The sequence below is a fragment of the Styela clava genome, chromosome 6 (genome assembly GCF_964204865.1).
Source record: "Styela clava chromosome 6, kaStyClav1.hap1.2, whole genome shotgun sequence".
Lineage (NCBI taxonomy): Eukaryota > Metazoa > Chordata > Ascidiacea > Stolidobranchia > Styelidae > Styela > Styela clava.
In genome coordinates, this window is record NC_135255.1 from 22,631,550 (window position 1) to 22,859,342 (window position 227,793).

General features: G+C 36.7%; 12 protein-coding genes across 12 annotated transcripts in view; 6 read left to right on the forward strand and 6 right to left on the reverse strand.

Annotated features, from left to right (window-relative positions):
• Positions 1–7,725, forward strand: part of LOC120330758 (phosphatidylinositol 3,4,5-trisphosphate-dependent Rac exchanger 2 protein-like) — a 12,967-nt gene extending 5,242 nt beyond the window's left edge. The window contains exons 6-9 of the mRNA XM_039397668.2: positions 913–1,131; positions 2,822–2,884; positions 5,034–5,119; positions 5,992–7,725. Of these exons, the coding sequence (XP_039253602.2) occupies positions 913–1,131; positions 2,822–2,884; positions 5,034–5,119; positions 5,992–6,226 (603 nt within the window). The 3' untranslated portion in view covers positions 6,227–7,725. The remainder of the gene's footprint in view (positions 1–912; positions 1,132–2,821; positions 2,885–5,033; positions 5,120–5,991) is intronic.
• Positions 7,726–24,727: 17,002 nt separating this feature from the next.
• On the forward strand, positions 24,728–40,090 carry LOC120330760 (uncharacterized). Its single transcript, XM_039397671.2, has 6 exons — positions 24,728–24,906; positions 26,210–26,359; positions 30,172–30,268; positions 31,294–31,359; positions 34,138–34,302; positions 36,328–40,090. Exons 1-6 carry the CDS (start codon positions 24,841–24,843, stop codon positions 36,768–36,770), a joined length of 987 nt encoding a protein of 328 aa, XP_039253605.2. The 5' UTR covers positions 24,728–24,840; the 3' UTR covers positions 36,771–40,090.
• A 6,447-nt stretch (positions 40,091–46,537) lies between these two features.
• LOC120330753 (kelch-like protein 9) lies at positions 46,538–59,990 on the forward strand. The gene is made up of 13 exons (XM_039397660.2): positions 46,538–46,679; positions 47,232–47,338; positions 50,100–50,320; positions 50,509–50,681; positions 51,184–51,323; positions 51,843–51,989; positions 52,803–52,926; positions 53,562–53,697; positions 54,709–54,865; positions 55,648–55,840; positions 56,250–56,431; positions 57,923–58,061; positions 58,605–59,990. Exons 2-13 carry the CDS (start codon positions 47,256–47,258, stop codon positions 58,779–58,781), a joined length of 1,872 nt encoding a protein of 623 aa, XP_039253594.1. The 5' UTR covers positions 46,538–46,679; positions 47,232–47,255; the 3' UTR covers positions 58,782–59,990.
• Positions 59,991–61,311: 1,321 nt separating this feature from the next.
• Positions 61,312–72,350, reverse strand: LOC120330903 (EF-hand domain-containing protein 1-like). Its single transcript, XM_039397888.2, has 12 exons — positions 72,231–72,350; positions 71,810–71,891; positions 70,817–70,956; positions 70,311–70,460; positions 69,485–69,622; positions 68,751–68,900; positions 66,541–66,733; positions 65,350–65,491; positions 64,654–64,732; positions 63,850–63,990; positions 62,717–62,930; positions 61,312–62,131 (listed from the first exon to the last, which is right to left on the reverse strand). The coding sequence occupies exons 1-12, from the start codon at positions 72,291–72,293 to the stop codon at positions 61,974–61,976; spliced, it is 1,650 nt and encodes a 549-aa protein (XP_039253822.2). The 5' UTR covers positions 72,294–72,350; the 3' UTR covers positions 61,312–61,973.
• A 537-nt stretch (positions 72,351–72,887) lies between these two features.
• LOC120330979 (dynein axonemal assembly factor 11-like) lies at positions 72,888–74,709 on the reverse strand. Its single transcript, XM_039397976.2, has one exon. The coding sequence runs from the start codon at positions 74,523–74,525 to the stop codon at positions 73,206–73,208; it is 1,320 nt and encodes a 439-aa protein (XP_039253910.2). The 5' UTR covers positions 74,526–74,709; the 3' UTR covers positions 72,888–73,205.
• Positions 74,710–76,150: 1,441 nt separating this feature from the next.
• LOC120330973 (BLOC-1-related complex subunit 5-like) lies at positions 76,151–77,691 on the forward strand. The gene is made up of 2 exons (XM_039397971.2): positions 76,151–76,541; positions 77,464–77,691. The coding sequence occupies exons 1-2, from the start codon at positions 76,206–76,208 to the stop codon at positions 77,689–77,691; spliced, it is 564 nt and encodes a 187-aa protein (XP_039253905.2). The 5' UTR covers positions 76,151–76,205.
• Positions 77,692–77,779: 88 nt separating this feature from the next.
• Positions 77,780–80,247, forward strand: LOC120330972 (proton-coupled zinc antiporter SLC30A9, mitochondrial-like). Its single transcript, XM_078113655.1, has one exon. The coding sequence runs from the start codon at positions 77,780–77,782 to the stop codon at positions 79,436–79,438; it is 1,659 nt and encodes a 552-aa protein (XP_077969781.1). The 3' UTR covers positions 79,439–80,247.
• A 4,127-nt stretch (positions 80,248–84,374) lies between these two features.
• LOC120332012 (small integral membrane protein 8-like) lies at positions 84,375–85,925 on the reverse strand. The gene is made up of 2 exons (XM_039399215.2): positions 85,907–85,925; positions 84,375–85,000 (listed from the first exon to the last, which is right to left on the reverse strand). Exon 2 carries the CDS (start codon positions 84,976–84,978, stop codon positions 84,670–84,672), a length of 309 nt encoding a protein of 102 aa, XP_039255149.2. The 5' UTR covers positions 84,979–85,000; positions 85,907–85,925; the 3' UTR covers positions 84,375–84,669.
• Positions 85,926–91,469: 5,544 nt separating this feature from the next.
• On the reverse strand, positions 91,470–114,595 carry LOC120331824 (uncharacterized). The gene is made up of 10 exons (XM_078113600.1): positions 114,482–114,595; positions 113,046–113,196; positions 111,527–111,626; positions 108,936–109,047; positions 107,261–107,483; positions 106,364–106,483; positions 103,429–103,545; positions 102,179–102,314; positions 101,328–101,537; positions 91,470–92,481 (listed from the first exon to the last, which is right to left on the reverse strand). The coding sequence occupies exons 1-10, from the start codon at positions 114,560–114,562 to the stop codon at positions 92,265–92,267; spliced, it is 1,467 nt and encodes a 488-aa protein (XP_077969726.1). The 5' UTR covers positions 114,563–114,595; the 3' UTR covers positions 91,470–92,264.
• Positions 114,596–123,900: 9,305 nt separating this feature from the next.
• LOC120331329 (uncharacterized) lies at positions 123,901–130,475 on the reverse strand. The gene is made up of 7 exons (XM_039398404.2): positions 130,211–130,475; positions 129,188–129,314; positions 128,755–128,813; positions 127,812–127,827; positions 127,431–127,481; positions 126,818–127,038; positions 123,901–125,696 (listed from the first exon to the last, which is right to left on the reverse strand). The coding sequence occupies exons 2-7, from the start codon at positions 129,255–129,257 to the stop codon at positions 125,502–125,504; spliced, it is 612 nt and encodes a 203-aa protein (XP_039254338.2). The 5' UTR covers positions 129,258–129,314; positions 130,211–130,475; the 3' UTR covers positions 123,901–125,501.
• Positions 130,476–138,184: 7,709 nt separating this feature from the next.
• Positions 138,185–156,325, forward strand: LOC120331678 (P-selectin-like). The gene is made up of 17 exons (XM_039398801.2): positions 138,185–138,308; positions 138,623–138,711; positions 139,554–139,655; positions 140,514–140,625; positions 141,558–141,662; positions 142,843–142,929; positions 143,579–143,713; positions 145,641–145,776; positions 146,668–146,780; positions 147,214–147,391; positions 148,545–148,708; positions 150,001–150,192; positions 150,803–151,039; positions 152,081–152,195; positions 153,741–153,910; positions 154,825–154,985; positions 155,854–156,325. The coding sequence occupies exons 1-17, from the start codon at positions 138,251–138,253 to the stop codon at positions 156,079–156,081; spliced, it is 2,382 nt and encodes a 793-aa protein (XP_039254735.2). The 5' UTR covers positions 138,185–138,250; the 3' UTR covers positions 156,082–156,325.
• A 4,377-nt stretch (positions 156,326–160,702) lies between these two features.
• Positions 160,703–167,315, reverse strand: LOC120331435 (matrix metalloproteinase-28-like). The gene is made up of 7 exons (XM_078113393.1): positions 167,231–167,315; positions 166,514–166,700; positions 165,086–165,292; positions 163,264–163,427; positions 162,733–162,858; positions 161,867–162,034; positions 160,703–161,103 (listed from the first exon to the last, which is right to left on the reverse strand). Exons 1-7 carry the CDS (start codon positions 167,313–167,315, stop codon positions 160,703–160,705), a joined length of 1,338 nt encoding a protein of 445 aa, XP_077969519.1.
• Between the last annotated feature and the right edge of the window lie 60,478 nt (positions 167,316–227,793).

The window sequence follows — 227,793 nt, forward strand, 5'->3', positions numbered from 1 at the left end:
TTATTTAAGTTTTTCATACAAGTTTGCTTAGAGCAGGGCTTCCCGTTTAATAAAAATTGAGGGGTCCAGTGCGAAAAAAAGGTTGGGGAGCCCGCCAAGAACCTAAAATCTCTTCCAAGCAGTGTTCCCTCTAGCTTTCAGAGGCTGCGCACATGCATAGATTTACTGTGCACAGACGTATTTCGACGTAATGTAACAATGTGCTCGGTTGGCAGGTTGAGAAAGTTTGTTGTTGGCCCACTTATTACCCGGTTAGAACGCCAAAATTTCTTCATTGCTTTTTGCACAAATATTAGTTATTTCCAAAAAGTGCGCACACACCAAAATTTCTGCGCACACATACTACAAAAAATTAGAGGGAACATTGCTCCCAAGGATGGGAAAAAACTGATAGGAGGTCGCAAGCAATCACCTAGAACTAGGAAATAAGTTTGCGTACTTATTCGAGGAGGCTGGTTCCGAGCTCTCAAGTGCAAAGATGACCGATAAAAGAGTTATTAACTACAGAAATCTAAATATAGGTTCATTATATGCAAGTTTGCTTATAGCAAAGTCTCAGCCCCTCTGCTGAATATTGGAGTACCGAATTTTGAATGCCGCTGCTCGATAACCAGTATTGGTTACCAATTCTGATGGCTGAATTAACTATCGTTACAAAAAGTGAAAGCAACACTTTTAGTTGTGGACAAACTTAATTATGCCACGGCGACAAAATGGCTGTAGCCGATGGGTAAAATAACGCGGTTTAGCGTGTACAATTTCACTACAATACAATAGTTCGAAGTGCTTTTTTCATCATATTTGAGTGGCATGTTTTCTAAAGTTCAGCCAGCACTAAATGCTATTTTGCAAAGTACTTTGTATTTCTTAAAATATTGAGAAAAAAAGAACAAATTATATTTTGTTTTTTAGGAACTCGGCACTTTCACTAGTTTAAACCATCCCGACCTCGGTGACGTCATCACAGCCCATCAAATCATGCATGCAATCATGACGTCAATGGATAGTGTCACCAGAATGGATTTGATGACGACAGCATTTGAAGATTGTGACGTAAATTGCAATAATTGGGAGAAAATCGGCCTAACTAATAAAGAAAGTTTTATGACGAAAAGAGGAGGGAATGTCAAGGTATGGAAGGGTGAAATTATCATATTTGTTGGGGCGCTCTCGTAGTATACGTACCAAGATGGCGCACAACCTGATAACCCCAATCTGGTACACATACTATGTTCAGATTGTGCGTCATCTTGGTACGTTTACCAATATATAAATACTCACATTACCCAGTTAGGAATGCAGATTGTGCTGAAATTCAAATTTTCAAATCATTCCTAAGATCAACTGGATCATGGCTAATTTGTTATTTTGACGGGACGAGGGAATATTAGAAGGGGTGGGGCATAACTGAAAAAGGTCCTTGAACTCATTAACAACATATTCCCTAATTTTAGAAAACTAACGTATGTCACTACTACGTAAGCTACATTGACATAAAACGCTTTACATTATTTAATACAAAACGCCATTGAATGTACATTGAATTCCATGCGGTGAAAGGATTTAAAATTTTAGGAACAGGTTCTCTTTTGTATCGAACCTTCTAACAACGGGTACCCTCATTTTAGAAAATGAATGTATTTCATTATGTAAGCTTCATTAACATAAAACGCTTAACAGAATCTTTTTAAAAGCCAAATATAACGCTAGTCGTCAGCTACGATGCACGTTACGAATTTGCTGCGGTCGTCTACCGAAGTTGTTCCAAACTTTTTCTGCGTGCGACCCAATAATTTGTTTTTCAAATGATTTTTTCAAAATCTTGCGACCCAAGAACATGCTCAAATACTAAACGCATGTAGTACTTTTATGGCGGTAAACTTAACGACTATAAATATAAAACAGAAATTACCCCGAAGTGTGAATACAACGCTTGTTTGGCATCAGCGAGTTTTTGAAATGCTGCCAAGTCATTGCGATTTGATGCTTTCCATCTGTACAATAACGATTGAGCAATAATACAATACCAAATGTATAATACGCAATTAGGTTTTTGTTGAAAAACAAACGACCAAGTTTTAGGTCGCGACCCATAAGTTGGGAAACACTGTTTACCGTATAAAACAAGAAAGAAGAGCTTAGAGCGAGTGCACGTGTCCTTGCTTTGTGCAAATTCTTTAATCGGTTGAACCATTGAATCATCTTTATTTAGTTTAGTAAAGGAAACCTGCCAGTAAAATTATCTGAGATCGGCGAGAAATAAAATCTGATATGGCAACCCATACAGCGGTATCAATTTCAAAGCACTTTGTATTGTTTATATTTCTTCTATCACATCCTATGCTTTGTTTGACATCATGGAGTAAGTAAACCATAACACGACACTTCCGAAATATAATATTTAAGAATATTTTGTTAACACAGACGCTGGATTGTTGAATTTACGGGTTGCCTATACTGGATTTCCGACTTTTCTCATTAATTCCCGCAACTGGAGCGTAGCCATGAACGTTAGAGGGGGGGGGGGGGGGGGTGCTGGGGACGGAGTTTTCTAGTTGCCAAGTTAGACCGTAACAGCTAGCAATGGTCGGTCGCTTGCGAGCTAATATTAAAAAAAATGATAGCAAAGGCGAAAATATTTAGTTACAATCGCAGGCAGCTTCATCCGTGAAAAGTGTGGCACTATAGTGGCATCGTACATTACGTCTAATTACGATTCCAAACATATCGTTATTTAATCTTGTCCTGGATTTTACCCAGTTTCTTTAACAAATTTGTCATAATCTAATCCTTTAGTGATTTTTATTGTTTTCGTTTTCAGAGCTGGAAGATAAGATGGTTCACATTGAAAGGAAACGAATTAAAATATTTCGACGAACCAGCTGTGAGTATTTTACTTATAAAACACTATTTATGGAAGTGATTCCCGACCTTTTTTTTTGAGCAAACCAATTATTTTGAAAAATAAATTTTGTGATATTCCGCTACCAAATGATATTCTCATATATTAGGCGGTATATAATGTATATGCCTTACTTGATCACAAAATTACCTGACTGACTAATGACAGCAAATGCCAAGTTTTTACGATGTGATTCCACATGTACAATTACTATTGAGAAACACTTCAATACAAATATACCAGTAAACAATACAATTTACTAGAAAATAAAAACAGTAACTTTCAAGTTTTTGTTGAAAAAGCAATTGAACCAAACCCAATTTTGGGTCTCGACCCATAGGTTGGCAAGCACCGACTTTGAGGGTTCGTATTATGCATTGATGTGCGAAAATATAAAAACATATTATTTGGTATTTTATGCTTATTACTTATCGATCTTAAGATCGGTAAGTATATTGATAGGTATTTGTCTGTATGTATGTCTGTGTGTCTGTTAGATGCACGCGATATCTCACGACGGCGAGCTTGAATCTGCCCCAAATTTTGCATGTGCATTCATCATATCTCTGACCAAGAGCCTATTGATTTTGGATGAATTATGTCGTATAATTAGCGAAATATTAACTAATTACCGATCTAAGATCGATAAGTCTTCGGTCTCCGACCGATATTCTCGTTAAACAGTTAATACTTTTCACATATTATAAGTACTATATATGCGCAAAGTGAGCCTATGGGTCGTATTTCCAAAATTGATTTTGTAATGAAAAATATTTATTTTTATCTCAACTATTGTTGCTTTGTAAGTTTTAAATTACCGAAACACTTCAGTACATTTAAGCTGGTGGGCTTGATGAATAAATCCGTCCAATCAAAAGCTATCTAGTATTTCAAATTATTAAAATCTGGCATTGGATTGATGATAAATTCAAAACGCAGACTCGACAATTTTAAAAACTTAGTCATCGGGAAATTCTAGAGTGAAAATTTTAAACTAAGTTGGAAATTCCGACTATGCATCCTTTTTAATTTCTAAAAATGCATTTTAACAATTCACTGAATCAGAATGTTTCAAATAAAATCAGTTCCAAGATTTAATGTTCAACCGACTAAATGCGCCACACCAGTTATTTTTGCAAATTTAAAGCGAAATTAGATATGAAATCGAATATACCCGGACGGATAATAATAAAATATTAGAGGTGTCGCAATTTGAATTGCCTTTTCCGCAGAGGGCAATTGACAAAGGGTTTGAGAGTCGAAACCCTCAGCATTTTTTCCGTATCATGCAAAGCAATTATTACTTATCGATTTTAATCGGTAAGTATGTTGATAGGTATTTGTCTGTCTGTTAGATGCACGCGATATATCACGAAAGCGAGATTGAATCTGCTCCAGATTTTGCATGTGCATTCATCTTATCTCGGACCAAAAGCCTATTGATTTTTGGCAAATTGTGTCGTATAATTAGCGAGTTATTGATTAATTAGTGATGGGACACAAGGTGTCACTGTGGAGTAAAAGCGCTGTTTTGGGGGATCCCCTAACCTTTGATCGATAAGTCTTCGGTCTCTGACCGATATTCTCGTTTGAATGTTTGAAAAGTTTTCAGATCCCCACGTTTTCCTACGTCAGATCAGACCTGCCAGCTGGTACGGCCTAACTTGACAAATGGAAAGTTCAGAACCCTTTTAAAAATGCATGACTATGCCTCATTTATTGGCTTGCCATTCCGACAGCAGGGCAGAAATAGATAATTGCCACGAAGTGCAATATTTTATTCAAAGATAACACGCAATTCTGCAAAACCCCGGCCTCTGCTCTGGTTTTATAGCTATTTCATTTGAATTTATAGCCCATTTCTGATAAACAGGTGGTCATAAATGCTAAACGCCCCCGAAAGGAGGCCACGGGCGATAAAATGCTGGAAACCAATACTTATGATTTAATACTTTTAAATTTGGAGGAAAGCGGCCTCTGGTACGTTAGAGACCAATATTTTAAGCCCAGGCAATTTTCAAGCACGACATTTCCCCCTGGGTGAGGTTATCACATAATATATGACTCATTTCTGCAAAACCCCGGCCTCTCACACTAAGTTTTTAGTTAAATTCTCGATATTTCTATTTAGAACGAAAAACCGCTAAACACGTTAGATTTGAAGCTATGTCGACACCTAGTGGAGGACGGGACTCTTGGAAAGCCTCACTGTTTTGGGTAAGTACAGCAGACTTTTTCACAAACAGCTAATTGAAGTGTAATACTTGTGAGGAAAGAGAATTCGACAACATATCTGATTTAGAATTTTGGCTTTTCCTTTTTAGTTTTCTCTGTTTAATTAGGTTATATTCATACGTTCACTGCCCTAACAATTTCTTTTGCAATACCTATTCCGGCTTTTTTAAAGTTCAACAATCTTAAACTTGGATCAGAAAGGGAATAGGGGATATTATTATTGTTAAAAATCAAGTTTTTTCACTCCATGGCTACAATTTTATTGTGCCATCATAATGATTCCAATCACAAAATCGATTTTGCAAAGACAGTTATTAGAATTTTTGGTACTCCCGAAGTATGTGAACCAAGATGGCGGACACCGGAACATAGAATGTGTAAGTTATGGCCTAACCCTAACCTGGTACATATACCACGTTCCGGTGTCCGCCATCTTGGTTCACATACTTCCGGAGTACCGAATTTATTTGTGTTGGTCCCAATATTCTATGTGACAAATTGTGAGATGTCTCTTATTTTTTGAAGGGGTAATTGATCTTTTGGGAATTCGATTTAGGGGTGATGATAGTAAAAAGTTTGTGAGCCGCTGTTCTAAACAAACAATTTTAAGAAGAACGGAACCTTTTCCGGTTCGGCGTCGCATACGGGTGACATACGAATTTGACATTATTTGCCACGAAACCTAAATCGTGACAAACCATTTTTTCTTGAGTTTCATTCTCTCCAATGAAAGATACTTCGTTACCACATGTGAGAATGCTTGTTCAATCATCACCATATTAAGTTTCTCAAGCAAGGCCTTGACAGCACTACGTGCACAAAACGTGTAGATTTATGAATTTGCTTTTTTTCAGATTCGTCATGCCTGATCGGACCTACCACGCCTACTGCACGAGCGAAGCCGAAAAAATGGAATGGATGAACGCCATCGCGTGGAGGCTTTTCAACCAGTTACCCGCCCAGATGAGGGCGGGGCAGTGCATATCATCCTCTGCTCTCTCTACCAGCACCGCGTCACCTATACTCGGTCTGGTGCAAAAAAACAGTCCCACACACGCAGCAAACGGCAACTCGACTGGATCAGGGTGACGTAATCAATCCATGACGTCATAGACTTTTTTATTTCGTCTTCGAAAATTGCCCAGACATTTGCGAAACACTAGCGTGGTGTAATGAAGTATGACGCCACTTCAACGTATGACGTCACAAACTACCAAAGTCGCGTTCTTTCTATATGATGTAAAAGAGAAAATCATTTTAACATTTGTAATTGTATATTTCATCAAATGTTTTTATTTCATCAAACATTTTGTGCAATTTTTAATCGAATTTGCTAAACTTTCTGTAAGATAGTTTGATTTAATTTTTATGCGCTTCTCCCAAGATTGGACTCACGCTACTACCCTTTCAAATGAATTGACTGAGTCCCTTTCTCACACAAAGTTTGAAAAGAAAGTTTTTTCTTACCAGTCACTGCAAATTTCAGGTAGTTACCAGCAAGCAGAGATTTCTCTTTGAACTATATCATTCAAAAAAATAACGATACAATGTAGCAACTCGTGCTACCCGACTTTAATCTGATACAGAGAACTAGCGAAAGCTAAACTTGCAAAAGGTTTTTGTTTTATTTGAATTCATAGCTGACTTCTGAGAAATTTCCGTATGTTTAAAATCAAATCTTGTAAATTAATCGTTCATTTTAAGAAGCAAGATAATTAAATTTGCCGTTTACGTTCTATCATGCTGGGGTTGTGTCAAATTTAACCTTCTAGATTTCAGATTTTTATTTTATTTTCCCACTCTTTCGTTTGTAACCAGGCTACAGACACACATGGTGTTCACTTTGTTGAGTACGAATTGTTTGAACATAATGAGATTTTGAATCTACCAATCAAAATAACACCATAAATACCACTGGAATGTTAAACAGGGGGTCATGAGTGTTAAAAGCCCCCGAAAGGGGGGGTCGGGGGCCATAAAATGTTGGAAACCACAGCCTAGTATCTAATACTTTCAAATGACCGGGAACGCAACCACCGGCACGTTAGAGGCCACTACTTTAAGCACAGACAATTACAAGCACGACACAGTGTGATCACATATTTTATTAGTCCAATATCCACGCAGAACATTTGTACTCAATTGCAAAACATAATTCAAGAACATATACATTGTGGATAGCACCAATTCAATCCCTAATATTTACCATTTCCTAGAAGTCCTTTAAAAATCTAACCAAGAGAAGCCATTAACATTAGTCACCAAAAATTCGTATCAGAGATTGGGACCTTTTTCTAGTTATCTCTCCCACTAGTATATGAATACTCACACTCACTAATAGAAGTATTTTGTTTATGAGGTTCATTCATCTTTATCAAGGCTTTCACTATTTAGTTTTTGGGGGGTATCTGGAAAAGGTCTGAAGGTTCTAATCAATATTATTTAACATTCTCTAATTTTTTCATTTCATATTCCTATAAATTTTGTCAAGTTTATTTAAAGAATCTAATGTAAAATTCTGATTTTTTACACTTCTACTATCGCAACGTTTAAGAAAATCTCTTAATAATAAACAAGGTTTACTGTAATATTAGTTTTATTATTCAAAAACAAGAATTTAATCGCTGATTATTTTTTGTGAGAATTTGTTGAGAAAATAAAGTCATGCTCAATCAGAAGAAAAGGAGATTCGTTGCTGAGTAAAATCATAGACATCCAATGTACTGTCAAGAACTGTTATATAGAATTATGGAAGTGCAATATACGCATTCACTCAGAATTAAAGGAGATCATCTCTGAGCGAGGACAAACTGCTGAAACTATATTCAATTAATAACGCTGCATTACGCACCTTGATTAGAATTAAAGTAAACTTTTTTCTGAGCAAAGGTACGGGTAATCACTGAGATACTGAAACTATACAGAACAGGGTGTGTGAGTTTGCGGGTACCCCCCCCCCCCCTATATTCAAAATAAAAATTGTTCTCTATCATACATCGCTTTTTAGACCCTCAACTTGCGTTTTCCGGGCCGCTAGCTGTTACGGTCTAACTTAACTTGGCAACTAGAAATTTCAGAACCCACCCTTCGAAAATTCCTCGCTACGCCTCTGATAAAGACTGGCGGAGCATTGCGCGCCAGTAAATGGCATTTGAAGCCAGACTTGCAGCAGTGCAAGACAATACGGTAAGAAATATACAATGTCGAATCGAATTTAATTTTTTGAAGGGGGAATAGTTAGCAGGATATTTTGTTTTCAGATGCGTAGATTGATGGTGGAGGGAGCCGTTGGTTACGTGAACCCCCCTACGGCGACGAGGAGTCCAGTAATTCTCTGGCACATGATTAACTTCGTATCATAAGCATTTTGCATAGGAATACTCATTCAATTACCCGTCCCTATTGCACAAATCGAGATATTTTGATGCGGTAATAACTACATGACGTGATTTCTCATATCACGCGGGTATTTTAAATTTCCAAAATGAGAAAATAGAAAGCACCAAAATGTATTTTAAAACATTGTCTGTTCGACGTTGTTTTGGTACTCTCGCACCGAACAAGGCCCAGTACCACCAAGCCACTCATATGTGAGAATATGCATGGCAAAAATGTTCGTTCGCACATCAGCTTTTATCAGAAACGACATGAAGCCATACCGACAACGCCGTGGGAAATTGGTTTTGATCAAATTGCTTTATTAAGGAGGATAATGTGACCATGAAGCTAAAATAAGAACGCGGAACCAATGGGATTTTAATTATTCATTATTCTCCGCATAGCACGACCGCAGCTACGAAAAGATAAGGAATTTAATGGCAATTGAATGGTGATTAGATGCAGCACGATTGTAGGCAGTTTTTATGAGACGTTTTAATACAGTGGTTTCCAGTAGAAAGCGAGAGCTCCGACATAAGGCCGGAAACATGGGTTTTCAAAAGCCTTGAGGATTAAAAAACGTTTCAAGCTACGAAAATGACGATGTATGATACAGAAAATGCTTTCTTTTACTTATTGAATGGGAGGGATGGGGCCTCCGACCCGCAACTCTTATTGGGTACGCTCCGGTTTTTAAAGCTTAGCTATGCTGGCGATACATGTTGAATATCACGTGTTCCCTTGCCTCGTAATAAGCTTGAGAGAACAACTGAGCTAGATTAAAAGCAAGGCTATATGCATCATATCATTTTGATAGATCAATAGGGTAAAGAATACAAAACAAAAGTATTGTCTTATATATGTGCAGTTGTGAATAGGCGAATAATCAATCAAACTACAATTCAATATGTCCACCACACTCGGCAGAGGAAAGTTTAAAGCAAGAATTGATCACCTGCAGTCGAAAAAAAATTTGTGAAGGGAAATGCTTGTGAAAATGTTGTGATTAATTTGCAGTGCTGCAACCGACTTATATATTAAACAAGGTGTTGGCTGTATAAGATCATTTTGGTATTACTGTGGATTTATTGTATCAGACATCCGTTTTCTTTTAATTCATTAGATCCTAGACCGGTTACATTCAAATTTGAAGTATCGCTCAAGATAGACGTATTTCTCAGATGATATTACTTTTTTATCAAATTCTCCATAAGCTTTGAAAACTAGGCAGATTTTTGGCGATTGTATCACCGTGTCGCGAGTTATTCAAGTGCAGGGTGTCTATAAGATATTAAAATGTTTCAAAATCCCAAAGAGAATTAATCGATATCAAATACTGTTTTGGCCTTCAGAGATATATTAAATGAAGTAAAATATATTTACTGATTAAAAAACAACAAACCTGGTTAAACTATGTTTAGAACTAATATAACAAAATCAAAATTGTAAGAGGACTTTACGGACACCCGTATTGTGAATATTTCAACGTACAACTCGTTTTCATACTGGTTTCTTATCAATTACTAGTTGCATTCGAATTTGCACTATGTATAGATGAAAGTCAGGATATTACTTTAGGACAGGGCTCCCAGACGTGGAACTCTACATGTGCGATTCCAGGGGGTTCACAGATAAAATGCAGCAGCGGTATCTTAGGGCAGGGGTGTGCAACCTTTATTACAGGAGTGCCAGATTCAAGTAATTGGGTAGAGCCGCGGGCCGCACTTTTATTTAAGGTGTAATTTCTAGTAGTTAAAGTAGTTGAAGTTTTTGCCAGCTAGTTTTGCTAATATTACAGTGGCACCCGGGTACTGTTATAGGCTTTGCGACGCAAGGGAATTGGAATTTTGTCGCACGTACCAGAATAACTAAACCATATAACTCGTTTCGCGGGCACACTATTCGAAAATGAAACTTCTCCGCGAGCCGCATAATATTTCCTTGCGGGCCGTATTTGGCCCGCGGGCCGCAGTTTGCACACCCCTGTCTTGGGGTTCTAAATTGAGAAAGGAGACAATAAAGTAATTAAATTACCCTATTAGATACAATTGAAGTGCTATGAGCGTTGACTATTTAAAATTGGAATCGATATGAATATGCAAAGTTAGTACCCGAACTAATTAAAAGGCTTAAACTCGACAGACAAGTGCCACAGGCCACTGAAGCAATATGTGAACCCAGATGGCGGAAAACGTAACGTAGAAGGTTTACCAGGTTAAGGATACGCCATAATTTCAAGTACAAATACTACGGGAGTCCCTTGGCTAGTCCCCGAACACGTAATAGAACTAAAATAACGAAAATAGGAATAAAATTATGGTCCAACCCTAACCTGGTACACATACTATGTTCGGGTGTCCGCTATCCGTCCGGTTCACATACTACGGGAGCGCCGGATAGGGATATGGCTTTGTAATTTATTACGGAAGAGTATAGATGATCGGACGGCTTAGCGGCATGACAAACAACGATATGATCTGAGTATATACGTATTTGAACATTTCTCTTTTGCCTCGTCCGAAATATAATTTCTCTTAACCTCGAAGTAAGTTCAAGTGTTAAATTATTAATTCGCACAATATATTAATATCATGGATTATCTCGGACGCCATAAAATTATTGGACACAAAATGTATAGTTATTGATCGATTGGCATATTTGTCTGCTGTTCTTGTTGGGTTTTTGAGTTTGTTGTTGTGAAAAACCCGTATTGAGGCGGGCACCCTTGAGGCACCGTATTTAAGGCGTGCAAATAAATGCCAGTTGTAAAAGTTATGACACGAAATGTATCCTTATTGATCGTTTTGAAATTTGTCTGTTTTTCTTGTTGGGTCGGGTTTGTTGTTATGAAATAATCGCCTTCTGCTAGGACCAGTCGATTTCAATTTTTCGTACTTAGGAATGAAAGTAGTTTCTAGAACAGAATCAGTAACGTAGCCGGCATTTTCAATTGCCAATTGAAATTTGTAATTGCAAAGTTTGACCGCATCAGTTAGCAGGTCCAGCCGAAAAACTTAGGGTTTCAAGTCTTTAGGGTCTATAAGGAGTATCAGTCGATTTCAATTTTTAGTACTTAGGAATGAAAGAAGTTTCTAGAACAAAATCAGTAACGTAGACGGCATTTTCAATTGCCAATTGAAATTTGTAATTGCAAAGTTTGACCGCATCAGTTAGCAGGTCCAGCCGAAAAACTTAGGGTTTCAAGTCTTTAGGGTCTATAAGGAGTATCAAGCTACGAAAACTGTGGATACAGAAAAAGTTTTATTTTACAGTTCAAAAGGGGGGGGGGGGGGGGGGTTATTGTAAGCCCACTTGCAAACTATTTGAGTTCGAAACCGCTTACTCAAAATTATGAAATCAATACTTAGAAGCCGCCGTGCCTTATGCTTTTATTTGAATTCCACCTTTGTTAGGGCGGGCAAATGAATCCCAATTGTAAAAGTTGTGAAATCAGAGACTTTTGAATATACGCATAAACGAAGCCATGAAAGCGAATTATTCTAACTTGTTGGTTTATCATAAAGTGAAACAATTTGAAGTTACATAAAAATCCCATTTTCCTTTGTACATTTTTTTAACAATTTATTGTAAAGCATATTACTGTACAGGTATATGCGAGTTAATAGATGGCAACGGTATGCGTTGTATTATCGGATATCCAGTCTATAAGGAACCTGAAAAACAGCCACCAATATGAAAAAGAATACACTCATAAAACCAAATATTTCCGGCGCATTGTACGGTGGTACAAATTGAAGTTACATAAAAACTCCACTGAAAGTTATTTAATTTTTAATATTGCGTGCTGATGCTTATTATACGTCGAATATTAAATTTATCGTGACGGAAGGTCATGTCAGTGGCATAGGTTTATGCGACCCGAATACTCGCACGCACAACATATGCTGTATGCTTAAAGTAGTCGCAAGACATACCTGTGAACGGTTATTATACAGTACTGCAGGTGTAGTTATGCACAAAGTCTTTAGTCAACGCTGTCGCGATGTTAAACTTATGGATATCTGTATCAGTTCTTGGTAGTCGTTCGTAACTCTTGTATCAGTCACCTTGTTTGAGTAAACTTGCAACTCTTCTATCAGTACTCTTTCCCTATTAGGTGGCAGCTCGAGACCTAGCTTTGAGCCTGCGAGGCCACTATAAGCACCATTTCTAATTTAGTCGGCAGCTAGACTCTTCCTACTTTTAATTCTGCGATCAGTATCTCGTACGATGCGCTATGGATCCGTTCAGCTCATAAATACTGACATCGCGGTTGCGATAATAAACTCATATATATTACTTGGAGTATTAACGGATACTCGCAGCTCAACTAAAAGTGAAAAGAGTACTGATAGAGGTGTTGCCAGTTTGCTCAAAGCAAGATATCGATCTTTAGACTAGAAGTGAAAATAGTACTGATAGAAGAATTACAAATTTGCGCAAAGCAATGCCCGGAGATCTCAACTAAAGTGGAAAGAGTACTGATAAAAGAGTTGCAAGTTTGCTCTAAGCAAGGTCCCGATTCCTCAACTGAAAGTGAAATAAGTACTGATTGAAGAGTTGCAACTTTGCTCAAAGCAAGGTCTCGAGCGCTCAACTAAAATTGAAAGAGTATCGATAGATGAGTTAAAAGTTTGCTTAGCAAGGTTCGTAGTCATCGACTCAAAGTGGAAATAGTACCGAGTGCCCGACTATGAGTGACAAGAGTACTGATAGATATGTTAAATGCGGCACTAACGTCCTTAGAGCTTGAAATTCAGCATCCCTCGCTAGTCTCGAGCTCCAAATTCGTCTTAGAGCAATATATAGGTTTGTCCCCGTGAGAGAAGCAACAGCAGATAGCTATACCGAAGAGAATGGCCAGCTAGAAAAATCCTCTTCTATGAGTTTCTGCATGTGTAAGGTCTAAATAATAGCGAAGGTGTGAAACTCGGTGTTCTCCTTTTCTTGTCAAAATGTGCGCAAAACAAGATAGATATAAATAGCCTTGTAGAGTACAAAAAGGGGTACTCCCGAAGTACGTGAGCCAAGATGGCGGACACCAGAACGTAGTATGTGTACAAGGTTGGGGTTAGGCCATAATTTCAAGTACAAATACTACGGGAGTCACTTAGCTAGTCCCCGAACTCGTAATAGAACTGAAATTAGAAAAATTGAAAAAAAATTATGGTCTATCCCTAACTTGGTACACATACTTCGGGAGTACCAAAAAAGGTAAAGATAAATAGCCTTGTATAGTACAGAAAAAAATGATATTACAGAGATAAATATATATAACGTGTGTATGTATGATAAATGTGCGCGAATCCGAATATTTAACTATTATACAATTGTATTCAGCAAATAGGTTTGAATTTTTAATTAATAATAGAGCGAGCATTTTTGAATATTTGTGATTTTCTAAAAATTAGGGCCCGTTTCCGATATTACTTGCGAGACACAATTCTCGGATACCAAACTATTGGAATACCAAGTCCTTGCATTCGTAACGGAGACCATATGTGCAGTATGCTTAGACTACCACAGATAGAAACTAAGAATATTGCATCGTGCAACAGCGAAGTGAGAAATCCCGAGTAATGTTTTCATATCAAATAGTACGTGTGATGACATTAGGTGCAAGGAGAGACGTACGGCAAAGATGCGACGGGATAACTCGGACCAGAGTTGATGTCATTTCGTACCACTTAAGAAATTTATCATGTAAACATGTTGAAGATGTGTACGATTTGTCCGGGGTTTCGAATAAGATGTTTTCATATCAAATAGTACGGGCTATGGCACCAGGTGGAAGGAGAGACGCATCGAATAGATGAAATGGGGTAACTCGGGCCAGAGTTATTGTCATATCGTACCTCTCAATAAATTAATGATGTCGGCATATCGTAGATTGGTATGACTTGTCTGGGATTCCAAATTTGATATTCTCATATCAAATAGTACAGGCTTTGCCATAAGGTAGAATGAGAGATGTATCACAAAGAGAGTATGCAGAGACAGAATAGGATAACTCGGGCCAGAGTTAATGTCATTTCGTACCACTTAAAAAATTTATCATGTAAACATGTTGAAGATGTGTACGATTTGTCCGGGGTTTCGAATATGATGTTTTCATATCAAATAGTACGGGCTATGGTATCAGGTGTGAAGAGAAGCGCATCGCAAAAGTGGAATTGGATAATTCGGGCCAGAGTTATTGCCATATCGTACCAATCAACAAATTAATCGGTACGACTTGTTTGGGATTCCAAACTTGATATTATCATTTCAAATAGTACGGGCTTTACCATCAGGTGTAAGGAGAGACGTATTGCAAAGATGGAATAGGATAACTCGGGCCAGAGTTATTGTCATATCGTGCCTTTCAAGAAATCAATGATGTCGACATGTCGCAGACTTGTCTGCGATTCCAAAATCCCAAATGTGATGTTATCATATCAAATAGTGCATGCTTTGCCATCAGGTAGAAGGAGAGATGTATCACAAAGAGAGTCTGCAGAGACAGAATAGGATAACTCGGGCCAGAGTTAATGTCATTTTATACCACTTAAAAAATTTATCATGTAAACATGTTGAAGATGTGTACGATTTGTCCGGGGTTTCGAATATGATGTTTTCATATCAAATAGTACGGGCTATGGTATCAGGTGTGAAGAGAAGCGCACCGCAAAGGTGGAATTGGATAACTCGGGCCAGAGTTATTGCCATATCGTACCGATCAACAAATTAATCGGTACGACTTGTTTAGGATTCCAAACTTGATATTAACATTCCAAATAGTACGGGCTTTACCTTCAGGTGTAAGGAGAGACGTATTGCAAAGATGGAATGGGATAACTCGGGACAGAGTTATTGTCATATCGTGCCTTTCAGGAAATCAATGATGTCGACATGTCGCAGACTTGTCTGCGATTCCAAATGTGATATTATCATATCAAATAGTGCAGGCTTTGCCATCAGGTAGAAGGAGAGATGTATCACAATGAGAGTCTGCAGAGACAGAATAGGATAACTCGGGCCAGAGTTAAGGTCATTTTATACCACTTAAGAAATTTATCATGTAAACATGTTGAAGATGTGTACGATTTGTCCGCAGTTTCGAATTTGATAATTTCATATCAAACATTACGGGCTATGGTATCAGGTGTGAGGAGAGTCGCATCGCAGAGATGGAATAACTCGGGCCAGAGTTAATGTCATTTGTACCAATCAAAAATTAATGATGTCGACATGACGCACACGAGCACCACTTGTCCGGAGTAATGTTTTCATATCGAATAGAACGTGCTGTGACCTGAGGTGTAAGAAGAGACGTATCGCAACTCGCAAGCAGTCTGCAAGAATACTATACGATAACCCGAGCCGACTTTAGCTCAAGAATCTAATTATAACGCCATGTTGACTTGTTCGAAGTTGCAATATATATTAGACTACAATTAAACAATAAGATAATCGTGCCATCTTGGATGTAATTTCTTACCTTTCGATAAATTAATTTTTCGACCAATCGCTGATGGTGACGACTTGTCCAGGGTTTTCGAATTGTTCCGGCCTGGTCTAAGCATTGACAATTACAGTTACCACATATTTGCTGCCGTATTCAAAATGCTGTAACTATTACTTATCAACCGTGAAACGAGAATATCGGTCAGAGACCGAAGACTTATCGATCGAAAGTTAGGGATCCCCCAAAAAAGCGCTCTTACTCCATAGTGACACCTTGTGTCCCATCACTAATTAATTTATAACTCGCTAATTATACGACATAATTCATCCTTAATCAATAGGCTTCTGGTCCGACATATGATGGATTCACATGCAAAATCTGGAGCAGATTCAATCTTGCTTTCGTGACAAATAACAGACAGATACATACAGACAGACAGACAGACAAATACCTTAAAATCGATAAGCAATGACGTTTACTTTAAGTTAATTGTGAATATAGTGTCTGTGTGAGTTGTTCTTGCAACAGCAGAGTGAAAAATTTCAAGTTTTCATATCGAAAAGAAAAAGCGAGCTTTCTGAATATATGAAAAGCGTGTAACACTAGTCAAAGACCTGGATACGGACGTAATCCGACGCTTACTCGTGCCCTTTGCTCTAAACAAGGCTCGATAAATGTAGTCACTGATATATGACAATATCTTAAAAGAATCGCTCTACAGCAGTGGCGTATCTACATAAAATTGCGGCCATGGCAAAATTTGAAGATGCGCCCCCCTTGAGAGTTAATTCACAATTTATAATGACTTTCATGGGAATGAGTTAGTGGTACGTTATTATTTAAGTAAAACTACGAGTTTCAGGTATTACCAATTCGAAATTATTTTATTGAAACATTTAACGATTGAAACTTTTCTCTTTTTTTGCGCTCCTGTCCAAACGGCGCCCATGGCACGAGCCATAGCTGCCACACCCTAGATACGCCACTGCTCTACAGACTTATTTCCCTGTCGAAGATTTTCAAGGCAAATAGCGCGCATTTTCATGTATCTCATTTAATTGCTGGAAAGAATATTGATAGCAAGCCAGTAAACGTCGGTTTTCAGTAAATCGTTCAAGAATAAAGGAAAATGGTGGTAAAAAGCCCGTAAGAATTAATGCAAATGCCGCAAAATTGCATTAAAAAATGTTGGCCGGCTGGCTACGCTTATGCCGAGAAGAGTCTTCTTATTGGTATATATACTTGGTAAAAATAGGCAGTTACAACTACTATATTTCTATAGTCATATTAAATGGTTATTTTTAGCTTTATGATTCGTTGTCTGTGCGAGCATATGTTTTCCATTATGGTTGCGTCGTCAACAGTATATCAGCCTATAGTGCAGTCTATATTGCGTTGGCAAGAATGAACTTGTCGCGGCGTTTGAGCAGTTATTTAATGAGTGTTTAGGAAAGTGTAGTCTGGTCTTTGATCTTTTCAGTGTATACCTTTGAGTTTCGAATAGTGATTTTCAACCTATCTGGTGAGGCGGCACTCCAACTTTTTACCTTTATTCTTTAGGCCTAAATGTTTACAAACTTTAAAGTCGTTAAATACACATTAACGACCACAAAATTGATTTTAGTTGAAAGCAGCATTTTTTTTCGTGTTAGTGCATCGTGAGTTTTTTTCTTGATAATTTCGCGCCGCACGAACAAGAGGTTTAGGGTGCTCCAGAAGTATGCGCACCAAGATGTCGCACAACCTGAATCTTAACCGGTACACACATATTATGTTCAGGCTGTGCGCCATCTTGGTGCGCATACTTCTGGAGGTCCAAGTTTGGGAACCGCTGCACTATGCAATAGTTTAATTAACTATAAATATATATAAGAACAAAATTACCTATAGCAAGTTTAATAATAGTGTAAAGTGTGGTTTATATTTTAACAATAAAAAGCGCTCCCGTAGTCGGTGAACCAAGATGGCGGACACCGAACATAGTACGAGTTCGGGGACTAGCCAAGTGACTCCCGTAGTATTTGTACTTGAAATTATGGCCTAACCCTAACCTGGTACACATACTACGTTCCGGTGTCCGCCATCTTGGTTCACATACCACGGGCGTACCCAATATAAATATATTGATATAGACTCTAGAACAGTGGTTCTTAACCTTTGTGAGCCTGCCGAACCCCTGCGCTATTCTGCAAGCTCTCGCCGAACCCCATCGTACTGAACGGTTGAAATTAGAAGCCAAACCGTAACGTTATAAAGCGGAAGCTAATTCTTGCAAGGTTATAGAATATGAACATTGTGATGAAACCTTAGATATCAATAACCATGTGGGAAAAACCATTGTTTTGTCACAATGGCGTTGGCGGCAGAAAGAGCAGATGGTTTTTGTTGTATAAGTTTTGCTGGTGAACCGGCGAAAACTGATAAAAAATAACTTTGAAAATCCGAAAGATGATAATATACTCCATAAACGTTGGTAGTTCAAGCAATTTGTTCTCAAACTTTAAACTGCGCTGAAATGCGAATAAAGTCGTTTGCCAATTGTTTTATTTTACAGAAATAGAGATAGGATTAATTCGGCGCCATATCGAGGTTGTCCTGAATGGATCATAATAATTTCGGATAAAGCTCTGCGATAAACTATTCCTTGTCGCAAATTTATCACCTAGTGAAATTCAAACACGCTCTGATTTTGCATTCATTCATGTACAATTACTGCCTATCTTCGATTTATCCGTAAAATTGAGTTAAATTTTATTAGTACGGTAGAATATGAATAAGGGTAACTAACACCAATTAATTGTTTCATTCAATTGTTCAAGTCATTAGTAATTAGTCATCATGAACTATAGTTATTTTTGCATAATTAGTATGCAGGGTGATAAAAAAGTCTCATAATATGCAACTGTTTCAGAGCACCTTCGTCGCACCTCTGGAACAGCTCCATCGAACCCCAGGGGTTCGATCGAACCCAGTTTAAGAACCACTGCTCCAGAATTTGAATGGGAACTTGCGAAACCCAGCGATTGTGCTGGCTTAGACTTATACAGTGTTTTATTTATTTGGAAGGTATATTATTCCACTATCAAGTGGATGTATTCACATATAAGTTATGTATTGTACATTGTTTTACATCGTTTAGCGTGTGTAACTGATTAGGAGCATGGGGTTCATTGAGTAGGCTATCACCCCAAGGTTCCGAAACAGAAACTGCAGTTTCGATTCATCCGCTCTTGTAACTTGCGCAATGCGCATCGCACACACACACTCGGCGGGTCTCTAAATTCTCTCGCTTTACAAAAATCTAGATCACTATACCAACAATTGATTGATACCTCGCTAATTATACGACATAATTCGCCCAAAATCAATAGGCTTCTGGTCCGATATGAGATGAATGCACATGCAAAATCTGGAGCAGATTCAATCTCGTTTTCGTGAGATATCGCGTGCATCTAACAGACAAACAGACTGACATACAGACATACCTATCAACATACTTGCCGATTAAAATCGATAAGTAATGATCAGAAAATTTGTGGTGGGGCTATAACAGGAAAATATCGAACTAGCTTTACCGAGAGAATGTTTCGAGCAAATCACAAATACCGGATTAGTTGTATCACAGGTGACTCAACGTTTCCCATCCAAGTAGGGAATTTTGTTCTTTCCGGAGAGGAAAAAACTATACGAATGTTACTCCGTAGTAGCTGTTGGTAGTTCAACAAGTATTGCTTATTGACTTGTTATTGTTACTTATCGATCCTAAGATCGGTAGGTATTTGTATGTTTGTTTGTCTGTCTGTTAGATACACGCGATATCTCCCGAAAGCAAAGTTGAATCTGCTCCAAATTTAGCACATTCAACATATTCGGATCAAAAGCTTATTGATTTTCGATGAAATATGTCGTATAATTAGCGAGTTATTAATTATGGAGTAAGAGCGCTGTTTTGAGGGATCCCCTAACCTCCGATCGATGAGTCTTCGGTCTCCGACCGATATTCTTGTATTACGTATTAATGGATATATATAAACTGTGATAAATCCAGAATGCGAGTTGTCCCTATTACATGCTAAGGATACTTTAAATCAAGGGTGTGCAACATTTTTTTTCGGCGGGCCATATAACCAACTCCACACATCTAGCTGGGCTACACTAAAATTTTCGTTTTCCGTGTACACAACGAATAAAAACATCACAATGCATTTAACGCAGCGCAAAATCATGTATTTTTACTCACGTGAACGCCTCTTTAAACTGATGAATTGGGATTGAATATGAGAGTTGACAAGGGCCTCACTAAATGGCTTGGCGGGCCGGGTTGTGGTCCACTCATGCCTGTTGCACACCCCTGCTTTAAAAAACAGAATTTTTACAGTGAAGGAATAACGAGATTCAAACTAGCTGGAATATGTTAAAAAAGGTTGGAACCACTGAGTTACTTGATGACAGCGAGTTCATTTATTAATCATTCCAACTTGGCAGGAAATTATGACACTCGCGATATCATCACTCATGACGTTTCGAGTAATGACAAATGCCGGCTTAGGTGAATAATAGTCAAGATTAGTAGTGTAAGATGTTGAGCAAAAGGTTGAATGTTTCACGTCACAGCACAAGAAGCAGGCAAGTGGGTGATTTTGGAGGCTTATTTTCGAAATAACCCGAAATTCTCGTACTAGTGTGTGTACTAGGTTAGGGTTAGGCCATAATTTTATTCCGAATTTTCTTATTTCAGTTCTATTACGAGTTCGGGGACTGGCTGTGTTAGCCAAGTGAATATACCCCCTGCCCATAGGTTTCAGTCCCTTTACACAACTTGGTGTAAAATAGGCGAACAAAAAAGTTACTTACATATTGGTACACATACTTCTGGAGCGCTCTCGACACTAACTCAAGGTAATAAGGGAAGAATTGGGGTGTGACGCGCTGCACCAGAAACAATCATGTCGCTTCATATACTGTGTCACAGTGATTCACTTTTTTGCATCCATCCCATCCTGTAATCATTCATTGACTCAAACAAAACAAAATAACTAAACGACCCTTTGTACATTTCGTGGCGTCCCAGAAGTGTGTGTACCAATATGGAGGTAACTAATTTTGTTCGCCTACTTTACATCAAGTTGTATAAAGTGACTCAAACCTATGAGCAGGGGGTATATTCACTTGGGTTACACAGACAGTCCCCGAACTCGTATTAGTACCAAAATAAGAAAAATCGGAATAAAATTATGACCTAACCCTAACCTGGTACACACACTACTTTACAAGTTGACCGTAAAGTCCCCTTGCAATTTTGTTATGAAGTCAGTTCTCAATACATTTTAACCAGGTTTGTTGTTTTTTATTCAGTAATTGTCCAAATATTTTTTACTTCATTTAATACATCTGAGGGCCAAAACAATATATGGTATCGATAAATTCCATTTGCAATTTTAAAAATTTTCAAGACTTCATGGACACCGTATGTATATTTCTACTATGACATGAAACTACCCGGACATTTTAAAGATCATTCGTGTTAGTGTGCAATGAGACTATTGAATCACGTGCAATAAGGTTGCAAGACATAAATAAGTTGTCACTTAGCAAAGGTTTTGCGCGACTTTACGTGTGGTCGCGCGCAATGTGTCTTTCGCTATTTTTAGAAATTGGCAGTCAATCCTTTTATTTCAGAAAACTGTCGAGGCAATGTCAAATTTGTCTTTCCCTAATCAATACGTTCTTGACTGGGCGGTTGGCGCACTGTGATGAGTGGTAGGAACACGCTTGATATTGTATAGATATGGTGTCCATAAAGTCTTAAAATCGCAAAGGGAATTTATCTATACCATATATTGTTTCGGCCCTCACAAGGGTATATTAAATGAAGTAAAAATACTTTAACAAATATTGATTTAAAAACAACAAACCTGGTTAAGATATCTTGAGAACTGACTTCATAACAAAATTGAAATTGTAATAAAGGGACTTTACTCCATTGAGGTGATTGCCAGACAGAGAAGTTTTGCACGTAACTGCCGATTCCTTACTGCTGCGTTTCCTCAATCGGGAAGCAATTTCGCTTTATATTTACTGTAATTTTGCTAATATTCCGTAGTTTTATTATCATTACTATAAGACTTTTTTATGAGCTCATAATACCTACAAAACTGTACGAAAGAGGGTGTGCGACGCATAACACTAGCGAAGGATTCAATAATGCTCCTTAGCTATAGATAGGAATAATAGGTTTCAAAATAGACCAAGTGAGTAATTTAACGAAAAATGTTGTAAACCACAGACCTACGATTTTGCCAGCATGAAGCCTTAGCATACGTGTCTCTGGCCAACTATTACCATACCCGATATGGTTTGGTAAACGGACAAGAGACCGACGTTGGTTATATGGGTATAGGCTATATTATCGGCTTTCATCTCGCCGAGAAAAATATGTAAATCCTACTCTATTTCGAACGTAAATCTTAATATCGGTCGCATTGTTTGCTAAAATAAGGTGTTTGCTCTTAACAAGGCTCTATATCAGGGGTGTGGAACCTTTTAATACAGGAAGCCAGATACAAATAACTGGGTAAAACCGCGGGCCGCACTTTTATTCAACATAGGCTTTCCATTAGTTCTTGGCACGAAATTTTTGGTTATTGACCTTATGGCATGCGTCATTCGCTTTGCAAAAGCTAGCTACTGGGCCATTGTAACGTCATAGCCATGGATAATAACATGGACTCGGGTATAGGCTTCGCAACGCAAAGGTATTGGAATTACCTGCACGTGCCAGATTAAACTAAATTACAACTGTTCCGCGGGCATTATGAGAATAAGAAGGGAACAGGCGTGATAGACATAATTGAAAAAGCTGTGAGTGTGTAGCACTATTACAGAGAATAGAATATTAATGCAGATGTCAGTTATTGAGAATTTCTGTGTGATCGAAAACGATACAATACCAGGTCCTGAGGGGGTTCAAACTTTTAAAATTTCCACCTGGATGACAATTTACAGTAAAAATTGAAACCTGTTGATTAAATACCCGAGTACCTCTCACCGTCCCTAGTTATAACACGATATTACTGTTAGGCTATCGTTTGCTTTGAGAAACAAGAGTGCCGACGTGATTGAAAGTAAAAGCAAGTCCGTCGTTTAGGTTTGCAAACTTGAGTCAGCTGGCATATTTTCGCATTGACAGCATGCAGGAAAGTGACGCATATTGCCATTGTAGATGGGAATTATTTTTCGACAACAGAAATTTTCCTCAGTTACGTATAGGTTATAATAACTTTGACGTAAGTTAAGAGTACCTTCTGACACCAGGAAGAGAAATACTTTACATCAAGTTTAGTAAAGGGACTGAAACCTATGGGCAGGGGGTATATGCACTTGGCTAACACAGACAGTCCCCGAACTCGTGATAGAACTAAAATAAGGAAAATCGGAATAAAATTATGTGTACTCCCGTAGTATGTGAACCAAGATGGCGGACACCGGAATGTAGTATGTGTACCAGGTTAGGGTTAGGCCATAATTTCAGGTACAAATACCACGTGAGTCACTTGACGAGTCCCCGAACTCGCAATAGAACTAAAATAAGGGAAATCGGAATAAAATCATGGCCTAACCCTAATCTGGTACACAATAGGAGAGCAACATAATTTGCGATAGATTTACAATCCTCATTGCGAGGCAAATGAATGACGTGTTCGACTGGAAAGACCTCTTTTCATCGAATGATGTCATATTTCCGCGTTTGCGCAAGTAGTGAACAACGTGGGTTGGGCAGCGTAAATTGTTTCGACCTCGGTGCAGTAACAAGGCTTATTATTACTGCGAACGGCTGTGCTAGGTTAGCACAATAGGGACGCGTATAATGTAAAAGCTTACAGGCGAATAGTTATGCCGGGAGAATAACTGTTAGTGCGCCAGTGGTCTCAAAATTTTATTTCTTCTATCAGTACTCGGTTCGGGACCTTGATTTGAGCAAACTTGCAACTATTCTATCAGTAGGCCTACTCTTTCTAACTTCAGTCGAGGGATCGGGATCTTGCTTTGGACTCAAGTATATACAAAAAAGCAGATTAACGTCGTAAACGTAACAGGCGGGTTCAAGAAAAATTTGTACGATTAACTTTATCTGTAGTTTTTAGACTTAAGAGCTGCAATGGAATCTTGCAGTTTCTTTCCACTTTTGGTAGAAGCGTATTATGGATTTGATTTTATAGAACAGATTAGAAAGTAAGTATGTATATACAGGGCGTCCATAAAGTGCCTTTACAATTCCAATTTTGTTGTGAAGTCAGTTCCTAATATATCTTAACTAGGTATTTTGTTTTTTAATCTTATTTTTACTCCATTTAGTACATATGTGAGGGCCAAAATAATATATGGTATCGATAAAATCCTTTGCAATTTTAAAAATTTTATGACTTCATGGACACCCTATATTATAAAGTAAGAGGTATCAGTAGAAATTGTGAGCACTTTGTTCAGAGGCGGTTAAAGCGCTCAATTTTGAAAGGACAAGATTCTATCCCGTTCGGTATTGCCTACCAAATGTATTACATACTGAGTGATGAAATGGACGTGAGGAGAACTGAACTTTGACCTTTGACCTGTGATATCAGGAAAGGGAAGTTCATTGCTTAAACCACCAGGCCAACGGGCGCACCATTTTTACAGGAATAACTGTAGTTTTAAGAAAACAGACGGCAAAACCTTCGACTTAGTATGCAACTATATAATTTCTTTATTTCACATTTTACAGAGTATAACTTAATACTACATTGTAACTTGTCAGCGGTACAAGTACACATAGGTCGTAAATTTTCACAAGTCGACAAGAAAGAACTTAATTCGTTTGGGACTGTAAAATCGAATCACGATGGCGGACGAAGTACAAATGGAAGATTTAACGCAGGAAAATAAGGAAAACGAAGATGTAAAACAGGTACAGGATTATGTATACAAAGGGGAACTTAAGTCACCGGTGCGATCGTATCGTTGGCTTAGAGCGAGTATAAGAGCAACTACATTCCGTTGCTGAATTTGAATATCTATGTTGGTCGCAGAAAACGACAAAAATGCCTGAAATACCAAGTATACGATGCTAACCAACATGATCAAGCCCGACGCTCTTCAGGGACGTAGCCAGAAATTTTCAAATGGAGGAGAGGATTTTTTTGGGGGGGGGGGGGGATTCTGAAATTTTTATTTGCCAACTTAGATCGAAACAGCTAGCGGGCCCGATCGCTGGAATACGCGTGTTTTTATGAGCCTTGGGGTCTAAAAAGCATTTTAAGCTACGGAAAATGACTATCTATGATACAGAAAAATGATTTCGAGTTTCCATTCAAATACAAAAGTCTATATTAATACATGTATATGGTTTACATATAATCAATTACCTATTGGGTTTGTCGCTATTATTGACCTTGCTAAACTTCAAAGATCATTTTGTTTTATTTACCTATAGCTTATACAAATCACGCATGAAAAGGAAATAAATTATTGACAATGGGTTTTTCGAGTCTTCAGAATGTTACGTTTGGGTTCAAATCAACCAAAAATTTTGAAAGCCACTGCTTGTGACATTGCTCTATTGCTAGCTCTATCGAAAAGGACAAATTTTCAAATTTTTTCGCAAAAATTATTGCGCCCCATGTGGGTTAAATTTGCCACACTTTAGAGACCATGATGTTCCATTTACTTTTAGTTCCATGTACTTTAGTTTATACAATTAGGACAAGAAATGACAATTAAACTATTACATGGGGCTCCGGAATGTTACATTCGGGTTCCGATCCACCAAATCTCGAAGATCACTGATTGTGATATTGCTCTATCGAAAGAGACCGAATTTAAAATTTATTCGCAAAATTTATTGCGCCGCAAGCGGGTTAATGGTTTAGTAATTCTGGTACGTGCGACAAAATTCCAATTCCCTTGCGTCGCAAAGCCTATAACAGTACCCGGGTGCCACTGTAATATTAGCAAAACTAGCTAGCAAAAACTTCAACTACTAGAAATTATACCTTAAATAAAAGTGCGGCCCGCGGCTCCACCCAATTACTTGAATCTGGCCCTCCCGTAATAATGGTTGCACACCCCTGGTTTATACAATTGAGAGAAGAAAACACCATTAAACTACTTAACGGGATTTCTTAAGTCTTTCTAATGTTCCCACTGCTTTAACCATTTTAGGACATCGCATCCACATTTCCTAACTTAAACTTGAAAATTCTTTCCCGCAGGCCACAGAAGACGATAAAAAGTCTGAACAAGAAGAGGGAAAAGAGGGAGATAAGGAAGAACAGAAGCAAGATGATGAAAATAAAGAAGAACAGAAAGAGGAGGAAAACAATGAACAAGGAGCAAAGGATGATAAAGAAGATGATGACGAGGTGACTGACAAGATAACTGATAAACGATAGATAAGAGAAAATTGATAGTAATTACCCTGTTATAATTCCACCACCATTTTCTGGTACTCCCGTAGTATGTGTACCAGGCTAGGCCACAATTTTATTCCGATTTACTTTATTTTAGTTCTATTACGAGTTCCGGGACTGTCTGCGATAGGCAAATGAATATCCATAGGTTTCAGTCCCTTTACGCAACTTGATGTAAAGTAGTCCATATTGGTACACATACATTTTGTTATTGACCCACCGTAGGAACCCGGCAATTAAAGTTTAGCTAATATCATATAATATATATAACAAGATAGCGACAAAGACCGTCGACTTATCGATCTAGCGGCGTGTATCCTTCGCTATGACTCAATAGCGACACCGTGTGTCTGATCGCTAATTAATTAATGACTCGCTAACCATATTACATAATTTATCCAAAATCAATGCGCTTTTGGTCCGATATGGTAATTGCACATGCAGAATTTGGAGCATATTCAACGTCGCTTTCGTGAAATATCGCGCATACGAAAGTGTCAAACAGGCAGACAAATACCTATCAACATACTTACCGATCAAGATCGATAAGTAATAATCTCAGCCCTTGGTACCAAGAACCTTTATGGTATATTATACCGGCCATCTGGTGAAATGCAACCAATGGTATAAATGTCGTCGAATGGCAAAAATTTTCCACCGACTCAAGTCGTTTTGAATGTGTATGTAGACAGTCCTCATAATAGCATTAAATTGCAACGCATACCGGTTTGTATTTCACCTAAAATGCTTACGACAATATCATGTTATTGCCCAATCGCTGATCTTATGGTGTGTTTTGTTTGATCTGTTTTGTATTTTGATAAGCTAGGTTATGATAGTAGATTCACAACAGGTAAATGGCAAACGATATACCGTAGTTAAGCCATCGTTTGGAACGTCTGGCATCAGGGAAAGTTTATACTTTGGGATAGACGTGGAAACGTTATATGAAAACGCATAGGAGTTTTCTTTGGGCAGGGGCATAGCCAGGAACTTAGACCGTAACAGCTGGGTGGTCCGAGCGGGAGGCGTGAGTTTTCAAAAGTCCCGAGGATTTTTTTTACTTTTTTACTTTTTAAAAGAGGGTTCCAACCTCCCCCCACCCCCCCTCCCGGCCACGATACTGCCTTTGGAATCTGAGATTTGTTTCGGGAGTCGTCTAGCTTTCAAATTTTTGTCGGACCAAGTTTTTCTGGATTACACATCCTTGCAGTCAACCCAAAAACTGTCCGTTATATTTAATAATCAAGAGTATCAAGCAGCATTTATGAAACGTCACAAGACATACTTTCACGAAACGATTTGCACCTTCACTCCGAACACGACGTTCTAAAAGTAGCCACAGATACGTAGAACGGTACAACTTTCGGAAAGATAAAATGCTTTTGGCACCGCAGAAGGCGTACGGGGTTCCATTGAGAAATTATGGCAACATTGTCAGCATCGTACTCTTTTATATGACTTTTCACGAAATTTTTTATTGTAGTATTTGTACATCTCATGAAAACTAATTTTCAAATAAATCTAATAGCAGCGGGTCCCATTGAGAAATCACTGCTTTATGTTTCAAATGAAATCAGGCCATATTCGGGTAAGCGATGTCTCCTCAGCTTGTAATATTCCGGTGGTTCCCAGCCTTTTATATCTCGACACCCCCTTCCGAAGGCTTTTAGTTTTCATGTCCCCCTGTTTGCATTCCAGTGTTATTTTGATTGTTAGATTGTAAATGTTGTTCATGTTGATGAAATGCTCAAACAATTCATGAACAAAAAAGTGAAAATACGCAGTGAAATAACCGTACCAAGCAATGGAACTACACATGACGGAGAGTTTTATCGTGTAGTGAAAGTAAAATCAGTTTTGCGTTTGTCATGGTGCCCCCTGACTGCCCTTTGGTTCCCCGACTAGGAACCACTCCCATATTCTATCCAATATTTTATTACTTACATGAGATAGACATTTAATATAATTGATGTGCTAGCGATAGCGCCCACAAAAATTACATGACTCGAATTCTGCTGGTGATGCGTTTCTTCGCTATTAATAATTTCCCGAAGCAACTATTTCCCAACCAATAGAATGCATCAGAAATGCGATTCATCAGTGACTCACGCCTGCTGATGCCAAAAGAAACGCAAGAAAGACGTGCCGTTTTGGATAACAAATGGCCTATGTACGAGAGAATTTAAATTTTGATGAGACAATTCTTGTCTTTGTATGAAATGCCATGAAATTTTAAAATTGAATATTGGTCAAAAACGTATTTATTGGACAAAAAATGGTGCATATTGAACTTGTAAATTTGGGACGAAAATGGCGCCTATTCATATGTGAAATACTTGAAATAGGCGCTCAGTTCTGTTCGTACCTCCCGTTTAAACTTGCAACTTTTCAGAAATATACGCTTTGCGCGCCTGTCACCAAAAATACATCTACGACGTATTGGTTTATTTTCATGCCCTTAAAAAGCCCTAGCCATAACGTGTCGACAAAATTAAACATACGAGGGAATTTGTGTTCGCAAACTTCATAAGAGTCATCGTATTCGAAGGATTTGAGGTAAACATCGCATGGTGGTGGTTCGCGAAACCGCAGGTCGAATACGGCTTTCTCTGGCAATTAAATCCACAAATGAGGGATGTTGTACAAGCAAGCTATTTTCCGAAACTAGATACGACCGAGAGATCATAATTGCTACACTTTCAAATATTTTTTTCCACCTTTTCTTTACTACTCCAGAGCGGAGTATGTTGAATGCCGAGATTTTATGAGCACTGCGGGATGTTAGTTATATTTCTGGTCCTTTTCCAGTTAGGGTTAGGAAGGCAGATTGCACTGGAAATTCAAATTTCAATTCATTCCTAACTCTAACCCAACTGGTCGATAACTAATTTGTGATTACAAAACATGGCGGGATAATATTAGCGGGCTGGGCTAACTAAAAATTGGTCCATTTTCCTAACCTAAATAGGTACTCATGTAGTATGTGAACCAAGATGGTGGACACCGGAACGTAGTATGTGTACCAGGTTAGGGTTAGGCCATAATTTCAGTTACAAGTACTACGGGAGTCACTTGGCTAGTCCCCGAACTCGTAATAGAACTAAAATAGGGAAAATAAGAATAAAATTATGTCTTAACCCCAACCTGGTACACATACTACGTTCCGGTGTCTGCCATCTTGGTGCACATACTACGGGAGTGCCCCTAAATATACATACAACTGAGAGATAGCATTTTGTATCGAAAATTTTATGAGGTTTCGTTCACAAATTAGCTCCGAGCCAGGCTTTTGACAAGCAGCCACATTACGCAACGTCTTGCTTTGTATTTATTTCCGGCCCTGCGTTGCATACCATATTTAGATGAGTCATGGAATTTTTATTCCACACCAGGGGTATGCAGCCATTAATACATGAGGGCTCGCTACAAAAATTTGGGTGAAACCGCGGGCCACACCTTTTTAACACAGGCTTTCTAGTAGTTCAAGCACAAAAATTTTGGTTATTGAGGGTCTGAAATGCGGTGTTTGCTTCGCACAAGCTAACTATTACTGCATTGTAACGTCATATACATAGATAATAAATTGGACTCAGATATAGGCTTGGAAGCACTCGCACGTACCAGATTAAAACTAAATTAAAATCTCGTTTCGCGGGCCCTCAATTTTTTTGCTGAGGGCCGCATTTGAACCGCGGGCCGCAGGTTGCACACCCCTCATCTAAATTTTCAACCTGCCACTAACCACTTCTTTATTTTCCTAGGAGCAACAGAGCAACGAATCGGACGCCGAATCATTGATAAGCGATAAAAATAAAGCAGAAGACACGAAAGCTGGGGCAGCAGACGTCGAAATTGACGGTAAGATTCCAAGTTCTGTCGTTTTTTTCATCAACCTGTTTAAGCCTTCACTACAAATAACACACGGTTACGAGCTAACACTTATATATAACTCCCATTCTTGGGAGTGGGGGGATTGTTCAATTTCGGTATTGCCTACCAAAATTTTCCATGGGGCAAAATATCGAACCGGTTTTGAATTTTTTTTATATAAAAGACATGAACGCTGATTACAAAAGCAACAACTGCATTATTTGGTTCAATACCCCTCCCCTTCCCAAAATGTATACATATATACAATAAACGACATTAGCAATTGCATTCGGTGTTTGGATTCGCAACATAATCCGAGCAACGGGGTGTGCATGCTTCCACTCGTACGTAAATAGCTACTGTTTCATAAAAAGAAATCTTCCATGTTCTACAATGCCTACCGAAGCAGATTACACAGACGGCGCACGCGCCAAAACACACCAAGCTATTTAGTGAGGCCCTTGTCAAGAATTCTAACCCAACAGTTTATGTTTATAAAAGCGTCCTCTTTGACTTCAAATACATGTTTTTTACTGTTGCCGTTGTGTTAAATTGTTAAATTTTTCACTTCATTGTGTACATGGAAAAACGGATCTTTTGTGCGGCCCAGCTAGATGGGCGGCTAATGTTTCACATCTTTGGATTACATCATGAGTCAGATCGTGGGTTCGAATTCAAGATATTTGACCCAAATATACCCGGAAATGCTGTTATTCTAACAAGAATATATCAGCATTTTCCAAGAAAGTAGTATATTTTTTCACCACACTAGATATACAAATTACAATAAATTAGGTAAAAGCATTTGAGAGTGACGGGAACCGCGAGAAACTGATATTGGTTATCGAGCAGCGGTATCCATAAATAAGTAGACGCCTAGAATTACAGTTGGTAGACAGTAATTTATGTTACTGCATAACCCCAAGGTGTAAAACGTGTACAATTACTAATTTCCAGTTCAATGTTTTGTGATATTTTTATCCACGAAGTCATATATTTTTAATTCATTTTAGCTGTTCCAGAAGTCGCGGTAACGGCGGGAAACGGGAAAAGGAATTCTGAAGACGTCGAGGGAGGACGTAAGTTACTTTTTCAAATTTTTCCTAAAACTTTTTAAAGTCATATTTGTGGAACTCTATATGTCACACCGGTGCGACCTATGTGAAGTGTCAAAACGTTTTTCACGATGCGTTATATGTTGCGAAAATATTATTAAAAACGCCAAGGGTGAAGGATACATACGACTCCGACACGATTAAAAAATTCAGACTCGCCAGAAAAACCGTTTGCAACCATTTTGGTTGAAAATTTCGACCCTGGTCAGCGCTTGGACCACGACACCAACACCAGCTAAAATCCGTTACCAACTCAACATTTATTGAAGCGACGGTAGTATTAATTAAATCAACGCCATTAAGACACTTTTAAAATCACATTCGATATAGAGGCGCGTTGACGTTATTACGCCACCCTGGCAACGAAATCAAAATTGAACGATTCGGCATTTATTTTGAATTTCGATTCCAACTCCGGAGTATTCAAAATCTAACCACTTCAAGATAATATGATATAACGGCAAAGATGAAGATTTTCACACAAATACACCTGCAATTTCGGGGGAAGATATTATGCTGTTCTTAGTAATCAGTCCAATTCCAACTCGATATTTCTCTGAACGCGAACGTATATAAAAACAGAGACACGAGTTTGAGCATTACAATAACTATATTTTAACAGATAATCGCGTTGGCATTAATTACTAGAATACAAAATCAAACCATAAATATTAGCATTGTGAAAGGGAGCATGAGGTGTCCAAAACGAATGGAATATTCAAACCGATTCAAAACTCTTGGTTCTACTTCATTTAATAAAATACCATTTTGAGAAAAAAGTCTCACATCAAGGCCTTGGTTTCATTTCTGAAACAAGTGGGAAATGTAACATCAATAAAAGCACTGTTTATCACTCTTGTATTACTAACTTACAAGTCATTGAAATTACATTAACTTATATGTGTTTGTAGTTGAACAGGACAATCATTAAAAATATATTTGACTCTCTATATTCATATCAAATTGGAATGTATTCGAAATTGTATATTAGGCACTTTTAGCCGATCCCCGGGTAGATCGTATATTTTCAATATATACAATATACATACATAAATATGGCCGAGTACATACACCCTCTCAACAGTTCAAACAACGTACAATCAATGTATTTAACGTGAATTTCAACGACATTAATAACGCAAATACACGGTTGGAATTGCTTTGAAATTCACTTCAAATTTACGTTATTTTTAATTAAGAATGCGCGACACCTAAAACACATTTTTCACCTCGAGTGCTCGATAGGTAGATGGAAATAACAGGATGTCATTGATGCGTCATAAATGTCTCCATTGTGTTATCATAATACTGGCTTTTTGTTGGGTTTTTACAAAGGTAGCTGACAGCGGTTATATTGTGTAAAATCATTAAGACAGCAATTTATATGTTGTAGAACAGGGGGCTCCAACTCAAAACATGTCGCGGGCCATTTCTTTAAATTTATTAACCACGCAGTCCGCAAGAAATTAGGTACAACATATTCATTTACTTGTGCTGGATATTTGGTCTCGATGTTTGGCCTTATTTTGCGTTGGTTTGCTAGTCTTAGGACAACATGCAAATGCTCGTCCGTTAGTTGTGTGCGAAGGGCTGATTTACTAACTTTCATAGTTGAAAAAAAACTGCTCGCAAATATAAGAACTGCGAAACATCGCAGGTATGCGACGTGAATGTGCAATTAGCTTTGCAAACCTTTCTTCGGGCACAATGGACTGACCGAAACTCGTTTATTTCGTAATAATGAACTTATGAAATTATTGCATTTATAATTGAATTATAACAATAGAGTAAAACATTAACGTGGATAACAGGGGGAAATTTTTGCTTCATTTTTTACAGTTTGTCGGACCGGACTCTTGATAATAAATGACACGATAAAACTTACTAATAGTTGACATTGTACCGCTTTAGTTTATTGTGGAAAAATCCCAACCATGACGCGGGCCGCAAAAAAATGCCTGGCGGGCCGCGTGTTGGAGATCCCTGTTGTAGAATGATATACCGATGTTCCCTCCACGCAGAAGGCTATTTGTGCAATATATTCCTTATTTACAACCTGCTGTATGGCAGTCCAATATGCCCGTGTGGGGGAGGCCATTTCAAATGACGATTGAGACCATGTCCATCTATATTTCTATTCTAACCTGCTCTCTTCTGTGTCGCAGCCCAATAGCCCTCTTATTGTGTATAAGCATTTCATTTGTCGATTGGGACAATATTGGTAATTTGCTGTCTATGGCAGCCCAATAGCTCACTACAGGGGAAGTCATTCAAAGTACGATTGGGACCATATATCATTTCCTATTTCCAACTAACCTACTATCTATATGGCAGCCCTAAAGCCCTCTATGGAAGACAACAACATAGTAAAAAAAGGGTCCATCCCTTCGTGCCCAATAAAAAAAAACTTCAGTATTCCGGATTTAGGAAAAGGGGACGAAGTCGTTTTCGTCTAACAAGGAGTCCGAAGCTAAGTTGGATAAATAATTTTCCAACTGTCATGCCCTGAATATGCTGCGTTCACCACGCCTTCAAAATAGATAGCAGAAAATTTTAGACATGAAAATACATCTTAAAAATTCCATCTGAGTCTCATCTTGATATATTTACCCTAACTTCTATTAAAAGATTTTTTAATGGATTCATTGCATAATGTTATACTTTTAGGGCTTGTTTCATAATTTTCTCGGTGAAATTCTTTGGACAGAATTATAAAAACAAAAATATATTTTATCGTTACAGGCACTTTCGTTGGTCGTCAAGAGATCGGACCAGGGCCGGAAGGTTTTGGCGATCGTATGAAGAAATACAAGTTAGAAATTATCGTTGGGGTTCTGATCGCGATCCTGCTTATCGTTATCATTGTTCTACTTGTAACCACTCTTGGTGGTGGAGGATCAGGACAAAGTAAGTCGATTGCAAGCACGTAACACTTGATTGAGTGGTTGGATAAGCAACAGGGTTCTGCTAATACCGTCCAATGGCAGGGTCGTAACGAGGAATGTTCAAAGTGGGGGTTCTCAAGTTCCCAATAGCCAAGTTAGACCGTAACAGCTAGCGCTTCCGATTGGAGACCGGAAAACATGGCTTTTCGAAAATCGTGAGGGTTTAAAAAGCTAAATTATATACGTCTTTTTTAAGTGGTCACTGATATCTAACGATAGCTGAAAAGTCACCTTCGCTTTGAACAAGCCCAGTGAGATATTATTGTTGAAACGACCGAATCTTTCTGGTTCGCCATTACCTTATTAATATTGCAACGGTACGACTTAACCGGAATACCGGTAGGTGCTCGCCACTAATACAGTCTAGTAATACTGTAATACTTAGATCAGAAGATCCAATGTGCTGCAAAGACACACAAATAGGTTCGAAGTTCACGATGCAAACGAAGAGACTTTATTAAAATAGTGTAAAATCCACGCTTAAAGCAGATAAAATAAGAGCGACAAAATACGGTCCTTACTCAGCGACAGCAAAAGCAAAGAAGGGCAGACACTGCGAATCCGAAGCAGTTCACATATGCAGTGGTGGTTGGAGTCGAGTAACTGAAACCAACTGTCGGGCGAATTAGGGCTCAGACTCCACACACCAATGCATATGCAATAACCAGACAAGAAATATAAATAAAATAATAAACAATAAAAAATAGTACCACTCCAGTCCCGCCACAATATATTACCCCCTGGGTTAGTGAGATGGAGCGTGGAATTTTAATCCGAGATGTGTAATCGACTTATATGAACCCCCGCCCTCCGTTAGAATCACATAAGAACCCCGCCCCCATACGAAGATACTCCCTTTCAACATAATATATATGAATAAACAACATATTTTATAGGCCATGTCGAATACTTTCAGTTGAGCCAGATCATATGGATATCCCTTCCCTCCAAGTATGTTTGGGGTGAAGAGCATAATATGATCCGTGTAATCTGCTATGTCAATACTGTTATCGGTTTAACCGATGGGCCATGCTCTTCACAACTCATTTGCATACTAGTCGTCTCACGGCGGAGGTTTTCATAATTGTCGACTCTGCATTTCGAGACAGTGAGTCAGATTCGGAAGACAGCTTTACTATGAATATCAGCAATTCACTACATAACAGCAGCGCCCATATAAATCTAGTGCAAAGCACTTTCGCCGTTGTTTGTCGACCTCGAGTTGCCGGTCAGTTTAAAATCACTCCAAACAATTCTCTATACCAGCGACTACTGGAACGTAAAGAGCTCCTATTTTGAGTGGACCGGTAACTTTACTATTCGGCATTGTCTACACAATTTATTGCACCCTGGGTGAAGCGTTGGGCACGAAGTTTGATTGTAGTATCTTCAACCTGGTATGAAAACAGAGGTCCAATTCTGTAACCAGCGCAGGGCATTGGTTGAAAAAAATTCAGTACGTTACTTTTACGGTAGTTTATAATTTGTGTATAAATATGAGTAATATTAAACGCAAACACAAAGTAAAATCTTTGTGCTAAATTTTTCACTGCCCGTGGCGAGTTTCTGATAATGATGCCCCTTATAGCTAACTTCAAAAATACGGGGGATAAAATTATTGATGTTGTTATACATGAGGATTAATAAATGAAAGGTGCGGCCAGGGGCGGCTGCAAAGGTCTGTCAGGGGTCGCTGCCCCTATGGCACTCACTCCCTATGGCCCGCTCCTGCAACAACAGATAAACAAACTACAATAAGGCGCATTGGAAAATTCATTACAAATATTAAAATTTATTACAATTTTGGATGTTGTTATGACACCACTGCCCCTATGGTCCGCCCCTGCAACCCACGACCCCCCCCCCCCCCCCATATTTCTCCCGACTTTGAAAACGCGGCAATGGCAATGCAACAACAGATAAACAGAAAGCACATCGGAAAAATTCATTACAATTTATCTAACTGATTTAACATATCTTTATGCAGACACATCGACACTTTCACCAAATGTGGGGAAAACCACTACCGGAACAACTACCACTACGATGGCTACTGCAACGGAAGGAGGGTCTGGGATTGCAACAACTGGAGCAGCAATGCCAGTGAGCACTACTAAAATGGGTATTTTATCCCCCACCCATGCTACGACCATCGAGACCATGGAGGAAGTTACCACTGCTGAAGCCGTTACCACTGCTGAAGCCGTTACCACTACCACAATGCGAACCAATACCACAACGCAAACCACTACCACAATGCAAACCACAACCGTAAGCCCCCCAACCACCATTACCAAAGCACCTAACACAACAACCACTACTCAATCGACCACCCCCGCCCCCACTGTTGCTGTCACAAATTCTGAAACACTCCCGGTCGTCACACCGCCTCCCGAAATGACCATGAAGCCTACCAACGGCACTGGATAACTTTGAGACTGTTTGAAGCTTATATCACCAATTTATGACATTCGAAGACTTTATTCATTCCAATGAAATCGCCGATAATATTCCAGGCTTGTCCATGGGACATATTTTGGGGCATCTTATCCCATAGAATTTTATGCCTGTCCCATCCCATCCCATGGGATTCTCATTGGAATACAATTCAATAGAAATTGTTAAATTTAGGTTTAGCGTCCACTAAATAGGACTGCGTGTGCAAAGAGACATGCAAAACAACAAAATTCATTGACTTTTTTAACTTTGAAAATACAGAACTATTTTATGGGAAATACAAAAGTGTGCTGTCCCATCCCATGTGATGGACACGCCTGAATATTCGCAAATAAAAATAGGGCCTTTCGCCTATTGCAAGAAGTGCTAATAGACTATGATAGAATTCGAATATAGATGGAATTCGAAATTTATAATAGTAAAACCTAATTTTCGAGATTTCATTGCAAAATCCTTAAATTAATAGGAGGTATATTAATTTGGTTATTCCCCTTTTTTATTATTAATTCCAATTTCTGCGATTTAAACTCTGGACATAGACATGGTATATTCGGCAAAATAAATTCAACGAAAATACTCCAACCAAAAAAAAGCTTTGAAAATATTCAAGTTAACTCAGCATAAACAAAGCGGTCTTTAAACTCGGGAAGCGAGTCCCAGGCAATATATCGAAATCTCCGCCAATTTTATTTATTTTAACATAATCGTGATATTTAGTTCACATTTTCGGAGGAAAACTTGCAAATTATATTTATATTGACATGAACTGATTGAAAGTGCCGCGTCAACAGTATCTTTAACCTTTCGAGTATTTGATTCGGACCGCACCTGATTCTTTATTTTGGATCATTAGCCCCACTTCTGAAGTTTCCTTTTATAAAATAACATTTATAGTTTTGAATATATATAAAAAGAACTATAACACCATAATAAACAATCTTGATTAGCTAATAATCATTAGCCGGTCGAGGAAGTGCGCTTTTAGGGATGCCGAAATAGAATTTCTGGAAAGACCAGACCCAAATAATTTTGAAGTTTTGTATGTGGATCTTTGGTAAAATAGTTGAGTAGCCCTGCTTTTGGGTGTCCATAAAGTCCCTCCACAATTTCAATTTTGTTATGAAGTCAGTTCTAATATATCTTAACCAGGTTTGTTGTTTTTTTAACAATAATTGTTGAAGTATTTTTACGTCATTTAATACACCTGTGAGGGACAAAACAACATACGGTTCGATAAATTCTCTTCGCAATTTAAAAAAAAATTAGGGCTTTATGGGAACGCTATATAGATTCGATAGCTCTTGGTATTTCAGCGGTCACCCATCACGATCTATTTTACGTTCGCGAGGGCGCGCGTTATCTTGCATTGAGCAAACTTCCGTGGAAAAAATCGCAATTTTGCCGCAAAATATAGGGAGTAAAATCATGGAAGACTTCACGGATCAAAAAACCTTGCAAGACTAATAGTAATTTTTCATTAAAAAGCTCTAAATAATATATATTTGTTTAAAGTTTCGCGCTGCCGCCCCAAACAGCGATCTGAACACACATGCACTGGTATATAGACTTTGTTCCTAAAATAACCAAAATCTTTCTCGATATAAAGATATTTCACCCAACAGGTAGGCGAGACGGGATTTGAATCCAAAACTCTTAGCATACAAAGCCAACCCATTTAAGTCCAATGCGCTGTCCCTACGCCCAAAGGCTAAACCTGAATTCACACATATATATAAGCGAGTGTCCCGAGGCTAGTGTTTTTTTCATCAATGCAACGTGTTTAATTTAATAACGTTTACTCGCCATCGCATCGACTCTAAAAGAGGCGTCAGGGCATCACCGCTACCCAATTCAGATTTTAAATAATTTTTTCATTCGTGTATCGTTTTTGAAATTATTTTTATGTACTTGATATAACTGTTGAATTTTTATATTTCTCGCTAACCAGCATTGTACCTTTGATTTTAAAATTCCCTGATGGAGTGATAATCTGACAGGAATGAGAAACCGAGTAGCACAAGTTGCCGAATTTTATGCAGCAGTTTCACTCTTGCACCCCAAAAATGGCTCTGAACAAGCAGCATCGAATGACCAGTCTAATTTTTTTTATTAATGTCCACAGCATCACTAATATACAAGTGGCCAATATTTGTCTTATTAATGTCCCACATCCTGTTTTATGACGTTTTTCACATCAAAGAAGGTTATGGATATGTAGTCACTGATACATAAAAAGTCACTATTTTTTAAAATGATAGGAATTGCCGGCTCGACCACAAACGGGACGAGATGAGAGAGGGTTAAACTTTAGATAATTAAACGCCTTTACCAGCCTATCAACGCATCAACCCAACATTTTTTTATATATTTTTCTCAATATTTTACATTTTTCGTGTTTTACAAACTTGCCCACAGAAAAAAATACATGAAAACATATAATTATTCCAGCAAACATGTTTTTGACATTGCAAGTGTTTTTGCACTGCAGGGGGAATTTTATGTACTTCATCTATCTATGTAAGTTATTTTGTGTCATCCATCTCTATTTCACATGATCGTCGACATTAGTGTTTATCCATGGCATGGGCAAATTACGGCACGCGGGCTAATTTCGGCCCGCTGGGTAATTCAATCTGGCCCACGTGATGCTGCTACAACCAAACTAACACCAAATTTCAATTTTTTTTAGCTAAAATAGCTCAAGGAATTTGTTGAGATTGCGATTAAATTTAGTTTTTGCACAAGGCTTTTTGTTTTTCTCTTTTGCTTTTGTAACACTGTAAATATTGTTTACAAAATGTAACTTTTTACGTCACACTCACATGACCCGCCAGTCTGAGCGGGCAAAATTTTTAACCCATGTTTCAAAAACTGTTCACATCCCTGGACTATAGCCGTGTACCACGGGAGCTGGACATAGTTCAGTCGCCGTAAAAATTATATTATGTGGAATTTCTTTTTTAACAAAAATATCCGATTTACTATTATAAGACACGATAAAAGTTATGTTATGTGTAATCGATTTTTTCACTGCAAAAATGTGAAACGTTCATTATAGATTATAAAAGTGAAAATCTTTTAATTTAAATTAACAAAATTTATCGTACTATTGTCTGATGTTTCTTGAAGTTCATTATTTTAACTATTTCGTAAGATCAATTTTGCGAACTTAGAAAGTGAGATAAGATTGATTTTTTATGCTATTGATATGCAATTTTATTGTTTTTTTCTCGTTTAAATGATATCTTCAAAATATAATATACGGAATAAAAATATATTCGATCTTATGAAGAGACTAGATTATTTGATTCAGTTGCTTTGGGTTGAATATAACTTAGAAGTGAAACTTCGGAGACAGTTTACGTATGAATCCCTGAGCCCGCCCTCCAATGGACTAAATGGCAAAAGTTTTTGTTTGGCCGCCCATGACATTTTCATTATAAATAACTTTTTGATTAATCATTTGGACCTCCAGAAGTATGCGCACCAAGATGGCGCACAACCTGAATATGGTGTGTGTGTACCTTTCAGGATTCAGGTTGTACGATATCTTGGTGCGCATACTTCTGGAGCACCAATCATTTTTTATCAATGCGTAAACTGGCACTAGAACGCCAGTTCTAAACCAATGGGCCATGATTTACAGATTAGTCACATTCTCAGAAGGGGCATAAACCATTTAAAAATTGCAAAGAGTTATTTTTTTTTTTTAGTTTTATCCTGGTATGGAAAGTTAAGGGGTTACAGTGTTTTTGTGCAAAAAGAATGGGCAACGACAAAAAAAAATTTGAGAACTGCACTTGAATGTCTGAAAAACACTGGCTTGAGTGGTCTGGGTGTTTGACCGAACCGTAAACGGGCATGCTTAAATATACAAAGTTCAAATATCATACCCAACTGTTTGTTCAAAAATTTTGATTTGCCATGTTATACCGTAACGCTAGCGGGTTCGGGCGGAGGCCGGAAAACGGATGTTTTCAATAGTCTTGACTCTTGATGGTCTAAACCAGGGGTGCACAACTCAAATGAGAATACGTGCCAAATTTTTTAAAATATTCTTGTCGCGTGCCATGCACAATCGTTGGTATTGTAAATTAACTCCCGTAAAACAAAACACACATCAAACAAATTTCAATAATAATTCATAAAAACGAATATCTATTTATCGAAACAATTTAATGTCCTGAAAAATTGCTGATTTTGATAGAAACGTGATATTTTGATGTATATCATAATTTTTTTCCCCACAAACCGTTCGCGTGCCACGTTTGAGCGTATGGCATGCCAAATTCGGCACGCGTGTCCCGTGTTGTGCACCCCTGGTCTAAACAACGTTTCAAGCTACGAAAAGAAGATGGGTTTGATATAGAAATTTTTTTTAATCTTAGAATAGGGAGGTTCAGGCTCGTACCACCTCCCCTCATGTGTACACCCATGGATTAAATACGAGTTAATTTTACGTTTTTTTTCAATATTCATATTTATTGGAAGATTTTAAATATAGTACAGATGTGGACTGCCTTTGAGCTAATAAATTACACTTAATTGCCGCATGTAAAAATAAGCTTGGTATATAATGCCAGAGACTAATTTAAAACATATCAAAAGCTCGTTGCTTCTGATAAAAGATAAGACATACATCGTTGAGGCACGTCTGCCCAAATTTTTAGAGTAAAATAGAACATCAAATTCAGCGAGGGAGGCGCGTTTAGAAATTTCTTATTGCCAAGTTAGAGCGTAACAGTTAGTGGCTCCGGTGGTTGTTGAGGGTCTAAAACGCGTTTTTGGCTACGAAAAATTGCAATGTTTGGTATTTACGGGCATAGTCGTGCGTTAATGTTACCTCGAATTATTAGCTAACCTAACTTTGTTTTCAACAAATTTTTCCTGACGAAGAAGTTTTAAAATCTTAGTTTTTACTGGTTCAGAAGTCGTGTGACATAAAAATCAAAATAAAGCCACTCTAGGCAGTATAAACGGTACTCCCGTAGTATGTGTACCAGGTTACGCCATAATTTTATTCCGATTTTCCTTATTTTAGTTCTATTACGAGTTTGGGAACTGTCTGTGTTAGGCAAGTGAATATACCCCCTTGCCCATAAACTTCCGTTCCTTTACACAACTTGAAGTAAAGTAGGCGAACAAAATAAGTTACCTCCATATTGGTACACATCCTTCTGGAGCGCCGTACTTTGAACTATGCAAAAAAAAAATGGTACACACGCAAGGCGAATAACTTTTTCTCACGACCCGATCATAACGCCACGCTTTTAGCACGCACGGTCGCCGTGCAAATCAAACATCTCAAAATTCTAAACGTTACTATTTTGCCGGAATTCATAAATGGCCGAATTGTTTGGTATGACGTATGAGTCAGCAACTGCATCCGCTTTTGTTGTGTATAATGGTGGAAGTCCACGATCGTCATATTCATAAAAAGAGTGCTATTCTGTTATTACCTCTATAAAAAAAAAAACATTCATACTAGGATAGGATATGGCCACATACAGGGTTCTCATAATAAATGAAACCAATTAATTCGATTACCAATTTTATGGGGTTCGTTTATATTTAGACACCCTGTATTTTAAATTGTCCTAAATTGTGGTAAATAGATCAATTTGGCGCCCATGAGAAGTTTACAAAACGTTGCTTTAACAGCTACAATCATAAATAGCAAATAGTTCTTGTGCAGTGGTGTAGCCAGGGCCAATTTTCCGTAGCTTGAAATGCTTTTTAGACTCCTAAGACTAGTATAAACACGCCTATTCCAGCGTTCGGTCGGACCCGCTAGCACTTTCGATCTAACTTGGCAAATAAAATAATTTCAGAACCCCCCCCCCCCTTTGAACATTTCTGGCAACGCCCCTGTTCGTGTGTCTACAGCAAATGGTCACTTGTTCTACTCATTTTCAGCTTCTGGGATATTTTTAAAAACTTTGTCAAAATTCACCCCTGAGGCCCAGTTCAACTCAAATTATGACAATGGGTACTCCCGTAGTATTTGAATCAATATGGCGGACACCAGAACATAGTATGTGTACTAGGTTAGGGTTAGGCCATAATTCCAGGTACAAATACTATACGGGAATCACTTGGCTAGTTCCAGAACACGTAATAGAACTAAAATAAGGAAAATTGGAATAAAATTATGGCCCAACCCTAACCTGGTACACATACTACATTCCGGTGTCCACCATCTTGGTTCACATACTTCGGGAGTACCTGACAATGTGTGCGTTTATAGACAACACGTATCTGATACTTTACGTGTTACATAAGCATCGTCGCTTACAAGCATAAAACAAGGCCTAAATGTGAGAGATGCCCCGAGGCAACTATGTTGATGTGGAGAGACAAGTTCGTCCGGTATTACACGTTCGATTGTTCGATTTAAATTTTTAACCATCTAATAACGATGATATAGAAAAGGGAAGGCGATAGACAGGCTGCACTGATTTACAGCAGCGTAGTATATCATAGGCAGGTGTGATCGAAACGAATTAAATATTCTAAGACATTCGGAATTCGATAGAGTAGATTCTAGATTTTGGTAGTAGTTTAGAATATTAGCGTTTGGGCACATGTCTGACAACTAGACTAAAATAGGATTTGTAATAAATCCGTGTATTGTCATCAATATAGAATGATTTGACTTTATTTTTGTATTGCGTTGGTAAAGTGTATATATGTTGTTTATTATATTCGAAGCGGTTAAATTAATCGTTGTATCTATTACAAGCATTCTGATGACGTAAGCCTTTTTCTGTTGAGTGGTTTTCAACCTCAAATAGGTTGGATCCTTGTTTTTAGCGAAACGCCGTTGATAATTACCCAAAATATTGCTTTGCGCCTCGCTTGTTGATTAGTCCCGCTCCTTTTTCTGGCAAGACGAAAACGAGAATATCGGTTGGAAACCGAAGACTTATCGATCGATAGTTAGGGGATCCCCCAAAACAGAAACTGCAGTTTCGATTCATCCGCTCTTGTAACTTGCGCACTGCGCATCGCACACACACACTCGGCGGGTTTCAAAATTCTCTCGCTTTACAAAAATCTAGATCACTATATCAATAATTGATTGATAACTCGCTAATTATACGACATAATTCGCCCAAAATCAATAGGCTACTGGTCCGAGATAAGATGAATGCACATGCAAAATCTGGAGCAGATTCAATCTCGCTTTCGTGAGATATCGCGTGCATCTAACAGACACACAGACAGACATACATACAGACAGACATACATACAGACAGACATACATACAGACATACATACAGACAAATACCTATCAATATACTTACCGATCTTAAGATCGATAAGTAACAAAATGCGCTCTTCGATAATTACATTTACCAACATACATTTGTTTCGTTCGTCGTTTCGATAATCGCCATTTATTAAATCCCATTTAACAAGGCCTAAATATCTATGTCAGGTAACAAAAATTGTAAATTTCTTTAAAAAATATATTACATGTTAACACATTTTGAACAGCGACGGCTACGTCAAACGCAATATCTCTATGTAGACTCAAAACATGATTGCGCGAAGTATACATGGGCCCATGTTCACAACCCACCGCTGCAATTCGTGTCAATCATCGTTAGTTCAGTAGTTATTAACAGGTAAGACGAATTGTGGTAGCGTTTTTAATGTTTCCCGATTCTAATCATCTCTTTTGGCACTGGGTCCTTCGCGTAACGCTTCGTTCGGATTACCTGATACCCGCAATATTATTTTAAAGGGGAACGACGTTTAGTAAACTCAATTTAATACATCCAAGAAAAAGTTAATTTCTGAATTTGGAATGGCCGGTATCTCTCCCCGAGAAAGCTTTACCAAGTTATCATACGATATGTGTGAAGATGGGGGTTTAGTTCGGACCCGTATTCTTTACCATGCGGCATATGTTGACATTGTCAATTATGTTTTAAACGATTGGTCGCATGCTAATCCTTCAAAAATAATAAATTTATTAAAAAAGATGGAATTTAATGCGCCAACATAATTGAGTATTTCAAACAAAGGGAATTACATTAGCTTGATAATATTCCTTTGTGCTAATAATGGATTACTCTTTGAGCCATCGGAGCAAGGTATTTATTTATGGCCAGCAAGATAAACAGGATTAAAATGATTATATCAATCTATATCAAAAGACTATTTTTCGGATAAAATGTATTCGCCACATTTGTGGAAGCGACAAAATTTAATTTGTAAAGGTTTGAAATTAGAAAAATTCCCCAACGCCAAGCCTAGAGAAATTGTTCTGGACAAAATATGTTGAAGCCTGGAGAGATGGTGGCTCATTGTGTTCCACGTTTTAACTTAATTGCGTAGGCGTCGTATGATATACTACACAGATTGGAATCCCGTGCCGATCTACATTGAGTTCTGGGTGATTTAAAAAAATGTAAAACTTTATGCTTGAGGTTTGCAACCTTTTTGGTGAAGCGTAACCTCAATGAAACGTTCCAGAATCTCGGGGAACTGTGAAATTGATTAGGTACTCCCGTAATATGTGTACGAGGTTAGGGCAGGCCATAATTTTATTCCGATGTTCCCTATTTTGGTTCTGTTACGAGTTCGGGGACTGTCTGAGTTAGCCAAGTGAATATCCCCCTGTCCATAGGTTTTAGTTCCTTTACACAACTTAATGTAAAACAGGCGAACTAAATTAGTTACCGCCATATTGGTACACATACTTCAGGAGCGACATTGATTATACATATATATGGTTATATTTGTTTTCATAAAATATGTCACGAAACACTTGTGAAACAAACTAATTATAGAATTATATCACCGAGTAGTTGAGTATATTTATTCAATATATGCATATATTGATATTTAGACTCTCGGATTTGAATGTAAACTTGCGCAACTAAACTGACTGGGTTTCGCGGAATCCCTCCGGACAGACGTTAGGCCAGAGTAGGAGTATGAAGGGCGATTCATAGCAATTCTATTAAATTCGGGGTTCATGACAAGGAACCATATTGCCACAGTAAGACTAAAGTAGCTTATGTCACCTTTTTTTTCATAAATATATTTATTTTTATTTTCTGTAATTATGACCCAGGGGTCATATTTTGCTTCGGGTTTAAAAGATGTACCTGTTTTAGTTTTAAGTAGCACATTATGTCCATTTTTAGGTTTGGTCGTTAGAGCCATACTCTTACAAAAATACAATTTTTTCAAAACCTTAGGATACGTTAAGTGGGTGTTTAGATTTATTTTTTGTCAATTTCGTATGTTATTTTTACTGGATGGAAAAAATAAACTTGATTATGATTACTGCGGCGATATACTCGCACATACGCAGACTACCTTTTCGCCCAAAGTAGCCTATTCACATTTTTCATAAATGGAATTAATTTTTTATCTTTCGTTATTATGGACCAGGGGTCATCTCATGGTCGGGGTTTTAAACCTGTACATGTTCTAGTCTTTATAATTTTCAAGGTATTAACCTAATGTCCGTTTTAATGCGGCGAAATGCCGAGTAAGATGACATGGGAACATTTGCTCGTAAAGATACTTGGCATTCCAAAACAAAAGGTAGTTGTTGTCATATAAATTTTTTTGCATCGAAGGTATAAAACACCCCATAAAACGGCGTTATAAAAAAGGTAATCGATCTCGGAAACGGCGTAATAAACTTATTTTAAAGTGTTTAATAGTCGGGCGATGTTCCTAGCAATTATGATCAAATGACATTCGCGGAATATTCTTATGCCCTCGGGCAACGCAATTTGATCTTTGTTAGTCACTATCGACGTAAGCTTTGAAAATACGAGATTCATTGTAGATTACGTGCAACGAATATAGGCGTTTAGGTTGTAAATCCGGAAATACAGCAGAAATTTCTTTCGGGTATGTATTTACGTTATTTCTATGTGCTATGTGCAAACAAAACTCTTATAGGTAGCGGGTTTGGACTTGGTTCTAATAAAGAAAAGTTTTTTCATTCACGTATCGCCTTTATACCGTTAATCGTGGAATATTGAAACTAAATGCGGATGAAAAAAATTAAAATATTTTTTCAAATAAATTTATCGTCTGTTTCTTGTAATTCGCAGATATCTTGCTTTTGAAGGCAGCTTTTGCTCATACGTATATATTATCCTGTCGAATACTACAATTTTTTGAAATATATACCTATAGTGTAGCTATCCTAAAATTATACCCACTGTCAATTTGGCAGACCAGTAGCTTTATCTACATTTAAATTGCGACTGGGACCACGTATCTACTCTACAACCAACGTTTTACACCTATCCTTTACCTGCTGTCTATATGGTAGGCAAATAGCCCTCTGGGAATGGGGCGATCTCAATGGGAATTGAGACTATATATGCATTCCCACACCAAACTACTATTAGTTAAATTATGCAGTTACAACTTATTCATTCTTTATTCTACCAGATTGTTACTTGTTAGCCAAATCTAATGTTAGAAATGTCCGACAAACTAATGTTGAAGTCGTCAACTGACTCGGCGTCAGTCTCAAGTTTCAGGACTTCGTCTGACAGGTAAGATAATCTGCATATACCGGTTAACAAATAAAATTATTATTTGCAAGAAAACTAATGTCAATCGCGATTACAAGATGTCAGTATCCGAAAATTTAGGTATTCTTGAATTCCATCTTGTAATTTTAATTTGAAATTCTTCGAATGCTACTATTTTACTCCAAAATCAAGTGTTACTCAAGTTAAAATTAACACAAAAAGTCATTACAAACAAAAGAAGAAACAGAAAAAGTAATAATTGTTAACTAAACCAATCTCTATATCAGTATCAGTAGTTTATTTTTACACATGCCGAAAATACACATTATACGAATAGGATTAAGTAAAAAAAGAAATAAATGCATTTTAGTGTGAAGGAAGACGCGATAAACCAGTAATGGTTATCGAGCAGCGTCACCTACTAGGGGATTTCTCGAAAATATCAACTTCGAAGTCCGTTAGAACTAAATTACACGGGCTACCCTTACAAAGTAGGCGGTTACGTAATTAAAGTGGAGTGGCGCAGTCGTGCAGCCATCCCTGTTAACCAATCATTGCATTAAGTGCCACAAGCGATCCGAAATTACCTTCCGCGTACATTACAATTATTACATCGCGAAAATCGTCAATATATTTTGACATCGTTTTAAATTGAACTTAGTAACTACAGAAGTCATTTGGAATAACTCGTGAATTCACATTTCATTTCGGCTTTTCGCTCGCTTCAATAACAAATACATAAGTCATTGCTGGAATAGTCAATTAATATCAACTACAATTGTGTTCCACCGGGCTTATATAACCAAATAATACCGACTGGAAGCGCTTTATACCAAGTTGACAAATTCAGTCTCCAAAAACAGAAGTATACACATCTCCAGCGAATATCTTCGGTATTGATTCCCATACCCGAATTGGACGATAACCCTTGTATTTAGTCTTGTATGCTTTCCACTCGTCGACGACAAAATCCTGGCGCTTTAAAAGCAATTATAAATACTGAAAATATAATGTAAACTAAAACATAACTTACCGGCATAGTCGCCAATCGGAATCGAGTTGTTTTCAAAATGGGAGTTGTTGAATTGCGCCCAGATTTTATTTGCGGTTGATACACATGTCACATCTTTGCATATGATACCATAATACATCAATTTATCTGTTCTAAATAGCTTCGGGACACTCTAACTATCCTCTGAAATTCGCAAAACCATTCTTCCGAATTCCAACATCCTAAAAGCACGTGGAGTATTTTCCGTGCTACAAGCATTACCTATGACGTCATAGAATAGAGAGAGGGGTCTGCTGCTTTTGCAAACGCATGCGTGCGGCAGCGCTCTTCTCTGCTCAAGTGTACAAGTGTTGCTAAGCATAAACCGAGTTTGTTCTGGCCTATCTGTCGTTATGTAAGTCAATATAAACATAGATAAAAATAATTTGAGCGCAGGGAGTTCAGGGATGCTATCAAAGCCTTCTTAAACACTACGGTATCGGTAGGTACCGTAACTTAGTACTGTAGTAACTGCTGTCTAATTATTTTATGAATATTTGAATTGATCTTTATCATCTCCGAGTACGGTACGGTGTACCCGCGCGGCACGGTGTACCCCGTAGGGGTAAATAGAAAAATTTCTTTAATCACCGAGGTATACTCAGATACTGAAAACACCGATATACAAATATAGCTGGCAAGTTTTTACAAATCTTGAAGAGTTGGAGGGTAGATTTGGTATGGGTAGGGTTTCCATGTTCCATCCTGTATTTCTGTGTTTGGCGATGGCCGGAATGAACAGGCGCCGTCACAACACAGGATCTTTTTAAGGATATTGGCCTCTATATCTTGTTATTGCCCTGCTGTCATACAGTCATAGGTTTTCTTTCAGTTCTGCAGTTAGGCTTGGCTTGAATATGGTTAAGACAGTGAGATAAGTTGGAAAGTGTGTGGCAATATCCTAAATTATTTAGCGATGTACGACTCCACTCTCTATGTCCACGAATTGGAACGCATAGAACCCAACTCACTATAGTCTGATAATTGAGCTTCTCTGGTAATTCAACAAGCGTTCATGGTCTGATTTGAGATGCCTGCCAACAATCTGACAAGGCATTTAGAATGATAAATTGGTTGCTTATTGATACATCCACACCCGACCGAGACAGGTTTCTGATTGCGAGGACATAGGCTCCCACAAAATTAAGCCATATTTACTTTCCTCTCTTTGGGGCATATATACACAAATTAGCTTGTCACATTCATACCCAACCTGAGCAGGATACTAATCAAGATGACCCCCAAAAAATTAACCCATAATATTGACTTTATTTTCCCTGGGATACAGATATACTCGTAACCCTACTCTAATTGAACTGTTATTTTGCACATTCATCACAAATACAAATATAGTCATACCTAACTTAAGCGAGATTCCATGCTCAACAAACTTGAGCATAATACTCGCTAGAAAAGAGAAAATTTGTCAAACAGCTATATATTTTTACAAATAATAACTTTACAAAGTTATTTAAAGGCGTATGTTATAGAAATATAACATTTATAGAAATAAATTAAAATATATAGAAACCAAATAGAACCTAAAACAACCTGAAATCTAAAAAAAAAGTATTGGAAAAGCATGCATGAGTAAGCATGCAATTTATTCATGATCTAATCTGACCTTCAAATTTTCTGCTTTTCTAGTGACCACCCTATTGTTCTTATATATTCTTTTCTTTCCATGAGAAATATACACACAATCTAATTTTAATAATATTCGTTTTACAGTTTCTGTCAGTCTACCATCAAGAATGGCTACCCTGAGACAGTGTTTTCATCAAACACTTACAACAACACCCTCTTACTAGGGTTCAATGACCTCCGATCAAACAATTTGCTTTGTGATGTCACACTTATTGCTGGTAGCAACCGCTTCCCTGTCCATCGTGCTCTACTCGCATCATGCAGTCCGTACTTCAAGGAAATGTTCACAAAAGACACTCAGAATGGTAAAACTGAAATTTCTCGGCTTTTTAATAGAAGTTTTTTTAGGTTTAAGTTAAGTGATTGACGTCGCACCATTCCTGTACATTATAATAAATCTTACTTGAGGTTTTGTTTTCTCTTCAGATTCCATAGTCAGTCAAATTCCTTTTCAAACTGAGGAACTTGAAATTGTAATCAATTTTATTTTTAGCTGAAATTTGTCGCAACGATGGGGCAAAGTACACTTGGTTTTCTGAGTCGATTGAACTCAGAGGCATAAGTAGCGATGGACTGAAGCATATTGTTGAATTCATGTACACTGGTCGGCTTCCAATAACAATGCAGACAGTGCAGAACATCCTGGCTGTAGGAAGACATATGCAGGTATGTATATCCTCGAAGAACTTTTTTACTGAGAATTTGGTTGTGAGTTGGTGTCTGAGTCAAATTATTTAGGTTTGACTTTGCTCCCAAAGACTGATTTTTCACAGTTTTGTTCAGAGCTCAAATAGGAGCCTCAAGTTTTTGGGCAAAATAGACTGAATAAACTTGTAAAATAGGGGGTAGTTACATAATGCCTATTGAACCTCTAGTCCTTTCTCCTGGTCCTTCCTACTTCGGATTCGTAGCTGTCAGTTAACAGCTTGCCACAGTGATGCTTGAACAATATAGTATTGAAAAATTAACAAGAATATTTGTCAAGCAACTATACCCACTAATAGCAAGCAAGTTCGTGAAAGAGATTATGCTAATATTATTGAAAGTAACTTGAAAAAAAGCTCAAAAAAGGGAAAAGCCACCCCCACAGTTAGATAGATGCGTGTCACGGGCCTTGCTAATAGATCAAATGAAAACCTTTTTGATGGATCCTTATTTCAACTAACAGATCCAGGTTGTTCTCGACTTCTGCATGGAGTTTCTGATCTCAGCCATAGATGTGAACACCTGTGTTGATATCATCCATATTGCTGAAGTCTTTACAATGGGTTTGCTCGAAGAGAAGGCTTACAAGTTCATGCTGGAAAGGTTTGTATTGGCTTTACTTGCAATTAAGGGGACATTTAGAATCTTATATTTTGAGAATTTTAAGTTGATCTATTTAGCAGTGTAATCATCATTGGTACTTCAGCTCCTGGCCTTGTTATAATAAGTCCCAAATAAGTAGGGTAAATTGATAAATAGGGTGTCCATAAATTTTTTTAAATTGTAAAGGAAATTTATCGATACCACATATTGTATTGGCCCTCACAGAAGTATTAAATGAAGTAAAAATAGTTGGACAATCACTGATTAAAAAACAACAAACCTGGTTAAGATGTATTGAGAACTAACTTCATAACAAAATTAAAATTGTGAAGGGACTTTATGGACACCCTGTATAAGTATTTTTAGGGGGTATTTTTGTTATTTACAAGCAACAGCTGATGTGATTAAAACTACTATTTTGGATAGACCATAATTTATACATCCCGGGTGAGGTGGTGGGCATGGGATTTGGTCAGAGTCAGATTTTTATTTGTTTTAACCGTTTCATTCACTTTCCAGGTTCCCAGATTTCATCAAATCGAACCAACTACAGAAATTGACTTTTGAAAACATGAATTTTCTTCTTGAAAACAACGACCTGAAAGTCATGTCTGAACTCGATGTTTTTGCTGCCACTTTGAAATGGATCATGTACGACCCATCCAGGTAGGATAGGATTTTTTTCATTTTTGGTTTGACGACTGTCGCAGGTTTAAATTTTGTGAAGGATAATTATGTATAGAAAGATTGCTGGACTCTTTACTCTATCTTAGGGTTGTACAAAATAAAGTTATCATCACTGAAGTTTTGAGTATTTTTGGAAATCTGTCATGTAAAATAGAGAATATTTTTTGTTTTTAGCTTATTAATGACTGATGAACGCTTTTGAAGATGATTGCTTTTAAGAATAATTTATTTCAGGTGATAATGCATAGGGGTGTGTAATATCGTAACCTATACCTGGGATGTTTGAAATGAAACTAATTTTAAAATGCGAAAAAGTTGTTTCCATTCTAACAGAGCTCCAAGTACCCATTGGTGGGCGGGCTATGGGTTGGCATTGAGTAACCAATTTATCAAACCCTAGGTGAGGTTTAGGATAGGATAGGATTTATATATTTGTCCCGGGGGTGAAGAAATCCGTTAAAATGGCGGGTATGGGATTAGCTCAAAGTACCCATTGGTGGGGGGGGGGGGCTATGGGTTAGCATTGAGTAACCAATTTATCAAACCCTAGGTGAGGTTTAGGATAGGATAGGATTTATATATTTGTCCCGGGGGTGAAGAAATCCGTTAAAATGGCGGGTATGGGATTAGCTCAAAGTACCCATTGGTGGGGGGGGGGGCTATGGGTTAGCATTGAGTACCCAATTTATCAAACCCTAGATGAGGTGGCGGACATCGGATTTTAAACCAAGACAATCTACCAGTATAGCTATATCAGCTACGTAAGGTAACCTTTGAAACTGTATCTTTCAGACAAGCTTTCATTCGTAAACTGATGGAGAAGATTCGCTTCCCTCTGATGCCACCTAGGGACTTGATGGTTCATGTGAATGTTGTTGACTTTATGAGGACTAAATGCAACGATCTGTTACTTGAGGTAATTTATTAATTGTTCACTCTGAAGGCCCCAGACAAGCCACTACTGTAACGTGTGTTTTTGGCATTTCGGAATCCCATCTCTACATACATCTCTACGATTTTATGTGTTATTTTTCCTTCGGTCAATTCTTAAAATAACGATCTATTACTTGTGATAATAGCTTTATAGAGGCACTTTTGATGAGTTTTACTCACAAAAAGGCTCCAAGGGCCCCATTCAGGATCCACAGATCAGTTGAAGTGGTGCCACAATGCCAGGCGCAAAACTGATTTTATTTTTCATTTCATGGGAAAACTACCCATTCTTCCTGGTTTCATTGGTTGATAAGGTTATTTCACAGGGTGTTTTCACTTTGTTTAGCATGAATTGTTGGAACATACGGTAATATAATTTACCAGTAAAAATAACACACTAAACATTTAATGGAATGCTTAACGGGGGCCATGAGTGCTATAAGCCTCCGGAAGGAGGCCACAAGCCATAAAAAATTGGAAACCACTGGTCTATCGTAAATTGGTAACTGGGGGGGAGGCCATGGTTCACCTTATGTAGTTAAGACGTCTTTTCAATGTACCTCTCTTCCCCCCTCTGGTAAAAATAAAAATCATGTTCAATATCCCATTGTATAACAGGCAAGCAGTTACCATATGCTTCCTCATTCTCAACCAATCGTGCCTTCCTCTCGTACCAGAGTTCGATCCAATGATACAAGATTGGTCGTCCTGGGAGGAGCTGACAACACGGATGAAGTATCAAACCAATTGAAAGGTGAGTCAGAAATCTGAATCGATCTGTTCTTACGCTCCTCTGGGCATAATTTGACAGCATTTGGTTCATTGAGTTCCTAGAGATGTGTTATGTTTTGTGTAATATTAGGGTATCTTATGGCCCAATATGGAATATATTCTAGATTCAAAAATATTTTAGAGTGTATACGAAAACGTAAATTATTTGCTTTAGGCAGAAATCAGACATTTTACTTGTTAATATACAAACTTGTGTTATGTGTTTTTGTTACTGTATTTTACAAAACATGAGGCGATTGGATTTTTATTTAAACATAATGCTCATCGTGATACAAAACACAGCAGTTTTTGAAGCAAAATTGGACTTTTAGTGTATTCAACAAACCATATGGCGTACCATATTATAAAGCACACTATCAGTAAATTGCACAGTTTTTATTCGGACATAAGGTGTATCGGGCTGTAAGAATGGTTCCTAAGGCAATATAGTAATGGTTTTTAGTGTGGGCGATGAAGCATGAAGCCCTACCTGATCTCCATACATTAAGCGCACAGTTGAATTTTGGGAAAAGAGGCATTCAAACTTCAAAGTGTGCCTTATGGTCCGTAAAATATGGTGCATAAAATTGTTTTCCACTGCACCTCTATGGAAAAAAATCAAAGTGTCCTAGAAGTTGTTAATATTCGTTTTTTCATTTTCTTCCTCGGACTTTCTTCAGTCTGTTGAGTTGCCCCTAATTGAACAAGAAAACTAAAAAAACAGATGCACTGTTTATGCGGCCACTGAGATATGAGGCTTATTATTATTAATTAATTCCCAGTTCTTTGACTGGTGTATATTTTTTTTAAATCGAGACAAATTTATCAAGATTATCATTAAAATTATCAAACAAAGAATTTTGAATCAATTGATATATAAGTCCTAATTTTTAAAAATTACAAACAGAATTTATCGATACCATATATTGTTTTGGCCCTCACAGATGTATTAAATAAAGTAAAAATACTCAACAATGACTTTTATTTATTCCAGTATTCAATCGTGAGTTGACTGCATACACACTTCTTCCGAGTATGGATACAGGAGTCCACTCCCATTGTGTCGCTGTGCTGAACAATTTCCTTTACATTCTCGGAGGTCAAAACCATTTTGAAGAGAGAGGAAAAACTGCTGTTACTACGGTTACCAGGTGTGTATTTAGTGAAAGCCTCATTTTATTCTATACGCCATTAATTCGTGCACATCACTTTTAACAAGGCAATGTATAAGGAGCCAAAAGTCATTGAAGTCTCTCAATAACACCTAAAAAGCAATTAAGAAACCAACCAAATGGCAATAAAGCTTTCACCAATATGTTTTCCAGTTAAAGAGTTTTCTGACTTTATTTTGTTGTATAATCAGCAATGGATGTGTTTAATGAAGTGAAAATAATACTTGAACAATTACTGATTAAAAAAGCAACAAACCTGGTTAAAATGTATTGAGAACTGACTTCATAACAAAATTGAAATTGTAACGAGACTTTATGGACGCCCTGTATTTTTACCTCTACATAAAATAATACCTCTAGTCTGGTGTGGCCAGTATGATCATCATAATCTCATGGTTGATCGAGTGTTATTACTTCGTCCGGGTATCTGTGTACCAAGTATAGCCCATCCTTTATGGATATAGATGGGACTTCATGTATTATTTTATCAGCAATGGGAAATATATCACAATGCAGTCGAATCCTGCCAAACTAGTAAGCCAAAGGCTTTAAACTTTGCTTTGAACAAACTGAAAAAAAAATTGACGATAAAATGTCTCAAATATAGCAAAACTAGCCCCTATTTTTCAGATATGATCCTCATTGTGAATGCGAATTCTGTGGTACCGGTAGTCCACTGTAAAATATTGGATACCCGTACTTTTTTGTTTTAGCTTCAGTGTTCAAGGCTTATATATTTGAGCTTTGCTCTTGTTTTTCAGATATGATCCTCGTTTCAACACTTGGATGAAGATTGCAAGTATGAACGAGCGTCGTGCAGGATTTCACGTCAGTGCTATTCCAGCATACAATCGTCTCTATGCTGTAGGTGGAGTGAATTCCGTTGGACGAATGTCTTCCGTTGAGTGCTACTGTGTGGAAGAGGACAGATGGAAATATGTTGCTTCTACCCAGGTAAGTTTCCCAACCTATATTTATCCCAAGGAGGGGGGGGGGGGGGACGATAAGGCGGCTTAATCATATGGTGAACCAAGGCATCTCGTTCGGTTACATGAAGGCCAAGTACTGGTGAGGCATCCTCATATAAGCATTGAATTTGCTGAAAAGATGGAAAGTATTGTTCCCATAAATCCAAAAAAAAATATAAATTTGGGCTTGCAGGATTTCATTTTCAAAACGATATTTTTTAATTTCACATTGCATTTTGTGATCATAATGGCTCTGTTCACCGTGACAAAAATTCTCTTGATTCACAAAAACTTTTGTTATTTTCACTATACCCAGGCTATAGGTTAAAAAAACATTGATATTGACCTAAAAAAGTATCCAGCCCAAAAGTTGAAATGTTGCTTTATTATTTCAGAATGCATTATGTGATCATAATGGCTCTGTTCACCGTGACAAACTCTACGTGAGCGGCGGATTCAGTGACGGACATTTCAGTGACGCTATGTTGTGTTATAATCCCAAGCATGATATCTGGGAGCGTCGATCACCAATGCAGTATGCAAGAGGATGGCATAGCCAAGTTACTCTGAAGGATAAGTATGTATTTTTTTATGATATTTTTTTGCGTGTTTAAGGATTATTACCTATTGATTTTAATCGGTAAGTATGTTGATTTGTCTGTCTGTCTGTCTGTTAGATGCACGCGATATCTCACGAAAGCTAGATTGATTCTGCTCCAGATTTTGCATGTGCATTCATCATATGTCGTACCAGAAGCCTATTGATTTTGGATGATTTATGTCGTATAATTAGCGAGTTATAAATTAATTAGTGATGGGACACAAGGTGTCACTATGGAGTAAGAGCGCTGTTTTGGGGGATCCCCTAACTTTCGACCGATAAGTCTTCGGTCTCTGACCGATATTCTCGTTTTCTTCTTGGGGTGTTTTGTAATAATAGTAAATTGTATCTCTTTCAAGAAATAGTAGGAGTAACTGTAAGCTTTGATCATAGTCTGAATAAAGTGGTAAGAATCCCAATTTAATAAAGACCAAGAGGTTTGCTGGACTCGTAGAGGGGTTAGCATTGATTATCTAGGGCAGGGGTGGGCGACCCCTGGCACGCGTGCCGAACTTGGCATGTGAGCCCATTTACTCGGCACGCGAGCGAGGCTTCAGAAACGAAATCATTTTTCTTCAGATAAAAAGTTTCAGAGCTCGGAATTAGCTGTTGAAATTCTGCGTCCGTTTAATCAAAATTGTTTGTTAACAATCTGTTATTTATTTGAATTCTTTTTGTCCATTCATGACATAGGGCTTCAAAGAAATATATTATGAAGTCACAACGGAGTCGGCTTTCGACTATTTTGGTTGGCACACGGAAGAATTTTGTCATTAAATTTAGTCGATTTTGGCATGCGAGTCGGAAAAGGTTGCCCACCCCTGATCTAGGGCCCCTGTCCATGGTGTGGCGCACCGTTAGGAATACTCTTGTCACTGCAACCCTGATTACCCTGAGTAGGTTCCCATGCAGGGTTAATTATGCGTGAAAGGTCTCGGCCAATCCGAGAGAACTGAGAAAATTTGAAATAATAAGTAGCTGCTTGTGTAAAACTGGCTGTTTGTTCAGAGCCCAAGGTGTGGAAATATTTCATGAAAAAATCATTTTTTTTCAGATAATTGAATATTCCACATATTGTATTTATTATAAATGTTTCATTGTTATTTTAAATGCTGTGTATTTTTTTCCCCTGATAATTTAGTGCCGCACAGACAAAAAGTTTGGGAACCGCTTGTCTAGCTCAGGGCTACTCAACTATTTTCATCAATGTTCGTTTACATTCAAATGGCCGCTTGTTGTTTACGGTTTCCTCCACCATAAAGTCCATGCACCTGATACAATTACCTGGTTTAACTAATTCTGACATGGTAACCGGATGAGAGGCCGTGGTTCGCCATATGAATCCTCTTTCCCCAGGAAAAATATGAAATTCCAATCCAATCAAATCTTAAAAATATCCTGAATAGAGTATGTTACCTCTATATTTTTACACTTAAAATTCTCAAAAATGTATTTTCTTTTTCACAGGATTTATGTGATTGGTGGGAACACAGGAATTAACAAACGAGTGGATGTTCTGGACACTGAAGTCTACAGCCCGGATTTCGATCAGTGGACGACTGTTACACCTATTTCTATGGGACAGAGTGAAGCTGGAGCTACTGTGGTATGTGAAAAATTATTGTTTGGTGTGTGGTAACTAAATTTTTCATACTTAAGAAATTTTAGGAATAAATAAAAACAAGAGACTTTGAACGAAAAATAAAACTTTCAACCACTGGAAATTTAAAAGAAATTGGTCCATTAGAAAAGCGTTTTTTTCATAACAAAGAAAAATACTAGCAAAATCAACAACAACAAAATAACAACGATTCATAGGTAGGACCACTTTGTGTCCAATAATTCATTTTGAACTTTGCCATGGTAGAAATAATAGTAACACAGAAAAGAAATACACAATACAGGGCGCACCAGAAGTGTGTGTACCAATATGAAGGTAACTAATTTTGTTCGCCTACTGTACATCAAGTTGTGTAAAGGGACTGAAACCTATGGACAGGGGGTATATTCACTTGGATAACACAGACAGTCCCTAAACTCATAATAGAACTAAAATAAGGAAAATCAGAATAAAATTATACCCTAACCTGGTACACATACTACGGGAGTATTCAGATCTTCATTCTCAAAGTATTTATACTATCTACAGCTTGACAGCAAGATATATGTTGTGGGCGGATACTGTTGGGCTGCTCGACGATGCATAAAGGTCATTCAGACCTATGACCCTGACAAGGAAGAATGGGAACGTGTCGGAAATCTTCCTCGTGGACTGGCTGGTTTGAGACTATGTACTTTGACCTTGCCACATCACCTTGTTCGATAAATCAAAAAAAACAATCTATCTGGATTTTTAAAGTTCTTAGAATTTAAAATTATTTTGTTGCATTTATCCTATAACTGTAAAAAGACCACACTTGGGGAAAAATATCATGTTTTTTCAAGCATAATACGCACAATAGATAAGACGAAGGTCTATTCTACCACACAAATCTCCAGAAATTTTCGATCTCAATGCGTATCGATTTCCCCATTTTTCTCTTGCGCTGCCGGATGTCTTTTCGCATTGAGGCAAAATTTTTCCAATATTTTCTATGTCAATGCATAATATGAGCCACTCATTCTGAAGATAAAATTAGATCTGTAAGCCCATATAGAAACATGCTAACTTTGAGCCATTTGAAAAGGACTTTGGCTCCAAACTGTGGGAAAATTAAATTTTGATAGAAATAACTTTAGCGTATATAAGTCTTCTTTAACTGTCAGTTTGAATGCTTAAGGCGACTTAATGCTTTTTTGAGTTTCTATTGGAAATTAGTACCCTTAGAAAATACAACTCCGTCTCAAAATTGATTCATAGCTCTTGTTGAATACTGAAAGCGGGTAAAGTCTGACTGAAAAAGCAGAGCTTGCTTGCGTTCATGATATTTTTGGGGGAAAAGTGTGCTAAATTGTTTTAACTTCCCTGGAGTATGTTGAGAATGGAAGACTTGTCCTATTTACTATCAAGCCACTTCTTGAAGGTACCCCTTCCACAGGGATTGTGTATTGTTTTACCCTTTTCAAGTACTTGTCCATATTTTACTTCATCCTCTTATAGAAAGTCATATCACATTGTATTGTTAACTATTTTGAATACAGATGCATTTATTGTGCAATTCTCATGAATATTTTTGCACTTATTATCAGATTTATTATAAAGAAAATAGATTTGCCTGACGTTATTTTAAGATTTGCAAAAGCTGATGATCGAAATTTTATTATTGACTAAAAAAATCTTTGAAATGTTGAAGTCCTGAGTCTTTGACCGTCAAATAATAATTTTGTCAATTTTTGAGTCTCAAGTCATATTTTTCAAATTCTGAGTCTCGTAATAATCAGAGATCGAAATTTTTAACTCTTCTCCCTCAACTTTGAGATCTCATATGAAGAATAGCTATACTGCTGTGTATACTTTGATGTGCCTTAGTTTTTTTCTCTCTGTATTATATTTATTTCAGATTGTAAAAATCATGAATAAAAATATTCAAATTGATCTGGGTTTCAGTGATTTATGTTGGGATGAAACTGTTCAGGTCATTGGATCAGATGTAAGTGTAGTGACACAACCAATTCTGTGCTTTTTAACTATTTAATTTTAGCCTTGACGCTGTATATGGTATCTAGATGAGAGACCACAGCATGCTCGTGTCGTCTCACTTTCTTGTCATTCAACTATACGCTATTAAAATCATATTCTAGTAATTAAAATTCTTACAGAAACCAGCATTCCACATGGTAATTGCCGTTTGTGACTTCAGAAATGTGTTAACTTTGCTCTAGCATGTTATCTCAGTTTAAGAGTATTTCTGGGTTTCAAGACAATATGGTGATTATCAAACTTTCGAAAAGTTATTATTCGAATTTATCACAACAAAAAAACTCAAAATATACGTTTTACTCGTTTTATCAAATTAGGTTTTTCAATTTTCAACTTCTTAGGTTCCTTGAATTGCCCTTGCATGTTATATCAGTTTGAGTATTTCTGAACTTTGCGCGAAATTAGATTATTAGTATTAGATATAATTCACAAAAGTCTCATTTGAAAAATTATCATCATTTAGAGCCGGGATGAGCAACATTTTTTGTTGGTGGGCCATATAACCAACTCCAGACATCTTGCTGGGCCACGCAAAAAATACAAAATGCAGTAGTGACAACCAGAGTGTCGCGGAAAAGGCAAGAGAAGAGAGTGAGCCTATGGAATAGCTTTACACCAGGGGTGGGCAACTTCTCTAGTCGGCGGACCGGATGTGGGAAAATGAAGTTCTCGGTGGGCCGGATTATTACATTAATGTTTACAACGCTCTCTGCTTTGACCTTATATGTATGTATGTTTATTCGTCTTGTAAAAGCAACAAAAGCGTAGATAAATTATCATTATTAAAGACGGGATGTATGCACAAGACCACACTGGCCTGAAACACGATTTATTGTTATACCTTATATTGTTTGCTTATATTGCAGAACGACAAAAGATTCAACACAGTGACAAGAGCAAAAAACATGTATTTCGATACGGCCACCTGTTGGACACCTATGATTTAAATCTTGGTATGACACATAGGTGTTCATTAACTTTGAGAACTGTATAAAGCGTCTTAACTTTCCGACATTTTTAAAGTCAAAATATTTGACTCCTACGTTCTTCCCCGGACGCGACCCAATTTAAAATACATTTTCTGAAATGAAATTTAGAGTATATATCAGATTACTTGATTTTAGCCAATCCTACCCTGGTAAGCATCAGAAAGGTCTCCGAAGCACAAGAAAATTGCAACTGATGCCCCTCAACCCTGGCCATAAATAAAACGCTCTAAATACAAATATATTTATTTCAATTTCCATATTTACAAATCGTGCAAAAACATAGATCAGGTCAGGAATAGGTTCGGCCAAAAGAAGAACCACAGACAATTATCCTGGGCCATGCCGGTCCTTTCCATAATTTTCAAACATTAGATAAACAATAAAAATACTTTTACAGTGACAATTACTGAATTACAGTGAACAACTAATAAATACAGCTCTTGTGTGCGATGGGCTCTAAACAAGCGGTCATGAAAATGTAGGGTTTTTTATTAATATATTGAAATAGCTTGAAACACATGCATTTTATTTGAAACTTATTTAGATTTCTGAAAGAAGCTGCAAAACTTGATAAAGTATTTTTAAATATAATGCAGAAATGGTACTTGAAAGTAAATTTCATTTAAAAAGAAATTTCATTGCAAGCGGTTACATATTCTAGAATTTGAGCGAATAAATTTGACAATTTCTAAAATAATCAAATTTCATTAAAATAATTAATTCAATTTTACCATAAATGGTAGAATATAACAGAAACGTAAAGTAAACTGATCATCCTGGAAACGTTTCACGAAAATAATCAAAATCTAATTGAATTTTACCATAAATGGTAGAATATAGCAGAAACTTAAGTAAAAACAACAAACACATAAAATTTCTTGAAAATGTTCTACTGTTCATCTTGTGTCGCTGGCTTTAATGGGGAGGATTTTCCATGTTTTTGTCGAATGCTTTCAATGGTGGAGACAGGATACTGGTCTGCGTTTGCTTCTAAAACTTTCAACACGTATTCGTCGCAATTTGTGATTAGAAATCGGTGTTTGAAGACTGAAAATATAAAAATTGTTGAGTTGAATTTTCACTGTTTTTGCAAGATTTTTGATATTTTCCAACTGTTTTTGGTGTTATTTCAAAATAAGGAGGTGGAGGACCAGGATAAGCCAGTGAAATTGATACAATCAAGTTTAAAGCAAAGCTGCGAGTCCTCAACTAGAAATGTAAAAGTAGTAACCAGCCTAGACATAGTCTAGAAGTGAGCAATTAGTGACTTTGCGATGTACGATTATTTTATCACAATAATCATAAGATTATTCAAAATTTCATATAGTTTTGCAATGCGCTTTAGAAATACACAGGAAGGCTATTGCCCTTTATCTGACCTGTTTTCTTGCGACAATGTAATTTATAGATATTAGCATATCTACAGTATGTCCAAAAAATTTCGCCCGATTTTATAGAAATACCAATCCAAAATTTCAACCGGTTCATGGTAATTACAATCATAAGTTTAAATAAATTTCATTGTACAATAAGAACTATCAATAAACAAAGATAAATAAATTTTTAATTGTTATTTCCTTAAAATTGGGCAAAATATTTTAGACACCCGGGATATATATAAAATACACTTACTGTGGACAACACTTCCAATCGCGAAGTCACCTGGGCCATAGAACTCAGGATTCTCAATGTCAGATCCTGGTTTTGAGATTCGAGTCGCTTCAAGGAATTTTCCGCCGATGATTCCAGAGTTTCGTTGGGGAGGTTCGAAAATACTGATCATGTCGTCAGAGAGACGATAGGAGAGAATGAAACGACGATCTTTGTCATCTGGACGGACTGAATCCTAAAAAATTAAAATAGTTTTAAAAAAAGAGAAGTCAAGTTATTTAAACAAAATGAATCGACTCAAAATCAATTAGACTCAATTAGTGGTTTTTTCTCAAGGTTCCATGACACCTTAGGGCCAGTACAGTACCGGCCAGTACTATGCCAGTACAGTACCGGCGCTCCCTGCAAATTTCTTTCCAAATCCGAGAGTTTGAATCATTGTGTATATATTGTTCAAAGACATAACCAAATACCTAATAGGTTTGCCATTATCATTTTGTTTTGCAAGTATCACGGTCGTTTTAATTTCATAGTTTATACAATTTTACCAACAGAAGACAATTAAACTATTGCACAGGCGTTCTGCGAAGTATAAATTGATTTCTAAAGGAGAGGAAAGGCTGTAGAATGAGGGCCGTGGAGTTGGGAAATATAGGATAGGATTTACATATTTACCACGGCTTTTCGTCCGGTTACCAGTCCATGTCGGGTATGGGATTAGTTATTTGTTTTCGGAAGCATGGCCTTAATGGTGAAGGAAGCCGTAACCGACCAGCGGTTACTTGAACTACCCTACGGCGGCGAGGAGTCCAGCAATCCTCTCGCACATAACCATCCCCGCATGGGATTCGAAATATGCACAATTCGATTGTGGCCCAAACTCTGGGTTTCACATACAGTTTGCATTAAATTGAGTAGACGAAGCCAAACTAAAAAATTGCGGTCCTATGAAAATAGTTGCTCCTTACACATCAGTGACTAATTACCGGCACTTCTACAGAGCCTCATTTAGAGTAAAAACGCTGGACCTCCAGAAGTATGTAAACCAAGATGGTGCACAACCTGAACATAGTATGTTTACCAGGTTAGGGTTCAAAGTTGTGCACCAATTACTTCGGGAGCGCCAAAACACCATAGAAAAATCCAAATCTTACCAATCTAGCTTCGTATCTAAGAATCTTGTGATCATTTTCCAACATCTTGATGAAATCTTTCTTAGGAGGTTGCGGAACAAGACTCAGACAATTCTGTTTGGAATCTTCCAAAGATCCGAAACCATTGTACGGGGGAAGTTCCTGTCGAAAAATAAGAAAGATCGATTTGTTGACACAAATAAAATGGGCAATGTTCCCAATTTGCCGCTGCATTGTGTGTCAATTATTGTTGGTTCATTAATTATTAAAAATTAGGACTAATTGTAGTGTTTCCCCATTGTCAAAAAATAAGAGAGATCATTTGTTGACACAAATTATGCCATGTTCACGACCCTTCACCGCATTCCGTCTCAATCATTGTTAGTTCATTAATTATTCACAGGTAAGATGTGTTAGTCTTTTTAGTGTTTCCCGATTTTAATCAACTCTTTCGAGCGCCGCTCCAGAAGTATGTGTACCAATATAGAGGTAACTAATTTTGTTCACCTACTTTACATCAAGTTGTGCAAAGGGGCTGAATCCTATGGGCAGGGGAGTATATTCACTTAGCTAACACAGACAGTCCCCTAACTCGAAACAGAAGTAAAATAAGAAAAATCGGAATGAAAATCGGCTTAGCCCCAACCTGGTACACACACAATGGGAGTACCCTCTTGGCACTGGCCCTTCGCATAATCATACGTTCCGTTCGGATTACCTAGTACCTGCCATATTATCTCAAAAGGGAATGTCGTTTAGTAAACTTGCGCCAATAAATCATTCTAAGACGCAGATCTGAAATTTTCATGAATAAGTTGATCTCACCATCTTCGAAAGGTCCTTTGCTCTTCCTTTGACAGGGATTGGAGTGAAGTCCTGAATGCCGCTCATTGTACGGTAATAGCTAAAATGTAAAAGATTCAGACAGCAATAATACAGGTGTGCCTGATATTTTGACTCTGCGACACCAATAAAATTGAGTCACAACTGAAACAAATTTTTTTAACCACTTTTTGCTTGCTCAAAAAATATGTGTTCATTCGTGCACTTGGGTGGGTGTATAGGACACCACCACAAGGGGTTTTTGAGGGTGGATCCCCCCCTCCCCTTTGATACGTATAAAAAAGCATTTTTCGGAAACACTTTACCCCCCTCAAGAATCTGGAAAGCCCATGTATTAGGCATTAGGCAACCTTATCCCATTAGGTAGACAATATACGGGGCTCCCGAAGTATGCGAACCAAGATGGCGGACATCGGAATGTAATATGTGTACTAGGTTAGGGTTAGGCCATAATTTTAGGTATAAATACTACAGGAGGCTCTTGGCTAGTCTTCGAACTGATAATAGGACTAAAATAAGGAAAATTGGAAAAAAATTATCGTCTAACCCTAACCTGTTACCCATGTTACGTTCCGATGTCCGCCATCTTGGTTCGCATACTTCGGGAGCACCCAATATACTGTTATTCACATAACCAATCCTATCACCTCCTCCCAATATAAAAGCCTTTTTACTTACTTTTTCGTGAAGTTATCGCAATCATAGATGAGGAATCTTCTTCCATAAATGAACAACGTCTTTCCAATTCCAAAGTCTGACGGATTGAACCATTGCTTTACTTCATGGTCCGATAGTTCCATAACTACCATTGGGAAGGACGCTGAAAATAATTAGTTACGGTTGAATAAGTATGACCTTTGGCTTTATGTTTTGTTTTATAAAATTTGACCTTTGACTCTTAGTCATGCTTCAGCGATACTGTAAGATAATATGCCCATTGAATTGAATATCAGTTTCCTCTTTGCTATCAAGTTACAATGAAATCAGTAGGCGTGAGGAATAATAAAATACAGAGATCAAAATGCACTTCATATTACTGAATAGACGAGAATATTGAGAGTTAGGATAAGGATATGAATGGGATTTTCTTATTTACCTGGGGGAGAGGAAAGCCAATAGGACAGCTTATATATATATTAGAAAACACAGTCTCTCACCGAGTTACTAAATCAAATTGTGCATGGGGATACTCAAGATAGTCGAGTTGTTAATTATTCCATGTGTATGAAATACATTGGTGGAGGAAGCCGTAACTAAGGGAGTTCCAAACTTTTGAGCCCGCGACCGTTTCCAATATATTAAATTTTTCCGCCACCCCTCGTTAAGTCTGCATTGTTATGCAAGCGCGGTGCTTCTCTGATCCCATGTATTCTCTCAAAATCGTAAGATTTATGTTTTGCACTAGTTTTTATAATTGTGTTTCGAATCAAAAGCCAAAAAAAGTACAATAGATACAGTACTTTGTGTGAAGTTGATATACTCTTTGCGGCCCCCAAAATTCGTTGTGCGTCTCCGCAAGGGCCACCAGTTAAAGAAGCTCTGTTCGCAGGTTCGAATCCCATGCGGAGAGAGTTACAGTATGTGCAAGAGTATTGCTGGACTCCTCGCCGCCGTTGGGCGGTTTACGTAATCGTAACCGCTGGTCGGTTACGGCTTCCCCCACCATCAAGTCCATGCTTCCGAAAAAAAATAACTGACTAACTAATCCCATACCCGACATGGACTGGTAACCGGACATGAGGCTGTGGTATGCCATATGCTTGAAGGGCCTTATCGGCTTTCCTCTCCCTCGGGATAAATATGTCACTCTTATCCTTTCCTAATATATATAATAAAGGGTGACATGTGTGTATTCCTTTATCTACTTACATTCAACGTCATATCTATCAATAGGGAGTCTTTGTCTCCTCAGCAACACAGGGAAAGGATCTCGTCCATCGTTTGGTTCATGAACTTCACGGATTTCGATTGTGTCATCCACCAAGAAATAATGAAGTACGAATGGTCGCATCTCACCAAACATGGCATCACGATCGTCCCACACGCAATAGAAGCGAAGAACCTGGATGAGAGGAAATGACAATAATAAGAAAACAGCATTTTACTATCCCGATTTTTGAGAAGTATAGGGTGTCCATGAAGTCTTAAATTTTTTTAAAATTGCAAAGGGAATCATCGATACCCTCACAAATGTATTAAATCAAGTAAAAATACTTAACAATTACTGATTAAGAACAGCAAACCTGAATAAGATATATTGAGAACTGACTTTAAAAAATAAAATTGAAATTGTAAAGGGACTACTTTATGAACACCCTGTATATGACACATTTGTTGTAAAGATAACTACTATATATTTAAAAACTTCAAATTAAAAAAAAACAGATAGTTTTCTGAAACATAGCCTTCGTCCAACACGCAATCAGAGCGAAGAACCTGACCCGGAGGCCAGTGTGTTGTGTAATGCAGTCATTTTCAACCTTTTTCGCGGGGCGGAACCACAATGGAACATTCAAAAACTGAAATGGGCCAAGTGCGGCCCGCGGGCCAAATCTGACCCGTTGAGTAATTCAATCTGGCCCGCCTGATGCTGCCATAACCAACCTAAAACCGAGTTTTGATGTTTTAGCTTAAAAATAGCTCATGGAATCTGTTGAGATTGCGATTAAATTTAGTTTTGGCACGAGGCTTATTGTTTTCCCCCTTTTTTGTAACTCTGTAAATATTGGAATTTAGTCTCGCGCAACCTCTAATGATAATCTGTAAATATTGTTCAGAACTTGATTAATTAACCTAATCACATGGCCTGCAGGCAATGTTCCCTCTAATTTTTTGTAGTATGTGTGCGCAGAAATTTTGGTGTGTGCGCACTTTTTTGGAAATGACTAATATTTGTGTAAAAATCAATGAAGAAATTTTGGCGTTCTAACTGGGTAATAAGTGGGCCAACAACAAACTTTCTCAACCTGACAACCGAGAACATTGTTACATTACATCGAAATACGTCTGTGCGCAGTAAATCTATGCGTGTGCGCAGCCTCTGGAAGCTGTGTGCGCGCGTACACTTTAGAGGGAACACTGCCTGCAGGTCTAGATGAGCAAAATGTTTGACCCCTGGTCTAAAAACCTTACCCAGTTTTACCCAGCCTACCCCAGTTTTAAGAGACTTGCCGATGCCTTGAACATTACTGTAGCCACTTGGGGCCTAATAAATTATAAACCCTACCAAAACTTGAAAACGAGTTAAAATCAGAAGCATTTTTTCCAACCACAAAAACATTGACATCTATTACGCCACAATAATTAAATGAAGAAATGATCCTGTAAAATAACAATACTAATTCCTTTATCCTTGCAGAAGTCAATATCTAAGAATGAAAAAAAAAAAAACCTTATAACCTTAGCAACCAACATATTCCTATACCCTGTCTTTCTACCTTAATTAATTATAATTACTCATACTTATAAAGTTACTGATAGATTTAAATACTTATTGCAATCTGGACTATAATTTGGCAATAATAGGCTCTAGTTTGGGCAATGAAGTGGTCTAGCCCACCTCTTCATGCACCCAATTCTGGCAACTTTGGTTGGGCATTTTGGCATTTGACTCCATCTATAATCAGCTTGACAATATATTTTTTTATAAAAGTTTATCTTTACTGTTCACTCCCATTTATAAAATTGATCAATTTGGCAGTGGCAATCATAAATTTATTAATATGGTGTGGCAAGTAACTTTTATTTATTTATTTTTTATTAACTACCATTATGTAATTTTTCATGTTCCCTTTACTTAATAACTTCTATATGGTTGTGTGTGTGGGTGCGTGTGAGCGTGTGTGAAATATTTCAATTATTTTAGGTGAGTGAACACGTACCACATCTTCTTGGCAAAACCTTCCATCTTGTATACATTCTGTACGTTTTAAACCTTATCTAAGGTTTTCTTCGCTCTCCTGATTTCATAATCAGTTTTTATTTATTTATTTTTACCATTCATTTTATTGTTTTGCTGATTATGGAGTCGAAATAAACTTATACTTATTTAATAAAATAATCCATAGCTCCAACTCTACCTTTCTGTCTAATTTCAAAAATTTCTTCAATTTATCGAAGTCAGAGGGAGTGGTGTATGAACGCAGTGGCTGTCTTCGAGATTGTGTGTACGGATCACTTGGTATCGACTCTGGGAAACTCAGAATCAAACCTTCACTTTCCATGAAGTCCTGGAACAAAAAATATGATTACTCAGAAATTCATAATGTCAGATAAAATAGGATTTACATATTTATCCCACAGAAGAGGAGAGTCCTGTTCACAATTTTTGGCAAATTGCCCTGGACAAATTTTGACAAAAAGCTTGGTGTACAAAAGTATTTTTTATGGATATGTTGAGGATCCTTAGCCTGTTGCTCGTTTAATTTCAATATTAACTTTTTTTATATTTTTACTTCAGCTCAGACGACTTTGAAATACAACTCCGACTTCCATGCCAATAAAAATGCCAAAAATCAGGCTCCACTGTAATGCCATTTGGAGATACTCCTGAAGTATGTGCACCAAGATGTCGCATAACCTGGTACACAACGTGAGTTCAGGTAGTGCGCCATTTTGGTGCGCATTCTTCAGGAGGCCCCATTTGAATCTTGACAACAAAGTGAATAGTGCTCATTTGGTGTTTAATTGTATCAGAGCCTTAAGAATCGAATACCTTTTCTACAACTCCACAGTGTTTCAAAAAGTAGAAACTGGGACCAAACCAAATATTCCAAGCTTATGTTATTTTGAATTGAGTAAACATCCAACTCACAGCTGTAAACTTGTCACAGTTTGTCAGTCTGAATACTTTTCCATAGAACGTCACGTTCATCCCAAGATTCAAATCCTTCCAATGCCAGTTGTCTCCTTGGTCGTTCTTTGGGAGTCGTTGTCTCTTGATCAACTTGCCCTAAAATTGAAGAATATTTTTAGATTGAAAAAAAAAAAGATTTTCATAAATTTGTCCTGAATAAAGTTACAGGCGAGTGAACGGCCACTGACAGAAAAGCAGCCAGGATTTTTCTAACAGAGGGTTAGGGTGGAATTAACGCAGTGTGTATAAACAGCCAGGCCGAGGAGCTTTCCTTTCATTCAAATGGAGTTAAAAGCGAAAATCCTGTTGGACAAATACCAGCGTTGCATGTAGCCTGCCTCCCTTTGTCAGACATTGTTCGAACAATTTTTGCCCATTCTATATCAAATATATGGAAGCTACTAACATCGACCATTACCCTGTTCCGCAATAACCAAATCTCATTGTTTCATAAATGAAATAGAGGTATCGTTCACTGATAAAAAGGAGCTACTATCGGTATATCAATAGTGAGACTGAAAAAAAATTCTTGTTCGAAAAATTATTATTATTTTTGATTTTACAACTTTGCGCAGAACAAGACTCTGGCCAAGCAGCCACTGAAACAGAAGGAGATACCTTTATTATTGGTTTCACCACTTTATGATGGTGAGGAGTCCAGCAAGCCAGCAATCATCTTGCACATTATAATACCCAAGACAAACTGTGCAAGCGTGTTCTCAATGCTCACCACGATGTGCCAATCATTTAAACAAAGTAAATATATTCACATTTCGTTACAAACCTGAGGCATTCCTGAGTTCTCAACAGCCGGTTCAACGACAGCTATACTGTCATCTTCCAGATAATAGTAGATATCGACTGGACGAACTCGGTAAAACTCAGACGCACTTTCGTGAACTGTTTCTTTGAAGTACGCTTTGTACTTTAGAACCTGGATGAAAAAAGGTTATAACTGTGGATTGAAATAGTTAAACAGTTGACTGGTTGAAAAATTAGATTATAAGGTCAAGTATTCAGTAATTTATTTTTTCACCAATGCTGGAAAACATTTTGTTCATATACATTGTAGAATTCCAGAGAGCGGGGAGACGCACAAAGACCAATAACGATTATCGAGCAGCAACACCCCAGATGGGAGAACAAGACATGAAAAAAACTAAATCAATGATATTAAACCTAAGGTAAATGTAAATTATATAGAACAAAATATTCACACGAGGCACTCGTGGCACTCCGGTAAATCCAGACCATTTTAAACTGGTATTCAAACTGCAAATGCCAAAATACCTTTTTGTCAAAAGCGAGATGAGCTGGTACGAATGTTTCAGGAGGAGCTTGTTTCGCTTGTCCATACGTCAGTGTCGGCATCTTCTTGGCCAATTCATCAAGTTCTGCTTCGGATAGTTGGTTGTGAACCAGCCTTTCACCTGGGATGAGATTTGGTTCATTGAATAATAAATTGTATTGAATCAATGATTCTTAAATGCTCCACAATTTTTTGAGGGGGCGTGGGTTCGATTAAAAATAAAAATATTCGGTATATTTGATTTTGACTGCCCTATTTGTTTTAAAAACTTTGATTAATTTCATTGGTGCTCTCGAAGTATGCAAACCAAGATGGCGGACATCGGAACGTAACATGGGTAACAAGTTAGGGTTAGGCGATAATTTTTTCCAATTTTCCTTATTTTAGTCCTATTATCAGTTCGAAGACTAGCCAAGAGCCTCCCGTAGTATTTATACCTAAAATATGGCCTAACCCTAACCTAGTACACATATTACATTCCGATGTCCGCCATCTTGGTTCGCATACTTCGGGAGCCCCATTTCATTATATGTTCCATCCACATATTTTCAACGTGTTTTTTTAATAAAACATACTTTTGCCTTACTAACTGTTATTTGTAGCTTATTGTTAGCTGGGTATTTTTGAGGTGGGGTGCGAGACTTGACGTATTCTAAAAGGGGGCGCGCGGGTTGAAAAGTTTGAAAACTACTGTATTGAATATTCAACCCCAAAAATTACCCTGGGGCCTACGGAAGTGCAAGTCGCACAGGTTGCAGTGACCTCCAGCCTTGTATACATCTCAAACCTACCTCCTTGCTACAGGTGTAATAAAAAGGGCGAGCCGTGGTGAACTGGAAATATTCTGGTTATTGCAAAAAATATCTCCTAACACATCAGCTGATGCTAGTAAAGAGCTTAGTTCGAAGCGAAAAAAAAGTAAAAAAGGTCATATAAAAATATTTAAAACAATAAATCTGTGCAACAAAAGCTACCTCCAAGTCCAACTGTTGGTCTCTGTTGGATTGCGTATCCATTCTTGAATCCGAGCGTATTGGAAACATGGAATCGAGTTTTCTGGGAAAAGAAAAGAAGAGTAATAAAAATCCAAATAGTAACATACAAAGTATTCTACACCAGGGTTCTGAAACTTATATTTAGCGCTTTTAAACAGAAATTTGCTCAATAATAAAAGCAAAGTTACAGAGACAAGCACTGAAATGCAGATAGCTGTTGAGTTATTAATCATTATAGCACAGAATTCTGAGACACTAAAAACCGATTGACTCAAAAATACTAGAAGTAGGTCAAGTCAATCTTTTCAAGAAAACGGCCATGAGATAGCAAACTTCACATATCTGAATTTCTTGGGAAAAAACTCACACAAAATGTACTATTTTAAGCCAATTAAATTACCGTGGGATCTTTGAATGTATTCCCAGGAAGAAAAGGCAGCCCGTCAGCTCTGGTTGTTGTCATTTTGATGATATAAGAAGTTAAGATATGAAATATTTAGCGATAAAATATGCTAAACATACAAAAAAGACAAAATTGAATTTACAATTGATACTGTTACATTTGACGCCTTACCTTTGTACAAACAAACATTAATATAGATATGGTTAGGTAAAATCTCAAAATGTGATTTTTTTCAAAATTTTCAGAAATATACCAACAGTAAACTACCAGCACATGCTTTCATACAAAAAAAATGATATAAACAGAGCTATACAAATGCACAATAAGCAATTTCAAAAATCACGCCATTTTGGTACGCAATTACAATCATGTTTTTTAAGTGAGATCCGATACCAGAGTAGTTTTATGACACTGAGATCGCATACTGAAGTAGCACCAAAACCCTTAAAAATGTACCAACAGCAAACTACATAATTCCATACAAGAACATTTTTAAACATTAAAAATACAATAGCAGCAATATTATGAAACATACAAATGGAAATAGGCTAACAATAGAAAAAATCAGCAGAGGCCACAAATAAATACATATAACAATATGTATACAATATCGAAAAATAGGTTTGGTTTGTGAAGTTATGTAAAGAACATGAATTTTGAGATAAAATGGTTGTCAAATGTAACTTTTACTTTTATTATGATTACTTGGGACCATGGATGTCTAAAATAGTTCAAATATTCTAATTTATATTCATATTATATTGATTATACGGAAAATCTGGAATTGTTTCAAACAATTGAAATTTAACAGTATTACCACAAAGACTCTCATTCAATTTATGAAAGCTGATTTCTAATTACTAAAACACCATTTTACATCACTTTGGAACAATGTTGGATATATGGTGATCGGTTAAATGAATATTTAGCTGCCTTATTGGTTTTCCTCTTCAGTGTCTTACACAGTAATATTCATATAAGTGGCGGAACATCTGGGTTGTCGATAAAATCATCACTTTGAATCATCTGTTCCTTATTAACCAGTTTCTTCTTGCTTTTCAAAGTTAACGGCCCTTTCGATTGATGTTTTTCCTCTTTTGTTATATTGGCAAGAGTATTTTGCATAGATTTGGAAGAGTCATATTCTAACGTCTCAATATTTTTAGTCTTTTTATTATCTTTTACATTTTTAGATGAATTTTTCTTCATTTTTGTATCGGGTTTATTTGTTGTTTGAATCGGTTTTGGTGGGGGGTTCAATTTAGGCATAGTGACCACTAGGTGGCCAGTGGTCTGTGATCGCTTAGCTGTGGATTTATCTGTCAAAACTTCATCTTGCAACACCAGCTGCAAAACATCACTTTTCAAGGTGACCTTGACGTATTTTGGTTGAACGTCGACATCAATTAGTGACGTATCAAGATATTTAAAACAAGCAACGTCTAATACAAACGCTGAATCATCTTCTGTTTCAGTCAGTGAAAAATCAACTTTGCCTTCATTAATGTTCATTGGATCCCCTGCATCGTTAAAATATCGTTTCGTCCGTTTAAATTCTGGTTTTTCAAACATTGGTTTTGATTTCTTTTCACGGTTTTCTTTCATTTTTGAATGCATTTCTTTTCTACTTTCTGGGGTATAGTCACATTTACTGTTCCAAAAATCAGCATTTTCTTCTTCTGTTTTATCATTATCTTCTGACTTCGATTCTGCATCATTTCCAGAGCTTTGCAATCGTTTTTCATCATCAGTTTTTTTTGATTCATATTCTTTTTGTTGCTGTAAAATTTTCAGTCGAATAGAATCAAAATCTTGACACGCTTGAATTCTTTCAGACTTTTCAATTGTTTGGCCATCGAGTCTTTGCAGCTGCGGTAATGCCGCAATAACGTATTGTCTGTAACCTTCAAAATTGACACACGGATTCCCTGTGAGATAAATTTCTTCTAAAAAATAGTTTGAGCGTAGCGATTCAATTGTTGTAACTTCGCTAACAAAATTCAAAGTTAAATCTAGTTTTTGTAATGACTCGCATCCTTCCATGTTCTCAATCTTCGCAACATTATTCAAAGCTAAATTCAGGTATTCCAATTTCTTTAATTTTCCAACATTTTCAATTTTGTCAATAAGATTGCTCTGAAGATACAATATCTTCAAATCTTTACACCATTTGTCTAAATATTCAATTTTTTCAATGTCTTGCTGATGAAGAGATATTTCTTCCAGAGTATATATCTCACATTCATTGTGCTCCGCTCTTTTTCGAATCAACTGTTCCGTTATTCGAACCATAATGCTATATCCAGCCAAATATTTTTCAAAGAGTTACGGTAATTGAATTTACAACGACACCTAAATCAGCTCAGCTCTAAAAGAATTCATAAAAATAAAACCTTAGATTAATCTTCAGTACAGTCTTATCATTCACAATTGCCATAAATTTGGAGAAAACGTTCAAGTTCCAAATCTAAGGACTCGAAAACGCTGAAAGTCACGAAAAATAATTTCCAATAGGGCCTTAGTAACGGTTGTTATGGCATACATCGATGACAACGGAGTCAGTGGACCGTGTAGGCGTGGCTTCGTGTTTTCAGTGATATATTTTAGGTTTTGTTGGTTTATAATCTTTTAATATTACATAACAAACAACAGTGATATTTTTTATTTAGATTGATACATATAACCACATATAACATTCTTCGTAGGCAGAGAAAGTGTTTAATAATTCGACTGTTAAGTCTGGTGGCGTGAAACACCAGCATTGTTCGAATTAGTAGTTATTTCATAGATCTATTTAACCCTTTCCATGCGATTTTTATTTTTTAATAAATAATCGTATTTGCTACGCCGATTTTATGTATTTGTACCCCCACAACTAATCGATTGACTAACAAAAAACTAATGATCCTCTGCTGCCCACTGACGGCTCGTTGGAAAGCTTCTTCAAAGAGCTTGCAATTGGCGATTAAAAAAAAAAGTATTTTTAAAAGTGGTGGTCTGAGTCACGAACCGGATAGAAAAAAGGCAGTTTTTTTTCTTGGGAGTTGAAACTTTAAACCGTGATAAAAAATAGAAATATTCGCTAAATCCTTTACTGTTACCGCTTCGTGGTTGGCAAACAATAGCATAATATTGCTGTAGCAATTTCGTGATCTAACTCAAAATATTTTGGTAGATGGAAGGGATAATATGTCTTCTATTACCACCCAAAAAACACCGAAATTTGCATAAATTTCAAAAACACTCCCTCGTTCCGCCGCAAATAAAATTCCTGTCGCAAACGAAAGCGAGATTTACCGTCGCTTATGTTAATCTCGAAGAAGACTTCTTATCAATAAACTAAAACCCGGAAAAACTAGACCAACAGTTTGCGACCCATTGCTAAATAAAACAGTGAAGTACATCAACGTACCCGCCGCAATCTAGCGAATTTTGTCGTGGGTACGTATACGTGCCCACCGCACGGAAAGGGTTAATATTCCAATATTTTTATTCCAAGTTACAAGTCTGAGCGCCCAAAAGGCAGTCCGCTTTCCTTATGAACAAGAAATACTTTTAACTGTCACGCGCCATTGCATAATCGAGGATCGCGTTGCCAAACCTTATATTAAATAAACAAATGTAACCGTATTTGTGTGTAATGATACGCGTACATCGTCTGCTTTTTTCTTCTACACAGCTCATTATTTGTGTTTTTAAAAATGAGAACTAAAAGTTAAATTTATTGAATTTTACTTTGAGGGTTCAATTGCTAACGAAAAATTTAAGAGCAGGTGTAGCTTTTAAAATTTATAGAAAGCAATATAATTGAAAATATGGCAACACTAATTTTATAGGTTTCATCAATTGCGCTACTTTATCGTAAGGCTCTAATTATATGGCTTGTTATATTGTTTTATGATTTAACGTGTTAATTATTGCGCTTTATCTCTTTCTCAGATGCTATTTTATTGCCCTAATACCATGTAGAGTATGGGAAATGAACAAAGCGCTTCACAGACCGCGCCCCAGAGTGTGAAAGCGTCACAGAGAACTGCAGAAAGACGGCAGGCTTCAACAAAGACATCGGGAATTGTTGTCGTTGGGACAAAAGAGCCAGAACTTTCGGGAAATTATTTGGATAATTATATTACACGGCTAGACACTTGTCCCTCGTTTCAGCCTATTTTTCAGTCTCAAGGAAGTGGCGAAGGAAGACCACAGCAGGGTGAGCTTGTGGGTCAGTTAGATTGGAAAGCCGCTCTCAAAGTTAGCACAAGGATTCAAGAACATTTGCATAAATGTGCAGAAGCAGTCTCGTCTGATCAGGTTGATTGTTTATTTTTAATTTTCATAATCAATTCATTATTAGTATTAGTAAACTGGCTGAATCACCTTACATCCTCGGTCATTACTGCATTATGAGCTTACATGTTTTCAAAGTACAACTGCTCAAACTTTAAAACATTTGCATTATTACTTATCGATCTTAAGATCGGTAAGTATATTGATAGGTATTTGTCTGTCTGTCTGTCTGTGTGTCTGTTAGATGCACGCGATATCTCACGAAAGCGAGATTGAATCTGCTCCAGATTTTGCATGTGCATTCATCTTATCTCGGACCAGAAGCCTATTGATTTTGGGCGAATTATGTCGTATAATTAGCGAGTTATCAATCAATTATTGATATAGTGATCTAGATTTTTGTAAAGCGAGAGAATTTTGAAACCCGCCGAGTGTGTGTGTGCGATGCGCAGTGCGCAAGTTACAAGAGCGGATGAATCGAAACTGCAGTTTCTGTTTTGGGGGATCCCCTAACTATCGATCGATAAGTCTTCGGTTTCCAACCGATATTCTCGTTTTTTTGTTAGGTCGTTTATGTAAGCTTGTGCTTGTTGCCTGATTCTTTGTGTGTTGGTCAGAGGGCTTCTATTGTTTCAAACTTTTTTAAAGTTTTTTTTCGCTTCCTAGAGTTTTCCGTTTTATTTTTGTGTGTAATAATTATTGCCAAAGTAACCCCTTTCCACTGGATAAATAGTGAAATCCTATTGAATCAATGACATAAAAATTTTTTTCTTTTTTGTTTCCAAGTCTATGCATATTCCAAATTAACTAGATAACCATTCAGATATGGACTGGTGATTGAAAAAGAGGTTATGGCTTGTCATAAATTATCCTATTTTCTTTTCATGATAGATATCAAGCGTATACCCAAGCATCGATCTAAAACATTCTCATATTTTTGTTTCAGAATTCTTTGGCTTCACAAATTAAGCAAGTAGATGCACAGGCTTGCCAGATAATGCAAAAATACACTGAGCGACAAAAAGCATTTGCAAAGTACGCTGAACACATGAGAAAAATTGACGAGATTTCTTCAAGTTTGAAACGAGTACGAATGAACCTAGATACGACCTTCAACCTCCTTGACGAGTTGAATAAATATTTGCCAGACGAAGAGAGAATTGATATCAAATAAATATTTACTATTTGTCAACTTGAATGCAGTAAATAATATAATATCATCAATTCTAGTTTAAAAACTGGAACTTTTTATTGTAAATAATATGGCAACACAATCTCCATTTCTCGTCATCTTAAAATATCAGAAATATTTTGCAAAAGGAATCCTCAAGTCACAGAGACGTTTAATTCCAAAAATATGTGGGGCACGACATTTTCAGACCACACCTTTCCATTCTTCAAATTCAAAACCTGAGTCGAAAATCGACAGAATCTCAGCCCCAAAAATAGACCCGAAACTGCCTGAACAGACCTTTCAAATTCTGCAAGAATCTGAAAATGTTTCAGACTCGACGAAAACTGAAAATTTATCAAAAGATGATAAAAAAACTGTTGTAGCTACTGTGAAAGAATATATTCGAATGAGGCGGGATTTTTCCAAAAAATATACGGATAACAATACTGTAACGGCTGTGCGAGCGATGCAGGAATACGTACTCAAACCAAGCGACCTCCAAGATTTAAAACTTATAAAAATACGGAGTCCGTATCGGGATGGTGCCGGTCATCTCTTGGTATACTTGGAAAGAGATATAATTAAGAAAGCAATGGAGGTTCACGGAAATAAAGAAAATCTCGAATTGGAACAAAAACGGATAAAAAGACTCAAACAAAAGCAGAAAAATTATCTCGATTGGACTTTTGTTAATAAAGAAGAAATTAACGTAGACGCAAAAAAGTTGTTTAAAACCGGACCTGGTAGAGTGGTGGCAGTTGCAGCGGCGGCAAACGGGGTTATATGTCTCACGAAATTTTCTTGTTGGCTTTGGACTGGGTCAGCAAGTATGTTCTCAGAAACTCTACATTCATTCGCAGACATGGGCAATCAACTTCTTTTATTATGGGGGGTTTATAAATCTATGAAAATTCCAGACGAGGCCCACCCATATGGGTTTGGTAACATGCGCTATATAGTGTCCCTTATTTCGGGGGTTGGCATTTTTTGCATAGGATGTGGGGCTAGTATCTACCATGGAATCACTACGATGTCCGCTGGTCATTCACTTGACAGTGTCACAAGTTTCGGTGCGTTTGGAGTTCTTGCAGGCTCCGCTCTTGTGGAGTCTGCTTCACTAATCGTAGCTATAGATGAAACGAAACACAACGCTGCGAAACAAGGAATGTCATTCTGGAATTATGTTCGTTCATCGCAAGACCCCAGCACTAATGTCGTTCTATTAGAAGATTCTTGTGCCGTTTTAGGTGTCGGGATAGCTGGCGTCGCATTAGCTTGCGCTCAGTACATGCAAAATCCTATTTATGATTGTGTGGGATCGATCGCCATTGGTGGACTGTTAGGACTTGTCGCTACATTTTTAGTTCGCAGCAATGTAGAGGCTCTGATTGGACAATCAATTCCACAAAATCGTTTAGACGAGCTTCAAGAACAATTGGAGGATGACGCCGTGATTCGTGGTCTTTACGATATCAAAGCAACACAACTTGGCTACAGCGAATTCAAATTTAAAGCGGAAATTGATTTTGATGGACGTGAAGTAACAAGAGCTTACTTAGAATCTCAAGACTTTCAAAAAATTATGAATGAATGCAATAACATTGACTCTGAAAAAGAATTGGAAATATTTTTGCTAAACCACGGTGAAAAGATTATAGATACGTTAGGAATGCAAGTGGACAGATTGGAGGGTGATTTAAAAAGAAACAATCCTGGCCTAAGACACATTGATTTAGAAGTTTTATAATTTTTGCTTAATTTGACCATTTTTTGATAATTTAAAGTAATTTTGGTGCTCCCGAAGTATGCGAACCAAGATGGCGGACATCGGAACGTAACATGGGTAACAGGTTTGGGTCAGGCGATAATTTTTTTCCAATTTTCCTTATTTTAGTCATATTATCAGTTCGAAGACTAGCCAAGAGCCTCCCGTAGTATTTATAGCTAAAATTATAGCCTAACCCTAACCTAGTACACGTATTACATTCCGATGTCCGCCATCTTGGTTCGCATACTTCGGGAGCCCCGTAATTTTATTGTATTTTTAGTGCAATTAATGGCATTCTGTTAGCAGACTACTGGCATGCTGAATATATTGTTTGGGCTCAAATCTGTTTGAAAAATGAATGCCGACATGAAAAAGACGTTCAAAAAGACGTTCTATATTAAAAGTGTATTTGTATTCGAATAAAATTATTTAATATTCGATCTTGGCAAGTTTAGGCTTGGTATGTATTGCCCTATGTTTGTCGTTTGTATAAATTATCAGTCTGTGACCCAGGATATGGATTCTAACTGATATGCTGTGGTCCACCATATGGGTTACCATTCACTTTCAGTTGCCCTTGGTATTCGAGTGTTTGTCCATACTTCTCTCCAGAAATGAGTCTTCTTCATTTCTGATTGAGAGCATGTGACATCACTCAGAGTACCTATAAAAATGCCTCGCAAGCTAAGAAAAATTGAAGTAAAGTTACTGTAAAATGTTGTTGAATTTCTTCATATTTTTACGCTCTTAACCCAAAACCGGAGCAATAAATGTCCAAACATGTTTCATTTTTTGTGACTCTTTTATTGAAATATTGTTTTCACCAGTAGAACAGCAGTTTTGGGGATACTCTCCTTGTGTGTGTACCAGGTTAGGGTATAATTTCATTCCTATTTTCCCCATTTTAATTCCATTACGAGTTCGGGTACTGTCTGTGTTAGCCAAGTGAATATACCCCTGCCCATAGGTCTACGTCCCTTTACACAACTTGAAGTAATGTCGGCTAACAAAATTAGTTACCTCCACATTGGTACACACACTTCTGGGAGCGCTGTTTTGGGTTTAGTTATACTCTGTCACAGCTCTTAAACTTTCTAACCATTCTTTTCAAACAGTGTTAAATCAGAGCACATCTTTGCAGGTTGGTTCACATAACACCTGGCTACAATTTTCTTTACCATCCATGTCAATCGAGGTATAGATCGTCTCACAATGGCCCAGTGCAGGGTAGTCCAAACCTAGGCCCACGGGTCACATGTGGCCCGCCGCTTCATTATCTTTGGCCCGCGCCGCGCTCAGGGAGTAATCAAAATATCGTATTTTAAATTGCTTCCCGTAAAATAAATCAGAATAATCGTTTGACAAATTGTTGTTATCACCACTGTGACTGAATTGACTAGTATGATGGCTAGCTGAAGCAACTAGCGAAGTTGAAGATGTAATGGGCAGTTTAGATTGTTACCTGGATTTCTATCGTTTTGGTCGGGAATATATGCTAACAATATAGGCATGATAGAAAACTAAAAATCGAATGCGGATTATGTGTTCACCAATAGAGGTGCTTGTTTTGTATTGCACTGTTTACCTATTCCTGGTACTATTGTGGCCCGCGACTAATGTCAAAATGATTTTGTGGCCCGCGGAGCCCACCACCCTGGCCCAGTGAAGCGTTAGACTTAACTGTGTTGGCATCCCAGACTCCCCCTCCCCACCTTGGCCAAGATGTAATGACTGAACCAGAAAGATGCATTTCAAGCAATAGACGAGAATATCGGTCGGAGACCGAAGACTTATCGATCGAAAACTGAAGTTTCGATTCATGACTCTATAGTGACACATCACTCCAGGAATTGCGTGTCCCATCACTAATTAATTAATAACTCGTTAATTATACGACATAATTCATCCAAAATCAATAGGCTTCTGGTACGACATATGATGAATGTACATGCAAAATTTGGAGCAGATTCAACCTCGCCTTCATATAACAGACAGACAGACTTAAATTTTCTAGCGATTCTTTTCAAACAGTGTTAGATCAGGAAATAAGCTCACTCAAGAGACAAAGGAGTGTGAGCAAAGTTCAGGCCTACCACTGAGGTTAAAAGGCTCAAAACGATGATGGAGCAATAACTTTCAAAACATTTTTAAATTTGGCGTTTCTACTCTGAATTCATGGATTTTAATGAATTTGAAAAAGTACAAGCCCCTGATGCCAGTTCACGAGCGAATCCCTATTTTCCAGCCTCAGCTTCAAACATTTGTATTTCTACTTTGGAATGAAAATTATTCAGACTGAAATCTGGCAACATACATTTATGCTTTTTATTAAAATAAAACAATTACATTTGTGAAAAATTATTCAAAAACAGCTTTGTAAAGTATATGCATGAAGCAGCAAATGAAAGTGTGCGCCAACCTTTGGTGGCAGTTAAGACTTGGTAAAAAAAAAATCCAAAACCGAATACAAAATAGACGCTGATGTGTATTAAGTGACGTACAATGCGACACTATTTTAGGGAGGGCAGGAAATCAGTATATTACATACACCAGTGGTTCCCAACCTTTTTAAGCGACCCAAATTTAAAAAAAAAAAAATTACTACAAGCTATACTACAATATCAAATAAACAATACAATTTCCGAAAAAAATAAAACCGATAACTTTTAAGCTTGTTGAAAAAACATAGATTGGGGAACACTGACATATTCCATAGGTGGGCACAGCAGCTAATCCAAAATAGTTCAGCCCAATTCAACCACAAGCAAAATATCTTTTCACTTAAGATTGGGATGTAATAGCACGTCATGTTTTTTTGGGATTGTAATAAAATAAACTCAAAGCGAATGATGGCAAGAAGTCCAGCAATGTCCAGTGTAGTGGTTCCAAACATTTTAGGGCTTGTGGCCCTCTCTAGAGGTTTTTAGAACTCGTGGCCCTGTTTGTCATTACAGTAGTTTTAATTGGAAGATTCCAATCCCATTATGTTCAAACAATTCATGCTCAACAAAGTGAAAACACCTTGTGAAATAACCTTATCAAGCAATGAAACGGAAAGTTTTCTTGTAGAGCGAAAAGTAATTTGCGTCTGGCATTGTGGCTCAACTCCAACTGATCTGTGAGCCATGTGCCCCCATCAGAAAATTGCTGGTCTGATACCTAATTGATTGAGCAATGGCACATGTGTATACCCACAAATCAATAAAATTAATTAACAAGTCAGCAGAGCACCTTACTTGGCACCACTTTATACAAAATTCGAAACAAAATTGGACACAGAAAACCAGTATTGGTAGAATATTATGAACTTCACCATTTCCATGCGATTTTTATTTTTTATTAAATAATCGTATTTGCTACGCCGATTTTATGCATTTGTACCCCCACAACTAATCGATCGACTAACGAAAAACTAATGATCCTCTGCTGCCCACTGACGGCTCGTTGGAAAGCTTATTTAAAGAGCTTGCAATTGTCGATTAAAAAAATTTTTTTTTTAAAAGGGGTGGTCTGAGTCACAAACCGGTTTTTTTCTTGGGTGTTGAAACTTCAAACCGTGATAAAAAATAGAAATATTCGCTAAATCCTTTACTGTTACCGCTTCTTGGTTGGCAAACAATAGCATAATATTGCTGTAGCAATTTCGTTATCTAACTCAAAATACTTTAGTAGATGGAAGGGATAATATGTCTTCTATTACCACCCAAAAAACACCGAAATTTGCATAAATTTCAAAAACACTCCCTCGTTCCGTCGCAAATAAAATTCCCATGGTAAACGAAAGCGAGATTTACCGTCGCTTATGTTAATCTCGAAGAAGACTTCTTATCAATAAACTAAAACCCGGAAAAACTAGACCAACAGTTTGCGACCGATTGCTAAATAAAACAGTGGAGTACATCAACGTACCCGCCGCGATCTAGCGAGTTTTGTCGTGGGTACGTATATGTGCCCACCGCACGGAAAGGGTTAAAAAAGAAAAACATTTAAATTGAAACCCCCAATATCGAACATGTGAAATTGAACATAAGAACAAAATAAGCTCTGAAAATGCTGAGAGAAACTTATTTGACAATTTAAAAACAGGGACATTCATACTTCTGCAGTTTGGGGTGTAAGAACATAATTACAATGTACTATATATTATCTGTTTCTCGGCCACCGGATGGCATGAAGAGTTCAATCAAAAGTTATATCGGTAGGTGTTTGTAAGTCATCTTGCCAGTGAAAACTCACTTTTCAAGATATTAGAAATTGAGATACTGAAAAATGACTATTGAACTCTTTTGAAGGAATCACTATTTTTCATTTATCCACTTAAAACTTTTGAGAACAATTTTCGCACTGAAACTCGGCAAATAATCATCCAAATTATGCAAGACACAGCGCCGAGTTCGACAGCAGGAAATGAAAGAATATATGCAATGGACCATGTCCATTCTTTAGGCACGGATGCCACAGGGTCTCTGCGATAATAAAAACATAAATATAGAAGAACAACCCATAGGATTCCTTGGATCGTGTATTGTAAAGATAGTCGCACGGTCTGATACAACCTGGATTTTTCACGATTCATTCTATCAATTTCTTGCGTTAGTTTATCCATTTGTCGTTGGTATCTTGTATATTTCGCAAAATCATCCATTATGCTCAACTGTTTTTGGTTCTCTGCAAATTCTAAGAGTTGAGCGCGGAAATTTAATGTTGCATCTTTGTACTTAAGATAACTAACCAGTTTTGCAATTCCCTTGGAAAATATTGGAGCAATCTGCTGGGCAATATTAATGATCAGTATTGTCCAAAACAGATTCATGGCGGAGAAATATTGCCTCTACACAAATATATATCAACACAAGCTGTATAATCAGTCCTTCCAATGGTGTAAGGCTTCACTTTTGAGCTAAATAAGCAAGAGCACTTTATAAACAGTCTTTTGAAGATAATAACGACTTCAATATAGTGTTAAATTTACCACTGATTAATTAACAGTCTTTCACAATAATAATACAGTAATAAGGACCTCGAAATAAAATCAAATATAACAGTGATCACGTTGTAGACAATCTTCCCCAAAATAAGGGCCCCAATATACAGTATTGAGCTTTGATGAAAGTATACCCTTCTCTCTGTTTATATGTTCAATAAATTCTTGGAATCGTTTTGTTAGTCTTAAAGATGAACCAGTTACAAAAATCTCAAATCAAAGCTATTTAATCCCACTTTGAAGATTTCCTTTGCATTTGAGTTGTACCATCAATGTTGTATGCTTCATATAACTCCTTGTTTTCGCTCTGTGCGTTCATGTATGCAAGATAACCAACGCAGAGTGTTATAGCTGTCAGGCCAAGGCCCATAACAACTTTGTTCGGGCGAGCGTAAAGTTCGAAATTGACCGCTCGAAACACTGATGTTGTTCGCAGAGATCGTAAACCACTTCCAGGAATTGTAGCTGATTTTGCTTTGTTTCCAGCTTTTGCGTCCCTTTTCTCAGATTGTTGTTTATTGCTTTGTTCAGTCATTTGGTCATTCTATATTAAGTGACTAAAATGTGGAATGAAACACAGAATTTTTGTTGAGCATATTTATACATTTTTTGTGTATATAAGGAAAATTTTATGTTACCCTGAGTAAGGCACAGTTCTCCGAATCCAAGATGACTCGAAAGCTAGGATAAAAGTTTTTGCTCCAGTAAATAGAGTTATTTTTTTTCTGGGGGAACCAAAAAGGTTGGAAGACTGTTTTGCATCAGGACGGAGGCCCAGCCGGTCTCATGTAGTTTCGTACCTGACGTACTTCTAGTAGGCGTAGCATAACAATTTTTTCACATATCAATCCTATCCCCCACCTGACCTCACCATCCAAAAATTATGTCACTACGACATCACAGTGACGTAATAGAGGCCTTCAAACTGTCATCCAAGACACGCAGACGAGAACCCGAAATCGAACAGCCATTTCTCTCGTTTTCTCGATGAGAGAGATCGCAGACTTAGTCAGTTCTTTATCGTCGGCGTCGATGCCATTTCGGGCGATCGTACGAGTATTTGGCAAGCTCTATGACGTGATTGTGATGTAGTTTTTGGATGACGTAGTCAGGTGAGGGTTAGAATTGGCATGTCGAAAAATTGTTATGCTACGCCTACTAGAAGTACGTTAGGTACGAAACTACTCGAGACCCGGCCCAGACTGTCTCCTAAAGATGGGGTTTGGATTCACTGCCATAATTGATGTATTTTAATTTGGGGCCATGAATTTGTCATCACCGTAGCGGTATCCTATGGATGGGATTACTTGGCCAGTTATTTGTTTTAGATGCCTGGACTTGGGCATGTAGGGAGACGTAAACTTCCAAAAAAACAACGGTTACATGAACGATTTTACCGCAGACAGTAATAGGTACCGGTACGGTAAGGGTAGTTATCCCCACAGCACAGGATACGAACCCACCTGAGGTGCGATGGCTAGCGCATTCCTAATGCCGTACGGTAACGCTTAGCACGATGCCCGACATCACTGAGCCGGACATGCAAAACAGAAACAGTCTTGTCAATCTTGTATTCGCATACACTGCCGTACGGATAGCGGTGATCGATCGCCGAACCAAATACATAAAAGCGAGAGAGACGTTAGATTAACTCTACGATGATAATATTTCGCGCAGCTACGCTCCAATACCTCCATCTAGCGGCAGGATAGGATAGGATTTACATAGTTATCCCGGAGGAGAGGAGAGCCGATGAGACCACGGCCTTCCATCCGGTTAACATTCCATGTCGGGTATGGGATTAGTTAGGTATTTTTTGTTTTTCGGAAGCATGGACTTGATGATGGAAAAAGCCATAACCGACCAGCGGTTACGTGAACCACCCAACGGCGGCGAGGAGTCCAGCAATCCTCTCGCACATGACCATCCCCGCATGGGAATGGGAACTGCGAACTGACGCAGAGGTGCAGCGGTGGGCGTGTTCCTAACGCTTAGCACGATGAGCCACACCGCCGCGCATGGTCGAGGCGTACTGAACTTGGGCAGAACATTTTTATATTTTTTTTTATATCGTATTGGTGCATATTTAAGATAGATAGCGGGATGATTTACTTTGAATTTCGGCCTAGCACAGAAAGTTGTAATACAATCCATTCTTAATTGTAATACAATCATACAGGACGGATAAGCAGCAGGTATTAATTGCTGTAAGAATTTTGGCTATCATTAAGATATCCCGCTTATCCATTGCTTCATTCATATTACAAATTCCACTCCGCCTCCTTACTTTATTATCTATAGCCTACACCAGGGGTTCTCAAACTTTTGGTGTTGCGGAGCCCCTGAAAAGGTTGACCATTATTCGCGGAGCCCTAAAGAAATGTTAAAATTGTAGCTTTCCGATAAATATTCCCGAGTAAGTTAAAAGTACTTAACTTAATTTAAAGGCTAAACCTTTTTTTAATGGGGTTAATGCAAGTCATAAATAAATCAAAATTTCAAAGATAAATTATATATACTCTTACTAAAGCTGTAAATTTGACACTTGACAAACATATTAATAAACTAGGGGTCGAATCTTTTCCCTTTTGACATTTTCGGAAGTCGTATTTTGCCCAGATCTTGTGATTTTTCTTAACGGCGATATCTTGCTTAATAATAATCTCGAGTGCAAAAGAACAAATCAAGTTTGACAAATTCCAAGATCGCAAAAATACGACTCCAATTTATTCATAGGTGGCAGTTTATCACGTATTTTATGTTATTTTAGAATAGTATTCCTTCATTTTAGTAATCCTAATAGTAATCTCGAATGAAACTTGAGTAACTATGAGTACAATTGAATTATTACGACGAGACACTTTAAATGCTCGCATCGGCCATACATTGAATATTTTACGCAACAGAAATCTCGTTATCCGTTTTTTATAATCGCAAAGAATGTTGCGCGGAAATTTCCGATTCAAATCCCCACCTCTTGAGAATCCTGGCTGCGCTCCAGCTTATAAATAATGTCATTTTTTGATTCCGCCTCTTTGCCATATTTCGAGGCTATAATGTTGTCAAATTTTATCAAAGCTGTTATTGTTTCTTTGAACAGTTACAAAACTAGTCATTATTTTAAAAAGTAATCGGATAGCTCACGGAGCCCCTAGGTTTCTCTCGCGGAGCCCTGGGGCTCCGTACGGAGCACTTTGAGAACCTACAGCGTTATCATGCTGATATATTTTCCTATATGCCAGGACCATCGAACAGCATTCTGTGTCATGTGGTTCCCACACGGAGTTTGCTAATTTAATAATGCGATATCTCAACTGTTAATTCTACTGCGAAGGGATAATGGGTTGAGTTGTTGCCACCTGACTACGCCTGTAAATTTAGGGTCACCATATTTGAAGCAAAATTCCGGACAGTGCATGACTATTTTCATGACCTCGTAGTAAAAAATATGCGCACAGTACGAAATAACAATGTTCTGTATTAGCAGCAGTGGCGTAGCATCGAGCCCCGCGGTCGCGGGAGGGCCCACAGCGCAAAGGGGCCCAAGCGGTTAAAATTTAGAAATTTAAGCCGCAAAACCAACAGCTGTATTGCAAAACCAATAATGCACATTTTATAACGTTGATGTTAGTTCTGCTCAAATCGTTTTGTTACGTGCAATGCCAGGGAGTCGTCGATTTTCGGCGTCCTGTGGTTTGATCGCACCGGCAAAATTTCGAAGGCTGTCAGAATGATGTCGAAAGCAAAACCTCTCAGTGGCGCACAGAAACGCAGAAAAAGGGCAGATGAAGAAGCACGTATGAAAACAATTGAAGTGACCAAGATAAACGGCAAATATAGGTTACCATGCCTTTTAATAGCGACATGTTATGCGTTTTGGCGAAATGAAAAAAATAGTTGTTTTAGCTTATTTATGGTCATTTCCACGAAATATTTTTGCAGGGGGGCCCACGAGCGTCTTGCTACGCCACTGATTAGCAGTGTGCACAGTGCGATTGCAGATGCAGTAAAATTCCGGATTTCGGACATTTGAGCATTTTTTGAATTCTTCCCGGACGCAAAATTTAACCCTTAATTCCGGTCATGTCCGGAATTTTCCGGACGGTATGACAACCCTATGCTAGTTAACCAATTTTACGTCTCTCTTCACCTCGTAGTATTCACTATATGTGCATTTTCTCATCTTCTTAAACCAGGGCTTAAGTTCTAGTTTTGCTACACTGTCTACAGGTTAATATTTAAAAAAAAACAATACCCTTCCACCAAACTTTCACAATTATTAGAAAAATAAAACTTTGTGTTCCCCAACCATTTATCGGGCGCCATCAGTGATGATTATATCCGAAAGTTTTGCCAAAGACAAGCCAAGACACTTGTTTTTTTTATATCAGAGCTCCCAAACAAATCAATGCCTCTAGTCGTGCCCTTAATTGGGACAATAGCTGCGAACTCTTCGGTAATTTCAAAATCATCGTTAACCTCTCGAAGATCGCCGAGCAGTAGACTTGATGGTAGTGTTTTCGTCAAACGCCAAGGAATACGGTGAAAACGTTTCCGCTGTAGAATTTCTAAGCTCTTCAACACGGTCTGTTTTAACAGGCTTATTTTTGCAAATACCTCTTTTTGGACACGTAGTGGACATAGCGATCGTTTAAATATTATGTTGTTGTGGTTGTTCTTGTTCTTTGACACGTTTTTAAAAAGTCGCTTTTTTCTTTGATTACTGGACCAATTGCTTTGAAATTTTCAGTGGTTGAAGATAAAAATTTTCTTCAGAAGGCTATTACTTTTTTTTTTGCTTTGACGTCATCAAAATTATTGCCATTAGGTGTCCATATATTTTTGCAAACACCTATTTTATTTCAATACATTCCTAAAGGAGTTTTTATCTGAGAATGGCTTCGATTGCTTTGCGATTATTTCTGCCACCAGGTAGCTCTCCTTCACTCTGATTTTTTCACTTTAGCTTGTCTTAGCGCCGAAACATCAAGGATATTATTGTATGTTCGTACCACGTCTAAACGCACAGTATTGGCAATTATTACTTTTGCCCCAACCATGTTTGATCAAGTAGTATTTGGGTAGTTATACATTTAAAGGAGAGACTCCGTGATAAAATAGAAGAAGATTGTCTCACAGATCAGATAAGATCATATATAGAGTAATAAAAGACCAAGTGCGTAAGTGACTATGGCACCTTTATTTATCGATATCTCCTCCCAGTTGGTTTCGATTCAAAATGGCACTCACGGCTCGTTTGAAAGGGCTGGCAGAGCGCATTTCAGAAAAATAAACTTATCGTTTGTATCAAATCTTTATATACTACATCACTCGAAAAATAGTTTTGCTCATTTTTTTATTTAATCGCAAAAAATACAGCGCGGGCCACTGGAAATGCTTCTGCGGGCCAGACCTGGCCCGCGGTCCACCCTGTCCTACACAATGAACGGCTAAATATTGGAGAAGAACAACAACACTTTTTCAAAATGTAGGGTTGCTTAGAAGTCCCCAAAACCCCAGTAGCGAGTTGAGTCAAGTCGCGCACTGACTTATGTCTCATTAGCGGTTAGTTGATGACAAGTCCAGAGGCCTTAGCCTTATAAACGGCAAATATAGGTTACCATGCCTTTTAATAGCGACATGTTATGCGTTTTGGCGAAATGAAAAAAATAGTTGTTTTAGCTTATTTATGGTCATTTCCACGAAATATTTTTGCAGGGGGGCCCACGAGCGTCTTGCTACGCCACTGATTAGCAGTGTGCACAGTACGATTGCAGATGCAGTAAAATTTCGGACATTTGAGCATTTTTTAAATTCTTCCCGGACGCAAAATTTAACCCCTAATTCCGGTCATGTCCGGAATTTTCCGGACGGTATGGCAACCCTATGCTAGTTAACCAATTTTACGTCTCTCTTCACCTCGTAATATTCACTATATGTGCATTTTCGCATCTTCTTAAACCTTCTTAAATCTTCTTAGTTCTAGTTTTGCTACACTGTCTACAAGTTAATATTAAAAAAAAAGCAATACCCTCCCACCAAACTTTCACAATTATTAAAAAAATGAAACCTTGTGTTTCCCAACCATTTATGCGGCTGTAGAATTCCCAAGCTCTTCAACACGGTCTGTTTTAACAGACTTATTTTTGCAAACACCTCTTTTATTTCAATACATTCCTTAAGGAATTCTTAATCTGAGAATGGCTCCGATTGCTTTGCGATTATTTATGCCACCAAGTAGCTCTCTTTCACTTTAGCTTGTCTTAGCGCCGAAACATCAAGAATATTATGTATGTTCGTACCACGCCTAAACGCACAGTATTGGCAATTATTACTTTTGCCCCAACCATGTTTGATCAAGTGGTATTTGGGTAGTTATACATTTAAAGGAGAGACTCCGTGATAAAATAGAAGAAGATTGTCTCACAGATCAGATCATATATAGAGTAATAAAAGACCAAGTGCGTAAGTGACCCTGGCACCTTTATTTATCGATATCTCCTCCCAGTTGGTTTCGATTCAAAATGGCACTCACGGCTCGTTTGAAAGGGCTGGCAGAGCGCATTTCAGAAAAATTAACTTATCGTTTGTATCAAATCTTTATATACTACATCACTCGAAAAATAGTTTTGCTCATTTTTTTTATTTAATCGCAAAAAATACAGCGCGGGCCACTGGAAATGCTTCTGCGGGCCAGACCTGGCCCGCGGTCTACGGGTTAGACGACCCTGTCCTACACGATGAACGGCTAAATATTGGAGAAGAACAACAACACTTTTTCAAAATGTAGGGTTGCTTAGAAGTCCCCAAAACCCCAGTAGCGAGTTGAGTCAAGTCGCGCACTGACTTATGTCTCATTAGCGGTTAGTTGATGACAAGTCCAGTGGCCTTAGTCTCCTAAACGCTGTTTTAGCGCACACATGTACCCTAGTCGGGAGTTTTACTCCCTGTTAATTTGTCGTCGCCTGAACAACATGTCAGAAAACCGGTGACCTAAAAACTCAGAATTGAAAATATAGACAAACATTTCAACTATGTACAATTATTTATTCAAAATGAAAGAAGTTTCTACGTTTACGTGATGTTTTAAATCGAAATAATCAAATTCTAACAGGCTAGTTTATAAAAAGTGTTACATTTGTTAAAAAGCGATGGGGGATGGGGGGTCGGATCTCAAATTTGAGATCAATTAAATAAATTGGGATTTATTTACCAGTATGGCTGGGCATTTCGAATACCTGATGATTTCAGAATCGAATCGGATCTCGAATACTTGGCAGTCAATGGGAGATATGTAATTGTATGCGACTTTTTTATTGCAATTGATCCTGTCAACACATGAACTACTGAAAACATAGAATACATCACTCAGACAGATTGCTGAGCGTTCACACACAATAAAAAACACGTTTTTTTATGAGTTAATCAATACAGAAAATAGGTATGTCAGAATTACATTGCAAAAATTGGGAAATTCACCTCGACCATTGGCGGAAAGAAAACAAACAGATGGCGGCTATTCGAAATTACGCTCTGAACCGATTCGACTAATTCACTATTCGATTCGAATATTCGATATAAATGTATGAACTAGATATACGGGTGATTGTTATAAGGAGGCACGGAATTGGGAAATGAAGATAGAGACTTTCACATGAATCCTCCTTGAGAGGAAAGTCAATGAAACGGCTTATGTGGCAGTTACAAAGACTTGATAACACTATGAATAATACAAATCGACGGACAAAATAAGCTCTTCTTGGAGCTAACGAATTTTGTCCAAAGTTCTTTGACAACCTTTCTAAATTTTTATTCCTCAGTCTATTTGTCACTCTGTGGAATAACCGTGATCACAATTTTCTGGTATGAAGTAACAATTCCGGGTCGGCCATACCTTGAGTAGGGATTGTAGGAGTAGGTAACGGGAGTTATGACGTCAGTAATCAATAATCCCATTTTAAGACGAACGTCTGCTGTCATTGCTTTCCGATTGTAGAACCTCACACCGATACCATTGTTCTCTCTATTCGTTTTAATGCTGAAAAAGTTGAAAATATAATATAATTTGTTACTCCTGAAGTATGCAAAGCAAGATGGTGGACACCGGAACGTAGTATGTGTACCAGGTTAGAGATAGGCTACAATTTTAGGTACAAATACTACGGGAGTCTCTTGGCTAGTTCCCGAACTCGTAATGAAACTACAATAAGGAGAATTGGAATAAAATTATGGCCTAACCATAAACTGGTACACCTACTACGTTTGGTGTTCGGCATCTTGGTTTGCATACTACAGGAGTACCATTTTTTTTACAGTCTAAATAATTCTTCATACAAGCAGCAATTAATATGTAAAGAACTACGATTGCACCTTATTTTACTGACCATAAGGTGAACCGTCAACAGTGTTAACTCTTAAGGAAATTATGAGTGCGAAAGTGCTTCGCAGTCAAAAAAAAAGTGCAAAAGTGCTTTTTCTGATTTTAACTAGTTAGGTGCCCTAGCTTTCGTTTAAACTCATTTCAAACAGCATAGATACTCGAAAAAGCGATCCTCCCGTTAATATTGTGAATTGAAGTCTTTCCGTTAACGAGTTTCGTTTAAACCCTTGTTAAAAACAAGGGAATTCATCAAAGGATACCTGATAAGCACACTTGTCGGGAATAAAAGTTTAGTGCAATCAACCACCAGCGTCAGTAACGAAGCGCACTCCCGCCTGAACAGACAAGCCTTGCAAACTTGTTTCTTCCATCTAACAGACACCGATTGATACATGCAGATATTAGTTACTACCGGCCATAGCTAGGGAGGGGGGTCATTTGTACAAAACCCGGGCAAAATGACATCCCCATGACCCATCACCAATATCGCTTTAGTATAACACGCTTTCTCGTCCGAAAGAATATGCTTGAAAGTAGTCCGCCCTCTTCCCTTTTAAGAGATTTGGGAAATAACGCAAGATCATCGTGAAAGTACCGCTGTTTTTATAGATAGAGTGACCTACTTTCTATGGAAGATTTTTTTCCCGAAATATTACGCAAGATCACTTTGAAATCCCTTTCATGAGCTAGCTTGGCCTAATTTATATTATACTGTCTCACGGATTACGCTAAGACGTGTAATTTTCAAATATCGACTTGTATTGGTTTGCGTGCCAGTTAGTTCAAATCGGGTAGAAAACATCATATATTTGCAAATTTTTTAGAAATGCCATGTACTTCCAGCATTTATAAATAACGCTCTCTCTAATGCTGCAGACCTAGTATGAAATATTCGCATCTCAACGCCACTTTCAATTACACTAATAGTAATGATGACACCAAAGAGTTTTCCTTTGCGAAGGTACAGGAAATACAACAGGGTGATTCTTGAAAAAAAACATGAATGTAAAAAATAAACGAATGACATGATAGTGGTTTGAGTGTGACGCGAAAGACCAATCCATTTAATAAATCTTTTTTAGTCGACCACGTGAACGCCGAAATCCTGGAAATTTAAGTTGAAAGAGAAGTACGCATTCTCACATAAATAATCGCGATATATAATCGTTCATGTACACAAATCTCACATGTAGCATCGGTTAGTTGTGCATGAAATGTAAAACTCTTATGTGTGTGCGTTTCAATTTCAATAAAATCAAATTCGTTTTTCCATGCACCATTACTTGTAATTTTAATATTAATTGCGTTCCGAGTTTGTAAAGTTTAGAAACCTCTTGTATATACCATTACCACTATTTTGATTGGCTAAAGAAAGATAACACGTAACCGCTTTTCGGCAACATGGTATTCGTTTTATATCTGCTTTGAACAGAGAAAAAAACATGTGCCCTCTCAGTCATCTGATCACAATCAAAAATCCGTATTCATTTTTTTCGCGATTTCGGCAATCGTTATTATTAAGGGTTTTCGTCGACTGAAAAATAAACATCGTTCTGTTAATAATATATTTCAGGCCATGTTCTTTATATCCTGCCATAATTAGCAAATCTTTATTAAGCAACCCATGATTATAAAATAGCTTTGCTTATCATTTGATGCTGGATCTTGTGCTATCGCTTGTCAATTATAGCAGAGACGTAAGGAACATATTTAAAATTTTCCATGTTTATACAGAAATTAGCGACGTTATCAGCGCCAACTAACAGAAAATAACTTATCATAAAACACAATTAAAATTCAGTCGGTAATAAATGGCGCTAAGGTGATGCCATACAGAACAAAAAGATTTGGTCGCGAGAGTTACCTTAGATGACAGTATAACGATGTTGTTTTATAAGCGGAAGGTAGAACAATCAAATTTAATAAAAAAAAACGGGGGTTACGACACCCGTAACACATCAAGTTCATTAGACATCTCTAAAGACTTCTAAGTTGGTTACTCGATTACACTATACTATCAATATTACACTTATTACACCTGTTTGAGTATTCCGGACAATTTCGAATTTGAAATAAACGAAAACTCAACATATCATAATTAATACACAAAAGTAAAATAAACATTCATCGAAAAAGTTATTATTTAAAAACAACAACATAATCGTATAATTCCGCCCAAACCCCGATGTTCGCAAGTGAGATGATAAATAAATACTTTCCGTGTATTCGATAAATCAACTTCTGCAAACAATCTTGGTGCAAAATATTTCCATCCAGTGATATGCTTACAAGTATTCTCTGCGTTAATATCATAACCTCGCCTATAGGACTGGGCAAAATATTCGTATCGTTTCAATTCCATACTTTGCGCCAAAAAAGGTACCAACAAAGCTTCCTAATTTTAGAAGAGTCAAAATAAATAGACTATTCGAAATAAATATCCCAGATTTCAAACTCCGTATATTGGCAGCATGAATTAGCCGTTTCATGTAGGAGCCGCACATACAATTGATTGTCGAAAATTAAAAGTTAAATTGACGTTCCGAGAGCCCACACATGGTATAACATGTACAGGCTATAACCAGAAAAAAATGACAAGTCATAATCCTTTTAATGTGCTTTCAATTAGCTCGTTAGTGATCCCTCCCATCCTTGGCCAAGTAATGTTTCGAAAATGTGAACCTTCCACTCAGCCATGCATGGCGGGTGGAGTGTTGAAATCGTGAACAAGAGTAACGTAACGTAAAATCAATCGTGAATTTCGATGTAACAACGCACACTGTCTCCGTCATGAATCGCGCTTATTAACATGGAAATGAATAAATTCGTTATATTTTGAGTATTTTTGCACCAATAATTAGAGCGTGATTATCAAAATGGTGAATTTGCAAATTCCGTAAATAAAATTGTAACATTTTAGCTATAATTATCACCGGGCAAGGGCGCAGACAGGATTTTTTCAACGGGAGATTAGGGGGAAGTTAAAACATTACACCAAAACTGCAATTCGCGACGACGTAATGCGTTTATAACTAAAATGTAAGGTCGTTCACGGCGAAATTTCGCAGTTACGTGTAGCCCGCCTCTCTTTGCCCAACGGTCCGAAGTCCTATTTTAAAACATCGACCATTTATCCGTAGTCAGCGGGCATCCGCATCTAGAAATGAAACATTAAAAATCGCGAAAATTAAATTTGGAGAGATCTATAACTCGCAGATGTCAGTAGTGTCATCATGGTTTATATGTACAAAAACACGCTCGCATGTAGCGACGATCAAAATCATGAAAATGTGAAACTATTACTTGAAAATTATTGTTAATGAAGTTAAATTTTTATTGGCATCCAATGATTATTTCATAATTTTGTCATAATCGAAGGCTGCAGTAAATTTTTTGTCGCCGCGATCGTGTTGTTAAACTATATTAAAGCATGTTTTTATTCACTAGCAAATATTAATTCTCACGTAACGGCGGGCATCGTAGTTTGGTTTTTATATTTCGGATAGAATTGTGAATTCACATCGGCGAAGATTTTAAAGACAACTATTAATGAGCGCATTCACAACGAAAATTGATTTTGTTCTGATTTTTATCTTCTGTGTAGGATTTGTATCAGTTCGTAAATTATGGTCCCGAGTTTAAGCGAACAATAATATTATTACTGACCCCGGGATGCGATATTTGTGAAGCAGATAGTTGACATTTCTATGCTTTTAATTTTAGATCGTGTCCGTGTTACTTTCGTATTAAATAATAATTGAAAAACTCCGCAAATTGGTCATCTCTTGAGTACTCAGTGTTAAGTATTTACGTAACTCAGCTTTGGGTTAAAACACTGATAGTAACTAAACACGTGAATAAATCGGCAATAATGGCATTTCGACATGGTCAAAATAATATTTCTCACCAATATCTCATGAAAGTTCCATAAAATACATTATTTACTTGTCTTACTTATCGACGTTTCTAAATTTACAAAAACGATGTTGACACGCTTTATACAAAATCGTTTCAAAATTATTGTTTCTACATGTTAGCGATAGCCGTCTGGTTAATTCTTACCCGTAACTCGTTGTAAAGTAATGTTAATAAATTGTGTTTTGCTTTCCAATGCGCGGTTAACCGCGGTTAAATTCGTTTCATGGTGAGGAAGGAAAATACGTTTTCCGGAATTGCAATCAACAATTACACATTTTTTATTTATCATTATCAGCGCCGAATAAAAAAGATAACATATCGTGAAGACGAAATAAGTCGTTGAAACTTGAGTTGAATCAGTTGCAATTAGCGCCTGATTAGGCACCAGAGCACTCGAGCCCAATGTTTTTAGCATTAGTCGCATATGTAAAATATACTTAAAGAAGTGCTGTTTATTAAAGTCATCTCGTCTTATGGCCACGCAGAAATGCCTTCATTGCCGAATTATTTAATCACAATTTTAAATCAACATTCAGGATTGGCACAATCTCAGATTTGCGAGGTTTATCTGTAAATTAATACAGACACCATAAAAAAATTATAAAAGTTAATTATCGTCTTGAATATCTGCATTCCGGCATCGATAATAATAATACCATTCGCTTAAAATTGGGACAGTAAATTTACAAACGTTGATAGGTAATATCAAGTCAACGCAAATGTTTTTTTTGGTTTTGAAATTTGTCGTTAATGCCCATAACAGCTGTTGCCGATGTGAACGCACGCGTAAGCCTGGATTGCCAAACCCAGGATATAGTCGCCAAAACGATTGCGGTGACAAAAACAATTAGCTATTTTAACGAAATTAACCAGTAGAAAAGGCTTCCTTGCTAATTTTTCGACCGACGTTCTAGACTCCTGCTGTGCATAAAAAATATTCCTTATTCGTTAAAAATATTCAATTCGAAAAAATATTCGATTTTGCCCACCCCTACTCGCATATTAATGAGGAAATAGTTTAGATTGATTTTTGACCCTGGTCTGAGTTTGATTTATCGTGAATGACTAGACTAGCTAATACTGAATATCGCAAAATTCCGCGAAACGCAATTTGCTTTAAACATTCGTGGTTACAATAAAATGGCTGTAAAATGTTAATATGACGACGTATGTATTTTGTCAATTTGGCGATTTTGCAAATCTGTGAGATGCTGCTAAAAGTTTCTTCTAATTTAACAAACAATGGCCCAAGTTTACATTCCATTACTAAACAATGTCTGTCGAGTATCAGAAATTTCTGAATGGCTGTAAATTCACTAAGAAGAGAACACAGACGTGTCAAACCAGTACTAGAAAATCGTGTACTTTGGTCACAATTCATCGATGTCAGTGACAGTCACATGACCACTCTCGTTTAGAGAAACGCACTGCCTTGCATTCGGACATCTGGTTTCAAAGACGCCGCCGAGCGTTTTCGCCATGGAAGCGGAATCAGTGTGCTTGTATAATAATCATATTATAAACAAGAATTTTGCCATTAATGCAAAAGCTTTATCTTCCATGTCTTCACCACATAGGTTAGAATTCCCGTAAATATCGTTATGATATGCAGAATTGAGTTACAAAAGTACTAGTATGTTACTTATTTGTCAACTTAATACTCACACGAAAATATTTGTCAACTTTGAATTTTTATTCCATTCAGAATCGAAGAAAAGTGCTATTTCTCTTCAAAATCGGAAAAAAGTGCTATTTCGCAGTCCCTAAAAAAAGTTGCGAAAGTGCTTCGCAATTTTCGCAAAAAAGCGCGCTAATAGTGAACACTCCGTCAATAATTTTTTTAGATTTGAATTTTGTCCATGTATAATGCTCACCCAGGGAACCGGGTTACCGTACAGAGCTCATTAAACAAAACTCAATGGTTTATGTTTATTATCAAGTCAAGTTTCTGTTTTCGGCGCTCACGTAGTATTCGTACAAAAATGGCGCACAGCCTGCCAACCCCGACTTGGTACACATATTATGTTCAGGTTGTGCGCCATCTTGGCACAAATACTACGAGATCATCATTTTTTAAAAGCAGTAAAAAAAATTAATTGAGCACAAATTACGAGAAAATGATATTTACAGTTTTACTTGGAAAAGGGAAGTCGCGAGGAACCAAAGATGGTTGTCGAGCAGCGACACCCAAGGTTCAGATATGTAATTAAAAAAAAATAGTCGCTTCAGAAGTATGTGAACCAAGATGGCGCACAACATGATAACCCTAATCTGGTACACATATTATTTCTGGATTGTGCGCCATCTTAGTGCACATACTTCGGGAGCACCAAAAATTGAAATTTTACAACTTGGAATCTACTGATTATTATTAAATATTATAATCTATTGTTTACTGTATTTCATTAAAAAAAAATGAATAAATAAAACAACGGTTTGTTCATGAAACAATGATACCGGTACTGGTTTGGGTGTAAGAAATGAAGCAAAAACACTACTTGATCCATACATTAGACATATCGGCTTTGGCTCACAAGGCGCACGATCGATTTTTGATGAAAAGGGGATTTAAGTACCTTCCTTATGGTTCGTAAAATACGGTATTCCTTGACCGAATGACCGAAATATTGTGAGGTGAGGTGACGGTTGTAGGCATATGGTTTCCAATATACCTAATTAAAGTTATAAATCGAAAAATATTGGGATATTGTGACATCGCACTGGTCAGAAATCACAGACTTTCTTATCATTAACAATTAAATTTGCTGAATCTGGTCTTTGAATAAATATATATCACTCACTACTGAACAGTGGCGTATCTACAAAAAATGGCGGCCATGGCAAAGTCTAAAAATGCGCCTCCTTGATAGTTGTTTGGCAATTTATAATGACTCTTATTGAATTGAGGTACTTGTGCGTTATTATTTGAGTAAAAAGACGAGTTTTAGTTATTCCCAATTTGAAATTATTTTATTGAAACTATTTATGATGAATACTTTTTTGCAGTCTTTGCGCCCCTGTTCAAACGGCACGAGCCACTGCTTTAAGGTGAGTGTTTGACCCATGGATATGAACCCGGAGTACGGCGTGTTTATATTATTGGATTCGTATTTATAAACTTCCCGCAGTCGGCAGCGGGATTTTTTAATTCGTCGGTGTCACATGTGCAAAGTCATTTTAGCCGAAATTTGGTTGTGCTTAAAAAAAAACAGCTAACAATATAAACGAGAATATCGGCCGGAGAACGAAGACTTATCGATCGAAACTTCGGTTTGGATTCATGACTCTATAGTGACACCGTGTTTACCATCACTAATTAATTAATAACTCGCTAATTATACGACATATTTCATTCAAAATCAATATAGGCTTCTGGTCCGAGATATTATGAATGTACATGCAAAAGTTGGAGCAGATTTAACCTCGCCTTCGTGAGATATCGCGTTCATCTGACAGACAAACAAACAAACAGACAGACAGACAAATACCTATCAACATACTTACCGATCTTAAGATCGATAAATTATTACGTATCGTTGTGGCAACTACTCAGAATTTGTTGGTATTTTTCTCCAGTAGCTCGGCCCCACTCAGGGTAGTTTTATCCATTAGGCAAAAAAAGCACATGCTTTGGGCACCAAAGAAAGGTGAGCAGCACAGAAATTTTATTAACCAAGTTTTCAATAGTGCCTCAGTATTTAATCAAATAATTCGAGTTGTTCAGGCAATTCAGACCTCAAAATTGGCCCGGTTGGAATAAATTCTGCTTATTTTTCTCTCAAGTACCGTCCTAAACCTTGTTATAATCGTTTATAGGCGGTGGTGAGATTCAATTTATTTGTCAGCCAATTCCATCACAAAAGTCATATTTTTCACCCGGTTCTGTTACAAAAAGTCATTGACAGTAACTAGTATTGCTAACCGGTTCACTGATCTCACAAAATTCCGTGAGACGATTATGTAGAACCGGTGCGAACCGGCTGAATCCCACCACTGTTTGTAGGTATGACGACTACATCAAAATCAGTAATGAATATTGAAACTAACTTATTCAATTCGAGCAACATTGAACATTAGTTACATTGGGTCCTCAGGGCTTAGGGCCTTTGAAGATTATGATTCGGTCCTGATCGTATTTTATACAACCCACAATGTTTTTCTACCCTAACCCAGACCAGTGGGGCAGATAGGATAGGATTTACATATTTATCCCGGGGGAGAGGAAAGCCGATAAGACGTCTTATCCATATGGCGAACCCCGGCCTCTCGTCCGGTTACCATTCCAAGTCGGGTATGGGATTAGTTATATTGTTTGTTTTTGGAAGCATGGACTTGGTGGTGGAGGAAGCCGTAACCGACCAGCGGTTACGTGAACCACCCAACGACGGCGAGGAGTCCAGCAATCCTCTCGCACATAACCATCCCTGCATGGGATTCGAACCTGCGAACCCACGCAGAGTAATTAGAGGTGCGGTGGCGAACGTATTCCTAACGCTTAGCCCGTAGAGCCACACCGCCGCGCCAGTTAAATATTTCTATACTGCGCGTTAACTTTGAAAAAATGAATTAAAAATATAACACCTTACCTGAAGTCAGAGTTCCCGTTAACTAGCTGAGCGGAATACTGATGTCTATATACCACTGAACCGTCATAAGAGGTAACCGTGGCAGCTGAAAACTTCATCGTACCCAGTTCTCTGTTACGGCTTGCGAGTGCCGGCACCGCCATTTTTTTGTACTGTATTGAATGTGGCGTCTTTGCATTGGCGAGGGAGGTGTTAACAAGGATGCATTTTCTGAAATGAAATTCAGGTTAGTAAATGTATTAGATAATTGAAATTTATCTTGAGATGGCAAATGATGGATGTCAGGCTACATTTAATTTGGTTAATATTTTGCTCGACGGTGTGGCGCATTGTGATGAACTTTAGTAATACGCTCGCCACCGCCCTTCTGATTACCCCTGCTTGCGTTCACAGGTTAAAATCCTCTGTGGGGTGAATTATGTGCGAGAGAATTTCTCCTTCCCGGTGGCTCACGTATCCGTTGGCCGGTTACGCTTTACTCCACCATTAAGTCTACACAACCAAAACAAATAACTGACTACGGACAAGAGTTCATCGTATGATTAAGCCGTATTATCGTCTTTCCTCTGCTCCGGGATAAATATAGAAATCCTATCCTATATCCAAACCCAAATAGGATAGGATTTCAATCGCAGAATAAAAATAAATTGACTAACATTTAACAAAACGAATCAATCGGGAATTTAAAAAAATGCAATCGCACGTGTTAAAAGTGACTTTTTCATTCTTCAAAGTTTCCAAAAGGGCGAGGTGGGGTTGTATGGACCCCGAACCCCTTAGCTGCGCCACTGGATCCATATGTACATTTCGTGTCCATTATTGGCCCCTAGAGAAGAAATTCAATAACTTACGCATTGATTTCACCATCCTTTGACCTTTGGTAATCTTCCGGGCACTCTTCCGGATCGTCGCACTCATAACGTCCCCAAAGATTTGTGCAAATTTGACTTGCATTGCATGGTTCCTGGACTGTGCATTCGTCGATGTCTGTAATTTCAAACCACGATTAGTAGAAGTTAAATTCAAAATGGCGGCACTCCCTAAGTATGTGAACCAAGATGGCGGACACCGGAACGTAGTATGTGTACCAGGTTAGGGATAGGCCATAATTTTATTCCAATTTTTTTATATTTTAGTTCTATTACGAGTTCGGGGACTCGCCAAGTGACTCCCGTAGTATTTGTACATAAAATTATGGCCTAACCCTAACCTGGTACACATACTACGTTCCGGCGTCCGCCATTTTGGTTCACATACCGTACTTCGGGAGTAATAAAATGGCCGTGTATTGGGGACATTCGAGTCATTGACTGATTTGACTAATAACCGATGTTGAGAGAAAGCGAGTCAAACTGAAGGCACTTTAAAAAAAAAACACAAAGTGACACTGACATGGAATTCGAACCTGCGAACCCATTACGCTTAGCACGATGAGCCACACCACAGCGCCTTCGTATGAATCTTACTCAACTTTCAGTGCTGAACATTTTACTCAGCATTTTTTCATATAATGACGTGATGCGACGCTCACTTGTGCCATCTAGCCTTATAAACAGGGATTCCATCGATCTGGAACCCAAAATAAGGACGACTGGAAAAATTTCTGCATTGTGAGCAGAAATAGATGGCTTTCTTATGGGCTCCAGGTTGATGTCACAATTACAGACGTCACAGTGTGCGAAGCACTCACCCTTCAAGCTTTGTTTAACTTTGAATTCTTTTCCGTATTCACAAAAAACGTTCCTACGTTTGCTCATTTTTAAATTTAGGCTAAAATAACCACCACGACAAAACCTAAGGATCGCCACACTAACTAATACTCCATGCCTATCTGTGCCTTGCCTCTTTGTGTTCCAAATAAAATTGTGTTGCTTTTATGATGCCACAGTAAAACTTTGGCGATAAGACAAACAACACAAAGCTTTCTTTATGAAGTCCAAATAGAACAAAATAAGGACACGCAAGCCAAAAATAAAGGACACAAGCTAAAAATAAGCCAAGAATAAGGACAAACCTTGCTTATAAAGTAGCCACAGACCCCTCTGGTGCAATCATACATGGTTATCGATTATTATCCTAATGAGTCTGATTAGAATACTACCTATGCACAAGCCGTAACGTCTTCCAGTCTCATATCCTTCGTTGCATTCGCAATCATAACTGCCCGGGGTATTGATGCATTTCTGCTGGCATACGTTTCTTTCGCACTCGTCGGTGTCTGAAAAAACATAATTTTTTAATGAAAAAAGAATTGAATTTTTTCGTGAGGTTCTCTGTTGGCAACGAAAATAGTATTTAATCTCATAGGATGTTTTACTCGCCCCTATAATTTTTTATGTATTTTTTGTAGAAAGCCACCACCAATGCAAATTGTGAGATTTGAGAGAACACCCCAATAATTACTTATCGATTTTAATCGTTTCTTATCGATTTTAATCGGTAAGTATGTTGATAGGTATTTGTCTGTCTGTATGTCTGTTTGTCTGTTAGATGCACGCGATATCTCACGAAAGCGAGATTGAATCTGCTCCAGATTTTGCATGTGCATTCATCTTATATTGATGGGACACAAGGTGTCACTATGGAGTAAGAGCGCTGTTTTGGGGATCCCCTAACTTTCGATCGATAAGTCTTCGGTCTCTGACTTATTCAGCGATGGTTTTGGAATTTGACATTCCAGCACAGTCTGCATTTCTAACCCTAACTGTTACAAATTTAATTAATTACAAATTTTTATATTTTAAGCGTCTGCAATGTTTTTTGTTGGGGTATTCCCACTAAAGATCCTTTTTTATTTACAATTATAATTTTTCAAAATTTTTGTTGCTCTTGTCACTTCACTGTGACTCCCCTTTTTTACCTCTGAGTGAGAGTAAATTATTTTCCTACGAGCAATTCTACAGTGTGTTAACGATATTAAATAACTTTTGCGTAGCAGGAGTTTTCAAAATCAAAACGGAAGACAGTCGTCTCACTGTGATAAAAACGTGTTCACGTGAATAAAGAATAAAACATCGGAATTTTAGATGAAATATTAGATTTTTTAAATAATTTAGCAAACAAATTAAAGTAATAGTTTTCTAGTGACAACAGCTTTTTTAACCACTATAAGCAAATCTTATAATCAGGGAGAGAAGTCGAAGAAAACTTTCGATCGATCCGGATTAAAAACAAAAATTGAACTCTGACCCCTACTCTTCACTCCTGGTCCTAAAAAAAATTTGACGCCACCTTCGAACTCTGGAAAATTTAAATACACTTGATTTGGATTTCTTTAAAGATTTTGACTTTTTGGACACGTTAGGTAACATAACGATCGTTTCAATATTGTGTTGTTGTTTTTGTTCGTCATCATTATCATTAAAAAATCGCTTTTCTCTTCGAATACTGGACCAATTGCTTTGAAATTTTCAGTGGTTAAAGATTGATTTTTTTTGCAAGAAGGCTATTACTTTTATTTATTTCTAAATTTCGTGTAAAATATGATATTTCGTCCAAAATTTCGCTCATTTTAACCATGGGAACACTGGTCTGTCCGGTTTGATTCTATAAATTCCTGCTACGCGAAACTTAGAAATTTTTTAAATGTACCGGTAGTGTCAAAAGACTGTTTCGCTCTAGTTAACATGTCCATATATTTGAGCATTGCTGTCTTGTTATTATTAGCATTGAAATTATCGAAATCGGACTGCTGGCCCTGAGAATCCAGAATTTACACTCCGAATTTAAATAACGGGAAATTTGAAAAAACGACATCAACTTCAGTGAGAACATGCATAACTAGGACTCGAAGCCCTACTTATAATGCTTTTTGGGTTACTTCAAATAAATTCTTGACTTTTTATATTGCCATTGACAGTGGCAATTGCGACGCTGGGCAATTTAGAATCCGGCTCCGAGAAATTTTAAATATTACTTCAGCGAGAACATGCCAATCCAGTTTTAAACCGCCTAAAATATTTTCTGGGTTTCTTGAAAATTTTTGACTTTTTATATCATTATAGAATGTCTGCAATCACGGCTCTGGGTAATTCAGAATTTAAATTTCAATAAATTTAAAATAACACTTCAGCGAAAACATTTTAAACTAGCCTCCAATGCCCCGCATATTGGACATGAAATGGATATATGAATCGTTTTGTTATTACGTTGTTGTTAATCATGTTATTTGCTATTTATAAACATTTATTTTTTGTAGTCCGCTCTAGTCTAGCGTGTCCGGAAAATTCTCCGCAGGAAATTTTTCCGAAAAACAAGTATTCGTGATAGCATAAAAAATTGCCGCAAAAGTATTTTTCTGTAAAACAAGTATTTCTGATAAAAACCGTTAGGTTTATAGCGTTAGAATATGCAAATATCGAATATTTTTCAAATAAAAAGGCACTTCAAAATCCAACTGTTTTTATCCCAAATACTTGCTTTACAGCAAATGCTCTTGAGGCGATTTTTCCTATGCGGCGAAATTTTCTGCGGCGAGATTTCCTACGGCAAAATTTCCTAGAACCCCGCTCTAGTACGGTACCAGTGGACTACTGTGGCAGATTGCATTCCTACTTCATGTCCATATATTTAAGCAACACTCTCTCCTAATGCTTTTTGGGTCCAACTCAGTGGAAATTATTCTCCGAATGTCGAACTTAAAATATACGACTCCATTGAACACATGTCTAACTTCGACATCTGGGCCCTGCGGGAAATAGAACAGAGATATGCAAATTACATCCCGCGGGCCAAATTTGGCCCATCAAAATTCATCCGGGCCATATGCGCCTGCTTAAATTTTCATGGTAATAAATTTCCGTTGAAAATATCGATGAAAAAAACGTCATAATGGCCCCGATTGTTGTTACACTGTGCTTCTTATTAGTATATAAACATCAGCCTAGCTGTTGGACTATCTTTTGCAAATGGACTGTTTTTCATTCATAGTTTTTCATATACCGTTTTAACCTCCGGTACAGTAACCAAGTCTATTATTTGTAACTGGCCAACTCGGAAAAGTAACTGCCCACCCCTGAAACTTCATAGACACCCACCTACGCATTTATACTTTTCTTCGAGATGAAATCCGGCATCACACGTGCAGTGAAAAGTTCTGGGAACGTTTTTGCATCCACCTTCGCATTTGTTCTCATCAGTGATGCATTCGTCAATATCTAAAAATATAAATATAATTTTATTTACCTTTCAATACAAAGTGCCCTCCCTTCCAAAAAACAAAACAAAATTGATTTCTTAAATACTTCAATTAAAAGAAAGAAAACTCATTTAACATTTGACTTCTGATTGTGTTGGATTGAACCCAAAAGGTTCAGCAGTAATTGAGGGTGCTTTGCATAAAAGTTATGTTCTCTCTAGTCTAGAATATGATTCAAATGCTATGGTTTCTGTTTTTTCTGGGTCACTCTGTAGAATAGTCATCTTTACTCCTGCTATAAACGTTTCCCAAACGTAAGAATGTCTTTCTTGAAGAAGAAGTTTGCTTAGTATTTGCTGTAAGACAACTACTAATATACTTCATCATTAATACTACAACAGTTATCCACTTATAAGCTACTTGAACTTTACAAACATGGAAGTGCAACTCGGACATAATACTAGTCAAGGATCCAAGAAAGATTGAAAAAACAAAGTAGCCACCTTGCATTATATATATATGAATCCACTAGCGCAAAGACGCTGTAGAACAGGGGTGGAAAAGGTTTTTGAACCAGGGGCCAAAACTTTTGCCCACTTAGACTGGCGGGCCATGTAAGTGTGACGTGAAAAGTTAATTTTATGAACTATATTCATAGTGTTACAAATCAAAGGTGAAAAACAATAAGCCTCGTGCCAAAATAAAACTTAATTACAATCAAATATTTTTTCTAGCTAAAACATTCGATTTCAGTTTGGTTGTGACACGTGGCACCAGATGTATAACTCCGACTTACCATCGCATCTGAAACTCGATGCCGAGGTATTGAATCTCTCTGTTCCTTCAGGACACGTATACACTGTACGGCGAGTGTATTTTGGGTAGTATACTCTGTTGCCGCTGATAGGGTATCTTCTCCCTCCGGTACTGGGATATCTAGAACTGCCCGAAGTACTCGGATAGTAGGTTCTAGTGCTTGAAACTCCGCTGGTACGTATTGGATACGTAAGCCTACGTCGCTGCAAAATATGTCAAATTGTTAAATGTGGGCTCGGCGGTTGGTGCAACGTGTTAAGCGTTTGGTAGGGGCCGTAGCCTACGGCCCGCGGAGTAAAATATTCCGACCCGCGACGCTTCACTGAATTATAGTAACAAAACGACTGTTTTGACTTTTGACGATTATATTCTTTACGTAACAGAATTTATTGTGAGACACGAGTAGACTAAACTATAATATAACCTAACAAGTGTATAATTCACTACTACTCGTTTGATGAGCCTATAACTTAAATATAATTAGACAAATGGCAACAAAACGCTGAAAGGTTGATGCTAAGTGCAAAGGGTTCAATGACGCCAAATTATTCAAATAAATTTTTTTGAGATGCAAGTCAAAGAGTAAATAAATCTCTATTCGAGGGATATATCACTGCTTGATTTTTATAAAAAAGTATCTTCTTGAAAGAAAACTCTATTCAAATTTGATAAACAATACGAAAAAAAAATTATCGATATTTGGAATTACATATGCATCCGAACAATTATGGTTGAAAATGAACATTACAAAGAAAACGTGTCAAGATTGATGCAACAAAAAGTGTTACATTAAATAAATTCTTTAAGTAAGACTATTAGAAGGACGTTGCTTGAAATTTAAAATTTCAACTTCTGATCTGTGTGAAAAAAATCGTGATTCATCGGCCGTCTGTTCGGTTTTTAACTTTCTAAAAAAAATGTACGACCCGCCGAATCTTGCAAACCTTAATTTTGGCCCGCGAGCGACCCCTGGCGTAAAGAATACGCTTATCATTTAAAAGTTGTGAGAGAAATCCGATAGCAAGGCGGTCATTGTATTTTATTCATTTTATCTTCTGTAAAATTTTTATATGATTGATATTGTTGGAGTGTACAACAACGAAATTGGATACGATTTACAAGGCGAACCACGCCTTTCGTCCGGTTATCTGTCGATTTCGGGTATGGAATTTGTTAGCCAGTTATTTGTTTTCGGAAGCATGAACTTGATGGTAGAGGAAGTCGTAACCGACCAGCGATTACGTGAACCCCACCCCACGAGTCCATCAATCAACTCGCTCATAACTATCTCCATGTGGGATTCGAATCTGCGAAACTACGCAGGATAATCATAGATGCGGTGGCAAACGTACCCCTAATGCCGAACCGAGAAATGTTTGACTTTCTTACATTTATAGATGTTTTTTTGTACAATTGTCGGTTTTCCCGAAGTATTCGTACCAAGATGGCGCACAACCTGAACATAGTATGGGTATCAGGTTTGGTTGTTCAGGATGTGCGTCATCTTGATACGAATACTTCCGGAGCGCCCAATTGTCATTGCGGGCACAATGATAAAATGGTTGAAAAGCCCTGGTACGAAATCTTATTCGGGTTGCACTCATGAAACACGCTTAAAAATCGAACATGACTTCATATCTATGAAAATCACTTACCGGTACATAAGGTACGTGCACGCGAGTGCTTCCATGAGAGCCGTGATCGTGAGAGCTGTGATCGTGGGAGCTGTGGTCGTTGGTGACTTGTACTTGGCTGGCAAATCGGCATCTGGAGTAAAAAGTTTAAATTATTTTACAAAAAATTAGAATAATGTACTGTAATCACTAGAGCAGCAACATCCACGCCATTTTCTCGTATCTCGCAATACCAATAAAGGTTGGGCAAGACTGCCCTGAAATATTTAGAAAAATTGCACTGTTTTCTTTGTATTTCATTTTTGAAAACAACAAAAAATATTTTTAGATATTTTTAGATTATTTGGTGCTTTACGCCAGGTGTCTCAAACTCGCGGCCCGGGGGCCAATTGCGGCCCGCATGATAAGAGTTTGTGGCTCCCGCCAAATTACTGGGCCACCTAGCTCAGTTTGCATTATTAATGTTTTAATACATTTATTATAAGTTATGAGTTCCCGGTTTTTGACGTCACAATCACTAATTACTAATTCTTGATATCTTCAGTTATTATTTCATTTGATTATAATTTTGTCATTTATAAAGAAATTTGAGAAGATTTAAATTTTTGAACTAAGCTTTCATTGTGGAAAACCTGATGCGGCCCGGACACAACTAGACCTCGCCTCCAGCGGTTCTTAGGTAAACTGAATTCGATACCCCTGCTTATGCCCCTTGTGAACGGCTATATGTACCACAGGTTGACCTCAAAAAATAGAACGCAGGTCAATTGCAACATATATATATTCTAGATCTAGAGGATTTCGCAAGCTATTCGTTTACTTATTAATATTAGTTGAATACGAAACAGCAATTACATCCGAGTCATTAAGTAAAATTATTTTAGTTTACTTTCGAACAGTAATCGGTGAGTAACAACACGATTTTATTTTTATAAATTTAATGTGAGGCTCCGTAAATATTAGTCGGCCTTTTCACGGGCTCCATAACACCAAAAGTTTTAGAACCCACGGAATAGAGAAACAAAAGTCGAAACAAATACCATGTCTTGCACCCTTCAATAATTTACTGCAAATGGAAAAATCTGGAATTCTAATGCAACGACTGGAAATAGCGTAAACGGATTTTTTTCACCACAATAATCCAAATTTTAAAAATGTAATTTTTTGATAAATAAAATGTCTCACATCCTCATGATGTTTAATCGGATATATTGATACACAAACAGAAATTGAAGCGGGGCCGAGGGGCCACCTCGCCGAATGGACCAAACGCGATATGCGAAAATGTCCGTTTATATGCCTTTGATAACTTTGACAGCGAATCACGTATGCAGAGAAGTTCAATATGATATTATTAGATATCAGTGGCTACACTTATCTAGCCTTGTTCGGAGGAAAAGGCACGAGTGAGAGTCATATTATGTCATTATACAAAAAATTGCCCTCCCCTCAAGTAATAAATTTTGGGCTAGCTACGCTCTTGTCCTAAAGTACATCACAAAATCGGACAGCGCCCAAACAGGTGCGCCAAACGAATGCCTGTTGTGATGTTGTAGCGAGCGATGAATTAAATTATTTTGGAACTGATTTCTTAGTCATAGTTTGAAGCGATATTAACCAAATTATTTCAATAAAAAGTCAGTGTGGTTTTTGTAAACACTCAGAATTTTTCCCATCAAACTAAAAACCTAATCCGATAGTTTATGTTCAAAAAGTCACCCACATTGGTGAAAATAAATAATATTTTTTTGCTCTGTTCGCCGTTTTGCCCGATGTCTTTATTACTGTAAGGCTGATTGAAATACTTGAAACTGCAATTGGCGAGGAGTCCAGCAATCATCTCGCTCATAACTATCTCCATGTAGGATTCGAATCTGCGAAACTACGCAGGATAATCAGAGATGCGCCGGCGAGCACTCAGAATTTTCCCCATCAAACTAAAATCCTGATCCGATAGTTTATGTTCAAAACGTCACCCACATTGGTGAAAATACATAATATTTTTCGCTCTTTTTGCCGTTTTGCCCGATGCCTTTATTACTGTAAGGCTGATTGAAAGCCGCATTCTATTCTTTACGTGTGTCCCAACTATATGTCTGAAGTTGGTCATATTCAGGGCTGCCATAACGTTCTTATTTCTAAGATTTGTCCTTATTTTGAAGGTCATTGTCTTAGAAAAATTTATTGTTTTTATTTCTAAAAAACGTCCTTATTTTGACATGTTTTTTATATTTTGCTTCATTTTAGAGATGGAGGTTATAATACCAGGCACTTAGATTGGTCAATTCAAATGATTGCTTTACTAAAAATGATATTAGCACCTCATTGATTGCAACGCGCATTCATGGCACAAGTTAAATTGAACTTGGAAGTGAGATGGAACAGATAGTTTCTAAGAATAAAGAACTGCTGGAGCAAATTCTTTCTTGTGCAAAGTATGATTAGACACGGGTCGCACTGACATGGATACATTTTGTCTGTTACATTTCGTTCTTAATTATTTTATTATGTTTATTTGATGTCCTTATTTTTGGGTTCAAATCGATGGCAGCCACTTTTTTATGACCCACCGACAAAATATGTTGCACACCCTTACTGTACGAGTTACTTACCTGTACTCGCCACCTGCAGATGCTACGCAAGTTGAGTCAATTGGACAGTAATATTCATTCGTTCCGCCACACCACTTGTTTCCTTCTGGAGGTTCTGACTCTAGATAAGATTTGAAACTTTGATAATATCTGGCGCTAATTAGCAGTAGTTGGAGCGTTGGACGTAAATATTTTGGCGCATGTTCACCATTTTTGCATATGTTATTCCTAGCTCCCGCTTGGCTCCATCATTCAAAGATTACGTCACTGCGACCTCACAATCACGTCGAAGAGCTTGATAAATTATACCTACGATCGCCCAAAATGGCATCTCGCCAACGATAACGCCAGCGATATCTCTCATATCGGGATCGTTACGACGAGAAAACGAGAGAAATACCTTGCTCGATTTCGTCTGATCATCTGCGCGTCTTGGATGACAGTTAGTATATATAAGAGAGCCTTAGTACGGCACTGTGACGTAATATTTTAATGACGTAGTCAGGTGGGATTAGAATAACATACGCAAAAAAGATTGTGCCACGCCAATTTTAAGTACTTGCGTCGTATTTTGAACATTACCCCACCCCCTAACCACTTTTGGATTTTTTGTTTTTCCATTACAGAAGACTATTTAGCAAATACAGAAATGAAGACATCTTGATAAATGGACATCTAATAGTGAGTTAACTGGACTTGCGGGTCATGTAAGTGTGACGTAAAAAGTTAAATTGTATGCACAATATTTACAGTTGCAAAAGTAGAAAACAATGAGCCTCGCGACGAAAATAAATTAAATCGCAATTTCCACAAATTCCTTGAGTTTTTTTGGCTAAAACATCAACATAGATGTTTCAGTTGGTTGTGGCAGCATCTGGCGGGCCAGATTGAATCACATAATGAGCCGGATTTGGCCCGCGGGCCATAGTTTGCACATGCCCACTGTATAGCTCTCAGCGTATCACCAACTCTTTTATTAAGGCTATTTTTACTTTTGAATGAGAGTTTGCGACTTTGCTTTGAACAGACTTATATAAAACAGCAATTATATTCCAAGTACATAGTCACCACGTCAAGGAGGCGCCATGAATTAAAATAAACCCATTTTAGAAATTAGAATACATGTCGCTCCAGAAGTATGTGTACCAATATGTAGGTAACTAATTTTGCTCGCCTACTTCACATCAAGTTGTGTAAAGAAACGGAATATATACACCTGGCTAATACATACAGTCCCCAAACTCGTAATAGAACTAAAATAAGGAAAATAAGAATAACATTATGGCCCAACCCTAACGTGGTACACATACTACGGGAGTACCAAAATTAGAATATTGCTCAATAGTGACAAACTCATTCAAGCACGACGAACTTGTTCATGCGTGACGGGACCATTCAAAGGTGACAAGTTTGTTCAAGCGTGGCAAACCCATTTGGGCGTGACACACTCGCTCGAGCGTAAACAGAATTACTCACCAATAAGAATGGCAAACTTGCTCAAGTGTGGCAAACTCGCTCAAGCATGAACAGAATTACTTACCAACATACGACGATGCATAGTGGTCGTATCCGTCTCCATAAATCGATTGCCTGACATCCTTGTACGCTCTCTCCTGTTGTCTAAGTAGATTCTGACTCGCCAGATCCCGCAACCTTTGCGCGTTTTCTCGTTCTCTCTGAAGACGCAGCCGCTATAAACAACAAAGATATGTGGATACCACCATGTTTTCATGAACAGAAATAAAACAGTGAAATTTTGGATGGAATAACAAATCTCATAGGTAATTTAGGAACAAATAAAAAGTATAGCCTTCTTGCAGCTACAACGATCTTTATCCACTGAAAATTGGTCAAGTATTTTATAAAGGAAAGCGATCACCGATGCATGACCATAAAACATCAAGCCTCTCTGAAAATAGCAGCGGTTTGCATATCAGTAGGACCAGAAAGTAAATTTCTGAAATTCTAATTACTAAGTTAGACCGCATTAGCTAGCGGATACGGTCCGGAAAATGTGGGTTTTGGAAGTCATTAGGGTCTAAAAAGCGATCCAAGATTGCTATATGTGATACAGAAAATGGTTTATTTTACATTTCAAATAATGGGTTCCGCTACAAATAACTTGTATTCACTTTCAAGAGGTCATCACACATAATTTCGAAATGAAAAATGAATAAAATAGAGCCCACAAAAAGTTTTGAAATGAATAAATTTAATAGCATTTTAGCGAAAAATACAATCTAACCACTGAAAATTTCAATTGATCTAGTAGTTATTGAGAAAAGTGGTTTTTGATACGATAACAACAAGGAGAAAATATCAACAAGAAAAACGAGAATATCGGTCAGAGACCGAAGACTTATCGATCGAAAGTTAGGGGATCCCCAAAACAGCGCTCTTACTCCATAGTGACACCTTGTGTCCCATCACTAATTAATTAATAACTTGCTAATTATACGACATAATTCATCCAAAATCAATAGGCTTCTGGTCCGACATATGATGAATGCACATGCAAAATCTGGATCAGATTCAATCTTGCTTTCGTGAGATATCGCGTGCATCTAACAGACAGACAGACAAATACCTATCAACATACTTACCGATTAAAATCGATAAGTAACAACATAACAACAAAACGTTCCATAGGTCACTTTGTGTCTCTTACTAGTTACTAACAGGGGCGGGCAAGGTACGGCCAAAAAAATTTTCCACCTGGACTGGCGGGCCATGTAAGTGTGACGTAAAAAGTTACAATTTATGAACACAATTTTCAGTTTTACGAAAATGGAAAACTATAAACTCGATCCAAAACTCAATTCAATCGCGATCTTAACAAATTTCTTAAGCTCAAAATTTGGGTTTAGTTTGGTCGTGGCAACATCAGGCGGGCAAGATTGAATTGCCCAACTGGCCAGACTTGGCCCGCGGGCAGTAGTTTGCTCATGTCAGATCTAGTAAAATCCACTATCTTACCTTCAAGTTCTCATGGTATTCGCATCCCATCGCAGAGCAGATGAGAAGCGCAACACATAATATGGTAAACTGGATCTTCATTTTGAACTTACACTATCAAGTATAATTATTTCTGTAAATATAAGGAGCGCAATTTTTAATTTTATTGATGTAATCGCTGATAAAAAATGAAAAAAACGAATCCCTTAGACTTTAGAGCCTACAGAAATTTTTGAAATAAATAAAAGTAATAGCCTTTTAACGAAAAATACAATCTTAAACCAATGAAAATTTCAAAGCAATTGATCCAGTAGTTGATGAGAAAAGCAATTTTTTGATACGATAACAAAATACAACAAGATCAAAAACGAGAATATCGGTCGGAGACCGAAGACTTATCGATCGAAACTGCGGTTTCGATTCATGACTCTATAGTGACACCGCGTTTCCCATCACTAATTAATTAATAACTCGCTAATTATACGACATAATTCATCCGAAATTAATAGGCTTCTGGTCCGAGATATGGATGCACATGCAAAATTTGGAGCAGGTCCAACCACGCCTTCGTGAGATATCGCGTGCATCTGACAGACAGACAAACAGACAGACAAATACCTAAAGATCGATAAGTAACAACATAAAAAACGATCTATAGGTCGAGTTCGCGTTCAACAAGATAGCAGTGATCGCCTGTATAGACGTGAAGGTTAAATAGACATACTTTATTCCTATTGTCAGTCGGAGTAATTTACCGCTAGGGATGATGATATCCAAATATCTGGTGATTTCAGAAACGAATATTTCATTTCGAATCAATCAGTTCGCTGAGTTGTCACACAAAAGAAGGAACACCAGTCCCTTTACAACGATATCTGGCAAATTTTTATGATACAAAAAAATTAATTTTGATAACCATCTTGTCGTAAATAATTTGATTAATTTTTCTTGCTTTGCTTACTCTATGTTGAAATTTTGTCGCGGGTTGGCTTTCAATAAATAACAAATCTCTCGCGCTGCTAATTTATTACAACCTTCAGCTTGTTTCGCCGTAACCAGACGCTTTCACTTCACACAAAATTGTCACAGAATAAAAAAAAACAGGCAATCAATTCTATTTTTCATATAACGCCCGATAGAATTGCATCTGATGTAACGAAAATGTTTAAGTATTCAAATGGACAGTTAACGTTGTCTTACGGACCGGTACAATGAATGATAAAAATTGCCGTCAACGCTGCAAAAATATTTCAAAGTATTTAACCTGAAAAGTATACGGCAAAAACCGGCCTATGGTTGCTGACCACTGTACTAGAATAACTTTCAGAAATAATTTCCATGGCTCATCGGAAATTGCCAGGAAATTTTTGCGATTTAAATGCCTTCTGAACGAAAATTTAATTCAATTTTCAATTTCTTTATTAGTAATAATCTCCAACGCGGCACATTGCACCTTTCTACGTCATCCATTTACGCAAATGCGGTCCCGTGCAATGCTCCCGTGGCGCATAACGCGCCAATTTGACGGCAAATAATGACATTTTCACAGAAAAATATAATTTTGCAGAAAATTTCGGCGACAAAAAGGCTCAATTGCTGGTCGTTCGCAAAAATACGGAAGTTCGATTATTTCCTATGATCGAACAATTCGATTCACTTTCCTCACCCAATGTGACGTAATACAAGAATCGTAACATATTTCGAAATGCTGAAAATGAAAAAAAGCTAGATTTTTCTGAAGCTAACGCGTAGGCATGACACAAAAAAATTTAATTTTAAAAAAAAATTTCAAAATCATCTAAAAATCAGTTTTATCACATTCGAAAAATACATGAGTTATTGAGTTCACTTGCTGAAAAAGTTGAAATTTGCCTTTGAAATCTCACGAATAATGAAGAATTTATGAAAATAAAAAAATAAGTGAATGGAAGAATATTTCTACAACAAACTACAAAAAATGAAATGAACGAAATTCAAATTTTTTGGCATATTTAGGGCGCGTTTTCACTAACATTACATGCTATTATTTTGAAAGGATCGGAATTATTGGAATCACATTATTGGAATTTTAAATTCTTTTTAGATTTGAATGAATAATTTGTTTTTTTTGCAATTGAAATGATAAAAATTTTGTGGAATATAAATTTATGTGAATTTTGCTTAAACCGACGGCTTTTGTCAAATTATGACCTAATATCCAAGCTGAAATAAAGTAAACAAAAATTAAAAATTGAACACGCATTGTTTTGAATATACCGACATATATCTGCAAAATATTTAACATGAACAAAATTCAAAAATTCCGGTATTTTTATGACGCGTTTTTTCGTTTTCACCCTGAACAAGGCTCTGTACAAGGAGTCACTAGGGGGCGTTGCCAAAAAGTTTTCAAAAGAAGGGGGGGGGGGGGTAGTTATAAAATTTCTAATTGCCAAGTTGAACCATAGCAGACAGCGGGTCTGACGGAGGCCGAAAACATGAGTTACTATGAGTCTTGATGGTTTAAAAAGCATTTCAAGCAACCTAAAATTTCTATGTATAATACAGAAAAATGCTTTTTTTCACACACCCCCCTGAAGTCATTTATATGTAAATTGTAAAATCTTTTATTAATTGAGGAATATCAATTTGCAATTTCCTACTCGTCATCGCCTACCTCGAATTAATTACTTGTGAGATTTTCTGAACACGAAATTTCGCACCTGAGACACCGACAGTCTGATACGACGCTCATATATCTAGGCCAAAGCGTCTGAGAGCCGCTTCTACACTGTCTGAGAGATGTACTGATACCACTTTTCTTGCCGATACCGATACCAACTAAAATACGACGATACCGCTACACACATATTTTTCAAAGAGCCGATACCGATATTCTGATACGCCGATATTTCGAGAAGCCGATATTCCGATATTTCGGCTTGAAAAAAAGACATTTCAGATAATAAAAAATTGATGTTTGTGATCCAGATGCGTTAAATCATGATTCAAATGCATTGCGCATCACTGGGCCACCATGTGCAGTAAAATAAATAAATGTTTAGCCTACATTTCCTATCAAACTGATACATGAGCTGTGACCTGGAGTGTATTTTACACATTAAAAAAATCACGAATTATTTCTCTATATTTACCTTGTAATATTAAAAATGTCACTGAAAAAATTTGGCAGCGAAAATAGTCAAATTAGTTGAGCTAGTTTGGTTGATAAATAACTGAAAACAGGTCAGAATATTAGAAATATCGGTTTACATTTAGCCGATAACGATACCGGAAAATAACCTAACCCGAATTAACCCTAGATCACCGGTTCTCAAACAGTGAGCCATGGCCCACTGCTGGGCCCTAGGAACATTTCGATGTGGCCAACAAACCTAATAAAATTGCCATGGTAAGTGGAAAATTTGTTCAAATTTCATTTGTGTTACTTTAGTTATATTTTAATTGTAGTAGCAATGAATAATCTTAAATTGTTAAGTATTTTTACTTCATTTAATACATCTGTGAGGTGCAAAACAATATATGATATCGATAAAATCACTTAGCAGTTTTAAAAAATGTTGAGACTTTATGGACACCCTATATTTAGTAACGCTGAATTGGGAAGATTCCGGCCCTTGCTAGAAATAGTATAGCGCGTTACCTATCGTGGATATTCGTACATGCCTTGTTCGGAGAGAAAAGTCTGAATAATCGCCATATATAAAAATGTTCTTTAAACGCGCAGAATTACAGAATACGATTCTATTGAATTATAATAGACAACCATTTTGCCCGATATTGCTTCATTCCAATATATTTGGTGAAATTTTCATGAACAGGGAAACATAATTACTAATAAACGAAGATTTATGTATGAACATATTTGTAAATTTATAATTTAAACCGCTTTAAAAAAAGTTTTTACAAGGATTTTTACAAAGCAAAATCACGAACAATTAGTCAGAAATATAGAACAGTCATCTCGGAGTGAAGTTAAGAGTGTCAAGAACTAAACTAAATAAATTTATGGTGGTGAATTGTGCGCTCTCACTCAGAGGTAAAGGGACCTCATCTCTGAAAATAATTACGAGCACTACTCCAAACTAAAACGGACTCATCTCTGAGCAAAGTTACCTTTAATCACTTAAAGGTAAAGAAGATGAGCACTCACACAAAAATAAAAAAGACTTATCTCTGGGAAAAATTATGGTGATTCACTCAGAGGTGAAATTACGGGCACTCACTCAGAAGTGAAGAAGATTCATCTTTGAACAAAGTTACGCGCACTCACTCAGAAGTAATGGAGACTTATCCCTGAACAAAGTTACGGGCACTCACTCAGAAGTAAAAGAGAATCATCTCGAGCAAAGTTGCGCGCACTCACTCAGAAGTAAAAGAGACTCATCTCTGAGCAAAGTTACGGGCACTCACTCAGAAGTAAAAGAGACTCAACTCTGAGCAAAGTTGCCCTGCTAAATTAATAACAACTGAATCACCACGCTACCCAAGCATTAATGCGTTTTCATATTATTATATGCACCAGAACTTTTGCTTTCGGGGTGCAGAAAACGACATTTTAGAACGGGATTGGGCAAACTACGGTTCCCATGCAGCCCGCCAAAGCATTTTGCGCAACCCTTAACCCCCTCCTCTTGGAGAGAGTTGTGAATTTTCTTGCAACTAAATACAAAATTTAGATTCTTTTTTAAACATTATTTAATAACAAAACTACGAATTGCTAAAATAATAATAATTTTTTTACTATGTCCTATTTCAAATATTAAGTTTTACCTAAAGGTAACTAAAAAAACAACTATATTCCTGATGTGATATAATAGATTTCCTGCATGCCTTACTCAATGAAACTTTGCCCTTGGTATTGCAATCACGAAACTCAAAACTAATATTTAGGCGTGCTGCTTCGGCCACGAAACCTATTACTGAGGTCAATCGCATGGTTCGTTTCCTAGAATAAACCGGTTTTTTTGCAAAACATTTTTCTGCGACAAAAAACGCTGATTTTTACGAATTCGCGTTGCTGCGTTATGTTTAACCTTTTTATCACATCCTTTTATGCTAACCCTTTCTTGACTTAGGCTATTCATGGGCTTTTTCTTAAAAAATGATTTTCATATTTATCACGAGGGAGAGAGGGGATAAGACGACTTAATCATATCGTGAATATGGATTGGCATTTCGAATCGAATAGTAAATTATCGGTACAGATAGGAATTTCCAATCGTTCCATTTTTCCTCATTTTTTCCGCCGAGGACGAGGCGAATTCCTCAATTTTTTTTTTTTAAAACGACGCCATATTTTTGGGATGAAATTCAATGATTACCAATGATTATCTTTCTGAATATTACCAAAGCTTTTCAATTTGAGGTCAATAAAATCGAGGGCCTTGCCGAAAAGCTCGCTTCCTTTCTTTTTCATTGATTTTGCTTTTGATTTGAATTTTACTATTAGTTCAGATTTCTTTGGGATGTCGCTGCTTGATAACCAGAACTGGTTTTCTGTATCACCAATCGCCTTTGCTAAAATCCTAGGCGCTAAACTAATTTTATTTTTACTTTTTACATGAAAATTCCTCGTTCTAACCAGTTTCATTGCTTGGTAAGGTTATTTCCATAGTGTGTTTTTACTTTGTTGAGCAACTGTCTGAACAAATGGGATTTGAAATCTAACAATCAAAATAACACTATAAATATTACCAAAATGATAGACGAGAATATCGGTCGGAGACCGAAGACTTATCGATCGAAATTTAGGGGATCCCCAAAACAGCGCTCTTACTCCATAGTGACACATTCTGTCCCATCACTAATTAATTAATAACTCGCTAATTATACGACATAATTCCTCCAAAATCAATAGGCTTCTGGTCCGAGATATGATGAGTGCACATGCAAAATCTGGAGCAGATTCAATCTCGCTTTCGTGAGATATCGCGTGCATCTAACAGACGGATAGACAAACAAACAGCCAAACAAACAGACAGACAAATACCTATCAACATACTTACCGATTAAATCGATTAGTAACAATGGGAGATATAAGTGCCAAAAGCCGGAAGGGGGCCACGACCTACAAGCCATAAAAGGTTGGGAAACACTGTTATAAAACGTTACATATCTATCAGTGGATGATTGTAATGCACTAAATTGTGTTATTTCAGTAACGTCTAGAAATCTTTATTCACAACACGTATCGGTGACAATAACAATTTTCCGACTATTTCCTAATTTGTCCAAATAACAAAACAAATTTGTCGCAAAATTACAATCTTGTTAATTTTGCAATTTTTATCGAAACAAGCCAAATTACTCGAGCTCATTAAATGGCTGTTATTACAATTCAAACCGGAAGCACATGATGCCAACGATTTCCAAATTCAATTTGATTTCAAACGTAATATCCAAATTTGAAATCCTCAAATAGCGTTTGATTTCATGTAGGGGGTACTTCAAATCATTTTATATTTTGGATGCTCTCACAGGCTCACGATTGTCCTTGATTTCATTATCAAATTAGATACGAGCCTTCCGTTTTAGGAAAGGCAATAAATATATTTTCGATTTTCGGAAGATTTCCAAATTTGAAAAGTAGAACTAGTTCTGTTCGAAAATATTGTCTGTTTTTATGTGAAGAACAATTTAACATTTCACATTGCGCTTGTACTTGCCGCAATGTGTTTGAATATGTAATCTTTGAAGACTCGGAATATTTGAATTGCAAAAGTGTTGTTTTTTTTAGGGAGCGAGCAATCCAATTAATTTAACATATTAGGTTGTTATTGCTAACTCTTAATTTGGCTTCTCGTTTCAGGAAACATGTATTTTCGAAAGATTTCGAAGTAGTCACCAAATTTTATTGGCAAAAGGTTTTTGTTTGTTTTTTGCAACTAGGAATTTAACATCGCTAGTTTGTTTTTATGTAGCAGAAAAATTCAACATATTACATAATGAATATAATTGCTACAATGGGCCTATACTATTAGTTTTGATTTCTTTGGCAACTTTTAGATGGGCGTTCGAGCCAAGATCGTCATATTTTCGCAAATCTTCGTAATATTTGGATTGCAAAATTGTTTTGTTTCCATGTACCAAGCAATCCAATTAATTTATCAGTTCAGATACTTGCTATCATTGGCCTTCGATAATCTTTGCTTTTATTGCTAACCTTTACGCGGGCTTGTAGTCTCAGGAAACATCCTATATTTTGAAAGGTTTCCGAATTTGACAAGTAATCACCAAATTTTGTTGGCAAAAAAGTGTTTGTTTTTATGCAACGAAGAATTTAACATATTAAAAGCGCATGTACTTGGTACAATAGACCTATACGAAAATTCATGCTTTTTTGGCAACTTTTAGATGTGCTCTCGTGCTAAGATCGGTATGTTTTTGTAAGACTTTAAAACATTTGAATTGCAATTTTTTTTTCATGTAACAATTAATCCAATTCATTTAATAGTTCAGGTACTTGCTATCATAGGCCTTCGAAAACTTTTGCTAGCTGTTACATCGACTTGTCTTTCGAGGAAACATATTATATTTCAGAAGATTTCCAAATTTGACAACTAATCATTGAATTTAAGTGACAAAAAATGTTTGTTTTTGCGTAAGGTGAAAATACAATAATAGATTTCGGAAGATTTCCAAATTTGAATTGCGAAGCTGTTTATTTATATAAAGTACTCGAGCTGTTTTCATTACCTTATACAGGAAACAGAGTCGCAAGTAGGAAACAATATTTTGATTAATTGCTCTTGTTGTTTTCTCCTTTTTAATAATTTTTATATAATTCGTCCAAAAAAAGGTTGTTAGCCAAAAAAAATGGGGTAAACCAGGGGTATCCAACCTGTGGCCCGTGGGTTAAATGCGGCCCACGAGAAAAAAAAATGTGCGGCCCGCGGAGGAGTACCAATTTGTAATGGTTTAATTTAGTTTAATCTGTAATTCCAAACCCTTTGCCTTGCAAAGCCCAATTTATCATCTGAGCCCGTGACGTTACAATGCCCTAACACAGGGGTGTCAAACATGCGGCCCGCGGGCTGCATGCGGCCCCAGAGCACTTCAAATGCGGCCCTCGAACGCCTAACAATATTTCAGATTGCTTGACTTGCTTCAGATTGACAGATAGGTTGCGCGAAGCGTACAAGGCATGCCATAAGATCAATATCCAAATTTTTTTCGCCTGCAACTACAAAGCATATATTAAATAAAGGTGCGGTCCGCTCTTTCAACAAGTTATCCGTATCTGGCCTTCCTAAATTAAATGTTGCACAGCCCTGTTTTAGACAATCTGACAATGTATTGCTAATGACTTTTTCATTCCAGATACATAATGCTTGACTATGTAGATGGCAAATTTGCACAGGAAAAATCGAAAAAGAAACTTACAAAGTTGTATCGTAAGGGCGACATTTCACAGTCTTCGCGCTTTTTCTCCATATAGTTATACACCAGTGTATATTACCCTTTTATGCACTTTTTGACTTTGTAGCATAACTCGTGGCACTCGTTTATTGAAGAAAAAAACGAAATCAGCAAGTTTTCATTTTGATATCTGGCTTTGGCTGTTCAGTTTCTGGCGGAGTAGTATCCAACACCAAGTCTAATTATTGCCTTATATTTAATACTTTCTTGTTTTTACTTTGGATTTATTTAATCTCAAAAACGAAGCAATCCACTCTTGGAGTCTAATTTACAACAGTTTAAGAAATGCTTTGTTAGACGATCTGGCAATGTATTTTGTCAATGAATCATTTTCAAAGAGGATACATAAGGATTGACATTGTGACGGGAAAGTTCTCCACTGGAATATTAAAAGATAAACTTGTAAAGTGAGGGCGAGCGACATTGAGTGCTTTTCTTACTTTCACCCAATATGGTATGATTCTAGAATATTCTTTGCGCCAAAGGTATATGAACCTTGGGCCAATTGTGACATCTAGCGGCTGTATTATTGACACAAAATTTCTGTATAATGACGTAATATGACGCTTACTCGTGCCTTTTTCCCTAAACTAGTACAGATAAAATCTCTCACTAATATCTAACAATAATTAAACAATCTTTCTGCAGGATTATTTTGCTGTAGAAGTTAACCAGGTATAGAAGCGTCCTATTTTCGTCTATCCTGGATAGCTTATTAGGAGAAATAACTATTGACAACAAGGAAACGTCCGATTATTCAGTATACCGATCAAGAATTGAGCAAAATAATGTTGCAAAGGGGGTCAGAATTTAGGTATCAATGCGAATGACGCAAAAGAGGTTCATGGCAATAACAAAGAAAATCCGGCGCTGTCGAAGTATTGGCGCACTTCCTAAACCCTAACCTGGTTCAATACTACGTTTAGGTTGTGCGCCATCTTGGTGCACATACTTCGGGAGCCCCGAAATCCATATATGACGAAATCAATGATCATTATATACACAAATCACACGGGACGAAAAAGCTATGAATTTTATTTTTCTTCTCATCAACATTGCAATAAACATCAATTTGAAACGTGGATTACACGGTTCATAATAGTAAAGTAAATAATGTAAGCAAGCAATAATTCGGTTATTGTCATTTATAACATCAAATCTATTAACGAGTTTCTGTCTAGGGCTGGGCATTTCGAATCAAATAGTAAATTAATCGCATCGGTTCATACAAAACTTTCTAATTGCCGCCATCTTTTTTTTTTCTGTCCGCCATAGGCCGAGGTGAAAATTCCCAAATTTTTTTTACTAAAGTCATATTTTCAATTTGCATCCTGACATGTGTTTTTTTGTTACCAAGATAGTAGTGAGCCAAATATGTGAACCAAGATGATGAACGCCGGAACGTAGTATGTGTACCGGGTTAAGGTTTGGCCATAATTTCAGGTTCAAATACCACGAGAATCACTTGGATGGTCCCCGAACTCGTAATAGAACTAAAATAAGGAAAATTGGAATAAAATTTTACCCTTACTCTAACCTGGTACACATACTATGTTCCGGTGTCCGCCATCTTGGTTCACATACTACAGGAGCGCCATTTTTTTTCGTCCCAGTGATTTATTAATAAAACATGTTCTATTGTGTGTGGACGCTTAGCAAACTGTATGAGTGGCGGATTCTATGTTTTCTGTAATTCATGTGTTAAGACGACACATTACAATAAAAAATGACATCAAATTCCATAACCCCTAAGTCAGGGGTCGGCAACCTTTTGTCGCTTGCGGGACAAAATTAGGTTGCAAGTCATTGGCGGGCCGCACATATTTTTAGAATATTGAAAAACCGAACGGATGGTACTTTTTATAATAAAAATCAAGCAGTGATACATTTCTCGAATAGAATTTAAATCTATTTCTCCATTGCATCTCATAAAAATCAATTTGAATATTTTCAGCGCCATTGAACCCTTTGCACTTAGCATCAATTTTTCTGCGTTTTGTTGCCACTTGCTTCATTATAATTAAATTATATGCTCATTAAACGAGTAATTGTGAATTATATAATTGTTAGGTAATAATATGATTTAGTCTAAAGAATATATTCGTCAAAACGAATGTTTTGTTACTATAATTTAGCGAAGCGTCGCGGACCGGATTATAGTAGGTTGCCAACCCCTAAGTGTTCCAAATTCGATTTGAAAAAAAGATTCGATTCTGAAATCATCAGGTATTGGAAAATGCCCATCCCTATTAATAAGTTTAACTCTCTGACTGCTGTGCCATAGCCACGGATGGGGAACTGGTTGGAAATCACTAAGGCTTCAGATCCAGAGCTACAGTATATTTAGTCCGTGGCCCTGGAGCCATATCATAGGCGTATACGTATTTGAGTATATATAAGCATTTGAGTGCTTACTACTCCACACCGAAGTGAGATGTCTTTCCAAGGGAAGAGGTATTCGAAAATGGGCGCTTCTTAGGATGTACACCAAGATGTCACACAACCTGATAACCCAAACCTGGTACACATACCATGTTCAGGTTGTGCGCCATCTTAGTGAACATACTACAAGACCACTCGAAAATGTCCAACCCAAGTTCTGTCAAGTTTTGAGTTGATTTTATATTTCACAAATCACACCATACTGTGGTATTGTTGGTGGATCATTGAATATTCCTTCTGAATCCATCCCTGGATAGACATAAAGAGCAACGTTCGTGTACGATGCAGCGGAATCATATTTCTTCGGAAAATTCGGAAGCCACGCCTCTGTTAATGTGATCGCTTCTCCATTGGACAGCAATAGCTGCTCGTTCTGTAACAAATAAATAAAGTGTTGTCTGAAACGTTAATGAATCTGATATATTAAATAAAAAATGAAAATATTACTTATTTCAGAATAGCTGTCTTGTTTTTTACCTATGCCGATGTATGCGAAATATACTTTTTTCTCGGAAATAAATTACACATGAATGTAACGTTTTGTACCCGAAGTATATTAGGTAACGATTAATGAATTTGTTAGAGAGGAAATTACTGAAAAAAAATCTAAAACAATTGTAAATTAAAAAAGAATCGACAAGACAGCTCGGCAACGACATCACAATATATTAAAATTGTGATTATTTCTATAGTTCTAGTTACCTATTCATCCACTTTTTTAAGCCTATGAAGATGTTTTTTTAACCCATTTGTATAGTCATTTTTCATTTTTTTTAAGTCGTTTACTATATATGCCCTAAAACTCACGACTCTTTTAAAACATAGGCTTACTTTTTATTCCGCGAGATGACGCCAAAGAGGCCTTTTTTAATCAATATTTTTGGTATGCAAGCCAACATCCAAAATTTAATAAATTCTTTTGTTGTTTGCGCATTTATTCCCGAGTAATAAATCATAGGTCATCTTTAACTTGTTCACCTTCAGTTATTTTGTATAAAACTGGGACCTGGTGAAGTTTGCAAAATCAAATCAAACTTTGTGTCAAATTTCACTTTGTTTAGGTTACGACCTCGCGCATCTCCAGCTGTTGTTCCCTCATCTACGTTTACTGATCCCTGCTGGTCAGGAATGGATTCAAATTTGGACTGGAATGGAGTTTAAGGTCAGTTTGATAAGACAGTCAATCAGTTTTATACATGACGAAAAGGTACTCCCGAAGTATGTGAACCAAGATGGCGGACACCGGAACCGGAGTATGTGTACCAGGTTAGGATTAAGCCATAGTTTTAGGTACAAATACTACGGGAGTCACTTGACTAGTCACCGAAAGCGTAATAGAACTAAAATAAGGAAAATTGGAATAAAATAATGGCCTAACTCTAACCTGGTACACATACTACGTTCCGGTGTCCGCGATTTTGGTTCACATACTTCGGGAGTACCTTTTCGTCATATATTAAATAAACTACTGATTGACTGTCATATCAAACTGACCTTAAACTCCATTCCAGTCCAAATTTGAATCCATTCCTGACCAGCAGGGATCAGTAAACGTAGATGAGGGAACAACAGCTGGAGATGCGCGAGGTCGTAAATATTTGCGAGTTTTCCATTTATTGATTTGCAAATGGGTTCGGCATTGTTGAACGTGACGTTGGCTGTAGCATACACAACTGTTCGGAAACATTTTGAATTGTATGTGGCGTCACATTTTCCTAAAACAGGAAATTGAATCTAGATTCAAACATCATTCAAACTTGCTTCTAATGTAGTGTTTTTCAAACTTTTTAGGCAGCGCCCCTTTCTCAGAATTTGTCAAGCGTCAACCTCAGATATAACTAGCTAACAAAAAGATACAAATATCAGATAGCAAGGCGAAAGAATGTTTATTTCAAAAAACACGCTGAAAATGCGTGCAATCTCTAAGCAGTAAAGAAATATCAAAAATAAGGCGAGCAAAATCAAATGTAACAAATATTCTTATATTAACTTCACGTCCCCTCAAAAAAATATCTACGCCCAGCCGTTCGAGAACCACCGTAATGCTCTGATAGTTGTGACAGATTTCACAGTCAAATTATCAAATCAGAAAACAAAAAAGAATTACTTTGAGCTTGTTTCTTCTCATCAAGACTCTTTTGGATCAATCTTGCGATTTCTGTAAGAAAAGTTATTTATTTTGTTGTGTGTAGAGTGAAGCGTTTCAAACAATAATCATATTACAATGTCCAAATTTTTTTTTTTTTACGTTGGCGAACTGAAATAACTTTGCCCGCCATGATGAGACATCACATAAAAACCAAATACTGGTAACAGATCGCAAAGATCGTCTTAAATAACTTTGCCAAGCTTTGTTTTCTTTAGCTAAACAGTAACCAGTTGAAACTAGTTCAGAAAATTGTAGATCATTGTTAATTTATGAATCAAAATTTTGTTATTTGTTTACGTCCACAGAAGTTTTTTTCAAACGTGAAACGGTGGAACTCACCGGACCCATCGTCTTTCTGTGAAATAAATATAAAAAGCAAATAAATAGTAACGTGATTATAACACATAAGTGTATTAGTAATTTATTTTTTCACCAATGCTGCAAATACGTAATATACGATGTAGAATATAGTAAGAACAAGAGAGCTATGCTCAAATATATGGACACGTAGCGCCACCCAATGGCAATAATTTTGATGACGTCATAGCGAAAAAAAAGTAATAGCCTTCTGGAGAAAAGTTTTATCTTTAACCACTGAAAATTTCAAAGCAATTGGTCCAGTATTCGAAGAGAAAAGCGATTTTTTAAAAATGGAGACGGAGACAAATAGCAATAACAATAAACAAAATTTTGAAACGATCGTTATGTCCACTTCGTGTCCAATAAGAATATCAGGGTGGAAGGTGAAGCCAAATAACCAGTACTGATTATCGAGCAGCGACACCCTAGACGGGGTCTTACACAGCACGAAAAAATAAATGAAGTAGGAAGCTCAAATTAAATATGAATATAGAAACAAAATAGTCACACTAATATATTTATATATTAGAAACATATCTAGAGGATGTCTCGGAAATCTAGAGACGCTCGTTAATGTAAAAGGAAGACTTCGAGTACCATCAAGCGAGGTAAGCACGACAACTGCTCAGCTGAGTCACTGGCAGCAGATTAGTTTACAGTTATATGCCACAGAGACACGTTTGAGTTTTCTAGGATGCGTAAAGTAAAATTTGTGAAGAGCACGTGCGACAAGAATGTATTAGGTTCATTAGTTGCGTTACATACGGGAGTCGGATTTAAAATTGTTTTGAGAATTCAGAAAAACGAAGATTCGCGTTTTTTTAAAGATAGTAACTATAAAAGTATAAGCGGCTGCTTTTCTAAAGCCTTCTTAGAAGTCAAAATGTGGAAACACCTAATAAAACTAGCATCTTCATTTTACCTTGCAATCTCCAACTTGGATGAGTTTCCCATCTACGATCTTGGAAACGCAGGCTCCAGCTGTCAAAAATAAAACGTGATATCTTCACGTGATAAGTTCGTGCATATAAAACAGATATCTGGCTAACTAATCCCATACCTGACATAGACTGGTAACCGGACAAGAGAACATAGTTCACCATATGTTCAAGCCGTCAAATCGACTTTCTTTTTTCCCCGGAATAAATATGTAAATCTTTTCCTATCTTACCCGACATGGACTATAATTTATAGTTATAACAATAAAATATTTTTTTGTCTTTGTCTATTAATAGGATAGGATAGGATTTACATAGTTCTCATTGTAAAATTTTTAATTGTTATTACCATAAAATCGGGCGAAATTTTCTGGAAATTCCTGTATATCTAGTAATTGTGTCCTAAAAATATCTTACCCGGTAACTTTGTCCCTGCAAGCGAGCCACGGATGAGAGAGATGAATAAAAGTATTTTGACGAAGTCCATGTTTGCTTCTAGAATTGGTTTGATGACGCAACTAAATGCTTAGCAATAAAGTAATATCTGCAAAAACATTCAAATATGTTAACTTATTAGCTTTAAACAACTATTAGTTGATATCGGGATGATGTTTGTTTTACAATTACACTTTTGTTGGCTATCTATGATATATTTCGCAAAGTGCTTCAGAACTTAGTTCATTCACTGATTAAAATACTGACTTGGCTAATGTTGTAACTGTACCAAGAAGCAATAACAGCATTAATGAAATTTGACAACAGCAGCTTCGAAATGTGGCAACGAGGCGGTGAATCAGATATGGCATTATCTATAAGTTTCATTACTTTGAATTTACTCGGGAACATCGAACAGTGGAAAACAATGTGTTTTTATTTTCATAAATTTATTTTGAGGCGCCGTTAATAATAGTCAACTTCTGCATGGGCTCCATAACACCAAATGTTTGAGAACCCCTGAACTATTTTATAATACAGACCCAAAGCAGATGTGCAACATCCATTAAAAGCATAACATATTAAAAAATGCAACTAATAACTCGAAAAAAAAACTCGAAGTCTAGAATATATATACAGAGCATAAAAAAGTAACGCAGAATTAACAGAAGTTAAGATGTAATGCTACTCGAAACATTTAACGACTGACATCTTTTAACAGTATTGAATTACGGGGAAATGCCATTCGAACATTTCACGACAGACGTTATTCAACAGTTACTTTTTTAACGTTGCCATGAAAAATGCAACTAATAACTCGAAAAAAATTAAATTATTGCGTAAACAACAAATGACCACAAATCCTCGTTGGGGATCATTACGTGCAAAAAAATTGCGGAATCTTCGCCGCCGAAGAGTGGTTTACATAACCGCTGGTCGGCTACGACTTCCCCCACCACCAAGTCCATGCATTTGAAACAAATAACTGGCTAATTAATCCCATACCCGATATGGACTGGAAACAGGACGAGAGGCCGTGATTCGCCATATGATTGAGTCGTCTTATAGGCTTTCCTCTCCCCCGAGATAAATATGTAAATTCTCTCCTATCGTTGTACGACACCGATTTCACCCAGATTCAAAACAACATTCTAAAAACATGTCGACAGGCGCTTGCGAAATCTGCGACTGACAATGGCAAGTTATCGGGACTTTGTGTGCTATATCTAAAACATAAAATATTAAATAAAAACGCAAGTATGATACCATGCGACATCATATTCGCTTGTTATATTTGTGCAGTGGAAAGCAGTTCATATACCGGTGTTGTGTTTTGTTAAACGTCATTTCCCGTGCTATATGTAAAACAAACTAAAATAGAATATTTTCGATGCACCCTATTACTCGATTACTCACTTTTTGATATTTTTAATATAATATAGGAGGTTTGAAATCTGAAACAAAATATTAAAAAAATGCCCGTATGACATCACGCGGCATCCTATACATTCAATAATTTTATGTGTACAGTTGAAGGCAGTTCATATTCCCGTGCGGTGTTATGTTCCACGTCACTTTCTGTGCTATATATAAAACAAATTAACACAGAATATTTACATTGCACCCGATTACTCTATTACTTACTTAGGAGGTATGAGAAGCGAGCGGATGACGTCACTTAGTATAGGTTTGTATAGTTTCGTATAAATATTAACAGGCCGGTTCGCATTAGGATATTTTATTATCGGGAAAAATTATTATCGTGATTTCGCACATATTCTTGCGCTATTTCACCATCATTATCTCATTATTTACTGGGCTGTATTGTTTGTTCGCATGAAGGCGACCCCCCGCGAGATGGCCTACGTTTCAGAACATGGCAGGCGGATATGCGGGAAGTAAGGCTAAACATTTCCGGATACCTGATGATTTCGGAATCAAATCGAATATTTGGGGAGATTATATAATAGTATGCGACTTTTTTTTTTATTGTAATTGGTCTTGTAAACAAATTGGAATTAAAATTGTTCAAACGACCAAAATGACTTACAACCTGCATTGACTTTAGTAAACACATTGGAATTAAAAAGTTCTAACGACCAAAATGTCTTACAACCTGCATTGACTTTGGTAAACACATTCAAATTAAAAAGTACTAACAACCAAAATGTCTTACAACCTGCATTTACTCTAGTAAACACATTGGAATTAAAAAGTACTAACGACCAAAATGTCTTACAGCCTGTTATAACTCCAGTGAACACATTGGAATTAAAAAGTACTAACGACCGAAATGTCTTACAGCCTGTTATAACTTCAGTGAACACATTGGAATTAAAAAATACTAACGACCAAAATGTCTTACAGCCTGTTATATCTTCAGTGAACACATTGGAATTAAAAAATACTAACAACCAAAATGTCTTACAACCTGCATTGACTCTAGTAAACATATTGGAATTAAAAAGTACTAACGACCGAAATGTCTTACAACCTGTTATATCTTCAGTGAACACATTGAAATTAAAAAATACTAACAACCGAAATGTCTTACAGCCTGCAGTAACTTTAGTAAACACATTGGAATTAAAAAATACTAACGACCGAAATGTCTTACAACCTGTTATATCTTCAGTGAACACATTGGAATTAAAAAATACTAACGACCGAAATGTCTTACACCCTGCAGTAACTTTAGTAAACACATTGGAAAAAAAGAATACTAACGACCGAAATGTCTTACAGCCTGTTATATCTTCAGTGAACACATTGGAATTAAAAAGTACTAACAACCAAAATGTCTTACAGCCTGTTATATCTTCAGTGAACACATTGGAATTAAAAAATACTAACAACCAAAATGTCCTACAGCCTGTTATATCTTCAGTGAACACATTGGAATTAAAAAGTACTAACGACCGAAATGTCTTACAACCTGTTATATCTTCAGTGAACACATTGGAATTAAAAAATACTAACGACCGAAATGTCTTACACCCTGCAGTAACTTTAGTAAACACATTGGAAAAAAAGAATACTAACAACCGAAATGTCTTACAGCCTGCAGTAACTTTAGTAAACACATTGGAATTAAAAAATACTAACGACCGAAATGTCTTACAACCTGTTATATCTTCAGTGAACACATTGGAATTAAAAAATACTAACAACCAAAATGTCTTACAGCCTGTTATATCTTCAGTGAACACATTGGAATTAAAAAATACTAACGACCGAAATGTCTTACACCCTGCAGTAACTTTAGTAAACACATTGGAATTAAAAAATACTAACGACCGAAATGTCTTACAACCTGTTATATCTTCAGTGAACACATTGGAATTAAAAAATACTAACGACCGAAATGTCTTACACCCTGCAGTAACTTTAGTAAACACATTGGAATTAAAAAATACTAACGACCGAAATGTCTTACAGCCTGTTATATCTTCAGTGAACACATTGGAATTAAAAAGTACTAACAACCAAAATGTCTTACAGCCTGTTATATCTTCAGTGAACACATTGGAATTAAAAAGTACTAACAACCAAAATGTCTTACACCCTGCAGTAACTTTAGTAAACACATTGGAATTAAAAAGTACTAACAACCAAAATGTCTTACAACCTGCAATGACTCTAGTAAACACATCGGAATTAAAAAGTACTAACGACCAAAATGTCCTACAACCTGCATTGACTTTAGTAAACACATTGGAATTAAAAAATACTAACAACCAAAATGTCTTACAACCTGCAATGACTCTAGTAAACACATTGGAATTAAAAAGTACTAACGACCGAAATGTCTTACAACCTGCATTGACTTTAGTAAACACATTGGAATTAAAAAATACTAACAACCAAAATGTCTTACAACCTGCAATGACTCTAGTAAACACATTGGAATTAAAAAGTACTAACAACCAAAATGTCTTACAACCTGCATTGACTCTAGTAAACACATTGGAATTAAAAAGTACTAACGACCAAAATGTCTTACAACCTACAATGACTTTAGTAAACACATTGGAATTAAAAAATACTAACAACCAAAATGTCTTACAACCTGCATTGACTCTAGTAAACACATTGGAATTAAAAAATACTAACAACCAAAATGTCTTACAACCTGCAATGACTCTAGTAAACACATTGGAATTAAAAAGTACTAACGACCAAAATGTCTTACAACCCACAATGACTCTAGTAAACACATTGGAATTAAAAAGTACTAACAACCAAAATGTCTTACAACCTGCATTGACTCTAGTAAACACATTGGAATTAAAAAGTACTAACGACCAAAATGTCTTACAACCTGCATTGACTCTAGTAAACACATTGGAATTAAAAAGTACTAACGACCGAAATGTCTTACAACCTGCATTAACTCTAGTAAACACATTGGAATTAAAAAGTACTAACGACCGAAATGTCTCACAACCTGCATTGACTCTAGTAAACACATTGGAATTAAAAAGTACTAACGACCAAAATGTCTTACAACCTGCATTGACTCTAGTAAACATATTGGAATTAAAAAGTACTAACGACCGAAATGTCTTACAACCTGTTATATCTTCAGTGAACACATTGGAATTAAAAAATACTAACAACCGAAATGTCTTACAGCCTGCAGTAACTTTAGTAAACACATTGGAATTAAAAAATACTAACGACCGAAATGTCTTACACCCTGCAGTAACTTTAGTAAACACATTGGAATTAAAAAATACTAACGACCGAAATGTCTTACAACCTGTTATATCTTCAGTGAACACATTGGAATTAAAAAATACTAACGGCCGAAATGTCTTACAGCCTGTTATATCTTCAGTGAACACATTGGAATTAAAAAGTACTAACAACCAAAATGTCTTACAGCCTGTTATATCTTCAGTGAACACATTGGAATTAAAAAATACTAACGACCGAAATGTCTTACACCCTGCAGTAACTTTAGTAAACACATTGGAATTAAAAAATACTAACGACCGAAATGTCTTACAACCTGTTATATCTTCAGTGAACACATTGGAATTAAAAAATACTAACGGCCGAAATGTCTTACAGCCTGTTATATCTTCAGTGAACACATTGGAATTAAAAAGTACTAACAACCAAAATGTCTTACAGCCTGTTATATCTTCAGTGAACACATTGGAATTAAAAAGTACTAACGACCGAAATGTCTTACAACCTGTTATATCTTCAGTGAACACATTGGAATTAAAAAATACTAACGACCGAAATGTCTTACACCCTGCAGTAACTTTAGTAAACACATTGGAATTAAAAAATACTAACGACCGAAATGTCTTACAACCTGTTATATCTTCAGTGAACACATTGGAATTAAAAAATACTAACGACCGAAATGTCTTACACCCTGCAGTAACTTTAGTAAACACATTGGAATTAAAAAATACTAACGACCGAAATGTCTTACAGCCTGTTATATCTTCAGTGAACACATTGGAATTAAAAAATACTAACGGCCGAAATGTCTTACAGCCTGTTATATCTTCAGTGAACACATTGGAATTAAAAAATACTAACGGCCGAAATGTCTTACAGCCTGTTATATCTTCAGTGAACACATTGGAATTAAAAAATACTAACGGCCGAAATGTCTTACAGCCTGTTATATCTTCAGTGAACACATTGGAATTAAAAAATACTAACGACCAAAATGTCTTACACCCTGCAGTAACTTTAGTAAACACATTGGAATTAAAAAGTACTAACAACCAAAATGTCTTACAGCCTGCATTGACTCTAGTAAACACATTGGAATTAAAAAATACTAACGACCGAAATGTCTTACAGCCTGTTATATCTTCAGTGAACACATTGGAATTAAAAAATACTAACGACCGAAATGTCTTACAGCCTGTTATATCTTCAGTGAACACATTGGAATTAAAAAGTTCTAACGACCGAAATGTCTTACAGCCTGTTATAACTTCAGTGAACACATTGGAATTAAAAAATACTAACAACCAAAATGTCTTACAGCCTGTTATAACTCCAGAGAACACATTGGAATTAAAAAGTACTAACGACCAATATGTCTTACAGCCTGCATTGACTTCAGTAAACACATTGGAATTAAAAAATACTAACGACCAAAATGTCTTACAACCTGCAATGACTCTAGTAAACACATTGGAATTAAAAAGTACTAACGACCAAAATGTCTTACAACCTGCGATGACTCTAGTAAACACATTGAAATTAAAAAGTACTAACAACCAAAATGTCTTACAACCTGCAATAACTTCAGTAAACACATTGGAATTAAAAAGTACTAACGACGCAAATGTCTTACGTTCCGGTGTCCGGTTCACATACTTCGAGAGTATCCCACATATAACGGATGTGATGATAGGAAGTCGGCCTCATTGCGTGGTATATAAAATAATAATCTCTATTGAGAAGAGAATGATCGATAAAACATCGTCGACATAGTCTGGGTATGAAGGCATTGGACTGGATTCCAGACTTGACAACCTGAAGAAAAAAAATTGAAAAAATAGTGCAAAGATTCTAAATTGATATTCGGATTTAATAATTTATTGTCGATCTATATAATCTATAGTTGGCTGTATAATTACTGTTATACTCAGCGTCCTGATAGGTGGACACTACATTTGAGTCATAATTGGTGTAATTAATGTTTCTCATTTTAATTGGCATTCCAAAATTTCGTTTCACAATTATATACCTCACACAAGTCGTCCGATGAATGAACATTTGATATATATTGTGTGTTATGTTTCTATATTTTTTCGGCGCTCCAGAAGTATGAGTACCAATATGAAGGTAGCAAATTTTGTTTGCCTACTTTACATCAAGTTGTGTAAAGGGACTGAGACTTATGGGCAGAGGGTATATTCACTTGGCTAACACTGACAGTCTCAGAGCTCGTAGTAAGTTTTTGATTTTTGTGAAGTCATCGGTTCCCAAACATTTCGTTCGTACGGCGCTAAATTATTGGGAAAATAAAATCACGGCACACTTACACGAAAAAAATGCTGCTTTCAAATAAAACTCAATTTTGTAATCTTTAATTTGTACTTTCTGCCTTTTGAAATTTGTAAACATGTAGGTTTAAGGCGTAAAGTCAACTTTTCTTTTTTTATCTGTGCAAGATTTTCCTTTTAAATTCTAAAAAAAAACACTCATGTTAACCAAAATAGGATCAGTGGATAATAAACTTTAGAAAGAAAGAAACTTTAAACTTACAGAAAGGTAAAATGAATTCATTGATTGATATATACAGCATTTAAATTAGGAACAATAAAACATTTATGATAAATTCAGTATGTAAAATGTTTGATCATATTAGGTTTATATTTAACACAATTCTGTTAATTTTCGCGGCGCACTGGTGCGCATCTCCTAAGAAACGCTTACGACACTAACTCATTTGTTACGTAACAATAGAGGCAGACTCTACGTAACAAAAAGTAAAAGACATAAAAAGGTAAAATGAATTGATTGATTGATATACACAGCGTTTAAATTAAAAAACAATAAATCATTTATAATAACGGCTATATGTAAAATATTTAATCATGTATTTGTTATGTTTAACACAATTCTGTTAATTTTCGCGATGCACTTAGCGACTCGTTCCTAAGTTATAGCGCTCAAGGCTATTGGGGATAATTAAACCATTAATTATACTTAATTCTAATTAAAACTCGTTTTGCCGGTTTTGAAACATGGTTTTGTACGTTTCATCTCGTTTCCTTTCATTATAACTTTTTGAGATCTCCTAATGCGCTTAATCGTTGAAATGGCGAAGGTCAGTTGAGAATAAGCTAAGATTGATGGTACCATGAAAGCTAATTTGGATCTTAGAAGTACTTTGATATATATATATGTGTTCAGGCTTGTCTATGGGAATGGGATGGGACAGCACACTTTGGATTTCCCATGGGGCACGTGGGACACGAAACACTGTAAGATTTTAGAGGAAATGATGGTAAAACATTTCGTTAGGGATTTCGTTACCCTATATTTGAGCAGATCTCTCTTGTTAGTTATAAAAAGCAGAATATATTCAGTAATAATAGTGTACTTTGTGAAGGGGCTGATGGACACGTGTATAATAGTTATGAATATAAAGTTAACAAAGTCAGTAAATTTAGTTGCTTTGCAAGTCACTTCGTACATGTAGTCGTACATTTAGTAGACGCTAAACCTAAATTTTACAACTTTTATTGAATTGTATTCCAATGGGAATCACATGGGATGGGACAGGCCTGAATTGTTATGGGGTGAGACAGAGAAATTTGTCTCATGGACAAGTCTTGAGTCTCGCGCAATAGAAAATAGACTGGTTGAACCACAGAAAGTATCTCAAATTCAGATTATATATTACATTTTTTGAACCTTCAGAAGTATGTGCACCAAGATGGCGCACAACCTGAACATGGTAATTGTACGAGGTTAGGGTTCAGGTTGTGCGCCATCTTGGTGCACATACTTCGGTAGCGGTTTTTTATGGGGAAGGCGCATGCAAAAACCAATATCCAACTGTGAAAGAGATATCATTCTAGTCAAGGGGGTGCAAATTACGGCCCGCGGGCCGGATTCGTCGCAATGGTTCCTGCTGAAATTACGTCTATAGTTTTAGTGGAATATAAATTTCTCCTTTGACAAATACCTTATATTAGTGAAATGAGCAGGCAGGCGATTGTTACCAATGCTAGTTAAATTTTTAAATAAACTGTTTCTTATTTATAATTTCATATTGAGTTTTGAACTTCCGGTCCAGTCACCAAGTCTTTTATCTGTGAGTGGTCCACTTAGGAAAGTATTTGTCAACCCTTGTTAAAGTTTATTTTGTATAGATGAGAAGCTGCCTTATAACAAAGCAGAGTAATCAGCACAATCAGAGTTAATTAGTAGCGAAATTATTCCAAGAATCTCGGAACCCTATATTCAATATTGATACGATACAATCAATATACATAAATTAATAACAATTGATATCGCCTATAATAGATTGATCGTTCAGATTGTTTGAGTATGTTAAAATTAATCGTTATTCTATGGTTGGTTGTGATTACTCCACATCCCTCACAAGGTAAGGTAATTTGTTTCAGTCTTAAATAGTCTTCAGAACTTAAATAGCAAAAATCGGAACAAAATTATGGCCTAACCCTAATCTGGTACACATACTACGGGAGTACCCCTCATTCTATTAGTATAAAAAAAATTATTATTTGGAAATTCAATTTATAATTTTCAATAATTGAATTTTCCCAAAGTAATATGCAGAAAGAGTATTCTGTAACTAAAAAGAGGTTTCTTGTTAAAATTGCCACAAAATACCTATTATCTCTCAATTTCGTTCCAAGCCAATAATATGATATAAATATATTTTTAATTTTACTTCAGCGCGAAGGAAATGTTGGCATTGTTTAAATGCGAGAAGCCAAGCAGAATGCATAGCCAAAGGACGTTTGGAATTATGCTTAGTGAATGAGGTATATATAATCTCGATAACGTTTTTTTCAATATTTCTTAGTATGAGAAATACAAAGCACTTTGCAAATTAGCATTTCGTGCTGAACTTTAAAAAATACGTCACTCGTATTTGACGAAAAAAAAAACCGCATCAAACTATTTTTTCTCGGGCTAATAACTTGGTTTCTGCGAAACTAATTACTTATCCTGCTTCTATGCTTTTGTGCCGGTGGGTCCGGTACGCATAAAATGCAATGATGCTGTAGCAAGAGTAAACATAACTATCCTATCGCTGTTATTTAACATGCGTTTAACTATATGATGTGATTGTGACGTCCAATTGCGTAATTTTAGGATGGCAAAGTCAGGGGGCGGTTAGGATTGACATGTGCAAAAATCGTTAAGCTACGCCAACTAGAAGTACTTTAGGTACGAAACTACACGAGACCTGAAACTTTGTATTGAAATTTTACCATGGTCATATGCTGATACTTTGTTTTGGGTATATATATATCGAAACTTGTTAGGTAACTTTGAAAAATACGAGGGAATTTAAGATTATAATTTATTATTATGCGCTTCATCGTCAGAATGAAGAGGGAAATCGCCTAATATTATATTCAAGTGGAGAAACTTAGATTTGTATTGAAATTTTATCATGGTCATATGCTGATACCTTGTTTTTGATATATATATCGAAACTTGTTTCGTAACTTTGAAAAATACGAGGGAATTTAATAACTATTATTATGCGCTTCATCGTCAGAATGAAGAGGGAAATCGCCTAATATTATATTCAAGTGGAGAAACTTAGATTTGTATTGAAATTTTATCATGATGATATGTTGTTGTTTATTCTTAGAATTTTTGCCAAAACACTATAAGAGCAATCGGAGGAGGCATCTATTATGAAGTCACTAAACGTTGCAAACAGACTGTTGGTTGTGATAACAACCAAAAACAGGTATGAATAAATAATAACATAAATACGAATGGCGACTTTTCAAATAGAGCTACCGTGTTTCCCAAAAAATAAGACCTACCCCGAAAATTAGACTTATTCAATTACACAAATTTTAAATTTATTCTGTCCTAGTCGATAGCAAGAAAGCTCTACCACACATTTTAAAATTAGATGATTAATAAACTATGTTTTGCAGTTATTTTGAATAAAAACGTGTTACTTATAAGTAAATGGTTATCAGTTTTCATATTATGTATATTTGAAAATCCACTAATTCTCTACTGGTGGTTATATATTTTAATAAACAAGACAGCTATGCTCAAATATATGGACAAGTAGCGCCACATAATTTTGATGACGTCATAGCAAAAAATAAAAGTAATAGCTTTCTGGAGAAAAAATCCATCCTTAGGCACTGAAAATTTTAAAGCAATTAGTCCAGTAATCAAAGAGAAAAGCGATTTCTTCAAAACGTGTAAATAAACAAGAACAACATAACAACAAAACGATCGTTATGTCCACTACGTGTCCAATAATGATTTGAAGCATGCAAATCAGTTCGTGAGTGTCAACTCTCCAAAACACTCGCAAAATAAACGTTCAAAACTTTTAATAGCAAAATATAGGACGAATTTCTTTGGGGTCAAGGGTCGGGAAACATCCATGGACAGTTACGTCGCAATTGAAATTTGGGCGCTCCGGAAGTATTTGTACTAAGATGACGCACAACCTGAACAATCCGACCCTGGTACACATACTATGTTCAGGTTGTGCGCCATCTTGGTACGAATACCTCCGGAGCACAGAAATTCGTATGGCCTGAGATCAGTTGGCAATCAATATTTTATCTTATTACAGAACATATCAGGAACCTATCCATTCCAATGTGATACTGAATTACCTCACTCCGTATGCAGATGCTGTTGTGGTTTCGATAACTGTAATGGTCCCAGCATTGATTGCATGCAAAGTATGTATAGATAGTTTTTGTAGAATTTATCGAGTGCAAATGTCAGGTCTGAACAGTATGTGTATGTTCCACAGTTTTTCATTTTAGGGGGTGGGTTCGAAATTTAGGGGCTGGTAAATATTTTACTATGAGCGTTTTATCGCGTATCTTATTTGTAACTTATAAAAATGTGTTATGTATTTGACTAACGATCTCCACCGATAAATTTGCCATATTCTGTATATTTGAATACAATTATACTTTAGTTAGAAATTACAGTGTGGTTTCACACATCAAAATAGGGAGGGTTGAAATTTTAGGGGGGGGGGGGGGGGGGGGGGGGGTATACAAATCACTGCGTCTGAACATGTCTATTTAATGTGGATGCTATTGTAGTCATTGCTGATTCTTGTTGCATTGATGTACTTATTACAATCATTGATCATTTGACGCTCCAGAAGTATTCGAACCAAAATGACGCACAATCTCAACTCTAACCTGGTATACATACTATGTTCAGGTTGTGCGCCATCTTGGTACACATACTTCGGGAGCACCAATCATTTTAACAAAAAATGTAGCGTCTGGTGGAGTTTCGTACCTAAAGTATTTCTAGCGGGTGTAACATAACCTTTTTTGAGTTTGTTGATCCTAATCGCCACCTGAAAAATTACGCTACTACGTCACAGTGATGTAATAAAGCTCTTTAAACAATACAAACTGTCATCCAAGACGCGCTGACAATCACTTGTTTTCTCATCAAAATGATCCCGATACGAGAGAGATTGCTGTCGTTAGTGAGTTTTTTTATCGTCAGCGGAGATGCCATTCCGGGTTGTTCATAAGCATACTTTAGCAAGCTTTGTGACGTCGAAGTGATGTTATTTTTGGATAAACGACTCCAGTCTAGCAACTATTGTAAGAAATATAACACTTTTTATCAATAATTTTAGACAAACCAGAATGTGAAAAACCTGAAGCACCAAGAAATGGATATGTATTTTGTCCAAGTCCTCCGCTGATTTCTGGAACCTCATGCTACTACAAATGCAAGCCAGGTACCTGTTCACTTGTTACTTATCGATCTTTAGATCGGTAAGTATGTTGATAGGTATTTGTCTGTTTGTCTGTTAGATGCACGCGATATCTCAGGAAGGCGTAGTTGAATCTGCTCCAAATTTTGCATATGCATTCATCATATCAGGAGCCTATTAATTTTGGATGAATTATGTCGTATAATTAGCGAGGTATTAATTAATTAGTGATGGGACACGCGGTGTCACTATAGAGTCATGAATCGAAACCGCAGTTTCGATCGATAAGTCTTCGGTATCCGACCGATATTCTCGTTTGTTATTTCTTAATATGAAGTAGAAAAACAATGAATAACATTTACCAGTCATTATCGACGACTTCACAATGAATGGAAAACTCAATATTATCGCGACAGATGCACAGTTGCACGCCTAGTCACTGATCTAAAGTTACAAACTTTCTATTACTGTCAAATATCCCACGAATTTTATTTCAAATCAATTTTACAAAGTATGGTTGTCCCTTCAGCTATTAATTATTATGCGTTCGCCGACATGAATAGCGTCGGAACGGAAGATCAGTCGAGCCTTTGCCGTTTACTATCTGCAGCATCATAATGGTAAGACAATGATCATTTTGAACCATTTTGAGGCATCGATGCTGTCATTCGATCCGGACAGTCATGTCGTTTCAACATTAAATTCACAAATTTTCAACCATTGAAAATATTTTTCTGAGACGACACTATTTTTTTTAAGAACTCTGGTTCTCCAACCTTTTAAGACTCACCTTTTTTAGAATTTGTCAAGTTTTGCGTCCCACCTCAAAAATAACTAGCTAACAATAAGCTTAAAATAACAGATAGTATTAGTAATGCGAAAGTATGTTTTATTAAGAAAACATTTTGAAAATACGTGGAGGAATTGTAAATATCTAAAATAAGACAGACAAGATCTAATGTAACAATTTTTTTTTATCTTATATTAGCTTCATCCAAAAAAAGTGTCTACGCACTCCTTGTGGGGAGATCCTCACTGTTTGATAACCACTGATTTGGAACTAAGGCATTTTCTTTTCTTTAGCGTCTGGTTTTCGATATGTACATTTCAATATACTGTTTCTTATCATTATGTAAATCCAAAAACTAAATAAACAAACAGGATAATCAAAAATTTAATTTTTTTTCTCATTATTTCATTTCAGGATTCAAGCTTGAAGGTAGCACTTCAACAGTTTGTGAAGTTGAAGCGACGGTTGCAGCGTGGTCTAATGGGCCACCGGCATGTGTAGGCAAGTTAAAATAATTTAATAAAATATTTCTCGGTGCTCCAGAAGTGTGTGTACCAATATGGACGTAACTAATTTTGTTCGTCTATTTTACATTAAGTTGTGTAAAGGGACTGAAACCTATGGGTAGGGGATATATTCACTTGGCTAACACAGACCGTCCCCGAACTCGTAATACAACTAAAATAAGGAAAATTGGAATGAAATCATGGCCTAACCTAGCCTGGTACACATACTTCGGAAGTACCTATTCTCAATATATTTTTTCGTTAAAATTGTTACAAATCCAGTATTAAAATTTATAGGTATTTTGGTATTGAATGTATTTTTCCGGATTTTCCTAGTATTTATTTTTCGATTTTTTTCCTCGGTATAATTTAATGTTGGACTTCCTCATAGGAGACGCTGCTCGATAACCATTACTGGTTTATCGCGTCCTCTTCCACACTGAAATGAATTTTTTTTATCTTTATTCTGTATGTACAATGTGTATTTTTGGCACATTTAGAAATAAATTACTGGCAATGTAGTTGAACCCTTGCTCTAATGACTTGAATTTAAATTTTTCTCTTAGACTTCAAACAGATTTGATAGCAGATTCACTTTTCTGATCCTCTTCTTGTATTTTACAACATTTTTTTTAAAATGACAGTCAAACCCTGCAGACGGCTCATTGCACCGGTGTCCGGAAGCTTCGATTGCACAGATGGACGGAATATTGGAAGTCAATGCGAATTCAAATGCGAACAAGGAAGAGTGCTTGTTGGGCGAAAACTTCTAAGATGCTGTAAGAATTACAATTTAAAAAATTTAAGTTCTATTGAAATAAGAAATATTAGATTGGAAAATACAAATATTAGGTGGAATCGTATATCACAACACAAACGCATTTCTGCAGCCAAATTAGAGTTATCGTCTGTGACAAAACAGATGGCGTTTTAGAGAATTATTACCCTGTTTGCCCGAAAATAAGACTTAGCATGAATTTAAAACAAATGATTTTAATATAAGTCCTTCCTTTAAAGTAAGACCTATTCAATGACTCGTTTTTTGTGACTTACTGGATAGCAAGAAATCTTTCTTACACGTTTTAAACGATTGATACTATATGTCTTGCAGGTATTTTGAATAAAAACCTCTTTTTCATAAGTAAAAGGATATCGGTTTTCATATTTTGTATATTTGAAAATCTCGTGATTCTCTACTTTGTAATTTATTTTCTGATAAATGAAAATATAAGTCATCTCCCAAAAATGAGCCCTAGTGTTATTTTTCGAAAGAAAATTGAAATGAGACCGATTCTCATTTTTGGGGAAACATGGTGGCAGTTTTTAGCCTAATCTGGGTAGGATATAGCAAATAGCCAGCACGAACACAAATAGCGTTCTGATATCCCCTTTGAATAAATTTTCTAACCAGTAGTGGGATTCAGCCGGTTCGCACCGGTTCTATAGAACCGTCTGACGAAATTTTATGAGATCAGCGAACCGGTTAGCATTACTGGTTGCTGCCAATGTTCTGTTTGTAATAGAACCGGCTTAAAAATATGACTTTCGTGAAAGAACCGGCTGACAAACATTTGAAGCCCACCAGTGCTTCTAACTCAGTGGTTCTCAATCTTTTGTCTTTCGTGTCCGCAAAAATAGACGCTTCCACCTAAATAGAATGATAATAATTAGATTGGGATGAAAATTACCCCTTAGTAACAAAAACAGTGTTATCATCTATTGGACACGTTAGTGTACATAACTATCGTTTTCATATTTTTGGTAATCTTGTTCTTGATGATCTTCTTCTTTGTATCGTTTTGAAAAAATCACTTTTCTCCGTGATTACTGGACCAATTGCTTTGAAATTTTTAGTGAGTTAAGATTATATTTTTCGCTAGAAGGCTTTCACTTTTATTTATCGTTTTTTGTGTGCTATGACGCCATCAAAAATTGCCACTATGTGGTGCACGTGAGCATATTTGAGCATAGCTCTCTTGTTGCCACTACAATCAAAACGAAACAGAAGTAAATAGGTTTGTGGTCCACCTGGAAGGGTTGCTGTGGCTCAGCAGTGGGCCATGGCCCACTGGTCGAGAACCAGTTTTCTGGCCCTAATTCTGCTGGTTTGGTGATTATGATTTGGCAAAAAAAACTTGCAACATTGATGAACTGGTATACGAATAGTATTTATGCGTATAATAGTAAGAGTTTTATAAAATGAATAAATTAATTTTAAATACTTATATACGGTATACCGGTACTTTTTTCCTTTTTTTTAGGTCTGTTACGAGCTCGGGGACTGTCTGTATTTATCAATTGAATGTCCCCCTGCCCGTAGGTTTCAGTCCCTCTTTATTTCTCTCTAAATTTATGTAAAATAGACGAACAAAATTAGTTACCTCCATGTTGGTATTCATACTTCGGGATTATTAATGGAAACAAGAGAGCTACGCTCAAATATATGGACACGTGGCGCCACAAAGTGGCAAATTTTGATGGCGTCATAGCACACAAAAAAATGAAAGTAATAGCCTCCTAGCGAAAATATAATGTTTACTCACTGAAAATTTCAAAGCAATTGGTCCAGTAATCGAGGAAAAACGCTATTTTTTCAAAAGGATACAAAGAAGAAGACCAACAAGATTACTAAAGATATAAAAAATGATCCATAGGTCCACTCACGTGTCCAATTACTAATCTATATTACCTAATTATGAATTCCAGCACATTTGTCGATATGGGATCACAAGGAACCAACTTGTGAGCTTGTTACTTGCTTTCCTCCGAGGCCTCTCGATCCAAACCTTCTTCCTGCTAAACCTAGTTGTACGGACCGGTATAATTATGAAAGTGTCTGTAGGTGAGTTTTAAAGTATTTAGATTTGTACAAGTGAATCAATCTTTAATTGAATGGTTTTTGACCACAGCGAAGGAACAGTAAGGTATCACATTGTGACATATGTTGGCAATATTTTGGTCGAACAGTGTTGAGACATGGGCAAACTACGTCCCGCGGGCCAAATCTGGCCCGTTGTGTATGTAACTTTTTACGTTATACTTACATGGCCCGTCTGTCTAGGTGGGCGAAATTTTTGGCCTCTGGTCCAAAAACCTTGCCCAACATATTATAGTAAGAAAGTTGAAAATGAGAAATTTTGATTAAATGATGATACATTTTGTACAATTCATGTAAGTGTTATTTGATTTGATGGGAAGCTGACTTTTCAAGATTATTTTCGTTCATAGGCATTCCGTAAACGTACCAAATGAAGGTCTAGTGTAGTTTCGTACCTGGTCGTAGTGTAACGATTTTTGCACATGTCAATCTCAACCCCCACCTGACTACGCCATTCAAAAATATGTCACTACGACGTCACAATCACGTCATAGTGCTTGCCAAAGTATACCTATGATCGCCCGAATTGCATCCGCGCCGACGATAAAGAACTCACTAACGACAGCGATCTCTCTCATTGGGATCGCTCGATTTCGGGTAATCGTTTGTACGTCTTTGATGACAGTACGTATAGTTTGAAGGCAATATTACGCCACTGTGACGTCGCAGTGACGTAATTTTGAAGATGAAGCAGTCAGGTGGGGGTTAGAATTGATATATGCCAAAATCGTTATGCTACGCCCAATAGAAGTACCTAAGGTACGAAACTACACTAAACCCCTAAATAAAATCTCGAACACAAGGAAACGCTATGGTTTGAACTGCTAATTATGCTTAATAATAAATTTTTTGCAGCTTCTCTTGTCACCCTGACTACGATCTCATTGGAGCAGACCAGTTGATCTGTGGGCCACCAATTAGGTCCAACAAAAAAGCTAGTTGGGATAATCGAACACCAAGATGTCAAAGTATGTAAAAGAAGACAATTAATTTGATAGTTTGGATGGTCCAATTCGGGATTTTATCTCCTGAACTATTGGTTTTATATTGGTACCAATTAGATTGTACATAAAGGTACAACCGATTCCCTATTTGAAATAACGTAAATAAGGATGTCATGGCTATCATTCAAGCGAGCAAACTTTAACTTGGCGCAAAGCAAAAATTAGATAATGCAATATAATAACGTTACCTGGCGTGTTTATTGCACAAAACGATGTGCTCAAAGACTTTCAACGTCAAGACAAATTCACTTTTTCTAAACATTTTGCGGCATCAACGTGAAATTTCGCCAATTCAATGTATTTAGTGATTTTTAGTTAATTTCAAAATGCTCTTAACATAATATGGTATCAGTTGCAAAATAGGCAATTTTAATAAACATAATCTATTTACATTTAGTCAAGAAATGTCTTCCAAACTATCTTGGATGTTCGGAAAAAGTAGTTGGAGAAGAATGTTCATTCAGTTGTGAAGAATGTAACAGATTAGAAGGAAATAGAAATATCACTTGCACCAAAGATGGATGGACCGGAGTTCCAGGAACTTGCGAGCTAATCACATGCAACCCAAGACCAAGGTACTGAAGGACCATACAATTGCTGCATTGTATAATACGAACCAATAGATAACACGCACGCGCATTTTAGCACATTTTAACCAAGATACTCTAGAAGTATGTGCATCAAGATGGCGTAATCCGGGACATAGTATGTGTACCTGGATAGGGTTAGTCTATAATTCCATGCACAAATACTACGGGAGTCACTTGACTAGTCCCCGAACCCGTGAAAGAACTGAAACAAGGAAAATTGTAATGAAATTATGGCCTAATGCCAACCTGCACATACTTCTGGAGCGCCACATACAATTGCTGTATTTTCCCATGATACAATTGCCGCAATTCATGATACGCACCCATAGATACCACGCATTTGCATTTAGCACATCTTAAACCAAGGTACTGAAGGACCATGCAATTGAGTATTTATTCATGATACAATTGCCTCATTGTGTAATACGCACCCATATATAGCACGTACCTGCATTTTAGCACTTCCAGTATTTCTAATCTCATCGCATAAGACACAAACCGGCTACATTGAAACACTTATAAGTTAAAACACTCGATATATATCCATGCCAATGCATAATACGCACCCCCTTTTTTGAACTTGAAATTTGGCTCCTCAGAGCCCGCGTATTATACACAAAGAGATGTGGTATTATACGTCGGATACTAGACTTCTAGTTTTCATACTTGCTATTTCATGTTTAGTTTCACAAAACAAAACAAAAAATACTCGCGATTTCATTTCTTTTGGGGAAACTACTAAGATAACGAATAATAATCAGCTTCGTAATAATTTGCGAAATTGGGATAATCCTGATCCATCAGAGTGTTAGGATAGGATTTACATATTTATTCCCGGGGAGAGGAAAGCCGATAAAACGGCATAACCATATGGCGAACCACGCCTCTCGTCTGGTTACCATTCCATGTCGGGTATGGGATTAATGTTTTTGGAAACATGGACTTGATGGTGGAGGACGCCGTAACCGAACAGCGGTTACGTGAACCACCCTACGCCGGCCAGCAGTCCTCTCGCACATAACCCTCCCCGCATGGGATTCAAACCTGCGAACTCATGCAGAGTAATCAGAGGTGCGGTGGCGAGCATATTCCTAACGCTTAGCACGATGAACCACATTCAATATAATCAATTTTACAGCGCACCGGAAAATGGATTCATCGAATGCAGTGAAAATAATAACAATTGCGGCAACGACTGCGATATTTCATGTTTTGATGGTTTCAAATTAGTCGGATCCAGCAATATTGTTTGTCAGGAAAATGGGGAATGGAGTGGCGGCACTATTTCAGCGGTGTGCGAACGTAAGTTGGAAGTGTGACGAACCTTATTTTTGCACTCCCGTAGTAGATGAACCAAGATGGCGGACACAGGAACGTAGTATGTAGTGTACCAGATTAGGCGTAGGGCATAATTTTATTTCAATTTTCCTTATTTTAGTTCTATTACGAGTTCGGGTCAAGCCAAGTATTTGTACCTAAAAGTTTGGCCTAACCCTAACTTGGTACACATACTACGTTCTGGTGTCGGCATCTTGGTTCACATACTACATGAATACTCTTATCGGGGCTCCCGAAGTATGCGGACATCGGAATGTAATATGTGTACTAGGTTAGGGTTAGGCCATAATTTTAGATATAAATACTACGGGAGGCTCTTGGCTAGTCTTCGAACTGATAATAGGGCTAAAATAGGGAAAATTGAAAAAAAATTATCGCCTAACCCTAACCTGTTACCCATGTTACGTTCCGATGTCCGCCATCTTGGTTCGCATACTTCGGGAGCACCCTCTTATCTTTTTCTATTAAATGCTGGTATTTGATATTAGCGCCAAAAGGCACTGTTAGTGCGCGGCAAATACCAGAATAAATCCTTGGAGCAAAAGATTTGACATGTTATATTTCGAATGTATTTTATTTAATGCAACATCTAATTGCAATCAATGTAAACAAAAAAAAGTTAGAGCCTGATATACGCAACACAAAATTCATTAAGTCTAATCTTGACATTGGCAAACTACGGGTAATTCAATCTGGCCCGCCTGATCCTTCCACAACCAAACTAAATCCAAATTTTGATGCTTTAGTTATAAATAGCTCAAGAAATGAGATTGCAATTAAATTCAGTTTGAGCACAAGGCTTATTGTTTTCTACTATTGTGTTTGTAACACTATAACTATTGTTCATACAATGTAACTTTTTACGTCACACTCACATGGCCCGCCAGTCTAAAAACTCCGCTACCCCCTGGTCTAATTCCACAGTCTAGTTTCACAACAAACTAATATCATTGATATCCTTGATATCATTTGATATTTCAAATTCATTTACCAAATTTATTTCTTGCCATTGTTGTAAACTGCTTGTCCGAGGAAGTCTGACTCTGGTCGGACGAAACGTTACAGAAATACATTTGTGTTAGTATGCAGCTGGACTCTTCAATTGAATAGAATAGTCATATTTATTCCAGCTACAGTATCCTTGCAGTATACGCATACGGATCCACTAGCATAAAGGCATAGAAAAAAGATAGGAAGTTAGTCTTGCGCAACCCAACTCAAATTTAAACTAATATCAGTTTGATTTTTTCTCAAAGCTGACGAATGCGACACCATCAATCTTCCGGGTATCATAGCTACCTGTCCCAACGGCAGAACTGTTGGAGATTCTTGTTCTCTTCGCTGCGCTGGAGTCAATAAAGAATTTATTGGAACGAAAACTGTCACTTGTGAAAAACAGATTGTTGGCAAACCAGACTGGGAACCGAATCTTAATCAGTATTGTCGAGGTATTCTTAAGCATGTAACGTGATTTTCATGTCATAAATCAAAGTTTCATAATTGCTGCATAAAATACTGTCAAATTATCTTGTGAAAATCAGGGCGTGCCGCCAAAAATAGGTACTCCCGAAGTACGCGTCCAAGATGGCGCACAACCTGAACATAGAATGTGTACCAGGTTAGGATCAAGGTTGTGCGCCATTGTGGTACGAATACTTCGGGAGCGCCCAATAAAATACATACTCAATTTTGCGATCTTTATTTCATTTATGTTGTTTAAAGGACCTAGTAATTTTGCTGTCCGATAGTAAGTAAGTGTTAATTTCGATTTTCCGCTACAGCAAAACAATGAGGTAATACATGCTAAAACAAACAAATATAAAAAAAAAATGAGAAAAGTGAACAAAATCTGAAAAAGATTTAAGATGTGCTGATGCACTTACCCCAAACAGCAAACAACACAAAAAAAGAAGAGAATTAAAATAAAAGACACGAAAGATAATTCGGGCGTAAATACTTGGGTGTGGATGTGTAGTTTGAACATAGACTGCAATAAAAAAATTGTCGGGGGAATTTTTATCTCTTGCTTTTTTTTAATCAAATGATATGTTTTTTCAGATATTCTCTGTTCGAACTTTCCTCGTCCGAATGAACGACCACGCTCGGACGTAGGAACAATAACGTGTAATCCTCTTGCAAATCGAGTAGAAAGCGACAGGGACGGACGAGAAGGATGGAAAGTTACTACACAGTGCGAAATAAGTTGTAACGATAACTATCAGGCACGCCAACTAATAGATACAAGCACATGTAACGATGAAGGCCTTTGGACTGTTAATCAATTATGTTGTGTGGGTATGTTCACATTTGTATATAATAGTGTTACTCATTTGTGTGTCGCTCAGGAAATATTTGTATCAAGATGACGCACAACCTGAACCCTAATCTGGTACACATACTATGTTCAGGTTGTGCGCCATCTTGGAATGGGTACTTCGGGAGCATCCATTTGTGTGCTGTGAAACTGGCGCATGATTACTAAAGGACGGAAGTACCTCTATGGTATTCTACCACCTGAGTCCGTCATTCAAAGAGTACGTCACTACGACTTCATAATCACGCAAAAATAGTTGGGCCATGCCAACTAGAAGTAATTACGTCATGCTCTTTTTTGCACTTGTTTATCGATCGGATGTTTCGGTTTACTTATTAGAAGTTACTTATGTTGGCGCTCAAGTTGTTTATAAGGTATTATTAAACAGGTTATTGAATTTAAATTTTGCTATACGACGATAAAAATTATTTGGCGCTTTAGAAGCGTGTGTACCAATTTGGAAGGAACTAATATTGTTTGTGTCCTTCACATAAAGTTGTGTGAAGGGACTGAATGCCTATGAGCAAGGTTTCCTCTATGGTGCGCAACTGCGCCATTGCACATTACCAACAGACCATTTACGCGGTAAAATTCAAATCTCGCGCGCTTGCAAAATTAGTTTTCAAAGCATGGCTCGTTATCTTTTCTAACGCCTAGCTAGAATGTTCCATATTTTCCATTTAAACGTGTACTTTGTTCGGATAATATATTATACTGTTGTAATGTATTTCACATAGTTTGTAGACTCTGCACAGCGTTAATTCATTCATACTCAGTAAAACAAATATTTGCTCAGTGTAGATTTTTTTAGAGGGAACACTGCCTATGGGCAGGGGGTATATTCACTGGGCTAACTTTTCACGTCACACTTAAGCGGTCCGTCAGACTGGGTGGGCAAAATTTTTGGCCCTTGGTTCACAAACCCTGCCCATCCCTGGCCTGGTATCTTAATGACTGTGTACCGTAGTAAAGAGGTTATTAAGCACGAATAGAATACATATGCATATACTTTGTTTATTTAGCATGTTTACAAAACACTGCACTCGATGTTGTTGTACTTATGGATAAAACTGAAACTTCGTCCGATGAGAAAAATTTATGGAATATAAGGATGGATTTCTTGGTTAATTTCACTGAGTAAGTTGAATTTACTTGAATGTTCACTATTATAATCTACACCAAGGTGTCCAACCTGCGGCCCGCGGGCCATATACGGCCCACAAGGATAAATAGTGTGGCCCGCGAAACGATTCTTTGATCTGGTATGTACGAGTAATTCCTGAGTTCAGTTCATGATCTATGATTATGATGTCACAATGCCCCAACATTTCGCCGGTACGAAGTGAAGAACCCATGTCATCGGATCAATAACAACACTTTATGTGCATGCAACTACTAGAAAGGCTGTGTTAAATGGAGTTGTGGCCCGCGTTTCACCCAGTTATTTGTATCTGGCCCTCCTGTGTTGAAGGTTGCACACACCTTATCAACATTAACGGTATTAGAAAATTTGTGAAATTTAAGGAAGCATTCATTTCTTAGCCAGTTTTCTTGAAATAATGTTGGAATTTATTTGAGTGTTTACTTTGTATTCAACAAAAGATCCACATTAACAGTATTTTTCGGAGGTTATTGCAGAAAATTTCGCCGCAAGAGCATTTTTCTGTAAAACAAGTATTTGTAATTAAAACAGTTACCATAATTTTGAACTACCTATATTAAAAAAGACTCGTATTTTTCTGTGGCAAAATTTTCTGTGGCAAAATTTTCTGCGGCGAATATCCCGAACATGTTTGTTTGGCACTGCGGAAGTATGTGTGGCAAGATGACGCACAACCTGGACCCTAACTTGGTACACAGACTATGTTCAGGTTGTGCGCCATCTTGGTACTTCTGGATCACCATTTGTTGAGCATAGGGTCAGCATACCCTGTTTTTTTTATTATTCTTCGGTGGCCGACCAAAAAATGCATAAAAGGATCTTGATAACAGTATAGCAAGGATGCAAGACATTATGTATATACGAGGCTGTCATAAAATCCTTGCTTCTAAGATTTGTCCTTATTTTGAGGGTCTTTGTCCTAGAAAAAAAAAATTGTCCTTATTTCTAAGAATGCATGTATGTTTATATGCTTCAAAATGTAACAATATCTGCATAATGCTTAAAAAGTGTAAGAGAGATGGGATACATGTTCAAGATCTTACTGGCCTGAGACACAGATATGCGACATGCACCCCTACTAACAATTATAACAACAGTTTAGGACTGCTGCGTTATAGTATGGCAACAGACATGAAATAGGCTATACAAATAAAACTCACATACAGTACACGTGTCCTTATTTTTATTTTATTTCAGGGGTATAGGTTTCCATACCAAGCACTTAGATTGGTCAATTTGAATGGTGATTTGCTAGAAATGATATTTAGAACTTCATTGACTGCTGCGCGCATTCATGGCGCAAGTGAAAGTGAACTTAGAAGACAGCTTGGAACAAATAGTTTCTAAGAATAAAGAACTGTTGGTACAAATCCATTCTAATGCAAAGTATGATTGGACAGGGTGGCATCTCCATGAATACATTTTGTCTGTTACATTTCGTTTTTTGTTATCTTTCATGTTTCCATGATGTCCTCATTTTTGGTTAAATCTTTAAAAGACAATACAATTTTTTATTTCAGTTTCATCGTTGTTGAATACGGATTTAACTTAAATATAACGTTTGTTCCTTATTCAAATGATGTCGACTTAACAAACTCGATTAAGTTCATGACGATTGATGACTTTGAGTTTGCAGTCGATAACGATTTGAGAAATACTTTAAAGGATATTCCGCTCGGGAAACCAACAGGTAAATAGAGATTGAATAAAAGATGTAAATCAGGGGTCTCAAACTCGTGGCCCGAGAGCTAATTGCGACTAGTTTGTGGCCCGTTTTACTATGAGAATTTAATGTTAGTGTTTCACCTAGCTCAGTTCGCGTGATTAATGATTAATATATTTAATATGTAGTAATATTTTCCGTGTCGGCACTCCTGAAGTATGTGTACCAATATGAAGGTAACTAATTTTGTTCGCCTCTTTCACATCAATTTGTGTGAACGGACTGAAACCTATGAAAGGGAGTATATTCATTTGGCTAACACAAACAGTCCCGAACTTGTAATAAGACTAAAACAAGTAAAATCGGAATAAAATTATGGCCTAATCCCAACCTGTACACATACTTCGGGAGACATTTCGTGCCCCGTAATTACAGTAGACAACCTTTTGTCACTCGCGGGTTAAAATTAAGGGTTGCATGTCATTGGCGGGCCGCACATATTTTTAGAAAGTTTAAAACAGAACGAATGATACTTTTTATAATAAAAATCAAGCAGTGATACATCTATCGAATAGAATATAGATTTCGTTCCTCATTAAATTGCATCTTAAAAAACTACATTTGAATATTTTGGCGCCATTGTACCCTTTGCACTTTGCATCAACTTCTCTGCGTTTAGTTGTCTAATTATAATCAAATTATAGGTTCATTATACGAGTAATTGTGGATTATATATTTGTTAGGTTATAATATAATCTAGTCTACACATGTCTCACAATAAATTCTGTTATGTAAAGAACATAATCGTCAAAACAGCTGCTTTGTTACTATAATTCAGTGATGCGTCGCGGGCTGGATTATATTACTCGGCGGGCCGTAGGCTTGGACCACGCTGCAGTAGACGTTCAAGTTTACTTTTTGTGATGTATTAATTTAAACAGATCCTTCAAATGCTGGTTTGGCGATGAAGTTTGTTGCAGATAATATCTTTGGATTTCATAACTTCCGTGTTCCGATGATATTTCTTCTCACGACCAGAACACCAAGTGACCTACCTCTTGCTAGATCTGTGAGCCGCGACTTACAGGACAGAAATATTCACGTATGTAAAATACTTCTATCGATACTCGCAGCTAAATGAGATGTAGACTTTCAAGTGCATCTATCTGCAAGTGGTCCTAAAATCGGGGATTTTGACTTGGAATATTATTTGTTCCTAAAAACGAGAATTTCGACGAAAAAAATCTATGCATTGGTTGTTTAGGCAACGCACAAATTCGTACTAATTTCTAATTCTTTAAGGTTTAAGCAACTAACAAAGAACAAAGGTATATTTTTGCACAAAGCCAACACTAGTGCAAAAGTGTGAGATTTGAAAAAATACACCCGCCACCTTTCCCAGTTGGGGTTAGAGCTAACATTAGAAATGATTTTAAAATTTGGTCCTCTTTTGACGGAGGCTTTGTACAAAAGATCCGAAAAAGATATGTTATGAAACGAGCGGTATTTGTTGTTCATTTAAAAATCGGCACTCCCGTAGTATGCGAACCAAGATGGCGGACACCGGAACGCGGTATGTAGGTTAGGGTTAGGCTATAATTTTATTCCAATTTTCCTCATTTTACTTCCATTTCGAGTTGCGCGACTAGCCAAGTGACTCCCGTTGTATTGTATTCAAAATTATAGCCTAACCCTAACCTACATACTGCGTTCCGGTGTCCGCCATCTTGGTTTTTCATACTACGGGAGCGCCTATTTTGTAATGAACAACCATTACTGTTCGGCAATATATTTTTTGAATCTTTATAGATTCTAAAAATCATGTCAAATTTGGGTTGTTAGGTGCCGATTATCCATGTTTTGATTACAAAATATTTGTTTTAAATGTAAGAGTAAATTGATTTTATTTTAATCTTATCATTCAATTCCATCAATAAATATTGAATGAAAGATTACCATTTTCTTTCCAGGTGAGAATTTTTCCGATCGTAGACTCATTCAAATCAGATCCAGGATCAAATAGGAAAGCTTTTGATTCTTTGACTGAGAATGCGAAATACGTCATTGACGCTGAAGGATCGTCCGAAACGAGCGACAACTTTTACATTAGTGCTTCAGAACGGTTGATTACGGTTACAATCAAACAGTGCAACGAAAGAGCGCAGGCTCTACAACCGTGCTTTTTCCAGAGACCGTAGTTTATGTTAACTGCAGTTCAAATCTGAAGATATTAGATATTAGTCTTTTTCATTTCTATAATCCGTGGTGACAGCAGTTTATTGTAGTCTGGAATCAGTATGTTTCCCAGGGGGGGTGGATATTTTGTTATTAGTGATAAAACAATTTGTAACTTATAAATATGTGTTTTGTATATGAATGATCATCTTCACCGGCATATGAGCCACTTTCTGAATATCCGAATACATTTTTACTTATGTTAAGTATTAAAGTATGTTGTCACACCTGAAAATTAGGAAAGGGGGTTGTTTGAAATTTTAGGGAGTGTAGGGAAATCACTGCCTGGAATAATCAGAAACATTCTTTTCATCTGATAGAATATGGAAGTATCGGGCTAACTACGCACCTTTATCACTTGAAATATTTTTTGGTGAACTGGAATTTTTTCTCCCTCGGATTCGGCTGTTGAAATGAACAGTATTTAACATTATCTCACACTTTGAACATTTGTAAATTAATTCAAATTTGAAAAACATTTGTTAAAATTTAGATTAAGATCACAAATTCACCAATCGAATATTGAAGACATTAAATATTCTGTGGTGTAAATCATATTTATATTAAAGTTTAGTTGGTGTTATGCATTAAAATGCAAAGTTATTTTAACAACGGAGTCATTGTATATAATTGTATATATATAGGCGATCAGCTTTTTGAAGTCTGTTTATTAAAACGACATACATTTTACCAATCTTTTAAACATAAACTAGGCTTCCTTTGAGCGATTAAATCGTGAAGTTCTAATTAGAAGCAAACCTTATAATTAATCCTAATTAAATCCAACTTATATATATATACATGTACATTCGGTAGCACCATAAGATCAAAAATATATCTCCAATGATAATACTTTAGTCGAGATTCTGCGGTGTGCTACTCCTGGTATGTGCAAACTACGGCCGGTGGGCTGAATCCGGCCCGTTGGGTAATTCAATGTCCGATGCTGTCGTGGGCAAAATTTTTGGCCCGTGTTTCGAAAACCTTGCCAACCCCTGTCTAGTCAGATATTTGTGGCGTTTCGTCTGTTCTTTTACATTTTTGCATCATTCTGACGTGGCCGCGAGCGGAAACATTTGCGTGAGCACGCTATGACGTAACGTTGGTTACGCAGAATGAAAGAGAGCATATATACCCATGTTTCACGCACACATATATACGGAGAATGCCATTCAAATTCCAAAATATATATGTATTCCTAACCTAATGTCTATATGCAAGGCCAAGGGCAACCTTTTGTCGCTCGCGGGCCAAACTTAAGGGTTGCAAATCTTGTGAGGCCGCACATATTTTTTAATAAAAGTTATAAACCGAACAGATGGTTGTTGAATCGCATTCTTACACGCAGATCAGAAGTTGAAATTTCAGATTTTAAATAGCGAGCGAACACTGCAACGACTCGTGGACTCAAGTCGTCTTACTAGGCAAAAAAAATTACAAATTACATTTAATATTGCATCTGTTGTTGCATTACGCTCAATAGCTTTTCGATATCAGGTGACACGCTGGATCAGGGCGGGCAAGGTTTTCGGATCGGGGGCCAAAAATTTGGCCCATCTACACGGGCAGGCCATGCAAGTATGAAGTAAAAGTTACATTTCATGGAGAATATTTACAGCGTTACAAAAGCAAAAATGGAAAACGATGAGCCTCTAGCCAAAAATAAATTTAATAACAATCACAACGAATTCCTTGAGCTATTTTTTTTAGCTAAAACAGCAAAATTTGATTTTAGTTAGGTTTTGACAGCATCAGGCGGGCCAGATTGAAGTAACCGAGGGCTGTACTTTGCCATGTCTGTGCTAGATGAAGCCAGGTTAGAACATTTTCTAAATGGGATCCACTGATCTGAGTTATCAGCTTGTTCTTTGTAATGATCATTTTCGAAAATAATTGTTCGCACGCATATGTTCTGCCAGGCATCAATGTTTTCGCATGGTTTGTCAAATTTGGATAGAGATTCTTTCAAGAATTACTTTTTATCAAAATCCAGCAATGACATATCTCTAGGATAAAAATAGATTACTTCCTCATTGCATTGCATCTTAAGAAATTCGCAGCCGCCGTTTTGTCGCTAAATTTCAGTAAAACATCGCGCGTCGGAATATTTTACTCCGTGGGCCCGATATGGCCCGCGGGCCATAGGTTGCCGACCCTTGTGCTAGACCAATAGCCACCAACAGGGGATTCCTAATCGCACCTCCATCATTACTAACATTTCTTAATTTCTTGCATATCAGTCTCAAATTGCGACTTCATCAAATGTGTGAAATGTGCCATCTCCGAGTCTCCGTTTCATTAATTCGACTCGGTATTCATAAGTTCGGATTTTCATTTTCCCCGGAGAGAGAAAAGCCGATAGAACGAGAATGAAAACGCATTGAGTGGCAAGGAGCTCAACGGTGTTTCGCACATTAAATATTACCCAAGGTATTCAAACCTGAAAACCCACACAGTAAAGACCAGAAGTTGGGGAATTGCCGATTGTGCACGCGATAAAAGCGTACTTTACCACAGTAGAGATAGATGATTACTATTATCGGTAACGGTTCTAAAGATACGGTGCCGGTATAACATGCGTAGCCATACGGTACCGTACCACAGTATCTGCATCGTACCGGTACCGTCACTGATAGCTGATAGCATGCGTGTTTCTGAAGCGGCAAACGTCGAGTCGACATGAAAAATTTCTGGTCACTTAGAATTTCCACTCGTGCTCAAACAGTGGGTAATGGAGTGAATAAATTAAAAATCGATATAGTAGTTTTATTATTTAAAATTTATTTGCAAAATATTTCACTGAGATTTACGTGCAAAATCGTAGCTAAAATCATAAAATATTAATTGAAGTATTGGGTTCAATAGAATAAAAAATAATACAAGAGAGCTACGCCCAAATATATGGACACGTCTGTTCGCAGTACAGTACGGTTTACCGTACCGTCGATCAGCGTAAGGAAAAAATCGTAGCAAAGTACCGTAAGGACTTCGTTACGGACCATCGACGTTCGATGGCACGTGATCAAAAAGAAGAGGAGTGTCGGCTATGCGTCCGCAGAACGTTCGGTGACGTCATAGCAAACAAAAAAAAATCTCACAGAGCTAACAGAAATATTTGAAAGAAATAAAAGTAATAGCATTCTGGAGAAAATTTTTATCTTTAACCAGTAAAAATTTCGAAGCAATCGGTCCAGTAATGAAAGAGAAAAGCGGTTTTTTAGATTTTCCACCAGATTTCCAAAAAGTGTCAAAGAACAACAACAAGACCAACATAATATTGAAACGATCGTTATGTCCACTACGTGCCTAATAATACACCTTAGAAGAAAGACGCAGATATCCGAGTAAACAATTCCAATTTTCTCTCACAGGATTCGAAAGCCCACAAGTTGGTCAGAGGTTAAAAATATTTTATGAGGGTCGTGTGCAAAAATGTAAGGAAAATGGCAACATATAAATTGAAGTATTGGGTTCTTCCAGTAGAATATAAAAGAGTAGTGTAATACATCTGAGACACAGATATAACAGAGTAAATGAAAAGACCCGTACAAGTTTAATTTGCTAACGTTGTGTGTTTGAGTGATCCGCCTTTTTATTTGACGTAATATAATACTTAGTGAAATTTGTTTAATTACAAAATTATAAAATATAAATTGAAGTATTGAGTTCCAGTAGGATAGAAAATAATAATGTAACACACCTGAGAAAAAAAGACACTGATATAAGAGTGAAGTATAAAATGATGTTTTTGCACCAACACAAATTTTCTAATCTTCTTGTTCAATATTGTTGGTTATGTGAGAATAGGTTGGAACATGGATGTGCGACATTTTTGTCGGTAGCCCATACAACTAACATCAGACATCTAGCGGATCCACACAAAAAATGTAGCGAAAAACCAAGAAAAGCGAATGCGGCTGACGCGTAGCCTTGCAGTAATAAAAGCTCAGAGTAAAAGAATTAACGCAGCGACAAGAGCAAAAACACATCATTATGTATTTTTAACCAGATGAGCGTCTTTTCAAACATAAACTGTCGGATTAGGATTTTGTGCTTGATGGGTAAAATCTGAGTGTTGACAAGGGCCACACTAAATGACTTGGTGGGCGGGGTTGTGTCCCGCGGATCGCCTGCTGCATACCCTGGTTGACATGGTGACATCCTGTTATCGCCCCACCATCGATTTTTAAGTTCGTTTCTTTGAGTTTGTTAATCTTATAGGTTATTGCCCCAGTTTATATGTCTGCTTGTCTAAAGATTTGTGGTGTGGCCTTTATCAACACTCATATTTTCCCCATCAAGTGTAAAATCCTACCTGATCCGACAGTTTATGTTAACAAGAAACTATGCAAGAACTCGAAATTTCAATTCTCCCAACATTTTGTACTGCGGGAATTTTTTTTATTCGTTGTATACATAAAAAAACTAAACTGTTTGTGAGGTCCAGCAAGATGTCTGAAGTTGGTAATATGGCCCACCGACAAAAATGTCACACATCCTGATTTGAAAGGACTGGAATCGTTCTGTTTTAACATTGTCTACCCAATTTATTACACCATGGGCGGGGCAGCCCCTTCTTTAGTACTAATTGCATAGAGGCATAAAATGTGCCGAATTCAGATCTGTGAAAATCTTAGGTATGAAAACTGACTCTCTTCGCAAGAATAATCTCTCTAAATTATTTCCTCCAAGTTTTAAAACTGTTTTCCCTGACACGAAATATGCCACTGAGTGTAGCCCTATAGCGGCATCTAGCGGAAGTGAATCTTGAGGTAAAATTTGTCTCGAGTCTTGTGGATAAAACTCTTTCACTTTTTCGTTCAATTCATCGAATATATAGTAACGTTTCTTCTTGAAAATAACCACGTAAGGTGTCCCCGGTATGTGGATTGCGGCGTCCGGTTTTGTTGGTATCCGGTGGTTCCGGACAAGCCGCGGATATCCGGTTTCACAACGACCATCAAAATGGCGCCAATATTTGTGACCTGCAAAAATTAGAGAACCGTGTCATTCGGTTTTAATGCCATTCCTCAAATTTTCGTTTAATATATAGCTCTAGACAAATTGCAACAGGCTGACATATAGAGCAGGGGTGGGCAACCCTCAATACAGGAGGTCTAGATAGAAATAACTGGGTGAAACCGCGTACACACTGGGTGAAGTCAGATTCTGTGGTCGCCCCTAACTTTACTTAGAAATGACAAGAATGATGAGATTTCAATAAATTAAAATTACTGCCGAAATTACTACTTTCCTTCTAATTCTGAATGAGTGTGCGTAACTTTGCTCAGAGATGAGTCTCCTTTATTTCTGTGGTCGTCCAAAACTTTACTCAGAAATGAATAATTCAATGAATTGAAATTACTGCCGAGGAAATGACTTTAACTGTTTTGAGTATCGTGTAAGAGAAACGCGTTCTTTATTTCTAAATGAAGACGTCTGGGTGCTCCTGAAGTATGCGTACTGAGATAGTGGACACCGGGACGTAGTATGTGTACCAGGTTAGGGCATAATTTTATTCCAATTTTCCTTATTTAAGTTCTATTATGAGTTCGGGGAATAGCTAAGTGACTCCCGTAGTATTTGTACCTAATATTACGGCCTAACCCTAATCTGGTACACATACTACGTTCCGGTGTCCGCCATCTTGGTACAAGACACCCAAGAATGAGAACCCAAGCTAATATTCCCAGTATCAAGTTTTTAAACCTGTCAAAATAATAATAAAAACAACAAAAATAAAAGTACCCGAAAATATATAAGTTCTTTTACTAAACTCTGAATAGCAACTCGCGTCAATTCTCGGCTTCGACAGTCGGTAACGTCTTCGAATCTTATCCGGTTTTGTTACAGATCTTGTAGTTTCATTCATCGTCCAATAGTATCTTCCTTTGAAGAAATAAGTAATACCTTCAGCTGAAAATAAATTAATCAAAATTAATTTTTGATCATTTGCTGACAAAGTTTCCTAATACGGTGTCACGTAGGCCTGTGCTGGGGGTAAATTAGCAAGAAAGAAAATTCGCGGTCTTCGGCCTTGAATGGCTTAACTTGAAATAAATTGTTTTGATAAAATAAGGAAAACACGTATTTTTGATTTTCAAAATACTTTGTTGAATTTGGCTTCAAACTTGAAACGAATTAAACGCCTTTATTACTTTGTGATTTTTTCGAATATTTTTTTGTTAATTTCAACATCCACTATTTTGTTTTAAAACCCTCAAATTGTTTTTTTCCACTCCGACAGGAATAGATTTCAGTTTAATTCCCAATCATGATCAAATGAAGCCATCAAACACATAATAGATTGCAACAGAATCGCAAAATCCTGCGTTACGTAATAGACAGGATTACCATACGTCCCTATTTAGCGCGTACTGGCCGGATTTCGACAAGCCTCATGCCGTCCCTGAGTATGACAATCATTAAGGTTTTTTATTTTTATTATTATTTTATTTTTTTCAATTTGCCAGCCCCCTCAAAAAATTGCCCCTCCCCATTTGTGGGCCAACCGTTTGAGAAGCACTTCTCTTGAACTAGAGTATGTTGTATGTTCCAAACGACCTTGGTTCTGTTATTGGTCACCCTGTAGTAATACCCGCAAACAGACAAACCTGAAAACATTGCATCTATCGTTGTATTGCAGGGATTCGGAGGGTCGATCTTCCTTCTCTCATTGATTTTCCTGAAAATTGGCATTTCTTTAAAATATGGTCTTATGCGGGATTGAGTTCTGGGGCCTGAAATAATAAAAAATGTAGAATTGTGAATATTTGATGACGTTTTATGCTTCAATTCAGAACAAGGCTTTGTACAAGTTATTACTATGATGTAATAATGAGGGGCGTGGCCGAATTTCGAAGGGAGGATGGTTCTGAAAATTCTAATTGCCAAGTTAGACGTATCAGCTATCAGGTCCGACCGGAAAACGTGGGTTCCAAGAATCTTGAGGAACTAAACATCGTTTCGAGCTATGAAAAATTTCTATGTATGGTACAGAAAAATGCTTTTTTTACATTTCAAAGGGTGGCAGAGTGCTAGATGCGCGTAAAGATATTTATAAAATTGAAATAATATTGAATCATTTTCATGTCGAGTTCCAAAATAGGCAAAGAGAGAAATTTGAAAAGATTCCTTTAACTAACTCTCACCGTACAAGTTCTGTAGAGCTTCAATGTCACTCTCATGTAACTGTATCTTCCCTTGCAAAATTCTTTCCGAATACAACGGATACATGACTCCGTGCACCTCATCTGTGTGTTGAAGCCCAAGAGCGTGACCGATTTCATGCAACGCCACCAATACAAGACTAAAGAAAGAAAAGATTGTTCCGTTATTTTGCTAGGTTTCCTTGTTTATTTTTGTAATAATTACAAATCAGCGATGAGTCAACAATGACGTAACAATTGGAAGTTATGCCGCTGCTTAGACAGATATGCAAGCGTGGTTGTAAACATTGCCTTTTTTGGTAGTTTTTCGGTGTATTCGAAATTGTCAGTTTTTAGATGTGTTTACAAAAATAGTTTTGAATCAAACAACTTAATTGTCATTATGTCTTCTGGGGACCTTTAGTTTAGTTACAATAATCAAAAATTGGGGGTCCCGAAGTATGCGAACCAAGATGGCGGACATCGGAATGTAACATGGGTAACAGGTTAGGGTTAGGCCATAATTTTAGGTATAAATACTACGGGAGGCTCTTGGCTAGTCTTCGAACTAATAATAGGACTAAAATAAGGAAAATTGGAAAAAAATTATCGCTTAACCCTAACCTGTTACCCATGTTACGTTCCGATGTCCGCCATCTTGGTTCGCATACTTCGGGAGCACCCAAAAATTGATACCCAAACGCTGTGATAGTCCAGCTCAAAATTAGCTATCAGTACCTATAAGAGGCGCATGGTTTAATGCCTTCAATAAAAACAGAGGTGTTCCCGGAGTATGCGAACCAAGATGGCGGACATCGAAACGTAACATGGGTAACAGGTTAGGGTTAGGCGATAATTTTTTCCAATTTTCCTTATTTTAGTCCTATTATCAGTTCGAAGACTAGCCAAGAGCCTCCCGTAGTATTTATACCTAAAATTATGGCCTAACCCTAACCTAGTACACATATTACATTCCGATGTCCGCCATCTTGGTTCGCATACTTCGGGAGCCCCAAAACGGTAGTTTTGAACATGTAAGCCAGTTTGTAAGCGCCAACTCTCCAAAACTCTCTCAAAGTTTCAAACACCCCGCCTGAATATGAGGTATAAAACCACATTTCAATTCTAGCGTAGATAAAATTGTATTTTAATGTCCTTGAAGTGGCTGATGAGAAAAATTCAATCAGTTTTTCCAATACCACGGAATATACTATTACTTATTTAAAGTCAGTAATGCGTAGCTTAATCGCTTTCTACATGAAAAAATTTAATTGTAGTTTTTAATGCCATAATTATTAATTTGAAGTTATTCGTTAGTATGTTATATTTAAACGATGGATCAGTTTCTCCCAAATGCAAAAATTTCAGTTATTGATAAATAATTTGATGTATAGAACAATATTTGGTCAGCAATTCTTAGTTATATTGTAGGATAGGATTTACATATTTATCCCAGGGGATAGAAATGACGATAAGACGGCTTAGCCATATGGCGTATTCCTGGCGCTTTGTGTGTTTATTGCCTTACAACAATTCTAGCACGAAGAAAATAAATATTTGAATCTATCGGTGAAAGTAAAAATTTCTTGCAGAATCTGAAAATGAATTGAATAAGCTATTACAGATAAAAATTCAAGAAGAATTGCACAAGTCAGAGTTTTCGTTTTCAAAATTCAGATTTCTCGGAGCTCGTTACGGTAGCCGAATCTCTGCAACCCGGAGTTGGAGTCAAAGTTCCGTCAACCGGAGTCGAGAGTCGTTTATAAATGGCTCGGACGTTGGACCCGGTTGTAAAACTATACAGTCTTGTGAAATTTACCTGTATATTTCCGCTCCAAGTACAATCGACCTTTTTCCAGTTGATGACGTCACTAGTCTATGACGTAACTTTGACGCACGTAATCCCCAATTTTCTTCAGAATCAAAATGTATTTCTCCAGACTGTGGACAATGAGCATGCGCAAGATGGCCTCCAGGCCCATCGAAAGCCAAGGATGCTCCGTCGCCGTGATCGCCTTTATGAAATCTAGGAATAGCAGTAATATGAGAAAGGGAATCAAAATCCATGAAAATTCACCTGCTAATTTATATTCATACCTGGCGCACCAGAAGCGTGTGTAGCAATATGGAGGTAACTAATTCTGTACGCCTATTTTACATCAAGGCACTGAAACCTATGTCAGGGGTATATTCACTTGGCTAACACAGACAGTTCCGAACTCGTAATTAGACTAAAATAAGGAAAATCGGAATGAAATTATGACTTCTGCAGCTCTATCGAATTATCACCAATCGCTGAGTAGACGAACATTTTTAGAACAATGCTCGCTAGTAACCTTGATTTTGGCTAATAGTAGTAATTGCTATTACCGGTAGCGGTATAGCGATAATATTGCTATTTTTTCGAAGAATATTCACACTAATTGCTCCGAACAAGATCCTATTTAAGCAGCCACAGATATCTAATGAGTAGTTATAATATGCGTATATAGAAGTATTATATTAATAATGACTAAATAACAGTAGTAATACTATACCAAATAAAAAGCCTAATTTCTCCCCAAGAACAACAAAATTTCTCCCCTGAAAGTATTCCTTACCCGTCGTGCGAAAAAACATCACTATTTTATAAGGAGGATTAGTTGAAGGAATAGAGCTGTTGTCGTTCAATGGATGCCATTACTGAGGACGAGGTACGTCTTAGTGTATCCGATTGAGCACGGCCGTTTTGGCGATATCTAATTTGGTTCCGTCTATCATAGAGTTAAGAACGGAATGAATTCTTGATTTTATGAAATGAGAAAAAGTGAATGCCGTTACTTAGGGTTTTGGCGTTGAGCACGGTCGTTTGAACAATATCTAATATAATCCCAGCCAGCAATATCCTTACAGCCCACCCAATACAGGGAGTGAAAAAAATTCAAACACCCCCCCCCCCTCCCTGATTTTAAGGTGTGACAGCTTACTTTTATTCTTTACTTGAATAAAATTGGATTTGAATATCCAGAAAGTGGATTAGGTGTTGGCGAAAATGATCAGTACATACACATAATACAAATACATAACACATTTAAAAAAAAAATATCTACCACCTCTTGAATTCGGGAACATTCTTCTTGAATTGAAAAGCTGGGGAACATAATGGTCTCAGTCATCAGAAACTGGGCTAATTTCGCCAACCATTCGTGGCGCCTTTATAATCGATTAACCGTTTAACCGTTAAAAATCTCATTTTATAATCACAAACCTGAGATGAAAATCCGCTCTCTCTTCTTTCGTTTCAAGAAAACTGAGATCTGAGTATTTCGACCAAATATTAAAAGCACGAAGAATAGCATGACCTGTCTCTTTTTCAGTCAATGACGTAGGATGATTATGCAGTTTGTAAGTAAAAGAATTCTTATGCCATCTTACCGGTGTCTCGATCAGAACTCCTAAAATAAAAAATATCTTGTTTTCAGCCAAAGCATATACAATGTATATACGTCTATGTAGTGGGCTGGTGAATTTCAACCTTTCCGGAGGAGCGCAATCTTAGCGTAATCAACTTCAAACGTGTAGCCAGGGCACTCAAAAAATTAGATAAATCCTTGCCGAAAAGGAAAAAAAAGATAATGCGGTTAGCCTTCCAATGATAAAGGCACCGGTCAAAATAACGAATGATATACCGCAGCGGAAAGATGAAAAAAATTACATATTTTTACCATGCGACTTTTTAAACATAATCTGTCGGATTAATATTTTATACTCAAAAAATCTTGACAAGGGCCACGCTGAAATGCATTAAGTGAACCAAGTTTTATAATAGTGGAAAACCTAATAGGTATTTGATTATATTTAAACAATATACATATAATTAAAAAGACTCTCGGAATTAAAAGGAAGCTTGCGGTGCTGACAAAATCCTGGGGTGTCGGTGACCCTGGTTTAAACCACTTTACTTTGGAGATAGTTTTAAACGAACGCTTCAGAATTGTAACGTAGTGAGCTCGCACCAAAATATTATCGTTTGACTGAGACGATTTCGTTCTGTATAAAGTCTTCGACATCAACGGCGGTTAACCGGTTAATTTTGTTTGATTGACGGTAAACTGTTTTAATTGAATTTTAATTTCAATCCGTAGATCAATAATCTGCCAATATGTCACTGAGTGTCAAAAAAAATTACCAGTGCTGCAAGGACGTTCTCAGAAATGTGTGTCATACATATATCATTAAATTCCCCATGTTCTTAATAAAAAATACTTCTAACAGTTCAATAGTAATTCGTCAGTTCGCAAAATCTCACGAAAAGCATATGCAATCGGCAACTGGACAACCCACAATGAACGAGAATATCGGTCAGAGACCGAAGACTTATCGATCGAAAGTTAGGGGATCCAAAAACAGCGCTCTTACTCCATAGTGACACCTTGCGTACCAACAATAATTATACGACATAATTTGCCTAAAATCAGTAGGCTTTTGGTCCGAGATATGATGAATGCACATGCAAAATCTGGAGCAGATTCAAGCTTGCTTTTGTGAGATATCGCGTACATCTAACAGGCAAACAGACAAATACCTAGCAACATACTTACCGATTAAAATCGATAAGTAATAATAAAAAATTATAATCACCGTGCTGTCTCTTTTTTCGGGGCCCTCGGGAATTTTCATCTACGTTTGCCAAAGGATCAATGCTGCAGGTCCTAGACGTCGTTGTATAAATGAGATCATTGCTACTACCAGAGCTAAAAAAAGATAACAAAATTGTATACCCAGCTGGCGATTAAACTGTGCTGGCATCGCAGATTACACATTTTGGGCTGTGGCCACAGGGGTTTGAGGGTCGGAATTGAAATGTTTAAAAAGCGAGCTATGTATCATACATAGCATAATTTTAACAACTTGAAATGCTTTACAAACCCTCAAGATTGATGATCATCAAAATAGAAAACCCAACGACTCCCTTGCCCGACCCGGTAGCTGATACGGTATAACTTGGTAATTGAAAAAGGCAGAACCACCTTTTAAAAATTCCTTACTGCGACCATGACGCGTCCCCTGTCCCTCGCGGTAATTCAGCCAATCGGAGATTCACTTCAATCTAGATTGTATGACAACTAGAAAACTGCTCCAGACGTTCCACCGATCGTGTAGATTTTACATCATGCAAGTGTTAAGTAAAAATAAGTAAAAGCCTTCTATCGATATTTTTTGCACTAAGTATAGTAATGAAATTTTCAAGTACACCGGTCTTTACTTGCGAAATAAGGCGATCGAGAAGACAACGATAACAACAATAGAACGAGAATATCGCTCGGAGATCGAAGACTTATCGATCGAAATTCAGGGAATCCCCAAAACAGAAACTGCGGTTTCGATTCATCCCCTCTTACTCCATAGTGACACCGTGTGTCCCCTCACTAATTAATTAATAACCGGCTAATTATACGACATAATTCATTCAAAATCAATAGACTTCTGATCCGAGATATGATGAATGCAAATGCAAAATTTGGAGCGGATTCAATCTCGCTTTCGTGAGATATCACGTGTATCTAACAGACAAATAGACAAATACCGATCAAGATCGATAAGTAATTAAGTAAAAGGATCTATCGCTTAGCCTTTCTTTAATAAGGGCACCGGTCGAAACAGTGAAAGATTTAACGCAGCGACAAGAGCAAATAACAACACGTAATTTCAATATGTGAGTGCCTTCTTGAATATAAAAAACTGTCGAATTAGGATTTATGCCAGTCAGTAATTAGTAAACGAATATCTCGCGTAGCCCCTAGGATTCTATCTTGCCTTGAGACTCCGTACGGAGCACTTTGTGAACGTATGCTCTAGTTCAGGGTGGTCCAAGGTTGTCGGCTTAGCGGGCCACAAAATCATTTTTGCATTGTTCGCGGGCCACAATAGTGCCAACAATAGGTAAACAGTGCAATTCAAAACAAATACTTTTATTGTGCAAACACATAGTTATCAGACATAACCACCCAGGCTAATAGAATCCTCATTCGATTTTTAGTTTTCTATGATGGCTATATTGTTAGCATATTTTCCCGACAAAAAAAAAAGAAAGCCACATAATAATTTAGACTGCCAGGCACATCATTCAACTTCGCTAGTTGCCTCAGCTAGCCATAACACTAGTCAATTCAGTGACATTATTGATGTAACAATATGTCAAAAGATTTTTCTGATTAATTTTATTACGAAAAAACACGAAATGCGATTTTTTGATTACTCTCCGAATGTGACGCGGGCCACAGATAATAAAGCGGCGGACCACATGTGGCCCGCGGGCCTGGGTTTGAACCACCCTGCTCTAGTTGGTCATACCTTGTAGCAGATTGATACGGTGGCTTTGGATCGAGTCGAGTATCGGAAGACAATTGTCTCTTACGTTTCATTTCACTTTCGATCTAAATGTAAAAAGATATTCATGATTACACGAGTACTAAGGTTGAAACTCCATCAGTTTTCAAACTAAGCAAAATTTCTTATTGGTTCAGCAGAGCAAATCAAGTTGTTATGCTGTTTATGGAATTTATGTTATTGTACGTTTTTTTCACTATTCCTGATATTTATGATATTTTGGACAATTTTAGACAAGTCGCTAATGCATTTGATTTGCTGAATTTATCTTAACTGTAACAAAGTTTGTTATAATTCCTTCCGATAAAACGATCCAGACAAGAGTAACAAAAAAATGTTGCAAAAATGTACTGATTTCGATGCTTACTCGTATAAGTATAAATATTTTGCGCAACGATTTTACTCCTCCGCTTATGAAAGTAAAACATAAACACGATATTGAACCCGATTTTAGATCGTGTGCCAATTGATAGTTGTGCTATTGGAGACGGATTGCACATGTGGTAGAAACAAAGTGGGCATCATACTTTATGCGCATATTGTGCAACGTCATTTTAAAACGCCTCATTCGTTATGGCTGCCCATGTATTATTAAGAACGTGTGAATCCACGATTGTACAAGGCCTCGTTTGAAGTTTATGTTATTCACGCGCATTTTGTCTGCCCCATATGTCTAATTTTAGATTGGTTCTCCTTTCATAACAGTAAAAAGACAGTGGATGGTTGTAATGGCTCTTGAAAAACGGAAATAATCTGAAATTTTTAATTGTTGAATTATATTGTAACAGCCAGCGGGTACGACCGTATTCGCACCAAGATGTCGCACAACCTGAATCCTAACCGGTACACACCTAGTATGTTCAGGTTGTGCGCCATCTTGGTGTGCATACTTCTGAAGGTCCAAAATCCCTTTTTTACATTTCGAGTTTGACCCTCAAACCACACCCCCTGGCTACTCCCGCACATATAGTTAGATATCAATGGCTGCTTGCACAGGAGCAAAATACGTAATTAATGGTCTTGCAAAAATCGCGTGCCAGTTTGGCTTAGAATGGCCATTCGGCAAATCAAAGTCTTCATCCGACATTCCAACTAATTTCCGGAACAGGTGGTTCTTATTGTGACGTTTCAATGTGAATGAAATCAACCGTCACGACCTGTCCAATTAAATTGATGTTCCAAATTACCATCGACCGAACGAAATATCGCTTTAAATTAAAGTAAAGAAAATGTAGGTACCTTTCACGTTTGGCCATGTAAAAAACGGTTGTAATAACTATTTGAAGTTTGTACTCGCCACCATTTTTTTTTATGAAAACCTTTTTTAGCCATTTCTGCGAACAATTTAATAAAATGATATTTCTTTTGAATGTCACTCAACACTGACAATATTGGAAAATACACGCTGTTAGGAAAATTGTAATTAAAAATAGAATTTTCAAGTATTCGATTATGAGCAGCATCACGCTTTAAGATTGAACGAAAAAAGCACAATAATTTTGAGAATGCATTTGTTATCCAGGTACTACTTTTTCAATTTCTGCCGAAAATTTGAAATTTGTTACCTCCATTGGCTGCGAAAAAATCGTAATTTTCGTTCGGCTGTGATCCCAAAACTTTTTGTCGAAATATTTTTTTGACTGCTACCGAATATCTGAAATTCCGATTCCGAATGATTTGACTTTAATACCAAAAAAGCCGACTCCAGAGTCAAAATACCAGAAAACCAAATGTTTTTCACAAACACTTAACGAGAATATCGGTCAGAGGCCGAAGACTTATCGATCGAAAGTTAGGGGATCCCCCAAAACAGCGCTCTTACTCCATAGTGACACCTTGTCTCCCATCACTAATTAATTAATAACTCGCTAATTAAACATAATTCATCCAAAATCAATAGGCTCCTGATCCGAAATATGATGAATGCATATGCAAAATTTGGAGCGGATTCATCCTCGCTTTCGTGAGATATCGCGAGTATCTAACAGACAAACAAACAAACAGACAAATACCTATCAACATACTTACCGATCTTAAGATCGATAAGTAATTATCTGTACTGTTAGTAGTAATTAGAAAACTAAATGTCAAAACTCCTAACTTTGATTACCAACAAATTCCGAAACAAATTTTGACGGAAAAACTGCGGCATAGTAAAGACTTCTCAATTTTCTGCTATAAATGGTTATTCAACTTAATGCTTTTCGTCAATTTTTTTTTTTACTTCTATCGTAATCGATTCCGAACAATTCAAAGATTTAAATTTGTTCTCTGAAGGGTTTTAAAATACGAATATCAATGAAACAGGCCAATACTATAGAAAGATCCAAACAACTATAAAACCGAGTGTTTTTCACAAAAACTTTTGGCGTATGCAAGCGTTCTTAAACACCTGTTGAGAATTCTTAGCTCAAGTCAACTTGCTTCCTTTTCAGTTTTGTCAAATATTGCGGCCTCGAGCATTAAACTCTGAGATTTTGAAATTTTACTTTCGTTCCGACTGGAAAGTTTGAAAGTACTATTCCGTCTTCAATATCAATATGAACACGTCAAACCGTGACTCAAGAACTCAAGTGCTACATACATGCTTCTTTAAGTATTTTTGCCTATGACAGTCAACCTGGTGCTTTTTTAATTGCGTCAAAATTTTTTGTCATTATCAGAAGTCTGAAATTTTGAATATTTTGATTTTGGCTGTGTCGCACAAATAGGGCTGGGCATTTTTGAACACTTCATGAGTTTAGAATCGAATATTTTTTCCGAATTTGATCCGGATACTTAGAAGATTTGTATTTGTATATAATTTTTTTTATTGTGAAGGATCATCCAGGCACATAAATTGCTTAAACAGTTAGATTACTCACTAGGAAGAAAATAACCGTTTGTCATAATTACTTTTTTAAAGATGCTCCCGAAGTATGTGAACCAAGATGGCAAACACCTGAACGTGTGTGTACCAGGTTAGGGTTAGGTCGTGAACTCACTTACCATTTTGAAGTATCTTTCCATTTCCTCGGTCATTTCCATTGCAAATGTTACTTGAGTCGCCCCGATAAATAAGTGCAAAAATAATGTAACCAGTATGACCTTTGACCCCATGTTTAAAAGTTTTAATTTAAATTGATGGCTATTTGGTCTGTAAAAATGGAAATTGTTGTATCATTACAGTAGGAACATAGCGAGAAACAAACTTTACTTCCTTACTACATGTTTTTTTTTTTTATGTTTGATTAGCAATAACAAAGCTAATCCAGTATGTTTCACAGCTTTTTATTTTCGGGTGGGGTGTTCCCAAATTTAGGAGGTGGCAGATATTTTGTTATTAGTGTAGGAAATCGCTGAGCCAATCGGAAAAACAAAGTTCTCTACACAAGTGGCTACAGCGGTTGAATGGCAAAAATATATATTCAATGAATTGCAAGTTCTCACAGAACTCCTCTCATTATAGGCACTAGACAAGAAGATATCGCCAAATTCACTAATTTCTTACAACAAAATTGGTATATAATAATCATATATATAATATATGAATAAAAAATTAGATTTTATCAGATATCGGCGTCCAAAATATTGTCTTTCTAATTGTATCATTACAGAGCAAAGACTGCTACAGCAGTTGAATGGCAAACATATATATTTAATGGGTTGAAAAGTCTCACAAAACTCCTCCCATTACAAGGCTCTGAACAAGAGCAATGCAAAAGGAGATCACCAAAATTCACTTGGAAACTTATATGGACATATAATAATCATATGTTATTTCCAATATATTTTACCGTCGGAGTTGACGCAAGATCATCAAAAATATCAAATCTGTGTGAAACTTTCGATTAGTATTTCGAATGGTCAGTTGATCAACTAATGTATCAGTCTCTGAGAAGGCTAAATTTGTTCAAACCCTTTTTAACCCCGATGGCAACAACGGCAAATTCAACCTTATAAATTATTATTTCTTCATATTTCATCTCGAAATCACCCAGAATAGTCATTGAGATTTCTCGTCGTAAATGGGAAAATTGCCATATACGCTTGATCACTCAATCTTGGTATTTGTTATTTCAATACTCAGAGATGGGTAGAAGAATCATTTCACTAATTTGATTGGTTTAAATTACATGGCATTTGGTTTTTCGAATTTATTACGAATTTTATTTGAATTTTGTTTGGACTTACACAAAAAATAGTTGGACCTCCTGAAGTATGCGCATCAATATAGCGCAAAACCTGAACTCAAGTTGTGTACAAGGTTAGGGCTCATGTTGTGCGACATCTTGGTGCGCATACTTCAGGAGTACCAAATAGTTATTATTTTATTTTATACATTTTTGGCCCATCTATAGATTGCGTAACTTCAAGCTTTTTTCGGCAATTTGTTCAGAGTGAAATCGATCGCACTCACTCAGAAGAAACGTAGAGTTTTCTCTGACCGAAGTTTCGTTTGTTGATCAATCTTTAATGGTTTATTATCCTTTTGCACAGTTTGAATAATTCATATTGCATCCATAGGTATTCCAATAAAACCTGATAATTAAACAATATTACTAATATTTCACTCAAATGCAAAGTAAATTTTCTTCCCTGAATAATTGAATTCCTCTCGGAGCAGTAATTCCAATCTGGTTGGTAAACCCTGGCTTTCTAATAAACCTATAATAAATCTAATAAATATCTAATAAAAAACTTTTCTATTTAAATCATCAATAGTTCATGATGTGGCCTTAAATATGTATTGCAATAATACTAATATTTCACCAAAATGAAAAGTAAAATTTCCTTGCCCTATATATTTAAAATCCCCCATTGGAAGGATTGATCCCTGGCTTTCTAATAAACCTCCATCTTCCCGCGAGAAACTTTTCTATTTGAAATCACCAATGCGAACACGCGGTCATTTCAAACTCAACACTGTTAGTAATATCCGTAAAATAAACAAACTTTAAGTGTCATTATAAGTCTCTCGGTTTCCGTTTATCACACTTAAACACTGTTAGAAAATTTAGAAAAATGAATGCCTTTGCACGGTATTCAATTAGCTAAACTTTGATCTTTTTTTATTCGGCGTTTCCACGCGGTTACTTCTAACAAGGCTCTGTACAAGCAAGAGCCACTTTTTGGCAGGAAGATTAAATATAATTGCAAATTCGATTTGGTTACATCCTCTGGCTTATGTGGTTTCCGAAATTTTCGGTAAATCCCCCTTCGCAAATTTTTGAATTCTCTAATCCCCTTCCCCCTCAAGCCCAACTTATAAAAGCGAAAGAACAAATGCATTACAGTTAAGGTATTAAACCAATCGCAGCCAATTTACTTAAATTATTATAGTCATTTCGAATGGTACCTCGTGAGAGGCTTTGCTCATGTCCCGCAAAGAATCGTTCGGTGACCCCTTAACAGGGGTTCAGAATCTAATTTGAAAACCCCCGGCCTGAAGATTAATTTGCAGTATATGCGTAAAATAACCTACGAGAAATCCATACAGTAGAATGCATCGTCGATTTGGTTTCTGTGAGACTTAGGATTTATCCTTATTTTATGCTTTTGTGTCGATTTATCCATATATATAATGCAAGGATGCTGTGGCAGGAGTAAATATAACTATCCTACGTGATTCAAGAGCCTTGTGTATTTTTGTAAGGTTGGTCTGCGAGAAATTATTTTTTTTCTAGTTAGCAGCGAGACTATTGAATCACATAGTAGAATGTATATTTCCCACAATATTAAATTATATCCACGACACAAAATATCTTTAATGAGCATGAACCACGCACGTTTTATCATTGGCCGTGTTAAAACGGGCAGACTGATTCAACGAAACGCGGCGTGAAATATTTGGGTCGAGAGGGGATTACGTAGTGTTGAAGATTTATTCGAAACTTTTAGTTACGCTTCATATTTTTATGTTTTGTATTTTGAGAATTATTTATTTTGTTGTCCGATACGACAGAACTCATGTGACATTATTCAATTTTATGCGGGATGGAATAAAACTCGTATTTGTGAATTTCAAGGTGCTCCAGAAGTGTTTGTACCAATATGGAGGTAACTAATTTCGTTCGCCTACTTTACATCAAGTTGTGTAAAGAGACCGAAACCTATGGACAGGGGGTATATTCACTCGGCTAACACGGACAGTCCCTGAACTTGTAATAGAATTAAAACAAGGAAAACTGGTATAAAATCATGCCATAACCCTAACCTGGTACACATACTACGGGAGTACCCATTTTAGACACTTTCGAGAAATTACAGAACGATTGCACAACGGATCGAGACATGAAAAAAAATTATTTGTCGGCTTGTCGAAAGAAATATAACTTTGTCTTCTGGATAACTAAGCGGTTTTGCTAACAGTCAGCAAAACGGGGTAATTATGTGGCTACGGCAAAGCCTCCTTATGCATAATAACTACTTCATTTATTCAATCTTTTATTGATCTTTTCTAATGTTATGCGCAAGTCATGCACTCTTTTTTTGTACAGTTTGAGCAGATTATAAATAAATATAATAATAATAAAGAATATTAGTATTATTACAGCCATTACAAAGCAAAATTTCCTTTAGGTACAACAGAATTCCTCCCTAATTAGGGAACGTGGCACTATGCTAGGGGTCGACTTCTTAAGACCTAGCCTGCACATGGTATATAAAGAATTTTCACATTTACCCTTGGGGGAGAGGAAAACCTTCAAAGCGGTTATTAATAATGGTTCCCACCATCTCACAGGGACCAAAAAGTTTTGTGAGCAATACGCTGAACAATGAATATCCCGATTTTTACAAAACTCACCCATATATCAGTGGCTGCCTGACTGGCAGAGCCTTACTCTGAGAGAAGATTTAAATACGTAATCATGGCTTAGGTTCTTGATGTTTAAATAAAATGTTTTACGGATTACAGACTAATTCAGAAACAATCATACTTCGATGCAAAATTTTATTATCTGAATTTTCATTTTCTAAAATTCGAAATCCGAGTTTACTAATTCGCGCTGGCGGATCCGTATGTATATAATGCAAGGATGTTATAACAAGAGTAAGGATAGCTATCTTAAGTGATTTAAGAGTCTTGCTGCACACTAACACAGATATATTTCTGTAACGTTTCATCTTGAAAAGTCGTTAAGTATATATTCAGTCAGTATGAGAAATTTTCGATTTTCCTCTTCGTAATAAATTATCGTAAGGATGTAAGACATCTTATTTTTTATTTCTTAAAATTTTTGTTGCACACATCCGTTTAGTTTATTTTAAGTCAGTAAGAGAAATTGCAGATTTTCTTATTTGCATTACATAACAATAGGGATGTAAAACATTTCATTTTCAAAAATTTCATTTCTGAAATTTTGCATTATTGGTGCACAAATCCGTTCAGACTATTTCCAGTTTATTTGCGATAAATTGTTAAAAGGATGTGAGACAAAAGTTCATTTTTAAAATTTGAACCATTTGTGTGTAAATTCATTTAAGTTATTGGCAATATATTTTTGCAAGGTTGCAAGACATGGTACTGTTTCAATTTTGCATTCACCAATATAAAGCCTTCAAAAAGTTTGTGTGTACCGACCTTTACGTTGACGAAACTATATGCTGCTTCTTAACAGTGTATGTCATACTATGAATAGGAGACGCCGTGTATATAGAATAGGTTCAATGTCGTTTCATATATATTTAGTCGTGATATTTATTTTATTTTCATTGCTCTGATAAGTTACATTACCTAACCACGGAGGAATTCCGTTGTTCATTGGGAATGAATTTTACTTCGTATTTTCTATAGTATTGCTAATATTCTTTAGTTATTTTACTATTACTATAATACCTATTTGTTCACACATTATTAGCTACCTAGGAAAGGGGTGGGCAAAGTTCTTGGACCATGGGCCGAAAGTTTTGCCCACCTAGACGACGGGCCATGTGAGTATAACGTGAAAAGTTACATTTTATGAACAATGTGTATAGTTTTACAAAAGCGGAAATTTTTCTTGAGCTATTTTTTTAGCCAAAACACCAAAGTTTGGATTTTGTCTGATTGTAGCAACATCATGCGGGCCATATTGAATTATCCAACGGGCCGGAATTGGCCCATAGGCCGTAGTTTGCTTAGGTCAGACCTATAATGTACAATAACGGAAGTGCGACTTGCGCATAACATTAGCGAAGGATTAAATAAAGATTGAATAAAAAAGTAGTTTTGTAGTCTACACGGTGAGAGAGGAATTTGAAACTCCAAAATTGAAAACCGGAGGAATCCCCCTCCCCAAAAAATGGGAACCATTAGCATAGACCAGTGGCTCCCAAACAGCGGCCCGCGGGCCAATTACGACCCACGAAACGATTTACCATGGCCCGCCTAACTTAGGTGAAATAGTTCAACACTTTTATTTTTATTTTGTGTTCTAGATACCGTCAATAGTTACGTCATTATCGCAGTTTAAGCACGTGTATGTTCGTAACAGTTCAGTCCGGTATCTTAACAATTAGGAATCTTAGTTATATGTACCGGTACTGGTATTCGGCTATTTGCGGGCTCTCACTTCTTCTGGCCAGCGAATATCTGTCATATTCCAATTTTTGCCCGCGGTCAATCAACTGTGGTAACCAGCCATAGCCATTAAGATTTTTGGCTTAATACATTTTTAAGAGACTCAGAATTTTTAATGAAAGTTTTGCGGGCCTATGATTTCGTTTGATGCTGAAAATAAGCCAAGAGAATAAAGGCCGAGAAACACTGGCTCAACCGGGTGAAATTATATCGTCTGCTCTTTGTTATCGAACAATGCCACAAATTTCGTTCGCCCCCAACATCGATGGCCGACGATGCTATTTAATTGTTCAAGTATTCCAACTATTTAGCCTGATTGAGCGCCAATTTAAAAAGAATATTCTTTTGATCGGCCTTGCGGAATTTTCGCCGAAAACTTTTTACGCCAAGATTCGGTATTCGGAATCAATGTAAGATTAGGAGACATCGACGATATCGGTAACCCGGATTTTTTCTGGGTCGCCATTGCCCACTTACTCAATCGATCGCACCCTGGGTGAGGTGGTGGCAGGGACGTGTCTAGAGGGGGCAATAGGGGCAGCTTCCCGGGAAGCACGTTATAGGGATGAATTCGTTGCTTCGTTTGATGATTTAAATATTAATAATACAACAGCTATAGTTTGTTTATCCCCCATTTTTTTGAAGTTAGGTATAAAGGACATCATTATCAGAAACTCGTCCAGGGCAGCAGATCTTAACTCTATTTATTGCATAACAGCTAAGCGAAATCCAAATTGGCTTACACTCAATTTACCCACGAAATTTGCGAACACAAGAAATTCTCATTTTAGTATTCATTAGTAATATTCATTATTAACGTCATCGAGTGAAGCTAGTTAGCATATATCCTAACAGTAACTTAGAGAATTTTCGACCGATGAAAATTTGCAAACAAATTATGTTTTGAGCAAAAAAATATCGCTTTGTGATTATGCCTTATGTCTCAAATTTATTATCAACGAAAACATTTATAACGCGAGTTGTATCCGATTTAAGCTTTGTCATTAAGGTCATTACGGAATGAAAAGTATCAAAAACAATTTACTTTATAATCAATAAAGGGGAACACGTCACAAGAGCTTAAATTCACATATTTGTATGAGGTCACATAACAATGAAATCAAATCATTTTAATGTACCTGAACTGAACTTCGCTAATCTTCTCGACAAACAGGACCCAATCTGAGCAAATTACACCATCTCAATTCGGTTTCATTACATTTGAACCCACGTACATTTGAACCCATGACAATTGCACCTATATACTATTGCATCTATGGAATTTTTTTTGTTTTTTGGATAGTTGAACCCATACTAACCCTAACCCATGGGTTTTAGCACCCGCATATAGATTGAACCCGTGGATATACGCATAGGTTCAAATGTACATGGGTTCAAATGTACGGTCACCTCTCAATTCTAATAAAATCTCTATTATTCAATCGCTAAGTGAAGCCCACACAGCTAATATTACAAACCCCCGTATTGCCAGCTAATTAGCGTTGGAGCCTCAAATTTACGGCCTCAACAATGGCAAATTAGTCAAGGTTCGCCAAACACATTTATTTGAAAGGATTAGCCCAGATATGATAAATTGATGTGATTTACGGGACGCGCTCGACCCAACGCTATGAAGGAGTATGTTTATCGAAACGATACGGGTATCTGTTTATCAAGTATAGCCTATCTATATTTGCAGAATTGCCAAAATATAATACAGTATATAGGGCGTCCATAAAATCCTAAAAAATGTTAAAATTGCAAATGGAATTTATCGATGAAATATATTGTATTGGCTCTCACATATCTATTAAATGAAATAAAAATACTTTAAAAAACAACAAAACAAACCTGGTTAAGTTATATTGAGAACTGGCTTCATAACAAAATTGAAATTGTGAAAGGACTTTATGGACACCCTGTATTTTTAACTCTAAATTAAGCAGCACCTCTAGTCTGGTGTAGCAGGTATGATTATCATGATTTGTAGCATTGCCAAGGTATGATATATTTTGATAGCTATATATACGGGATGTCCAAAAAATTTCGGTTCATTTTATAGTAATAACAATTGTAAATTTAAATAAATTTTATTGTATGATAAATGAGAACTACAAACACAATAGGAAATATTATTAAACAAAGAAATAATTTTTTTTAATTGGTATTCCTATAAAATCGGGCTAAATTTTTATATATGATATATAAAACGGGCGGTTTCTCTCTAGTTTGGTGTGGCAAGTATGATCAATATTATATCAAGATTGATTGAATATCGATGCTTGGTCCGCTGGCTGGTTTATCCTAGTTTACGGGTACGATTGGATGCGCCAAGCATAGCCTTGATTTTTGAACCAGGAGCCAAAATTTAGCCCACTTAGACTGGCGGGCCATGTAAGTGGGTGGGTGGCAAATATTTGGTGGTGTGGTGTTATTGCATTTTGGTGGTGTGTGTGTCTGAGGGTGTAGAACAAATCACTGGACACGTGAGCAACCCACATTAGGCACTTGAGTTAGATATTGTATAGCTGAAAACAATATGAATGGGACGGTTTCTGGTTTAACTAGAAGTCCGATAACCCTTGGCTTAATCCCCCTTTATAGCAAGAATAATGATACGATATATAGGCATTTGTCCGCATTCATGTGGCATAGGGCAGTTCTAAATTGCATTCTTCGAGGACTAAGAATAAGGCCTTACAGAAATAGTAACTGATATGTGAAAAGCAACTTTTATTTTTTTGGAGTACCGAAAACTTTCAAATCAAACATTGCCTACTAAGTTTATTCCCAAGCCCTATTTATTATGGCCAGTTTAGTTGTACTTTCCCCTCATTCAAGCACGAGCATGTGATCGTTGTATTACGAATCGTTCTAATCCGAGCGTGACCCCATTTAGGGTGAGAATTTGGCCACGCTTGCCCGAGTGTCGTAGTCTTTGATGTGATGTTTAAAAGCCGTTGAAATATTGCCAAAATAAACAAAGCAATTTTGACCGATCGACGATTTGTTGAAACGCTCGCGTGTGGCGAAACATTTTCGTCAGAATGTTTGACGTTTTAATGTTCTTAAATATTTTTTGATATTATTTTCTGCAGATCGTAAATCATTGTTCTGTCGATGAAATAAAACAATGAAAAAATTTGTGCAAGATATCGTGCCCGTACACCTGGTATGATTACGTGTTTAGTTATTTTCATTGCTGATTTTGACTGATTACCAGACAAATAGTTCATTTATTTAATATATAAAAAAAATCCTATTCTAGTTTCATATGACAGCACAATAAACCACAGATAGGGCTATTTAAATGGTGATCGGGGCCATGTAATCAATCCTATTCTAAACCTGTCATTAATTTAGCAGTCCAATAGCCATCTACAGAGAAGGCTATTCAAATGACAATCGGGCACGTTCATCCGATCCTATTCCTAACCTGCTGTCTATATAGAAGCCCAATAGCCCTCCACAGATAAAGCCATTCAAATGACACTAAGGGCCATGTATCTATCCCTATCCTCAACCTGTCATCCATTTGGCAGTTCAATAGCCGTCTGCAGAAAGGGCCATTTAAATGACAATAGGGATCATTTATCCCACCCTATTCCTAACCTACTGTCTATATAGCAGCCCAATGGCCCCCACAGAAAGAATCATTCAAAAGGTGATAGGGGGTCATGTATCCACCCCAATTCTTAAACTGTTGTCATTTTGGCAGCCCAGAAGTTTTATTGGTATTTTTCTTTTTTTGTTTGTTCCAGTGATAGAAATAATATAGGAAAAATCAAATAGGAATACGCCTTTTATTTTCATTTTTATAGATTTTAATAAAAACTTGGAAAACGTATTTTAACAGACAGACCTTAATATTATTAGACCATACAGACCATATTAACAGACTTAAAGAACGCTATATTTCAAAAAAGCGCTCAATCATAGGTCTAGCGTCGAAAAATGTTCCCGTGAATTGAAATAAAAAATCTTGGGCGAAACATCGGGTTCCCGTGGGACTCGAAAAAAGTTATTTTATCCATAAGTACAGAAAATTTGAAATCGATACATCACAAGACCTCACCAAACTCTTGTTACTGATAAACCCTATCAATAAGCTACAAATAACAGATAGTAAGGCGAAAGAGTGTTTTATTAAAAAAAACGTTGAAAATACGTGAATGGAACGTAAATAATGAAATAAATAAAAGGTTTAAAAATAAATAAGCCGGGCAAGATCAAAGCTAACAAATGTTTTCATTTTCAATTAACTTCACGCCCCCTCAAAAAATTGTCCACGCCCCCCTGTAGGGGTGCGCCCCACTATTGAGAACCACTGCTCTAAACTTAAGTTGCCGTATTGCAGTTCGTTTCACTTCGACTGGATAACTTTTGCCACTTTTTAAGAGTATTTCGGAGGTATACGGGGATTGCTCCTTTACTAGAAAAATGGTTTATTAGTCTGAAACCTAATTCGCCTTTATTGACGATATCTCGTGATCAATGCATCACAGGGCTCGGAAAGGTTAACCGGTTAAACGCTTTTAGATGGTTAACGGTACGATTTATTTTGCCCGTTAACCGACATCTTAGGTAATAATAATCTTTATACTGTACAATTCTTTAAATAATGATTAGTTTAGCGCATATTTATCTCCCATGGTGTTTAATTCAAAAGAATATCACGAACCCAATTGGAAGGCAAGAAAATGCAAGAAATAATTGTTGATTATAAAAATTTGACAATGACAAGTTTAGAATTCAGACAAGTTCGGTCAAAATACAAGGCCAATGATTATATTGCGAGACCGTCTATTAAATTTTATTCAACAAGTGCGCATTCTGTCGCAGGGACATCGACATTTTCGGATTTTATTGACGAACGCTTTGAATTTCAACATTTCCTGCCGTGCCGAATACAGGTTCTGATGGTACACTAGTAAAAGGTACACATATATATATATATATTTGCTCCATTTCCGCTAGATATTTGAATTCGGATCCATTGAATTTTCACCGCTCTAATCTCCAGCTGACCAGAACTGTGAAATTGATTCGAAACCATTGTGACGTATTAAGCCTAAATTTTCCTATTACACCGAACGTTACACTGCGTTTAACCGATTAAAGTGTTTAAATGAAATTCCAAGCCCTGATCACAGGTATGGATGGTTTCGTGTGATTGGCAACTTTCCGGAAACTAATGCCGCTATAATTTTGAATGAAAACAATATTGATCATAGGCTCCCACTAGCGGCGAGGACATTTCTAAAGATCGCGGCGTCGAAATAAAGTTCCATCCAAATGCTCTAAGTTGACAAAAGTTCGACCAGGGCATTTTGAAACTAACTACTCTAGTACTCTAAGCATAACAAAGGTTTATACAATATTCACATTTGGTATGCAGTGCACACGCTCGCTTGAAACAAAATGAAGTTCATACTTTATAACTTAAGCTTCGTCACTGATGGCAAGTGTTACGTGCAAAAAATTTGCCGTAATGAATTAACCCATTGGTTTCAATTATTCTAGTCTCGACAACCATGTTTGGACTTACCCTCATCTATTTATTTACTTTTTTCTGTTAAGAGCCTTAGACCGAGAGAAATTGTGACGTTTTTGGCAATACTCTCTTATATCAGCTGATATCATGTTTGCCTGTTAGTATTATTATTGTGTCATACATGATAATCAATTGATTTGTACCGGAGACAGTGCTCTAGTTCCTTCTGGTGGCGTTAGAGATCTTTGTTAACTGATAAGAAAATGCTGTGGTTACTCTGCGGCATTGGTTTACAAATTGTAGGATAATTACAGTATTAATTCTGTTGATTTGTGTTAAATTATGTTTGCTCAGATATCTAGGAAAGGTTGTAATTGAGTTGTATATCGAAGTCTAATTATAATATTTTATTGTTTTTGTGTCTTGCAGACAAATTTAATTACTGGTATTGGGCTGGAGACACAATCATATTGTAACCATCATCACACACACCATCATCGTATTACATCTAACAATAAAAAGCCACGTTTATCTGATTATAGTTTACTGGACTGTGACTTGTGCATATACTATATATATCTTATTTTTATTTATAGTAGTAGGCTTCGACCCACCGGTACTTACTTTTTTATACTTACTTGTTGCAGGGAAGGCCCAGACTGGATTCCATGGCAGGTGCACGCCCGAGGGCGCTAGCGATCCGCAAAAATGCACGCGAGCGAAATCAATTTTGCACGCCGAAAATTTGCAATTGCTCACCAATGTAAATCGGTTTAAATGGTTTTAAAATAAATAATCCAGTAATATAAAGATGCCAAAATATTATAACTCCACAATTGTCGACAAATACCAGCCTGCAAGATTTGGTCTGATCGAAATATTGCGAAGCAAAAAGACCATGGACCTTTTCCCAACCTTTGACCCGCGAAAAATTCCTCTCATTGTTACGTCCTTTTTTGCATCTTGCTGATTGGCCAATGTCACGAAGTAAACAAGGAAGTCGATGTTCGGGGAAAGGTCCATATCGTGTTGAATGATAGGAAATAGGAATCCCGTGAGAATAGTTATGGACGAAAAGATCGCCTCCGCACCAATGACCAAGTACGGCTCTGATTCAGCGTATTTTTCATACAATAATTTTACACGAATGTACTGAACAGTACCGGTATCTAGAGTTGCTCAAACACTCCCAAAATTAGTGACAAAGTACGAAAATAATGTTTGGGGTCAAAGGTCAATCGTCCATTTTGCTCTAATTTGACGTATTTTTTATCCATTAATTCTACGTAAAAACACTACCAAAATTAATGACAAAGTATGTCCATTTTGCTCTGGTTCAACGTATTTTTTATCCAATAATTTTACGCGGATGTACTGAACAGTACCGGTATCCAAAGTCGCACAAACACTCTCAAAATTAGCGACAAACTGTAGAAATAATGTTTGGGGTCAAAGGTTAAACGTCCATTTTTTCTCTGATTCAACGTATTTTTTATCCGATACCGGTAATTTTACGCGGATGTATTGAGAGGTATCTGATGTCAAAGTCAGTTGCACGCGAGTGCAGTTGTTTTGCACGTCGTGAGCTATAATTGCACGCCAGGAATTCTTATTTGCACGCGGGAATTTCTGATTGCACGCCCGATTTCTCGTTCAAAAAGGCCATGAAATCCAGACTGGGGGAAGGCTTGTAGATGGTCTTCTTTTTTTCTAAAAAATAAAAGATAGATTTAACAGAACACTTGGCCTTGACGAAACATTTCCCGCCACGCAGGAGAGCTCGGAGAAATGCACCTTGATGCACACTCATTGAACCCTCTAATGGCGAGTATTCCGTCTTGGCCATTTCATACAAGTTGGATGTTTTCATGTTTGCAGTATTACTGTGTCGAGGGTTAGCTACTGAAGTGGATTGACAACGCCGCCCAATAAGCGGTTGAACCTCCTCAAAATCAAGGGTCCCTTAATTAACTGATGCTATGTTTTGATGCGCGGGAAAAGAAAAGATGCAGTAACGACAAAGTCGCTGGATGGATTAGCACTTATCTATTTATTCAACGTCTCTAATTGATATATGACACATCACATATATAACCTTGACTGATTTAAAATGGAAACAAGCAAAGGAACTATAAGAATTACTTCGTGACAAATACCTAGTTACCAATAGGTTAGGAGCAGTAGAAAATGTCACTTAACTTTGCCTCAATTTGGTATCATTTCGATATCCATTAACACTAACTTTCTATGCCCAGTCCAATATTTTGCTTTATTATGAGACCTGAACTCAGGCTGTGTACCAGGTTAGGTAGGGTTCAGCATCTCTTGCCATGGTTTTATAGCGCTATTCAGTATTCGGTAATCAGTATTGACGGTATATTCACAAAAAATCATGTACCAGATTTTAATTGATCATGCGTAATTATATCTACTTAAACCGTAACCCTAACCCCAAGTCAATCAAAACTGTATCCATAAGAAAAACGTTCCAACCTACCCAAATCTGTCACCATCAGGGACAGCCTTGTCTTAACGGCCCACCTGCTGTGGTTACGGCAGCAAAATTTTATCTGCTATTAGTTTTCAATTTGCAGCCGCGGTAACGGCAGCTCGTCATTGGTTTGTGGCAGGTAAAATGTCAGTTGCCATGAGTTTATCCGTAGTGGACATGGTATGGAAATACCGCCATGGTTTTGCGGCAGCTGCAGACGCTACAGAATATCTAAAACTGCACTTTCTCAGCGAGGTCGTGGCCTGATCTCACTTGAGCAAAACAAAAATGAATGCTTCGAAGTTTTAAGGCTGTGATATTTCTCACGTACGCAATTACTATTGAGCGATACTTCAATATCAAATATAAAAAAATCATGGCTAAATAAAATAAGTAACTTTTAGGTTTTTATTGAAACAACCTAAAGAACATAATCTCACACCCTTCTCAAAAACCATTCACGTGTTCTCCTAATAAATACCGTATTTGATCGTTTAATAGCCCGGGCGCTTACATGTTTAAACATACTCACTAACCGGGCCCTCATTCAAACCGGCTCTTATTCAAGCAGGGGCGCTTGTTATTTTTAAAGTAAAATTACACACAAAAATACCGGTAGATAAGATCGATCGTCACAATAATTAAAACCGTATATTGTCATTTCCAGTTCTCAAGTATGATTTAAACGAGAATAATGAAAATTTTGACTTTTTCTACGCACCGCAGGTACAAATCCGCAAAAAAAAAAACTTTTACCGGGCGGGTATTCAAGCACTAGCCCTTATTTATTTTTATGTCCTGTTCACACGGGCGACTATTCAAACGGGCCCTTAATCAAGACCGGGCGTTAAAACGAGCATTTACAGTAAATCGTTTTAACACCGGACGGTTTCTTGGATTAAATCGAGACTATTGCATATATTCGTTGAGATACAAAGATGTGGAATGAGACAACCCTCTGGTATCTTGGAATAGCGATTGTCGGCAGTCCGCGTGGTCTTAAGTTTTAGTTTAATTCGGGCTCGTTCAATTGTATATCGTCACCGTGATGATTATCGCTATCTCGTGGTAGTCGTCATCATTACTGTGTTGTTTTTCTTGCATTTGACGTGTCGCATTTTTCTCTTTCACGTGTTATCGTTTTACGTATTTATTTTATTATCGTCCCTCTAAGCTCGACAAGATGTTAAAGATTGCATTTCTGGTGGTAGCAGTTTAGGATTTCAGTTCTTGTTATGGCAGTTTAAGATGTTTAGTAAGATTTACGATTATTTTTCAAATTGATAATTTGAAACAGGTTGAATTGGTCTTCCTTAGAATTATAACCAGTCATAAATTGTTTTCATTTACCCCGTGAAGTAGTTGGTCCATTGAAAACAAGATAATTTGCCCAGGCACTTTTAGTTCAAAATTCTAGTTTTAATTGTCACCGGACGACAAGTTTAATAATATAATTTGACCTATGACTTTCATAACAGAAATCATCGACTTAATTCTTATAGAATTTTTTATATAGGTGTCCATGCCAAGTTATCCCCAGTGCAGAATTTGACGTTTCACAAAAGCTTAGTAAATTTGTATTTTTAACCAACGAGCGATGTTCGACCACTGCTTGGTTTACTCAACTGTCTACAACTAGAATGAAAAAATACAAACACTTGCTGCTGCAGTTGTATAATACCCTTGTAACCTAAATTGCAACAGACGAAAAAACTACGGCTTATCGTGGTGAGGTGTCAGATTGCGAAAACGGAGATCCTATAACAACATTGACAAAGGAACAAAGTTGCTGCTGCTAATTGAGACAAAACATGCAACTTCCAATAAATCAATTAACGGCCGAACGACAATTACATTGACGGACAAGGAATGGACAAACGATGACAGTAGTAGATAAAGTTGTCTACGTTTACCAAATGATACCACATAAACCACATTATTCCACAAACTAACGGACAGTTCACAGTGACAGGACCGGGGTGGAATCGCTTATATAATTGGTAAGACCTCAGTGGGAGAAGATAATGAACATAACTGAAACGGGTGCTCTCTTTATTACTAACTAAACTGAGGGAGTGAAAAAACTGATTAATCTGACGAATATATAAAAATATTGAAGTTTGTAAGTGATTATATTGAAGTATATGAATAATAGAAAACACAGTATTACAGAAAGGCACACGCACACATATAAAAGATTACAGACACAGTATTATATTTGAAAAAATGTAGATTTTATGTATTAAAAGCGCTCATCCCGGAGATTTATAAACATCTCAAACCAACATGTTGGTGGTACAACACAGTTTAAATATTCCTGCTTACAGGCCACAATGTACATTATAAATTTCTGTACGGCATGTACGACCGAAATCCTCTTACTTCTGCCCATATTTCTTAAATCCGCAAAGGATATGGACACAAAATGGTCCCGCACAAGAAATCTTTTTAAATTCGGGATGGTCTCGAACCCATCTGTCCACTCGTAAAACTCCAACGCCTGTATAAAAAAACATCGCGTAAATTTAAAGAACTTTTAATTATGTTATATATATTTTATTTAAACTTACTTTCAGTATAGCTTCATTTTGATGGTTTTTTAGATTTAAAAGATTATAATATGAACTGTAAAAATAACAGACCAGAGATTAGGATAAAATAAAAGCACGTAAATGAAATGAGAAAGATAACATAATGAAATGTAAATATAAAGAGTAGTTCAAGAAAATATGTATGAAATGGTCGGGTGCAGAAAACTTGGGTGCAATGTAAAAACAAAACAAAATTGAAAAATTATAACATCTGATATGTAATTTTAAAGAACACTTTATGAAATGTGTAAACATGGTGTAACTAAATTAACAAAGGGCTGGTAGAAATTCCATCACTATGGACTTTTCTCTTCGCGTAAAAGTAAGGCATCCCATTTAGGTATTGTTTATAAGTGTACATTTTATTTTTATAAAGTTTAAAGTTAAAGTTAACCACCAGCTGAATTTTTAGAGAATAGAACGTTTTGCATTTTATCAAACGTTATATTCTGGTGAATATTTTGTAGACCTTTTGCGGTGAATTTGAAGGTATTATTGCCTTGACAAAAATATGTTTTGGCACAAAGTCCAACAAACGTTTCACCGGAAAATTCTACTTTGAAAAGTCCCGGTGTTCGTTTATCAAACTTAAACTGTTTTACACAACATTCACGTGTATCGTCAAATGGTAATAGGTTGTTTTAATTAAAACTGAACTCGCTACGATAAGTTTCACATGATTTAGAGGGGAACCATTTATGATAATTATTGTAAAATTCTTCTCTCATTTCTGGTTTTACTAAAGTTTCCAAATTTTTATTGGACATAGCTACGTACGCTAGTCAGTATCCATACAAAGGTACTGGTAATCAGACCGATCAAAGTATTTGTCAAAAAAGTCATATTTCAGTTCTAGCATGCGTAACTTCGCGTTTTGGTACACTACGAATCCAATTTGATTGGGTATTTTCCATGAAATCTGTTTTCTTCTTAAATTCACTTCAAATAAGTCGTCATTGAGCTGAGTCGCGCCAACAAATGAAGGGTCATTGATTAAGTCTCGTGCTTGTTTACCATCCCAGTATGTTATGGTCCCGTACTTGGCGACATTTTCCAACGTCTTTCCAAACGAGGAGTTTCCTGTGAAAAGTAAATAAAAAAAGGTTTAATAATATGTTTAAACATATAAACTTGTGAAATATGTAACATGTTACGTGATAATATGAAAGGTGTCAATAAAATGTGATGAAATAAAACTTACCAAGTAACTTGTATGTATCAGGTAATATTGCTTTTTCTGGTGATGTATCTCCTTCCTTTCTAGCCGCGGAAACTTCATCACGAAAAGGAGCAAAACACGCTTTAGGTTCATACTCGATAAATTGATATACGAGTATGTGGGTAATTTGAATTCCATGATCGATATACCATCGAACGAGATCAGTCGCTAGAAGAATTTTATTACCAATGTAACTTCCTATGAGTGAACGCCTCGGTTGAGACATTATTTTATTATCAACAGCGTATTGTCGCATATGTTCAGCGATATCTTCTCGGGACACTAAAATATTTTTGAAAATAGGAGGCATTTTCGCATAATACTCTTTAAGATCTTCGGGTACTTGAATGTCACACTCGATAAGACCAAACAGTTTACCTTTTTGAATTGCGTTTATCATTTGTTGCGCTGAAAGTGTATATATAACCTTTAAATAAATTTGGTTGCCTCGATTTGAGAAATGATTTCACCGGTTCTGTTTTGCTAATTTCATTCCAATCACATTCGCGGATTATCACAGCTTTATATCCCAGAGTTTGAAAATAACGTGTGTTTAAGTCTGTTTCGTCGTAACTCTTCAGCGTTTTTACCTGGATAGGTTTCACTTTTACCAATATGACAATTGTGACCGTGAAACAACAACCGTGAAATTGGTATATTGTGGCAAAGTATTGGATCAAACCTTAACAGCTTGAGTATAGGTGGTGACATTATAAGAAACGTATTTGGTTGTAAGGTAATTTCGGTATAATGACAAGAATTATGATATTGTAATTTAGGAGCTAGAGGGATTTTACTGAAATCATCATTAATAGCATTTATAATTAGTGTCGGAGTTTCATAATGACCACTTTTAAGTGTTGTTTTGTGTATCATTTCTCGCCCTTCCTTCACACTTATTGTACCTAAAGTTAAAATTAAACTGGTGCTGGGTACATTGTAATAACTTACTGGAATAAATATTTCACTCAATCCAATTTCATAATTACCCCCTGATAAATTAACCGACTTGGGGAGTTGTACTGTGAATGAAGAAGGTGTGTTGTTTGGAAAATATTTACTGTCATGTTCAGATGATAGAGTTAGATATAACATGTTATTGCAATTCTTAACGGAGGGTGCCGGTAAAATGTATCCGATTGAACTTGCGATAACCAGACTTCTCGATCACTTGAAGTTGTAATAATTGCAGCGAAGGGGTGTTGTAATTCTGCAACCATATCTGTCTTATATTACCTTACAGAAATAAAAACATAAGTCTGTTATTCCTTATATACAAAATTTATTTACACGAAAATAAACATAGCATCTGTTGATCAACAATTTCGTCTCTTAATGGGAATCTGTTTAGCGGCATCAAGTGATATGACTCCGATTTTAACACTCGCTTCCATGACATTATTTTTCAGTATATCAGCTATCTTATAAAACTGGTTTCTTTCGTTTCCACTACCCAATGTTTTAATGATTCCACAACTTCTGATTTTCTTGTTAAATTTATTTCCAATTTGTCGTTTTTTGTTTTTGTTTTTTTGTTTACATTTAGGAGCAGGACCGGCGATGAGACGCTTTTAAAATGTTCCATAATTCGGTAATGTCTTTCCGAGAAACATACAAATTTCATGGATTTCAAACCATCTGAAATTTCACCAAAGAAATATTTGGTGTTGCTGCTAGTTTTACCGGTGTCAATTTCGTGATCACACCTCTGAGAGTAACACCAGTACGCTCTTCAGTAATGTTAGAAATATCACATGCACATTCAGCCATTTTGCGTAGTTAGTTTATGAGAATTGCGCACGTTTTTCAAGTATATATACGTTTGCGAACAAAACATTTTTTCTTTTCATTTTAAAACTTAAAAAAAAAGGCAAAAATTTATGTAACGACTTTAGGAATTTAATACTGTGTGATTTTATATAAGGTCAACCAGGTTTTGTAATATTTTTCATAAACTTATTTTATTTTCACGGAAACAATCTTAAGTAGGTTAATATTTTATGTTTATGTCACAAAGAAAACAAGCCTGAACACGCCCAATTTAAATAAGTTAATGGATCACGATTTAAAAATCTTTTCTCTGTTTATTAGTTTATCAATTTTAACCTGACGTGCAATATATCTATTTAACCTATTTTAAGGTAACTATGTTTACTCAAATGAACCTTCAACTGATACAATAACATTAAAACAAGTCTGATCCTGCCCAATTCATATAGGTTAACGGGTCACGCTTTACAAGTATGATTATTTTTGTTTTTCTTAAAATTATTACCCAAAAGCATGAGTGAGATAAGTGAAGTACAATAAAAAATAATAAATAAATACGGGGTGTATATGAAAAAAAAATTTTGATCTACATTTTTAGAATAAAAAGTCGTGGTTTCGTTTAACACTTCAGTACTGAAGACTTCGCCGGTCAATTCTTCGCAGTCAGTGTCATCGCAAGGTATACGAGTGGCTAACGAATTGTTATTAATAATAAAACAGTGAGCAGTAAACATAGTTGAAACGATCATGAACATATGTAAATGTTGCATATTTAACGTTTGAGATATTTTTACTGACTGAAATTTTGCATCAAGTAACTAGTTAATATATCTTTTTTTTTTCAAGTCTACCGAATTAAAAAGGGGTTTTCTGAGGGAGAAGAGTTAGATAATATCATACGTCAAGTAATACTGGAGTCTGAGCAAGAGTAAGGCGATTTTATGAATTAGTTCCGCCTGGTAATACCTAATTATTACATTTATAACTTGATTTAAATTTTAGAGTTAAATCGATTGAAACAGAAGTTTTTGTTGAAGAGAAAAAACACACAGAGGTACCATGCTGTAGTAAGACTTTACCAACACCGCGTAAGAAAAGGTACTGTTTACTTAATAGCGCATGCAATCATGCGAGTTAATTTTTATCACATTATTATTTTCTCACAGACCATTGAAAAAAGAAGAACCCGCAAAAGGCACCAAAAGATCACGCAAAATACGGACCGCTGATAGTTCTACTGAAGCATCTATTCCTTGGCCCCGACTTTCTCGAGATTGTTAAGAGCAAGTGTACAACGCTTATCAAGCCGTCAATAACAATAAAAAAAAACGTTTTAAATCTTCCATTCGTGTATATGTGTCTAATTATTACTTTTAAACTTTGCTACTGTGTTTATTTATTATCAATGTTATTTAGTTCTTTTTTACCTCTTCACCCACAGCGTTACATGTAAAATGAAATTCATTAATTTGTTAAATATGTGTTACGAAGTTATCGCCTATCATATTCGGCAATCGGGGCTCCCGAAGTATGCGAACCAAGATGGCGGACATCGGAATGTAATATGTGCACTAGGTTAGGGTTAGGCCATAATTTTAGGTATAAATACTACGGGAGGCTCTTGGCTAGTCTTCGAACTGATAATAGGACTAAAATAAGGAAAATTGAAAAAAAAATATCGCCTAACCCTAACCTGTTACGTTCCGATGTCCGCCATCTTGGTTCGCATACTTCGGGAGCACCCGGCAATCTTTATATCTGAACATTCACGAACCCATTATTCTCAAACTTTATTTACCTAGAAAGTTCACAATATATATTATCAAACACATTCAGTCAACTTTCGGCTTAAACCATGAAAACAAAAAACTAACGTATCCTACAGAAGTATTATTAGCATCGTGCGTTTTCACTGCAATGACTATTTCAAATCACCACGAATTAAATCTTGCTACATACTTGAGACTAAGCGATTTTTGCTACATCGAACGCTTAGCTGTTAAATACGCATTAAGGCGCTTTATTTTTTATTCAACATTTCATGGGTTGCGTAACACCTCGTGTAAAGTGCTTCTTTATGAACTACTTCAACTTAATAAAATATTACCAGTAAATATACAACGACGTGTAAAAGGAAACCAAAAACCTAAATTAATTACCTTCCCGTCAAAGATATTCTGTTTTTGTGAAGCCAAGGATTTATTTACATGTTTCATGAGTACTTCACTTCAAAGAGGTTTAAGTGGAAAGAGAATATCATTTTAGGAATAAAAGCAATGTTTGAAGGCGAACCTGCTATTATATTGAATGAAATTACTCTTATCATATGTGCTCGAGTGTCCCATCATTATCATTGATTACATTCATATGAATATTCATTTTTACTGTTTTTTGTTATATGTGTTTTTTGTTTTTAGATTGTAGTTAATATTATAATTATGCCTAGTTATACTTGTGAAATATGCATGAAGCGGTTCTCAGCCAAAACGAGCTTGTCAAGACATCAGAACACGGTACACATAAAGAGACGATATGAATGTTATAAATGTGGGAGAATATTCTCAAGAAAAGATAGTCTCGAGAGACATAACAAAATGGAAGAGACAAAGACAAAAACTGTGAACACTGACCAAACCTCATCGCCCAAATCCGTTAATGAACCTCTCAATGTAAGAAAGCAGACACTGATAACATCATTCACTAAGCCTCATAACTTGATCAAAACGTCGCGAGAAGCTGAACAAGCAAAAAGTAAACGTATAAAGAAACCCTCATTGATGGCACCAGTCTCAGAATCTGTTGATTTACGTATCCAACAATCAGAAAATCAGTGCACTGAGAAAAAAAAATTTGAATGCTTCATGTCCCCAACTTCAAACTGACAAAAGAAAGAAAATCAGAAAAACAACTCATCGGCAACAGAAGATCAATGCGTCACTACATCAACAGAGCTTTCCAGAAAACGTTATTCACCTACTGAAAAACTTAAAACTAAGAAACGTAAAAAGTATACTACTTTTAATTCTGAAATTATTGATGAGGTATGTGAAACTTTAAAATGTGTACAGACGTCACTGGGCTTCCATTAAAACTCAGTTTTCAACAAGCAACAACACACAAGACTTTTACAATTTCCGTTTAGTATACCAGACAGTTTTCGGGCAATATATGATGGTCAAACCTCTTCATTTAAAATCAGTTATTCATTCGGGTATATTTTGAAAAACTCCGCCCTTGACACTGAAAATCGATTCAGATATTTTCACCCGTCCCCAAATGAGGGTGCCATTATAGAACCACAAATAATACCTTCTGAACGCGAATTTTCAAGATTCATGGACTTTGTCGATACGACTATGAGTTTAGAATGGGCAAGATGCCAGAAGCCTACAAGTTCTGATAAAGTGGAGTCAGTAACAAACATTTGTTTTTTCGTTAATAAAACAAACTTTAACCTTATCGGCTGCCCAGTCAATTTACCAGCCTTCATCAAAAATTCAAAATTTGTTTTGAGTCTTAATAGTTATAGGGCTATTCCTTACACGGATAATTTGTGTATGTTTCGCTGCCTGGCAATTTTGCGAGACCCCTCCTAAAAACAATTTTGTGAAAGACACTGAGGTAGCCGCTCAACGTTTTGCACAATTCACGGGAAAAGACCCAAGTGAAGGGGTTTCAATACTGGACTTGGATAAAATAGAAGACTGCTTTCAAGTTCGTGTCAACGTGTTCTCATTCTTGAACTCTGATACTGCCATTGTGATTCGAAGAAGTCAATTTACAAACTCGGATGATACTCTCAATGTCAATCTTTACCAAAATCATTTCAGCTACATCACTGATATTAAAGGGTAAGTTTTAAATTATTTTTTTATTTCAGTTATGCAAAAAATTATGATGTGAAACCTGTCAAAAGTTATGGCATTGTTTATGGAAATTAAATAGACATTCAAGTGATTGCTCGCTTCATCAAAAAGAAAAATTTATAAGTGGTGTTTGTAGAAATCAAAAAAAAAAATTTTTAATATTAATATCCCCTTAAACCAGGGGTTCCCAAACCGCGGCCCGCGGGCCAAATCCGGCCCGCGTAACGATTTAAAATGGCCCGCCGAGCTTACGTGAAATAGTGTTCAACAGATTTTCTTTCTACCTTTGTGATCTAGATAGCGCTAATTTATGTCATTATCAGAGTTCAAGCACGTGTTTATCGTAACAATTCAATTATACCAGTATATCAATTATAGGTACCGGTGTTAGGATTACATGGAGCAGTAATTTAGTTATCAGCCATATAGGAAAGCTTAAAGATGTCAAAAATCAAACGAAAACTAGATTCTAACGTTTCTTGAATAAATGACAGTGTTCGTATTTCTCCATTGAAAAGTATCAAACTTTAAAGATTTGTCTTCTTTGCCAACGAACTATTCCAGTTCTGAAGGAATACAACATTAAGCGCCATTATGAGTCAAACTAACATGTTTCAAAAAAATGTCAAATGAAAGTGAATCCACTTTTGGGCGCTACATTCATCCGGCCCGCGAACATCTTTCCGATTCTAATTTTGGCCCGCGGCCAATAAAGTTTGGGAACCCCTGCCTTAAACCAACAATATTATCCTTTTCCAGTAACTTTTGCTTTTGAGTGTTATTTTCCCATAACAAACCAAATTAAAGATACTAAATGCACAAATACCTCAAAGAGCATGTCCCCCTTAGTGTTGCAATAAATTCCAATGCCCCTGGATTCACGGATGCTAAATGTTTCATAACTGAAGGTGATCCAGAACAATTAATATTTCAAATGATGAAATATATTGATGATATTCAAAAAAACGCGTATAAACTTTTGTTTTCCGAATTTGAACCTTATATTATATACAAATTAATAAAAAACTTTAGGATTTACTGGAACGCGAGAGAGATTTCGCCTCCAGACACTATTAATTCAATCCCTTCCCCCAAAAAACATTGTAATTTTCGTTGAAAAGAGGAAATAAATTTATGTGTTTACAAACTGAAAAATTCAGATTTTTAGATATTATGAATTATTTAGCACCCGGCTATACTTATGATAAATTTCTTGAAGCGTTTCTATTGAACGTTTCTAAAGGGCTTTTCCCTTATGAGTACATTGATGATTTAAAAAAATTAGACGATAAACAGTTACCACCTCATTCAGCCTTTTTTAGTAATGAGGCTGAATATGAACAGTGTAAAACAGTTTGGCGGGAACGTAATATGAAATCATTAAGAGATTATCTCATTTATTACAATACACAGGATGTAACACCATTCCTTGATGCGATTGCAAAACAATTTGATATTTATAAATCTAAAACACAAATTGACATGTTTAAAGCACCTATATCTGTCCCGGGGTTAACCCTTCCATTCATGTTTCAAAACTTAAACACTGTTTTCACTGTTCCAAACGAGCGAAATTCTGATATATATAGACTGATACGGTAGGTGGACCCGCAATTTGGTAGGTGGTAGGTGGACCCGCACAGATATTTCATCGGTATCATGAGGCGGGTGTGACAAAAATACGCGGTGACTATAATGATGAATCCGCTCAAACATGTGAGTCGGTATCAGGATTAGATGCAAACGCTTTATACTAATGGCTATTGGTGAAAAACTTCCAACCGGATTACCTGTGAGATGGTAATCTGTCGGGGATAATCGTTTTAAAAAATCAAAAACTGCACATAATATTTCAAAAGCTTGTTCATGGTTAGACTGGGTTAGTTATTCACAAAACATTAAAATTCAACACGGACTCAATGGCTCAGAAAAAATAATTGGTATGCGGAATTTACCCGTAGATGGTTTTTCAATAACTTCAAACTTTGCCACAATATACCAATTTCACGGTTGTCTGTTTCACGGTCACAATCGTCATATTGGTAAAAGTGAAACCTATCCAGGTAAAAACGCTGAAGAGTTACGACGAAACACAGACTTAAACACACGGTATTTTCAAACTCTGGGATATAAAGTTGTGATAATGCGCGAATGTGATTGGAATGAAATTACCAAAACAGAACCGGTGAAATCATTTCTCAAATCAAGGCAACCGAATTTATTTAAAGGTTATACACTTTCAACGCAACAAATGATAAACGCAATTAAAAAAGGTAAACTGTTTGGTCTTATCGAGTGTGACATTCAAGTACCCGAAGATCCTAAAGGGTATTATGCGGAAATGCCTCCTATTTTTAAAAATATTTTAGTGTCCCGAGAAGATATCGCTGAACATATGCGACAACACGCTGTTGATAATAAAATAATGTCTCAACCGAGGCCTTCACTCATAGGAAGTTGTTACATTGGTAATAAAATTCTTTCCGATGTCCGCCATCTTGGTTCGCATACTTCGGGAGCTTTTATTTCATAACATTTTTATTGACACCTTTCAACTCATAATATCACGTAATATGTTACATGTTTCACAAGTGTATATGTTTAAACATATTATTAAACCTTTATTTACTTTTCACAGGAAACTCCTCGTATGGAAATACGTTGGAAAATGTCGCCAACTACAGGACCAATACATACTGTGATGGTAAACAAGCACGAGACTTCATCAATGACCCTTCATTTGTTAGCGCGACTCAGCTCAATGACGACTTATTTGAAGTGAATTCAAGAAGAAAACAGATTTCATGGAAATTACCCAATCAAATTGGATTCGTAGTGTACCAAAACGCGAAGTTACGCATGCTAGAACTGAAATATGACTTTTTTGACAAAAACTTTGATCGGTCTGATTACCATTACCTTTGTATGGATACTGACTCAGCGTACGTAGTTATTTCCAATAAAAATTTGGAAACTTTAGTAAAACCAGAAATGAGAGAAGAATTTTACAATAATTATCATAAATGGTTCCCCTCTAAATCATGTGAAACTTATCAGAGCGAGTTCAGTTTTAATTAAACCAACCTATTACCATTTGACGATACACGTGAATGTTGTATAAAACAGTTTAAGTTTGATAAACGAACACCGGGACTTTTGAAAGTAGAATTTTCCGGTGAAACGTTTGTTGGTCTTTGTGCCAAAACGTATTTTTGTCAAGGCAATAATACCTTCAAATTCGCCGCAAAAGGTCTACAAAATATTCACCAGAATATAACGTTTGATAAAATACGAAACGTTCTATTCTCTAAAAATTCAGCTGGTGGGTTTAACGTTAACTTTAAACTTTATAAAAATAAAATGTACACTTATAAACAATACCGAAATGAGATGCCTTACTTTTACGCGAAGAGAAAAGTCCATAGTGATGGAATTTCTACCAGCCCTTTGTTAATTTAGTTACACCATGTTTACACATTTCATAAAGTGTTCTTTAAAATTACATATCAGATGTTATAATTTTTCAATTTTGTTTTGTTTTTACTTTGCACCCAAGTTTTCTGCACCCGACCATTTCATACATATTTTCTTGAACTACTCTTTATATTTACATTTCATTATGTTATCTTTCTCATTTCATTTACGTGCTTTTATTTTATCCTAATCTCTGGTCTGTTATCTTTACAGTTCATATTATAATCTTTTAAATCTAAAAAACCATCAAAATGAACAACCCACAAATTCCCAGTTACACAGAAGCTATACTGAAAGTAAGTTTAAACAAAATATATATAACATAATTAAAAGTTCTTTGAATTTACGCGATGTTTTTTTCTACAGGCGTTGGAGTTTTACGAGTGGACATATGAGTTCGAGACCATCCTGAATTTAAAAAGATTTCTTGTGCGGGACCTTTCCGCGTCCCTATCTTTTGCGGACTTAAGAAATATGGGCAGAAGTGTGAGGATTTCGGTCGTACATGCCGTACAGAAATTTATAATGTACATTGTGACCTGCAAGCAGGAGTATTTAGACTGTGTTGTACCACCAACATGTTGGTTTGAGATGTTTTTAAATCTCCGGGATGAGCGCTTTTAATACTTAAAATCTACATTTTTTAAAATATAATACTGTGTCTGTAATCTTTTATATGTGTGCGTGTGCCTTTCTGTAATACTGTGTTTTCTATTATTCATATACTTCAATATAATCACTTACAAACCTGTTCAATATTTTTATATATTCGTCAGATTAATCAATTAGATTTTTTCACTCCCTCAGTTTAGTTAGTAATAAAGAGAGCACCCGTTTCAGTATGTTCATTATCTCCTCCCACTGAGGTCTTATCAATTATACAAGCGATTCCACCCCGGTCCTGTCACTGTGAACTGTCCGTGTTAGTTTGTGGAATAATGTGGTTTATGTGGTATATTGCGGTTTATGTGGTATCATTTGATAAACGTAGACAACTTCATATAGTACAGGTGATTATCGAACAAAACTAAACGGACTGGCGAAATGAACTATTACCGAATACTATATAATGTATTTCGAGGTGAAAATAAAACAAACTGACAATTATCCTAAGGAGTTATTTTCACAGTTCATATTATAATCTTTTAACACTTTCGATGCCAAGATCAGTTTTTTCAATTTTACCGTTCCGTGCCAAGGTGAAAACGAGAGAGTTCTCTCCTATTCATTCTCTCTCGTATTTAGTTTTTGATTCATCGGGAAAGGGGCGAACCCAGCGGTGTCATCAGTTATCGTTCATTCCGACACTTCAGTCGTAGGTGAAAGAACTCACCTACACACGCGTATCTTGTCGGAATTGCTCTCTCATGCTATTATAACATAAGTTGATGATAACTTGTCTTGATCTCTCATTGCGATAAAGATTCAATTCGAACATTTTATTCAGCAATCAGAATCATTTTATTATACGAAAATATCAAATTTGGACAAAGAAAACAAAATCGTTTACTAGCATAAAAATATATCCTTCATTCGCTATATATTCCAATAACATTAATAATGGCCAATTATTGTCACTCACAAGGATAACATATTGCAAAATAAACAAAGTAGTCACATTGCATATTCATACAACTGTAACACATATGTATCTCTATGACCTCGTCACCATTACAATACGTCGAAAGTATTGAAATCGGCCTCTTATCTTGCCATAGTAGTGCGAGTAATTGTCCTTTTCGTAGTGAGATGATTTCCCATTTCTTTAGTTTTGTTTTTATTTCTGCTGGAAGTCCCTTCCGGTTTGCCATGACTGTTCCCGTTATCGATGTTTTCCCTCGCTGCAATTCCTCGGCTAATGCGACAGAGTTATAGAGTCTAAATTAAAAATGAATATTATAAAAAATTGGTTGTGATAAAACAGTTTATGCAATTGATTGATATATCCGACAATAATTCGTTATCTAAAATAGAACGCAGTATGGCGCCGAGACGTAAATTATCTAATTTGTCTTATCAATACCGAATAATCAACATACCTATCAACAAATACGTGATATCCTCTATCCAGATGACTTTCCATTAGTTGCAAAACTAAATTCGAAGTTTTTGTGACGCCGGGTGGAAGTTGTTCCAAGTTTGGATTACCATAATCTATTTTTACATTGAAAATGTATCCAGTTGTTGAATCACTCGCACTACTATGGTAAGATAAGAGGCCGATTTCAATACTTTCGACGTATTGTAATGGTGACGAGGTCATAGAGATACATATGTGTTACAGTTGTATGAATATGCAATGTGACTACTTTGTTTATTTTGCAATATGTTATCCTTGTGAGTGACAATAATTGGCCATTATTAAAGTTATTGGAATATATAGCGAATGAAGGATATATTTTCATGCTAGTAAACGATTTTGTTTTCTTTGTTCGAATTTGATATTTTCGTATAATAAAATTATTCTGATTGCTGAATAAAATGTTCGAATTGAATCTTTATCGCAATGAGAGATCAAGACAAGTTATCTCCAACTTATGTTATAATAGCATGAGAGAGCAATTCCGACAAGATATGCATGTGTAGGTGAGTTCTTTCACCTACGACTGATGTGTCGGATAATACCGAAACATGCGTAATACATTTCAGGTGCGTTTGTATCTTAGTATTGCTCCTGAGTTTTCGTCGGGCGCTTCCAGATTTGGTGGGTTCAGTCAGTAAACGATGAAATTCGAAGTCTTTACTTGCCTCGGCAAACATTTCATTCAATCTGGTATTTATAGCGAGCAAATACTTATTTGTGTGGATATTTGAACTAATATTGGCGTGCAAATGAAGTATTTCCAAATGCAATTTCAATATTCATTATACGCATCCGGTGTCTCTAAGTTGACATAATAAAAAGGTTTAAAGCTTCATCGAAATTCGTCAGTTGATCTGTCAAGAACACGATTTTCCGAAATTGTCATCTCACGCAATTTGCTACGCAAGTCGTCTCGACTGCACGTAGTCCCGTCTTCGTGGCGCCAGACACGTGATCGCTATTGCGTAGCTACGTAATCAGTACGCCATGGCTGCTTATTGAACTTGTTCATCCGACACAAAGTCGTAGGATTGCATATTTTGCTATAATTATGGTTATACAATAGCTACGGAAGTAATTCAATATGAGCTGAAAGCATACGAGGGGCTCTGTGTTGTTGGTAATATATTTCCCACTAAATTACTATATCCCGGATCATATCTCACTGACAAGTAGAAAAATATATGTTCTGAATAATATCAATTTCTCACTTTATTATTTCAAAATGTAACATTTCACCTCTCAGGACGATAAAATTTGCTTTCGTTGCAGATGTTCGTCAATCCGTTACCCAAAAATGATAAAAAATTAAAAAAACGTTCAAAAATACCAACATTTTGAATCATTTCACCGTCCTGCCAATAAGACGACGATCATGCATATAAAAATATTCGAATTATTTCCCGGTTTAGTAATGTTTTTCTACATCTTCGTAACATGATTGATAATATTATCATCTCTCCTCACACCTTTCAATCATTTCACCGTAAAAAGTTGAAACCGTGTGTTGGCGTCAGTCGGTCTCGTACAAATTTTTGATGATAATTTGCGGCTAATATGTACCTCGGCCATGCTAAATAAGTTGATAATTTACTTCATGGCAGACCCTCCTTCCATCTTGGTATTTCTTGAATGACGCGATTGGCTGACGACGTCATTCTTTCCCCCCAACTTGACAACAAGAGAGAGAGAGAGAAGAAAAAAGACGGCAAATACCTGAACTCGACCTTCTATCTATTAAACTTTTTCCTTTTCGAATGACGTATTTATACGTCATTTTGCATTGATGGCACGGAACGGTTGGCGCCAAATGACGTATATATACGTCCTTGGCATCGAAAGTGTTAAATCTAAAAAACCATCAAAATGAACAACCCACAAATTCCCAGTTACACAGAAGCTATACTGAAAGTAAGTTTAAACAAAATATATATAACATAATTAAAAGTCCTTTAAATTTACGCGATGTTTTTTTTTCTACAGGCGTTGGAGTTTTACGAGTGGACAGATGGGTTCGAGACCATCCCGAATTTAAAAAGATTTCTTGTGCGGGACCTTTTCGCGTCCCTATCTTTTGCGGATTCAAGAAATATGGGCAGAAGTGAGAGGATTTCGGTCGTCCATGCCGTACAGAAATTTATAATGTACATTGTGACCTGCAAGCAGGAGTATTTAGACTGTGTTGTACCACCAACATGTTGGTTTGAGATGTTTATAAATCTCCGGGATGAGCGCTTTTAATACTTAAAATATACATTTTTTTTAAATATAATACTGTGTCTGTAATCTTTTATATGTGTGCGTGTGCCTTTCTGTAATACTAATCTGTATTACAGAATCTGTAATTACAGAATCTGTAATACTGTTTTCTATTATTCATATACTTCAATATAATCACTTACAAACCTGTTCAATATTTTTATATATTTGTCAGATTAATCAGTTAAGATTTTTTACCTCCCTCAGTTTAGTTAGTAATAAAGAGAGCACCCGTTTCAGTTATGTTCATTATCTTCTCCCACTGAGGTCTTACCAATTATATATGCGATTCCACCCCGGTCCTGTCACTGTGAACTGTCCGTTAGTTTGCGGAATAATGTGGTTTATGTGGTATATTGCGGTTTATGTGGTATCATTTGGTAAACGTAGACAACTTAGTACTACTGGTGATTATCGAACAAAACTAAACGGACTGGCGAAATGAACTATTACCGAATACTATATAATGTATTTCGAGAAAATAAAACAAACTGACAATTATCAGTATTGACGTTTTAAAGCAACGAACTTTGCTATAATTTAAAGATCGCGCGTTATTGCTGATTGCAATAAAACGGAAGCGAGAAATTACCGCAAATGAGTCAGAAATTGACATTCTCATTTATTATGTTGTTTTATTTTACATTTGTGTACACATTTTGTTGTTCTGTGAAAATCTACTTCCATTCTCAAGGTAAACCATTCCTTTTTTTGTATGGCGTTTAAACGATTCGGCTTCCAATTATTATAAAATTATTGAGAATAAGAATTTCAATATTTATTGGGTTGTGCAACGAAAAATATTACAAACCTCAATTGGATAGAGTTCAAACCACTAATACACTTTTATAAGACGAATCACAATTTGTGCTCGCAAATAACATATTCGTTATAATATAAGTATATGCAAACATATTTATTTCTCAAAAGCGCTATACAACTCAACTTATATACAACTCAAAGACGGCATATTTACTCAAGAGCGCTTATATCATTCACCCGACAATGGAACGGGCGAACGAATCCTAAATATACTCACGCGGGAATAAAAGTTATCCAATGATATGAGAATGTTAGATTGGAAATTTGTGTTAGCTGTCAATAGCAAATTTCAAAATAAGAATACGCTAAACACTACCTAACTCACTATTCTATCTATTTCCATGTCCCATAATTCTAATTGGTATCCTATAAGCCAGGGGTTCTCAAACTTTTGGTGTTGCGGAGCCCCTGAAAAGGTTGACTATTATTCGCGGAGCCCCAAAAGAAATGTTAAAATAGGAGCTTTCCAATAAATATTCCTGAGTAAGTTAAAAGTACTTAACTTAAATGCTAAACCTTTTTTTAATGAGGTTAATGCAAGTCATAAATAAATCAAAAATTCCAAAGATAAATTATATATACTCTTACTAAAGCTGTAAATTTGACACTTGGCAAACATATTAATAAACATGAGAGCTGTGCTCAAATATATGGACACGTTAACCAGAGCGAAGCAGTATTTACCTTTGACGCCACCGGTACCCACAAAAAATTCCGAGTTTCGCGTAGAAATAATTTACAGAATCAAACCGGACAGCCAGTGTTCCCATAGATAAAATAATACAGCGAAATTTTAAACGAAATATCAGATTTCATGCGAAATTTAGAAATAAATAAAAGTAATAGCCTTCTGGCAAAAAAATCAATCTTTACTCACTGAAAATTTCAAAGCAATTGGTCCAGTAGTCAAAGAGAAAAGCGATTTTTTTTTAAAAAAAATGATGGAGACAAATAATATTAATAACAACAAGAGAGCTATGCTCAAATATATGGACGCGTAAAGTCACATAATTTTGATGACGTCATAGCGAAAAAAAAAAGTAATAGCCTTCTGGAGAAAATTTTTATCTTTAACCACTAAAAATTTCAAAGCAATTGGTCCAGTATTCGAAGAGAAAAGCGACTTTTTAAAAACGTGTCAAGCGGTACTGAGTTAGCAGTCAGGCAGCATCTTACCTGTACACTGTAGGCCATATACGGTAATTGATAACAGAACAGTTGTTCCCTTGCAAATTTTATGTTGTTTACACTTTAGGACAGATAATTGATCACAGAACAATTCTTCCCTTTCAAATTTTATGTTGTTTCCAGTAGACTCTCGTCAAAATAAACAAATATAGTAGGCTACAAGTGCTACAACGCTTGCATTACTGCACTGGTAGGACCGTGAAAGAATAAGTTACGGTAATTTCATTGTGGTAAGACACCGGTACCGGCACCAGTACCAGTATCGTACTTACGTACTGAGCTACCAGTACCGGTTAGCAGTCAGCCAGCATCTTACCTGTACACTGTAGGCCATATACGGTAATTGATCACAGAACAGTTGTTCCCTTGCAAATTTTATGTTGTTTACACTTTAGGACAGATAATTGATCACAGAACAATTCTTCCCTTTCAAAGTTTATGTTGTTTCCAGTAGACTCTCATCAAAATAAACAAATATAGTAGGCTACAAGTGCTACAGCGCTTGCATTACTGCACTGGTAGGACCGTGAAAGAATAAGTTACTGTAATTTCATTGTGGTAAGACACCGGTACCGGCACCAGTACCAGTATCGTACTTACGTACTGAGCTACCAGTACCGGTACCGAACCTGTAGGTCTGATATTCCGTTCCGCATACGATAGGCTATAAAACTTGCATTGCAGCATTAGTAATACCGCGGAAGGAATAAGTCAATTTCACTGCGTTACGGTACCGGTATGGCAACTTACCAGTACCGACCTACAGTAGCTGTAGTACTGAGCAAGACAATCTATCGCGAAACCGCTTGAAATAAGTGTAAAACAGTGTTCCCATGAGTAAAAATAAATACCGCGAAATTTTGTATGAAATATCATATCTCATAGGATTCATATAAAATTTAAGAATAAACAAAAGTAATAGCCTTCTAGCGAAAAAATTAATCTTTAACCACTGAAAATTTCAAAGCAATTGGTCCAGTATTCGAAGAGAAAAGCGACTTTTTAAAAACGTGTCAAAGAACAAGAACAACAACAACATAATATTGAAACGATCGTTATGTCCACTACGTGTCCAATAACAACAAAATTTTGAAACGATCGTTATGTCCACTATGTGTCCAACTAGGGGTCAAATCTTTTCCCTTTTGACATTTTCGGAAGACTTAAAAGGCCGCTAATAACGTGCGCGATTGCATCTTATTACAATCACCGATAGTTTTCGTCAGCATGGCATGTTTTTAAACATCTTTACGCCGGTGTTTATTCTCCCTAAATCAAAAATTTTCTTCGGCATTTACATGCATTGTTCCACAATGACGACAATAAATGCTTTTTTGTTCTCGTGGGAAATTATGAGTTCCATATGAAATACATGTTACCATATAGTCATCGGCGACGAAATGCTAAAAATAATAATTAATAATAAAGAGGTAAATCCGCAACTCAAATTTCTTGATTGAAAAACGGCATTCTAAAATATTAAAACTTAAAATAAAAGATCACACTATAAGTTTGGTTTTAGCAGACTCACGTCAGATTAAAAACGCTTTACGCTTTTATAGGCATTGTAAATCACAAAATTTGGTGTAATGTTAGGTTTTCTTTGGTCATTCATCGTATAGTAACTGCGAAATCGAAACACAGTCAATTGTGTGCGCGATATACCTTTTTTTTATTCTAAAACTACCGACAGAGCCGTATGCATTAAAATAAATTTCAATCGTATTTTGCCCAGATCTTGTGATTTTTTAAACGGCGATATCTTGCTTAATAGTAATCTCGAGTGCAAAAGAACAGATCAAGTTTGACAAATTTCAGATCGCAAAAATACGACTCCAATTTATTTATAGTTGGCAGTTTATCACGTATTTTATGTTATTTTAGAATAGTATTCTTTCATTTTAGTAATCCTAATAGTAATCTCGAATGAAACTTGAGTAACTATGAGTACAATTGAATTATTACGACAAGACACTTTAAATGCTCGCATCGGCCATGCATTGAATATTTTACGCAACAGAAATCTCGTTATCCGTTTTTTATAATCGCAATGAATGTTGCGCGGAAATTTCCGATTCAAATCCCCACTTCTTGAGAATCCTGGCTGCGCTCCAGCTTATAAATAATGTCATTTTTTAATTCCGCCTCTTTGCCATATTTCGAGGCTATATTGTTGTCAAATTTCATCAAAGCTGTTATTGCTTCTTTGAAAAGTTACAAAACTATAGTCATTATTTTGAAAAGTAATCGAATAGCTCGCGGAGCCCCTGGGTTTCTCTCGCGGAGCCCTGGGGCTCCGTACGGAGCACTTTGAGAACCTATGCTATAAGCCAGCCTGTGGAGAGGAACGCAATAAGATAACTTTCGCCTTTTAATATCTTTCCTAGAAGTCGTAAATCAGTGGCAGCTCGCAGGGACCCATTGAACATACGCTAATAAAAGTTTTTATATTTTCACAGGCCTTGGAAATGTACCAGTGGGTGGATGAATTTATTTGCACAATTCCGCAATTTATGTAAAATTTTATAAGGGATGATTATAAATCAACAAATTTACTTTAGTTTAAACAAATAGAGGACCTATTTAAAAAACTAAACTATGATACTTTACATCAAGGACTTCCTGTTACATTTGATGTTAACAAAATATGAACTCTTGGAAGCTGTGGTGCCATCAGTATTCTGACTCGAGGATTATTTAAAACTCAAGAGACGGAAATTAAAATTATTAATTCACTGAGTTTGTCACTCATGTAAATGTAAAAATATAAACTTTGGTGTAATTTTTTTTAAACGACTGATTTTAAAGCATTCTCAATAAGATAATTTTAAATGTTAAATGCTAGCTCGGGAATGCGTGAGATACGTTACAGACAATTTCAGTCATCAGATTTCTTTACTACTTCATGACGAAGAAAGAAATGCTGTTGATTATCAAACCTCTTTCGAGAAACCGACATACTTCACATTATCAATTCATGGGGAGGCATATTCTCATGTTGCTGTCCTGCATGGATGGGCATGCTTTTAGATCAGATCGCGCATTACTACGGTGGCTGGACAAGGAGCTGATGCGTAACTTTCTTCGTGTCATCTGGCAATATAAGGCGCAACTTAAATTCGTGTGACGTAGAAAGCCTTTCAAGATCATTGAACGAGTAACAACGTTTCAAGGTGGAAATCCACTACATCATGGCTTTCTCATAAAGGAGTCTCGTTACACTAACAAGCAATGCTTCAAGCTGTTTGGGGTTGCCACTGGAGTTATTTAGGAACACAATGCAATGTAGGAATATGTCGACGTCATTTTCTATTTTAAGATGCGTAATGGTGAGTTTGTCAAAATACCATCAGAGAGTATGTATAATTTGGCACCTGATTCGGTGAGTATGGATGAAGGAAATGGCACTTTATTATGATCTCGTCTACAGATTCTGATGATTTAAATAATGACACTGATGTAAGTCCAGTTTTGTTGCATTATTCTATCGTAGTCTTTATTGACGAGTGTCACAGACAACAACAATGCGCATTGAATGTGAAGTTGCTAGGAGATGGTTAGTTATGTCTATTTCACCAGAGGGTTTCATATGAAGCTCAGGAATTCACTGAATATTTGAGATATGTTACAACTCAAACAAGCATTCAATGCCGAATTGATTTTCAAGAATTGTTTGGAACGATGAGTTTCTTCATAAGATGATTTAAAGGACTAAACGACCCGAGAAGTAAGTGCTTTGTGTGTTTTATGCTTGATGGCTATTTACTTCATAACAGGAATAGTGCGCGGAAATAGCAAGAAATGAATGAAATTTTAGAATTTTGTTATCACTGCAACACAAAGATATTTCAAAATCCATTTTTTGCCTAATGGTTGGACTCAAACGTGCTAGACGCCCATGCTCATACTGCAACGCTACTAATCACAACGTGCGAACATGTGTCTAAAAGCTTTTGTTGAAGTCAATTGTGAAAAGCAATTGCTTCATAGGGTGGCACTTGGCAATGGCGTCATTTCTACTAAAACGAAGAGCGTAAGATAGCCAGAAGAGAGGAGCTCGAAATGGACCGATAACGGTACCCCTAAGTAAGACACCGGTATAATTAAAATCTTACAAATCGTGATAAAACGAGGAAAAATAAATCAAGTGTTAGACTATTTCATTTTAAGTTCGGTGGGTCATATTAAATCGTTACGCAGGTCATGGAACCACTGCTTCAACGGAAGATAACACAATTATCGATTAGTTATTGGACAAGCGGTTTGAGATTTGCTACCGACTACTCTTTCGTTGCCATTTACTGACGGACTTCGAGCATATCCTTTTCAAAATCCTGGTGTTATGTTATGACTTTTACAGTGTGTTGAATGAACAATTTCCGTTTGGTAAACAATTCTGGTGGTGATAACTGCGCCTACATTTCAATTCTGGATGGTATGCGATCTTTGGGCTAACCTGGTACACCCGACAATGTCCAGCAATTTAGATCAATCGTTGCAGATGAACTAAGTAGCCGTCCGAAGCTTTTTAACGATTTATTAGAAAACGATGCTGATGATCGGAATTTAATACTTTTGTTTCTGTAACACAAAGTACTCGTGAATGGGCTCAAACATGTTGCTTTTTTGCTAGTGCCGCGCCTCATCCGATAACAATTCGTATATTGGACAACAGAACGAAACACTCTAGGTTTTTTTGGCACTTTTTAGCAGGTGGTTAAATTAGTTACTTATCTAATTTCTTGCATCGTGTAGCTCTTCTCTCGTTTCTTACCTCTTCTCACAATTCGTCTGCTAAAGATATAACCAGCTGTATTTTAGAATGACAACAATCAAAAAATATCGACACCGGTCCATTTTCATCAGAGACAGAATTATTGCACGTCTGATTCAGAACATGTTCGATGCAGGCAACTAAGATGGATATTTTGAGCATCTCCCAAGAACACCATCACATGGATTTTACGAGACGCTTGTTGATTCGTTGAAATGCTATGGACGTCAATGGGGGTACAAATAGCGTCTTAGGCTCAGGCTCATTTTCACAAGAGAAATTTTTATTTATAAAATCTTGCAGTGCAGAATAAGAATAAACGGCGGACATTGATTCACAAACACTATTTCCCTAAGCGAATGTAAGTATTTGAATATTAGTTATAAAACAATTTCATAATCTTGGTTTTGTTCTTGACCCAGTGTAATTAGGTCCGTCTATTTTATCTGACAATGTTAATTTCTGACGAGGTTTTGTCTGTTTTTCCACCTACAATTAGGGACACGTGGCGTGGAATGAATTGAAACAGAACCGAGTCTTATTGTAGAGAAACGTAACGATGCTAGAAAAATACTGCAAAGATCATAGTTAGAGGTCGGGATGCAGAATCGTACCTGTTTGCATAGGATGTACATCGTCAAGAAAAGTCGGGTGTTTTTGACGAAGACATTATTCCGAAGCATTTGTGTTTGAGAACGTACGTATCGGAAACCAACGCTTATTATACAGTATGTGGCGAGCAAAACACACAAGACAAGTACAGACTTCCTTGAAACCGGACGGTGAGTTAATTGAGCCAAATAATATGGTTATAGTTATTATACATCCCGATGACTCATTCATTTGGCAGTAAACCTTTCCGATGCCAGCTCGAAATTATTCTTGCAATTATAATGCAAGCGGTTGAAAATACAGCCAACCGTTTTAACTACTGTTGTTTTTATGAAATGTTTCGATAAACTCAGTAGGTTGAAGATTGTTTTTCATAACAGTTGCAAAAGTATGATTCAGTCACATCAACAACAAGTCAGAATTTCAGAAGCAGAATGTATCGGATATTTTGTCACTGCTATTTCGGAAATGCGTGACACACGTTACAGGCGATTTCAGTCATCCAATTTCTAGGGGTCGGTGGAAATAGTTGACCTTGTAGTCTAACCCACCGCCTCCCAATTATATTCTATAATAGTTTTTTCTATCCATTACAATTTGTACATTTTTGATATATTCGGAAATAAATCATTCTTTTTCTTTACTACTTTATGAAGAAATGCTTTTGATTATCAACGCTTTTCTCGAGAAACCGGCATATTTCATCTCATCATTTCATAGGGAGGCATCTTGTCATGTTGCATGGACATGCTTTTAGATGGCATGACACATTGCTTTGGTGGCTTGTCAAATAGCTGATGCTTAGTATACCTTTCTTCGCGTCAACTGGCAATATACGGCGCAATTTCAAATTCGTGTGACGAGGAAAGCCTTTCAAGATCATTGGACCACCAACAATGTTTCAAGTGTGGACGTTCATTACATCATTACTTTCTCACAAAGGAATCTTGTTACAATAATAAGCAATGCTTCAAGAGAACCTGTAAAACTGTTTGGGGTTGCCACTCCTACACAATACAATGTTGGAATATGTCGACGTCAATATATGTCTGAGCTGCGCAACGTCGAGATTGTCAAAATACAATCAGAGAGTGGGTATAATGTGGCACCTTGACGATGAAAGAGAATCGTTAAAGATTCCTGATTTCTTCCGACTTAGATGATCTCAGAAAGTTAATATCTTAAACTGTCCACACATGACTGCTCGTGGTCAGGAGAGAGATGAAGCGGGAAAATCAGAAATGGTTTGTAGAGTTCCTAGGGGAACAACAAGTTTTCATTACTCGGTACAGATATCACTATCCAAAAAGAATCCCGCCAACTTATCTGCCGACCATACCATTGTTACAACGCGTTTTGGAATCCTCTTTTCAACTGCACGGCCTGCAATTGTCGGTTTGCAACATCGTATTTGATGAAGTATCACGTAGGTAAAGAGAGCCATAGTGGAGGAAAGTATTTGAAAGGACAAGAAAAGGATAATATGAGAAAGTTAAAATTGCTGGTCAGCCAATACTTATGATCAAACAAATAACGAAACCTCAGAAAGTTTAGCAGTAACTGAAATATGATATTACGAGATGAATACCTTTCTTTATTAAGGTTTAGCAGTAACTAAAATAGGATATTACGAGATGAATACCTTTATTAAGGTTTAGCAGTAACTGAAATAGGATACTGCGAAATGAATACCTAAAACCCTGTTATTCCGGGATGAGACTTATGTGTAAAAAAAATATGGTTCTAATATGATTGGTCAGTAAGAGTTAACATTCTTTATGTATAAGTCTTATCTAGGACTTAACTCAAAACAAAACCAATAAGACATTTTCGCGCCTTTTCAAGCATGATATAGGCTTGTCCGAGTGTTTTTGTACCCGGGATGTGCGTCACTCCCTGTTGGCCCATGTATTCCCATACTTGATTCTAGCTTGGGCGGGGTATAAACAATTATATTCGTTGTTTCGCGACGGTACGTGATATATAGAGAGAAAAAAGTATTCTTGCGTCGATATCTGCCTCGTATATAAATAGGACAGCTTCCAAAGCGATGCGTGGCAGTCGATTTTTATATATGAGCAAGTGAGATTACGTCAAAAAAAAAAAAAAAAAAAAGCGAGTGAGATTACGTCAAATTATGTCAGATAAGCAACCAAGGGTTTACGATAGAGACGAGGTGTTATGTCAGTTAGAAAACGAGGCATACGTTCCGAGTAGCGATTCCGATAATGATAACTTATCGGAGTCAGATATGTCTGAGGTGGAGGTGATACGATCAGAGGAGCCAGTTGATTCCGACGAAGAAGAAATACCCGAAGGTCTGTGTAAATGTTATTGTTGCTTGTTTTGAAAGTTGATAAATATTTATTATAATACTTCTTATTATTGTAGATGTTCTAAGCACATCATCTGAACCCCCACGGGTTCGAAAGCGTCGGACGAGAGGTGCGACATCAACATCTCCCAGGGCCAAAAGGGGCTGGAGCACATCTTCCACTCAAAGAAATCGTCTAGTGTTCAACAACAATTGCAGGGTGGTTTCGGAAAATCTTTCTGGAAGTCGGTGGTCCGGTTTAGAATTCCGGACAGAATTAGTTACGGCGCTGATAGGCAGCCACAGGGCATCACGGCGACTCTGGTTCGTCAACCTCATCTTTGAATCGACTTCAAAACACAGGGGCACATTTTCCAGTTTCCACTGGGCAGACAAAATTGTGCGCAGTATGTTCGAAAAAAGTTCGCGTTTCGAACGAAAAATCTAATATTTCGCGGAGCGCAATAAAGTGCGATGAATGTGATGTTCATCTCGATGTACGCGAAGGGAGAAACTGCTTTCGTGACTGGCATAAAAAAGTAGAATATTGGCGCTAAAATTTTTGTATCGTATATCTCATGTTATTTTTAATTGTGTTACCTTTTGATTCAGTCGCGAAAGCAGTTACTTTGCGTACACATAATGAACATCACATTCATTGCCTTTTTATATTGTATTGAACAATATTATTTTTTATTTTATTATCGTCTTCTCCAATACCATTCTTATTTCCTATTATTTTATTCACATTCATCGCTCTTATATTGTATTGTACAATATTATGTTTTCTTTTGTTATCGTATTTTTCAATACCATTCTTATTTCCTATTATTTTATTCACATTCATCGCTCTCATATTGTATTGTACAATATTATGTTTTATTTTGTTATCGTATTTTTCAATACCATTCTTATTTCCTATTATTTTATTCACATTCATCGCTCTTATATTGTATTGTACAATATTATGTTTCATTTTGTTATCGTATTTTTCAATACCATTCTTATTTCCTATTATTTTATTCACATTCATCGCTCTCATATTGTATTGTACAATATTATGTTTCATTTTGTTATCGAATCCTATTATTTTATTCACATTCATCGCTCTCATATTGTATTGTACAATATTATGTTTCATTTTGTTATCGTATTTTTCAATACCATTCTTATTTCCTATTATTTTATTCACATTCATCGCTCTTATATTGTATTGTACAATATTATGTTTTATTTTGTTATCGTATTTTTCAATACCATTCTAATTTCCTATTATTTTATTCACATTCATCGCTCTCATATTGTATTGTACAATATTATGTTTCATTTTGTTATCGTATTTTTCAATACCATTCTTATTTCCTATTATTTTATTCACATTGATCGCTCTCATATTGTATTGTACAATATTATGATTTATTTTGTTATCGTATTTTTCAATACTTATTTTGTCCATAATTACTCAAACAATTGTGATCATTCAAAATATATGTGGGCGGGAAATATCGGTCGCTCTTGACCAGGGGTCACCAAACTACGGCCCGCGGGCCGGATCCGGCCCACGACGTCATTTTATCCGGTCCGCAATAACACGCAAAAATGGCTAAATTTTTTTCCAAGGAAGATTTTCACGAGCATCGTCGTCCTTGTTTATTTCGTAACATTGGCAAGATGCAGAAAAGTGACGTAATAATAGGCCTTTCCGCATCCGCTCAGACACTTTTGTCACCCTGGCAGATTTTCAGTCGTGGTTGTAAACAAAACTTCGTTTTTGCGACTTTGAATGCTACCAGTACGTAACGTTTTCTGCGGTACACTTGTACACTCGTGGCGCATGCTTTCGACAAAACTATTTGTTTTTCGTGCTAAAATAAACGTCGAATGTGCATTTTGTGCTAACAGTACTGTAATTCCTCGCGTACTGCTCCAATTTCAAAAGCCACACTAACTTTTGTACTGCTTTAATGCGGATATTCATGTAGGTATGTTACAAAAAATTGGAAGTAAATAAAAACTGCTCCAGTGGAAAGATCTGAGTGAAAATAGAAAACAATACCAAGTTTGGAATAAACGGTCAAGAAATAACGGAGATATCGGAATTTTAGTACCGCCCGACAGCCAATTTTTTCCATAATGATTGTATTACTTTTTTGATAAGAACTGAACTAAATATGGAAAAATAACACATATCAATCACTAATCTTTCGATGTGCGCCACATCTATGGTATATTGAGACTATTTCAGGATTTTATTCTGGCAACGGTCATTGACACCTCCGAAAGATCGTCGCAAATAAACGCTGGAGTTGTGCATGATAGTTTGACAGTGGTTTATTGTGGGTAATAATTAACGATGTTCTGATTGTACGAACTTCATAAAAATTGGTAAGTATCAAGTTAGACAAAAAATACACACGTCCATATAAATTTTATTGGTGTCCATAGACAATATCATTAATTTGCACTACGTATAACTGGAGCGTAATTTTTAAAAGCGTCGAATGTTGGGAAATTTATGCGCTAATGAAAAAATTCAAATACCAGATAATAGTTGTTTATTTTATCTAAATTATGTCAAAATTTCATAGAATTCCAAGCTACAGCAGGCAGTCGTTTTTATGAGCGGTATTTCAACACGGCGTAACGGTACTTAGCAGACGTGATGCGTACATTTTTTGCCGCGGATTTTGTAACATTTCTAATTCATGACAGCAACGTTTTGATAACAGCTAAACAGCAGGATAGTTGTCTAGATATAGAAATCTTGTTAATTTTTTTTCCTAGGATGTTCTCGATTTATATTCTGCGATATTCCCAAATTTTGTGAATTTATTGTATTGCATTGACAAAAATATTCATCCGGCCCGTTTCAACACAATTTGAGTCATACCCGGCCCGCGTCAAAAAAGTTTGGTGACCCCTGCTCTTGACTAATAAACCAAAGTATGCAGCTTTGTAATATCATAACAGACTGTCATTATTTTATGACGAGTCAAAAGTAAATGAATTCGCAGTGCTTTATATTATTCAGGGCAAGCAGCTGCTAAAGTAGGTCGTTTGCAAATAAGCAAAATCAATTTAGCCAGAATTTACGAATGTTATTAGCTAATCACTTCGTAACATTCGCGCAACGCTTCACGAGTAAACTATAAACAAAGCGCCGCCACAAACTCAACGAGATAGCTAACCGTCGATGCGACACCTCATCACACACGATTTCACAAACATACCGCTTCGTTACTCGGCAGCTGTTACAGCTACAGCATTGCCTGTAGTATCATTTTGTTAGGTAAACAACCAGCGACGCGACTATTACGCTCGCGAGAGAGTTCCCTTCTCATAAGTAACGGTCCGACGGCCATAAAGAAGAAAGGTTCGAATGTTTGTTTACAATCGTCGATGAATTTTCTCACGTACGCAAAATTTCGTACATGGAGCGGTCCATTAGCGACATCTTGCGTATAGAAAACAATAATACGATTCAAACAAGTCTTCAATGACCTTTCAAGCCATCTTGGTTAGGCGACCAATGCTAATTAAAAAATTAAAAAAATATTTTGAAAATTTGACTAGGGAGTGTGGCGGGTTAGGAAAGTTAAGGTTTAGCAGTAACTGAAATAGGTTACTACGAAATGAATACCTTTATTAACGATGCAATTATAAAACTCCGGAGTATCGTGTTTAGCCAGTCAAATCGAAGAATGCTGCTACTGCACAAGTTTGCCATTCATTGATTGCAGACTTGTTAAATCCGTTCCTCATTGGCGGAGTTTCACTGTTAACCAGGAGTTACATGCTTGAGAATATTACGAATCCGATTTCAATACGGAAAAGTTTAATATTCGACCTCCCGAACTTTTATCAGTCAACAAATTGCTTTTATATCATGAAATATTTGTTTATACGGGTAATCGAGCTTCTTCTAGCTTTCAAATATCTTAAGATCCCATGACCGATAGACTTTATGATGCGCTTGGGTACGAGGTCAGGGTAAGACGATGCAGTTTCAACAAGCTACAAGACTTTTTGTTGGAGACCTCACTTCATCAAGTTATGCCAATCGAAACGTGCGAAGTTGAAACTACTTATTTATCTCGTTGCGCGTCTTTCGTCAAAAATGAATATGGATACCCAACAACTTTCAAAAATCTTCAAGTACGAGAAAGATGTTAGATAAACTGTTGCTGTAAGCTCGTATGTTTACCCTAAGCGGACACTCAATTTTCTCTATCATACAGTGCTTACTCTCGGTTATTAAGAGACGGAGTTTTATCCCCAGGGGGATTTGTGTGGGAAATTCAAAATGGATGCTTGATTGTCCATAGATAAATGTATAAATACATACAATACACCATGTTTGTTTTATGATAACAGATGTCTGTGAAGGCATCGTTGATACACTTGAAGAAAATATCAAATCATCTTCCGAATCATTCTTTGGGACAAAAAGAATCTCAAACCTGTACAATTACAAAGAATTGATGGAAAAATGCGAAAAGTTTAAGCTGGATAAATTTGAAGAAATTGCGGTTATTGATGAGTTCAGGGAAATAGAGGAAACGAAGTTAGTTAGATCGATCAAGTCACAAGAAAACAATGCATCTGTAGTGTTTTGTTATGTTTGTTTCAAATCTTTATTCAAAACAAAACTGCATACAAGTACCCACTCTTTTAGCGGAGTTTCGGGTTGATTTGTTCCACAGCAGGAATTCTTCCCGCGAGGTCTTATACGAGCTAAGCTTCTTTCAAGAAAGCGTGAATACAACCAACAGAAATCAAATATTCAAGCTATACATGAACGCAGAAGGTCTTCATCTTCCGATTACGAAAACTCGTTAGCTGACGACCTTTTAAAATAAATTGTTTGCGGTTTTGGTGAAATTACTTTAACAATCCCTCCAATTTCAGATATAGCAATAAGAAAGACTGCAGAAGATGAGATAGCAACTATGGAAAACGTCCGAAGACGAAACTTGGATAGAATCGCTAAGCAACGCAAATCTCCAGACGGTTGAAAACGTTTTCAATGCCGAATTAGCTGAACCGCCTCATCATTGAATACCATTTTTTTCAGTCATTATTGCAACGAATGCATTAAAAACTCACATGGATCCCGAAAAATCTAGCAACAGATTTCCGTGTAATGTTAGACCTCTTGGGACAGGTAAAACGTTTCTGATTCGGCTTCTCGCATTCATTGCACTGAGCTTGGGATTATGTGTGTTGCTTCTTTCTTTAACCTCTAAACGAGATAGATCACTAGGCGGAAGACATACCCATCAGGTTTTTTTTCTTTTTCTGTTATGAATAAGTATAACAAATCAAACTTAAAAGTAATGGTTTTGCTACAAAGAACAGATATTTTTATATTTGAAGAAATATTTCAGCCGAATTGAACGCAATGTTAGACAGATGCATGAAGGAAATTATGTTTTCACATGTGTATTTTGGTCCCAAGTTTGTCATCGCCAATAATCATAGTCAGCTTCCATCTCGTGGCCCTTCTTTTTGGACAGCGATGCATTTTTTAGCTCCTTTTGAGGCATTATCTCTTAATATCCAACACACCAAAGAGAGAAAGTCAAAAGTAGCGTCAGAAACCGCCGTTTGTATAAATGGTTAAAAGTCGCGCATTCATTATTACACCGACGCTCAAAGTGGATTACATAATGGCTGATAGGCAATCTCGTATTTTTGACACTAGCGATGTGTTATGGCAGATTGAAAAGGCGTCGAACTTGTCCAAGACGCCTAGGAAGACCCGTGACATCAAGAGGCAGGATGGGTCGGAGTCTCGCCCAGCTTATAACTGAAGGAGACTATCACCGGGATGACACTGCGACCTTTCGGTGGACAGCGGTCAGTTTCTAGTCAGCAACTGAATAGCAGTTTCAGTCTGCTTGGCTGCTTCAAGCAATTTTTTTAACAAAAACGTTATTGGACTCCTTGTTTAGGGGAAACTGCACGGTTAGTATCCCATCAGATTGTATTTTCAGAAATATAATAATAATTGTTTCGAAATCTGCATAGATAACTTACTTTGATAGTTTACATCAAAAGCACTTCATTTATTTGTAATTTTAATTTATTTCACAGAAGAGTAGGTCAGAAGCAATACAAACGTCTGGAAGGCAGTTAATGTGGAGGAAATATATGCTTTTCTGGGACTCGTAATTGTTATTCGCCTTCCAACGCTTGATGTATTGGCAGACCAAAAACTGACTGGATTTTAGATGTGCCGAGTATAAACAAAATAATGTCACGAAAAAGATTCAGAGTTATTTTGCGATATCTGCATTTTTGCAACGAGTCGTTGGTAAGGAATACAGATGTCCCCAACTAGGACAAACTTTTCAAAATTTGCGGACTTCTATTGCTCATACTACCTTTGTTTCAATCTTGTTATAACCCAGGAAGAGGAATCTCCATGGATGAAACCTTGAGTCCGTCCAAGGGTCGAATAGGGTTTCTTCAATTTATAAAATCTGAGGGGGCTCGTTTCGGAATCAAGGTGTGGGATTTAGTAGATTCGGCAACCGGGTACGTTTCAAGACTTCAATTTTATAGAGATAAGGACCCCACCGCAAATTCCGAAATTGGCCTATCGTCATATGTTGTGCAATATCTGATAAAGGAGCCTTACGAAGGATTGAACCACCACCTTTACGTGAATATTATATTCACGAGTCCCTCTTCTCGAGTATCTCCATTCGAAAGGTGTAAGGAACATTTAGAAGCAACCGTATATTCTTTCCAAAGGAGATAATTGTAAAAAGGGTTAAACATTATGTGAGATCAGCAAACGATGAGAATCTTCACAAAGTCATGTGCTTCGACGACCTTCTTTGCGAGAATGTGATCAGTTTTCGTGATCTTATTCATGTATAAGTTTCATGTTCATCATGTTTATTTCTACATCTTTCGATATCGTGAATACGCCAGATAATGCAACGCAAACTCATCAAATAACTAGACAGGTTCAGGAACACGAAGAAATTGTGATTTAAAAGGTCTGTTTCTCGACTACAACAACAACTCGGGTAAAGAACAGACAATACATTGTCAACTACAAAGACTATGAATTACTATGACAATCATACTGTCGAATGATTAGATAGATTTCAATAACACTAAAATATTTTTAAAAAGATGATTCAAATGAATCACTTTCTAACTTATATATGTAGTATCGTTTATATACACGGTGCGTAAATTAGCCATCAAAATATTTGTTGAACACGATCTATTCCGTTTTTTTTGCCCAACAAAGCGCTATTTTTTTACTTTTCAAAATAAACGAAAGCATACTAAACTCATCGCAAGAAGCGAAATTATGGAGCGCTATACTTATACCCGGATTCAGATTCAGATATTTATTTTCATCGTGCAAGAAACAATGCAAAATATAAAACACACATAAAAATAACAAAAAAACGAAAGACATTGAATCTAGCAATTGATGAGGGGTCGCGAAAGACTCGGTAAGTCATCCAGTCAGCGACACCTTTTTGATAAGTTTAAGCAGCAAATACAGGAAAGAGACATTTTTTTAACTTATACTAAGAAACACAATGATATAAATTTAACAGAACCGTGAGAAGAAACTTCGTAATATATTTCGTATAGATGGCGCATTAGCGACATCTAGAGAATAGGATATGCCCGATGAGTGCAAGCACAGCATAACTTTGCTGACGAATATGACTAAGCATAATAAATGACGCTGCTGCCCAGCAAAGAGGGTCGTTACTTGTTATGAAAGCGATCGACAGACAAATTAACTTATTGCCTCAATAGTATACTTGAAAATAGGAAATATTTATGCATTTAGCTAATGTCACATGATGAGTAGACAGAAATAGACAATACCAAATATGAATCAGATAACAGCAAAGTAAATGATGCAAAACTTTCTGAATGCCGGATTGACAGAATGATGATGCAGTAATATGATAGAACATACCGGCAGATGGATAAAGTGTATGTAAAATGATGTTTCAGACACATCACAATAATGATAATAATACCCGACGACGGATATTCAAAAATGGCGAACACGGTCAATCACAACAACAATAGCTATTAGTAATTCAGTGTAAAAAAGTATATTGGATTGAAAAATCAGTTTTCTGTCGAAATCAAATTTAAAAAAATATTAAACGGCTATTCTTTACTAATTTATAACTTTACTTTCAACCCGTTTTCTTCTCATTCTTCAAATCTCTAAGTCCCATTTTTTGAATTTCAGGATATATTTATATATGCGTATACTTTATTATTTGTGGCTGTCATTTTACCATTTAATGTTTTCTCAAACTCATGTATAAGAGACGACAAATATGTCTAAAACCCCGATCATATTTATCGCAACACAAAAACGTATATAAGCGTTGATTTCGCGTATTTAAAATCAAAGCAAAGAAGGGGAGAGCCTCGTCCGGATCAGTGTCGTTTTAACCCGTCTGGTGTAAAACTTTTAAAATACAAATAATAATATATATATATATATGCCAACGGTGATCCACAACCTTAACTGAACAGCGCAAATCGGAGAAGTCAAGTTTGCAATAAACGACCAAGAAAAACAAAAACGATAGCACAGCAACGATGACTATCAAAGTATGACGGAACACAATGATACATAATCGGAAAAGAACTAGACAAAGCATAATAAAAAAGTCCAGATCTGAACTTCTGTTCAAAATGAGAAATATAAGGTGAAAAATCGTATCAATTTAAATTAAACCGATGTTATAAAACAAAGAAAAATGTTTCTAAGAAATAAAGATGACATGCGCAAATGACTTCAGAAAGAAACGCCAGTGAATGAACCTGAACGCCTTCCGCGGATATTGCAACTAAATTTATTTTAATATGTTTAGTTAGGTCTGTTTAATTAGGGGGTTTCGTATGAAGCTCAAGAATTCACTGAATATTTGCCAAGGAATAATGATATTTGCCATGGAAGATATGCTACTCAAACAAGCATTCAATGCTGGATTGATTTTCAAGATTCAGGAAGTTGGTGACAGAAGAGAAAAAATTGTTCGGAACGATCAGGTTCCTCATAAGACTAATGAAACTGGAGAACGGAGAACAAGTCTTATGCTTGATGGGTAGTTACTTCATAAAATGCGCGGAGATAGGAAGAAATATAACAAATTTGAACTTTTATTATTACTGTGTTTTGCATTACAACAGAATTCAAGCTGTTTCAAAATGCTAGTTTTTATAATTAGATTGTTATTTATGGTAAATAATGTAAAATTGGATTTATAGCTCTTGGTACATTTAGGTTATTGTCGATTTTTTAGGATTTGTGAAGCATTGGAGGCATAATGGATAAATTATTTGAATTAATTCATGAGTTTTTGCCAAAGTCACGAAACATACGTGTTATTTGTAGAGAAATACTATTTTGATCTTTCGGAGTCTTAAGTCTCTAGACAAGAAAGGTAACTAATAAACGATGAGTTTCATTATAAAACTAATGAAACTGGAGAACCAGAGAAGTAAGTACTTTGTGTGTTCTATGCTTAATGGCCAGTTACCTCATAACATGAATAGTGCGGGGAAATAGCAAATATTAAAAAAAATTTCAAAATCTTGTCAAGAAAAGTGGTATATAATATTTGTTAATTGATATATATATCTAATACCACTAGGTGACTCTTATAGTTCTAGTACTAAAATTGAAACAGTCCCTGGTGAAACTAACACGTCTGTTGAAATTTCACGTTATCCGAAACGTGAGTGGTACTTTGTGTGTTCTATGCTTAATGGCCAGTTACCTCATAACATGAATAGTGCGGGGAAATAGCAAATATTAAAACAAATTTCAAAATCTTGTCAAGAAAAGTGTTATATAATATTTGTTAATTGATATATATATCTAATACCATTAGGTGACTCTTATAGTACTAGTACTAAAATTGAAACAGTCCCTGGTGAAACTAACACGTCTGTTGAAATTTCACGATATCCGAAACGTGAGTGGTTAATTCAAACAATGAAAATGTCCGAAATGTATTGTCATTACCATTTGAAGAAGAGTGCAATATATTATTTGTGATATATACACCAAACAAAATGGCAAAAGTCCAGAAAATAAGCTCAGATTCTGTTGACACTAGTATCCTATGGAAACCTGACATATTCCAAATGAAGCAGAAATCGCTCGAGAATAGATTGTTAACGGAGACAAGCCAAACATCTAAATCAAAGCAACGAAGCAGAGCTTCATCATCCTTAACAGAAGAACTAAAACAATTGGCATTCGCATTTACTGTTGTAAAATCTTTATTTTAGGTAATCAACAGAAGAGCCAGAGAAAATGAAATAAAAATAGACAACCTTGAGCAATACGGTAGACGGAACTGCCTCATTATACATGAATGTAAGAACTTAACGCCGTCCAAACCATATCACCAACCCATCAGCAATTCTAGGCTTTTAAATATAAAAAAGAGTTTGTCTGGCAAATACAAAACAAGTAATCTATTCCCGAAGCGATTCAGAACATACTTAGACTAGCTTATTTCATTATTATACCAATCACAAATACCGTAGAAAATACGAATTGCTGCGTTCCCAAATACACGGAAGTGATTTTTAAAGTAATTATGATAACACTAACTAATTGAACCTCAATTGAATTTGTTGATTGAATTGAATATATCTTAATAAATGTTTTGTTTTCACAGGCCTTGAAAATGTACGAGTGGGTGAATGAGTTCAATTAAACAATTTCACTTTAACAAGTTTTTCATACGCGATGATTACACGTCCATCAGATTCCCACCCATGAACTGAAGCAGATAGAGGACGATCATAAAAAATAAACTATCATAATTTACACAAAAAGGATTTTTTATTACACGTGATATTGACAAGGTGTTCCACCAGTATTCTGGTTTGAAGAATACATGAAACGCAGAGACGGATATTAATAACTCTTATTTTGAGTTTTTTTTTTAACATTTACATTGTGTTTTATTTTTTACTGGTTTTTATTTACTTTTTGCGTGTTTCACGGTGTGATAATGAATGTAAAAATAATGTCTTTGCTATTTTTTAAATGACTGATTCCGAGGTACTCGCAATAAGCTAATTTTAAAGAGAAATTGTTTCAATAACACTAGTCTTTAGTAACCAACAATAACAAATTAGAGGAATAATCATACCGAATTTCTTTTACGCGCATTTCAAACAGTGTTACCCTAGGCCAGGGGTGGGCAACCTTTTTCGGCTCGCGTGCCAAAATCGGCTAAATTTAACGACAAAATTCTTCCGCGTGCCGACCTGAATTAAAAAACAATTCTTTGCTACTTTCAACGCAAAAATAGACCTTTTAAACAGGAACAGACAGATTCACTATTCGGGAAAATATCAGTCCGGCAAATAGTTTCGATTACTTCTCTTATCCTATATCAGTGAGACTTCTGCTTCTGCATTACCGATGATAGATATTTTACATTGGGTGATTATTTTGTAACTTCCAAAGAAATACACGAAGTAATGCAGTTGCAAAGTTTTTAAGACACGAAAATGGTTCGAGAATGGCATCCCAATCACGCAATAGTTCGTTTTCTGCACTTCTCTCTTGTATTCCCTTCCTTAATCTCGTATATTTCTGTCGGAATCAATTTATAACAGTAAGTGAGCAAATAACTCTAACCAACACGAGCTCTACAATTTCATAAATCGAGCAGAAATAAACAAAAATGATGGCACAGACGAACTACGGGATATACTACGTAAGAATGTAGTCAAATGAATGCATTCTCGAGAGATCACTCATTTGTTACGTCATAACGTATTTCTTTGCAGCCTTATGTTATAAAAAAAAACAAGAAAAATTCAAATAAATAACGGATTATTAACAAACGATAACGGACATCGAGTTTCATCAGATAGTCTTTTTATCTAAAGGAGTCTTTTTATCTAAAGGAGAATAATCTCGTCTCCGAGGCCTCGCTCGCGTGCCGAATAAATGGGCTCGCGTGCCAAGTTTGGCACGCGTGCCAGGGGTTGCACACCCCTGCCCTAGGCGAAGCGATTAAAAGCGAAAAAAATACAACTCGCTAAAAAGGTGATGGGCATTGCTGGGAAGGCAACATTGATGACCTCTGACATCAGCAAAGTAAAACTCTGTAATCACTACTACTGATGTTAATTTTGATCATTTTACCAAATTTTAGGTCTTTTTCTGGCCCAAATTATCACAAAGATGAGAAAACTCGAATCAGAACAAGTAACAAAAAAGATTTTCATTGGTGCTTGGGATTGTTTGTGGCTCGCCACCTACTGACGCGAAGAGGTAGAGTTGGGTATTTCACTCAACTCGAGGTGGGCAAGCTAAACAACCCCGCCACTATTGGAGACTCTCCAAATATCCCAATTGGCAACAAGGGACCAGTGAATTAAAGACGACGTCGGATTTCTTACGATGCCACGAACAGAATATGAAATTATGTACAAAAGGTAGGCAAACTACATCTGCATTGGATTGTTTTGAAATATTGTCTTATATATTTATACAATATTTATACAAATCGCTCGAGAATAGATTGTTAACGGAGACAAGCCAAACATCTAAATCAAAGCAACGAAGCAGAGCGTCATCATCCTTAACAGAAGAACTAAAACAATTGGCATTCGCGTTTACTGTTGTAAAATCTTTATTTCAGGTAATCAACAGAAGAGCCAGAGAAAATGAAATAAAAATAGACAACCTTGAGCAATACGGTAGACGGAACTGCCTCATTATACATGAATGTAAGAACTTAACGCCGTCCAAACCATATCACCAACCCATCAGCAATTCTAGGCTTTTAAATATAAAAAAGAGTTTGTCTGGCAAATACGAAACAAGTAATCTATTCCCGAAGCAATTCAGAACATACTTAGACTAGCTTATTCCATTATTATTATTATACCAATCACAAATAACGTAGAAAATACGAAATGCTGCGTTCCCAAATACACGGAAGTGATTTTTAAAGTAATTATGATAACACTAACTAATTGAACCTCAATTAAATTTGTTGAGCGAATTGAATATATCTTAATAAATGTTTTGTTTTCCTTGTACTAGTGGGTGAATGAGTTCAATTAAACAATTTCACTTTAAAAAGTTTTTCATACGCGATGATTACACGTCCAGATTCCCACCCATGAACTGAAGCAGATAGAGGACGATCATAAAAAATAAACTATAATAATTTACACATAAAGGATTTTTTTATTACACGTGATATTGACAAGGTGTTCCCTCAGTATTCTGGTTTGAAGAATACATGAAACACAGAGACGGATATTAATAACTCTTATTTTGAGTTTTTTTTTAACATTTACATTGTGTTTTATTTTTTTACTGGTTTTATTTACTTTATGCGTGTTCCACGGTGTGATAATGAATGTAAAAATAATGTCTTTGCTATTTTTTAAATGACTGATTCCGAGGTACTCGCAATAAGCTAATTTTAAAGAGAAATTGTTTCAATAACACTAGTCTTTAGTAACCAACAATTACAAATTAGAGGAATAATCATACCGAATTTCTTTTACGCGCATTTCAAACAGTGTTACCCTAGGCCAGGGGTGGGCCACCTTTTTCGGCTCGCGTGCCAAAATCGGCTAAATTTAACGACAAAATTCTTCCGCGTGCCGACCTAAATTAAAAAACAATTCTTTGCTACTTTCAACGCAAAAATAGACCTTTTAAACAGGAACAGACAGATTCACTATTCGGGGAAATATCAGTCCGGCAAATAGTTTCGATTACTTCTCTTATTCTATATCAGTGAGACTTCTGCTTCTGCATTACCGATGATAGATATTTTACATTGGGTTATTATTTTGTAACTTCCAAAGAAATACACGAAGTAATGCAGTTGCAAAGTTTTTAAGACACGAAAATGGTTCGAGAATGGCATCCCAATCACGCAATAGTTCGTTTTCTGCACTTCTCTCTTGTATTCCCTTACCTAATCGCTTATATTTTTTTATCGAAAACAATTTATAACAGTGAGTTAGCAAGTAGCTATAACCAACATGAGCTCTACAATTTCGTAAATCGAGCAGAAATAAACAAAAATGGTGGCACAGACGAACTACTAGGTAAGGCTAAAAAGAAACGGTACTGACGTCACAGATTGCGCAACACGATTAACCATCGGTAATCAACACTTTTGCAGTGTGGCGTAATATGTGTCATTTGTTTAACAGCTGTTTTGACACAATATCGCAATTATTTTTGCTTTTCAGGATCCATAAGTGAATGTGATAAATTTATTGTTGAAAAAAAATGCTGTGCGAGGTCTGATGAGTTTTTTTTGGCGATAGGGAGTTCAATTAAAGAATGACGACTGAGCAAAGAATTAACATTAAATTTTGTGTCAAACTTGGAAAAACGGCGACTGAGACTTTGCAGATGTTGCCTGATGTTTATGGAGATTCTTCCATGTCCAGGTTTTGGACCACCTTGACTTACAGTCTCCGTAATATCCCTTCGATGCTACTGCCCAATCAGAAATTATTGTTTTCTGTGTCTGATGAAATTTGAGGTGAAGATAGAAACGGCATACTACTACGAAGAATGCCATACATGCCCTGCTTCCGAATTTGCCACACAGAAAACTATCTATACCACTGGTTC

Coding starts and splice junctions, on each gene's coding strand:
- LOC120331435 (XM_078113393.1), bottom strand. CDS start 167,315: ATGTCGAAGACTTTATACAGAACGAAATCGTCTCAGTCAAACGATAAT. Junction 163,428..165,085: donor CTTGGAGCGGAAATATACAG/GTAAATTTCACA, acceptor TTCTTTCTTTAG/TCTTGTATTGGTGGCGTTGC. Junction 161,104..161,866: donor AAGAACTTATATATTTTCGG/GTACTTTTATTT, acceptor TAATTTTTGCAG/GTCACAAATATTGGCGCCAT.
- LOC120332012 (XM_039399215.2), bottom strand. CDS start 84,978: ATGACTGAACAAAGCAATAAACAACAATCTGAGAAAAGGGACGCAAAA.
- LOC120330979 (XM_039397976.2), bottom strand. CDS start 74,525: ATGGTTCGAATAACGGAACAGTTGATTCGAAAAAGAGCGGAGCACAAT.
- LOC120331329 (XM_039398404.2), bottom strand. CDS start 129,257: ATGGACTTCGTCAAAATACTTTTATTCATCTCTCTCATCCGTGGCTCG. Junction 128,814..129,187: donor TGCAGGGACAAAGTTACCGG/GTAAGATATTTT, acceptor TATTTTTGACAG/CTGGAGCCTGCGTTTCCAAG. Junction 127,039..127,430: donor TGAGAAGAAACAAGCTCAAA/GTAATTCTTTTT, acceptor TTCCTGTTTTAG/GAAAATGTGACGCCACATAC.
- LOC120330760 (XM_039397671.2), top strand. CDS start 24,841: ATGGCGGACGAAGTACAAATGGAAGATTTAACGCAGGAAAATAAGGAA. Junction 24,907..26,209: donor AAAACGAAGATGTAAAACAG/GTACAGGATTAT, acceptor TCTTTCCCGCAG/GCCACAGAAGACGATAAAAA. Junction 34,303..36,327: donor TGGTGGAGGATCAGGACAAA/GTAAGTCGATTG, acceptor ATCTTTATGCAG/ACACATCGACACTTTCACCA.
- LOC120331824 (XM_078113600.1), bottom strand. CDS start 114,562: ATGAAGATCCAGTTTACCATATTATGTGTTGCGCTTCTCATCTGCTCT. Junction 103,546..106,363: donor AGAAAAGTATAAATGCGTAG/GTGGGTGTCTAT, acceptor ATGTTTTTTCAG/ACACCGACGAGTGCGAAAGA. Junction 102,315..103,428: donor ACGTTACGGCTTGTGCATAG/GTAGTATTCTAA, acceptor TTGAAATTACAG/ACATCGACGAATGCACAGTC.
- LOC120330753 (XM_039397660.2), top strand. CDS start 47,256: ATGTTAGAAATGTCCGACAAACTAATGTTGAAGTCGTCAACTGACTCG. Junction 53,698..54,708: donor AGTATCAAACCAATTGAAAG/GTGAGTCAGAAA, acceptor TATTTATTCCAG/TATTCAATCGTGAGTTGACT. Junction 58,062..58,604: donor GTGAAGCTGGAGCTACTGTG/GTATGTGAAAAA, acceptor TACTATCTACAG/CTTGACAGCAAGATATATGT.
- LOC120330973 (XM_039397971.2), top strand. CDS start 76,206: ATGGGAAATGAACAAAGCGCTTCACAGACCGCGCCCCAGAGTGTGAAA. Junction 76,542..77,463: donor AAGCAGTCTCGTCTGATCAG/GTTGATTGTTTA, acceptor TTTTTGTTTCAG/AATTCTTTGGCTTCACAAAT.
- LOC120330972 (XM_078113655.1), top strand. CDS start 77,780: ATGGCAACACAATCTCCATTTCTCGTCATCTTAAAATATCAGAAATAT.
- LOC120330903 (XM_039397888.2), bottom strand. CDS start 72,293: ATGACAACAACCAGAGCTGACGGGCTGCCTTTTCTTCCTGGGAATACA. Junction 69,623..70,310: donor AGAACTCAGGAATGCCTCAG/GTTTGTAACGAA, acceptor CTTCAATTTTAG/GGCAAGTTGATCAAGAGACA. Junction 62,931..63,849: donor TTAGATACGAAGCTAGATTG/GTAAGATTTGGA, acceptor TTAATTTTTTAG/GATTCAGTCCGTCCAGATGA.
- LOC120331678 (XM_039398801.2), top strand. CDS start 138,251: ATGTTAAAATTAATCGTTATTCTATGGTTGGTTGTGATTACTCCACAT. Junction 138,712..139,553: donor AATTATGCTTAGTGAATGAG/GTATATATAATC, acceptor GTTTATTCTTAG/AATTTTTGCCAAAACACTAT. Junction 143,714..145,640: donor GCGAAAACTTCTAAGATGCT/GTAAGAATTACA, acceptor TATGAATTCCAG/CACATTTGTCGATATGGGAT.